We start from the raw sequence: 275,361 nt of genomic DNA, 5'->3' as shown, positions 1-275,361 counted from the left end.
ACCTGGCTGCCCTGGGCTGCCAGTCTTTCCTCTCTCCCCAGAAAATCCAGGCTGGCCTCTCTCTCCTGGGGACCCTCGGTCGCCTTTCTCTCCCTATTGGGGAAAGACAGAGCCTGGCTCGTGGCTCCTGGCTCCCGGCGCTTTCCTCCACCGGCACCCACCTCAGGGACATGCTGCCCCCCTGGCAGGGGACACCTGAGTTGTCCCCCCCAACCCAGACCCCGAAGTGAGAGTCCAAATCCTGAGTAGAAAAGGTTTTGCACGGCCAAAAGAACTGAGGGATTTCTCCCAGCGGGACCCCACGCCGCTCCCCGGGGAGGACCACCGCACCTTTGGGCCAGGAGGGCCGGGGCGCACGGGGCAGATGCAACCGGAGCCATTGTGCATCTGGAGAGGGAGAGAGCGGTGAGCCACGGGACAGGAGCGCCGGCTGCCAGGGACTGGCACGGGCACCCTGCGCCCACCCCTTACCTGGAGAGCAGGGCTCGTCTCCGGGGCTGGGGGCACCCGCTGGGGCAGCCCCTTCGCCGTCGTCTGTGCGGAGGAGAGGAGGGGCTGAACGCGAGACCCCCGAGCACCATCCCCTGTCCCACCCTGCCAGCCTGTGTCCCCCAGAGCCCATAGCCTGGGTGCCCATCCCGGGCTGCCCCTCGCAGCACCCTCGGGGATCAGGACCCCTCCACCACCTTGATCTGCAGGAACTCCTCTTCCTCCGTGCTCCCCTCGAATATCTCTGGGGCAGCTGTGGGTCGCTGTTGCTAGGACAGACGGGGAGAGCTCAGTGCAGGGCTGGGGGGGATCCCAGGGGACACACGGGACCCTCCCGTAGCCATCGCTGCCCACAGCCCAGGGTGGGGGCTCAGCCCCAGCGCTGCTGTGGGGCTGTGCCGGGCAGGGGGACGCCGGGAGCTTCTGCGGCTCCTTTCCAAGGGGGCAGAGGCGGCTGAGCCACGGCTTAGGGCCGCAGCAGGGCATGCTGCCCTGCCCGGGCTGGTGCGGCTGTGCAGGCAGGGCACAGATAAGGGAAAGGACGTGGCGACGGGCCCGGCAGCGGTCAGGGAGTTTCGGGAGGGCTGGGGGAGCAGCGGGGGGGACGCTGCCCGGGGAAAGGCACCTGGCCTCGCGTGCGCGGCAGGGCATGGCCCGGGCCCTTCGCCGCCCCCCTGGCGAGGGGCTCCCGGCGTCTGGGGGCCGTCACCAGCGGGGGTTTGCTCAGCAGCACCTTCTGCACGGGCTCCACGCCGCCAGCATCTCCGTCTGCAGGAGCAAAGGGGCAACGAGGCAGTAGGTGGCAGGGCTGGAGGGGGACCAGGGTGGCACACCACTCCCAGCTCCCGGCCCTCACCGTGGCCACAGCGGTGCCACTAGCAGCCCTGGACCCTGGCACCCCACACCTCCCCCTCCAGCCTTATGCCCGAGTGCCCCCTCCTTGCTGGGGTGCAGAGCTGGGGCTGCCAGGGAAGCCGTGCCCCTGCCTCACCGTACCTACCTTCCTCCCCGTCCGGGGCGGGGGCCATGGGGGCCGTGGGGCTGGTGCCTGGATCCGGGGTGGTGTCCTCTGAGCCCAGGGGGTAAAACCACTGGGCTGTGGTGGGAGGCAGGTGTCCGGCCAGCACCGAGAGGATGCAGAGCACGCAGAGGAGGTGATGGGGTTCACCGGACCCCATGCTGCTGCCTCGGGGCCAGGCTGCCCAGGACCGGGGGGCTTGGCTCATCCCGCTCGCCCGCGCCGTCTGCTCCCGTGGCCCTGGCACGGCCCCCGTTGTTATCACGGCAGCCCCCGTGCTGCCCGACACGCCCCTCGCCCGCCCCTGCGCCCGCGCCCCATGGGCTGCATCCGGCGGGGGCTGAGCACCCACGGAGCTGGGTCATCGTCTGCCCCACCGGCCAGGGGCGAGGAGGGCAGCCGGGAACCGTGGGGAAGGGAGCCAGGGCCAGGAGGAGTTGCTGGAACCAAGGCGAGGGAGGGCCGGGGAGGAGAGATGCTGCCTGGAAATACGGAGTAAAACCAGCGAGGAGGAGAGTGGAGGATGGGGCTGGCTGAGAGCAGGGCCATCGGCCACGGCGAGAGCAGCCGGGTGCTCCACGGGGTCTGCCCGGCCGCTGGTGCCTGGTGCTGGGAAGGAACAGAGACCCCAGGGTCGGCCAGGCTGAGCCCTGGGGACGGGGCTGCGAGAGCCCGGGAGGTGTCGGCGTCCTGCAGCATGTGCGATACCTGTGGCCTGTGGTGTGTGCAGTCACCGTGTCCCACAGAGGGTGCAAGGGGCCCTGTGTCTCGCCAGTTCCATCAGGGCCACCCTCGGCTGGGGGTCTCCAGCCCCCTCTGACCCCCAGCCCCGCTTCTGCCCATGCCCTGCGCTGACCTGCAGCCTCTCCCCAGGGCTGGAGTCGCTCCAGACCCTGCTTGGGGGGGTTGCAGGGAAGCAGCTTGAGCCCCCAAAGCCTCAGGAACCCCAAAGAACCACTGAGGTTGGGAAAGATGTGCTGGGACCATGGGGCTGCCCCGTCTCAGGCAGGGGAGCTGGGCTGCACCAAGCACGAGCACCGTGCACCGAGCACCCTCCTCACCTGCGGGGCCGTGATCACGGGGTGGGGGGCAGCACGGCTGTGGGGTGCACCAGCCCTGGCCCCCTCTCTGTCTCGCAGGATGGTGCTGGGACAGGGACCCGGAGGAGCCGTGCCTGGCCAGAGCGGAGAACAGCCCCCAGGGCTGTGCAGCGAGCACATCCCCGTTCCCTGCGTGCCACACCAGCCGCCAGCACTGCCGCGCTGCCTGCGCCCGCAGACACAACAGTCTCTCCAGTGGGTGCTCAGCGCTGCCAAGGCCTGATAAGGTGCCGCGGCCCGAGCGGGGCTGGGCACCTGTTTGGGTTTGGTCCCCGCCTGGACACTGTGTCAAGGCTGGTGCCTCTGCCCCGAGTCATGGCCAACGCGCGGCAGTGCCAGGCAGGGCAGGGACTCCGGAGCGGCACCGGGTGCCGATGCCTTGCAGGGCCCCTGCGCCGGCTGGGAGGGGAGAAGGTGGGCTCGGGAGCCTGGGGGACACAGACCCTGCCTGCCCGCCTCTAAGTCCCACCTTCCTGCCCGTGTCCTGCCTGCACACTTGGCGCTGCCCAGGAGAGAGAAGATGGTGCTGGGAGCCCCTGCAGCCAGTGCCACCAGCGCTGGCAATCAACCCTCAAAATGCCGGTTTGAGCACTAGATGTACTCACCCATGAGATGAGTTTGGGGTTCTCAGCCCAGGCCCTGCATTACAGGCTGGCTCTGCTCTTCTCATCCCACCCACTACACCAAGCCCCACATCAGGGCCCCGCAGGGGGGCCCAGTGTCTGAGTGTTTAATGACCGTTAATTGCCATGTACGCGGGGCAGAGCTCAGTCACAAACCCCAGCGGCTCCTGCTGCTCAGCCAGGTCCTCGGCAGGGCCAGCGCAGACCCTGCGGGATGTGGCTGTTCCCTGCACGGTGCGCTCGCCCCGCAGTGCCGCACGGGGCCAGGCTGGCTCCCCATGTCCCACAGGGTGAAGGTCACCTTCCTGACGGGCTGCATTGCCTCTCCGTTGGTGCTGGCAGTGGGGATGGCTGTGGTCATCTTGCCAGTCTTTGTGCAGCACAGGGTGGCGGTTTTGCTGGCGTTGACCAGGGCCAGCGTGGTGACACGGCTGGCACCCGGATGCTGCTGCGCTGGTCTGTCCCTGCACGTGCGGGACAAAGCTCCCTGCAGCGCGCAGCTGCTCCTTGTCCCGTGGCATGAGTTCAGCCAGTCTCTGCCTTACCCCTGCCCACAGCGGATCCTGTCCCCAGGACAGGCAGAGGGGCTCTCTGCCCCCGCAGCGAGCCGGGTGCGTGGGGGACAGCCCGTGCAAGGCCTGCCCAGGCACTGCGGCACCTCACGCAGGGCACGGGCAGCGAGGCCGTGCTTGCGCCGGAGCTCACCGCACCCCGGGCTGTGTCCAAGACCCCCCTGCCACATCCAGGCGGGTCCCCCCCGGCTGCCCCGAGCCCGATGCTGGCTGAGCTGCCCCTGGGTGCAGCTCGCGGGTCACCAGGCCCCCGGGTGATGCTCGGGGACCCGTTCCCCCGGGCACAGGGGCTGGTCCCTGCCGTCTCCCGGGCCTCCGCCCTCCCGCGGTGCAGCCCGGCCGCCCCCGCCCGGGTGCTGCGGGGGCCGGCGGGGCCGGAGCCGCGGGGAGGGATGCTCGGGCTCCCCGCCCGCCCGCCTCCCGATTTCCCTCGACAGCCACTAGGTGCCGGCAGCTTTCAACTTATCGCGGGCCTGTGCGGGGCCGGGGGGCGCGGGGACCGGCGGTGCGGGGCCGGCGGGGGGGCGCGGGGACCGGCGGTGCCGCCCCGGGGCGTCGCCGGCGGACTGGGGCTGAGCTGCCCGTGATGCTGTGTTGCTCCCGCCGGGGACCCCCGCCCCCGGGGCCCGGAGCCCGCCCCGGGCTGCCCCACGCTGGGGGTCTTGGCCACAGCCCCCGCGATGCAGCCCCGTATGCTTCCCACCCCTCCCGGTTCGTCCCAGTCGCTCTCAGGACCGGGCAGGCGGCGGCGGGCAGGGTGCCGGGGCGGCTGCCGGGGCCAGCGGGGCCGCGAGGGGGTGGCGAGGTGGTCTCCGGGGGTGGGGGGGCTCGGGGCGTGCGGGGCCGGGCGCCTCCGGGCTGCCCGGCGCCGGAGCTGCTCCGCCGGTGGCCCCGGTGCTGGAGCCGCCCTCCCCGGTGCTGAAGCCGCCGCCGCCGCCGCCGCAGCCGCCGCCGCCGCCGCCGCCCCCGTGGGCGGGGAGCGGTTCTCCCCGGTGGCTTCCCGGTGGCGGCGGGGGCGGCCCCGCCGGTGGCCCCGGTGCCGGCGGCGGGAGGTGTGGCCAGGGGCCGCATAAAGCCGCCGCCGCCCCGCGCCCGCCGCCAGCCGAGCGCCGCCAGCCGCGGGCCGGAGCGCGGGCGCGGGGCCGCCATGCGCGGGGCCGCCGGGCGCGCTCTGCCGCTGCCGCCGCCGCTGCCGCCGCCGCCTCTGCTGCTGCTGCTGCTGCTGCTGCTGGCGGCGGCGGCGGGGCCGGGCGGCGGCGAGGAGGCGATCCAGTGCCCGCCGTGCTCGGAGGAGCGGCTGGCGCGCTGCAAGGCGCCGCAGGGCTGCGCGGAGCTGGTGCGGGAGCCGGGCTGCGGCTGCTGCGCGACCTGCGCCCTCGGCCGCGGCACCGCCTGCGGCGTCTACACCGCCCGCTGCGGCGCCGGGCTGCGCTGCTACCCGCCCCGCGGCGTGCCGCGGCCCCTGCACACCCTCATGCACGGCCAGGGCGTCTGCACCGACCTGGCCGACGTCGAGGCCATCCAGGAGAGCCTCCAGAGCCCAGGTAAGGCCGGCCCCGGGTGGCCCAGGGGTGGGTGCCGGGTTGCCAGCGGTGCCCTCTCTCCGAGCAGCCCCCCCGCCCCGTTTGCGCCGAGCTGCCGTCCGCTCGCTCGGCGAGAGCTGGGGCTGCGGGGCTGGGAGCGGGGCGGGGGGCTCGGCAGGGACCCTGCGGCGGGACGGGACGGGGCAGGCGGCGATGGGCGTGCGTGGAGCGCGTCCCAGGGAGCAGCACGAGCTCCCGCAGCCGGGTGCCAGCGGGTCACGTTTGTGCCATCCTTATCCTCCGCTGGCACAGCAGTGCCACGGCCGGTGGCACCGTGCATGCTGGAGTGGGGTGCTTCGCAGGGACTCGCCACCCGCCGTGCCCTGGCTGCAGAGTGCCCCTGGACGGCAGGGCAGCCCGGGGTCCCGCAGGCACCTGCGGACCCTGGGGACAGGTCCCGGCTGCCGGGGAAGCTCCCATCGCATGGTGACCCCTGCACTGCCCCTTCCCCGGGATGCTGCCGGCAGCTCTGCCTGCACCGCCAGGAGGAAACAGGAAAGAGGCCTCGGGGCACCTGCTTCCCTCGCAGGCAGGTCAGGCTGGGCTCTGTGCCCGGGCTCTGCCAAAATCTGCATCCTTCCCACAGCCGGGCAGGGTAGGGGGGTGTGGGCAGCAGGCAGGGCCAGGCTGGAGAAACCCGCTGCCTGCAGGCTCTGCCCGCGCCTGTCTGCCCCAGGACCCTCTCGCGGGTGTTGATCATGGCCCCCTGCCATCCCTCGGGTGCTCAGGCAGGGCCTGGGGGCCGGGAGCGGAGCCGGCAGTGGGAGCCCAGCCCCAGAGCTGCGCAGGTCACGGTGTGGCTTTGACAGTGGGAACGGAGCCGCTCCCGGGGCTGAGCGTGGAGACCTGGTCCGTGGGGCTGGCCCGTCAGTGGGTCTGGATGCCACGCTCCCCCCTTCCCCATCCCACAGGCTCTGATGGGGACCACGTCTCCTGGAGCTGGGGAGCAGCATCGCACCATGGGACCTGGCCTGGCCCTGTGTTCCCATGCGGGGTCACCCGGAGCTCCCCGAGGGGCAGAAGGGGCTGTCCCTGTCTGCCCCGAGGGCCAGATCCCAGCACCATTCCCTCCTCGCATGGCTGGCCCATGGCAGCTCTGCCGGTGTCCCCATGGTGAGGAGGGCCCTTCGTGGATGGGCCCCTCTGGCCGCCTCTCTCCAAGAACAGGAGTTGGCCGCGAGTGCACGGCATGGGGTCTGCTGCGGAGACCCCCTGCCCTGCCTGTCTGTCCTCATCCCACATCCTGCAGGAGCTGTCTGGGCTTCCTGGCCCGGGGCTGTGTCGGGCTGCCAAGGCCTGTTGGTTTTGGCCGTGCCCCGTGTAACGCAGCATTTTTTCCCAGAGCCTTTAGGAAACAGACTTGCAGTTTTTTCCTTTCCTTCCTGTGGTGTTTTGGCCTTGCTGGGGACGGGTGGGTGGCCGTGGGAGCAGGGCTCGCCTGCCGGCCACCGCGCCTGCCTGCAGCGTCGCAGGTGGCAGTAGGGGGGAGCGGGCAGCAGGGAGCCCCTTTGCCCGGGACAGCCCAGCAGGACGCGGGCAGGACCCCCCGCAGCGCATTGCTCGGTGTGGCCCCGGTGGGAAGGTCCTGGTGGGACGTCTGAGCCGTGGGTCCCTGTCCCCCTCTGGCAGCCCGGAGCCAGTGGGAGCGTAGGGCTGGGGGCTGCAGGCTCCATCGCTCCCACCGCAGCCCTGCCTGGCACAGCGAGGGCACCCCGGCACGGCCAGTGCATCCGAGGGGTCCCCTTCGGGTAAGCAGAAGGGACTTAAATGCCTATTTAGGGGCAGGGGCGTATGGAGCAGGTGCCCCTCGGCTGTTCCCGTGTCCCCGGGGCTGAGTGGGTGCCGGGTGAGCGGAGGCTGCAGCGGGCGGGCGGCTGGGAAGCGGTTAATGGTGCAGCTCACACAGTAAACACTTTGTCTGGGGGCTCGGCCTGGGGGGCTCCACATTCCAGGGAAGAGGCTGGGATCGGTGGGGGGGGCTGGGCTGAGGCTGGGCTTTCCGAGGGGTTGGACGATGGCTCTCCATTGCCAGGAAAGAGCCTCTCCGCTCGCCCGGGACCCGCAGCACCCATGGGACGGGACTTTCTAGGAAGCGAGGGAGCGGGTGGCCGCTCTCCTGACCGAGACCCTCTGCCGTGGCTACGGGTCTGGGGACCTTGTGCAGGACCCTGCTCCCTGCCTCCTGCTCCCAGCCCTGCCGGCTCCAGGCTGGCTCCCGGGGCATCCTGCTGCTCCGCTGGAGCCCTGCGACGGGGCCGGACCCGGGACGTTCCAGCCGCGGCTTTTCGGCACAGCCTGTGGGTGCCTGGGGGAGGCGATGGCTGAACCCGTGTGTGGCAGCCAGGAAGAGGTGAGGACATTTTCCCCAGCACACGATGAGTGATTTAATGCTGGGTAAATAATTACGTCTGGGAAAAACTGACCCCATGGGAATTGCGTGCATCCCGCGTAGTTGCTGTAAGCAGTGGCTGGGACAGATCCTGTTCCCTTCCCGCGTGACCGGGCGGGACGGTGGTGGCCGAGCCCTGGCTGGACAGCGCACGGGCAGTGAGGACAGGCTGGGTTCAGCCCCTGGCAGCGTCCATCACGCATGCATCCGTCACTGCCCCTTTCTGCCCGGTCGGGGGGCCAGGCGAGGCTGATGCCCTGTCCCAGCTGTCCCCCAGGATGGGGTCTGGCCTTCGCCCGTGCTCAGGTTTCTCCGGGCCAGGCGCTGCTCCTGGCGAGGCTCTGGTCCCTGTGGGGAATCATCTGCATCTGCACCCCTCACTCCTTCTCCTGCATCCCGACTTCTCCTCCATCGGGTCACGTCGGGCGCCGAGCTGGGAGATGCAGATGTGCTTGGCCATGTTTGCGCATGGCAGGGCTCAGCAGCGTGTCCCTGCAGGATGGCGATGGGCCAGGCTTCCCAGCTGGTGTCCCTGGCCAAGGGGCAGTGGGTGCCCAGTGCCTGCGCCCCAGCCACCCCCATGCCCCGTCTCCCCGCGCTCCGCCAGGGCCAGGGCTCAGCAGGACGAGTGCAGACTTCCCCGCACTGGTGCCTGCCGGGTCGCGAGCCCTGGCAGCCAAGAGAGCCGACGTTGTGCCACAGCCCTGCCGGGACCACCCGCGGGGGACACCCGGGGTGCCAGACAGGGAAGCGGAGGGTGCTGGGACCGCTGCGGCTGACGTGCTGTGTTGGCCACAGACACGTGGATGTGTCCGCTCCGGCCCGTGGGGCACGTGGGGTCCTTTGCGCCTGGGCTGGCGGGGTGGGGGGAGCGGGGCTGGAGCTGCGGTGGCCCCTGACACTTGTCCCTCTCCCACGGACACACGCACGCTTCTGAGGCTTCGCTCGCTGCCCCAGGCTCTCCTCCCATGGGAGCCGCGCGGTGGAGCCCAGAGCCCTTCACTGCTCCCTCGGGCTCAGTGTGGTGAATCGCAAGTTCGGCACGTGACCAACCTCATTTGCAGCTCCTGTTAATTGAAGGCAACGCTGAATGACTTGTTTGTGTCTCCTGTCCGCGGGCCGAGCAGAAGGCCGGGCAGAAACCCTCCCTCTGCTGGGACCGGGCAGCCAGTCCGCGCGGCCGGCGAGGGCAGCACCCGTTCCCATCCCCTTGGCACCGGCTTCCATCCCAAACCAAGCAGAGTGGCTCCCCCCAGCCCTCGGCCGAGCAGGCACCCCCTCCTCCGCTCTGCCTGTCCTCTCCTGCCGCTCGGAGACCTCTCTCTGCCGGCACAGCCCCAACCGCGACCGGCAGCACCAGGGTGGTGGTGGCCGGTGCATGGGCTGCCCTGCACGGCCGAGGCTGCCAGGCAGAGCGGGACCGGGGGGGAGAGGTGTGAGGGGGCTCGGGGGCACCCCGCAGGCACCGGTGCTGCCACGGCCGGCATCCAGATGGTGCTTCCCAAGGGGTCGGGGCAGAGTGGGCTGCACCGGGAGCGGTGCTGGGGGCTGGCGGGTCGGGGGCCTCCAGGCTCCACAGAAGTTGCTTTTTCCATGCCTTTGTGCGGCGAGTGCGAGGAGTTTCCTCGTCCAGCTGGTGCGGGAGGATTGCCAAGGGAGGCGAGAGGCTCCTTGAGCTGCCGCACGTCACTTAGCGGGTGGGAAAGTCGCCCCAAGGACTGCAGCGATCCCTGCCGCAGGGAGGGACCCTGGAGCTGGTGTGCGGGCTGGGGGACCGCAGGTCCCAGAGCTCTGTCTGCAGGGCCAGGTGCCGGGCGAGAGCCGCCTCGCTGCCCGGAGGCACCGACATTTCATGTGACCTTATGAAAATGTTATTGGCATCTGGTTTTATTTAAGCCAAGAGATTTGACGCTCTGAACGTGGCTGGTGGGGGGAGGAGGGGTGTTTGTCCGTGCCGGGGCTGAGTGAGGGCTTCCCCCCGGGCAGAGTGGGCAGCGGCCGGTGCCTCCCGGTCCTGCCTTTCCACAGGAGCAGCGCGTGGAGGTGCCGGGACTTTGGCACGGTGGTCCCCACCGGTGCCAGATCTCCTGCCCGGCTCTTCCTTGCATGTCTCCCCGAGGAGGTGCAGGGGGGAGGCAGGGGAGAGAAGGAGCATCCCTGCCCGAGCCCTCCGAGCCCCCGGCTGGGCTCTGCCGCCAGCGCCCGCGTTGCACCACGGCCCCGTGGTTGGTGCCGCTGGGGCTGGTGCGCGCCAGGGCTGGCATTGCTCTGTGCGGGGTCCTGGAGTCTTTGGGTTTGTGTTTCAAATTTCAAGGGCATGAGCCATTTCCTGGAAAAAATTGACAGATTAAACAAAAAAGCAAATAACACCAATTAAGGAGAAGGATTTGATCGGGGCTTCGCTGTGAACTTTAACCGGGCTGCTGGGAGCCGGTCCAGGAACCCTTCGCTGCAGGGGAGCCTCCGCGTGAGGTGCCCGTGGGAGACCGGGATCCCACGGGGACGTGGCGGGCAGGAGGCCGTGGCTCCGACCTTGTTGCCTGCCTGCTGCCTGCCTGCTGCCTGCCTGCGGGAAGGGCCGGTGCTGGGCATAACCCCGGCAGCCTCTGTCCCCGATGCTGTGAGCCCCTGGGTGCTTTCACCCATGCTGCACCGTGACCGCTCCCCGCCTGGTTTGGGAAGGTTTTTCCCGTTGTCAGCTGCAATATTGATTATTATAAGCCCAACCCCGGGATAAACTCGGGCAGGGAGCCCTGGCTGCTTTCCTCTTACAGCCCAGGTGGGCTGGGAGTCAAAACGCTGCTCGGGCAGTGCCTGATGCAGCTCTGAGCGCAGGTGGAACCCTGGCTCCCTGGGGCATCCCCCCTCCGCAGAGCGTTAACGGGCCCCAAACCGGAGGAACCGACAGCTTTTTAAAAATAAAGTCGTGCCGACAGCTCAGGTCTCATGACGCTCCCTCCAGCTGCCAACATCTGGGATCGCAGTTTGGCTGCGCTCCTGGCGCAGGCGAGGATGCCAAGCGCCGCCTTTTGGGATTGGCCCCACGGGAGATTAACTTTCTTATTCCAGGAATTTCTTCTTTCATGTCTTCGTGGGGGCTGTGCCCCGCAGCAGAGCATGGCTCCGCTCCTGGCCGCGGCGCCCGGTGCCGCCCTGGGCCTGGCGGGTGCTCAGCACCGCCCCGGTGCAGCCCCGGTGCCCTCATTCCCGCTGCAGCTCCTCAGAAGCAGCTTTTTGGGGGCACCGGGGTCTTCCTGGGGCTCCCTGGCTGTGCGTCCCGCAGTCACCTTCCAGCCCCATGGGCCCGGTGCCATGGGCGAGCACCTGGCGCCTGGTGGCACGTGGCTGGCCGGGGCACAGCCAAGACCCTCGTGCCGCGCAGCACACCGGAGCAACTGCCTGGCGCTCTCGCAGCATGCATTTGCCACCCTACAATAACAGACGCATGGCAACAAGCCCATGAATCGTGGCTAATGAGTCGTAAAAACTCCCAGGAGCCTTTCCCAGTGCTGCAGGGAGAGCTCAGCCCAGCGCGGTGGCAGGGGCAGGAGGGGATCCGGGGCTGGGGGTGATGCCTGTGGGGACGAGGGAGGGTGCCGTGGGGTCTGGCAGCACCGGCTGCGCGTTGTGCCTGGGGGTGCAAGTTGCTCCTCGAGCGCCGGGGCACCACGGGGGCACCGCCGTCCCCGGGGCCGCCCCACGGCACTGAGCCCTCTCCGGTCTGTGTCTTTGCAGAGAAGGAGGAGATTGACCACCCCAACAACAGCTTCAGCCCCTGCAGCATCCACGACCGCAAGTGCCTGCAGAAGCAGCAGGCGAAGCGGGTCAACCACGGCAACAAGATGCGCAACAGCGGGAGCCCGTACCACCGCGAGGAGACACGGCCCATAGTGAGCACTGCGTGGCACCGCGGCGGGCGGCTGGCACTGGGCTGGGGAGGGCAGGACGGGTGCTGAGCACCCTTGGGCCGTGCTCCAGTGCCGGTGGAGCCTGGGGCAGGAGGGGGGTTTGAAGCCGGCTCTTGTGGGGCAGCCCCAAGGGTTGGGGTCCCAGGGTGCTGGGGTGGGGGTACGCGCCAGCCCTGCTGCCGGCTCAGCCCCCCCTTCCTGCAGGCGCAGGGCTCGTGCCAGAGCGAGCTGCACCGGGCGCTGGAGAGGCTGGCTGCCTCGCAGACCCGCACGCACGAAGACCTGTACGTCATCCCCATCCCCAACTGCGACCGCAACGGCAACTTCCACCCCAAGCAGGTAGGACGGGCTCTCGCCCATCACGGGAGGCTGGGGGGCATTTGGCAAGGCTGGGAGGGGGGACGGACGGATGGACAGACGGATGGGCCGGTGCTGGGGCACAGCAGGGTGCCGCAGCTCCTGGCTTTGGTGGGAATCACCCTTTGGGGGTTGTGGGGCCCTTTGCAAGAGCCCCGGGGCGGGACGGAGGTGGCAAACCCCCCGCAAGAGCTCCTGGTCACCCCAGCCAGGCAGCCCGTGGGGATGGGGCGGTGGGGGCCAGGCTGGGCACCCCTCACCGAATCCGTCCCCTCAGTGTCACCCAGCGCTGGACGGGCAGCGGGGCAAGTGCTGGTGCGTGGACCGCAAGACAGGGGTGAAGCTGCCGGGCTTCCTGGAGCTGAAGGGGGACTTGGACTGTCACCAGCTGGCGGACAGCATGTGAGCATGACCATGGCGGCCCCGCGCTGTGCCGCGGCCAGGACACCCACCGGGGCTGCGCAGGAGAGGAAGAGAGGGGACGTGACCGCCGAGCAGCTCCTCGGGGCTGGGGGACCCCGGCACGTGCCCCAGATCGCCGCTGTGCTCTGTGCCACGGGCTGCCCACAGCACGGGGCACAGCACCGCGACCTGCGCCGTGACCGCTAGCCGCCACCGCCACGAGGTCCCTGGCACGCGCCAGCGGCACCTCCATCCCACATGGACACTTGCTTGGACGGATGCTGCCCTGGCGCTGGTGTCGGGCTGCCCAGGTGGAGCGGGTGGAGAGCACCCACCGTGCTGCCGCCCCTCGGTGCTGCTCCCGCAGCTGCCGCTGCCCGCCTGCCCCGGGGCGTCCCCCCGGCTTTCGCCCCGGCCCGTCCGTGCTGCGGCGTGGCCGGGGGACCTGGAGCCCGGTGGCTGCGGCAGAGGCTCGACCGCTGCCCCGGCCCAGCCCGGCCCCACAGGCGGCCATGGACACGCCGACGCCTCGTGGGGTGCCGCGGTGGCACCCCTGCCCGCAGTGCCTTGCCGTCCACGCCAGACCTCTGCGTGTGGCAGCAGGAGAAGTGCCTCATCCTGCCCTCGGCGGCAGCAGGAGGCTGCCCAGGCAAGGGCTGGGGGGGCCTGGAGAGACCCCCCCGCCTGGGGCCCTCCCTGCCTCCATCTCACCCAAAGCACGGGCGTGCAATGGGCATCGCAGCCGCACAGAGCAATAAGAGACCTTCCCCCTCCCCACTGCAGCCTCCCGTCCAGGGAACCGCCTGCCCCACAGCCTGGGAACCGCCTGCCCCACAGCCTGGGAACCGCCTGCCCCACAGCCCGGGCACTGCCTGCCCCACGGCCCAGCCCCGTCCCGCTCCCTGTGCAGGGACAAAGCTGGCGGCCGCAGCGTTTTCCTCCCGTCTGTCCTGTCTCCCCTGCCCCATCCCCAGCGCGAGGCGGGTCGGGGACCCCCAGGCATGCAGGGGTGCGTCCCCACGGGCGCCGGGTCCAAGGGGAGGGTCGGGGGATGAGGGACGCCCAGGAAGTGGCTCCCAGCAGGAAGGGCTTCTTTTGTTTTCTTTTTTTCTTCCCCAAAGATTTTTAATATTTAAAAAATGTCGTTGGTGGGATCTTAAAACCGACCGTGTGGCCCCTGAGGCTGAAATCCTCCATCTCCGCGGAACGGGGCACCGCCGGCGACGGTTTCTGTCTTCTCTTCTTCCAACTTGGCCAATGTGACAAAACCGGGATGAATTTCTGGAACGTCTCAGTGACGGGATCTGCAGATTTCGCCAGCACAAAGTTCTCAGCTGAGAAATTGTCACTATTTTTGTAGCTATTTTTTTTCTTCTTTTTTTTTTTAAGCTGGGCTGGAAATTTTTCACCTAAATGTCTTTTAGGTGAGAAATGGCTGTGCTGGCTGCCATGGCAAGTGTGCCAAAGACAGAGGGGATTTTGCCGATCCCCCCCCAAGCCACGCCCTGGCTCCACGGCCGCACTGGGACGTTTTGGTTTTCCGTGTGGATTTGCCCCGTCCACGCCAGTGGGTGCCAAGGCCCCTGATGGGAACGAAATGTTTCAGTTTTAGTGAAACACCCTTCTGCCCCCCCGGTCCCCAGCGGCTCCCTGGCACGGCATGGCGCGGCATGGCACGGCATGGTGCGGCATGGCGCGGCATGGCACGGCATGGCACGGCAGCTCCCCGGCACCGGCGGGGACGTCCCCGTGTGTCTCGGTGGGGGTGCGGGTGGGGACGGGGATTGGCAAGTGCTGCCATCCTGCTGGCCAGGGCTGGCTGGACGGCAAGGACGGAGCGAGCTGGGACGGGCTCAGCATTGCAGCTCATCGGCACGGCTTTGCCTGGCTTCTCTTCCGGGTGACGGTGTCTCCGTGTCACGTCCCATGTCCCCAGGTGCACGTGTCCCAGCGTGGCCCCAGCACCTTCCACTGCGTGTCCCGCGGGGCTGTGCCTGCCCCTGCCCCTCTGCAAACCGCCGTCCCCGGCAGGCTCCTGCGGAGCTGTCGAACCACCGGCTGCATCCCTGCTCGGTGCCTCGCCGGGCTCCTGCCGAAATCCCCTGCCTGCCTTGGCACCCCACCGGATCCGCTGCCTGCACTCGTGCCCTGCTGGATACCCTGTCTGCCCCAGCGCCCGCCCGCCCGGCTGCGCGTGGCCCCGCTCGGAGGAGGCTGCACGAAATTCTAACCTGAGTCGACTTGCCAGGATGGTGGTTGGCGAGGATGGGGGTCCCTGCCCCTGCTGGAACGCTCGGACCCCCAGTGCCACCGCGCAAAGGATGGGTTTCCCAGGGCACGCGGAGGTGCTGCTGGGGACCACGGCTGGTCACAGTGCCGGTCCCGTGCGGCCGCGCCGGCAGCACCGCGGTGGGGTGCGGGGTGCAGTGGCAGCCCCAGCCCGCTGGCCTCGGCCACCCGGACCCTCCCCCATGCAGCCAGGGCAGTGCCGGCAGATCCGGCGGGGCCTCTCCTGGTTTTGGGGTGGCCGGTGAGCGGCCGGGCAGGGGCCGGGGATGCCAGCGAGGGCGCGTTCTGTGTCCAGCTCAGAGGGCTCCAGCGTTTTATATCGTCTCTCCTGTAGTTTAAGGCTGTATTTACACACGATCATATACCAGCGTAAGGCTCCCCAACCCCAGCGGCGTTTTTCCACGCCGATGTGATTTCTGTCAGTTCCTCCTGGGCCAAGCCCGTCCCTTCGGACTCCCGTGTAGCGCTGACCCTCTTTTACAGTAAACTTGAACCTTTGTATCGTCAAAAAGAAAAAAAAAGGTAATTACTGTATTTAATTTTCCCTGTTATTGAATGTGTTTCTATTGAGTGTATTTTATCTTTGCATTGCTTTAAAGAAAAGGAGGGGGGGAAGCAAAGCGGAGGAGGAGCGAGGGGTCTGCGGGGATCCCACCCAGCTGGGCACTGCATTCCTGCAGTGCCAGTGCGTGCCGTATGGAAACTGTCCCCTTCCAAACAGGCCAAATTAAAGCAGAGACTGCCTGCAGCCTCGGCACCCTCCCGCCGCTGTCTCGAGCCCTGGCAGAGGGTGGAGGAGCGGCACTTGCAGCCCCCCCCCCCGGGGGAGGTTCAGCCGCTGGGCTGTGCTGCCAGCCTGCCCCGGCTCCAGACCCCCCACAAACCACGTCCCCAGGGACCGCCGGCAGGACCAGCCCTGGCTTCTCGGCCCTGGGAAGTGCCGGTGCTGGCGGTGGGAGCAGAGCATGCCAGAGCCGGCCGGTGCTCCAGGACGAGGGGTTCGAGGTGTGCACCCATGAAAGCCTGGCTGGGGACTGTTTGCTGTAGCTACGGGGGCAGGCGGCCGAGCGGCTGTGGATGGCTCCGGCTCTGAGCCGCCAGCAAAAACATTTGACGCTTTCTTTCCGCCTGCTGCCAGGAATGGGCACCGGGGAGAGCAGCGTGGCTGCACCAGCTGCCGGCGGGGCGAGCGGGGAGGGACCCTCGGTGGCAGCGAGGGACATTGCCCAGGAGCACCTGCAGGTCCCTGCTCCCCAGGAGCTCCCCCGCTCCCCTCCCCGAGCTCCCCCGGGTGCAGCTTGGCGCAGGCTGGGCCCTGGGCTGCTCCTCACACCCACCGGGCAGGGACCCCCTTTGGCCACCTCCAAAGGCACCTGCGTGCCCTTTGCCAGGGGCCGCGGGCACGGCCAGCTGCGGAGCAGGCTAAGGGTGGCTGGGGCGGAGGGGGCTGGGGAGGGCAGGGGGCTGGATTGCGGCAGCTTGGAAGTGGAAAAAATGCCTGAGCTGAGAGCGTCTGGTTTGTAGATCCCGGGACCGGGCTGCGGGAGCGGGGCCAGCGCCTGCCTGCGCTCAGCAGCATCTGCCGGGCTCAGGGGCCGGCGCTGGGCATCCCACCGGTGTGGGGACAGGCTCAGCTGCGCTGTCCCTGCCCGGGCACCTGGTCCCCCCCAGCCTGGGGGACACCGCACTGGGTTTGGGGTTCAGTAGCCTTGAAAACCCAGGCACCCACAAAGCCTCAGGAAGAGCTACGCCGAGCAGGGATGGGGCGGGAAGCAAATGATTTTGTGCCTCCTTGTGAGTCCCAGCTCAGCCTCCGCTCGCTGCCGCTGCGAGGGCAGGGAGGATGGTCACTGCTGGCCCCGCGCAGCGGCACAGTGCAGCGGCACAGAGCAGCGGTGGGGCCTGGAGACGGCGGCAGGCTGGGATGAGACGCTGGACGGGCTTCAAAGTTCAGGGGAGGACAGGGACAGGCACTGGCTCGTGCCAGGGCGACGTGCTCGTGGCCAGGCAGTGCCGCCGGACTCGCAGAGCCACAGCCCGCGACACGTGTGTGCGTGCACGCCGGTGCTGGTGTGCACGCCGGTGCTGGTATGCACCGAGCATCACCAGCTCTGCTCAGTGTTTTGGGAGGGTGTCGGGGGACCGGCAGCTGGGAGATGCCCAGGCGTGGGAATGCCGGTGGCCGTACGCCTCCCGGCTGCCTGGCGCTCCTGGCCACGGCTCGGCTTTCTCACGGTGTTTGCAGCAAACGTGCTCACCAGGGCAGCTGGGAGGCAGCGTCGCCTGCGGTCACGTCGCAGGAGGACCCTGTGTCTCTGGCATCGTGGCTCCCTGGGCTGGAGGTGTCATCCAGGGCCGGTGCCAGCCCGATGCTCCTGTTACTGGAGCTGCGCGGCCGATGGTGCTCGGGGTTGTGCAAACACCCCGGAGGAGCTGGGCCCGAAGGCAGCCGTCTGCAGCCAATGTAGACAAGCGCAGTAATTTGCTGGCGCAGCAGATCAGCAGCCGGACCAGGGAAGACGCCAGCTCTCCTGGAGCCCGGCCCAGCGCCCCAGCCCCGCATCGACGGCTGCCCAGGGCTGGGGCTACCCGGGCTCTCCTTCAGGGCCCCCCCTCCGGCTGCCCCCAGCCCTGGAGGCTGCGGGGGCACCGGGCTGGACTCGGGAACCGATTTGGCTGGAGAAACGTGTGTGCGTGTGTGTGCATTTGGCAGAGCTGCTGCTGGGCTGCTGGGAGCGCGGGGGCTGGTGCCACGGGGCCTGGGCGTCATTTGCCCTTTCCCGTGACGCTTGCAGACTGGGGGCACCGGCCTGTCCCCGGCTCCCCCAGCTCCCCCCCCCCGCCACTGCTCCTCCCTGCTGACCAAGGGAGGGCTGCGGCCCTTTCCCTTTTCTGGAGGTCACCAGAAAGCCGGTGACAGGAGGCAACCGAACCCTCCCGCACCCTCCATGTGTCCGGAAGCGCTGCCGGCCGGGACGGGCCGGGCCGTGCTGGGCAGCGGTGGCAGGACCCCGTTGTGTCGGGATGGGGAGGCAGGCGGTGATGCCGACCCCAGCAGTGTCCGGTGGCAGGTCTGGGTCCACGTCTCATCGGGGAGCGAAGCTCTGCACACTCTCCACCTCAACAGCAGGTTGAGGCCGGCAGCTCCCCGTTCCCTGTGCAGGGCAAGGACGTTTCTGTGCAGAAACCCCTGTGGCCACCACGCTGCTGCCCGCCCCGCTGCCACCAGGGCTTTGTGTGTCACCCACATAAGCGCACATGTGTCCGTGCACCCACATGCATGGTGGGTGGTCACTGGTGTGATCCGTGTCCCCGTCACCAGGGTCAGCCTGGCCACATGCCGCAGCGTTGGCGGCTTTTGGGGTCTTGCTGTGACATGAGGCAGCATCCGTTGGTGGCAGAGGCTGCTGGGAACAAACCTGCGAGCCCGGCCAGGACAGGGGCTGGGTTTGTTACAAAATGGCTGGAACCGGACCCAGGAACCAAAACCAAGAGCCGCGCTTCCAGGAAGCCTGGGACAAACTTTGGAAGCCACGAGGAGCTCAGAGAATTGTTTGTTTTTTTCCTGAATCCAGGTGGTTTTGGCTGAACTGTCCCCGCGGTGTCTGGGCCCGTGCTCCAGCTACGCTGGGCTGGAAAAGGGCTTTCAATGAACTAAAAATTCCACGTGCGGAAGACGGCGCTTGGCGATGGGCCCGCTCCCGTCCCAAAGGGGTCCCAAAGCGGGGAAAAGCAGCCATCACCCCCTTCCCCAGCAGCTGAACCCTCCCAGTTGTGGCTGGAGTTCTGCAAAAGGGAGCGGCGTGCGGCAGGCTCGGGGGCGGCAGCGCGATCCCCCCCAAAGCGCCGGTTTCAGCCAAAGCCTTTGAACGTTCATGTTCCCTTTGTGCTTATCGCCGCTGTCCTGAGCAGCATCGCGATGAACACGACGGAGCCAAGCGGCGCTGGTTCGCGGGCCGCACAGCCCGCGGGGTCCCTGGGCCGGGGTCCCTGGGCCGGCGCAGCGCTAATTAAGCGTTGGTTAATGAAAACCGCTCTGCGCGCACCGGCGGCTCTGCCCTTACTTATGGCTCCCAGCAGAGGGGCAGGGCGCAGGCAGGGTGCAGGCAGGGGCAGGCAGGGTGCAGGCAGGGCGCAGGCAGGGTGCGGGCAGGGCACAGGCAGGGTGCAGGGTGCAGGCAGGGCGCAGGCAGGGGCAGGCAGGGAGCAGGCAGGGGCAGGCAGGGAGCAGGCAGGGTGCAGGCAGGGTGCAGGCAGGGTGCGGGCAGGGCGCAGGCAGGGCGCAGGCAGGGGCAGGCAGGGAGCAGGCAGGGGCAGGCAGGGATCAGGCAGGGTGCAGGCAGGGTGCAGGGCGCAGGCAGGGGTAGGCAGGGTGCAGGCAGGGCGCCGGCAGGGGCAGGCAGGGGCAGGCAGGGCGCAGGCAGGGCGCAGGCAGGGGTAGGCAGGGTGCAGGCAGGGCGCAGGCAGGGGCAGGCAGGGCACAGGCAGGGGCAGGCAGGGCACAGGCAGGGCGCAGGCAGGGCTGCAGGCAGGGCGCAGGCAGGGCGCAGGCAGGGGCAGGCAGGGCACAGGCAGGGCGCAGGCAGGGGCAGGCAGGGCGCCGGCAGGGGCAGGCAGGGCGCAGGCAGGGGCAGGCAGGGCGCAGGCAGGGGCAGGCAGGGGCAGGCAGGGGCAGGCAGGGCTGGCCGGTGTGGTGCTGGGGCCCCTTGCCGGCTGCAGCGCGCACTGCAGCGGGCCGCATCCTGCACGGCCCGCGGGGGGCTGGGGGTCCCGGCGGGGCTGGGGGTCCCGGGGGTGCACGAGGCCGGGGCGCTGGGGCTGAGCCGCGTTCCCCGGGGTCTCGGCGCTGGAGGTGCGGCACGCTGGGGACGGCACGGGCGCGCAGAGCCCGGGGTCACAGCCTGGGTGCTGGGTTTCGGCCGAGCAGAGCTTCGGGCAGCCGGCCCGGGGGGACAAAGCCGTTAGTTTCGCGTCCCGGAGCCGGTGCTCCCCCCGCCCCACGCAGTAACTCCAAAATCTGTTTTTCTCGTTGCCAAAGAGCTGTTGCAGCCGGATGCCGTTTCACAGCCTGGCTGGGGGAGAGCGACTTTTTCTTTATGTGCAACGCATGCGTATGCTTGGCAGGTTAAGAGAGCAGAGTAACGTATTTCAGTCGCTAACGTCTCTGCAGTGTTTGTGGTGAGATAAACGATCCACCGCTTTATTGACAATACCCCTAAGCAGGGTTTGTTAGCACAGGGTCCAAAATTAAAACAATGTCGAGGCACCAGGTAAGCGGGTGCCAAGGGAGACGGCTGTCTGGTGGCCTCAGAGCCGCTCTGCTCCTCCCTGAGATTACAGCAAGAGCTGAATTTTCAGCTGGTGTAAATCATGGCAGCACTGATTTTCACGAGGCTGCGCCAATTTACGTCATCTGAGGATCTGGCCCAAATTCATGCAAGTCATTTCCAAAAACCCAACGTTTTACTGTCAGGAAAATGTCAACATTTCTTTCTCAGCTTGCCGTGATGCCTGGAGGTTGAGCTAGCCTGTAACCCCGCTTTGCAAAAAAGGGCAGGAGAATTCACCAGCACCAGGCAAAAATACGCTGCCTTTCGATGCTTCTGGCCCTTTGAGGGAAGCAGGATTTCTCAGCAGGGCTTAGTGATTTTATAGGCTTTGATTTGCAAAACTGCCTCCTGATGCTGGTCTGTCGTCAGGGAGGTGAGTCCCCCCTTGCCTGCACCAGGCCTCCCCTCCTGCGGCATTGGGGGGGCCATTAGGGCCAAGTCCCCGAAAGTGGGAGCTCAGCTCCACCGAACGCGCCTCAGCTTGGACACCCCGAGTGCAGGCAGCCCCCGCTGCCGGCAGCAATCTCAGCCAGAGTATTTCAGTCCTCCAGGGAAAAGCGACTGGTGCATGCCGGGTGAGGGAGGCGGCAGTTCCGTACGGTGAGCACAGCTCCCGGCCCGCAGCTCCGCTGCCGGCCCGGCACAGCTCCCCGTGGGCAGTCGTCCCGTGCTGGCCACCGCGGCGAGCCCTGCCACGCCATGCCCTGCAGAGGGTCTCGGAGGAACATCTCATCCCACCAGAGCATAAAATCTTTAACTGAGGCTCTTGACGTGATGGTACGTAACAAAAAAATATAAATATGAGCTGTTGCCAAAATGCAACCCAGAAGCAGGAAAAGGTGAGCAGCAGAAGCTCGGCAGCATGCGGGCAGCTGCCAGCCCTGAGCTGTCCTGGGGTTTCTGTCCTCTACGAGCCCGGCAGGAGCTTGCACAGAAGGTCGATGACAAGCGACGCTGGCTGCACAGTGTCGTACTCTGCAAACAGGTGACAGAGGTTCTCCGAATCTGTCTGGCTTTTGGCCACAAACCCAAAGATCCTTTGAAAAAGGAGAGAGAGCCTTATGTAGTTTACATCCAGGAATCCAAAGGAATACGCTTAAACTAGCCCCGGCCACAAAGCAAAATCCCAGTTCCAGCAATTCCACCTTGGCCCGCTCCCCAATCACGTTTACTTGGAAGCAAAACAGCCGGGAGAAGTGTTTCTGGCAAGGCTTCCCCAGCTGTGAAAAGTTTCTTGAACGCAAGGTAGAGCCAGATATAAACTCACTTCCTGAGCCCAGAGCAAGCCAGTCACTGGGAAGGCTGATGGATTTGGACAGGGCCTTTCTACATGAGGGGATGCGGAGAACTGGGCTTAGCCAAGCTTCTCATCAAAACCTACAGAGCAAAACGCCCCACAAAGCTTCACCCATCTGCCCCGCATCTCATCGTGCCACCACGTTAACTTTTGTTGCATCCCCTCTTCATTTTTAAGCTTTGATTCTTTGCTGCTCTGCAAAGCTTCGCAATGCACCCGCTGGAGAGGCGAGGCTGGGCCAAAGCAGCGTCTCCCCCCCAGGTTTCCACCGGCACGCTTCGGCTGCGGGAGGTCCCTGCGCAGGTCTTACCTTGAGGACTTGCAGTACTTCTGCCACCTGAGGGAAGAACAGAATTGGATTTGCTCAGAAGAGGGATACTTAACTCATTCCATCAGCTGCAAAGTCAAGGTTTATATTTAGCTAAACCCAGCGTGTTAAGCCCGGGGCAGGGGCTGCACAGCCGGTGGTTGGGATTTGGGATTTTAAGCGGTGCAGAGACGGGAGCAGCGGAGCCGCGCTGGGAACCGCGGGGAAGCGAGCACCGCGCGGCAGCTCCGACCGGCACGGACGCCCTTATCCCGCAGAGCAGCCGATAACTCACTTTCTGTTCTCAGGATCCATCCCGCAAAACCTGATGGCAGCCAAGGGGTAGTGTCGCCTGAAAAACACCCTGCCGGGGGAAGGAGGAGAGCGTGGCGTTAGAGGAGGAAAGTACCCGGGCAGAGCTGGTGGGAGAAACAGGCATTTGCAAATTCAAGCCCTTCGCAAACCGTTGGGGCTGCTGGGAACAGGGGGTATGGGGGACGCGGGGTGTGGGGGTCCCGCTCCCCGAGGCTGGCCCTGAGCTGGCAGCTGGCAAAGTGCAGGCAGCTCTTGGGTTCAGGCGGCTCCTGCCTCCCACGCTTGAGCTGTTGCCACTAGCTTCATGTAAAGGAGCATCGTGCCCTGTGCTGTAAACAGAAGGGATCAAGTCCATCCCTGGATTGCAACGCGGATTTGTCCTAGCAGGCCAGTTTTTCTTGACGTGCTGCAGATCAGCACGTCGGCAGGCTGAGAGGCCAGGAGAGAGCTGTGCGGTCACGGGCGAGCCGCATTTCCACGGCTGTTTAGCTCTCCCCTGCAGCTCGCCGCTGGTGAGCCCTTGGCCGCGGCAGCAGCCCGGCAGCCCCGTCCTGACCTTCCCCAGCGGCTCTTACTTCCTCTGGATGTCCGTCAGCGTCACTCCCTGCTCGGTGACTCTGAAGTGCACGAGGGTGGGCGTGGGCAGTGTTTCCAGCTCGAAGGTGGAGGAGATGGCTTTCTGGATGGCCGGGGCTCCCGTGAGCGTCTCCATGTTCACCGAGTTGAGGTACAAGACGTTGCACACTGCAAGGACAGCACAGAGCCCGGCTCAGCGCGGGGCCAGCATCATGCCGGCATCTCGCTGTGCTGGGCATGTGCAGCGCTGAGCACAGCGGTGCCGGTCCAGAGCCTGGTCCCAGGCATCATCCTGCACAACCGGACACACGTACGTGGGTCAGATTTGTTTTGATGAAAATTAAAGATTTGGTGACTCAGAAATTCTTCACAAATTTATTTTGGTTTACTTTAATTCTTTGCACTAATTGTTTTAAAAGTCAAAGTATTTAATTTCCGGTTTCTAAATGTCAGATTTGGATTTTTTTTCTGTTTATTACATATTTCCTTTAATGAAAAGCAGAAGTACCCCAAGCCAACTAACAGCTGAAGGCCAACCTAAAACATGACATTTCAGGCTGATTGAGCTGTTTAAAGGGCTGCTCTGGGTCAAACCAAACTTTTCAGCTTGCCAACTCATTTTTCAGAATTTCCAGCAAAACAAAGCGGTTCCCGACTCCCCTGACTGCGCCGTGACCCATCCGCGTGGTCCCCTGTCCATTGCTCTCCGCTCTCACCTGGAGCCCACCCACCGCTGCACCCAGGCTGGGGGCACCGGGGCGCAGAAGAGAAGCAAAGACCCTTCCCCGTCCTGCTGTGCAGTGTCCATGCATCTCCCGTAAGGTCCCTCAGCAATTTAACTAGCCTCCAACCGCCCCGGCCCTCTCCTAGAAGCTCCAGATGTTCAGTGCCCATCAGTTCAATACCCTGGTTGAGGCCAATGGGGAGAGAGGCTTAAAAATCAGGGGCTATTTAAAATTGTGGGAATTGTGGGTCTGTTATCAGCCCTGGGACCTCAAGAACTCTCTTTTCAAACTTTACTTCACTACTGTGAGGACAAAAAGTCTCCTTTCTTTAAAAATATCAGGTTCCCTTGCAGGCCCACGATCTGAGGATGTGAAGAAAACCCACAGGCATCTCCAACCTGGTGACAAAGCCAGGAGGGGGACATTGCACCGGCACCCACAGATGCACTGGGGTGACCTGCTGTTCTGCACAGGCCCAAAGACAGTGCCGGCTTTTCCGCTTCTGCTGTGAATGGCGTCGGAATGGATGACGTGAAAAAATAGAGCCCTGTGGTTGATACGTAAGGACCAAAGCCCAAAGCATGGGTGCATGCCCAGAGTTCCAGCTACTGGAAACTCGACTGTCCCCTGGTGACAGCAGCCTGCTCCTTTCCTCACCAGCAGTTTTCTTCAGCAGGGACAGCGCGGATTCAGGAGCGCAGTCAGGGCCATCTTCTCCATCAGCCAGATCTGCACAAACGACAAGCAGGAGCACTGATGTCCGCAGGTCGGGCTGCTCTGGGTCACCACTTTGCATTGGGTGAAATTCCTTCTCTCACAAGAGGCCCAAAGGCTCAGGACCACTTAAATTGCAGGGGATTAGAGCAGGAATTAATTTCATTGTCCTCCATCTCCCTCTCCTGGCTCCATTCATCTCTGACCTCCCCACTCCTCCTTCCCTTGCCCACCCTCAGTGGGTCCCTGCTGCTTTGCTGACCACCCTCCATCCCCAGCAGAAGCAAGTCACCACCGTCTCGTACCCGACTCAGCTCTTGCAGGTCCCTGCTCCACCTACAGCCAGGGCAATCAGCCCCGCTGCAGGGGCACCCGGGCGGTTCAGCCCCCTCCCCGCAGGACCGTGCCCATCTCCCAGAGGGGCAGGAGGGACTGCTCGGAGCATCTCTGCTGCCCACAGCACCTACCTCGGGTGGGGATGCTCAGCTTGCAGGGCAGTGCCAGCGGGGTGATGGCGTGCTGATACACAAAGGCAGAGAGGCTCCCTGCGACACAGAACCGCGAGTCAGGGGGGCCCTGGTGCCTGAAACCTCCCACCCCTGCACCGCTGGCCCCCCACCAGTGTCCCAGGGACCTCGGAAGGAGGGAAGGGGAGGGCTAAGCCGGACTGTTTGGGGCCTCACAGTGGGTTTTCCAACCCCCACCCCATGTTCTTTTGGAGACTGCTACCACGGTCTCACTGGCAGAGAAGCGCGGGCAGGAGCCAGGGGCTGGAGGGCCCCCAGGCCAGCACGCTCACTGCAGGGTCCTGGCCGGTGCTTCGAGGGGCTTTTGGAAACAGCTCCTGGGGCTGCCAGGGCTGCTGCGGGTGATGGCACCGTCCTTACCGAAATACAGCTCCTCGCTGGCTCCTTTCAAGTGCACCCCTTTGGCAGACGACTCGATGAGGAAGTGCCGGATGAGGTCACTGCTCTCATCGCCTGCAAGCGGGATCGAAGACAGCGTCAGCACCGGCACGACCGCCATTGTTTTGCCCCTGCCCTCCCCTGCCCGCCCCAGGGCCCCGTCCCAGGGCATTCTCCGGAGCTTCTGCTCTGCGTGGCGAGCGCGGTGCCAGCCCCCCGTGCATGGGGATGGGCACACGCAGACCCTGCTGCCAGCGTCACTCGCACAACCAGAGCCCTGTGGCTTCTCAGCTTGCTTTAGTTTGACCGGTTCCAGTTAAATCCCTGAAGCAAACCCCACCTTTCCGAGCAAGTCCCTGTACCTGTCTGGCTGCCGGATGGAGAGACGGGAACCTTCATCGCCAGTCCGAAAGACCCCCGGTACGACGTGCTGTCCCGCACAACGAACGTGCCTGGCTCCTTGTCCTTCAGCAGCTGGATTGCTGTCAAAGCACAGGCAGAGGCTCAGCCAAGCAAAACAGGTGGAACCTCCCCGCGTTGCGTTTCGCGTCCGGCTGATGTTCTCGCGGGGAGTCGTTCCTTGCCAGCAGCGAGAAAACGTCAGGAGCGTTTGCTGAGGACGCGCACGTCCCTCGTGCGGTGGGACTGCAGTGGCCCTGCAGACTGGGGGGCCCCAGCTCGGCCCCATGGGTGCCTGCAGTCCCCGGGACAGGGTAAGCCCCTGCCCGGGCCATGCAGAGTCGCAGCACAGTCAGAGGCAGGTGAAGCTTTTCTGGACCTGAGGAGGGGACGGAGGGGCCGTGGCACAGCCCATGTTTCTGAGCCTTCCCCCTAGACCTGTGAGCGGGTCTCTCCATGCCCATCGACCCCCAGTATACTTTGAATCGCCATCACTGAGTCCCCACAGGACCTCAGCGCAGGCAAGAGCTGGACTGAGGTGCTGCGGGGAGGCAAACTCCAGCCTGGGGAACAGGCAGCGGCCCTGCAGACCCCCAGGGAGCAAGTCTGAGATGGGGTTATCCCAGCGGAGACACTTACTGCCTTACCTTGGTCCCTGGTTATGTTCGGCTTGAACCAGTATTTCGACGTGTCCATCACAAACTTCATGGTTGGCTGTCCAGCCCTGAGGGGACCTGCAAGAGACATTACGGCGTCAAGGCCAGCGTGGGACCTGAAAGACCTTCGCAGCAGACATCACTGAGCAGGACAGAGTCCTAGCAAAGACATTTCCCTTTCAGGTTGGCCAGAGCTGAAGTGTTTTTTCAATCCTTTTGACCAGAGCTTCCTCCCTACTCCTCAGAATAATTCATTCTCCACATAATTATCTCTCTTGGCAGGCTGCGATGGAGCGCAGAAAGGCAGCACGTGGAATCCCTCAGCAGTGCCCGTCTGCCCGACCCTGCACAAGTCCCTTGGACCATGGAGATTTACACCAGCTGAGGATCTGACCTGCAAAACCCTCCTGCTATTCCCATAAGCATCCCAATTAAAACCTTCTGCCCCAAGAGCTGCCTCTGCTAATCCCCTCCAGAGAACAACAGCCCTATTGTTTACCCTTGAATGAGGGACCTTAGGAACTCTGGTATCTTTAGATGTCCTCCAGGGCAAACTGGAACCCTAACCCCTCCTCCCCACCCATTCTGGGCCCACAAAGAAGTATGAAATGACAGAATTATGGTTCTCATTCTCAGGTGCTATAAATACGTGTATCTGCACCTCCTTGAGGGGACCAGAGCATTTCTGCCTGCTGAGCACGCGCCCCAGGACCCGGGTGGGCAAAACACCATGGCTAAAGCAGGGTCATCAGCAAAGAGCTGGAGACCACCGCAGAGCCCTGCAACCCTGGGGAGATACACTGAGGATCTCTAGCTCCAGCAAGGACCTCCTGTCCTTCATGTCTACAACCCCCAGATAAACCAGAGTAGAAACCAGTGTTTGCTCCCCCTTTCCGGGCAGCAGTGGGGCTCTACAGCTCCTTCCAGCCCCAGACCTGCCCTGTGGCAGGGAGGTGACTTACTGTCCGAGACGCAGGAGAGCGCTGGTGCCGACAGCGCGTTGTTCAGGCCACCGAGCCTTGAGGCTGGGCTGCAGCTGGGAGGGGGGCTCTGCTTGACAGAGGCTGGGGGGGCTTTGGCCAGCCTGGAAGATGCATCTCCTTGTTCCAGGCACCCGTTCACCAGCAGCACCGGGATGTCGGCTGCGGAGTTGAGGATGGAGGGGGGGCAGCTGCTGGCCTGTCCCTTCTGGGCCAGGGAGGTGTTGGCTGTGGTGGAGCAGGCTGCCCTGGGCTGGTGGGGACTCAGGCCAAAAGCTTCTCCAGAGTGAGATCCGATGCTTGGGGAAGGTGGGCAGGGGCTGCCCAGGGAGCTGGCAGGGGACGGGCAGTCAGCGGAGCGGCAGGCAGCGGGGTGAGCATCTGAGTCGTCGTTGTGGAGCGAGTGGGTGCTGCTGCAAGAGGGAGACAGAGAGCAGAAGGAGATCAGCGGGGTTGTTCAGCCGGGATGGGATGCACAGCCCCCTCCAGAGACCGCGCCAGCCCTGCTGGGCATTGATTCCCAGCCTGAGGAAGGAGGTGCTGGACAACAGGACTTGGGGTAACTGCCCCGTGCTCCTTCCATTCCCATCACCAAACCAAGACTGGGACACAAGGTGGCATTTACCTTCCAAGGATGTAACTGGTGTCCGAGCCGGGGCTCGTGGAGAGCTGGGAGACCCAGCTGCTCCTCTGCAGGGCCCTCACCACATGCACGGGCTTCAGCAAGTTGTCAAAGCCCGGGGAGGTGCCGAGAGCCCTGGGGCCGTAGGAGATGCTGTCCGTCTGGCCAGCCGCGCACTGCTGGGGGATGGCGATGCACTCAGACGCTTTGCTGCAGGTCCGGGAGGCAGAGCAGCTTGGGGCGGCCGAGCCGGGGCTCGCAGGTCCAGGTGGGCTCGAGAAAACCACGCTGCCACTGGTGCTGTAGTTGCCTCTGAGTCCCCCTTTTTGGGGCAGGAAGCCGTTGCCCTGGGGGGACCTCGAGAACGGCATGCCCGAAGGGCTGGGGGAGCCCTGCAGCAGCTCGGGACACGTGGCTCTGTCTGGTGTCATCTCTATGTATTTAATGTCTGGAGGAGGAAAGAGGAGGTCGTTACCAATTCAGCGTTCGAGTCAGGTTTGTTAGCTAAGCTCTGTGGGGGACATGCATCTCTGTTCTTGCTATTCATTTTGGCTCCAGTTTACATGCCCTGCAGGGCTGCTGGGCCCAGGGGAGGACCCCTGGGCTCTGCAGGGAGACCCCATGGCCCAACGCTGGCCTTCGTTAAGACCCTATGAGGGCTGATTTCTTCACAGACACCAAGTCATGGTGACCCACCCAAGTGCAGGCAGGCTCCCAGGCAAGAGGGGTTACATGCAGTCATGTCTGACTGCACAGATCCCCCTCGCCAGCATCGCACAGCCTGTGCTTGCTGAGACCTGCAGCGAGAGGCGGGTGTTTCCTCCAGCAGCCGCTCTGTTTGTACCTGACTCAAGAGAAAAGCATCTGGCTGCTCCCCCCAGGGATGACATCAGGCTCGGAGGGTGCCCGTGGCAGCGGGCACGTGGCCCTGCACGCCCTCTGAGCTGGCTGGGCGGAGGAGCGCGGGGGACGTCACCTGGCCCCCAGGCACCGCTGGACATCCACACCATCCGCACCGTGGCTGTGGAGCGGGAGGCAGAGGGAAGCCGTGCGGGACAAGGGCAGTTACAAGGCTCTAGGTGTCGGCTATGGCACCAGGCATGCCAGCAGCAAGAACGCAGCCCAGGGCAGGGGCTGGCTGCCCTCCCTTCCCTCCTCCCATCCTGTACAAATCTCTTTAGAGAAATAATTTCCAAGGCAGTTTCTGTGCCCGTGCCCTGCTGTGTGTTTCTTCCTGCTCTTCCATTCATGCCTGGGGCGGCAGGACATCTCCTAGCCCCTCTGCTTGCCCTTATGTATAAGGTAACACATCTGACGGAGCATCGCTTGCTCCACGACCTTCAGTGAAACCTCACAGCCAGGGCAAGGGGACGCCTGGCTCCCAGGTGCCTGATGCACGTCAGTCACTGGGTTCCTTGAACAAGCCCATAATTTCTAGCTGAGCTAGAAGGTGCCTTTTAGCAAGAGACACTCAGACTTGATTTAAGGGCTTGCAGCGATGGCGCATTCATCACCTCCCCAGGGAAGCTGTTCCAGTGGTTAATCACCTCCACTGCTAGAAGCGTGCACCTCCTTTCTAGTCTGAACGTGCCCAGCTTTGTTTTCAAGCTCCTGGTTCTTGCCCTGCCATGGAGTTTAGGAAAGTTCCCCTTCTTAAAGGTGTTTCTTGGAGAGAGAAACACTTTTTGCTGCAGCAATGAAAAACTGCTCTTCACAGCCCTGAGCTCCCTGGCAGTTGATGTTACGTGTCTTGTTCCTGCCCTGGGACCTGCTGGCGAGGGTAGCTGGCCAGGGCAGAGCAGCCGACTCCAGACTGCCAAGCGCTGCAGACCCTGTTTACTGCAAGGAACAACCAGAGCTCCGGGGCATAAAGCTTGATGAGCAGGAAAAGCACAAGTCTGTACAAAAGTTACTCTCTGAGCCCCTTTTCTCTATGCCGGTCCCAGCGCGGGATTGGATCGGCACGGCCAGCGGAGAGCCGCCGAGGAGGCGCCGGGTAAGCCAGAAGGGCTGGTCCCCAGCGGGGACGCAGCTGGACCACGCATGGGGAAGGAGCCAGAACCACGGCCTCCCCCCTCCACACCCCTACTGCCACTGGCAGCCAGCAGCAGCTCCTCCAAAGCCCGTCCTCGGAAAGGCTCCGGAGCCACGTGGTTCTGGTATCAGCGTGCAAACCCTTACAGCAAGCTCTTGGCCAGATGCTTTTTGTCAATGTCTCCTTCAAAAGGGGAAAAGAAATGAGGTTTTTAATTGTCCTTTAAAGAAATAACTGAAAAGCACCCTGGGCTAACGAGGCCCTTTGCTTCCTACTTTTCTGCCTTTGCTCTTGCTTATCAGGTGTGGTTAAACCTCAAATATTTGCTCAAGACCTTGGCAAGTTTTTCAGCACCGAGGAGTGGCAGAAGTGCTGCAAACACGGAGCCCAGCTGTCACGCAAGCTGAGACGCTCTCCTCTCCTCCAGGACCAAGCAAGTACCAGAGGGAGTTAGTGACTGTCATGACTGTGTCTCCTATTGCTACAGCATCCGTTATGTTAGAAGCCCTCCTCCTGGTTCCCACTAGACAAGAACAAGCCCCTCTCATGGACTCTGGGCACCATCAGTCTCCTGCCAGCCCACACATCAACTGACCGTGCTTGCAGGGAACTTACAGCTTAGGCAGAAAGGGGGGGTGTGGAAGCTATTCAGAAAGCGCAATGGGGCCCTGCGCAGCGCTGCCCTGCATGGCCAGGGGAGGAAAAGGAGGCAGGAGCCCAACGGGAGCGTTTCCTCGGGGCCAGCTGGCGTGAGATGGGAGCAGCGGTGCATGCACAGGTCGCACGGCTGCAGCAGGAGGAGGTGGGTGAACAGGGACGCTGTGCAGCAGTAGGAAGTTTGCGTAAAAAATGAGAGCTGTTAAAAGAAAATGAAAGCTGAAGTGAGGCTTTTCCCACTGAATTCAGGGCCAGATTTCCAGATGTTCAGTTCCACACTTGGAGCCAGATTTTCAAAACCACTAGCACGCTACCTGCTGAGCTGCTCGGGACTCCAGCCCTCGAGCGATGCCTGAATGCCTCCAAACACTAGTCTGAGGAGCCAAGAGCTGAACTCGCACTTTGTCACAGTACTTTATCTGCAAGGCCACCCCCTTCCATCCCAGCAGGAAGCAGGGATGCCGACTGCTCCGGAATCGCCCAAGCCCCGCAGTGTGCTCGCACCGCTCCGGCCCCTGCACTCCCTGACTCCGGCTTAGCTGCTTCCCCGTGGCAGCATCGGGACCCTCACGCCTGCAGGGCTGCAGCCCGGTGCGCTTGCAGACACGCACCTCATCCTCCTCCAACCCCGCGTTCCTCATGCGGACGTTTGCATGAGGGCTCAGGGAGAACAGAATTTTTTTCATGCCTTTAACATCCTCTCATTTGACCTTCCTCTGGAAAGAGGCCTAGGGACAGATTTTCAAGGTATTTCCGTGTCTGAAGACACGGAGAGGCAATAAGGCTTTTCAGAAGCAGTGAGACTGTAATTTAGGCACCTAAACACATCACAGATCTGTCCTTCGGCACACCAGAACACTCGCAGCAGCCTGCAGCACGCTGTCTGCTTGTGTTACCCTGCGCACAGTGTGCTGAGCTTCTAACACCCTGCAAAAGAGTCACAGGCAAGAGTGCTTGGATCAGAAGCAGCACACACAGCATGGCTTTGGATTGCAGGGATGACAGAGAAGTGTTGCAAAAAGGTTCGCGTATGGCACCCAGGCACGAGAGCAGAAAGAGGGGGTTGGTATGTGCTGCTGATGTTCTGCCTTGTGTATGCCAGGTATGCTGCTGGAGGAGTGCACAAGCCCTGGAAAAAGAATTTCCCTGGCAAAATGATTGGGAACATTTAAATGGGATGGTTGTGTAAGGATCAGTACCTTAGCCCAAGGCTTTGGAAATCTGGCTTCAAGTCCTTGTGCTTCCACAGGTCAAGTATGACCCTGGGAAAGGCTCCACTGCCCTTTGGTAGAACTGGGGCTCTGCTGCGAGGGTAAGCATGCTCCAGACGTTGCATCCAGAGGTCAGTGCCTGTCCCTAGTCACTGATGGGAATAACTTGGCTTAGGCATTTTCTGAGAGCTACAAGTCTCATTTCTAATGAGAAATGTTTTCTCCAAACACAGGGAAACAAACATCAGGTTGAATTAATGCTGTTCTCCCTGTTTTCTTTTGGATCTTGTTGAGCTAGCGGGACACGAGACATTTCAAAAGGGGTCAGACCAGGGCCACCTAAGCACGTGAGTTAGGCGGAGAGCCTGGATACACAATCTGTTCTCCCGCTCCTGTCTATGAAGCCCTGATGTCAGCAGACAGTATCCCAGGCTGATCCCGCTGGGGATGGTGGGCGATGTCACCGATGCCCATTTCCAGCCCTTCACAGAAGCACAGGACCTCATCTCGCCCGCAGCAGAGGAGGCTGGGGCTGGTGTGTGGCCAGCCTCTCTGCCCTGGACTTTTGCTCTGCTTCTTGCAAATAGTTTTCACTAAGTCTGAGCTGCGCTGGCTCCACTGCACGACCAGCACCTTTTGCCTCACCTATTGCCTCTGGATCTTGTTTCTTGGTGGCAGCAGCGTCACCCTGACAAGCAGGTTGGACCCCATCCTTCACCGGCTTGAACATGAGCGGCTGAAAGGTCGGATCGATTTCTAGGATCAGCTGGTTGAGACTCTCTATTGATATGTCCAAGGTAGGAGACACCAGGTGAGCCTCAGGATCTGTGCCGGTGTCTTCCTCTGCCTTTGGCTGATACGGGGCAGTTGGTCTCTCCAAAGAGAGATCCTGCTGCCCCTTCCCCTGGGCGTGAGCAGCCGCATGCTCAAACACGGGGTGGGCTTGGTACAGCCCTCCACTGGGAAGCAGGCGTGCATTGGCGTGCACCATCGCGGACGGGTCAGCCCAGCCCTCCGTTGAGTAGTAGGCATACTTCATCGGCAGCGTGGAGCAGCCCGGATACCCCGCCGGGTGCAAGCTCTTGCTTTCCTCCTGTGAGGAAACACACACGGTCTGTCCAACACGCAACACATGGTTTTGTATGACCTGTGACATGGTTTGGTCTTCCGATTTGATGCCTTAGAGTCCAAGGGAAACCTCCTCCTCCTCGCCTGCCTTTCTTCACCAGCGACCTCAGACCCCTTCTTCAATCCAGCGTCTCAAGTGGAAGAAGAATCTAAGGAATGCAGAGAGAGGAGCGGTTACACAGGCATGCCCAGGGCAGGAGCAGACTTCAGCGGAAAAGTCTATAAAAACGGGGATTTGGAGTGCAAAGCTGGAATTCAGCTCATAAGAAAACAAGTCATCCTGTATTGCTTTTCCACCCCCCTCCAGCCGCTGCTCCCGGTGCCGCAGTGCATTTGGGCAAGTGCAAGGAGGATTAATTTGCAACAGCTTTTCAGGATTCGAAGGCCTAAAAACTACATTCTGCTTTATTTGCACAGTGCTTTTTTTTTTGGTTAAGAATGAAACGAAATATCAGTCTAACACCTTTTCCATGGGATCCTGACGTTTGGAAGCCATTTGGAGAGGCAATGGTAGACAGCGAGCCCAGAGCCACGCAGGGTAGGCTTGCAGTGGGCCAGAGGGACGGAGCAGCCTGCCAGAGCAATGTTCTGCGAGTGGGTGTACATTTAATCTGAGGGTTTATTTTGCTGGTACAACGTGAGCTGAGCCCTGGAAGCCTGTGTATGTGGCTGCTTTCTCAGTCAAGGCACTGCTCTAGGAATCTGATTGCAATTTTGAATTGCTCTCTGGCTTCGCTTTAAATAGAAAGTATTTTTGAATTCGCCATTAAAAAAACCCCACGGCAGAAGGTCGGCTTCCCTTGGGGGGTTCTGGGCAAAAGGTCTCAGGACACCATTGGGGGGGGGGGGGGGGGGAAGTCGTCCCACTGCATCAGAACAAGTGGGGCCCCCCCTGCTGCTCTCCCTCGTGCTCGTCTGCACCCCGGCACAGCGGGAGCTGCCATTCGGCAAAACTCACTGCTGCCAAACGCACTGGGGGAACCTCACTCATTTCATAGAATCGTTTAGGTTGGAAAAGACCTTTAAGGTCATCAGGCCCAACTGTTAACCCAGCACTGCCAAGTCCCCCACTGCACCATGTCCCTCAGCACCACATCTGCATGGCTTTTAAATACCTCCAGGGATGGGGACTCCACCACTTCCCTGGGCAGCCTGGTCCAATGCTGGACAACCCTTTTGGTGAAGAAATTTTTCTAATACCCAGTCTAAACCTCCCCTGGCGCAACTTGAGGCCATTTCCTCTCGTCCTATCACTTGTTACCTGGGAGAAGAGACCGACCCCACCTCTCTACACCCTCCCTTCAGGCAGTTGTAGAGAGCGATGAGGTCTCCCCTCAGCCTCCTCTTCTCCAGGCTGAACAACCCCAGGTCCCTCAGCCGCTCCCCATCAGCCTTGTGCTCCAGACCCTTCCCCAGCTCCGTTGCCCTTCTCTGGACACGCTCCAGCCCCTCAATGTCTCTCTTGTGGTGAGGGGCCCAAAACTGAACACAGCATTCGAGGTGTGGCCTCACCAGTGCCGAGTATGGGGGCACGGTCACTGCCCTAGTCCTACTGGCCACAGTATTCCTGATACAAGCCAGGATGCTGTTGGCCTTCTTGGCCACCTGCTCATATTCATGCCAGCTCATATTCAGGCGGCTGTCGACCAGCACGCCCAGGTCCTTTTCCGCCAGGCAGCTTTCCAGCCACTCTTCCCCAAGCCTGTAGCATTGCATGGGGTTGTTGTGGCCCAAGTGCAGGACCCGGCACTGAGCCTTGTTGAACCTTGTACAATTGACCTCGGCCCATGGATCCAGCCTGTCCAGATCCCTCTGCAGACCCTTCCTACCCTCCAGCAGATCAACACTCCTGCCCAGCTTGGTGTCATCTGCAAACTGACTGAGGGTGCACCCGATCCCCTCGTCCAGATCATTGATAAAGATATTAAACACAAGTGGCCCCAATACTGAGCCCTGGGGAACACCGCTTGTGACCGGCCACGACTGGATTTAACTCAATTCACAACTTTTTGGGTCCGACCATCCAGCCAGTTCTTTACGCAGCAAAGGGTACGCCCGTCCAAGCCATGAGCAGCCAGTTTCTCCAGGAGAATGCTGTGGGAAACAGTGTCAAAGGCTTTACTGAAGTCTAGGTAGACAACATCCACAGCCTCTCCCTCATCCACTAAGCAGGTCACCCTGCCATAGAAGATCAGGTTGGTCAAGCAGGACCTGCCTTTCATGTACCCATGCTGACTGGGCCCCATCACCTGGTTGTCCTGTACGTGCCGCGTGATGGCACTCAAGATGATCTGCTCCATAACCTTCCCCGGCACCAAGGTCAGGCTGACAGGCCTGTAGCTCCCCGCATCCTCCTTCCAGCCCTTCTTGTAGATGGGTGTCACATTTGCCAACCTCCAGTCCACTGGGACCTCCCCGGTGAGCCAGGACTGCTGATAACGGATGGAAAGTGGCTTGGTGAGCACTTCCACCAGCTCCCTCCGTACCCTTGGGTGGATCCCATCCGGCCCCATAGAGTTGTGTGTGTCTAAGTGGTGTAGCAGGTCGCTAACCATTTCCCCTTGGATTATGGGGGCTTCATTCTGCTCCCATCCCTGTCTTCCAGCTCAGGGGCTGGGTACCCCAAGAACAAGTGGTCTGACTATTAAAGACTGAGGCAAAGAAGGCATTGAATACCTCAGCCTTTTCCTCATCCTTGGTTGCTATGTTCCCCCCCATGTCCAATAAAGGATGGAGATTCTCCTTAGCCCTCCTTTTGTTGCTAATGTATCTATAGTACATTTTTAATTGTCTTTTACGGCAGTAGCCAGATTAAGTTCTAGCTGGGCTTTGGCCCTTCTAATTTTCTCCCTGCATAACCTCACGACATCCTTGTAGTCCTCCTGAGTTGCCTGCCCCTTCTTCCAAAGGTCATAAACTCTCCTTTTTTTCCCCCAGGTTCCAGCCAAAGCTCTCTGTTCAGCCAGGCCGGTCTTCTTCCCCACCGGCTCGTCTTTTGGCACATGGGGACAGCCTGCTCCTGCGCCTTTAAGATTTCCTTAAAGGAAATTTTGTCTCAAGATGAGGAAAATAAGCCTGTCCCCTCCGTACCCTCTGCAGCAGCCAAAACTCAACATCTTGGTGCTTGGGGACATAAAAGCCAAGCACATTCCCCATGCCTGTGCTGCACAGGCTGCACGGGAACGTGCCCGACCTCTGTGGGCAGCACTGGTGGGGACCACGAGATGTGCAGAGAGTCGGAGCCAAAGGCTCACTGACAGGAGTTAATCCTACAGGCCAAGGCTCCCTCCTCCATATCCTGTGTGGATCTGGTGTGTAATACATACAAACAGTGGGCTACGCTTATTAAAACATTTGTCCTTTCCTGCATCAGTGTTGAATGACTGACTTATTTACTCACCTATCTCGGATTGATTAACTATGGAGTCACTGGATTAACAAAGAGACACGTTGCTCTTGGGCAGCCAGTCCACAAGCCCTCGTGGGCGAGGGCAGGAGTGCTGGGCTGGCGCGGTACGTCATGTCTGGTAAGCGGTGACTAATTGCAGTGCTGGGTGTTGAGAGCTGTAACGGAGGTGGCTCAAAACAGGCCGGCTTTGCCCTCGATGAATTATATAACCCTGAAGAAGCCTCTCCTCTTTCTGGAGAAAGAGACACGCGGAATAGCACAGACTCCTGAAGATTAGTGAATTAGAAGCAAACATAGCTGCTGTCTGCTGCTGCTCACAGCATACGGCACTCGGCACGGCTACGGATCATGAGTCACACCAGTTAACATTCTCAAAAGAACTAGGAGAGGTTTTTAAGGACTGCAGAAATTAATAAATACTTCAAACTCATTTAGCTTCCTCCCAGCCTGGACCCCGCTGTGCTCCTGAGCCTCTGATAGATTTTATTTACAGGACTGGCAGGTTGGTCCGTAAGAAAAGCTCAGGAGCAAGGACGTGTCCTGCACCAAGACCTGTGCTGCAGAAAGGAAAGCACCTCTGGGAGGCAGCTGTTGTGCCTTTAGTTGCAAATTAGACAGGCACACGGCATCTCCGAGCCGTAACCAACCCATTAATACTAGAGAGGGGAAAGACACGCCGCTCCAGCTGCGCCTCCAGGCATTCGGGGCTGCGCTCTGCAAGGCCGGTCTGTCCCAGCCCCGGTGGGAGATGGACAGTCTGGAGCAGGTTACCCCTACGGAGGGTCGGTTGTGAAGAGATCTATCAGAAAATGGGTGGGAAGAGCTGGACCTCAGGGTAGGTGGGTGAGATGCATCGGCTGCATGCGGTGGGGTCCCTCCTGCGAGCCCACAGTGCCTCCCCAGCCGGCTGTGCCACGGCCAGCGCCTATGCATTCCTCTTCCCCGGCATTTCTGGACCCAAAGCCCAAGGTGCAGAGGATGCAGAAGCGGGCTGGGACCCCAACTCCCCTTTCCCACTGGCTAGCCGGGCCGGCTGTGCCTGGGCGCTGCCTGCAGAGCTCGCATCGCCTCTGGTCCGGTCACAGTGCGGGTCTGCTGTGCGGGCAGTCGGATCACAGGTAAGCGGTCTGCCCACTTCTGGTTTCCTGCCTTGGTGCACGTATGTGCCGTGACGCTGCAGGCACCGCTGTGAGAAGTGCAGCACTGTACAAGGCTTGGAGGGAGCGTTTGTTAAATATAAAAAGAAGAGTCATTCCAGGTCAAAAACACAAGCTACATGGAGTGAAAATTGGATTCTCCCCTGGAGAGAAGAACTGCCTGGCTCCAGTCAGCATCCGCAAGACAAGGCTGGTTTTAATTTAAGTAGGTACAGAAATAACGTGCAGTATGCATGAACCAGGACTGTCAGGGGGTTCCAGGAGCATGCACACAACAGCTTCCCTCCTCTCTTGTACTCCTGCCCTGAGTTTTTGATCTTTCTTGTGCCTGATGCTGCCAGAACTAGCCTCCAAACCTCATTTCTCCTCCCTTCCCTTCTCTGGGTTAAAGTGAGAGGTCTCCCAGGCTCCTCACAAGAATTTCGAGCCTCAGCTGCAGGCTCGTCTGCTCGGAGGAACAAAGGAGGAGAAGGGCTTGGGTGAAGGAGGTTAATCACAAGGTGGCTGTTCGCCACCGGCGTGGTGCAGCCATGAGAAAGGCAAACGCTGCCTGCAGACATCAGGACTTTCCAAGAGCACTCAGAAACAGCAGTGCTCTCGTGCACGGCCCTGGTGAAGGCTGGGCCGTGTCCAGCTGTGCCCCCTGGGTAGGGAAGAGGGGCCGGGCTGGAGTACAAGGACCACGAGCGCAGGCAGCACAGCGAAGCCGATGGCACATCTGTGCCGTGCCACAAGGTGCGATGCCCTTCGCTCCGGCAGCGGCAGCAGAGCAAGCTCTGCAACAGAAGCATCACAGCCCTGGCAGAGGCAACCCAGGCGCTGCAGACATGCCTTACAGGGCTTGGCTGGCTAGCTTAACCGGGGCTGGGAGGATTTACTGGCTGTACAGAAACCCTGGGGGAAGGAGCACTGTTGTTTAAGCTAAGACAAGGCTAGCACAAGAAGAAATGGAAATAAGCTGGCCACAAACACATCTAGACTGGAAATTACAGAGTTTCTGCTTCTGGAACCAGACTGTAGAACAGAATTCCCCCTAACATGAAGGGGACAAGTCACAGATTTGGATGCAGATGGACACACTTATAAAGGCTCTTGTTGAGGCAGCTGCCTGTTGCACCAAGAGACCTGTCTCGGTGAGGCAGGAGCTGCAGTTCAGCCCAGTAACCCCAGTCCTCCCCTCCACCTTCAGCCCAGCTTGGCAGGCAGCCCCCTGACATGAAAACACAAAGCCCCCTGACGTGAAAAGGAGCTGGGCTGGGGTGCCAGGACTGGGACCAGAGCTGGAGCACCCACGTGGGGCTGCGGAGAGCCGAGGCAGGAGGCAGGGCGCTGGGTTTGCAGGGCTGCAGGGTGCCTCCTTGGCAGCGGGAGAAGCAGGGTACGCTTGGGCCAGGGCTGTGCCAGACACACCCCGGCTGTTAGATAACTGCCTGCACGCCCTTCCCAAACCCGCCAGGCACAAACAACCCAGCCAGGCTGCAACGGCCACGTGGACGGAGCTCCATGGATCCTGCATGGAACAAAGGCCGTCCGTGCAGGGCCCTGTCCTGGCTTCATCTGCTGGAGCACAGCGAGCTTGGTGCCGACCCCCAGCTCCACCTCTGCCCGCGGCCACGCTGGCTCTCCCCCAGGCTTCAGCAGATCGGGCAAGGTAACAGCCATGCCGAAAACGCTGCCTCCCCAGCTCTGCCTGGCAGCTGCACACGCAGAGCCCTGGATGTCCCAGTGTGGTTATTTGGAGCTAAGACATATGAGCCGGGCCACAGCCTTGTTCCCTGTCTGCGCAGAGACCCCAAAACAGCAAAGCCAGCTGCCAAGTCTGGGTTGTTTTCCCTTGCAGCGTGAGCCCTGGGAGCCTCCCGATGACAAGTCTGTTACACATCCACTCACCAGCAAGAGCAGAAGGAACTGCTGGGACACTCAGGATTTACAGAGCTCATTACGCCCAGCTTAATCATTGCAAGGGCTGAGGGGTGACTCGCCTAGATTACCAGGGTGTGCTGATGAGGTTGAGGAAAAAAAGTTGCCATGGTTATGCTGTGTTTTGCCTGCAGAGCAGAGAGAGCAGTGGTATCACATAGCAAATATTAATATACCTCCAGCTACAGGGGGGGTCCAGCACCTGGAGCACAAGGCAGCTGGTGCCTGAGGAGGGGCAGCCCTCCCCGAGTCCGGGGGGAGAAGGGGTGACTGTCAGACAAAGCCGCCTCCCTCCTTGCTCAAACAAGAATAATTAGAAAGTTCAGCAGCAAAAAGAAGCCTTTATGAAATCCCAGACAGCATCGATAACTCTCGGTATTTGATCAGCCCGTGGAGCCCCGTGATGGGGCAGCATCTGTGTGACCATTGCCAAAGGAGGACTTTTTGCTGGGGCAGCGAGAGGCACTCTGGCAGCAGAAGCCATCCTCCCGCAGCAATCCCCCTGCAAACAGCCCCAATGCATTGCTTGTTTAGCAACATTTCAGACTTCTGAAAGGGTCTCCAGGGTTTTGGATGAGGAGGGTTATTAGCAATGTTGAAATTGCTACTCAAATAACTCCCCCTCCCACTGCCATGCTCCCTTTTCCTCTCCCAGGACGGCTCTTTCCCCTTTGGCAAGAGCTTCTCTAGGTACGAGATGAGCAGCAGAGCCTGGTCCCCCATTCCAGGAGAGGTCCCAGCACAGCCAGGAGGGTTTTCCCTCCAGCTCTTTGCAGGGTGAGCAGCCGACATAGGAAGATCAGGGAGAAGACAGCAAGGAGACCATCTTTAGAAGAGGGTGTCTGTCCTAAAATAGTCTAAGTTAGCTAATCCTAGGAATGTTTGAGATGAGTTACAGGAATGTGAGCCTTTCTAGACACACTAACAAGCTCCTCAGAGCACCAGCCTGGATTTTTTCCCTTCTGAGACCATGGTCACATCTCACCTCCATCCCCTTGTGGGACTGCGTTAGGCAGCATTATTACGGTGGAAGCTGCAGCATAAGAGAGGCTGTTTCTCTGCATTTCGGAGGTGCCAAGGGAAGGGACAGGATGGGAGCTGCTGCACAGAGGGGTCTGCAGACCTTTAAGCATTTCAGAAGGACGCTGTACGTCTGCACTCCCCCGTGCGCGTTCCCTTGAGCGTACAGCACTGCATTCCAGGGCTTGAAACCTTGTGAAGCAGCAGACCATGCTCCATGCTCTTCTCTTGGGTCCAAGGGACAAACAGCACAAGGTAGGACTAGATACTCTTCCTCCCCTCCTCAGACCTCCATCTTCCTGCCAATCCATCTGCCTACACAGCCCGTGTATCCGCAGGGCTCCTGGCTGGACCCCTGCTTGCACAGCTTCCATGCAATCGTCCTGATGCTCTACTCTCCCCTTACACAAGGACGGATCCTCAGGACCTTGGTTTTGGTTTCACAGCATCTCTTGATACTGACCTGAGCCACAATGCTTTGACCTCGCTGACTGTCAGTGGCTTAAGAAAGTACAGGGGTACCAAATAACCTCGACTAACGCACAGCTAGCTGATTTTTCTCCCGAGCCCTACACAAACCACTACCTCCAGCTAGTCACACTTCTTGCTACCATGTGGCATTTTTGCCTTGAACTCTCAACACTTCCCCACGCCGCAGCTTCCCCCGAAAAGCAGGGTGCACGCACACAGACACGCGATCACAGACTCATTTCTACAGGCTGAATTCTCTTCAGGCAGCGTGAATGAAGCATTTCATGCCACTTGTACAGATGCACGGTCAACAAACATCACTGAAAATGTTAAACAGGCTTCAAACTCTGGGTGAATAAGAAAGGTAATTGCTAATAAAATAAAACCCAAAGACTACTGAGAAAAGTCCAAAACCTTAGCCTGAGCAATAAGCACAATCCCATGCCATTTCTCACAGAACATCCAGCAGCCTTCCCCACCCAGGATAAACACCCCTTGGTCTCTCTGCCAGCCAGCAGCATTGTTCAGGCAGGAACGACCATGCCTTGGCTTATTTGAGATCTCTGCAGCAGATTTCTCGCAAGGCACAGGAATAATCACCAGCTAAATGCAAAGCAGCAGCAGAAGAAAGAGAAGTGATGGAAGAGAGGAACTGATACAAACTGCAAATAACATTAGCATGGAGGATAGGAGGAAGAAAAGGACTTGAAAGAGACATGGAAAAGGCAGAGATGGCCCTTGAAATCAGCACTCAGCAGGTACCTGAGCTGCAGCTGCTCGTCCCCTCTCCTGCACACCGTTCTTGCTGCAACACCTCCAACAGCACCTTGAGCTCTTAAAATCAGCACAAGGGTGAGTCTGTGCAAGGACTCAGTCCTCTGGGAGCCTTGGATTTAATGGGAGCCCAGTCCCTCCCACCTGGGCTGAGCTTTGCTCGCCGCCCCTCCGTGCGCAGGGTGCAGCCCTGCTCAGGCCAGGTGTGATGCAAGAGGGAAGACCCAGACGCCTGGATACAACCCAGAGCGGTGCTGAGCTGGCAAGAGTCCAGGCTGCCTCCGAAGCACGCTGGCACAGGAGGGCTGAAGGCAGGGAGCTGCTGAGTCGAGCTGCTCAGGAGGATGACTTTCAGCTGGTGCAGAGCAAGGTAACTCTGCTTGGAGCAGCTGAGGGTTTGATGCTACAGGTGCCAAGGGCCAGGACTGTGCTCTGCCCCTGCAATCCCACACGGGTCAGCAGGAGCCCAAAACCAGCACTCAGCCATGGCATGGGCCCCCTCGCAGCTCGCGGACGGAGAACAGACGGGGACCGTGCTTCAGCCTCGCTCTCCAAACGTCGGCTGTAGGCTACGAAAATAAATGAAGGGCGAACAAAAAGCACATGACCGTCTCCTCTCGAGCTGGAGCATCGAACTGTGCGTTCTCTCTGCTCCTCTCCAGAGGTATCTGTTGCTCCCTGGTGCAGAGGGCACCAGTAGACCTGTTGGGAGGAACAGTTTAAGGGGTTACAGCCTGGCCCTTTGTCACTGCCTCGGTGGCAAAGGTGCTGCATTAATGAGTGAGACTGGTCCAGTTCAGTGCAAAGGGAAAGAAATGATCTCACGTCACATCTGGCTAAAGGGCGGCTGTAGACTTCCGAGGCTGCTCTGGCCTGATTTAAAAAAAGACCCAGGTCTGCCCACACCCTCAGCACAATTATCTGACTGGTGTATTACAGGGAGCAGATTAAAAAATATATTTAAAGGCAACTGTGTCTCTAACTCATGTTTGCACAGTGTCCAGCCCCGAGCAGCCAGGCCTGACTGCTGCATTTAGCATTCCCGCAATGGGAATGGATGATAATAAATAATCCCCAAACATCTTTTTGGATTGCTGTACATTTTGGCTCAAGGGTTTCTTCCAGTTTCAGTAGGCACAGAGCCACGCAGCAACCTCTAAAATGATATATCTGAAATACCCTTTTTCAAGGGGACTGCCTATCCTGCCCATAAATGCTTTTGGCTTACCGCAACATTGCCACACCGATAAGGGACACTTTGAAATGTCCGATTTTATCAGGAAATACACCATATAAACTCCCTTCCTTTAAATTCCTTGATCTCACTTTACCGTCTTTCCAACGTTTTATTTATTACCAGCAGTTGTTTTTTCCTTTCCTTACATCCCTGGGTAAACAGTGTTTCACACTGCCAGCACAGCCCCTTTCCTTCCGTAACGGCTGCGAGATTGCAGCGGGGAGTGATCTCCCGGCAGCTTTCCTTTTTCCTGGGTGGTAAAATTCACCATTGATGAGGTGCTTGACAGACAGCATTTATAACCTGGAGGATGTTCACTATCACTGTTACTGCACACGCATCACCAGTGCGAGACTCCAGCTGGAGGGAGCAGACGGGGAGTAATGTTGGGGAACCACGATCTGCGTTAGGTCCCTCGAGCTGAGCATCTTCTCTCTTGCAGGACGCTTGGGCAGTTATAGAGGACTGCACTGTTTGCAGCAGCTACAGACAGTGTAGGAAGGGAAAGTGCCAGGGCTGTGGGGGGAAAGGAAGGGTTTTGGCCGTAGAAAAAGGTGCCTTTATGCTCTGGTCCCCTCATTTGCAGCTTGCACTCAGAGCACACCCAGCTTTGATGATGTTCTATGGGGTTTGCAACCCTGGTAAGATCAACTCTTTGTCAGCAGGCTAAAACGCGTTGTTCAGGGCTAAGCATCTCCTTTGGAAAAATGGCACGCAGGCGTGGACATCCGAGAGCGACCCTGTGCTGGACCGCCCCATCCCACTGCCCCAGCTCCAGCACACAGCTGGTTCATGCCTCACTTGAAAGAAGGTGGTGATCAGATCAAACGTGACTGCAGTGCTGGGCTGGCGTCCACAAAAGAAGGCGCTTCCATCACACTGACACCGTTCGCTAACATTAACTTGCTCAGCAATACATAAATAAATGCAAAGCTGTTTGCTGTGTTTTAACATCCCGTCCCGTTTGCCCCAGGCTTGAAGAGGCCTCGCTGTCCCAGAGTGATGCAATTCTTTCTCAGTGGGTATTGGATTGTTACTGCTATTGGCACTTATAAAGCCAAATTGAAATCCTGTGTTGCTGTTTTAATGTTGCTTTCAATCTGCAGCACAGACATTCACGTCTCAGTGCTTTTCCATTTGCATTGTGTAAGGCACTCGGAGATGTCCTGGAGGGGCCAGCTGCTATAGAAAAAGGCTTTTTTGTTGCAGTACTGTCAAACTCCTCCCCGAATGCTGAAGCAAACACGAGCGTGGAGATATTGCAAGACCCCTCAGAAAAAAGCACCATTTTCCTTTGGCTGTGACTTTGCTGGTTTTGCAGTGGAGCCAAGATGTTCGGTAGCTCTTTTGCCAAGCCATTACATGTTCTTTGCGCTCTCCGTATGCGTGGAAGAGTAATGGGAAAAAATTAATGAGGTGGACAGAGGGCTTGTCAACACAGCAGGGTATTCTGACCTGCCCCGATGGATCACTAACCACCCCCTGTGTTGCACAGGTGTAAAAATCTGCTTGCATTAGGGCTCTGTTATCCCCATTACAACTCGGGTTAAGCTGAATTTACCGAGGATGTTTTGTATTTAAGCAGCAACGCCTGTGAGAACCACACGCCAGTCAACTGTGCGGGTGTACTTAGACTGAAGTGAAAAATCCCAGAACAAACAAGCCTCTGCGTCATCCTGGATTTTCCCACCCTGAAGGCCCCAAACATTATTAGCAAACAACACATCCCTAGACTCTGGCCCTGTAGTTATATATCCCTACTCTGTAAGTAGTTATATAGTCGTGCAGGTGGGTAAGACCATGGTAATGAAACTCTTCCACGGTGGAATGGGATAGGTGGTTAGCAGCCAGTAAATGCCACTTTTTTGTGGCAGGAGGGCAGAGGGAAATCAGGAGGAGTGGGAGACTGGCTGAGGGACTGCACTCTGGTCACAGCTTGTAGCTGGAGATGGCTGAGGAAAACCGAAGTGGCCATAGGACTGGCTGGAGCAAACGCTTCCTCCCAGGCGCAGCCCATCTTCAGACGGCTGCTGGCTCAGGGCACGATCACTGGCAAAACAGAGCCGTGCCAGTAACAGCAAGCTGTGCAGGGGCTGTTTGCAGAACTGATCGACCTTCCCAACAGAAGCAGGCTGCAAAAATGAAGAATGAGGATTTATTTCAAGAACAAGAGAGGCAGATAGCCATATAGGCAGGACTATGTAGGTTTTGTAGATGCATGGTTACTTTTTTCTGGAATTTGAGCAAAATAAACACACAGATATCAATGAGCTGACCCAACACAAAAGAGCGTTTTCAGAGGAACAAATATTGGTTATGAATAAGACTTGGGAGTGCTTCCCTGGAATGTACCTGTGCAAAGGAGGAGAAAAGGTTAAAAAATCTCTCTATTTGTAACCTCTGCTTGGAATTGCAGATTTGTTTCTTGCCTAACTGGAGGGAAGCCACGGAGTGCCTCTGGGGACTGCAGGCCGGGGCGGGGGGGCGAGGTGGGGGAGGCCTTGGGCTGAAACGTTCAGGTCATGCAGAAGGGCTGGAACAAGGGACTGTCCTCGAGGTCCTTCTTCACCCTGGGAACGCCCCTCGGCAGCATCAGCGGCAGAATGCTCTGCGACCACCTCTGCTGGTAGCTCCTCTGTCTCTTCTTTTCTTAACTAAAATGGACCTGTCTGTGCAGAGCAGATTTCTCCGAGCATGGCCCTACCCAGGATGTGCTCATAAAAGACAAAGTATTAATGTGACAGCTCAAAAAGAACAAATAAAATTTGCGAGCTGGCCCAAGCAGCTGCTCTGCCCAATTGTTCTTCAGGAATGCTCTGCTCTGTGTCCTGAGTTATGTGCTGAGACCACCTCCCTCTCACCACTGGCTCCAGAAAACCTTGCAGAAGTCTGACACACAAGAATTGAAGTGGCACCATGTCCAACACATCAGAAGTGACATGAGAAGTTGACCGAGCAATGAATCTGGGAAGGAAGCAGACCGCTATCTTCCTCCCTCCTCCTCCTCACCCCTCCAGCCTTCCTCCCTCCTCTGGGGCCTTCAAAAATTAAGAAAACATGATAAGCACTGAAATACTTATCTGAAAAAGCCACAGAGGGCTATGACCTTCCTAGGATTGATGGCACAACTGTTACAGACAGAGCAAGTCCAGGCAGCTCCCAGAGAAACCTTTGAGGGATGCCTGACCTGCTTTGTACTTGACTGGACCTTGACCAGGCTGCCAAGTGGCACGGGGCAGGGGAGAGGACCATGAGAGAACCATGAGGCAGGGGAGAGGACCACGAATACCCACCGAGGTCTGGAATTGGGTCCTGCTGCCACCTCCAAACACCCCCAGAGACACCCTGAGCTGAGCCGGCCCCTTCTTTCGGCGTGGGAGCATGCGGGCACAGCATCTAGCACTGTTCGGCAACACCGAGCCCAAAGCATTCAACAACATTCGTGATGGTGTGAGCTGCCCAGTGGAGGGGACCCGAGGACAGACTGATGCTGGGTACACGCCGGGGCAGGAGGCAGCCCTTCACACCTCTGCTAAACCCCGTTACTAGAGGGCTTGTTTTAACAGCCACGTGCGTGCTGCAGAGACCTCACCGCTTCCGAAGCCTCCGCCAGGTGCGTCACCCTTTTTCTTGGAACAACAAAACGCATGTACTCAGAACAGTGACAAGGCCCTTTGATTCCCCCCGAGGGAATGTTAATCAGCCTCCTCTTACTGGAAAAGCACCTTTTGTTTTCTAGACCTTACAGTTAAGATTTTCATGGACTGAAAGTGCAAGCCTCCGCAGAAGCCACGCCATGCCCAGGAGCATTCATGAGTCAGAGACAGCCACGAGCTGGGCGAGGGAAAGGACCAGCTCCCTCTGTCCTGCACACACGGCCGCACGCTCCGCGGTGGGGGCTGGCCAGGGTGCCCTGAGCCGACAGATGTGTCTGTGCAGGATGGAATCGAAAAGCAACTGCTACAGCCCGGAGCGTGCCAGAGGCGTGGGCTGGGTTGCAGCAGAGCTCCCTGTATCTGTCTGTACATGCTGGGTGGTGTGAGGACTTCAGCAGGCAGCGAGGGGAAAACCACTGACGTCAACGAAATAGGATGAGGTCCTGCTGCTGCCCTGCACGGACAAAGCTGAGGTGCTGCACCGGGTGGCTCCTACAGCCTCCCTCAAGGAATTACCTTGCTTTGGAGGTGGAGCACTGAGAAAAAGCCTTTTTTGGCCAGTGCTTTGTGACACTGGTAGTTTACCATGTGCAAACAAGCTACGGAGAAGTCCAAAAGAAGACTGGCATCTAGAGGCTCCCTGCCCCAAAGGGCACTGAGGAGGCTGTACAGACGTTGCTCAGCACACAACGGAGTCTCCTGAGCCACTGCCACCCAGGATGCACATCTTTGATTTCTCTGGGGTGTTTTCTCAGAGGTCGGGGACATTAAAGCCAGCAAAAGAGCACAGGACAGCTCTCTGCAGCATGCATCCATGGCTTGCATTTTGCTCTCAAAATTGCAAAGAGTTAGAGACTGGATTCTTCTTTTCTTGACAGCAAGCCCTTTTCCTGAGGCAGCTTTTAACTGACCATTTCTAGTGAGGAAACCTCGCATGGGGAATAAGTGCCTCCATATTGCTGTGGTGTGCGATGCTGCAGGAGGGCAGGAGCAGGCAGCGCAGGTTGTGCCACGTGGTAGCACCCACACGTCAGAAGCCGAGATGTCAGGATCCAAAGCTTTACTTAGAAAGATGCTTCTAGGATCCACCCCGGATACAACGGTGAACAATCCCACATTGATGTAAGGCACTGAATGAATCATGGAGCCACCTGGCTCTCCACCAGAGACGTATTTTAGCCTGTGCCAAGCAACACCATCACCTTGCAGCTAGTCATCACGGACTTGTGTTGGCCCTGGAGGCCATCTCTGTCAGCAGAGTCCTAGGGGATCCTCAGCTGGGTTGTTTGAGGGGGTTCTGCAGACTGGGGTTCTCAGGTACCAGAGGATCTTCCCAATGCCTGTGCCAGACCCCTCACATTAACTCAACAAGACCAGCATGGTGCAAAGGCACGTGACCATGGGCTAACAGAAGACCTTCCAGTCCAGGTGTGGAACCATAACATCGTGTTTCCAGAGGAGCAGCGATGCTCCCTCCTCTCTTGCCACTACAGCCGAGTCTCTGGGAGTTTCTCTGTCCACTAGTCCCCATGTGCTGCCTCAGGCTTTTTTCCCAGCCAGCCGGAGCCAGAACATGGATGGACACCTCCAAGGAGCACGTTAGCAATAGTTCAGTAGGCAGTTCCACAGTCCTTCTGTACGTGATCAGTGACACAGGGCTGTGGAGAAGCTGCCTGAAAAAAACCACACTAGGAGCCATTCCAGTAACTATCAGCGCTAAATCCCAGGGATTTTCAGAGGAGACTGTCCTGCTCACTCCCAAGCCGAGCTGCCTGGCAGCAGGACTCGCCCTGCCCCAGTAAGCCAGAAGCAGTTTCATCATTAAAAACATAAGCTGGTTCAAACTCTCAGCTTGCTGCTGCCTAGCCCAGCGGGAGCTGCAGTGCTGGGTGAAGCCTGCGGAGCTTCTCAGCAAGCAGGGGCTCTCTTGGAGGAGAAATCCTGGAGATCTTTATGTGTGCCCACAGATACAGAGGCTTCTCCTCTGCAGAGCAAGATCCTAAGGACTTTGTTTCCCCTTCAGTGCAAAATCCCCAACCATCTAAAAGAAACTTTTCAGTTTGAAAGTGAGTCACTTTGGGAGGGACCCCACAGAGCTCCTCTCACCCCTGCACCCCGACTGCTTACAGAAGCTCCTTGGCATTCAGGCACTGGCCTGGATCATGGTCTTCTCAAGTACCAGCAGAAGCTGGTACCTGCCGTGGCACGTGGGGCACTCCGCTCTGCCCTCTGCCAGACCTGTGGGTAACCCACCAGTGAGCCACAGAGCCAGGCAGCGAAGAACCTGCTGGCACAAGCCACTGGAGAAACCAGAGCATGGCCAGCTGTGAGGGATCGATCCCCTGCACTCACGCAGGGCGAAATCCTGTGGTCAGTTTGGTTGGGCTCAGAGTCAACAGCTCATGTGCTGTGGCTAGTTACACACAAGATTTCGGGAAAGACAATTAGTTGGGCTGTTCTGCCTGTAGCTGCTGTAAAGAAATCCAGTGTGATGGCCCCTAAACACAGATGGCAGCTGGGCCGACAGCACGGGCGCGCTGTGCACAAAGCCTGCAGATGGTGCGCAGAGCGGAGATGAAGGCATCGCACCTTCACGTGTCTATGTGCACGCTTGTTTGCACTCCAGTGACCTCCCAGCAGAAGCATTTCTGCACACACTGACAGCACTGCAAGAGGAGAGACATTAACCTCTGAGCTATAGCTGTTGACAGCTTTCAACTAAAAAAATCACAGAAAAGTTTTCTTCTCCAGGGTAAGAGATTTGCCCAAGGTTTCATGGTGGGTGGAAGAAGAAAAGGAAATGAACTCCAGCTCTTCCCACTCTGCCTGACCAGTGGAGTATCCTTCCCACCTCAGAGCTGCATTTTAAACTAATACCACCAATTTTCGCTTTTCCAGGAATGAGAATCCTGCAACCCCAGGGCATGGAACCATGAAATAGCTTTTGTCTTGGAGTTGGCGTCTGTGTTATCAAGGTGAAGTCAATGAGAAAAGAACAATTGCTTTCCACACTTGCTTTTCCTCTCCATAATCAGCATTGTTTGCTCATGCTGCAATGCCTTAAGCCAGCAACTGATAGGGACTGGCAATTCAGGTGAATTGCACCCATATTTGTTCAACGGAAAAACCTGTAAACCCTACTGCAACAGGGGTAGGGAGAGGATTCTGGGCACAGTCAGTGATTACACAGATTAATTGCACAGCCAATTACCGCTCGTATTGCTAATAGTAGGGGTGAGTAGGAATGAAAGAAGGTATGGCACAGGAAGGGGAAAAGTAGAGCCAAAGTGTATTGAGGGCCTCCAGATGGGTGCAGCCGCAAAGGGTTGAGAAGAATAGAGTGATTATTGTGGGTTTACTGGGATAAAGTGGGCAAGGATGGTGAGATAGGTGAGAATCGTTTGGAGCTGGAGGGCTGCCAGGGGCTGTGAGTGGGACAGGGCTGCGCTGAGGGCGTGCACAGATAGGCACCTGCACATTTCCATCTTACAATGGCTAAAATCCACTGAAATCTGCAGCAGGCTTTGAAGGGCTGAGGATCAAGCACTCTCTCAGCAGCTGTTCCCAGATCTCCCCTGGCAGAAGAGTTGGGATGTGCTCTTGGGATCCATTTGCCACACCGAGCCACGTGCTGGCCAGGCACAAAGCGCTCAAGTGCTACCTGGAAAGTGGCATCTTCCCCTCGCATCCCTTGTAGCCTGGGCATGCATCACTGCGTCGGGACTTCACAAGGTGCTTGCTTCGCCTTTGTCTGCAGCCCAGAGAAGCAGCTGGACTGCCGGGGTGAGCTTCTGTGTGGCTCACATTCCAGGGGACCCAGAGGCAATGAAACCATGGTTTGTCTGATTGGAAGCATTGCAAAGGGCTGACTCACAGCTGCTGACACTTGTCATGTTGAAAGCATTTTGATATTTATGGAAGGCTGTTCACATCCGCAGTGCAGGGTATAGCAAGGCCAAATGCTCCGCGTGCTTTCTCCACCCCTCCGTCCTGACCTGCACTGCCCTTGTCTGACTGCTGCCGAGGCTGTGGGGCACCTGCCCCGCTCTGCCCATGGTCCCCCCACGGGCTCCAGGCTGGGCCATTTCTCACTGAAAGAGGCATCTCTTTGTCCTGGCCAAAGCCCTCAATACGAGTGCCATCCATTCCTGTCCCACACGGCCCTGCAACGCTTTTTGTCAGGCTTTGCCCTTGGCTCGGGGGTGCAAAGGGCTCTCCAACTGGGATGGCCAGGTCATGGTAGCAATAACCCAATGGCACAGACAGCTCACAGCAAAGCGCTAGTGCCCCTGAAACCCCCTCTGCAGGGCAAGCAAATGCCCGTCAGACACCACTTTCTTAAAAACCTCTTGTTTTGATGTGGGGAAGCCCATCGCTCCTTGTCTTTCAAGTCCTTGCTTCTGCTATTGTCCAAGTCTGCAGGAAAAGGAGGAAGAGGCCCCTGCGGTTCCTTCCTGCACGGAGAGAGGGCTGCCTGCGGACGGGGCAGGTTCAGTGAGGCTGCTCTGCGTGCGCCTGGCTCCTCTCCACGCCGGAGCTGTGCTGCGAGCAGGCTCCAGCCTGCGTCCCGCCATGACAACACCTTTCACCAGCGCTAAATTCACCTCAAGGCTAAAGGAAAGGAAGCTGCTAATGGACTCTAATGGAGTTGTGGTGATTCTCCTGGGAGGCAGACAAGCTGTCCTGAAGAGAGAAAAAGCGTCGAGCAGATCACTAGCACTTCCATGGTTGGTCTGGCTGTCACTCTGAGACATTCCTGGGGGGTCACAGCTTCAACAAATTGTAACAGAGGAGGATTTGCAACTCCAGGCATGACCACCAAGGCAGGCAGGATGGGAAATGTGGGTGTCAGTGCCACCACTTTGGAAGACTTGTGGTATCTCACGTTCTGCCTCGCCAGCATCCCAATTCTGCCAGATAACACCGGCGTCTTCCTCTGCAAAGGAGCTCTTTGGTGAGACTCCCTGCTGGAGATGGATCCTGGCAGCAAGGATGGGCCTGACCCATGTGTCAGGCATGACACGCTGGCCTCTTTAATTTTTATTTTGCCATTAGGAATTTTCAGTGCTTTTCTCATGACGCTGACAAAAATGTGTCATGGGAAAACAGAACAAACCAAAGAGCGATGCTCAGCATTTACAAGAACAAGATGGCTTGCCTCTGGTTTTGTTTGTTTCCCTGCATGTTTGTGAATTAGCACTTGCTTGCTTGCCCGTGTTCTCCCTCTCCCTCCTGCCCCTAACTGTGGATAACCCACGATGTTACAGCTCACCAGCCGCGGCACGAGGAAAGGATCAGCTCCTAGACCTCGGCCAAGAAACTAACGGCTCCAAACTACAGTGCCCTTCTAGTGCACTGCATGCAGGTCATGGTCTATTTATTGATTCATTTTAATACCAGAAGTGCTGCATTACTACTTCCTTCCCTGTTAATTCTAGTGCCACGGCTCTGTGCTGCAGTTCTGCGCCAGCAAAACAGGCATGAGAATGAGCTCATGACATTGGAAACACATGCCCAGCTCCAGGCTCTGCTCACACTTCCAAGCATCACCTCGGACTTCTTTCTCTCCCTCTGTAACACACACTTGGAGCTCGGCTCTCATTTCCAAAGGGCCTTGAGAGCCTCAAAAGGCACCAGAGAAATGTAAAGCGTGGCTCTCCCACCGCGTTGTTCACGGTTTGCAGAACTGGAAATCATGCCTCAGTGGCCACTGACAGGACAGAGGGAGCCAGGATTTATATGGTGCAAGTCTGCATTTAAAAAAGACGACGTCGACTGCTGCCAAGAATGTGTTGTTTCTGGACTTCTTGGGCATTATCTGACTCCCTGCAGCAGTGAGAGGGGAGGTTGTAACAGCGTCCGCTTGGGAGGCACGAGGACATTCAAGCGTCAAACTGAGCTTTTAGACCCTTTAAAAAAATAATGAAGGGCACCATGCTGTTCCACTTAAACCAGAATAACATGACACACAGCTCGGAGAAATATTTAGAAACTTTTTTGGGAAATAATACAGGGAAAAAAAACACACGAAAGGCTAATTAGAGCTTGATCTCTCCAGCACACTGCAGCTCCCTCATCTTTCTGCTGGGCTCGGCTTCCCAGCAGACCTATTCTGCAACAGCGGATTGATTTCATTTGCCCTTTATGCTCATTTTAGCTCTACCGCAGGTTCAGGGGTGGGAGAAATCCGGTGGTCTCCTGTTGCCCTCCAGCGGTAGCGGCTCACAGCAGACCCAGCGCAGAGCACAGCCCCGGGAATCGCGCTTCTCACCTGGCCGGCGCGGAGAAGACGATCATTTCCCCCTGGTGTTTAATATGCGGCTAATGAACAGGCGGCTAATGAACACTCTGCTCTCACTCTGCTCCCCCGGCCGGGAGAAGGCTGAGGCCGGCTGCGAGGCCAGCCAGCTCCGCTCGCCGTGCCTCCTCACACGGGCTGCTGCAGGACGTGCCTGTTCCTCCATCTCTACCTGTGCCCGTCACTGGTTCCAATTTTGGAATGGGAATGCCTTGATTTTTAAAGGTTTTTCTTCTATTTCTCTTTCAGATTCTTTCTAGGTAGGGCCAGGTGATCGGTACACAACAGTTCCAGGATGGCGACATTTTTCCTAGTTATTGGAGCTTTGCATTTGCGCTGCCTCCCTCCGAACGCACGGCACCTGCTGCACCGTAGGTGCAATGGCAGCACAAACAACCGGGTGCAGTTCTCCCAGCTGACGCTCCCCTCAGCACTGACAAACCCAGCTTAGAGCTCCCCTTTAACACAGCAGGTCACACCACTTTATTTTCTGTTTTTCTGACCAACTCTTTCCTGTGTTTTCTCAGAGATGATAAAGACCTCCTAGATTAAATCTTACTTGGCAGCCCTGCTTACTAAAGCATTGATCCCTGTGACCTGATAGACAGATAATTACATCACTACAAATCCAATACTGCTGTTATCCAGCCCATCACAGGAGATAAACTCAGAGCAACACAGCTCCCACCACTCTGGTCTGGTCAGACAGGAGGTGCCCTGCGTGACCTCCCCAGCATTGCCGCAGACACCACGTTCCCATTGCCAACCCCGTTTTACTTCACAACGCCTCTTCTGAAGTTTTTTTAGTTCCCTCCCCGTGACTATGGCCCTTGCAGTGCTGCGCACCACTTCACAACCCACGTTGTGAGGACAGTGCTGGTTGTAACTGTTTGTCACCCACACGGGCTCGTCCCAGGGCCCACCAGACACCCAGCACCCTCAATGGGGAAGGCAAGCCACCACAGGTACAGACAGGCCATCAGCAACCTCCAGCACCCCCAGAGGCCCTGGCACTCGGGCTGCCTGTACAGCCCCTGCGCTACACCCAGGCCCCAGAAGAAGCCAAGGCCGCCATGGCGGGGGCTGGCCGGTCCCTGCAGGCAACGCTGGGGCACCAGGCCTGCCTCCAGGGCAAGGCGGGCCACGCTCCGCGTTACCACTGCCCTCAGCCCCATTCCCGCCATTTCCCCTCAGGAAGGCCGGACCCGCTCTTTAACGCCCCCACGGCCCGGCCTCCCCCTCTCCCCCGGGCTGCTCCAAGCCGCGGGGGTGGCGGAGCCCCCTCGCCCCGCTCCGATCGCGGACGGATGGGGCGGCGATCCCGCCAGCTCCCCCCCCCCACGGGGCGGGAGTGGTCAGGCCTGGTCACGTGGCCCGGCGGAGCCGCCTGCCCTATTCCAGCGGGCGGGCTGCCGGAGGGGCGCGCGGGGCTGCGCGCTGCGGGCGCCGCGTCCCGCCAGGGGCCGCCAGGGGGCGCCGCGCGGCGACGGCAGGTGCGGAGGGAGCGAGGGCGCCTGCGCGCGGGGCTCGGCACGTGTGGGGGGGTGTGTGTGAGGGGCGGTGCGCGTGGCTGCACGCGTGCGTGCCCGTGATTGTGCGTGCCCGTGTGTGCACAGTGCGTGCGGCTGCAGGCGGGTGACATCACACCCGTGCGTGTGCGTGTGCGCCTGCACCCGTGTGTGTGCTGGGGCGTGCGTGCGCCCGCACGCGTCGGTGTGTTAAACGTGGGCGCGTGGGAGTGCTGAGGCGCGTGGGGGGCACGTGATGGCACGCGGTTGTGCGCGCGCGCCTGTGCTCGACCGCACGTCTGTGCGCGCGGCTGCACGCGGCTGCGCGTGCGCAGGGAGTGCGCGTGCGGGCGCGTGGGCGCCCCCTGCAGCGCACGCAGGGACGGCGTGTGCAAGCGCGTGGCCGCGGGAGCGGGCACCGCGCGTGGGCCTGCAGCGTGCCCAGCGTGCCCGGGGCGTGCGAGGGGCGTGTTGGGGGGGGAGGTGTCCCCTCGCCCTCCCCGCCGCGTGTTGTGGCTACCCCGGCCTCCGGGATCCGCCGTCGCGCAGGGCCCGTGGACCCCGGCGCCGAGCGCGGCTGGGGCGTGAGGAGCAGCACCACCACCGCTCCACGGCCCTCCCCGAAACACGGCCCTCGCGGCGCCTGCCCACGCTGGCTGGGCAGAGACCGGCGGGAGGAGGCTGGGGTGGGTGCTGCCTTGCTGGGTGTCAGTGCAGCGGCCCGTGGAGGCGCTTATCAAAGGGCCTGCGCCGCCGGTTGCCGTCCCTTCGCCCCCAAACGCGTGTTCCCCCCGGCGCGCTCTCCCCCACACGCGCCTCCTCGTCCCTCGCTGCCGGGCGCTGGGCTCTCGCGCCGAGAGCGCTCCTGGCTCGCCTTGCTGCGGCAAAGCCGCCTCCCGCGGAATTTGCAGACTTGTAAATGGGAAGGGTTAGGCGTGTTTTTGTGGCTTAAACGGGGTGAAATCCGTCAGCCGCTCCGCACAGCAGGAGCGACGCGGGCTCGCAGGACTGGGCTTCCCTCCGCTCTGCCCTTTGTGGGAAAGGGGGTGACGCGCTGTCCTCGCGGTGCCGGCAGTGCCGCGTGTCGCTTGGATGGGCTGCGCCGAGCGTGGTAAGCTTCGTGCGCTCGGTGCCTGAGAGGCTGCGGGGAGGATGCGATGAGAGGACGATGCTGGTCGGGTGTTAATGGGATCTCGACCTGCCTGCTGGTGTTTGGCATGGCGTCCCCAGCTGTGGGTTTGCAAGCCCGTCCCAGAAAAGCAATGAGAAACCTTGCACCACGGAGCTCAGCAGTCTCCTAACTGCCTGCAGGGTGTTTATTTTTGTCATTAAAAGGCAAGCATGTGTTTCTCTTCTATCCTGCTACTTCTACAACTGCCTACTGGGGATTTTAAATTATTTTTATTATTTTATATTTCATTTATGTCTGGAGGCTTTTCGTGCTAGGTTCTGTACAAACACACAGTCTTTCCTACTGAGTTTACAATCTAGGCAGACAATGGATTAGAGAAATTAAGTGCTAATGGCCCCGTTTTATAGCTTGGGAATTGAGACCTGCTGTTCCTCAGTGTTAGGTCTAGGATCATGCAGGGAATGTGTAGGCAAGCTGGGAAGGGAACCAGATCCCAAGCGTCTCTTTGTGCTGAGGCGTTCAGGCTGCTGTTTCTTCAGAGCCTGTGATGGAGAAGTGATCAGGACTCATTGAAACGGGGAGGAATTGCTTCACAAAGCCACGCCATGCCAAGCGCTCTGCTCAGGAAAGTGAGCCCCAAGGATGGAGGCCGAGCATGGAGTAGGAAAGCTTAGGAAAGCACCAAAGTGCCTGGGAAGCTGGTGCCAGGTCAGGGGTGGTTGACAGAAGCCCTGCTACAGCTTGGCTTTGCACTGCTGTCCAGAGCCTGTCAAACCTGGAACCAATGCTTTTAAATGTTTCCTTTGCAGGGAAAGCTGGCGGATGCGCATTGTCCGGAAGCACCACAGCAGCGGAGAGTGCTTCACCTGGGAGAGGAGACTCCAGAAAATGGGAGTGTGGCAGGTAAGAGATGGGATGACATTCTGCTCAAGTCCTTCAGCATCGCTGCATTTGCTGACAGCGTCAGGAATCGCGTGAGAGTTACCTTTACCGAAATGAAAGCTGTGGGAGCAGGTTAGAGTCTTTCTGAGGCTGGAAGAAGAGCAGAGCAGAGACAAACAGGGTCATGCCACTCCCTGCTGCCAACCCACTGAAGTCCTGTTGTCTCAACAGCTTACCTTGCAGCACCTGTGCCCGCACCTGGGTGCTTGACTGACGTCAGTGATAAAATCCACATTTCTTGAGCGGCGGTAGGACTCACGCTCAAAATGTGACCTTGGCTGCTCTACGGGCAGACCGAGCGTAACCCTCAAAGGACAGCGCTGCTCTGTCCTACCATAGCAGAGCCTGGTGCACAAACAAGCTATCATTCTGTTTATCATTATATCACTAATTTTTTTTGGGTCTTCTTGGACATTTATTAGAAAATAACAGGAATTCCTTGCTTCTGGCACATATCCTAGTTTTTAATGGTCTTTGGAAAATGTCTAGCGAAACATCTTTAAAGCCAAAAAGGGGTGTCTGATTCCTTATCTGTTGCACACATTCTGGTTTGCGGGGGAGAAGTGAGTTGGCAGCACCTCGGAGAACAAAATATTAAAGTGTTTTTGTAAGGGGGTGGGAGGAAACTTTCCTTGATAACAGATTTTATGTCACTGTATGTTTATTTCTTTAAGGTTTGGGTGGGTGGAGTGAGGGCTGTGGGCTGTATCCCTTTCAGGTAAAAGCCATCTGCATAGGTGGAGCAAGCTTTGTTGTTTTTGTTCATTTAACTTCTGCAGAAAGCCACAAAGAAAGGACTTCTTCTCTATGCAAACAGGGGAAAGAGGCATTACCGGAGCCAACCCACATGGAGCCAGGGAGGTTTCAGTTTGCAATAAGCATGTTTGAAGGTGAAATGGAGGTAGCGATTTCTGCCGCCAGTTACATTTTGGAGCCCTGCGATGCACCCTCCTGGTTGTTTGGCTGGTGGAACCCCTCCACAGATGAGAAGGATGGCACATTACAGGGCCTCTTCTGGGAGCGAGCCCTGGAAACGTGTCAGGTGGAGGAGTTTTGAAGTGTGTGTTGAAAGCAGCAATTGCGCCAGTGTTAGCCTCCATTAAAAAAAAACAACATACGAAGTTAAATTACGCCTCACACATTTTGGAGGAGCGTAGAAGTGTAGGCTTCGCGGGAAGAGCATCTAAGGGCTTTGGCCACCCCCCTTGAAATAAGTGGCTGAAATAAGCATGTTTCTCCTCTATGTGAGAAATAGTCTAATTCTGTAAGTTTTCATGTGCGTTTTTGCTGACAAATACAGGAATTGCTCCGTAACATAATGCCAACAATTTGTTAATATGGTGGGGCTTTAGGGAAACAGAAACTCTCTAGCAGTTAGCACAGGTACTGTCTGCTGTGGAAACTTCTGTTGTAACTTCTGCCGGCTGTGGCTTTCCTATGGTGCAAAATTTACACCTCTGCTAAGTTTGTTCTCACCTCCATAACAGTGACTAAGTTTTTGAGTCATCGAGCGAGGCCTTGGCTGAAATGACAGGGTTTTTTCTTCGTTCACCTGCAAGAGCTTGGAAGCTCAGGCTGTTCATTATTGTGTAGTGACCAGGAAGCAGTGTGGGGCTTGAGGAATTTGGTTTGTTGTGGGGTTTTGTAGAAATTGCGGTTACGCTCAAGCAACCGGTTTTCACAGGGCTGCTGCCGAAGTGCAGGTTCCAGTGCTGCACCTGACAGCAGAAATTGAACTCTCCACGGGTTAGATCGGGGAGTGATTAAAAATCAGAATGAGACCTCGTGGGGAAAAATGCCCGTTTGTAAAGTTCACTTTAAAAAAGCTGCTTTCTTCAGCTGCCTGAAAAATCACAGCTCCCGCGCTTGGGAAGGGGCTGCCCTCCGCTCACGCTGCTGCTCGTGCAGCTGAACTCTTAAGCAGCTGCAGCGCAGTTTCCTGCAGGGTCGTAAGTGGTAGGAGGTGACTGGAAAAGGCCATTTATGTTTTTCAAAGTTGTCTAGGAAACTTGGGTACAAAGTTAGTGGAAGGCGATACGTGGAAGATACGTGGATTTTTACGGGAAGATGTGAGAAACATTATGAAGTTTAGCATTTAAAAGGGATTATTGAAATCACATGGAAAAGACATGGGCAGTCTGATTCAGAGATAAAAATGAAGTGAATCAAAGCCATTTTAGAATCGCTTCCAGTATATTTAAATTAAACCAAACTAAAATGACACTACTTTCTAGCCTGATTGCCCACAGAGGACTTTAATATGATTCAACTAATACTATTTAAACCTACGCCTTTATTTCAGGGGTGAGTTGTCCTGAGTTTTTCCTGGAGTCCCGGCTTGGTGGGCGCAGAGTGGAGTGTCCGTGGTGGAGCATTTCTCAGCCTTTCCCACATGGTGTCAGCATCTCTCAGCGAGAGGGCTGTGGTTGGTCCTGTTTGCTTGCGGATTTACCTGGGCCGTAGCCAGAGATCAGAGGTTTGGTTGGGAGCCTTCTCCCAAGAAGAGTGTGCTTTTTTGTCTCCAGGGTGACTGAAGGCAAGAGGAGAGGAGAGCAGCTCGGAGGGAAGGACACGGAGGAGATCATGTCCCTGGTCTCTTAAGAAATCACAGCTTTCTGTCTCTGCTGTCTGCTGGTTACTGGTGCTGTGTGACTGATGTGAGGGATAACATGATGACCGCAGCCAAAGGGGGACTGTGTCCGTGGACTTGTTCTGGATGTGCCGTGGGTCACTTGGAGCCTGGGGAGGTTGCCAGTGCATTGTGAGAGTGCCTTCTGTTACCTGTCTTTGCATATAATCTGTATTTTTTGTCTTCAGATAGCTTCCCCTTGCAGGAAGGAAAAGAAGTGTTTTCATCTTGGTTACTAGTCACTGAAGCTTCATTTCATAGCGTGTTTCAGGCCATGTGCCATGACCGACAAACTTGATGCCTATCTGGAGGAGGAAATGCCTTGTGAGAAAAGACTCCTTTTGTATTACTGATTATGAAGGGAATTAATTTCCAAGCTGAAGATCACTGTTACTGCTTGGCAAGGAGATACCTCCCTCCTTCCCAGAGGGCCGTACAGAATCTGTAAGGCATGGCCGGTTGTTAGGGCCATGAGGTATCTCGGACACATCCAGGCTTCCCTCTGCTTCCAGTTCTCCTGCCCCTCTCCCACCACGTGTGTTTTGTGTGGCTGGAGGGAAGGTGTGGTGTTACTCATGTGCAACGCATCTGAGACACGCCTGGGTTTTGACTGCTCCTAACGGGCTGGCTAGACCGTGATGCCGAGGGAGAAAGACTCAACCTCCCCGGGGACACATTACCACCGCGGTGTCAGTCAGCGGGCTGCGGAGCAGAGAGCTGTCTGCTCGGGCTGAGCTGGTGCAGACCAAGTCGCGATGCTCTGCGTGCTCCCTGCCATAGCTTAGGAGCAGGTCTCTGGGGTGGGCATGTACCAGCAGCCCTAAGTCAGCAGAGGGGAGCAGCTCTTCTGCAGAACTGATGTCTTGGTAGTGCATCATCTCCGTGCCCTCTTGTGCAGGAGCGGCAGTGGCCGTGATGCTGGGGCAGCTGTCAGGAGTGGCAGGAGAGCTGTGCAGCACGGCTGCGGCGCTGCAGGACGATGCTCCACCATCTTGGGCGCAGGGCAAGCCGGCGTGGTGGGTGCACGTCCAACGGCTGCAGCCCATGTAATGCCCTAAACAGGATGCCCAGCTGAGGAGGCAGGCTCTGGCAGCATTTCAGGCCTTGCTTGTGATGGCATGGAGACCTCTTCTGTTGTTTGTTATCTGCAGCACACTTCAAAACAGTCTCCATGTCTCCGGCTGCACGCCTCTCGGCTGTTTGTGAGGTTGTGCAGGCAGCGCTGGCACCCGAGGGGTTGCTCATTTGTAGATGGGTGTGGAGGCCCACCAGAAGCTGCTGGCAATGAGGACATTTTGATGAGTCTTGTAAGGATCTGGCTACTTGCCAGGTCTGCTGCAATCCCACCCAAAGCCCGGTGGAAGCCACGTCTGTTGGGGTACAGCTCTGTGACATTCAGTGACTCACCCTCTGTATGCAGTCGGGTCACGAAGCTTGAGCAGAAGCATTGTAGCTACCTGTGACCCTCTGGCAAGGCAGATGAGAATCGACTGCGAACGTGTTAACCTCTTCAAAGGAGTCTTGTGCAACTCCTTGTTGAAGAGCGGGGCTGAGCTGCCGAGTGGCAATTGCTGCTGGCTGTGTTAGTCATCCAGAAAGAGACTTGTTTTTCATTCTCCCTCTCCCCGCCCTGGCACAGGGGTAGAGATTCTTTCTCACTGCTTGGTGTGGCCAAAACTTAGAAGAAGAAACATGTTATCGCCGAGGGAATCAGTCAACTCTCCCCTAAAAACATGAGCTTCTATTTGTGCGGCTCCGGCGGTGAGATTTTGCTCCAGTGGTGTTGAATTTTGCTGCAATAGCCCCCAGAGTCTGAAACCAGTTCTGCTGGGAGACGCATGCAAACCTGAACACACGTGTGCGTTCACACCTCCTTCCACGTTAACGTTCGCGTGTAGATGGGTGATTCCCTGATAATAAGATGCAAAGCAGTGGGTATACTGTAGAAACCTGCAAGGTTGCGCTGACTAGCTGTGCTAGTTACACCAATAAACCGGAGAGAGCGGAGGCCTTTGTACCCACTAGTCACCATTTGCGGTGGGATAGTGTGCTCCTGCTGCAGAGGGGAATATTTACTTTACTTTTCTTGTAATTAAAATTGGTAAACCAGAATGCCTAAATTTCTAGACCACAAGAAGGCCCGTGGGATCAGGATCTGAGGCAGTCACCAGATATCTTGGTCAGACAAAGGTTTTTTGGACATTCAATTCCGCACCTTCATTTTCAGACAGTTGGGTGGGAAATAGGTTATGTTTGTTGGGTATGTGAAATGTGAAAGCTCTAGTGTCTTTTGGAAATGAAGGCTTGAAGGAGTCTTTGGAAAAGGCACTTTGACTCGTGAGTCACTTCTGCTTGCGAAGATTTTATTTTTTACTACCTGGTTAGTTAAGAGCATTTTAAGAGCACCTTTTTCCTTCTCTGGAGCATTCAGCCACTTGGAGTTCGGTCATTATATGAATATAAACCAGGACGTCGTCCCAGAGGAACGCAGCTTTTGAGTTTTACGCTGCTGCGTAGCTTTCAGGACAGGTGGGGACTGAAAAGTAGCTGCATTTGTCACTGTCCTGTCACTGCACGGGGCTTCTGCAGCAGTTCTGGGGTTCTTCAAGCCTTAACAGGCACCTATATGAAATCCATCTGCTCTTGTTGCAAATCCAGTAAAACTCTCAGCACCTAGGGGAGAACATACTAAGTGGTTTCTCTTTCCTGTGCTTTTTCAGAAGTACGCTTGGTTGCACGTGTATCGCCATTGGGATTTTACCTCCTCTCCTCTCTCATGTTGCATAACATGAAAGATTCATACCAGCTCCTGAGGTAATGCAGAGGCTTTTCCTGAAGGGTCCTGTTGCTTTCAGTGGATTTTAGACCATGCTCCTAGTTAAAGAAGAAGGAACTAGAATCGATGGGATTCTGATTTTGTTCTGATTTTGGTACAGGGCGGTGTGCGCAGGCTCTGAATCCTGGAAGGCCTTTTGAACTATTGCACTGGGAATCATTTAGTCTTTTCCCCTCCTGAAGGACGATTCTAGACATTAGAATCGTCCTTCAGTCACAGAAGTTTCCCAATAAAGCACATAATCACTCAAGAATTAGGGTTTTGTGCAACAGCGCTCATCAGCAGAGAAAGGAAAGTAAATATCTGCTTGCTATCTTATTTTAGACAATTGAATTAAAAAAACAAAGCAGCAGGAAGGGAAGTTAGAGTTTCGGTTCCTGCAAGCTGAAGATTTGCATGGGTTCAGCAATGACAGATACATGAGATCATGCCTAGATTGGCTCTGCATCTGCCATGCATGTGGTAAAGGTGAACTGAAAGTCTCCATACTTGTTAAGACTTGAATAAGATTTTTGTATCGAGCTGTGGCAGTGACAGGTGCTTGTTTAATATCAAGAAGATTTGACTCCCTGCTTGGGTAATACTCTTAGCTCTGTGAAGAACTGGGGTCTTGCTGAAAGATGAAAGTGAAAAATAACTTTCAGTGCAGCTTGAAGATAGGTTAGCCTGCTGCCCAGAGCTGCGCGTGTACGTGCTTGAAAACTTGCGATTTCTGCAAAATCTAAACACGTGAGGTCGTCTTTTTGTTTCAGCGAGAGGGCGGGAAGGCTCCCATACATGGTACTAGTAACAGAGCTAGGTACTCCTGTTACTACTTCTGCAAAGTGACATTTTATCTCTGTTTTAGTGCTGGGGGAAGAAGTGCAGGATGGACTCAGGTCACTGAGGAGCAGAGCTAGGAACACGACCCATTTTGTCTGTCTTGTCCCAAGTTTTAACCATTGGATCGGACTGAGCTTCCTCTCTCCTTCCAGTACCACTACTGGAAACATGCAAATGTTGAAGCTACCTTGGCCATGTATCCTTTGGGTGGAATCGCGCAGTGCCAGTCCGGAGGTTCATGCCAGCACAAAGGGGCAGCCAAGCAGGAAAAGGCCTGGTAGAGAGCAACTATGGCTAGGTAATCTTTTTTTTTTTCCTCTAGTCAGCCACCTTCTTTTTTTCATCTTCTTCCATCTTTCTCATTCTTTCCTTTTTGTACTGTGCATTCAGCTATTAATACAGATCATCACGAGGAATAAACTGCCCATTTTGGGAAGTGTGTTTAAGAAGAAATCAGCAAAACCCTGTTAAGATCCCGTCCCTTTGTTATCTTCTGTTTTTATGGTCAGTCACATCTGAAGCTAGGGAGTTATTCATTATGTTACACATCCATTCTCTTCTCTTTTCCAGCCCTCTGACGCATACCCTTATCATACTGGGGGCTGTAGGGAGGGTAAGGTGGTCTAGCAGTGAATTGTGCTGCTGTCATTAAATGCAGCATGATGCTGTTTATGTAGTTATTTTTCCTTATATTCCAAGTGCATGTTCTCGTCCCACCCTTTGTGCCAACAGCAGGCTCTGAGCTGGTCCTGCCTGCTTCTAATCCATAAAAAGTCTCTGCTTTTCAGTCTGGTCAGGCCCTTTGATCTCCTTGCTTTGAGGTCACGAAGCTGCCTGTGATGATACAAACAAGGGGCCGCGGAGGTCTCAGCTGACTTAAGTTTCCTCTGATCCATCTTACAGCGGCTCACGTAGGAGGGGAGAAATCCCCTGGTATGAAGAGAAAACCCACCACTGCCCCTTTGGGGGGGATGGCCCCCAGGCAAGGCAGCTCTGCTGGCAAGCTGGGGAGGAAGATAGTTGGCCGTGCAAGAAGTTCTCCCCCGAGTTCTGACACCTCCACCCCCAGAACAGGAGTTTGGGTTATTTTTCCATATAAAAGAAGATGTGGGGAGAGGAAACCATAGCCCACTCTCAGCTATTCTGATTGTTGCAGTGTGCCACCACCCTTCCTCATCACCCACGTGCCATTATTTTTAGGGTTTGTTTGCCTCCCTTAACTCCAGCTCATTCTTTCTTAGGGTGACAAGGACTTCCCTCCCGTAGCTACCCAGGTGGCACATCAGAAACCACAGCCGTGCCTGGAGAAGCTTCCCCTTCACCATGATATTAATCAGTTCATTCACCAGCAAGTGATGGGAAGCAGCGCCTGGGCCAGCGCAAGAAGGGAGAGGACAAACCAGTGCCTGCTTTGAGATGGATGGGAGCAACTGCATTTAGTGAGGCCTCACTCCAGTTTACCTCCCCCTAATTCCAGTTTACCTCCTGCTCAGCCCAGATCCATTTGGCACTGGGGGCTTTTAAACCGTAACTTACTGGCACACGTGCCTAGATAAAGAACTGGCAGGGAAGGAGAAATTATTAGCGGCGATATTTTATTTGGAGCAATAAGGAGTCCAGGGCTTCTGAGCAACGAAGAGGTTTCCCACAATGACCCTGAGAAGGAGTTGCAGGAACCACCTGGAGTCCACATGACTATGTCTAGGTGGTAGATGTCTCCTCTGCTTTTGATGTAGTTTATTGCAGTGGCTCCTTTCTGTAACGAGGGCCAGGCTTTATTAATTGACTTTTAATTTTTAAAGAAGACTTAAAACTGAGATTGGTCCCAGTCCCCTAGTTAACTGTAAAAGGAAACTTCTCTCTTTGTCTTGCTGGTGAAAGGTACTAAAATGGGTCAAATTAATCCTGGAAATGCACCTTTTTTTCTGTAATAGAAGCTGTGTGATATGGCTGGGGTATTTGTGGCCTAACGTGTGACCTTGGATGGTTGCTTGGTGGGCTGAGTTTTACTGGTTTAAATCAGGGTTGCAAGTTGGAGTTTCTGTTTTCTTAAAATTCAGGAACTTTCCTGTTCAAAAGCGCAGTTCATGGTCACCTCTGAGAAACGTAGGGAATTGTTAAAAGTGTGGCAGCTTTCTGCAAAGCCCAAGTTCTGTTTCATATTTTGTGTGCTCTAGTTCAGAGTTCCTGTTTCAGCAGGCTGCAACTCTTGCACAGATGAGCTCCTTGGACTGAGGACAGTCGAGACTTCTGACCTAGTTAGGGTAAGCGAGACCTAATGTTTATTTAAGGAGCCTTGGGTTTAGACTGTTATTATCTAGAGTTGTACTGTGGTGCCGTGGTCTTGAGATGCTCCTTATTGCTGCTTGAACCTCTGGGCCAGATGCTGAAACTAGCCTAATTCTTTCTAGGGAGAAACCATGAGACATGTGCATTGTTTAGTGAAAGCAGAAATGGTCCTTAGTTTTGGACTTGAATGTTAAACTTCACGTCTTCTGGTTTTCTTTGAGGTTCCTTTCTCTTTGACTCTATGGTTGCAATTATAAGACACTTTTTGTAAGGATATTGATCACCCCCGTGTGCCTTGAGGCATGAATTAACTGGGGAGGTCAGGAAGAAATGTTCTGTGCACATTAATCGTGCCATGTTGGCCTGTTTGAGTTGCAGAGCTGGATTAGATAGACAGCTCATCTCAACTAGCATGGCAACTGCTGCTCTTGCCTTGTATGTAGGTGTTCTAGCCACCAGAGCTGTGGTCACTGCCTCTCCCTGTGAGCAATTTACACAGTAATATGGTATTTTATTGCTGACTTTTTAAATTTAAAAGTGAACAATAAAATGTTACAACATAAAAGCTTTTCACGTAAGCATTGATAAGTAGCCATCAGTATACTACTGGCATATCTGGTATATCCAGTAGTGGAGCAGTGTTAAGGCAGTTGGGTTAATAGTTAAAATAAAGACTACTACTTAATCTGTTGGTGACTTGCTTACTGTATAATTCATCAACAGATGAAGTAAACCAACTTTTTTTCCAGTTAGTTTATTTTACACGCTCTTTTTCCTGCAGGGCGGTACTGATATGAAGCTAGTTGGTCAGCTCTTGACAGGACCAGAAGGATATGATACGAACTATTGTGATACATACAGGATGCATCCTATGGAGGAAATACAATGGAAAAACAAAGGTATTTTTAAAAATTGTTATAATTTATTTTTCACAGATAGCAAAATACAGTCAGTTTTCAGACTTCAGTGGGAAATCTCAAGTTAGGATCTTAGGCCAATCTTAACATGATTCATCTAAATAAGTGGCAAATTTGTTCTGTCTGTTAGATTTAAAAAAAAAAAAAAAAAGCCATGCACTCTGAAGTCACCACTGTCTTGTTGAGGAGGCATCCTATGCAGCTGTCCCAGGTGATGCTTTTAGTATCTCATTTGTATAGAAACAGCTGCGTGTGTTCCTATTTAGAATACATCTAGTTGATAAAGGCCCGAAGACTTCTCAGTTTGTAAAGGGGAACGGCTTTTATCAAACAGGAGACAAGTCCAATTGCATGTTTTGGTGAAGCAATTGTCCTTGCTAGAATAAGTTAGGTGAATGTATTTTGCATAAGAAGTTTTAGTTAAAGCAGTGTATTTTCAGAGTACATTCATGTACATATTCAACTTTTTCTGTGTAAAGCAGCTTTACGTATGTGAATATACATTAAGAATATATTGTTACTGATAAAGAAATCTAAAAAGACCCTGTATTATGGGTATTCCTTGCTCTGGCAAAGTTCTCGTTAGCTGAGTGTCTTGCCTGGGTAAGGATGTAGGAACAAAGCAAGAACTATTCAGTGTCAGTCGTAACCCCCCATTTCATATGACAGAGAAGCAGCACTTCTGTACATGTTACATGGGCATTATAAAAGAAAATGCGTTAAACGGTTGGATGGGATTGTACTTCAGCATAGACAGGTAATGCAGAGCAGAATGTGCTTTCTTCCTGAATCCCAGCTCTTGGCAAAGTCCCATACCCCAGAGCCAAATGGTTTGCGAAGAAGAATTTATTTAATTATGATGGCAGCCAGTTATATAACTGGCAACATTGACTCAAAACCAGCTAACTGAATTATTTCCTTGGAAGGTTGATTTTAATTCTCATGTCTCTAAAGCTATGTTTTTCGACCTATGGTCCAGAGAGTTCCGTGTACCACTCCTAATGGATCCACGCGTGGTATTGAAAAAAGTATAAATGTCTTTTTAGTAAGTGTGTTTTGTTCTGTATGTCCACTGGAACATGCCTGACAGTTTCCACAAAACTGTTCAACTGCTGCTCTGGAGCTGAGTTAGCCTGCTCCTGCCCAGCACCAAGAGCGGTTCCTGGCCAAGGCCTTTTGCCGTTGACGTCTGGCTCTGGGGAGGGCCGTGGGCTATGGGCATTAGAGCACGCTAGTCAATAACAGATGCACAAACAATTGCAGCAACTCCTCCCCAGTTGACATGCAGATGTCCCACGACAGCAGTTCCCAGGGTATTCGTCTGTCGGTAGGAATAGGAATCTTCGCTCTTCTAGTAAATGCACCAACTGGCATTACATTCTGGGCTTCTTTTCAAGGTCTTATTTTACATGACAATAATCTGTTGTTCAGCTGCCATGTTCCTTTCAAGTACGTGACCCTGGCAGTAATCTTCAACACATGACTGTACTTTGCATTTAAATCAAACCACAGTGAATAGCATCTCTGTTAGCACTGACAATATGAATGCAAAACATGTTTTCAATAGCTTATAAGTGAAATACATATCTGACTCAAAAGCCAGCTGCTAAAGTCCTTCTAGAAAGACACTTTGGGAAGGGAGAAGAAAACCCACATTCTTGTTTATCTCTTGAGGTCAGCAAGCAATAGCACAGAAGGCCCCCACGCGTATGTGAAAATGAGCAGACTGTATCCGCAGCAGCCGATAAAGCTAGGTACAAGCAAGCTTCAGATCCTGGCAGACTGAAGTGGTTGGACCATGGGCACAAATATATCCTGAATTTGAGAGTCGTGCCTTAAGAAATGCACATGGATCTGCCTTGGGCTTGAATCTTTAAAATTCTGAGGGTTCTGGCACCACTCCACTAAAACACATGCTTTGTATCAAGCGAGTGAGTAAATGGCCCCTCAGCACATCAGGAGTAGGGATGACATTGGGACAGGCTGGATGGCTGAGTGGTAAAAATATATTTTAAGCACCTGGCTGGATTGGTGCAGAAGTATCTGTTTCTTAGTTTAAGTTTGTATGCTTGGTGATTGGAAAGACATTGGTTATTTGGAGCTCTTAACTAATTTGTCCTTGTGTAAAAAGTTTGAATCTAAACTGTGCTAGCTGCCCCTGCATCAGCCTTGTGCAGGCATATGCCCTCTCAGAGGCTAAAGGAGACTTTATTTCCAGAGTGGAGCAGCATTTCTAAAGAATTAAGGTCAACGTTGGGATGCAATAACTTGTGCTCCTTAAGATGCGCCCTCTATAGGTGAAACACCAGAAATCATGGGTACAAGCAAAAGTGAAGTGGAATTTGTACTTTTCCTGACAAATGTATGAGTTGCCACAATGATATACAGCTATTGAAATTATGTAGATCATATGTATGATTTAGTATTAGTTACGGAAAGTCTCACTTTTCATGGGGGAAGGCAGAGCAGAGAGTTGTGTGCTAGGACACAGCTTATATTGTGTATTGAATTAAGCTTGGAGCTTGCGGCTGATGGTGCTGGTGCTGCTTTGTCTTGAAGACTGAGTCAGTGCAATGGGCACCACTTCCGAAGGTATGGAAGAGCAATAGGTAGTCTTGTTAAAAGCAATGTTCGAAGCAAGGACGATGCTCTTGGAAGTTCAGCTCTAAAACAAGCAATTCTGTTGCACAAATGACTGTTTCTCTTGGTGTTTGTTGCTTTTAAGGAAAATGTTCTATTTTGAGCACTTTTTATTTTGAGAGGAAAGACTAAAATAAAGGTGAAATGGCACGATAAATTCTAGACTCACTGGTCTTCCTCTCCCTTGCTTTGCTATTAGTCACAGCTTTATTGAAGTCTCTCCATCCACGGGAGTATTGGCTAGCAGTGCTCTTTGCCTGAAATATGGGGAGGCTCCTGGGTTTTCCTCTTACAGCTGCCTTTCCTACAGTAGTGGCAGGGCTCGCTCTACCAGTAATTCAGAATAGAGGAAGTGTACAAAACTACTCCAGCCTTCAGCTTGGTCAAAGCCTGCCTGGAGCTCGGCTCATGGGGAGAAGGTGGTGGTTGTCTCTGTCTCCATAGCAAAGGAAAACCTCTTGCTGTCGCGGCAGGTGGACAGCTGCCAGAGGCGCTCCTGGCTCAGGCAGCCCAGCTCCTTCAGAAGCTTGAAGAGGTCGTTGCGGAATTTGACGCCGATGAAGGCGTAGAGAAAAGGATTGAGGCAGCATCGGAAGCAGGCCAGAGTGTATGTCACGTCATCTGCCATGTCAAGCTTCTTGCTCTCCTCACATGAGCTGGTGTGGTTGAAGGCTGAGATGGTCTTGGCCAGCATGACGCCGTTGTAGGGCAGCTGGAAAACAACGAAGACGATTACCACGGCAATGATGACCTTGATGGCTTTATTCTTCTCAAAGTTGCGGGCCTGGAGTAATGTTTTGATGATGATGAGGTAGCAGACAGACATGACCAGTAGGGGAAATAAGAAGCCAAAAACCATTTGTGACACTTTGATGCCAGTGTTGAAGGTCTGCATGTCATTAGCGATGATGGAACAACGGGGATGGTTGTCTGAGTTATTTACACCACTGTGAACCAGCTCGGGGATTGAGAGGATGAAGGCCATAAGCCAAATGAGGATGCAAGTGACCTTGCTAATGAATATCATCCGGGGACGGAAGCGGTGGGCTGAGGCAGCCTGAACGATGGCAAAGTACCTGTCGATGCTGATGGACAGGAGGAGCAGCATCCCGCTGAAGAAACTCATTTTGCAGATGCAATAGACGGCTTTGCAGGCAAACTCCCCAAAAAGCCAGTGCATGGCTGCACTTGTGGCCCAAAAGGGGAGGGTCAGCAGGAAGAGGATGTCTGCTAGAGCCAGGTTCAGCAAATAGATGTCCGTCATGGTCTTGAGCCTCTTGAAGTAGATGTAGGTGAGCATCACCAGCCCGTTCCCCAGCAGCCCCGTGAAGCAGATGAGGGAGTACATGGCTGGGAGGAAGGCAGCGCGGAAGTTACGGACTTCCTCTTTCTCGCACAGGATCTCGAACATGGTGTAGTCGATGGTGGTGTTGGAGTCATAGTCATCAGTGACATTGTTCCCAGTGCAGAACTAGAACAGGGAAGAAAAGAAGAGTGTATTGGGACAGGTACTGTGCCACACCGTGGCCGTGTCGGAAGGGAGCCTGGTTGCTGGCCTGTGAAGCAGTCAGGAGAACCCAGCTGCAGAGAAGTCCCAGGGAGTTCCCAAACATTGCTCATGCCTACATCATGAACAGAGTTGGCAAGGTCTCGTGGCCAAAAACGTTTCCCATAAGTATTTGGAGTTTGGGGGTTTTTGGGGGCTCCGAGTGGGAATCCCACAATAAATGTTTAGTGCTCAGCCAAAGTAACACCTGCAAACTCTCAAACGTGTGGCTGCTTTCCAGAATGTTTCAGGACCCACATACAGCTCTATGTACCTAGTCAGCTGTTGGATGAAATGGGAAAAATAATGCATCCTTCAGCGTTCCCCTTCTCTCAGCAGGGATAACGTTTCCTCTTGACTGACTCTACTCGTTAGGCATTTTTCTAACTTCAGTGTTCCCTCCCTTCTCCCAGCTGAGATATTCCTGTTGCTCGTGTCCCCTTCTCACTTCTGACAGTGCTAGAAGAGGGCTGCAGGGGTTCTGTTTGTAACCGGCAGCAACCTGGCACGGCGAGTGCCAGCATCCTCCCGGGCTTCCTGGTCCCCCCAGCGAGGGGTGAGCCCGCCGAGCAAAGGGCTCTTTGGGAAGACAAAGCCGGAGCCTCCCTGCGCTGCTCTCGCTGCTAAATGAATAGAGGTGTCATTGAGACCGGGAGGAAATGCAGCCAGTGAAGCAGGAAACTGTTACCCTGCTGGTGCGGACACGTTGTCGGTGTCTCATTCAGGCTCCTGCCCCTGATTTAAGTTCTGATTATTCTTGTTTCATCTTCCTACACTGCCATAACCTACAGGGCAGAGTGAGCTTGTGGTATCTGTGCCCTGCTTTTTTGTGACTTATTAGTCTCCAGTACCTTCTCTCCATTGCACAGAGATGAAAGGTTTCCCCTGGATACCATGCCTGTTATCACTGAATATCTTAGCACGCTCTCCATCTCAGGCAGCCTTGGCTTTCACCACATCCTGCCTGCTATCTGGAGGCATGCCACCAGAAGTGAAAGGGAAAAGAAACAGGTTGCAAAACTCTACCTGCTCTGCTGAGCCTCTCGGAGAGCCTGAGCTGGAGGCCGTGGCGTGGCGGAGGCTGCTCCTGTGGTTGCGGGAGCGCCCGGGCCAGGAGCAGGTCACAGCACAGCTCGCTGCTTTGGGTTCTCCTTCCCGCTTCAGACTTACTCTGAGCAGTAACAGGTGGAGGAAGATGCTGAACTCTTCCTCCTCGGCCACGTCAGCTCTTTAACACTGACCTCAGTTAAAGCCCAGCACTTTGACCAGGTTGTTTCCAAAGAGCAACGAGCTGGCTCTTCACGAGCACTCGGCGTAGGATGCTCTTGTCTTTCCTGAAAATGCTCATTTTGGTGCTAGAAGGGGACTTGGTTCTAACAGGCCAGGCCATCTTAAAATCACAGTGTATGTCACTGTTTCTGTTCTCTCTTTGTTTTCATTCCCTTTGTTTGTTTTTCCTCTGGCTTCTAGCACTGCTCTGCTGTCTCACCGCCCACCTCCCTACGGGCTGGATCCTTAGTGTGAGCTGCCGTGTCCCCACACATCTCTGCAGGGCTGTGGGTGGCTGCTTTTTGCCTGTCTAAGTTTTCGAGAGATCTCCTTACCCACAGCACAAATACGGCTGGATTTCAACAATGTTGTTTTTAACATCTTACCTGAAAAATTAGAGGAAGGCTGAAAACAAGGGTGACCTTTAGCTGCTTGCCTATAGAAGAAGGAGACACTGTGTTAGTGTTAGCAGTTAAGTGAGGGTTTCCACACGATGCTCACTTTGGAAAAAAGCAGTGGTAGCGTACGTGACCATTGCATTCTCAACCCTGCCCACAGCTGGGTAACCTAAAACCCAATGAAGATGCTAACAGTATAATCCAGGGTCACATAACAAGTTACTCTCAGAGCAGGAGTCTGGCCCCTCCAGTTTCATCTGCAAAGGCTGATAGCTAAGGACAGTTAACTCTTGCATAGTGTAACAATTCTTATTTTCTACTTCCCCCCCCCCCCCCCCCCACAGGCAGTCAGCAGCCTGTCTCTGTTCTGAGCTGTGAGGATGTACCATATAGCTGGATATTTTTTTTACATGGGTTGAGTGAGTGCAATAAATTTGGCCCAGCTGTTCCCTGACAGTGCGGTGACTGGACTGCAGAACAGGAAAGCTCTGCTCCCTGCAGGATATACGTAACTGAAGCTGGCTGAAATTTATTGCTTGTCTCTAAATGTCAGAGTTGGCTTCTGCTGCCTTTGGATATGGAGATACAGGATGCTGACAGCTGGGAGGAAAAATTCAGTTCAGAGCCAGATGTGATAATGGTGAGAGCAACCTCAGACAAACAGCTCTTCCTGCTGTGGTTAGCAGAGGCATAGAGGCCAGTGAAAGCTTTCTCTTCTCTCTATTTAAAGCACATACCAGCATCTACCTCAGGCAGTTGTGACTGAAAGTTGCTCAAGCTAGAAGGTGATCTGGCAACTGTGAGAAAGCCCTTGCCTCCGTCTGCTCTGGTACAAGCAGAAGATTTGTCCTTCCTTGAGGGAGAGTTGGCATCAGCTGTTTTGAGTATCATGCTGCTCATCCTAGGATGGCTCTCTAGGCACTGGCTAGTTCCCCCTGCCGCAGCCCCTCGCTTCCCTGCTGATTGTCTGGTCCAGGATCACTGAGCAAGGCTGGGGCAGAGGCAGGAGATGCCTTTGGCTTTCAGCTGCCCGTTTCTTCTAGGGACTATGGCTTTCTCCCTGTGGATATGCCTGTTTGTTCATAAATTTGGCTGATTCCTTTGCCCCTCTTGTGCTTAGCAGTCTGTTGTACATGGTTCTGTTTTGTTTCTTTGCAGAGCTCCTTTGTACCCTTCCCTGCTCTGCCAGTCTTCTGTTCAGGTATTGCACTGGACCAGGATGATGAACTTCCGCTACTTCACGTAACTGCAACTGTTGTGCCAGTATCCCCACTTTGTCATGTGCAATAGCATCATTAATAACAGAAATAGCTACTTTGCTGTCTGTGATTGAAGATGCCTGTTTATATGTGAGTGGAGATGTGTGGGTGAGAGATCCTCAGCCACATGTGAAAAAAAAAAAAAACAACCCTCATACTTCTTATCCCCAGAGCCTGTACATGACCTTGCCCTATGTCTCGTAGAAGTTCGTGCCTTGCCTTCCTCCCTTATTTTCATCTTTTATACTCATGCAGCTGGGTGCTTATTTATGTTCATACACCCCTCACCTTCTCTGAATCCTCCTGGGGACTCTGAAAAGTGTAACAGTGCATTGTTAGTGCACAATAGTTACAGTGACAACAGTTCCAGTCAGGAGTGGAGTATGCCAAGGTTGGGCTTGAGGGGTGAGGAGGGAGGCTTGGCTAAATGCTTCTGTCTGTATTTTCTGTGTCCAATGGCTTTCACTTTGACCAGTCCTAGACTGCAGGAAGGGGTTTGGTGAGCATCTGGTGTAGCCATCTCCCCCTTCAAGCTGCTGATCTAACTTTTGCATATTATGCACAGGAAATACACTGAATGCCCAAACCAATTAAACCTGCTGGGTGAATTTAAGAAAGCCTTAGACTGTAACTGCCCTCCCTGCCTGGGTCACAGACATGGGGTCCCTGACTTCTGCAAAAAACCCCCAGTCCTTGGAGTCCTTCATCTTCTGTTCCACCTTCTTAATAGCCTGGTTTCCAGGGGACTCCTGGAGTTGGTGCTTATGTCTGCCTGTGCCTGTTGATGGATAATAATTACCTCTGCTGGCCCATCTCAACCACACTGGGCAGGGGCCGAGGCCTCAAATGCAGTTAACTTCCTAGAAGCTGTACGAAAAGGAGGCAGAGGAGAAGAGCCACTCAGGCCGCGGAGGAAAGGCACCAGCCTCACTCCGACTCCATCAGTGCATTGCTCTCAGCATTGCTCGCTTGGCATTTTTCGGTCGCCTCACCCAAAGGACGCGGTGCCGCCTAGTGCCAGGCTGAGGCATGGCCAGCCCAGCCCAGCATCATCTTCCTCTGCTTTTTTTGCATCTCCCCTTCAAGCCTGAGGACCAGCCCAGCCCTTACTTAATCTGAAAAGTCATGAGTGCGCAGCCCTGGTGAGTTGGTGTTCTTTTCTTTTCTTCTTAACCCAGTGAAGTGTCTAACGAAATAGGACTGATAAAGTGACTCAACTAATGCTCCTGAAACACTTCAGCTAAGTATCATTCCTTTGAAGAGCTTCACACCTTTTTTTTTTTCCTCTCGGTTGCTGTTTAAAGTGTCTTAAATGTCACATGTTTTTTTCAATATAAAAAAGCTTGCACTGTTTCTTCCCCTCTCTGTCCCCCCACCTCAGCTTACGCATTTACAAAGGCATAACCAGAGAGGCAGTGCAGCTTTGTGGTCCTCCCGCATGAGGCTGTTGAACAAGTACTTGCGTCACCAGTTTCAGGCGGATGGGACAAAACTCACCGCTCCCTGCAGTGCTCTTTGGGGTCCAGGGCAGCGGGGGGAGGGAGCAGAAGCAAATGAGTGGCAGAGAGGAAATGAGACATGCACTGGAGTTTAATAGGCAATTTTAGGTAGCTTGCTTTACTTTTTCTTTTTTTTTCCCCTCTGGCAGTTCTCTGCTGTGGGTATTTTCCTGAAGTTTTGTTCCTCAAAATATTAAGAAAAAACCCCCTCTCAAAAGTCCCCACAAACAGTTGAACTAGAAACCTCATTTATAAAAAGACAACAAAAACCCATTACAGCAAATGAGTCAGACGTTATAAAGCCCCATGTCCCTCAGCTGGTGACACACTGGTTCTCAAAAGCACGTTCCTGTGCTGCAGGACCTGGGAAAAGGTGGAAAGGAAAATGGCTCCATGCAAATGAAAGAGGGAAGGGGTCTGCTCTCTGCTGCTGATGGTAGGGCATGGGGGAGAGGGAAGAGCAGCCCATCACTTTTGAAAATCTTCCTCCACAGAGTAAGCACCAGCGGGGGGATTCGTCCCACTGAATGCTAGCCCTTGACATCTGGTTAGTTGTTTCGGCTCCCTCGATAGCAAAGGGAAAGAACCAGGTGTTTTTAAGGCATGGTTCGACTGCCATGGGGTAGGCATCTGGGGTACATTTATTCCATGCTATGGCAGAAGGGTTGGTGGGTGAGTTTGGACAGATGAATCCCCTCCAGTTCATCTGAATCTTCCCTCAGCATCAGCAACCAATCTTAAGCAAGATAAAAGAAGCCATAGTAGCAGTGAATCCCCCCAGGTATGCCCAGAAAAGCTTCTGACAGCAAGAAATAGTTGGTAGCAGAAACTCTACCCAGAGAAGGAAAGAGGAGCAGGAACACAACCACGTAAGATGGTTAAAACGGGACAAAATCCTGCGGAATGAAGCACTAGGTCAGCTCCTACCCAAGCAGGTCAGGCTCTAACCAGAGCCAGCGTAGAGGAGCAGCTTCTCACCTCTGCTGGTGCTGAGGAATGCACAAAGTGCAAAGCAAGAGTCAAGAATGCTTTAGGGAATATTGGCAAAGCCAAGCGAACCTGCTCTGGCTAAACCCTCATGCTGAAAGAATATTTTTCTGTTGGCCAGAACTGCAAAGCAAAAGTTTCAGTCTCAACCACCTTAGCACATGTGTAGACAGTGAGTAACATACTGTTTATATCTTTAAACATGTATCAGTTTCTGGTGCCTCTTCACCATCAGTATAGTAGGCTTTTGGGGAAAGAACCGAATATTTCTGAGAAAAATTAATCATACTTAAGTGATATAATGACTATTGGCAGTTATCAGCTCAGTGCCTGTTCTTTGCCCCCCTTTCCCTCCACTTCTTACAACGGGCAGAGGAAAGATGCCATCATTTCAGGAGTGAACAGACCCAGTGAAACTAAGTCATACTTTTATTTCATGTGTTCATACATCTGTTAAAGAAGAAAATTAATAATTATCTGCCTCTACTCCTTTCAGGAAATTGTGAATCAAAAGACAAGCAAGTTAAAAAATTTCATTCTTAAGTAAGCCAATCATGTTTCCTACATAACTGTTTAAAAAAAAAAAAGGGCAATAATGCTGTGCATCTTCCATTACTGTGAAATATTTTTCAGAATATTCCTCTGAAATGCAATAGTAGGACACAAACCCCAAAGGAGGAAAATTGTCATACTCTTCTTGACAGGAAAAAGAAAGAATTAGTGAGAACCTGACATAGTTAACCTTTATCCATTAGCTAAAGTCAGAGTAACAGCTGTCTCCCCGAATACCGAACCCCTTAAAACAAGAAACCTACAGAGCACCCACATGAGGTTGCAGAGGCCAAAAGTTTAAATAAGAGAAAAGTGATGTGTGGCGAACAGGTCCAGCTGGGTTACGATGTGTTGGTTTGGATGCAGGGATTCCAAAATTCAGGGATTTCCTAGGATGCACTTCCTGCGAGGATGCCTCCATGAGAAGACTCAGTCTGCCCCTTCCCTGCTCCTGCCTGGTGGGTCCTGTGGCACCCAGTACCTCCAGCTTGCACCCCACAGGAGCGTTCTGCTTTTCTCCAGTGTCACTGCAGGGGCCGGGAAACCCTGAGCTCCCCCTTCCTCACTCAGCACAGGGCTCAGCGCCAGCTGCGCTGCACATGGCTTCACGTTCAGACACTGCACATGGAACCCTCTGCTTACTCCAGAGACCACTGCAGACCTTCCAAGAGGAGAAATCCCTGCCCAGAAATTGAGGACTAGTTTGGGGGCTGAAACAGTGGACAAAGATACAAAAAGAAGTGATTATTTTCCCAGCTGTACCGGGCTAGCTCTCTGTGTGATTTTTGCATGAGTCACTAAGTTTTTGCATCTTAATTTCTTCAAGGAAAGGAGAGGGCAATAGTTCCCATCCTTGTGCTACAGTCTCAGGCACCTGTAGGAATTGGGTGCTCAGATCTCAGTGTATTCCCAGACTGTTTCTAGTTCTGTCTGCAGCACTTCACACGGGACATCTACACCTCCCAGCCCAGGGAAGCCTCTCGCATCACAGTTAATTTAAAGCTTTGATTTGAAAATGTCATAGAGAAAAGGCAGTGACACCTCCCATTTCATCCTGTTACAAAGCTTAATTCATTACACCTGGAACAAGGCTTTACTGGGATGAACTCTGTGGCTACTGTCCCATCCCTCTCACCATCCTTATTACAGCTCTGACCATGCTCTCTGGCATAGAGAGGTATTGGTTGTGTGGTAAATCCACTTTGGTTAATCTGGTTTTAAACTAACACCCACCCGAGTTCTTGCATTTGTCCCTCTTCCCTGCACCTCCCTCAGTCACACTGGGATTAGTGTTTGCAAATGTTTGAGCAATAAAAAAAAAAAACAAACCCAAGTAAAAAAGGAATAAATTATAGAGTCTTAGAGGAAAGAAGAGCCTGCATCCTATCTGCCACATCTCCAACCCACAGTGCTGTTCCCCTCCTACGGCCGCCCACCTACTCAAGCTCCTGGAAGCTGGTGCTTGCAGAGCACTGGGTGTGAAAGAGCAGTAACAAATGGCAAAAGAAAGTTTGAAACTTTCAGCAAGAAACAGAAACAAACTCTTGTGCCTCCTGAGCTAGCGGGATGTCACGCGCCAAAGAGAAGATGCTTCTCTCCCTTACTTGTTCTTCTCCACGTGCTTTGTGATGGAGTAATCCATGGGAATACAGACCCGTACAAGTGCACTGACTCAGGGCTGTTCCCGCTCTAAGCAAACACAAAACCATAACTTTTGCAGCAAAGTTTTGTTGCTCCAGTGAAGATATTAATAGAAGCAATTTGCATAAGACTAGAGAGACATAGCCAACAGTAAACTCAGATATGCTTACTCCCAATTCCTTGATTTATTCACTGAATTAAAGTATTGCCAAGGAGATGGCATTGTCTCTCATTTTTTAATTAAAAACATGGAAGAAAAGGAGCTCATCTCACATAATTTGTACATTTGCTTTGTGACAGAATAGCCCCTTGAAATTGCCTCCAAGCCTGTTTTTTGTGTGCGTGTGTTTCTGAAGTAATTGGTTTGAGTTTTCTGAGCTTGTAAAAGAGAACTTTGCTTTTTTTTTTCCAATAGTAAATATGAGGAAGAAGAAAGTGTTTTATATTGTTTAAATACTCTGTTAAAAGTGCTTCATCCCTGTGTCATAGGGTACAAATTTGGGCATTATTAATAAAGCTGAAGACAAAGCCAGAGGCTGCAGAACAGGTACTCACCACCATCCATGGTCTTGTTTCAGAGATGAAGTCACAAGGTTAGCAAGAGCATCGCATGTTCCAGCGCAGCCTCAACGCACCGCAGCTCCTGCCAGAGACCCTCTTTGGGAAACTGTCTTTTATACTTCCTGCACCTCTGCAAGAAGCTCATGACACGCCCTGGCATTGCTGACATTTAGTAGACCCTCCTCCTCCTCCTCCTCGTGCTTTCACCAATACAGGAAAGCTGTGCTGTGTGCCACGCTGCCTTCAGACGCTCGGGGTGTTCAGGTGCTTCCTCAGCATGTGCAGCTCAGGGCTGCACGCACACACTTTTTACTGAGACTCAGTAAAATGAAGTGGGTTCTGCTTTTGCACTGATGTGAGAAATTGTCTGCGGTAAAGGGACAAGAGGAAAGAGCCTCCTTTCTTGTTATCTCTCCTCTCCACAGCAGATCGTGCTTCATCTGCCAGAGCATCAACCAGAACCCAGTGCTGTGGGAAACTGAGTATTTCCATCTCCTCCGCCAGACCCTTTCTGGAGAAGGTGTTCAACTACCACATGAAAAATCTCAGTGTGCAGGACTGCCAGTGCCTGGCATCCCTCTGCCCTTCTCCCACATGCTCACAGCATCCTCTCTAGATTATCAGCAGCTCAAGCGAGTAAATTGACTCCCCCCGCCCCTTTCTGCTTTTAGGTGTTTTTGTGCTACCATCTGCCGAGCATCAGCATGCACCAGAGGTTTGGCACTTTTGCAGTCCCACACCTTCCCCACTACCACATTACTGCAGAAGTTTCAGACCTCAGGGTGTAGCCCTGGGAGGACCTGCAGCACTGTCAGCTCTGGTCCCTGCCTTGACAGGGAGCCACTTCATTTAATCCTATTCCTAAATGGATCCACTTCAATGCAAGTCAGTGGCTTTTGTTTTGTGGCTGTCCAAGGTGGACCCCTGCTCTTGGAACAGACTCCTCTAACAGGTAGAAACATCACCGGCTCCTCATGAACTCGCTTTCCTTCCAAGGTGACTCAAAGATTGACTTTGGCATTTTGTCCTCTGCATCTTCTTCTTGCAGTATGTCAATGCTGTTACTGCAGCTGGGACAGATGGAAAAATAAAGCATCACAGGATGGATCCCCGACAGAGCTTACAACCCCTAACAGGTTCAAAAGCACTTGGCACTTTGGGGCTTATCCAGGAGGTATGCATGCAGGTAACCTGCTTGGTGCCGGAGGAGGGTGCAGCAGCTCAGGATGGACCCAAATGAGCTGGTTCACTGAGCAGGGAACTTCCACAACCAGCCAGAAAGACCTGTCTCATGGGAGAGAGCGAGCACAACTCGGGCAATGCTTATGTGGCTGGGAGACACCTAAAAAGGCACTATTCTGTTTCAGCAAATTGAAATAAAGGAAAACCTATCCTACCTATTTTGCATTTAGGCTAATTTAAAGATAATACATTTACTCTGCGTCAGACAAATAACTGTGTAATTAAATAGCTATTACGAAAGGCAGTTGTGCCAGGCAGCCACTGTCTGGCTCTCATGAATCACTGTCCTCTTCAGGGTAATCAATGTCTTACTCAATTATCTGACCATTATATGGGATATGCATTACAAGGAGCAGATAAGCTGCATTAAATGAGTTGATCAGTTACATCAACAGCAGCCCCTCAGCCCTGCTGCTCGTGTACCCTTCCAAGGCAGAATCCAGCTCGCTGCAAGTGCCTTCAGCCAGCATCCAAGCAGAAATCAGTTTGTGATCGATGCCTTCCCTAATGGTAAAACACCACGACCACTGAATGTCTGGTAGTCCGTGGCTCTTGGGAAAAGTAAACACTTGTCACTGCTGGGGAGAGCTGACTTGTTTCCCTCTAGCATAGTTTAGCACTGGAAGATCTGAAGATTGTGTTGTTAAAAAAAAAAACATTACCGTGGGATGTTCCTATTAAAATTAAGATAATATAAGCGTTAACCACAGCCAAAACAAGACTTCAGTAGAATTTGAGTACATATAAGAGTCTGATCTTAAAACTACTGATCACTTGCTGCCTTGCCTTTAACACCAGCTACTTCGATGCGAGCCAAATGTTTCACTCTCTAGCTCTCCCAAGCCCAAGTTAAATATACCTGAAGTCCAGGATCCTGTGGATGGTCTCAGACCCTATGTGGACACCCATCCACATTTTCAGACCCTCCTTAGACATTGTGCCAGCCCAGCTGTCACTTAAAAACCCTTCTTGGTGTTTCCCTCTCAGCAGGCCAGTACCACTGTGGTTCTGAGCCCATTCTGGGGTACTTAACGGGCAGGCTTGAAGACTCTCGGCGTGTTTATCTGGCTTCATAGAAGGTGACCTGCGCTTCCTTAGCGCTCTCTAAGCACTCATCACTGGCTTTTCAGCACACTCGCTTTTGACTTATATCGGTAGGCAGGTGCAGTTCACATCTCTGCGACTCTATTTATTGCTGTTTTCCTTTTGTTAGTCGATTATCCAAGCAGGTATACTGCCTTTGAGAGTTTTATCTTATAACCACTTCCGCCAAGAAGGGCTAGAGATGAAAGACTTCTCTCAGGTACAAGCAGAGTACTTAGAAATGGTGGGTGTAAAGGCTTTAAACATAGCCCCGGTGCTGTCTGTGGGAGTGGTGGGTGTGCAGAGAGGCACAATCGCCTAGATTTGCTCTGTACTCACACCGCTACCAGAGAGGGGAAGAGGCTGCAAGCAGCATCTCGGCAAATCCATCCCCAGATCCGCAGTGGCTGAAGCCAAAGACAAGAGAAGGGAGGGGGGCAGATGGTTTGCAGTTTGTTTCCTGCACATACTCCCAAGCTTTAGCTTCAGAGTTTTGGTATGTGCCAAGTTCTGTGTTGTCAGAGCCAATTCAAGCAAATTGTTTTCCTTAAAAAAGGAACAGGAATATTTTAAAATAAACAATTTACGATGTCTTTATGACACCGAGTCTTCTTGTACAGTCATGTTTTGTACCTAGGGAGTTCTCCAAGCATTTATTAAAGCTTTGCTTAATTTGATTGTGTATATTTACAGTCTATTTCATGCCTTAGTGGTTCTGTCTCTGACATAGTCCCTTTAACATGTGTGCCCCATGAGCTACCTTTTACAAAAATGTGATCCTGCATGAACAAACATACCGCACTTCTCAACAGGGCCAGGCCTGATCTGTGCCCAGGAGACACACACCATACTGTTTGCTCACTAGAACACATTTGTTACCCTAAAGTTCAATTAATTATAAAAAAAAAGTTACCAGGTATTTTCAGTCTCATGTTGGGACCTAGGTTACTCTGCTCACCTCCACTGCAAGAAGAGTGGAAATCAGTGATTAAGGTTTGTTGCCCAGGTCACAGTGCTAGAGCTAGATGGCAGTTGTTCATCAATACGACTTCTCAAAAGAAAATGCAGCTCCTAATAAATTCCACAGGAAGTTGCTCAGAAAGAAAGATTTCAGTTCAGGTTGTTCCACTTGACCTGAAACATTGAATTTGCTGAAGTGCTTTGAAATACATAAACTTGAATTGATCTGACATTAAATCACAACTGATTCAGCAGTGAAATATCTCATGTGAATTCAGTTCCTGTATTTCACATCTATGTCCTGTGTGAAGAATTGGGCTTCTTGCAGTCTCTCCTTCAGCTAAGTCACACAGACGTCCCAAGACAGAAAGGATCCCAGTGCCTCACAGGAGATGGTGCCTGGCCACACATGCAGGCTGTGAGATCTTAGAAAGCAGAACTCGTAAAGCTCTACTGCACTTTAGCAAAGTGTAATTCATTCTGAGAAAAGCACAAGAATTTGAATTCAAAGCCTTCCTGTTTTTTCCACTAATTTGGCTTTAAGTGAATTGAGATGAAAACAGACTTTGAAATACTAGTTTTTCAACAGGTGGAGAGTCCGTGCAGCCGCAGCCAGCTCTGCCCATGGCTGCACAAGAACCCTCCGCACCGCTTCAGGGATCGGCTCACGCGGCACTGAGCGAGCGGCAGGAGCGGTTTCAGGTAGGCAAACTGCCATTCCTGCAGTCCAGCTTCAGGCTGAGCACTGAAGAAGGTTTTGCATACAAGCAAAAGCATCGCAGTTCAAATCCAGGTATCTCAGGTGCCTTGCAATCTGCTGACCTGTCCCCTGTCCTCTTCCCTGCACCCTGCCACAGGACAAGATGGCATGGAGCACTGAAGGAAACACTGGCTACGTCCCCTGCTCTCAGCTCTGTTGTTCTGCTCTTTCGCTGACCTAAACCAGCAGGAGGGGTTTCTCCTCTCCGTTGTAGGAAGCCAGACTCACCCAGGCAGAAGCAATGGTGAGTTCAGGGCAAACCTTACTCAGCTGCCCACTTCCCAGTAACGTCCCTTCTCTTACATCGAGGAGGGACCCTGACGTCTCCTCTGCTGTTTTGCTGTGCCCAGCAAAGCCAAACCAAAACACTCGGGATCTCCCGCCTCCAGTTTTGCATCCTGCCCAAAAGCCCCTCTTGGCTGTTGAGCTACTGAGCTGGTGTTTGGGAGGCACACAGACAGTTTGTGTGCTGAAGTCAGTGGGTTTGCTCTGGGGCGGCTTTGACACAGGCGTTTCTCAAGCAAACAAAATAGCAGAAGTGAAATTGTGAGTAAATTCCTGACATTAAGAGTGGTACAAAGCTGGGATTCCTCACCGAGGAGAGTTCTTAGAGCCGTTGTAGGGGATGCCCTGAAAAAAAAAAAAAAATAAAATCTCATGATTGTGATCTCACCATGAGGTTATTAAAAGATCCTTATCCTCCCAACAGAGGAAGTAATCTGCACAGCAGGCAGGAATCAGGGGCATGCAGTCGCCCATGTTGCCTGTTGGTCAGCCACAGGAGGGAAGGGTACACACTTGGTGTCACTGGGAATTCACCTTCTTCATGCCTGCGTCATGTCACGGGTGATGGCCTTTCCAGTTCTTTTTTGGAGGAAAAAAAAAAAGCGCGGTTTTACCAGATTGACACCTGCTCTGCACTAAAGCAGCTTCAACTTGCAGTCCAGGAATTGAGCTGTGATGAGGGAAACGTACCCAGAGACACAAGCGGCGAGAAGTCGGGCTGGCAGAAATGCAGACGCTCTGCTTGCCACTGCTGCGGTGCAGAGGACGAGTCAGGGAATTGGCCACTGGCCACATGTGCTGCTGTCCCTCCATCCCCTCCGCCCGGGGCTGGGTGCCTGCCTGCAGGGTCTGCTCCGTCCTGTTCGCCCACACAACCAGGTCCATTTGTATACGGAGGGGCCTGTGATGAACAAACAGATCCCTTCTGGCCCAAACTGATGTGAAAGAGACAACGGTCACCCCAGAATGACAGGTGGGGAAAGGAGAGAAGATAAGAAATAAGAAGAAAAAGTCCCGGGACGTTACAGGAACCGTGCTGGGGAGGGTGCGTGACCACTGGTTGTGTCTAGAGAGGGTTTGGAAGCCTTCCCTGTACTTCGTTCCCACACAAGTGGGCAAATTGCTGGGAAGTTCCCACAGGATATCAAGCACTGGTGAGCAGTGAATTGTTTAGGAAGATAAGGAGATGGCATTATGTCTCCTACAAGACTTGAGGGTTAGTGTCTGCTGACCATACTGCAAGCATCCTTCCTACGAGCCTGCGTTGCCACATTCAAAAGCTGTAAGATTTAACACCAATCCCCTGCGGTCTTTGAGACGAGGCTGGATATAGAAACAGAGAATAAGCCCATCAGTGGTTTCTGACATACTTCATCCCTGGGCTTAAAAAGAATTTTAAAAATCGTATTGCAATTTTTTCACTTGGTTTCTGTTGTTACTGTCACTCTTTCTGGTTTGGCTTCCCCCCCCCCCCCCCCCCCACTCTGGAATTGGTGCCAGGATTAAAATGATTCTATTAAAAAGGCAAGAAAAAGCCAAGTGAAAAAAAGGCAAATTGAAGCTAGCTGTTTACAGAAATTAGACTTTTACAACTCACAAGTGAGGCTGTACGTGATAATTTACAACAAAGTAAGACACCAGCCCAATAACTGCAAAACCACTTCAAAAAAACCCCCTGAAGACCGTGGAAAAAAAAGTGTCAAAGTGAAAGAAGGGAACTGAGAACAAAACCAGTGAGACACAGACCTAAACCAGAGCAGGATCCATGCTTCCAAGCCTGTAGTCTAGTAGCTGATCTCCACTTGGTTATCGGTGCAAAGCCCACTGGGGAGAGATTTGCAAGAATCACTGTCAATAATACTGTGCGTACACAGGGGAGACTTCGAATCCAGGACTTGAAGCACTTGATTAAGCATTCAGAACCTTCATCAAGTGTTGCAGGCTCCTTCAAGGCACACACAGTTAGGGCTGCCATCAGTCTGAGATGAAACCGGGTCTCGCTGGGTGCCTGCCCGGGAGAACGGAGCGCAGTTACAGCTCCTTTGTCTGCCTAACATGATTAATCCCCACGCGTCTGCGGTCCAGCAATTGCTGTTTCTGTCCAAGGTGCCTGGAGAGCTTAAAGCTGACTTCCAGCCTCTGCTGAAGTTGTACCAGCATCTGTTGGAGCACTCACACCTGCATTTCTCTGTCTAGGCAGGCAGTAGGAGTCGCTGAGAACGGAGAGCGAGGCCAAGGCTTGAATCCAGAATTCCCTGCTCTCCATCTCCAACCACAAGAAGAACCCATCCGGACAGCAGCGGGCTTATCGAACGCCACATTCGCCTGTCCCCTTTCCCAACGGGAAGCAATGTAGCAGAAGTAGTGCCACGTACGTTATGCAAGTACTGAATTAAAGATGTGGAGCATTATACCCAGGTCAGTGGGGAAGCTACCACAAGGCAGCGCTAACAGGCTGCAGATGGTTTCTGCTCACGGTGAGATCCAGAGCAATAACAAAACCCACTTTCTAGCTCACAGCAAGTTCACGTGTGAACACAAAATCTGCAAGGGACTGAAGAGAGCAGTTTGCAATCTCATGCTTCCCAGTGCAGTAGGTTACTAAAGGCAGATACGGAAGCCCAGTGACTGCAGTAAGCTTCATCCACCGCTCACCAGTTGCTGCAGGTCACTCGCACACAGCAGCTGGGCCACGGAAAAATCCTAGAAGGGCCCAGCTCTGTAGTTTTTAGTGCAACACAGTTAAGAGACAACAAACCTGGATTGCTTGCACTAACTATTGCACCCACATCTCATCTCCCCAGCACTGCTCGAGCCAAAACACTCATGCATCCGTGTTACTTTGCTGTAAAATCCTGCCCTTCCTCAGCAGAGGAGAAAGTGTGTGGTACAAAACATTGATAATAAATGAAAGTTATTTAACACTTGCACTCAAAAAATCCCAGAAACCATTACTAACAAACTTTGTACTCTGGATTAATTTTTTTTCCCTTAAGTGTACAAGAATATGCTGATAAATTAACATGCACAGACTAAAGTGGATTAGTTAAACTGCATTAAGCCCACACAAAGACAATATTATTCAGAATTAATGTGGCCTTAATTCACTTTAGCTTAATTCACATTGACAGTTAAATTAGTGTAACTATAAATTACCCTTATTGACTAATTGAATCAACCGTGGCAGGATTACTGAGCAGGGTCATGTCAAGTTATCCAAGAGCACAGCGGAAATTGTGTCAGTTTGCCTGGGAAAACAAGTCATATCTGTGGTGAGAGACTGGCTGTTTTCCTTTCCAAACAGCCGAAAACGTGTGCTGGGCTGCGAGATCCTTAACGGAGCTTTTCCTGTGATCAGCCCATCCAAACCTTTCGCTGGTGCAAAAGCAGTTTTACGCTCTTTTCTTTGGTCACATTTATCCAAGAGCAATTTAAAAATAAAATCTAGAGCTGATATTTGAATTTCTGCCATTCTGCAGGGATGTGGCTTCAGATTGGCTCCATCTTCTGGTACAAGACATGGAGAGACTCAAAGCACCAGCCAGCAGTGCTTTCACGAGGGCAGTGCTGGAAGCCTGAGCCTTCCCCTGGGCCTATACCACCTAAAGCTTCACCTACACTCCAGTAGAGCGCTTCTCTCCGCTTCCGTACAAGGTATCTTCTCTGTAAACAACCTTTCTCAATGCCTCTATGCACAGGATTCTTCCAAGGGATCCCTTGCCACAGGTGAAGCATTTTTCATTACAGCTCTTTCTTGCTAGAAAGTTGGAAAAGGGAAGAAGATAGATTCCAAGTTCTTTTTAATGCCTTTAATGCCTATTTGCCATAATCTATATGAAACTAGCATGCAGTAGCTGCCACTCACAGCCATAAAGAGAGGCATGCAAGCAAGTCGGTCTGCATGCGTTATATGATGTGGTGGTGGAACCAGCAGCCTTACGAGGTGGGGGGAATTAAATTCCTAGCCTGGATAATCATCTAGTGCGAAGCCCTGATCACAGTCATAAAAAAATGCATGCTGCAACAAATACTGTCATGGCTGGCACTTACGAGATAGTATACAAAAAAAGAGTAAGAACTACTAGCAGTTTGCAACCAAGGGTAAGACTGTGTGTTTCTCCCGTAATCCATCTCCAGGCAGGCTGGTGGCAGGGTGGGCGAGTAGACACCTGGTGACAGCGCCCACTCCAGCACTTCTGCAAGCACATAATCTGCACCAATTCTCATCTTGAATCGGTGATGAGGAGTATTTTTCTCAGTATTCCAGCAATCAGGACTGCTGGGAACACTTGTCAGAAGGGTGGAAGGAGAGGTAAGTAAAGGAGCAGAGCAAAGACAATGTGGTTTTAATGGCATTGTGTCAGCACGGGGTTTTTAGATTGATGGTCAATCTGAAGGCATTTTCTTTAAGTAGCTTTTGATAAATTGAGAAAAAAAATCCAATTTTTTTTTTTTTTTTAAATAAAAAGCAAAGCTTACCTAGCTGGGGGTTTAGGACAAAACCTGGGAGGAAGAAAAGGAGGAATGAACCATCACTGACTCCTTTGGAGACAGGGTGGGCACAGAAGCTGGTCTGCAAGTGGAGCGCTTCGGGCTGGTGGGAAGTGAGAAGACACATCACGGGGCAGATAAGAGACCTCATCAAATGGAGCTGAGCAGAGAGGGGCTGAACCCCGCTCCCCAGGAAAACGTGCTGCTCATCAGCACATCCCCTCCTCTCAGAAGCCCCCTCGCTCCCAGCTTTGTTGTGCGTCTCTCGGGGTCACCCTCCCCTCACAGGGCTCTAGACCCGCTCCACCCCCAAGTTGCGGGGGACACGGGGTCTTTCTGCTCGGCTCAAGCTGCTCGGCATCGGTGCAATACGATGCTTGGAATGGCAGCTCGTATTTCCTTACGTACAGCGAGCTGCACTGGCCTCCCATCTGTGCCAGGGTTTGGTTTTACTTTGATATTTTATCCCTCTAAAGCTCTGTTAATCTGCTTTCTTTCTTTCTGTTGTAGGGATAATCCTTTATGTAAGCACAGCTTCTACAGCTGAACTCCTCATTTTGCTTGAAGCAGATTAGCTTCGCAAGGCTATCCCACGTGATGCGCAGGTGATTTTTTTTAAACCCTTGTTTAATTTAGCTTTTAGTTTAGCTTCTCCAGAAACTTTTTTCCCCCTAAAGTTTAGCTGCTGCACAAACATGAGACTTTATCTTTCACGGGAAGCTAACCCCAGTCACGTAGGCAGGGTAGTGCTTTGAAAGGGTGTTTCGGTGCATAAAGCTCTTCAGAGGCCAAGTCCTCTGGGTTTCACCAGGAGTGAAGCACTCCGCCAGTCGAATTGCTTTTGAACAATCTCACAAGGTGCCTAGTTCATATTTTAACATCTAAATACTTTTCAATATTTACCCTTTGGGGCCTGCTCCATGCTATGTACCTGTTGTTATATTTCAGTTTTGTAGGTGATAAAATCTAATAGTTACATTAATTTAAAAAAAAAAAAAACAACCCCAAAACAACTTTAAGGGCAATTTTTTTTAACCCAGGCTTCTTAATAACTTTTACTAAGTGTATTTTTGTGGTGAGATAAAAGCATATTTTTGAGAACTGCCCAATACAGAAGAGAACCTTTGCCTACTTGATTTTGCCTGCAGAACAAACCAAACAGCAGAGCCGTGGTGATGTCAGAGGTCACACAGTAGGAGTCAGACGCTCAAAAAAAGCCTGTTTTTTTCTTGAAGAGAAAAACAAACCAAAGAAAACAACTCCCTCACCACAATGCGATCTCTTGGATTTGCCTCTTCACTTCCTTGTCAGTCCCCCGTGGGCGTGAAAGACTCATCAGCTCTCAGGCACCCCGTGGGAGACGGCGCAGCCCCCCCAGAGGGACCCCAGCCTCTGTCTCCAGCCGTACGGGCACCCTCAGCAGTGCCCACAGCACCCCAGCCTGCACCCACACCTGCCCCCCCACCCAGGAGACACTCACCACAGCTGGAGGAAGAAGGAGCCCCAGGAGCTCGCACCCACTTGCCAAAGCAAGCGTGCAGTAAACAGAGGAGGCAGACAGCTAACTCCAGCAAGCCCAGCAGCAAAGGCACAACAAGCTGGTGGGCTTTATCTGCTCCATCTTCCTCGTGGGAGGGTTTCAGGTCCTGCTGAGGACCTCCAGGCGGGCGTGCTGGCTCATCAGGGGCTCCAGTTAGCTGCTCTCTATCAGAGGCGGTGGTAGATAGTCAGCTGGAGGTGTCAAGCAGGCACCGGGCTCCCGGTCCCAGCTGCAGCCTAAGGAGCAGCGGGGCTGAGGAAGGGCTGTCGCAGGAGCACTGCAAAGGTTTCTCGCGAGGCCGGTCCCTCGAGGAGGTCCCTCTCCTGCACCTGGTCCCTGATGCTCGTGTCCCTTGTGGGCACCTCCGCCAGACACCGCGGCGGTGGGTCAGCGGCTCAAACGCTACCCACTGGGCATTTGTTCGGGAGGTTTCCATGTGCTTGGAGAAGTTACTTTACCCTTGAAGATGACACCTACACACCCTTAGCTGCAACACGCCCTGTCTTTGCCAATAATTACTGTTATTTGTGTATACCTTGAGAATACGTAGCAGATGAAAAGCACAAACGGCCTTCAAAACCAAGGCTGTTGCACAGATAAAAGCTGTTGCTCAACAAGCGTTTGCAGCACCTGAAGTGCGGAGTCTCCTCCTGCTCCTGCCCCAACCGATTCCACCTGAGCCCCTGTGTGGTCAGGCCCCCAGTCCAGGCAGCAGCTGGCATCATTTAAGAAACCAAAGCTTTATGATGGCAGCAACAATCATTCAAGAAAATGATTTTTTAGGAGAGCAAAATGCAGAAAATAAATCTTCAGATGTGAAGCTTAAGGTGTAAAGCAATCTCTGTATAATCAAAATGGTTTGTTAACGGGAGCTCAGCTGGTAGGAACAACACTTCCATTAGTTTCTGCGTGATCTGGAGCACTAACAGATCCCAGGGTGGAATTAGGGGAATAGAACAAACAGGAGCGAGTGACCCCATTTGTTCTTTTAAATCTGAATTACCTTTCTGAAAATGCAACGTGGTAAATAGAACTTCGACTTTAAACATAAGGGCAACGGCCTTGTCTTTTTATGGCTTCTGTAGTTAGAATAGTTGATTTTAACAAACTCCTCACAGCTGCAACACAAAGTATACTGGTTTCTCAGGGCAAGTCAGTCGCACCATGGCCTCTGCAAACAAGGTGTGTATCTTTGAGCAACCAAACAGGCTGAAATTAAAGGAAAATAAATCCATTCAGTCTTGATGGGGGTTACTGCATGAATGTGACGAGGCAGAGATTAATGAGCACACAGAGTTTTTAGGCAGAAGGCTCTGTGCTCTGGTAGGAGAAACCAGAAGGCTGCACGCTTGACAGGCATCCACGACACCGGTCATTCTGCGAGCCAAGTAAAATACTTGTGTAGCCTGGGGAGAGGTTTTAGGACAAGGCATAACGCAGATCCTTCTGTGAAGGACAGGCTGTGCAATCTTTTCTAAGTTTTGCCTTCAGTTTTGAAAATCTGAAAGTTTTAAATTCTTGGAAAGAACTGCCTTATTCCATGAAACGAGTATGCGTCTGATGTCTGCTTGATCCGTTTCTTTTTTACCCAAAGCAAGAGAATATCTAGCTGAAGGTACACGCACATCTAAATTTTCACACCTTGTATTTCAACCTTCATCTGGTTTTGGTGATGTGAGTTTCCTCAAACTAATGAGTTAGTGGAACAAATAACCCTCCTCTCTTAATTACTAGCTTTTTGGCACAGTTAGTTATGAAATGTAAAACCAAAATGTCTCACTAGGTAACTCCCCCCTTCTTGTAAGTGCCTCGAGATGTATTTTTCAAAAAGCAATCCTTTTAATTGCTGGAAACAGAAACTCCTAAAATGCAATTTAACTAGCACAACTGCAAATGCTTAAGCATAATGGCAAGAACAACTTGCCCGCTCTTCCAAGAAACTGAAATTTTGAATTTAAATTTAATTTTTAGGCAGGTTTCACTGCTTCAAATTTTAAAAACCCAAATTAAGGAGCAGCCGTGGTTTCTGTTTCTTCATAAGAGGGTTCTGTGTCCAAAGTAACATCTTTTTTCAAACACATTAGTATCAGAACTCCTACTTTTCCTTTCCTTAAAAGATGAGAAAAATACAAGCCTTGCCCTTAACGTAGCTCATTGTGTGACAGTGCTCCTAAGAGGAAGGCTGCCATCGGTGATTTCTCTTTCTTCCTCATTTCCATTGTGTTTTGCAACAATCTTTTCAGCAGCAGTCGCTGGTAGGTAAAAGTGACCGCAGGTTTGCAGATTTAAGTAAGCTGTAACCCCGTCTGGAGCGATTGAGCCGATTGTTCTCATCTACGTTCTCCGTCAGCGCCTGAACAGGCACGTTCAGATTTGCCCAGTGCGGCAAAGCAGGCGCAGTGCAGAGCCTGGCACGCGTTTGTTTGTGGGGTTAGTCTTCACATCTACAGTAAGGATTTAAATTAGTTCTCTAGAATTACGCTAAATTATACTATTTCATAGAAGAACCAGCACATTCTAAGAACTACAGCAGGCACTCGAACAAGGAACTTCCACTCGGCGCCAACTGCCAAAAGCTTTACTTACCTTGGAGTACGAAATGAAATTGTAAACTACGAGGCAGAGACTCTGAAGAAGCTGTTTAATACGTATACGAGACAGCGCCTGATTCAATAACCGCTTCCAAGCAGAAGTAAAGGCCCAAATCAGCTCATGAAATCTTGTGAACTCGGGGAGAATGCACAGCAGTTAATCAGCAGAAAAAATTGCCTTCAGATACTAAGTATTTGGACCACAATTGCATCTTCCTCTTTGTGCAACTATGCTGCTGTAAATTCACACCTCTCAACCCTTTAGGTAGGAAATTTTACTTGATTTAAAGTAACATGAAAATTATTTCTGATAATGTGGAGGAAGGTGGTTAACAGCTTACAGGCAAAGAGATTACAAATTCACTAATACTTGTATTATTTCCTCTACAAATTCTCCCATTTGTTGGCTTTTGAAGTCAACAGCCAGCACCAGAGATCCTTCTAAGCTTGGCTGGCATTTAAACAAAAGCTTAGACCAACTCAGGAATTTTTACTTTGGTTTTCCAAGTGCTTTTGCAGCATAACTTCTTGTATGTGGTATATGTCAGTAATGAAGTCCATGTTTTTATTCTCCTCCGGGCTTATGATGGAGAACAGCAGATGAAAGCCCTCAATCAAATACAGGCATTACCTTAGAAGACAAGAACCAGACCACTGTAAGTTTAAAAAAACCAAACATGTTGGATTTTATTTTTAGACCATTTAAAAAAAAGACCAAAAGGATTTAAAAAACCATTACCATCTGATATACTCACTATTCCATAAAAACAGACTAGTTTATTGAAGCGTATGCATCATGTGATCTCTTATAGTTGTAAAGTCATGGAACGGCTTGTATCTGTTGTTGCAATTAAGTGTCTTTTTTTCTTCAGTAGGGCTTCTGCTTACATAGGGCAAAATGTGGCATTTTCAGTACATCTGTAGAGTTCCCAGAGGTTTTGAAAGCTCATGGCAAGCAAAACTACTATTTTTTTACCATTTGTGCCATATTAGCAACTGCCTGCTCAGAGAACATGTATGTTTAAATGCTCTCCTGCTTTGTACTTTGCTGTGTCTCTGGCTGAGGTCATAGCAGGATATCTTAGTAGCAAATAAAGGAGTTAATTGGTAAAGAAAAGCAAAGACTGTTGTTGGAAAGAATCCTGCATCACAGAAAAAACCCCCAAGATACGTCATTTACTTCAAGACGACTATACTCAGTCCTTTGGAAATGGATCTCCTGAAATGCTGCACGCAGAACATGAGCAAGTTTCCATTGCTGTAGAACAGCTACTCAATAAAAGACAAAGATTGCACCAAAAAACCCCAAAGACCAAGTCTTTCAGCCTTATTTAGGAGCATTACTCATGAGTACCAAAAGCTTTCTTTAAAAGCAAAGAACTGAGCAGCTGCAGCTGTCCTCGCTGGCAAGAGCTGAAACAGCAGTGGTAACGTATGCTAGGCTGCTGCGGGGTCTTTTGGTTTTGTTAGATCAAGGAAACGCTCTAGGCCATACCCAGTACTGGCATCGTGTCTTTGCTCAATACTAATGTCAACTTTAAGATGCCTCAGTAACCTTCTAACCGCTCTAGAAAGCGAGTGCTATGAACCGCACTTCTCGGCTGTGCTGCTCCATCAGCCTCCACCACCACAGCACCAGCGTCCTGGCTGCAAACGTGGTGTTGCCCTGACCAGGCGTGCAGGGGCAGAGCCAGCCCCTCAGCGAAGCCAGGTCCGGAGGGCTACAGCAGAGAGGTGATGCACATCCACACCTCGCTTCAGCCACGCGTGAACACGGGCCTTTGAGAAAGATGACATTTTCACTGTGGTCATGTAACTAGAACTTGTGATTTCTATTATAAAAACCAAAACCAATGCTATCTTTCTAGGGAAGAAATCCCAAGCAATAGTATCTCTCCATATTGTACAGCTGTGTTCAGACACATGCGGTTTTCTGGTGTAAGATATCCTTTGCCTCTAAAGGCCCCTGTAAGTCGCTATGCTGATAACCTGACATGTTATTAAAACCCAGTATCCTTTGGAGACAAGTGATACAGGCAAGGAAGATACAGAAGCCATGTAGCACATTTTGAAATCAAAACAGTACTTCATTAAAAAGAGACACACGAAATGAGTCAATATTTATTCTTTCTTCTCGCTATCCTCAGTGATAGGGTCTGCAGGAGGCTCTTCAACTGTTGCACTATTGCTCTCTGAACCAGTGTTGCTGTCACTGGTTCCCTCCTCTGCAGTGCTATCAACCCCTTCTTGGCCACTCTCCTTATCATCTGGGGTAGATGTTCCTTCTTCACCATTCTGCTGGTTTTCTGTGCTCTCTTCTGGGTGAGGCTCTTCTGTAATAAGAGATTTCTCAGGGTCACTTACACGCCAATACATTTATTTAGGTTGTGCAATTAGAATTAGGAAGAAACACAATCTGTAATAAATCTGAGTATTCCATAGCAGTTATTTCTGTCACTTAGAATGTGCAGCAACAGGCACAGCTCTGAAAGACCTCTCAGTGCTTAGGATGTGCATGGTCCTGCCACATGGCATCCTGAAAGTCGCCTGCAGCTGCCCGACCTCAGAAGTCTAGCCACCAGAAAGCAATGTGCCTTGTTAAACCAGAAGCACTAGAACTCAAACTCCTTGGTCCCCTTTCCCTTACGCTCATGCTGTTATGGCAACGACTCGCTGAGAGATCAGCCACTGAGCCTCCTAAATACAGTAATATTTTCTAATGGTGCTGTACAGAATACAAAAAAGCCTGCAAATCAGCTTGTAAGAGCAGCACGGAAAGGAGTGCTGTTCTGTCACCCTTGCTAGACGCTGACACTGGGACAAGGAAACACTCTCAGTGCTCCTAGCTAACTGATGCCTAGAAGGCGAGTTCGGTTTAGAGAGCATTTTTTCCCCTTGGGTACGTTACACACACAGCATTATACACGGCTTTGTGGTATCTTATCCTCTCCCCTTTTTAAAAGGGGCAATTTAATGAGAAGAAAGCAAACACGTGTGTTCCCCAGGATGAAGTTAACTACTCTGAATGTTGTTCTTGAGCCTTTCTTCCTACTAACAGCAAAAATACAGGGCACTCCTCCTGGCTAAGCTGAGCCTCTACAGCCTCTACTTTAATGCTGATTCTTCGAGGATTCTGACGCTGGTCTTCAAATGCAGTTACCTGTCTCCATTGGAGCACTCTCCTCTTCTTTCTTCTCCTCTATCTTGTTAGCTGCCTGTTCTTCCTCAGCTGCTATGTTATTCTGACTGTGTTCGGCTTGCTCAGCTGCTTCTTTTTCCCTTTCTTCCTGCCTCTTGCGAGCCTGTTCCTCAGCTTGAGCAATTTCAGCTGCAATTTTTTCCATGTCCACTTCCACCTTCAAACTGCATAACTAGCAATTAAAAAGAAAAAAAGCTCTTTTACTACCCCAGTTACACTGAAAAACAAAAAAAATCAATAAAACCAATTATGAGTTCCGTATGTCTACATGCAGCATAATTCTTTTGACTTGACAAAGTTTATATTCAAAAGCTTCAGTAACTAGGGAGGGAATACAAGCATACTAACAAAAAAAGAGGGATAAATAAACAACCTAAACCTTGTTACTTGAACACAGCCAAGGACAGAGCAGTATGTTCCCTGTAGTGGCTTTAGGCCACCTGCCTTGAGCTGCGCTCTAGTGAACTCAACCAGTCAAGCCTGAAGGCACTTTTAAACTGTACTGGCTGAATGTCACCACTAAAGGTCACTGAAGGAGCATGAAATAATACAGACACCGCGTGCCTTCTAACACCCACACACTAGGCCACTGCAGCCATCAGTTGTGTAATTATACATCACTGAATACAGAACTAAACAAAAGTGGGTAGAGCATTTGTACAAATGGGTAACTAGCAGATTCCTCAAAGTGGAGAAAAGTGAGAGTTGTACCCTTTTAAGCTCGTTGTTAAAGGATTCTGTGCTTTCCAAAAACTTCCTCTTCTTTTCCTGGTGACGCTCTTCAATTTGCAGAAGCTCAGCTTCTAGTTTACGCTGGAAATTAAACAAATGGCAAGAACCTTACTATGCAGTCATCTGAAGAACTGGACAAAGTTTACAGCTACACAGAAAAATATTTAGACCAATATTTTAAAATATACCCATAGAATATATAAAGATCCTTATGCCTTCCTTGGTCTAATACCCAATAGCTAAGAAGTTCATACTGAAAAGTATGAACAGTAAATGTATCTACACAGTAATTCAGGATCGGCTAGGCATATTATAAATGAAAACCAGTGTGTACTCAAGGCGAATCTTCCAGCATAAAATCTACGCATTTTCTTTAATGTTACACACCCATAGATATATACACATCGATTACATTCTCTAATGCAGAAAGACCACAATTCAAAAGAAAGAAGGGATACCACTCCCCTCCACCCCCCCAATCTTCTTTTGTTAATTAAAAAAAGGCAACAAATCTCTATCTCATTCTGGTCTCTCAGGTTTCTTCACCTGCACGTACACTGACAGGGTTCTTTTGTTAACACGCTTGTTACATACAGGCATGTGCCCAGTCAAAGCTGGGTGAAACGTGCAAGTGCGACCTCGCTAGATTTCCTTGTACACATTTAACTTCCAATGAAAAATGTCACAATAGGGACGATTTACTGTAATAAAGAATCGTTACAAACAAGATTATGAGTCATAAGCTACCCGAAAGTCACAACTCTACCTGCACCTATTAAACAGAAGACTTACACTACATACAGAAGGGTTATGTATAATAATGAAGAACTATGGAATTAATACTTAAGATATCCTAAAGAACAAAATTCAGTTTAACATGATTCTCAATAACAAAACAGCACAGAAGGTGAAGTCTCACATCTTGCAACTCCCAAGAAAACCCATATATTAGCTATTCAAGCGTACAGAACATTGACACCCAACAAGAATAGTCATGTAGATGATCAAATGATCCAAGACTTGGAGTACAGCCCAACACCATTATGTTTTAGCTGCCTTCGTATCATTTATCTTTACCTGATGAACCATTAAAGATTGAACCTGGCGTTTAAGAACTTGCATTCTAGCTGTAGTGACAACAGAGCGGACATCGGGCACCACACTTTCACTCAGTATCTCACTGATGAGACGATGGTTTCTTTGGAAACGAGCTGTGGCTGTGTGCTTCATAGAAAATCCATCGTCGTAATCTGAAACAAGAGTTTTAAGTGCAACTGCTTTAATTCCACAAAATGAGGACCAAGTCCAACGACACTGTACCCACATTACCACTAATTAAAACCAAAATAAAACCCCGAACACCAGTTGCTGTCATGTCACAAAGTTCATACTAACAAATATAGAACATCAGGTAATCAGAAAAAAAGACAATATGAGGATAGAACACCATTACCCTGGCACAGCTGTAACAGCTATGATTTTACATGCATTTCCCACATGTCTGAAATTTGGATTGACCTAGTTATGTACTGTGTTGCTTTCCACGTTTCCAGAGTAAGAGGGACTATTAATACACCAAATTAAAAAAACTGCATTCCTGATTAATCATGTTACCAGAACAATATCCAGTGCAAAATACCAACAGGAGAGTGACTTCTGTATAAATAAGCTTTGTAGCACAGATCAAAAAGACATTTTTTGAAACACTGAGGAATGAAAGCATGAAGCAGTGATACATGTTCACTCATCGCTGAAAATTCATAGTAATAAGAGTATGCCTTTTTTTTTTTTTAGCAAATGCAGTTCTCTAAAGAACAGTTACTGCAAAAAAAAAAAAACAAACCACAAAACAAACCACTTCAGGAGAAAAAGTACACAAGCACATGGGTCAAGCGCTGGTCTCCTTGTAAGCTTCTTGCAGAGAAAAGAAATTAAAGGAAGCCCAACAGGAACTAAACTGTCTTGTCTGACAAGCATCTAGAGGATGAACTACAAAGATCGAAGAATATTCTCTCTGACCAAATTAAAAGAGCTTCCAATTCACGGCAAGATACTGAACTTTGACAATTTTAATCTAGTTACAGAATTTAACATGAACTACAGCATTATGGATTGTACTGGGTACTAATTTTAAAAGTAAGATTTAGTTTGATGCTACAAAGCAGAACAAAATAACATGTTTTCCTATATCTAGCAGCACTCAAAAGCTTCCAGCCCATAGAATACTTTCTGTACTTCAAGGAAAGCAGGCAAAGCCTTTCAACATAAAAATCGAACCACAGTCTGCAGTTTTGGTATCAAGAACCTATCTACAAAAAAGACTCAAAAAAATTCAAGTCAAACTAATTCGAATTTAAAGCACAGTAATTAAATAGCATTAAGTATTGGTGAGGAAACAAACTTAGAAGAAACCTCTGTGAGTATAATTCATATTTAGTTGAGTATTAAAATGTTAAGCAACAAGCATGAATTATCTTCTAGAATGATGTCATGTAGAAAAGTCCAGAAGTTTAATTTATTTTACGTCAAGTTTTCCTAATGGAGATTACTCTCCAACTATTCACAGAAATCTTAAAGAGAATCCTAACGTATCATGCCAGCAAATACTACCAAAGATGATAGAAACTTTCATTAAAGAGGTTATCTGCTTTATTTCAAAGTGTTATGTTCCGTTTCTCATTGAGGTATCTGATTAAATGAAGTGAAAAGAGAACAATAGTGGGAAGACTGTAGATTTGCAAGAGACAAAGTACTAAGCAAATCGGTCTCCTTAAAGCTGGGCCTTTGTCCTCTTGGTAAGATTCCTTTTACGCTAAAAGTTCTTGATCCTAGCGATATGCAGGATCAGACAAAAGCAACATTTCTCTCGCAGAAAATAACGTGCTGTTTGTCCCAGGTGTAAGCAGATGCAACTCAGGGCCGAGCGCAGCTGGTTCTGCCCGAGTTCACTTGGCCCAAGTGGCACAGAACAGACTTTGAAGTCCCAAAATGCCAGCTACCAGAACACTAAATGTATTTACATAAATTTTGCAGTTACCACACACTGGGGAAAGCACTGTTTGTCATGAGATTTATTTCAAGGGTGTGCTTTTACAAGGGGGAAGGAAAAAAAGGGTGTAACTGATGGAGTACATTTTTCACCCTCAGGTTTCAACAAGTATTTGGTCATGAATTTAAAAGTAGACATTAGGTGTGCGAGTCTGAGTTTTCCCACTGGGTGGGGTGCATTTCCTTGCAGTCAAATAAACTTTCAGAATTTTCTCATCAACTTGTCAACACCAAGGGTAACATTTTCTAACAATCTCAAATGACAGTTGTTGAACACATTCAAAGTTCAGGTGCTCTTAATCGTACCAGAACTCTGCCCATCAGAATTATGTGCTTCTGGTAATAAAGCACAGAACTCCATTCAAGCTGGATTAAATCAGGTATCTAAGCCTTTTGTAATGCATATGTTAAAGCCATTTCAGAGCTTTAAGCAGACATATTTGTTTTGAACTGTAAGCGCTACTTCACACATAATTAAGGGTTGGAGGAACTTTTGCCACTGGCTTGCCACCTTAGTTTTTGGAAACAAGACAAAGTCAGCTGTTAGCTGTATGAAATAAAAAGTGATCATGAAAATCAGTGTTAAAGGTACCAAAATAGAAGGGAAGTCACGTTAAGCATTGTGAAAGTTGTACACTGGTAGTTTTCTGTATCTGGCGTCCATTCCTCTATACTGTTGGTCCTGTAATGAGACTGTCTCACTGGATGTGCATACAAATTCCTTTCTGCTTACCATCTGGATCTTCTGCTGGTTGTATACTCATGTAAGGTTCACCCTTCTCCATGCGTGACTGCCTTTGTCGGCTTTCTTCTTCTAACGCAGCCTCAGCACGACTTTTTGCGTTGATGTAGGCAAGGTATGCAGGAGAGTTATGGTAGGCCTTCATGGACTCATTGTACTCTATCTGAAATGTGACCAATATTGTTTGATTGCACCATTGGACGATTGCAGACTTGACATAACTGTAGTCTGTATAACTCCAACTGTAGTTATACGGACAAAGCTATTTTGAATCATCTGGCTGATACACAAATGACCATATTCTCTCAGTCTTTCTTTTTACAAATTAGAACTTCTTCCATAGTCATTCATGTTTTAAAACCACTAGCTGGGCTTTTAGGTACATTTCAGTTGTAATACCTGAGAAGTCTTGTGATAACTTTGTTTTTTGAGATTTAAAAAAATCAAACACCTCAGAACAAGGCATTTATGATCAGATGAATGCTGATAAAAGAAAATGAGTTAACTTAAAATATTCTCAATAATTCTCTGGAGTTCTAACTAGATCTTTGATTCTGATTTCTTCTCTTTCCTTATTCCGGTATGTCATGAACCAGTTTTCAAAATAACTTACAATTTTTCCATTCTTTGATCCATCCCTGCACTGGGATGATACAGAATGCTGCAGCCAGACTACTGTCTCCTCCTGGTAGCAGGACTGCATCACTATTTTCACCTTCTTTGAAGTATTTCCCCCTTCGATTTGCTTTCTTTAACCTCACATTTAAAATTTGCCAAGTCTAGATTTTGTACAGTGATTTGAGATTATTTCCAATGAAAAATGAGATATAATCTACAATACTGTTAAAAGTACCTAAATGTCTTGTTTTCTTTATAATTAGGACTGGAATCCTTCTACCTAGGCACTGTAAAAATATAAACAAGGTGGCCCCTGCCCCAAGGAGCTTACAATCTAAACATCATTACCAAGTTAAAAAATAGAATTCCTTGATTTTTTTTTTTTTTTTCAACTAAGAGCATCCAGCTTTGAAGTACTTCTCTATTGACTTGGAATAAAACAGCTCAGGTTTGACCAGGTTATACACAGCCTCAGATGCCTACCAGGTTTAAGCACAACACAGCGGCTGGACAATTTTCCCTTTGTACCTTTAAGATCACAATAACAGTCTTGTAAAGGTCCTCAACACTTACCAACCTAGACACAAGGTAGCTGTCGTCTTTTGTCATGAAGATCAATAAAAACAAAACAAAACCACAAGAAAACCCTAAAAGTGGTAGCATTTTTCTATTATGAAACAAAACACTATGCCATAGCGTGGAGTTACACCAGATTACACCATGAAAACCAAACCCTACGTGACTGGAAGTCTTTTATGAACACGTTCATGACAATAGCAGTAGTTGCAGAGCACCAGTTTTGAAAGAGGATTTTGGTGTTGAGACAATCTTTTCAATACTGATGTTGTACAATCAAATCCATTCATTAAAGAGTTAAAATCGACACTCAATTATAAATACTTCATTTTGAATTAGGTCTAAAAACTGACCAGTCACAGTTGATGTACAGCTATTTAAAAAAAATCTAAAAGACGTGTCAGGACATACTTCCATTTAAGTTACATACAGGGGTCTCGTGAATGCCTTATACACCACTGCATGGGTAAGATGAATTTTTCTTCTCAGACCAGTTCCTAGAAGAATCAGCTGTAATAAACATCCCAGATTTCTTCCATTTACCTTTTCAGCTTCATATTCATTCAAATACTCTTGCTTCTCTTCATCAGTGAGATCTCGCCACATTCCTCCAATAATCTTGCCAATTTCCCATAACTTCAAATCAGGATTGGACGCCTTCACTTGGTCCCAGACCTTAACAGAAACAGCTGGAGCTTTACTAATGATATCTAAATACTTCCAAATTAAACATTTTATATTGTCATCTCAGTGTTCTTTCTGGAATCACCATGAAAAACAGGACTAAGTTAGGAATGAGTCTGGCTAAACTATCTCGATTATTTTCTGGGGCAGGAAGTCAGTAGGAAGCCATCTACTGAAACAGGCAATTGCTGAAATGGCTTTGGTTTCATGAGAATATTGCCTTTAACCCTCTTAATTCTCTTCTTAAATGCACATCGCTGCATCTCTGGGAAAAAAAATGCTACTGAGTAAACACATCCAGCAGTAGATTATGATAAAGAGCACTGAGCTTTTCAGATCAGAATGTAACATTTCAAAATATTTTTCAGTCTTGCTGATCAATTTGAGTTCCAACAAGTTCTGACTCCACCAAAAAAGTTTCTAACTTTATAGGGAAAAAAAAAAAAAATGAGAGCTGCCAGTGTTATTTCTTGCTGCGCCACTTGACTTTTTTTTTTTGTTGATGGTTTTTTGCCTAAGACAGACATGCTGGTAAAGATACTTTACCAGAAGTGGAAGAATTTCCTTCTGGCTCACCCGCTTCAGACAGGCTGACATGCCCTCCCCATGCCCCATCAGATTTCAGACTCCACAAGAGTCTCTCTCCTACTTTCTGTCAAACAGTTCACAGAATAGCGAAGTAAACGTTGCCACAGGCTAGGTTGGTGAAGGAGAACATGCAAAGTCCACTCATTGCTACTCTTCAGTCCAGCTACAGCTCTGTACCAAGCCCAGTATACCGCAAGGAATACTTCCTTTATATAAAAAAGTTCTGTCAGTAAGTCACAGGCACTTCTCAATGTGGCAGGGTGGATCCTTGTCAGCAGAGACAGTGGTAGTAATTATCATTTTAGAGAAAACTTTTCCCCCCAGAAATTGGCAACTGTATGAACAGACTACTGCTGCCTTTATTCTGAAGGGCAATGCATCTGTACTTTACAATTCCCTTAAAAGAATGTGCAGGCTGTTAGAAGTAAAAGTTTAGAAGCTGAAACTAAGATAATAGCAATTAATTGTTAGCACATACAAACACTAACTTTTATTATTACTTGTTTGACACCGTATACCCACCTTCCGGCTGTACCTCATGTAGGGCATCAGGGGCTTGTCTGGGGGTTTGGGGGGCTTTGGAATGGTAATACCAGAGGAAGCCTATAAAAGAACCGAATAAATCCATTTGTTAATGTGATCGCTGGACAGTTTCCATATACACTAGTTTTGGAAAACACTCATTCTTGTGCAGTTACCACAAACAAACTACACCCCGCTACAGCCTCCCCGCCAAGAGAAACAAGCAACATCAGCAAAAAAATTAGCCAAACTGTGAACAGGTACTAACTACAGCTGGTCCTCACAGTAATACTTTTCCAATTTAAGTTTGTCCTTTTGTCTGTAAGTTTACAGACTAGTAACTAGATAAATCTTCAAAAGGGCTCCGTATTCTTAAAACTGAACACACAGCTTAGGCATTTACATGGAAACACCAGTCCCAGCCGGTTGCTTTTCTCACTTCTGATGAGCAATTTATTGTACCTGTTTTGACAAATTTACTGTGGCTACTGTACAGGTGAAAAAAGGTAAAGAGAAAGTTTAAGATTATGAAGTTAGAGACATATTTTCATTTTCAAATCATTTTAGCAATTTATGTCTGCAAAATATGTCAGTGGTAATTTGTAGCCAATTAAACTACTCATTGTAAAAAGAAAACAACCCTACGCAACTGATCTGTCAATGTGGGCATTATTTCTATCCAAGCTGTACTTAATTGTCCCAATTAGCCTAGAATATCCTTCTGTGCTCTTATCTTCCTTTAGGTTTGTACAATGTCAAGCACATTGCTCGCGCTAAACAAAAGGTCACTGAGCACTAACTGTTGCTGACTGAAAGGTGCTGCATCCCCTCTGGTCCCCTCAGTCGACAAAACACCTGACTGGGTTCTCTCCTAAAATAGCGCAGTAACATTATTATATAAGATCGTATAACAATAGTGCAGTCCCTGCCAGCTGCAGGTTCTGAAAACCTCCACTCTTCAAGCACTTACACATGCGAGGAGTTCTACTATATTAAGTGGGAGCATTTTCATGGAAATATAAAGCAGTTTCAAGATTTTTCAGGACTACGGCCATAGATAAGCAAATACTTGGATTTGGCCAAGAAGGCTCACGTTCAGTATTCAGCTTTCAAATTTTTCGTCTTGGTGTTTTTTGTTTTGCTTAATTTATGGAGCTCTATGAAACAATGCATACAGAATTGTGTATAGATATAAATAATGTACATGAGGTATATGCATTACCAAAATGTATACATATATACACATACAGATGGATTTGAAAAACATTAACGGAAATTGTTTAATGCTTTTAAATTAACAGGAATTTAAAGACACCATACATATATTGATATATGCATGGCAGAGAAGGCTGTATATGCTTATGACATACAGAAACAATGAAAGTTCTCAGACAAAATCTAACTTATTCTTGTATAAGGAAAAAAGTATATGTTCAGACAGTACGTTCAGTCAAGTTCCAGCTTGTATGGGGAAGGTCTTTTCTGTAAATGTTTTAACAAACCAGATTAACTTCATATATGAAGTCTGAAAGAAGGCTTATATAAGAGAGGCATAAAAAAATACACTTCATTAAAAGCACCATGTCATTTGTTCCTTAAGAAATCTTTATATCACGTTCCAAACTAATCAGATGTTTTGAGATAAAGTTTTACATGAAAAATGTAAAGTTATAAGAATTACAGAAACCTTAAAAAAAAAAAATCAGGGATTTACTCTGTTGTGTTCGTTATGAAAATGTTACACCTCCACAGTCTATTTTTGTTTCCTAACTACATCCAGTGCTCAGGACTTCATCTGTATTTGAAAGAAGCTATCACCTCTCTCATCACTTGACTCCATCTCACTTTGTTTACTCCATGAAAAATGAATGTAACATCCATTTTCCACACACGGACAGAGTACATAAGATCTGAAAGGACTCTATTTTATTATCATCACACTTTTGTTGAAAAAATAATTTCTGAACTTGGGACTTTGCAGTTATTACCAGACTAAGACTGGAAAGAAAAATAAAGGCTTGCCTCTCTTGCATGGCTTAATAGTATGATGCAAGCACTATCAACGCTCTCCAGTTTGCAAAATGTTCTTCCTTATTTTTGTGCTAATAAACCTCAATAAAACGAGCAGTTCCCTCCCTCCAAGAATTTGTACCCACGCTATAGAACTTTTCCCTCAGCATGCAGTGGTCACTGAAGACCACAAAGTCTGTCTTTTTGGAGTTCTGTATCATACACGATTACCACATTTTTTTTCTCTGCTGAGTAGAAGTCCATTTTCCTGCAAAAGGTTTCAGAGTGAGAGGGAAGGGGTAGGGGTGGGGAATAAGAATCAGAAGTAATTTTTTGTTTTTATAAAGAAGCGGCAGCAGCCAAGATTCAGAAGAACCTAACTCTAAAGCCATTTCTGGTCAATTCCTGTTGTTTGCTGGATGATGTAATAGTTGATTCTCCTACCGTGACCCGGCTGTTGGTGCCCGGGTTCCCTCCCAGCCTGTAGTTGTTGTAGGCCAGATGGCTGTATGGATTGTATCCCACAAACCCTGGTGTGCTGGGCATTTGCTGATGGAAACAAATGAGACAAAAACACGAATGAGAAATGAGCTCAAACGAGGAAAACACAGAAATGAAAATGAACTGCATATGGCATGCAAAAGCAACCAGAATTTAAACAAGCAAATGAGGTGTAGCAGTTGATATCTTCTCAACACACAAAACTTACTCCAGTATAAACCTATTAAGGAAACAGGATTTTTAAGCAAATGTGTCACTACAAATTTCTGTCTGAAGTTGGTGATTTTATTTCCATTAAGTGTGTAACTCATTTAAACAAGTATTCTATAAATCCAGCTCATGGGTAATAACATTTTCCAACATAAGCCACCAAGTAATTCAGAAAGACTCATATCCAAAGGGTTAAGCTTACAAGGCAACACAGCACACAGTAAATTGGGCAGAAATCCCCAGTATCAACATTTACTATACCAGTGAAAATCCCTGTCTGCTCTTCTTCCCATCCTTCTGCCTTTCCAACAAATATTATACTGTCAATAAACAGGAAAAGAAAAAAAATCTCTCCAGGCACCATCTGTGCACCACTACCAGTATCTGAAGACTTTCCTGGTGGTTTGCAAATGTTAAGTATTTTGGGGAATTGTGATTAGAAAGCTGGGAGAGAAGACAATTCAGAGAGATATCCTTCTGTTATGAGGTAGGCTGCAGACTGACAGAGTTGAGGAACCACTGCAATAAAATCTACAGGTTAGAAACTACAAACTAGTCTTAACAGATCACTGAATCCAAGACAATTTCAGAAGTTAATCAACACATCTTCATTCATTCTTGAAAGTGGATCAATTTGTTCTCACCTCAGTAACGTAGAGAAGAATCTAATTTCTTTACAATCCCTTCTTACCTATCATCTACATACAATCAAGCGTCAGAAGGTTCACTGTATTCCCCATCTCACATAAATCTCTCTCCTGCCTTTTTGCATTATCCCCCACTTCCCAACCAAATTTTGCAGAAAAAAATGGATCAACTATTTCATAGTAATTGTGATCAGGTCCTGACTGTGGTGGCCTTATCATTCCATTAGGATTCATGATACCCTGTAGTGCTTCTAGACTTCTAGATGTCATCCGCACAGTGCCCCACTCTTTAGGAGCACTTTGGCCCCAATGAGAAACACATATTCCAATAGTCTTTTAAAGTGATTTGCTGACTGGACCCATTCTAGATTACAGTTACAAAAATTCTACAAATAAATTCAGGACTCCAAGAACCAACATATGACAGATACGGATACTAAACAAAAATAACCTACAAGCTAAACTACATTAACTTGTGAAGTTTTCAAGTGTACGTAGTCAGTTTATTTCTATTCAAATACAAAGTAAAATTAGCCCTTAACAGTCAGCTTTCAAATATATATTTTATTGCCAAGCTTTTTAAACTCAGTCACAGCAGTTGACATTTACTCAATCTAGTATGCCTGTGATCATGACATACACATTCACTATTTCTTAAGACCCCGTTTCATATAGTTTTCTGTATTACCATAACAACAGGTTTTGAATATGTTGAGCTACACCTCTTCAATAAAATCAATGACAACTGTAATCTCTGTCTGCTTAATTATTTATTTCTGCAAGACAGGATTTAAATGTTACAAGGGAACTACCTTGCATTACACAGGGAATTGTGACTTCAGCTATAATACTGTAGTTATGAGAACTACTGGTATGTTGTTGACTGTAGTAACTGGAACTGGCTGTGGAAGAACAAGCAAGGTTATTTGGCTACTTCTCCTTTATGACTTGCATTAAGAGAGCACAGACCATCATCTCAAGGACCACATAAAATATAAATAATACAGAAGATGCTTGAAAGACAGGTAATGCAGGTCACTAGTTGCAGTTTTGAAATTTGTTTCATGTACCCTTCTACAGAATATACTGTATCAATATACACCATTTAACAACATCTGTATCCATGCTACGTCCCAAAGGAACCACACATGTATATGCACAGCTCTCGATGCAGGAATCCAGTTGTAAGAGTGGATGCCATCGTGTTCCTTCTAATACTGGCACAAATCTGTTAAGTTGTGTGCAAAATAAAAACTCTGAACAAACTATGCAAATAAAGTTTTATTTATATAAATTTTTAAGAACATAACTTATATTTATACATTATATCATTTGCAAGCCTCTTTAAATGTAAAGTATGGCACAATAAATTTGAAGGATCACGTTTCATCTAAATCCCATCCTGCAGTTTTCATCCCAGATGCAGAGATCAGGGACACTCTACTGGATAAGAGTGTTTGAATTTTCTTTGGTAAAAAAATTTCATTATAGCATCTTTGCTCATTCTTCCGTTCAAAAGATTTGTGTTTTCTCATGTGAATACATTACTCCTGAAATGCAAGCTATTCAGAAATGTAAATGCTACAGAAGAGGTGCATTTGCTTTCAAACGCTTTCCTGACCACAGCATACTGGTATTTCAGTACCTTTTTATACATGCCTGAATGCAACTGGACAGGATTCCAAGCTACTGTTCATGTTTTCCTAGGTGTCATTCTATACCATTTTACTAGAAAGTAAAATATTTCTTATGCCATAGACTGCAAACTACCAGTGATTTCAAGAAATTTGAATAAGACTGTCATCATGAGTGCTTCATTATTCTGACCCAATATAAGAGAATTTTGCATACTCCTGCACTCCACCGAAAATCTGCTAGGTACAACAGAAACATGAAAAAATGCACTGTTTGCCCATGATTTGGGCACAAGTTGAGTGGGAAGTTTTAGAATTAAATATATCAGTTTGTTCTTAAATATTCCAGTGTACTGTTGCAACCTACTGCTTACAGAAAATTAAGCATCTGCAGGATCTAGCCTTAAAGGTGAAACAACTTTATTCAGCTTCTCTTTCACAAACTGCTTAAAAAAAAAAAAAGAGAGATTAATTTAAGCAACGCATATCATATTAGTAATGAAATGCAACTAGTTTTGTGTTTCCAATACAGGAAGGTGACGCAACTCCATAATTATTGCTCTGGTAAGTTATTCAAGGCTGTATTACCAGATCTGTGTTAATGAGAAAAATCACTATACTTACGGTTGCAGGAGCTGGGGTAGGAGGTGGGGCATAAGATGGTCTTTCTGTTAAAATATAAATGTAAGCAATTTTTTTTTTTCTTGAAAATTTGAATGAATTCTTTATAAGGCATCTGCTGTGACAAACATTTTAAAATTATTTACAAAAACAAGACAGAAATCCTACTCTCAAAGACTTTGCATTTTGCCACTGAAGAGTGTAAAGCAAAGAACAGAAGAGAAAGAAAAGAAAGAAAAAAATTAAGATCACACCACTGCTATATTGCTAGCCTTTTATTTGGGTTTAAGACTGAAGAATATGAAGTTCCATTTATATGCATATCAATTAAAAAGAGACTAAGCAAAAATGCAGTGAAACAGGATTTAGGAGAAGCTGTGGTATCTGGATTTTCTATGAAAACAATATGCCAGAAATCAGCCACAGCAAGATTTAAGGCCAAGAGTGTGGTCAGAAATGACTATACCTCACATCATTCCTTTTAATGCAAGGAATCTCACAAACAGGCTCTGCTGAACCAGTTCTTTAATTCATCAAGTTAAAGGAAGAAAAATCTGAACTTACTTGACATTTTGATAGGCAAATTTTCAGCCACCTGACATTATATTTGTATTTCTGAAAGACAAAAGAGTATCATGCTATTAAATATTATGCCTTTGCTTCCCCAGATCTTTGAAACTTCAATTATTGTAGTTACCAAAAAGTTTGCCAATTTTGAAATAAAGACAAAAAAGTTTCTAAAAACTAAGGTGTTATCTCTTTGAAAAATGAATGTACTTTCCAAGGAATCTGGCCTTAAATAGCTGTGAAATAACAGCCAGGTTTGTAATCTTCCTATTAAAGGTTTTAAGTACATATATTTTTTCCCCTTGAGAAATAAAAAGAATATACCCCACTATTTTACACTGACTGTTTCAGAAAACTGGTGTGAATGTAGACGTGACCATATGAAACAGTATTTCCTTCACACGGTACAAAAAACCAGTCACGGAACCCGACAGCAGCACTACCACAGGCCACGGGCTCTCGCGTGTTTAACCTTTTAGCAACAAGCCCGTCGGCGTATACGGAAAAGGAGCTATAAGCAGTATTTTTTTCGGCCTTTCTCTTCAAGTAACTCCACCGAAGTTCTAACAGAAGCCGGATCTCCTTTTGAAATTCCTGATTAATAACGTGCTTCGCCCCGGACTCCCACAAACTCCTCAACTCGGGACCGCTCCTGAAGTTCAAGAGGAGCCTGAACAGGAGCGCGCCCGGGGGCGGCGGTCCTGCAGCAAGGGCAGCTCCGGCATCGCTGCTCCCCCCACGCCTTCGCGAGGAAATCGATGCCTGCGATCGGGGAGACCCCCAGCCTCACCGAGCCCCCTCCCCGTGCTGCACGGCGGGGGCCGAGCGCACCGCGCTCCCGACGCCGGGAAACGCCGGTGCGCCCGCGCGGAGGAGCGCGCGCCCCGACCCGGCGGCCGCCGCAGCTCCGAGCCGGCTTCTGGAGACCGTGCGCGGCAGCCCCTCGCCCCGCCGCGACCGCCTGTGGAGGCCGCAGCCCCCCTCCGCCCCAGCGGCCGCTAACGGGGAGGGGGCCGGGGCCTGCCCCCTCACCCCGCTCCAGCTAGGCTGCTCCCCGGGCCGCGGCGCACCCCGGGGCCTGCCCGCCCCGCAGCTGCCGGGCCGGGCCGAATGGCCGCCCCAGCCCCGACTCACCCGCTCCGGCGCCGGCCGCGCTCCCTTTGTTCCCCACCAGGCCGGGGCGGCGGCGAGGAAGGCGCCTGCGCGCTCTGCTCCGCACTTTCGACACACCACCCCCGCCCTCCTCCAGCGGGCCGGCGGCCGGTCCGATTTTTAAGGGAGAGGCGGTTTGCCTGCCCTGCTCGCCTCGGAGTCCCCGCCAGGCCGAGGCCTCCCCCGCACCCCTCCGGGGACAGCGGAGGCCGGAAGGGGTTGTGGCGAATCTGCGGGACGCAGAGGGCAAAGGCGATCCGGGCGCTGCGCGCGGGGTGCGGCCCCGCCCCGCCATTACCGGGAAGGAGGGGCCGCCTCGCCCGGCGGGGGCTGTTACCGGCGCTCCCGGGGCGTCGTGCGGGCCGGGCCGTCTCGGCCCCAGACTCGCAGTCTCCAGCACCGGGCTCGTCCCCTTCGCCCCACGACAGCAAGGGGAAGGTGCAGGCGGGAAACCGCCCGCCTTCACGTTCCTGTCAGCACTTTCTACAAGGAGGCTAACCCGCTTCCCGCCCTTCCGCCGAGCCGGCTCCCCGCTGGGCAGCCCCGGCCGTCTAGCATGCCCGCAGCGGGCAGGCCGGGAGGAGCGGCAGTGCTGTCTCCCGGTGGCGAATCTGCGGCGGAGAACAAGCAGGCTGGGGGAGGCCGTTGGCGCCTCGCGCCCGCGGCCGTTTGGCGCCTTTTTGCCCGCAGAGGGAGCGCGCGGCGGCACCCTGAGGCGCTCTGGTAGCGGCGCTGCTCGGGAGGCGTCTGGAACATGCTGCGGTGTAGTGCCTGGGCCCGAATAAATCCCGTAAAGGCAGGCGATAAAGTCAGGTGAACAGTCCTGGCAGTGCCGGGGAACCCTTTGTCCGTGTAAAGTGTGCGGTGCTTTGGGAATGGCATCTCTTGGAAGAGAGGTTGAACAGGAGCAGGATGTGGCCCTCAGTCTGGTCGCGCTTACCGTGTGGTGAGGAAAGCCGGGAAGATGCCGGTGTGTCGATGGAAGGGCGTGCACAGAAGAAGGCCTAGAGGAAGCGGGTCAGCCTGTGGAGTGGCGTGAAGAAAGGCTGGTCATACAAGACCTAGGTTATAAATCTGTGTAGATTATAATTTTGAACTAAATCAGATTGACCAACTCAAACACTATCACAGCGGATTATGAATCACAGAGTACACTGGGGGCAGTGGAATTGTGTAGCACAATTTCTTGCAGAAATTTGTGAAGGTATCACACATGGAGGTAAAAAGCTTGCAAATATAAATACAAGATGACAGACCATGTGGCTCTGAGTGTCTGAGGAAGATGAAGGATTTCACACCTCAGCATTCAACGTAGGAGTCTTTTATACAGTGAAAATTTTTGAAGCGACTGAATTAAAAATGACAACATAAAGTTTGGCATTGAAATGCTGTCATATGGCTAGTAAGATACATTTCCAGACATCCACAAAGGAGGATTTTGGTGGATCTGGTGACTGTGGCAGCTGAAGGAAAGCCAAACAGTGAATGTTCATGACAAGATAACGGAAATATCTTTGATTTTTTTGAACAGAAAAATATAGATGATACCTACCTAACCCAAAAGGACAGTAGAAGGGGAAAAGAAGAAAAACTAACTGAATATGATACCGGGTTGCTGCAAGTTAGACCCATTTCTTCTTGATGCCTACAGTTTTTCAAGCCCAGTTTGCTTTTGTTCTTAAATAAGCACATTTTTATGAACAAATAAAAGAGACAAGAGCTCTGCCCTCATCTGTCCACAGTGTGCTATCTGTGGCCACAATGGAAATTTGTTGACATGCAGCACAATAATCTGTGACTTCAATTTGATAATTAAAAGAATGTAAGAATTGAAAAGATTCCTCAGTCAGCCAGCCAAATATGCCTCTCTTTAGTCTACAGTTTCTCCTGGGCAGAACATTTGTAAAGAAAAGGTGAGAAAATACTTGTTAAGAGGTGAAAAGTAACCTGTTTTTTCCCCTGGTTTTGACCGCTTCATGCATTCATCTCTAGTTTATTAATCACATGGTTTTGTTGACGGTGTTAAAATGCATTTAATGTTGATAATGTTAAAATAAATTCTAAATTTGCACGGCTTATTGAAACATTTACTATGGTGTTCAAGTACATTTACTGATACTCACTTTCCATGCTAATAGTTCTGAATCATTATATGTGTTTTCAAAGCCAGCAATGTATTCCTTAGTTTTATGGTTTTTTTTCTTTTACTTTGCTGTTTACCTAATTTCCATGTTGTGATAGTGAAAGATTTTGTCTGTGTACACTTTCGAATCTACTGTATGACATAAGTAGTTTTACTGATTTAATAGGATTGTTTATACTGCATCGTACCAACCAGGGGGCTCTAAATAGTTGTCTCTTCTCCAACTGTTTGAATTAGCAACAGTTTCATAAGCTTTGTAATGAGGACATATATTCATTGGAAAGTAGGTCGAGCCAATGAAACTCATTTTTACGTCAGACGTTGGCAGGTATTAGATGGCAGTAGCTCAGCTGGTCTGAATTTAATTAGCAGCACAGGAGTGAAGAATTCTTTGCCATATTATGAGGCTTCAGTGTTATATTTTTTAATTCAGCTTTCAAGTGACCTAAAACCAGGGTGAATGCTTCTTTTCCTATGCCTCCGTGGAGTTCACGCTGATGCTAGTGGAAGTTCAAGTAGTTTATGAATGAAAGAGTAAGCTCTTTACATTTAAAGAGATGGAATTTGTGAATAATGCAAAAGATATATAGGTACTGTAAGGGGAGAAAACATAGTTAAAACCAGGATGCACACTTGAACCGGGTCTAGAGTAGCAGCAATTCTTAATGCAGCTAATGAAGTCGGTGTCAGGAAGTCCCACAGGAAGAAAATAGCTTTGAACTTTGGAGAGTGGGCTGCCTGCAGAATGTCGTGTGTTAACAAAAACAGCTATTAAACTGCAGACTTTTTTTTTTTTTCTTAGAGCATCAGGTTTCATGATCATAAACCAGTATAACTGGGTTTATGCCAGTTGTTTCAAACTTCAAACAGAAGCTGTGTACTTCAAGAGCAGTTGAGTCCGGTGTTAAACAATGGCACCTTCTGTGGGTGGAATAATTTCTCGTCACAGGACAGCTCAGGATGAACTTGTGCTGTCATTGGGGTCAGGGAGATGGCTTCAGAGACTGTGAGGTCAGGCCGTTATATAGATGAAATAACATATGAATAAGGTCAACATTTTTTTTCTAGTTACTTGGTATCCCAGACAATGTTTACTATAGATACACGGTAATTTTTCTCTGCTGAAATAATAGGGAGGTTGTATTGCAAGGTGAAGTCAGGTATGTGTTCTGTACTGGATGAGTTTTCTGTCATTAGGGAAAAAAAAAGCTAGAGTTACGCTAGAGAAGATAATATCCCAAGAAATACCGTAGGTCAGAGAATAAGCCAGACACCCCCTGGTTAAAGGAAAAAATTTGTCTGTGAGTAAGATTATTCTGTTCCTGTTTACTGTAGAGATGGCAGTACTTTCCATGTACTTGTATAGTAATTTTTATATGCCTGTACAAGCTGTTCCTGCATGAGGAAGTCTGCCTAAGCAGTTTTAAAGGTATATGTGTTAAGCTAAGTTTCTGTTACATATTTGCTTGCTATGTATCTTTGCCTGTCAGCTTCTCTTTTAGATTGTACACTGTTTATGCCAGATGCTGCCTCCTGTTCTTTTTTGTGTGCTACTCAGAACAAAGGGCTTTAGATCTAGTCGGGATTATTGGATTTACCAGAAAAAGAATAATTTTTGGAGCAGGAGGACACTCACCTTACATGTTACGATAAAGATTATTAGGGAATTTGTGTCTTTCTAATAGTAGGGGAGAGCTTAGAAAACACTTGGTTGCAGCGCTACAGATTTTCTTATCTACAGCTTCTATTTTGTATTTCTCTGTTACTTCTTTCCTTTTAAGGTATACACATTAAATAAGCACAAAATATGCACGGGCAAACTCAGTTTTAATACTTTTTTTATTGTAGTACTATAATTTACTTTGGTAAATTTATATCCCTGTTTAAAGTGCCTTAAAGCGATTAAAACTTAGTTTAAATTCAAGTATTGTAAAATGTACAGAGTATAAGCACAAAAAAAAGCTGCATAGTGAAAATGCTAGAGCAGGCTAATACATTCAGGATGCCAAATACTCAAGTATCAACAACACCAGATCAGTATTAAGGTTAATGATAATTAGCCAGCTTCATACAGTAGATACAGAACTGTGGGCAATATAAATGCATTGTTCTTACCATTGACAAAAGATAGACGCGTAACTTAACACTGAAAGAATTTGTAGTATCAGGTTTTGTAACGCATGCCGTAAGTAATAAGGCAAATACTGACACTTAAATTAATCTTTTACATGCTGCTGTGAATCCAGCAAATACGGTACGTGGTTTTTCTAGGTTTTCTAGTCCCTGCAATCCCAGCGATTTTGGTGAGAGTTTGTGACATCCGTGCCCCTTAAAAATCCTCATAAACAATCATTCTCATCTTAATACAATTTTGTTTGAATTTTTGTTTGAAATTTGTCTCATAATGTTATAAAGAAGTATGTCTCAGTTTGTATTTCTGTTTTTTCTGTGTCCAGATGCAAGATCACCTCCTGTACTTTGTATTTGCCCATAGCTACTTTGAGTAAGAGTGGGGATACTTAATGGGTATGGTAGAATTTTACTTTGAATACGTAGCCCTTATTTTGTCCATTTAATTTGAAGCTGTAATAGCTGTACCCCGGCGTAATAGCAACTTGTTATGTGTACTAGATCAAGAGCATAACTTACCTATAAGATTTGTCAGAAGAGGAATTTGTTGACAATATTTTAATTCATGTTGTTATAATACACAAAATTTATTAAATACCAGTGTTAAAATTGACTTCTTACATTTGAACAATTAAAGGGTATAATTTCACTTGGTATGGCTAAGAAAGTTGGAGTACAGATATGTGTGGACAAATAAAAGAATGATTGATTTTCAGTGGGAATTACTGCTTCAAAATCAGTGGAACAATATGGCTAAAATATTATTGGCTCATAACAACGCTTTTAAAAATGTTTGTATAATTACATAAGGGAAAGACATTTTTGCTCAGTTGTTGCCTAAAAAAAAATTTAAAAACACCAGCCACTTTCAAAAGAAAATTTTGTTAATAGTTTATGTATTTTAAGAGCATCTTTGTATGTAATTTTTGCTGTTAGAAAGTGTTATTTTAAAATATATTTCAAGAAGTATGACAGTTGTGATATAAATTATTACAAGGATTCATCAGTCATTAATGTGTATGCAATATTGAATAATTAAGAGAATGAAATACGCAGTTCTCATTTCCAGAAAGAGAAAACAAGTTCTCTTTTACAAAGGCAGAATATGTCAAAGTATAAAGTTATAGTTTAATTTTTGTAATATTTGGTGAAATTCTACAAAACAACAACAATAATGAGAAAATGAAAGGGCTGCACCCAGAATATAAAACTAGTAGAAGTTAGGTTTCTTGGAATCTTAACTCCCTTGCTCTTCTCCCTTTCTTTTAAAAGACTTGTATGTTTTTATTGTATTAATCAAAGTACTTAGTGAGATTTCATCATCGTAGCAAGATAGGAGGCCGTGTAAGTCCACCTACAGTTTATTTCCAGAGCCCGTTGGAGATGAACTTTGGGTTAATTTGCTGTAGGTTAAGGTTTGATAGATGGGATACTGCAAGATCTCCTCATTACCAGCCTGACTTCAATGTCGGGAAGAGTTTTCTTTTTAGTGTGTAAACATCCTTCATCCGTTGCTGCTAGGTGGAGATCAAAGCGCAATGAAACCGATTTTTTCCTTAAGCGAGGGTTGTCCTTAAAGAAAGAACCTTCCCATTCTTTAATGACTTCATCCACTTTTTCTGTCCTGAAACAATAAAGCAAATGTATTTATGATCCTTTAGGCAATATGAATTATCTATCTTCAGGACTGCTTTTAAAATGTAGAGAGAAATTGCATAATAAAGTGTCAAGTTAATCCAGATGGGTACTGAGACACTGGGTATTGGGTATTTTTCTTTTTTGGTACTGAGTACTGGTACTGGGTATTTTTCTTTTTTGCCACAGGTTCTTTCTCCAGAAAAGCCAAATAAAGGGTGAGGGTTCATTATATTCTTGTTTTTGTACTTTTAAGTAGACATGGATACAAAACTACTGCTCGAAACACATCAGGCAGCTTGTTTCCAAGGAGAAAGTTTGGAATCCAAGCTCAAAAACTTTGCAAGAAACCTCCGTACTATAGTGGGCAGGACAGAATTCCTGCATCTGAAAGCCGTCAAAATAGGGAGGAGAAAACTCTAGTTCAGATCCAAACCTCAGAATGTAGATCTACACTAAATTAAAAAAGAAAAAAAGGGCAGAAGTAAAATAGGGAGAAGTGAAAACCCAGCTGATTCAATAATATGTAGGCACCCAAATCCTATTGATTTAATCCTCTAAGTATGTGTCAGGATCCAGATCTAAAAGTCCAACTCTGGGGGCCTTACTTGGGTGGAGTGAACTGTACCCAGCCGAGTAGCTCCATGCAAATCTGACTGACTGTGTAAGACGAGCAAAGCTCATGTATGAAAATAAGCTTCAGGTACAGAGTGTGTATGGTGGATGACATGATGGCATTAATTTTTAATCCAAATTTCTACATCTTTTCAACAGTCGATTACAGTCAAGTATTAGTGACATGGTACACTACAGTTTGTTTGAAATGTAACGTTAAATGCTAATCTACAAAAGAGCTTAAAGAGCAGCAGAAAAAAAAAAAGAGACAATCCAATACTATTAAAGTAATTTAAGGTGAATAAGACATACTACCAGACTTTCACATGCCCGCTTAGGAGCCAAGCTCTCCGTTGGTAATTGGTGAAACGTAGGAGTTTCCAAATAGCAAGTTAGAGCAGCCAAGCCTGAACTGATGTGCATAAATATGCCCCAGAGGGACTTCACAAACATGGTATGGGCTCTTTTGCTCTCAGCCTGAAGTAGATGAATTATTCATAGTTTCATTCTTAACAGAAATAGAAATTACAAATCGGAAGCATCATCACGATATTGTTAGCTTATGAAGAAAATGCTAATAAAAATAACTTTAAAATTTAATGTATTGTTAAAACATGCCATTCAATATACCTTCAAGAACTACCACTGTTAGTCTGGAGCCTCTTGGCTGTATGGGCATGATATAACAGATACTAAATAAAGGAAAACTCAAAGCTACTGAAATGTAATGCCCACCGTTTACTTTCAATTGTTATTTTGTTAACTTCCTGTTTATCTTACTGTACAGTGCCATGAGCTTCAGTGCTTTCCTTCATAATATTTCCATCTAGGACTGCTTGTTTTGTCATCAGTTCCCCTTTCTCAGTTTCATGCTTCTTTACACCACCTGTAAAAGAAAATGCAGATATACCAGGCTTGCAGAAGAGTAAGGTCAGGACACAGGACCTAGAGGTATTTTTCCTCCTGCTGCATTGGAAGAAGATCCTTTTGTACTATCCAGTAATTTGTCCATAGTTGAGAACCTCCTTTAGGGCCATAATCCCCTAAGGGGAAAGTGTCTAAAAACTCACCTGAAGGCAGTGTAAAGTTAATCTTGCTAGTGGTGGGCTTTTTGTCGTCCTTCTGGTCAGGTATAGCGCAACGAAACCTGCAAAAATAAAATTTTTTATGGTCATCTAATAATATTGAATTACTTTAATCCAGAACTTGTCTTATGAACAGCTGTGAAAAATTTAAAAAGTGAGAACCATGAGAAGTTCTGTTTGATTGTAGTAACTATTTGTGAGGATTTCTCTTTCTGAGTATAGAAATGAAGACAGCTACTGAAAATATCTATGCAATTTCATCATTATTTTTGGACAGTTTTTAGTCAGTTGAGTGCTAGGAAGAGTTATTTAATTTTATTAGTACTGCATTGTGTGTATTTTCACAGAGTTATAAGCATTAAATCTGAAACTGACTCCCCTCTTTGGAATCTTCTTGTGCAAACGTGTGAGGTTCTTGGACTGAAACCCTCCATTTTCTGTAGGAAGGACTGAGGGAGGCAATGTTCCACTGAAAGAGTTCAGAATTGGGTGCCTGGTTTTGTGAAGACACCAATGCTGACTGCAAGACATGATATTTTGCCTTTTCCTTATCCTCCTTATTTACATTTGTATAGCTGCCTCTCTCATGTCTACATTTCAAAATACTGGTGTTTGTGTGCCAGGGAAGGGGCAGACGTGAAGAGTTACAACCAAAGCAAAATGTCACTAAAAGGCGTATTCTTAAATAGCATCTCAATGTGCGCCTTAAGACATTTTGAATGACACTGACTAGTATGAACTCCCCATGCAAATGGCCATCCATCACGGGATGAAGCATGAACTCCTCTGCCAGAACTTCACGCGTGTGGCCTTGCTTCATCAATGGTCTGAGACAAAGAGAGCCCACATCAAGCAGCTCAATCGTTGCAAAGTCTACATTAACATGCAACGCCTTGAGTGAGGGTGCAGTAAGCGTGCTGTTATCTGCAGTCTATCGTGGGGATACTCGGCTCAGGAAAGTGCAGAATCAGTGAAGTTAAGTTACAATGAAACCATTACTAAGGCTTTTATACTGTAATTTTTTAATGATTGGTTCATGTATTTACAGTTCTGATGATTATTTCAATAACAAGTTCTGAATTGGAAGATAAGTTTCAATACTTTTTCTCTAAACGACAAGTACCTGTTCTCTTCCTGCTCGAGCAGACTGCGATATGTTGCTATCTCCTCCTCCAGTTTCATCCTCGTGTTCAGGAGAATTTCATGCTCTTGAAGCTGTTTCTCAATACCTCTTCTCACTTCCAGTAGCTCTTTCTCTAAGCATTCAATCTCAGCTTCTAAATTTTGTAGTTGCATGTGGTACTGCTGCTCTGTGGCATGCAATGAACGTTCCAAACCCTTTTCCTGTGAAATTTAACTCATATTTTAAGATTTGGAAAGTATATGTGTAAAGACGTTATACGTACTTTTCATTAGCAATCTGTGTATTTTTCCATTAGTTCTTTTAAGAATATTCTTTAGGAGCAGGAGTAAAGCCTTCAAGATAATACTTTTGCTGAGAATTTTTCCAGTAAAATCTGTAATAATTTAAGGTAGGATAAAAAAGTGTAGCCTTCTGTTGTACCAGCAATCCACTAGCATTGATTTTACAAATCTCTGATTTTACCTGTATGGTTAAAATGATATCCAGCTCAGTACCGTATGAAAACTAAGTAGTCTGTGTGCTCTTGTAGCTCATCTATGTTACGGAATTCAGTAAATTGCTGACATATTTTATCATGAATGAATTGATACATTTCGTCCAGACATTCAGAAAAAGTTATAAACCTGATTAGAATTGGTTAGGCAGAATGACCGAGAACTTGATGAGGGAGTATCATGCAAATACATGTTTGGCAGGTGTGAAAACATGAAAACACGTGTATATTGAATGGCAGATCCTGAATCAAAGCATATGATACTCTTAAAGGTGAGCAAACGACTGGGTTGTTGCTTGTTGGTTAGCGCTCTGTTGATGAGCGGAAAGTCCACCGCAAAGCTACGCATCTCTGTGTGTGTTGTGTTTCCGCTGTATAGTGGATGCGATTGTTACATTAACTGAATTGTGAGTAGTTTACATCAAGAAAAAGATTTATTTTTTCCAGAAGGTTTCAAGTTTCATTTTATGGTGCTTACCACAGCGTGGAGAGATTCAATTTCGATCTGCATATGGTGCCACTGCCGTCTTGCTTCACAGAGTTCTGCTCTGGCTGCCTTTAATGCTTCTGCATCTTTGTCCATTCTTTTAACTGTAGCTTCTTCTAGCTACAGGGGATATTAAAAAGATAACAATATTAAAAATATTCAAATTATGAAAATAAAATGGGTAAAAATATCTAGCTGGAATTTTTTGAGAGTCATATAAATTTGTTAAAGCTAACAGTGATGAGTTAATACTTTATGTACCGTGTAGCCAAGAATCCCTTATCCTGCTGTGGTTGATGAGAAGTAGTTGGCCGCATCTTTATCCCTGACATATTTGTTGTAGAGGAATTCCCATACAAATTAACCAGTTGTAGTTAGATCTTATTCACCTCTAGAGTAAATGGGCTTAACTTCATGGAAATTAGAGGAATTGCAGCCAGTTCAAGCTTCCAGGTTTGAATAAGATTCTTTGTTTTTAATGTATTTTTGATTTCTGAGAACAGCTTTATAGAGAGGGAGCACTTTTGAGTGGTTGCATGAATCTATCGTAATTGGCAATTGCTGTAATTATGTTTTTGCCTGACCTAGTCCTTGACTAGGTTTCAGATTGTCATTTGAGACCAAGTACCTCCATTCATTTAAATATGAATAGCATCTTTATCAAAATCTACAACTTTTCCTCGTCCTCTAAGGACAGGTTATTTAAGATTTACCTATCACAGGAAGGAAGAAATTGGCGTGTTCTCTGAGTATATGCTCTCTGAGTATATGTCACCCATGTTACATGTGACAATTCAGAAGTGAAGTGCCTGTTCTAAGCTTAATCCTGATCTAAAATATTATTTGAGATAATTTGCCATCCTTAAGGCTGAAGCTTATTCTTACATAAAAAGTAAATAGTCAAATAAGCACTGTATTGTGTTTGCAAGAAAATGTGGGGTTTTGCTTTTTTTTTTAATCCCATTAAAAGTAGTTTTTTTAAGCCAACCCTCAGCATGTGTGGGGTCATTTTTGGATTTGGGCTCATTTTTGATTTAGATAATATGTTCATGCATTTAATGTCCAGAATGATTGTTTTGCTTATGAAAGTTATTTTTCCTTTTTGATTCTGAGTTTTACTGCAAGTGGTGAAGATGCCATAAGCACTTGAAACAATACATCCTCTTTTGCATGTTTTGCTGCTTTATGTAGGTTCTTATGATGCCATCAACTCTAAGGAAGTAAACTCTTTAATTCAGGTCTGATGAAGCAAGTAAAATAAGTTTCTTTTTTACCCCCATAACATACTGACCTATCATAATTTTACCATGCCATCGTTTGGGTGAAAAATCTAGATTTGGCTAATCCACATGTGAACGCTCAATATTCTTTACTTATCCTTTTTTGCCTGGGTACTGCAGAGTTTATGTGACAAGATTATACCAATACACATTGTCTGCTTTGTGCCAAACACAAATATAAACTTGGCTTAACTGTCTAGTTTATAGCTGCTGTGTGTCATTGGATTACTGTGTAGATCAGCCAGATTGCAGCAGTAGTCTGGTCTGTGGTTAAAAAAACCCTCCAGAATTTCTGCAATACCCAAGAAGTACAACAGGGTGATATAATACCTAATTTTCACCCTGAATTTCTTGATGTTTGATGGCCAAAAATTGTTTGCCATTTTATTTCAAAGTTCAGTTGGGTTTTAGAGATGTTTTGTATGTAAATCTATGATAGTAGCATTGTGTGTTGATAACATTTAATCAATCTGTATGAAAGAACAAATTATATTTGCTGAAGAGTATGACACAGTTTTATTGTGAACAATATAAAATAATTCCTGAAAAGGTACAGTTTTCTTTGATATAGGTGCTAAAAATGGCAAAGCTTTCTGTATATAAATGGATTCTTTACATTGCCTTAGATTTGCACAATTCTCTTTTCCTCTGGGATAACTAAATGGTGCTAGAGGTTACCATGGTACAGCATATGTCATCATTTTTAAAATCACAACAATATCACTGTTGCAGGTACAGAAAAGCATCCAGATGAATTATACAGCATTCGTTTAGTGTGAATTTCATACCCTAAACAAAAGCTATTTCCGTATCTTCTAGTTCACATCTTACTGCAGTAAAATCAAAATCCCTTCCCCAATAATACGCTGCATTGAAAAGGAAATACTGTACCTCATAGAGGCTGAGGGAGGAATTGTATAGACAGGGGTTGTCGCCTTACTCTGGAAGGTGTATATCTGTATGAAGTCATTACCTGGGTCCTTGCTGAGGTGATGGTCTTTATCTGATTTCTGGTGATGGGCGTTTCATACTTTGCCCTGCTCTCATTGAGGAGCTGGGACAGTTCCATTCTCCTCCCATCCTCCACCTTGGCTAGCCGAACCTTATTGATAGGATGAGCCGGCTGCTGCAGAGCCTTCACTGCCTGCAGTGAGAGGAGAGAGAGAGAAAGTACAGGCAGATTTTAAAGCTGCAGAGCTTTATTTTTGAGGAAGCACTGGAAGGTCAGAGGCTTCCAATCACTTCTGAAGGCAAGTTTAATAAAGCAGAGATCTGTCACTTTTGCAGCGACTAAAATAATGATTCCTAAATTATGTGCTGAAATGAATATGTACAATGTCTTTATGTTTTTGTTACACTGTAACTGTGGGATTTTATAACCTCAAAAATGTGGGATTAAGAGATGCAAAGCAAAGGACAAACTGACAGCTGGACAACATGAAAGTGCAGTCACAGCAGGGAAGGGAAGGGAACAGCTTCCCAGTGGTACTCCTGTATCGGTGGCAGTGCTGCTGGAATGCGCCTTCACCGGGCAGTTGTGCAGCACTGGAGCAGGTTATATAGGCATGTTACAGAATTTGCATCCTTGAAGGTTTTTAAGACTCAGCGAGGTGAAGCCTCAGGTGGCTGACGTGATCTAGTGTGGAGGACTGTCCCATTTTGAAAAAGGGCTGGGCTCCTGGACATCCTCTCACCCAACATCTCCGTGTTTTTATGGGCAGGAACACAAAGAGAGGGAGAGGAAGCAGCACTGCTAGTGGTAAAGAATGCTTGTGCACCTTGTGGCAAGGGGTTTGGCCCCTGTTCTGCAGAGTGCAAAGTTCTAGTGAATTAGCGCTTCAAACATAGCTAACTGCTGTCAGAAAAAGTGTCTGGTTTGTCTCTGAAGGTGTTTACTGTACCTCTGCTGTGTGTCAGCACGTTCAGTTCACAGAATATGCAGATTAGGTAGGATTCTTGTACCTTTGCTGACAGCTGCCAGGAAGGTAGAACGTACAGGTTGGCTGCTGTGCTGTATTTTCTGCAAATAATTCTTCATTTCCTGGCTTACTGTAGCTAATTTATGATCCCAGTGATCTTGTCTGCTAAGAATAGCTCTTACCTATTTTTCAGAGATTTTTCAGTAATGGACCATACCAGATATTTAGTAAAAAAAATAAGATTTCAGTAAAAAATAAAAATTCACTAAGTAGAATGGATTTTTAGGCTCCAAATAAGAATAAACATCAGTAAAATTAGAAAAAAAGGCAGCAAACTTTTGCAAGACACTTGTCTTTTTAGAAGTTAATGTATTATACCACTTAAAAGTCTCCTTGTGTGCATAAGGCTTCCTTGCTCTTGGCTCTGTCCGCTGGCACACGTAAAAGGATCCTGTGTTCTGATTTTATTTTTCTTAGCTGGCTGTTTTTTGGCTGACCTGGATGGAGATGAGAATGTTTTGTTGTCCACTATCTTTCCTACAAGTGTCTTAATTGTTCGAGTTTTATGTAGTTCTAAAACCAAAATATTGACAGTGTTTTTCATTGATGGTATGAGACCAGTCACATAATAAAAACATTAGGACTCCGCCAAACAAGCATAAGATATTATACTGTAGGATAGTATAAGCATTAATAGGAAGAGCCTGTGTATTTAAGCAAATAAGAACTTGAAATGTAATTTAAAATCTTCCTTTTCCTTTGCATTGCAATACTAATTGTTTACAGTTTGCTTTCAGTTCCCTGGGACTCAGAACATCTTCTGTGTACATCAGGCGAAGCCAAGGCTGTCTAGCATCCAGAAATGTGTAAGTTTGAAATACAATATAGAGGTCTGCAGGGATACTGGATTTGGTCCCACAAACCAAACTTTATGCATCAACAAGCGTCTATGGATGAATCTTCATATTACGAGGAGCGAAATGTTTGCCAGTTGATAACATTTTTTAAAGCTTTTAAACAATAAATTAGCACTAATGCTTTCTTTTTCCTTCTTTTTTTCAGGTGTAAAGGGAACATCTGGCTACAAGATCCCTGAAGGCTAAAGGTAGGTAGGTGTAAGCAATTGTATCTTTACTAGGATTTATGTAATTTTGAATTCTAGCTACTTTCAATGTTCATATTTTACTACAGATGTTGGATTTTAGTTGACTTTATAGTTCAGATACTGTGCATCACTTGTTTGGATTCTGTGATACAGTATACTAATGCTGTAGTGATTGCAGACTGCTTTGGTTTACCACTGTTGCTTTCTCACGAGACAATAGCTAGAGTGGTTTCTAGATTTTACATACATCAAAACTGCACCCTAGGCGATTCTCAGTCATCTTTTAGATCATAATGTTAAATTCTGGATTAATGTGTATGGAAGGAAACTGCATGATTATGCAGTGGAAATCTGCATTGAATGATGTAGGGAGTAACGATTTCACAGCAATCACAGTTGCAGTCCTTGAGGTATGTACATTATTTCATATTTCTTTGTATACATTTGTATTGAAAGTATATGTGTCTTTGGAAGAAGAAGATGGAAGAGACACATTTTTCTTTTCAAAATGGAGATGATGTCAATCATGGGGAAGATATTATGGTTTCAGGTTTTCACATGTAAGTGAAACATTATGGATAGGAAAGAAAGATGATGAATGCTGTCCTGTCTTAGGAAGAGAAAAAATTTCCTTTAATCTATATTCTTAAAATTTCTCTATAATGGTACTCTTGGTAATCATACCCAGCTACATAAACAACCTCAATTTGTCTATTTCTGAGATCATTATTTTAATTTATATTGTAATCGTTTTAATTTTAAAAATGTAGTCTGCAACAGTAAAAATCTTACTGAAATACATTGCATGCAGTAAGATTATTTTTATTTATTTATCAGCACTGTTTTTAAAGGGGGGAAAAAGAGGTACACTTGTGGTCCATGCTTTTAGAAAATAAATTACTTCCTTAAGCTGTTGAAGATGGTGCATTTACTCAAGAGGTTTTCAAGTTCTTCCCTCTTTGTACTGGCATATACGGAAGATTATTCTATTTCATTCCTTTGGGTTATTTATCACAGTGCCTTTTCTTTAACTGACTGGATTTTAGATGTTGCGATTCTACCATGCTGATTTAGTTCTTTGATCATTGTTTTAATTACTCTGGCTTTTACTGGTTCCAAGCAGGAAGCAGAAAAAATGCTAGTAGTGAATTTTACAAAAGACAGAATGGAAGCACAGTATGAAATCTGTGCTCCCATTAAACTTCTAGTTTTGGTTAAGTGTTTAAGGGATGCGATAGAACGTGCAGAATGTTTGTAATCTGGAGACACAGTCATATACACATAAGAGGTCACAGTAACTTCCTTGTCTTATCTGAGAATCACACAAAAATCATCAACATTTTGGCTCAAGAACAAAGGCTTAGGTGTAAATTGTAAGGGAATTGTATTTTGGTTCATAGTTTAGTTTTGGATGAGATTCCTTTAAATAATTCGTTTGCGTTAGTCATCCAGAAGCCCAATCTAGGTTTCGAAAGACCATATTGTGCTCCCACCAGGAGGCACTCCCGGACATGGAGCCACCGCTTGATGGCTGGGGTTGCTGCGTCCTTCGAGACCAGAGTATCCCTTCTTTTCCACTATAGTTGCAGTCTCTACAATATGTTGTTCTGTTTGCAAAAACTTCTCTCTTCAACTGATAGCTTTAAATTATAAGGTAGCAAGTATTCCTTTAATCCCACATTTACACAGTTTTTTAAACATGTATGTGTTCTATCATTAGATTAATTTCTTTAAATTAATTGGGAGTACTATACCCCCCCCCCCCAGTATATGGTAGAGCAAGATACCCAACCAAATGGAGCAGCAGTCCTAAATGAAGAATAAAGGGAGACTGATATCTTAAAGCTTGTTGAGTCCTTTTTATTAGTCAAGAAAACTGGAAAATGGGGTTGGAATAGCAAAATTATTTTACCTATTAATTACTAAAAATTATAAAAAAGCATATCTAATTAAATGCCTAATGTGTGCACCGTATTTCTAGTTATTGAACAAAGAATTGATAATATATTTAAAGAACACTGCGAAAATAATACAGGTAATACCAGTAGACTAAAGCAGAAAATATATTGCATGACTGCTAAAAGAATGAAAATGCAGGCTGTGTTTTATGTAAAAGAATCTTGGTAAAAAGACACTCTATTTTTATCACTTCATACAAAAGAACAAAATCATTTATCCATTTTGGCTTTGAAAAACATGGAGTGAACAGATTCTTTGCAGTATCAGATTGTGCCCTATATCTTCTCTTCAACTTCCTTAACATGCGATGCAACAACTTTTCCATCTACCACTTCTTCAACAATTGTCTTGATCTTTCTAGTTTTGGTAGGATCTAAACATCATAAAAAAACCACAACAAAATGTTTATTTTTTAAAAAATGGACAGTTACATCCTTTTCCTTTCAAATTGGCGTCTTGTTATATTGAACTCTACGATGTAGTTAAACAGAATAGCATGTATTATTTTATTTATAAGAATGACTTTAGAAACAAAATTTTATTCAATCAAGTTCTACCTACCCTGAGAAGAATCCAGTGATTGTGTTTGTGATTTGGACCCTGTCAAGGAGGAGCTTTCAAATGTAACTCCCTGTCCTGCGCTCCTAAAAGTGAATCAGAGACACACAATGTTGTAGAATGTTTGTCAGGATCAGGAGAAATTCCCTTTTCGTGTTGGCATTGACAGATTATTTTAAATACTGAGCAGAATAGTTCATTCTCCTCAGTTAGAGTATATCTGTATTATTTCAGAATCGTTGTATGTGCCTTACTGTCTTTTGGTGAATGTACCACTTGTTTTTACCTCTTTTTTCCTGGAAAGGATAGTGCTACAGAAAATAAAACAAAGGAGATATTTTATGTAAATTAGTTACTTACACAAACTCGCCATCCAGCAAGCGACGATAGGTTTCAATCTCCATTTCCAGGCGAGTCTTGATGTCTAGAAGTTGTTGGTACTCTGCATTCTGGCGCTCCATATCAGCCCTGACCTGAAACAGCTGAGACTCCAGATTCCCAATCTGAAGTTGCATTTGTGAAAGCTGAGCACAGTAACCTCCCTCCGTTTCTGCTAAAGTGTCTTCAAGGGATTTTTTCTGTGTAAGAAAGATATTAAATAATCTGTGATTGAGGGAAAAAAAAATTCTTTACAAAGACAAAACCAACTGAAATAGTTTAATGGCAGGAAGTATAGCCTCATTTCTTAGAGATTTTTTTTTTTTCTTGAAATACCAGTTTGAAAACTGGCCTTTGCAGCTTCACTGAATGTGAACATAAAAGTTCATCTGCTTTATAACATGCTACTTACAATCCAAGTATATATATTACTGGTATTTAGGAACTAAAAGAATGCAGGATTTAATAGGAAATAAATGCAAATATTAAATCCTATAGAACAGTATAAGATCTAACAACACTTTTGAAGTTGGAAAATTCCCCCTGACTAGTTAGCAGCTTCCTTAGAACATACCATGGCCAGCTGAGATTGTAGTTCAATTTCCAAGCTCTGGAGAGTCCGTTTTAAATCTGTGATCTCACTCTTTCCTGACTGAAGCTGCTCAGTATTGGTGGAGATTTCCCTTTTCAGCTCTCCACTCTGAAATGACAAGGAAGGATGGAGTGTAATTTTACTGTTCCAGATATTTAACTAATTTTTACATGCATTTTGCTGAATTTGCGATCTCTGGTTGTTACTTTTTCATTGAACCATGCTTCAGCCTCTTTACGATTTTGCTCAGCAATGACTTCATACTGTCCCCTCATGTCATTCAAAAGCTTGGTCAGGTCAGTTCCTGGAGCAGCATCCATTTCAACGCTGACTTGGCCAAATGCACTGCTTTGTATGCCCTGGAGCTCCTGGAGAGATTTAAGATAAAGAAAAGTTTCTGTTAATAAAAGGCAAAATAGTTCTACCAAAAATATATGTAAAGAAATATATGTGATATACATTCTGTTTCAACAAGAATCTGTAGCTTGTGTGCGTATTTCTTTCACTCTTTCATGTAGTAAACTCAAAAAAGAACAGCAAACAAAACAAATAATTAAACCAAGGAACTCCCACTGCATAAATAAGGGAATAATTTGATATTTCACAATTCCATCTGCCTTGCTATGAATTCACAAAGAAAAAAAAAAAGTACCTCTTCATGGTTCTTCTTGAGATAAGCCAGTTCTTCATTCAGGCTTTCAATCTGCATCTCCAAATCGGCTCTTGTCAAGGTCAGCTCATCAAGAACTCTGCGCAAACCATTGATGTCAGCTTCCACACTCTGGCGAAGAGCCACTTCATTCTCATATCTGTAAATAAAGTAATTAGAGATGATTTTTTATGTGGTTAATGAGGTCAAATGCTAACTATTACTATGTACTTATATAGCTTTCAATATGAAATCTTAATATACATTATTATAATATTGTTTAATAATTATGTTAAAAGTATTCTGCAAGGAAAGAGATTTTTAAATACAAAAGAATTTTTTCCTTAAAATATTAGGAAGAGTTTTTGTAATAGTAAGATATACTTACTTCAGTCTGAAATCATCAGCAGCCAGTCTGGCATTATCGACCTGCAAAATGATTCTTGCATTGTCGATAGTTGCGTTGATGATCTGGAATACAAGCAGTGTTCAGAGAATGATTTTATAGCCCAATGGCTTTGCAGCTCAATGTAGCTCTTTACATACCTGTAATCCTAAACACGATTATAATATTAAATGTAATTTGTTAGACTCTTGTATAATTTACTATGAAAATATATAGGACAGATTTTCAGCTTCTGCAAATCGGCATGCTTCACTTAAAGGTTCGCATTCTATGACTAGATGGTCTTCAGAGATTTGAACTTTGCCAGGTAGTCTATCTATTTCAGGAATTGAATTTGTGATGTAAGAAATATGAAACTTATTAAAATTTAAACTTTGTAATCTACAAGAGTTTGTAGAACTGGATACCATCGCTGCTTTCTCCTTTATTCAAATTAGTCCAAGTCACACAGCACTGTGTGATGTAGCTACAGAACTGCCGTTAATATACAATAAAAATTCAACACATGGTACCAGTGTGATGTGACAGAGGTTGTTACAGATGTCGGTGCTGTAGAATAAATTTGCTCTTGGTTTCTGAAAGGAATTTGTTATATTTATCCAAAATATGATTAGGTGATTACAAATGTAAAGATACGTTAAGTACATTGCTTTGCTACCTTGTTTCGAAGATCTTCAATTATAGGATAGTATTTACTATAGTCATTCCCAGATCCAGGGATACCAGCGCCAGGGCCATTTTTCTCATACCACTCGCGGATTTTGCGCTCCAACTCAGTATTGGCGTCCTCCAGAGATCGTACTTTGTCCAGATAAGCAGCCAGTCGGTCATTGAGGTTCTGCATAGTTTCTTTTTTTGAGCCAGAAAGAAGGCCACCATCCCCAGCACCAGCAGTGCCAAAACCACCTCCAAAACCAGACACTGAGCCGCTGCCAAAGCCACCTCCAACACCAGTGCCTGAGCTACTGCCAAAACCACTTCCTAAACCTCCACCAAAAGCACTGCCTAAGCCACTTCCATAGCTACCACCTAAACCGCTACCAAAGCCTCCACCAAAGCCACTGCTTAAGCTGCTCCCAAAGCCTCCACCTGAGCTACTCCCAAAAGCCCCGCTGAAGCCAGAGCCTGAACCAAGCATAGAAGCAGCACCAAAACCTCCACCAGATCCACCACCAAACCCAAGTCCACTGCCACCAAAGCCTCCTCCCCCACTAGAAGTGGACATTCTCAGAGATCCCCCGCCAAGTCCACTCCGAGAAGAGAATTGCCGGGATCCACCACTTGTGCGCACAGAAAGGGCCATGGTGCTCAAGGTGCCCTGATCTGTTATGCGAAGCGTACGGCAGAGAGCAAGGCAGATCAGAGAACAGTCTGACCTTAATATAGGGAAGGCAGTGGGTGTTTCAGTAGTAGTCCCCACCTCCTAGGAAGATCTTTAATTCTTTCTCTCTCTCTCTTGTTTGGAGGGGAAGGCAATTTAGTAAGTCCTGACCAAACGAAACGATATGTGCAAATCTAAATTGCCAATGGGAGTGGAAATCTGGTGCCCTCCAGGTATTTGCTGTATGAGGGGAAATGGGTGGAGTAGAGCTAAGGCATCACGATAATGGTTTGCCATGTGCAATGGAGCACAAAAATTTCTCTTCACATTTAAATCCTTCCTAAGTAATTTTTTTGTCATTACATATTCATTGCTTTCTTGGTTTGGAGCTATTATTATAGAAGTATGCTTAAGTCAGTGGAGTGATCCCTTTCATATGATACTTCCCAGTGTGCATGTCAAAAAATGTGTTTCTTTTCATCATGCTTTTCCAGCCTGAACCTCTGCCAGATTAGTGCTCCCTGTATGTTTAATAAGAAGTAAAAAAAGTGATCAACAAAAGTGTATGAAGAGGCATATGGACAGTCAGTGATCTGCAGGTTGATCATCCGTATGAAAACATAAATATACTTGATTATACCGACTATAATTTGTAATTGTGTTTTCTGCCCTAAACCTTTCATCATTGGAAATATCTATGTAATATGCATAGCCTATACCAACAGTTTATACTTTTGAGCTGAAAACTGACCATTGTTTCTTCTAAATAGTTTGCTATTATCTCAAAATAAGGAAAATGACTTCTGTATTTTGTGCTTTTTACAATATAAATCTAAAGATCAAATATAGCTCTTCTGGTTGCAGGTTTAGGCATGGAAAGCCTTCAAAACCAATATACTTTTCTTTTGAATTTTTTTTGGTAAACAGAAAAATTGTTTTTTCTTTGTCCTGGCTTAGTTGTATCATTGGCTTCGTCAACTGAAATGTGTCATTTTTAATTTATCTGCATCCAGGAGCATGGGTGCTTTTTTGGGCAGAAATGTATTATGAGCAGTAGATCAAAGGCTTCGGTAAAGCATTTCTGTGGAAATGGATTGATAGCCTGGTATCAGTGACTCATGGCAGTGAAAGTAAAGGATTCTTTGCTTTGGCAGCTGTTTATGTACCGTAAGTAACAGACTGGACAGGTGAGATTTCAAAAGGAAGCGGGTTTTGTGTTTATGTTCTCAAGAGGAAAATGTAGACTCCTTGGACTGAAGATCTGGGTGTGGCACAGGAGACTTATGCTGTATGGGAAAGGGTACGTGCAGTTCTTGGTAGAGAAAGGTTTAATGGAGATGGTGGTTGTCTTATTTCTGAACTGAAAGGCAAAATAGATTCTTATTGATAATATATCTTTGCTTGCTATAGACCCTGGTGATATAAACATTCACAGAGAGTGAAAAATAATAAATAGGCGTCTTCAATTTATTTATTAATTTTAATTTATTTTCATATATATGCAAATTTATTATATCATATATGCAAATTGACCCTTCTTATTTACTTGAAAATCAGTTTTTACTGAAGTGAAGTGCATTACATTTGAATGGTAGTTCAAGTTCAGAAAAGGTGTACTGATTCAACATTTTAATGCATTTTTAAAAACAAATCTACTCTAAATGTGCTAGTACATAAGAGAAAAAATAGATTGCTAAACTTTGGATTGCAATTGAATTAACATTTGATAGAGTGTATCATCTGTATCTGGTAAATTCTTTTTTGTAAAGTTTTGATGAGAGGTGCCCATCAAGGTTTCAGAAATAGCAGCTCTCTTCTAAAAACTTTTCAGTCATTAATATGTTGAAAGTGTGAGAAAACTTAAGGCACCAGATGTTGAAGTGAGCTGTCTGAAAAAATGAAGAAAAAATTCTCATAGTGCTTTCAGAAGAGCCCGTTACTATCCAAAGCTTGTTAAGCACATGAGCGAATTTTCCCCCATGTCTTCATCTAGTGACTTTCACCAGCTTAGTGCTTTGAAATTTCAGCAGTAAGCATTGCTTCAGTATTTTTCTAAATTTAATTTAGATTATTTTAAAAGCTGTAGTAAATTCATGCTATAAGTCATTTGACTTTCTAATTTTTACTGAGCAAGTTTTTAATGCAATTTTAAGACTCTGATGTAAGTAAAAACTAATACTTCAGTTTTTATCTGTCTTGGAAACAATTATACATTTATAACAGGTTGACTTGGTTTTTTTCCATCAAGATATTTAGTCACCATGTAAACCCCAAATCCTCTACTTTGTAACTTACTGATTTTTATTAACACTCCCCCCCACACACACACGGAAAAAAAAAAAAGAAAGAAGATTGTTTGAGATTTGATAATTTGGCATTTTTCAACCCTTCTGGGTTTTAGGGAGGATTAGATTGGACCCTTTATAAAGTTTAATCTTTTAGTTTTGGCATCAGCTCTAGGAAGCTCAGAGGCTGTCTCTCTCTGCTGGTGCCATTTATAGCTTCTCTTCAATCTCTCTGATCTGAGAGGAGACGACCTTGCCATCAACCACTTCTTCAACAATTGTCTTGATCTTCTTAGCTTTATCTGATTCTGGTAATGAAATTGAATGGAAATTCATTAAATGCAATGTATATTGACAGAACAATATGACTATAGTACTAGCAGCAATTCCACCAATGAGAAAATAGATAAAGGCATCTTTTCAATGCATAGTTACTGTGAAGTAAACTTTTGGGGTATACAGGATATGGTTTCTCTTCCTTTAAACATCCTGTATGTTACCCATACTATAGTGGACATTGTGTTGAATAACTCTCTGTCCCTCCTGACAGTTTGCTTCAGTTTAGCACAAATTTGTAGACCTAAACCCTAGGAATAGTCTCACACTGAAATGGATATTTTTGCTATTAAACTAGATACTTTATTTAGGAGCCTGGTCTCCCTGTGTAGTTGGCGGAGAGCAGCAGATGCTTCTCAAGTCCTCCAGAGGGTAATTCAGTAATTCTCTGCTGTTCTCTTGGCTCTTTGAGGAGTGTATGGTTTTACTTTGAGCACCTGAATTATGTACATAAAAACAGGCTTTGCATAATCCCTATAGGTTATCTATTCATACAGTTGATTGCTTTCTTGATGTAAGATTCCACTGGTTGATTATTTGCTCTGAAACGGTGTTGTTTTATATCAGGCTACTTAGTTCCATAACATTTCAACAGGCAGCCATCAAAAAATAAGGAAGTTGGTGTGACATACCTTTTTTAAGCTCTGCTGTAGATGCTTCCCCTTGGAAATGTCTGTTCAAATTATAAATTAAAAAATATAAATATATGGTGCCTAACATATTGAAGAAACATCCTTGTATCTTTCCTGTATGTTCAATCAAGACAGGTAATGTCCTTTCATCAAGACATTTAACCAGGTGTTCAAATGAGTTTTCTCTGTTAAAGTAAAACTTGCTAAGCATAAGCTATAGGTGAAATTAATCTGCAGACTCATTTCTGCAATGCTATGACTCAGCTCATGCAGATATGCCCAACCTAGTTCCTGAACCAGAATAGCTTAATGGGTAAAATCCTGGGGGGAAATACCACTCTCTGCTGCCCCACTTTCATAGATGTCGTCTCTTTCCACTACAGAATATGGGATACTGGACTATCTGAACATTTAGTGTCAGCTCACTTGCATCTCTTCAAATTTTTAAGTAGCTTGGCTACTGGTGACACAGGTAGAGCAGAGCATAATCCAGTGCAGGCTGCAAAACTTGCCATGGACTGCCAGAGAAGGTCAACATGCTCTCGCTGAGTGCCTGCTCTAGTGTGACTAGGTGCTGCAGTGTCTAAACCAGGTTAAAAAATATCTAGCCCAGGTTAGCCCAGGCCTGCAGAAGCTACAGTCATTACAGTTATGGACAAGTCGATCCAAAACTGAATTACTGATGCTTATGAAGTGTGAACATCTATCCAGCTACTCAGCTCACAGGGAGTAACAGTATACACCTATGCAGAGGCTGAGAGAGACAAAACCAACTTCCACGGCAGCTTCTGAAATGGAGCAGGAACTGCAGCCTGCTCTGAATCTACAGTTGAGAACTGGGCAACAGACTTCAACCCCAGCCCCAAACCAGTTGGAAAGCAGCAGAGTTTACACTTTCACCTTCCGTGAATATAGACAGTATTTGCAATGTTGTTTGCTGTCATGCAAAACTAAGTGGACAAGCAAAGTGCATGTATTTCCTCACCCGCTGTCCTCTCCTTCCAGCAGACGGTGGTACATGGCGATCTCCATTTCCAAGCGAGTCTTGACATCCAGCAATATACTGTACTCATTATTCCGACCCTCCATGTCAGCTCGGAGTTGCCTCAGTTGAGCCTCTAAATTGGCAACTGCTTCCTGTATTTGGGTTAGCTGATAACTGTAACGTGCTTCAGTTTCAGCCAGAGTGTCTTCTAAAGACTTTTTCTACAGCCAATGAAAAGAACAGAGATGTATTATTCAAGAGGATACATTTTTGTGTTAAAATAACGTTTTGATTGAAAAGCCTCTCAGTTTCTATATTTATCGTGTAACTGTCTACTAAACACAGTCCTTATTTCAAGTACTCTTTATTATTTACCATGTTAAGCTGGGACTGTAGTTCTAGCTCCAGACCCTGCAAGATCTGCCTCCGGTCAGTGATCTCGCTCCTTTGGGCTTGCAGCTGTTCAGTGTTGATTGCTACTTCCCGGTTCAGTTCTTCTATCTGAAATGCAAAAACGGAGGGGCTGTAAACTGCAACTAGACATGACTGTGGTTCTTGCTGATGTTTAAGTAACTGACCTTACCTGCTTTTCAAATTGTTCTTTGGCTTCTTGACAGCCCTTTTCTGCCATTTCTTCATATTGCTGTCTCATGTTTCCCATAATAGTTGCAAGATCAGTACTTGGAGCAGCATCCACCTCTACATTAACTGAGCCATCTACCTGTTTGCGTAGTCTGTCAACATCCTACAGCGATGAGGATTGTGTTAGCATCAGCTACAGGGAGCTTGCAATCCTGAATATTGGAAGCAAATTCAAAATCTACAGATGTAGAAGTAATTCTTAAATAGCACCTCAGGGCAAGATAACTTCATCGCCTTGTAAATACTGTTTAGTGCACCTCATGTTAGAACATTATACTTATTTTGTAGCAATAAATGCTGTATCATAGATAAACATATTATAAAAAGATTATTTCCTCAGGACCAGATCTATGGAATGAGTGTAGAAGTCATGGTTCCCATTTGTATACTTTTGTGGGGTAGCAACTCCTAAGCCCCAAATTATCCTTAAAGAAAACCTCCACTCCTTAGTTTCTGGAGCTGTTCAGCCTTCAACGCGCGATAGCTTGGATGTCAGGTAGTGCCACACACAGTTATACTGCTTCCAGAAACAATACAAATGCTCCAGTCCCGCACAGCAGTTTCAAGTGGGTGGCTAGGTTGGCAATTTTTCTAGGTTGTCTGTTTCTAATACAGCGCTTGAAGAACATATTTTCTGCAATGTGACAAGGAATTTACACTTTTGAAGTTGAGAGTATGACACTAAGACTATGGCAACTACGGCAAATTGGGCATATGCCATAATTGAGATTTTGTTAACAGTCATTTTGAATTTAGGATTTCAGTTTGTGTCTTTACTTGAAAAGGGGAAATAAACAATAGTTGTGCAACATTCTTACCTTTGTAGGTCTTTGAAACTATAAATGTAATGCTAAGGGTGAGGTTCAGTTTGAGCTTAGCATCCTAGGAGATACCCGGTACACGTATCTAGCTTGTAGCTACCTCTGCATGAGCCAGAGCTCCTGTTACAACCAGTAGAGACCAGAGCGTGTCCCAGCTGACCAGCCAATAGGTGTTTGCTCTACAGTGAGCTGAATCGGTATCTAGGCTACGTATGTTCTATTGACTGTCTCGCAGTTGATTATAATAGAACCACAGGCGCATTCACATAGATAATACATGAATCAGTACCTAAATTTTGATGTGCTAATCTGGAGCTGAAAGTGCAATATTCTTTCAGATTAACCAGAAGATTTCATTATTCCTAGTGAGGCTGAGTTTATGTATGCCACTTAAAAAAAATCTCGCCCTGACAGTGTTCTGCTGCTCTCACCTCCTCGTGGTTCTTCTTAAGAAAAGCTAGTTCCTCATTCACACTTTCAATCTGTGACTCCAAATCAGATTTCGTCAAAGTCAAGTCATCACGAACTCGGAGCAGTCCGTTAGTGTCACTCTCAACACTTTGCCTGAGCAGGTATTCATTCTCATACCTGTAAAATAAGGCTTGTTTTGTCATCGTGAAAATGCAACTGTTTGATGTCGATGTTAGAATCGGTAACTACTACAGCCTTAGTTGTAAAATTTTTCTTTTTAATAAACTTTATATTAGAAAATGTTTACTTCTCAGCTTTGATACTAATAACTAGAAACTTTCATGAATAAGAGGAGCAGGAAAGAGAATTTATGAAATGATCATGGAACTTACTTCACTCTAAAATCATCAGCAGCCAGTTTGGCATTGTCAATCTGCAGGACAAGCCTTGCGTTTTCCAACTGTGCAGCACCAATCTGAAGAGGAATGGTTGAAAAGCGATGAATCTTTGCACATAATGCACACTTGATCCATTTCTGGAAATTAATACCGCATGTGGGCTTCATCTCGCTTAACTTCAGCTGTCTATTAATCATCTAGGTTTAAGCTAAGTTCCCTTTGAAGTACATAGAAGGAATTAGGGTTTTCCTAAAGGCAAATTATCCTGTCATAAAATAGGTTTATGAAATAGTTGGGATGAACTGCTCTCTGGAAGGGACCTGCTTTTAAAGGATGGGAAATAGAGCTGGTGAAAAGTAAGAGGGGAAAGATTTAAGGAAGTTCACTGGAAACATAATTTGACAAATCTGTCAGCTGATTGCTGTGGGAATATTTTATTGTTTACAGTGGTAACTTACTATTTCTTTCAAGTAGTGATCTATTTTTTCTGAGCATTTGGCAGTCTTTTCTAAAAAAAACACTTTGAAATCCACAGATGCTAAACCATATTTAAATATGTAAATTACCATCAGTATTTTCACTAATTAAAATTGCCTAAGGCAAATAGAATGGAATTCATTAATTTTGATTCAAAGATTTTTCATGTATGACATTACTCACATCTGCAGACATATAGCTACTATTACGAATTATGTAAAATCTGTCACTAATTTGTATCTGATCAAAATAAAGCATTTATTTTTTGTAGCTGAGACAACTGCAATTTGGAAAAGTACATTTTCTACAATAGATTATTATCTATCTCCCCGATAATTGCAATTCATATATTTATAGATGGCTATATGATATCTTACCTTATTTTGGAGATCTTCAACTGTTTTAAAGTACGAGCTATAGTCATGCCTTATGTCTGTGGTGTTCTTCTCATACCACTGCTTGATCTGCTTTTCAATCAGGGAGTTTGCCTTTTCTAGAGAGTGCACCTTCTCCAGATACGAAGCCAAACGGTCATTTAGATTTTGCATAGTTGATTTTTCATTGCCAGTGAGCAGCACATCGTTACCAGTAACATTAAGCTGGAAGTTCCCACCAAAGCCTTGTCCATAGCTGGTGCTGGCAGATATGCGGGTGCCATAGCCTCCAGCTCCCCCATAGACACTAGGTGCCTGAACCTTTTGGATAGCCATTTTTCTGGAGGTTAAACCACTGACACTGGGTGCAGTGGGTTGGAAGCGGGTGCTTGTACCCCACTGAAAGCTCCGGTTAGAGAACGCCATTTGTGTTCTTCGTCTTCTAAACTGAGACAGCTAAGCCTACACAGATAGAGAGCCACTGAAGTGAAGAGCAGCGTGTGCTCTGTAAACCTTTATACTGTGTTTCAAAGAGGAAGCACAATAGTTATAAACCCCACCTCTGTTGACACATAATGTAACTGGAGTCAGCACAAATAGCACACAGCATATTGCCCCCACACTCCATATAATGTAAAGGGGTTTTCATCTGTACATCCGTGTTTGAGAAGAACTCCCCAGGTAGTTTGGCTTGCTTTGTTATTATTTTGAATAAAAGATAAAACACAAATAAACTGTTGAATAATTTATAACAGTATACCTGCAGCCATACTGTCTATAGTCCTTTTGAACAAACAAGTAGATTCTTACCCCCCATGTACAGTGTATGAAGTTAAAATGAGGGTTGACTATATGTGAGAAGAGACTTAAAATATTTATATTTGCAATCAAGTATATATTTCTATTGAGTAAGCAATAGTTTGGGCCTCAGGACAGTCTAGAACATTGTATAAATGATTAGAAAGGAGGCATCTGTAACTACCATGTTAATTCATTTAATAGTAAGCACAAAACAATATTCATACTGTAATTGGAAAGTGAATGTTGTTGTAGTTAGCTTGCATTGAATATGCATTCATTTAGTACTAGAAAACTGTTACAAGTTGAACTCTATCTTTCAATACAGTTGAAATTAAGCAGAAAGAATATTGCTTTGTCCATAAATAAAGTAATAGGAACAAGAATTTTGGAAATCTTCATTGCCCACTTTATTTCACGTATGAGATGCTGAGGTCCATAGAGTGACAGGAGGTGTTGAGATCAAGCTTCCAGCATGACCAGCTTCCAGCCTTCCTGCGTGGCTGAAGTTAAAGCAAAACAAGTATCCCTCCTGCCTCGTCAATATTCTAGACAAAGAGGCTACCAGCTAACGAGTTCCACTGCTGGGTGTTCGGGCACAAACCCGGGTGTTATGTTCATTAACAGGAAATCAGCTGCCTTTGTTCAGTGCATGAAGAAACCCAATAATCCTAATTCTAATTGCACTGAGGTTCCTAAAGTGACTATGGTGTATACTTCTGATACAGAAAATGCAGAGAGAAAATGGAAAGCAAGGGAAGAAACCGATTGCTGAGAGGTTATTAATGCCGCAGGAAAGCAGGGAGCAGGTGTGCCTTGGGACAGTACGTAGGTGTTGTTCCTTGGGGCGTTGCACTGACAGTACTTTAGTGTATTATTAATGTACAGCTAGTCAGGTAGAACAATTAACACATATGGCTTGTATGAGTGAAAACAGCTGCTGTACATACTGATCTTCAACCTTGGGGCAAGGAAATTGGTGAGACACTAAGCTTTGGAAGCATCTTGAGGTTTCTGAGAACACCTAACCTGGGATATTAGGGAATTGCTACTGCTAAGTTTTTTAAGTTACTGTGCTACAGATTAGTCTAAATACTATTGGATCAAGGCAGAGAGTTAAGCTGTTGTACTTAGCTATTCTGAATATATGCATCTTCCAAACCGAAGTGATCAGCGTTCAGGACAGAACTTTTTTGCAGGAGGATGCTGTGAATTGTTTTTGGACCTTGAACATCTGGGTGTAACTGATAATGAAAAACATTTATGACAGTTGAAACCAAAGTACACTAGCCATATCATTTGGACTGTCACTGTAGAAACACGAGGTGGGTCACCTTTTGTTCATTAAGAATATTCAGACTGAGTAAGAATCGATCGTGGTAGTAGGGCAGAGCTTACACCTTTAAAGCTGTAAGAGGAATACAGCAAGAGATCCTGCTACGGTTACATCTCTTGGCTATATATTTTACTGCCTAGATCTCTAACAGTATTTTACTATAGTCTATTTAAGAGTAAACATTCTGCTTTGTCTTCTTAGTATTTATTAAAATTAGTTTCCACGTTACCTTGATGGTATTTTTTTCTAAACATCACTTGAAGATTCAATTTTTTCTTTTATTGAGCAAATGACAAAGGTTATTTGTTAGCTTTCATGTTTGCCTATAAATGCAACAAAATGTCATGGAAGGTCTACATTGGCTTTTGTGGGTCAAATTCCTAATCTTTGTATTCACAACTATCCCACCTCCGTCTGGAGAAGCAGCTACATAGTTTAAATATCGAAAGCTAATTGCATGTGTTGTTAAATTAATGTCAGGTGTTTGAAATTTACAGAAGCTGGATACTATTTAGAAATAACATAAAATACATTTCAGATTGATAGAGAAATAAAATTCACTGATACATAAAGTTTCTAAACTTTTCTCTAACTTCACCTTATACAGTGATCTGAATTAAAGTGGACATCAGGATTAGGTCAGACATTTGCCTTGTGTTCTGGCTCTGCTACTTGAGATCAAGCTGAACCTTCAACAATTATTTTTCTTGCAGAATCCTCTTGACTATTAAGGAAAAGTGTTCAAGGCGTATGCAACTGGATGCACAGAGCAATAGCATCCTGCAGAGCTAGTGTGAAAGATGTTGGGCTGAATTTTCTTAGTGCTCTTTTTCTTTTCTTCTCCAAATTGTTTCCTGACAATTTCTCTGGTCTCATAATTTTATATGTGCTTCTATATATGTGCAAAAAAAAAGCTGGAATATTTGCAAGAATATTTACTAAGATCAGGATAGGTGTTTTTCATACCAGAGGTGGGTTTTGCTCCTATTTTTTCGTTCAGTCCAGTTTTTTTCATGGAATATATCTTGAATGGTTGTATAAATCACTGGAAACTGCAAGAGCGAACACCAGTCTAGCCCAGTAAATGAAACAAAGGCAAGGCCCGCAGACTGGCTGAAGGGCAAGCGGCTCAGCATGGCTCACATCTACAAAGCTGTACAGCTGTCTGGTGGGAGCGGTCGTCAGCCTCCACTATCTCTTGAACTGTGCCCAGGTATTATCTAGAAGAATATTGGCTGCCTTATTTTTAATTTTATTTTATTTTATTGGTTGTGACAGTAGGTCATCTAAATAGATGTTGAGCAGCCTAAACATATGTTATCTGATATGTGCAGTTTTGATTGATGTTAAAGAAGTGCTGTTAACACTGCTGATGTTTTAGTTCAGCAGTGCAGTTTCCAAGTCAAGACTCAGTTGTGAATACTCTATAGAGGACAGCCTGTGGATTCATGCGTAACACTTCCTTTCAGTGACGTGCTCGGTCGGAACGGTTTGTGTGTGGTCATAGTAAAACATTCATAGCAACATTGATTTCATGAAGAAATCTCACCTGTGTGACAGAGGTTTAATGTATATTAGAGCGCAATGAAGGTAAGTCATGCAGGGGTATGATAACATGTGCATGCCGTTCAGTATTACTCACCCTTACTAACCAGTCTTGAGAGTTCAAGGAAAAAAGGCACACCCAGCTTTGGTTCTGCATTTACGCTGCCTTTAGGTGGAACATATGCTTTTCTTTTGGCTAACTTAAAGATATAAATAAAGAAAACTCTTTTAGTTCAGTCTTTAGTGATGATCCATTCTAGGAGTGAAATTCAATGCCCGTTTACTAGTCCCTGTAACTATATTTATCTCAGTTTCAATTTTGTGTCATAAGAATTTGAATCTGAAAGATCTCTTACAGTACAGTCCTGAAAGGACTTCCACTGTACAAAGTGCATTCAGGGAAGAGGAATTCCTTCTTCAATATTCCAGCCGTACTCCAGTATTCAATATTTCTGTGTCTGAGAAATTCTGCTCCTTCTCTTCTTAACCCACTTGTGAGAAGTTACTTCCTGATTTATGCCATACAGCTGGTTTACAGCCAAGGGAACAGTTGCAAGATGAGCTTTCAGGGGAAAATCAGAGTCAATTTTTAGTGTAGATGTGAGCCAATAGCAGATTTTAAATTAAGATTTTTCTGAATGAGTGAAAAAAGTACTTGGGACAATTCTCCACATTGAAAACAACCTATCTTTGCACTATTTGTTAATGCAAACGCTGCCCCCTTGAAGAGTGCTCTCTCCAAAGAGTAAGGAAAGATGTTTCGTGGTTTGCTGAACGTGATCAGGCGAGAGGAAGGTCCAGATGATGCCACTGACTCCGCTGGATTCACTTAAGCCCTGAACATTTGCAGCACAAGATCTTACACTCTCTTCCTCACATACGTATTTTTTCCTCATTTCCCTCTCCTTTTTATCTTTTCTCCAACAAAAATATCTTAATCATGAAATCACTACACCTTATTTCTTTCTGCTTTGAGCTTTTGACCAGAGAGGTAAATTTAAAACATTTTTTTAAATAGTACGATACTTTAAAAAGTGTTCCAGGTCTTGGCGTGGTGCATACGGCAGTGTGTTGGTTACATCCTTCCCCAGCCACAGGTTGAAAATGAAAGTCAGGAGCTGCCTTTCCTGTCTGAGCCACTCTCCTCGAATAGGACCAGATTTCAGTGCCAACAACAACAGCTCCAGGCCATACAAATGAACCTTCTCTTTTTTCTCCCCTAAAAGTATCATTAGTATCAGCTCTAATATAATCTAAAAGGCAGATCTTTTTCCCTGGTAAAACTTATGTGCAACGGAGGTGTCAGTGGAATGAGAAGAGCCAGTAAGCTGGAGAATATTTCAGCTTACTGGTTTTCTCAGTTCTGTAATGCTGGAATAGTTCAGTATCCAGGAGAAAATATTATGTATTTACAGGATTCAGTAACCAAATACAGTTTTCCTGGCCCTGTGCAAATATATGCACACACCGATAGTACGCCATAAAAGATACGTACAAACACGCTGTATTGCATGTATTCACATTTGCGTAGATTTTTTTTGCTACCTATTAAAAAAAAGGATCCTTGTGGTTTCAGGGACCTGACTTGTATCACGCTTAGAACCCCCAAACCAGGAGGAAAACTTAATTTTTTTCCAAGGGTATAGCTGCACTCCTGACTGTCCGGCGTTGCGGGGGCAGTGCCGTGACTGCAGCCTTTCGCTTGGGCCCCTCGGCCCGCCGTCCCCTCCGTCCATTCCAGTGACCACACGGCACCCCCTCTCCCAGCACCCGCGTGACCAGACGCAAACGATGGGCTGCTTGCTTTGTAAGGGGAGGGAACCGGGAATGCTCTCCCGGCTTCAGGAGCCGTGACAGGCCAGCGGGTATCAAAAAAAGAAAGCAAGCAGGCCGAAAAGACACCCCAGCAGCCCCCTGGAGAGAGCGCCGCGCTGTGAGGATGCCGCTCCCCGAACAGCTCCGCCATGCGCAGTGAGGAGGCGCGGGCGGCAGCAGGCTGCGTGCGCAGCCTCGGCACTAGAGGCCACCACAGGCCTGCGGGAGAGCGCGGCGGGCGGGGCGGCCCGGGGCTGCGGCAGCGGCGGCATCCGTGCTGCAGCCTGGACGCGGGCAATGGAATTCGCGTATTACGTAAAGAAATGTCACCTACTACCTACTTTTCCGGTCCTGTATCCAGAAGAAAAAATTTTTGCATAACTCTTGTGGCCAAATGTTTAAAGTAATGTTTATCTTCACAGCCACAAGCTCTAATTACAAGAGTTTAGCGTTGTGTAGGACCGTGAGTTTGTAAGCAATGGCAACAGGTATTATCTGTCTAAATCTTGAAAGCTGAATTTTTGAGGACAGGAACGTTCATTATCCCTTTGCATGATGCCCTTTTATGGCTGATGCTTGAGTATCTTGATGTTTAGACAGCAATAAACTCTAGATGTTAAAGATTTCTTCGGGTTTGTTTTTATGTTGTTTTCCTGCATAGTAGCAATGTTAACTTCCAGTGGAACATGTCCGTTCACAAAATGTCTTGGTAATTGGCTTGAGACTGTTCTGTGGTGAGATTAACTAAGAAACAGAGCCTGGGCGCTGAAATGGCTTCCAAAAATTGGTAATTTGTCTCACTAATAAGGAATGAAAAAGTGCTTTTTTTCCTGCACTGATAACTTTAAAATCGCAACTTCTGTCTGCTTGCAGCAACGTTGTTTATTTCCTTCTTTGAAATTGCTCTGGCAAGAGTTGCTTCCAGTGTATTTGTTTTACGTATTTTATGCTTCAGTTTCTTGTATGCGTGATTTGGGGGTGTAGATGTGAGCCAAAGCTGGTACTTTTTCTCTAAAAGCAGCAGACTGTTAGCTGATATTCTAAAGAAGTGCTGTATAGTTTGGCAGCTACTTCAGCTTGTTTGTTTCTCCTTCTTTTCCCTGCCTGCTCCAAATAATTATTCCTCTAAATTGAAATACATTTTTCTCAAATCGTATTGCTCATTTTTGTTGCTTTCTATGGAGCCTAATAACAGCCTATCAAATTAACTCCTTTCGACTTGTCCTTAGGACTCTGGAAAGAAAAAAAATTTACCCCTGAAGTCTAGATAGTTATTGAAAATGTCTTTACCACAGCTGATGTTATGATTTTATGCCTTTAAGCTTCTGATGCATATTCAGACTTTCAAAAGGCACATTAGTATGTCCAGAAGAAGCAGCCATGCACCTGTTTCACCATTAGGTCATGCCTAGTACTATGAGCTTCTATCATAAGGGCAGTCCAAACTGTAATACATCGATGCTTATGTTTAATGTGATATTTTTGCAAACACTTCTTTTATGCCATCCCCTAGATGTGTGGCTCAAGTAGGTCATTTCAGTATAGTCATACAATTAAAAATCATAAAAATACAGCTTGAAAGGAAACGAAAAATTTTACTGAGGACAGAATTATGAGGAAGCAATACATAGTAAAAAAATTACTTGTGATTTCACGAAGCCAAATGTACAAGTAGAGGCAATAATTAAGATGCTTTTGCTGTATAATTCAGGATGTGGGGAGGACAGCAGGGTGCAGGCCTCTCAAGCATTATTCTTCCCCTGCTTCCCTGTTTATAGATCCTTCCCTTTTCTAAATGATTCATACGCAGGAACAGGCATCTCCCAGCAAAACTTTAGAAACCTTTATAGGTCAGGGTGTGGACATTGTGAAATGTTTTACCGGCTCTTCTACCTATTCTCTCTGCTTCAACAGTAGCATGCAAACAGTGTTTTTAGCAGTGTTATAAACGCCAGATTTTCTTTTCTTCTCTTTCTGAAATGACTTCATTAATTTTGTATTAACGTTAATAATTCTATATTAATGAGGCAAGCAGAAAGCAAAAGTTTTGCATTCTACAGAAGTGTCTTGTTCATAAATAAGAAAGAAACCTGCCAATGTGTGGCCACATCACCAGAAAGAATGTGTGATTACTAGCACAGACCATTACCTCATTGCAAACTACTTCCAGAGGATGAACAAGTCACTTACCAAAGCTGGGTATTGTAATACACCTTAATAAGTTTTAACATTTCTACAAGTGAAATGAGCTATGACTCATACACATTCTGGAGTGCATTCAAGTCTGTTATAAATCACGTTGGAGGATTATTTAGTGCAGGACTTCCTTAAATGGCAGGTGAAACTACAAGAAGTGATTTGTGCATGCTGATGGTTTCAGCCTCCTTTTATAGACTGTGTGTTCCTGTGCCTTGTTAGTTTGCAAAAGTATTGTTACATCATTCCCTTAGACTTAGAAATGACATTATGTCCTACTGATACTTTTTTGCTATCCTATTCCATTTATGGGAAAGAGAATATATTCACTTTGAGACTGTCATTTTTTATGATACTTCAAATTTTTAAAATTGTGGTTTCTTCCTTGATGTTGAAAGAGCACTTCTGTGTATATTTAATACTGAAGTAGAGCAACTACCAGCTAGCAGAGTTCAATCAGTTTTAATACAATGAATTAATAAAATAATTTTTTAAAGCAATACAGTGTCACACTCCTGAAGATTTCCTTTCCTTCAAGACACTGATCTGAGACTATGAGAGAGAAGCACGTGTGCCATCTCTTTTTAAAAATTTCCCAAATACTACAAAATCACCAAAGACACCCAGGTGTAGTGTTCTGTACAGGACTAATTTTAGTAGGGGTGTTGGCACATGTAAATTGAAGAACATCATCAAAGTCTGTGCAGGGCCTTGACCGGCAGTACATATGTGAAATTAATCAATCAAATTATCTCTTCAGTGTGATCAGCTACAGAAGGGATTGCCATAACTAGAGAATGGCTCTTCGCGGAAGTTGTATTATCTAATAGCTGGGGTAAGTAGAAGCTGTGAAGTGACAAATTCTAATTTAGTCACTATCAGTGATTTTCTTTGCAGCCTTGAGCAAGCTGTGAATTGACGAATTCTAATTTAGTCACTATCGGTGATTTTCTTTGCAGCCTTGAGCAAGCTGTGTAATCTCTTTTTCCAATTTCTCAAGCAATAAAATGGGAATGATAATACTACCCCCACTCCTTATCTCCCTAACTTCATCTCTCAGCATGTTGTGAGAGTACAATGTTAACAGTGCATGCAAGTGGTAAATATTAGTATCATTATTTATTCTTTAGGGTGCAGACCTACCCTAAATACATTTAGAAATGCATAGCTTATCTACCAGAACACACATTCAGAAATTATGAATAACCACTAGATATAGGGCAATGTGTGGCTGGTGACACAGTATCATATTTTGTTCAACAAAAAGGAAATCTGCAATTATACATAGTATTCTAAAGCCATGAAAAAGTCTCCAGAAGTTTTTGCCATGGAATACTTGCTTTCATTTAGAAAACAGAATGTAGTGTAACTAATATTTATATGTTTAAGGACTAATTGGTGTACTTATTAAAAGACAGCAACTTGAATGGATGTGTTAGAGCCATCGATGTGTGATGATGGCAGCAAACGGAGTGAATGATGAGGTCAGTGTCGTGCGCTGTACAGGTCTGAGCGTTACAGAATGCAATTACACAGTTGGAAGAGAAGGTTAAAACCATCAGAGCAGTGGAGTGGAGTGGGAATTCTGCTACGTCTTGGCTAGGACCATTTGGACCATAGCTGAGCGTAACACGGGAATGCAGGTAGTGCATCTCTCACCTCTGCATGAGGGGACACTAGGACACGAGGAAACCCAATGCATTGCTCAAGGATGTGAAATAAGGACAGGCGTGTTCTATAAAGCACTTAAATTATTTGTTTTTTTCTTCTTCTTTCCTTGTAGTTTAGCACAATCAAAACCTAGCGCAAAGCATAGATACTTTCCTTTGATTTAGAAATAAGGGGCTACTTAGAAGTTGTTATAATTATTTGTATCACAGCAATGCTGTTATGCTCTGTAAATTTGATAAATGAATATAGCTTTAAATAACACAGGAAATTGTTCAAGAAAACCTAGGCACATTTTGTCCAGATGCTACAAACACCAGGTCTGGCTTGTTGGATCTGGTAAGCCATAAGGAAGGACATTGCTAATTAGCCAAGAGTTACTAATCCTGTATTACAAGTTTTACCCAATTTAAAGAAACCATTAGGTAATCCATTCAATGCTTTTGGGATCTCTTTGTGCAACAAGGGTGGAGAGTTGGGGGGGGTGGGGGGCAAAGGGGCATAATGAACTGGTCCTAACGTGCCAGTAAGAAAACACTGTATCAGAGAGATGGACTTTGTTTATTTTAAATCTGCATTTTCTTTGAAATTTTCACTTTCTTATGTGAGCCTTGTTTCAAAGCAAAGCAAGTAACAGGAATCCTTTATGAGAGTCCCTTATGAGTAGGTATGAAAGAGTACAATGACAATTTTGCTCATGAATATGAGACTGCCCTGAACACACTGTTTTATATGCAGACTTTGACTTTGGAATGCAAATCCGTACAGACACTCATTATGCTCCATTTTGTCTCTCCTCCTTCTGCTTTACAGTCTTCCTCGTCTAAACAGCCCTAATAATATTTCTCTTTTTCCTGCTCAGTGTTTAGCTTTGCATATCACTGGAAATTTTCCTATTGCTGTTAGGGTCTCCTGCTGAGTCGGTGGTTGGGCTGATGTGGCAAAGGGGAAGAAGTTTGCATTTGGCTAAAGAGCTTGGGCCTCTCCCCTTACATTCGTATGCCTTGCATATACCAGTCTATCCTGACTACAGAACCCATCACCAAAACCAAGGAACATTAATAGGAAAGCAAATAACAGAAATGGTTTTTTTGATTAAATGAGTCACTGAGAAAGAATGAGAGTATCTGGAAAAGTACTTATAATCTTTGAAGGAAAGTGTGTAAAGACAGTTAAAGAAGATGTCTCTAAAGCTGAAGAATAAAATGTTTCTAGGGTGACTTTCAGTAAAGTGTACTTTACAACAATCCTACTAATAATGCTCTTTTAAATGGTGACATTGAAAGGTTGTATATAGGGAAGTGTAATAGTTTTGCTTATGTAAATGTCACCTGTAACTTGTGTCACCTCTTTTCTTCTTTTTTGTGTCCTTCCAGTTTTATACCTCCTGAAACAATGAGGCTTTTGCAGTCTTGACCTATGTCAGTAACACTGCCACTTTGGGCTGGTGCATACCTAAGAAAAAGCAAAATTGGAAATTTCAATGACCAGAACAAGTAATGGAAAAGAATTTATTGGCTGCAGTGAGGTATATGATGAGAGACATAAGACCGGGAGAAAAGTCGAGAGATTATTCACTCTAAATTATAGATAATGTGCAGAGCAATAAATGAATCACAGATGGAGATTCATGCCCCCATGCAATGTGCATAATACATATATTACCAGCTCAGCCAGTCATTTTCATTGAATAGCTTTTCTTCGGCGTTTTGATGATTAACTAACAATATCAGCTATACCTAGCTCTGTATGGCACTTTTCATTATTAGGCAGCAAATCATTTCAGGAGAGAGTTCACGATAGTATCCCTATTCTACACCCAGGGGGACCAACGTACAGCATGTCGCTGCAGAGAAGGGCTGTCAGAGCTTAGCCCGCTAGGAAAGCTGGTAGTTAGCAGAACTTTTTACTTCATGCTTGCTGGTGGATCTCGTTGATGGTGGAGGATACCACCTGCCCATTCACACTGTCATGGACAATTGCTTTGATCTTTCGACTGGTCAGCCCAGCGTGTTCTGAAAGAAAAAGAAACGTTAATTGGACAAGAAGCAACGCTGAGACAAGATGATGCAGGGAAAGCTTCATTTACAGTAATTTACCAGTTACCTCCTCAGCTGATTTATCTTTACATGTTTCCCTTTAAGTCAATACCTATTATTGCTCTTTGTGAAATGTACTGCCAGAAAGCCACCCTGAGTCTTGTCCAGGTCAGGGCAAATGAATAATACAGCTACGTCCCTGCCAATGCAAATATAACTTCAGAGCAGATCAACCTAAATGTCTGTAGGTCATGCTCATGCCAGAATATGAGTTTCCAGACATGCAGATGTTCTGTTTGCTCTCAAGCCCCAACACTGCTTTAGTCACCAAATGGAGTCTCTATGCCTCCTCATATACCGTGAAAGCTTTAGTCTTGAGTCTGAGCTTTGGGCAACGTGTTTGACTAACAGAGGTCAATGTGAGGATAGTCCACGAGTGCGCAGACACAGCAGAATGTGCTCTGAAGTGCAGCCCTTCACAAAACGGATGAATCACTAAAATTATTCTCAAATCTGGCCTACACGAGAATTGACTGCTATGCAAACTTTTTGTAGTTCATTCATGTAAGGTTAAAATTATTCTGAGTAAAATTTGATTGGAAATTACAATAATTAAGAGTCACTATAGAGAACGAAGTAAGGGGCTTTTACCTTTAGCTTTTGATTCAGATTTTCTTGCTATCCTGTAAAGATAATAAAACAGGGAAAAAATCATTATTATAGTAATTTCAAGAAGTTATTCATCCCTTTCTTCTCACTGATTCTAAGGAGACCTCATACCACTATGAAAAGAGATTAAAAAAAAAAAAAAGAATGATGCTTTTATACCACGAGAACTTTTCCTCTTCGGTAGTCTTAGGTACAGATACTCTCACCTTAAACTGTTCAGTATTGCTTCTGCTGTGGATTAGGTGCATTGCTTCTCATATGTTCTGAGTTGCCCAAGTTGATCCCATTTTGGCTTCTGACAAATAACCCCGTACTTGGTGTCATACTGTCCTGCCACCCTGAGATTTTCAGTTATAAAGGCTGCTAATCTTCCTTTTTCTGATTTTGTGTAAATAAGACATACTCTGTATATAAGATGAGAGAATAAAGAATAGAGAGGCCCAAAGATTTCTGAATGCAGAGATTTCAGGCAAGGCAGAGATGGGGAAACCGAACAACCCATGAGCAGAGGGGCGTACTGTACAGGTTTTGTGTACTGGTATTTGTAACTGCAGATGGCTGACCAAGAAAATCTAAACTTGTCTCCAGGCTTCTTTTTGATCTAGAACTTGTCTTGAAGATTGGAAATGACTGTGAATTTTACTGAAATTGGCATTTTTTCCTATGCTGAGATAGGCATGCTGTAGGAGTGTAGAATTATTATTTTTTTAATAAAAAGTTATATTAGTTTAGGAGACCCAAATTACATGGGTACAAGTTTCTCTGTATACTAAGTGGCTCAAGCTTTTTATTATGATCCATCACATTAAAATACCAACCCTTGATGTAGTATGGAACTCACAAGCTTTGATTAAGCATAAACAAACAAACAAATAAATAACCCGAATATGAGAACTCTCTTCTCATCTATTCCAGTCAGGGTGGCTTTGCCTTACCCGTCAACATTCCCTTCCAGCAGCAGGCGGTAAGTGGAAATTTCCTTCTCCAGGCGGGTTTTGATCCCAAGAAGAACCTTGTATTGGTTATTTTGCTGCTTAATGTCATGACGAACCTGGCTTAGCTCTTCCTCACATTTGGAGATGATCTGCTGCATGTTTTGAAGCGCAACAGCATAGTAATTCCGAGTGTCAGCCAAGGTGTCTTCCAGCATGTGTTTCTGACAGAGCAGATAATACCGGTACTATGGTTATTATTTATGTGGTAGATAGAATGCAGAAATGCCAGCAAATTTGGTCTCTGGCTAGAAGATTGCAAAATTAAGACTGTGGTAATTTGAACACTTAGGCATTTGCATGACTAGTCATGTGAAGACAGCAGAATCATGAAGCTGTGTCATGTGTGCATAATGAGAGGCAAAACCTGAGTAATTTATCCGTGTCATATTCTTTCTGCGCCAAAGCTGTGCTCCTGTAACTGTTGACTCTTGTCAGTTTGTGCATTCATTGTCCAGAATTGCTCCAAAGTCTCCAAGTCACAGGTATGTGAGCTTTAACCTATGCAAGAGCTAAGTAATATTTTTGAAGATTCCCCACCAACATTTTTCACAGTTCAAATATTTCACGCATTATAATGGAGGTTGTAAATATGAAATGTGTATTACTATCTGTCTTCTTGGACATTTTCTTTTTAGATCATGGAGTCAGCTATCCCACCTCTTCTTTTTCTTCTCCCCATATTTTATTCTAAGGAGAGACATAAATTTTTCATTTCTTGGTGATAGTTGCCGAATCTATTTTGCATATTCTGGCAAAGTCAAGCATGGTCCAAATTCCAATGTCACTGATGCTTTAATAACTACAATAAAGTTATATTAGGCTATAGACTTAAATGAAGAATTGGTCCACGACAATTTATGAGAATATATGAAGTAACAGTGACCAGCCAGAGATGTCTACAACAGATACCTTACTCATCTGTGCCTGCAGCTCGATGTCCAGGGACTGTAAAGTACGTGTTAGATCCTTGATCTCGTTCTCATTGCGCTGAATCTGTTCTGGATTGGGGGTTGCTGCCAGAGACATAGCTGCACTCTACGGAGCAAAAGCAAGAGAAAAGCTTACTGATTCTGGCCATTCATGTACAGCAACAGGGATCTTTGAAATGAGCAGAAAATAGCTGTTACCTGTTCTTTGTACCAACTGTCAAGGCTTTGACGATTCTTTTCAATTATGGCTTCGTAATCTTCTCTTATTTCTGCTAGAATCTTGGCTAAGTCTTCAGGAGGTGCTGCATTTACTTTTACATTGACTTTGAAGTCTTGTGATGAGCGATTTGCTTCCATATCCTGTTCATATATTAGCAGAGGAAACAAGCAAACTTGTTTATGAAAGTGGAAAGTTTTCATTCCTGCCTTGTCTTCTTCAGTTCCATCCTCCCGCAATACCCAGAATATTTCTTCATTATGATAGGTTAATTGTTATATATATTCAGTTAGCACTATTTGCAAATTTTATATCTGGATAATACTATGACGTGACTTAAACCAGTAACTTACTGATATCTGCTTCTGTTCCAGAACTGTGCTAGAGAACTCAATAAAAAACATGTGAGAAGATCTTTTCATACAGTATTTCTGGAAGATATATACTTAATGAAGAAGCACTGACATTTTTTATTTATTTATCTATTAGGAACCCAAATCCTTTGATGAAAATCTAACAGTAATTTCATCTTTCTTACCCTGTATGTTAATATTTATGGAACTATAACTAAGTTTACAGGAGAGTAATGTAAAAGTTCTATGTAATTGCTACAGGAATAATTGGATTAAAGCATATAATTACTGTGTAAACAACATAATTACAGGGCAAGTCAAGCAGGTATGGTAACATTCCTTCTGGTGTAGCACAATCTTATGTGCTAGGTACCATTTGCAAAAGCGCCCAGGCAAAGTGGCATTTCAGGGTATGACATCACAGCCTCCAAAATGCAGATCAGCTGGACATACTGATGTCTCTGCTGGTTGCCCTGCTGCTAAGAACTGCTTTATTATAGCTGTTCAGTAGTATCCTTGGCTATAAGGGGACCAGCCAAAGCCAGCTTCACCGACTGCTGTGTAACCCTTGTGTTTCCATTCTCTGTTTTAATAATCCACAGATACTGAGTAGGATGATTGGTTCTGCATTAGGTAATAACTGAAAACAACATCAGATCAAGTAAAATGGAAACAGCATGATGTCAAGCAGTGGTATCATATATGTGGGAATAACAGAGACCACTGTGGTATAGCTCTGGAATAATTCAGAGCGGCATGTTTTTTGACAGTTATTAAGTATTACCTATTTATTGTGCTTAGGATTTTGCAGGAATAAGTAATTTTACTTGACTTCAGCAACCATTCTTTTTAATTTTGATCCTTCAAGAATTCAAGGTCTGTTTAGTTCAGGTCAGCCTGCTCTGGGTGACCCTGCTTGAGCTAGGGGGTGGACAAGGTGACTTCGAGAGGTCCCTTCCAACCTCAGCCACTCTGTGCTTCTGTGATTCTGTGAAATGATATATCCAGAGTTGAGGGGAAAGGCTCTGTGAGGAAAACTCAACAGCAACCAGCAACATTTCCTATTTACTTGAAATCTCTGTGTATTTATATCTAAGTATTTCTGAGAATATTTCTGTTGAATATGGAAGTTATTATTAGCTATGTATGACAGATGGGTAGGTGACTAGAAAAGAGTGGGAGAAAATACAGTAATTTGTTATCCTTTCTGAAATCCCAATTTAATTGGTAAAGTAGCACACAAACTTTGTGCCTCATCTGACTCCCATTGGCTTCTTTAGAAACATGATTAGGTTCTGAATCATCAATCCCATTTATAGATTGTGGCTCTTACTCAGAGTTAATTACATGGTAGCAAAGATTTGTGTGATAGGATTTTACCAAGTGGAACTTTTTCTACCTCCTCATGGTCTTTCCTCCTGAGGATGTGCTCTTCTCTCAAGCCTTCAATTTCCATTTCCAGATCTGTTGTAACAATGGTCAGGCCATCGAGCTCCTTACGCAGGTTCTCAACATCAAGCTGCACTCCCTGCCTGCGAGACTTCTCTGCTTCATACCTTCATGAGGAAAAGGAAGATAAAGCATGCTTGTTGAGAACAGACTGCTTCTAGCCTCTTGTATAAGTAGTATCAAAGAGAAGTAGACTTGCTCAAGTCCTCTATGTAGGGAACTAGAGAGAACAAAGAAGCAAGGAAACAAACTCTGTTTCTAAAATATGTTATTTGAATATTCTTGAATAGTCTTAAAAATAAGATGGGTTTCATTATTGTTTTTCTCTCTTCCTCACAACTCCTCCTATATGGTATGAAACAACGCTCTTTCTTTCATTTTCCTTTTTGCATTTTAACATGCACCAGGCTGTGAAAGCTTTGAGAATATGAGTCTCAAAAATTTGCCAATAAAGATGTGAAAACAGTATCAACGGCCAATGCTTTCGGTAGTTTTTCCAAAATGATAACTTTTCAGTCCTTCAGAAAACAGGAAAAATGTCATGGAAGCCAGTTATTAACATTCCTCCCTAAACCCTTGCAGTTTGCCATCTGAAGTGAGACAAAGTCAGAAGGACACTGCCGGATCTTCCCTTGGGCATATAAAGCACTTTTCTTCCTCAAAATCTCTCCCTTTACTTCATTTTTGTGGGCGCTAGTGATGTTTCTACATTCAATCTATCAGACTCATCCTACAGTTCTAGTCTCAAAGCAGTTCCACTGTTTCCTTTTTATGACACTACTGAACGATAAAGAAAGAAAGGCAAGGCGAGATAAGGCCTATGGTGTTCAGTCTTTAAGTTTGTTGCAATATTACCAAAAGCTGAGATTTTTTTTTTAATAGCTGATCATCTGTTGAAAATAAGACGAATCTTCATGATTCCTAAGACATCTAACTTACAGAAATGTACATTCCTTTCCTTTGCAAAGATCTGCCTGGAAGTTTTCTGACCAAACATTTTGGCTTTTTAGTTAGTCTGAGAACTATTGTTCAACAATGTACTGAAAAATCAAACTGTGTACTGGTAGCCAAGGAAGCACTGGCCCATTTACTGTGGCAAAACTTAGAAGACTCCAAAGCAGAAGATGCTGAAGGACAGGTATTTCCTGTGGAGCTGGGCAGAAGAGGTGATAAGTACAGGAAACAGATTTGGGCTGGACTGGGGAAGCATAGTGCAGAGAAGGGTTAATTTGTATTCCCAGATGACAGTTTTAAATGCCTTTTGTCACAAGTATCAAGTGTCTACTGTAAAACCTGCTCTTCAGGACCTGAACTAAGTATCATAAACATGGTGACTCAAGATTGTGCAGCAATCATTTGTGGTTTTTACATCCTTTTTATCCTTTTTGGGTTTTTTTTCTGTTCTACATTGGTTTTATTTATCCAATATCACCAGAAAACCTCAGAAAATCAGTTTCATATTGGATTATAAAGACAAAGCAATATTTTCCTTAATCCTCTTTGAAACTTAATCAGGAAACCAAAGAAGAGCTTACTTGAGCCTGAAGTCTTCAGATGCCATGTTAGCGTTATCAATTTGTAAAAGGATACTGGCATTGGTGATCTTGCTGTCCTCAATCTGGAAAACAGAATCCAACGGGAGACTCAGTGTTGCTGCATGGTGATGGTGAATAACCTGTGCTGTGCTGTTAGACTCCCTGCTGCTTGTAGGAAACATCTAAATAGTAGAAGTCCCACGTTAAGGAGAGTACATAAATAAAAGAAGCTTAGTTTCCTGATTCACTTAGATGTTTCTGCAATTTTTGTCCATAATCTTACTTTTCTCTTCATCTTACTTTTCTGGATATGAAGCAGGAAGAGTCATCTTATTCCTGGCCAGGTAGAGGATATGAATAATATTACACAAACTTCATGGTATTATTACAGAATAACAATCACTGTCTTCCTCTTTTTTTGTGAACTGATTTTGATTCTGTTTAGCATTGTTGGAAAAGCAGCCTTGGTCATCTGTAGGGCAAATTTCAGTAAGAATCATTAAGCTGTGTCTGAGTACAATCAAAATGCTGGAATTAATAATATCTACAAAGTAAGCATGTGGATAAACACCTTGCTGAATCAGTGTTGTGACACAGAGGTATAATGATGATGGTCACAGCAACTCATGAGCAGGACCCCCCAAGTCCACCATGTGCTTCAGGCTGGAGTCGCATGGATTGTCATTTTGAAAATAACACTGGCATCTAGCTGTCATGGTCCATTCCATTATTCACCTATAACTGTACTGAATTCTGCAGCAGCATGGACTGATTAATTCATGTTTCTGGTTTTGCTTTGGGATGTTGAAAATTGACCTAAAAGGTGCAGGAGAAAGTGCACCGCATCATTCATTTAGTGTACTCAGCATGCACTGAAAAGACTTATAAGTCCCTGTTAACATGAAATAGCTTTGAACTATAGATCTGAATATGAAAAGCTCAGTATTCCATTCAAAATCTTTGAAAGAATTCTAGCAGGAACTCATACATAATTAGCAGGAACTAGTAGTTGTTGGACGTCATGTCCTTTTCTAACAAAGAGGGAAGAGAAGCATGGTTGCTATTCCAACAGCTGCCTTCACTCAACACTTACAGAGCAAAACAAGGTACATTATGGCTGTAGAGAAATCATTAGCCATTTACAGAGCTCTCAGCACCTTGAAGTAAAACTTCCCACACCTAAATGAATCACAAAGAAACAAGGAAATGACAAAATTGTCCTGAAGTGTCAAAAGTTTACTTCATAGTAAAAAAGAAGGTGCCTGTGGAATGTTTTAACTAATCTGTTAACGGACTGTACATTCTTGAGCAATTAGCAGCACCCTCGGATACTGCCCTGGCACATGATCGAGGCCAGCTGAAGAAGTATGACAATACCCTAAATGTGTTGCTGCCTGGAATTTGTTCTCAGAGAAGAGGCAATTCTTGAATCCACCCCTAGAGAATGGTAAATTTTACTATGGAAGGTGATAAGGCAATGAGGAAGCAACATATGAGTTCTTCAACTTTGTGCCACTTCATAATCATGCAACACAGCAACGCATTTATATAAATGCTTTATGACTCTTTCTGTGCAATCTGAAAGGATAAAGAATACAACAAAGGAGTTACAATTGTCAGTGTTTTGCCAAGTGCTGTACGATACGGATTGCTATGCCAGTTGGCAGTGCGTGTCAATTGTGGACATTTATCTGTTTATAATTATACAGATTTCTTCACTACATCCATCATGAATATGGGTGCATCACTAATATCAATCCACAAACTCACAGATACCTTAATTCAGAACTCACACATTAATATATATCAAATACACTCAAATTCCTTCTCAAAACAGTTTTTTTCAAGAATGCTTTCTGCACTGACTTCTTCCTCAGCATGTCGTGTGTCCTTTGTCCAACAGCATTGATCCCATCTGCTTGAACGCTCTGTAAATCAGTTTGCCTATTTAGCCGTACAGGATGTTTGAATGAGATATTTACCTGAAGATCTGGTGCTATTTTACTTTGTATCTGGGTTAGAATGGAGTCAGGCTGGAGCAAGGCAACTTGCTGCTCCATCTGGCATGTTCATCCAGAGTTCAGGTATCCAGGGAAGAGTGTGGTCCAAAATGTAGGACCCAAATCATTATATGCCTCCAAGTTTAGACAGCCAGTACATCTTAGACTTCCTGGGTTATTGGATATAGGATCCTAAATTTTGTCTAAATTTCATTTTCGGTGCTAAATTAGCTTCACTTTTAAATTCATGGTTAATTAATTTAATTATGGTTAATAATTAGATGCTATAGTTTCACTCATTTTGCTGGCAGTCATGGTGCTAATTGCAATAATTTATAGAGAAAGCAAAAATTCCGGGTTAAATCACTGAATTGTCGTCTGCAAATAACCCTTTAATAGCCCTTCCTCCTCAGGACGAGCACCACGTTCAGTACATACTGGCTGAGAAGCCGTTAATCTAACAGTTGCCTGTCGCCGGGGATAGCTATTTAAGTGGTGAGTGTTAATAATAAGTGTTTTGGGGACAACCTATTCAAAAATGAGGGCTTTACCCCAATCAGCATTATGTTTTTAGTCTTACTGTCTTCCTAAATCTTTCTGATTTATTAATTCCGAATCAATGTGAACACATTTATATTCTTGATGAACAAGTTTTTATCTCTGGATCAGTTAAAAAAAAAGTGCTCAAGTGAGCACTTTCTTGAGCACGGATGACCTTGCTTTATCCTTAAAACAGAAATAGGTGATGACAATTCTGGCTCTCCTTCCACATTGTCTGTGGTCGGAGTGCCTCATCTTCTGCCTGGAGGCAACACATTTAACAGTGAGCAGGGAGTTTGATTAAGTCCTTGGCCTCCGTCAGCAAAGATGCGGGATAATACCATCTCCAAGCCCTTTTGAAAAAAATTTCTCAGGGTCTTGAGAATGCCAGGTAACCATAGTATAAGAAGTGGAGGAAAAACTGCAATGTCACATTTGGAATAGCTTTGGTTTTTGCCCCGTATGGCTATGTAAAGTTAATTACACTGATTAGTCACACAGACGGTTACAGTGCTAAGTATGTTCATTATGAATACAGATTAATATTATGCTTAAATTTAAAGACACGTGAGTTTGGGAGATTGAAAGAGTTACTGTTGAACGTTAATATTAACTACTGGCAGGAACCAGAAATTCTCCTTTTAATTATAGTGAAAACATCCACAAGGAATTTGTCACTGCTATTTTCTTAATTACAATGAAGTATTTTTCCATCTGATTACATAAGCTTATTGGACCCCAAACTCCCATAGTTTCATTGTCTGCTGCCACAGGAATCAAAGAAATGAAATGCAACAGTATGTGTAAAGACAGCATGCATGAAAGAAGGCAGTCTCTTCAGTTTGCCTGCTTTGTAATTTGCTTGAATGCATGTGCAGTCAAAAAGACCAAATTCTGCCAGACATAGTTACTCAGACCGCGGTTTCACGTACAGAAACGAGCACTCAGCAGCAGACACATCTCTCTCTACTACCAGGCTTTGCAGAATGCCCCTTGTCTCCTTCCAGCCTTTCTTTCTTGTACCCCATTCTCCTCCTTGTGAACACAGAGAATGTTTATGCCCAGGACCCATAACTGCTTTCATTAGTATTTCTGACATTTAAAAGGTTTTATTTAACTTTCTTTAAAGGAAAGCCATCAGCACAAATGAGTACCCAGATTCTTTAAAAGAGCACAGAATGCCATAGTCACTTAGAGCTCTGACTTACCTGTCTTTGCATGTCAGTGACGTTTTGCTCGTATTGGTTGAAGTCATGCCTCTTTCCGTGAGACTTTGTCTTGTGCCACTCTAGGATGCAGCTTTCCAGCTGAGCGTTAGCTGCTTCTAAGGACCGGACCTTGTCCAGATAGGCAGCCAAACGGTCATTCAGGTTTTGCATAGTCTGTTTCTCATTCCCACCCAGGAAGATGCTTTCCCCATGGTGCTCGCCGAAGCCTCCCCAAGGTGCCCCTCCTCCAGTAGCCAGCCAGAGGGGTCTGGCAGAGGAGGAAGAGGAATGTGTGCTGCTGGCACCACCATCTGCAATTGAAGGTCTGTAAGAAGTTCCTTGCTGGGCCAAACCACACCCTGAACTACCCCTGAGGGACCCAGAAAAAATTTGAAAAGGGCCTTGGCTGGTACTCATGTTTAGCTCTGTTGTGAATCTAACCCAATGTTTGACTGACTAGCACTGAGCAGCTTCTTAGCCTTCCCGAAGCAGCTTTATGCCTTTTCCTGTGGGAGTTTCCCTTTGATGAATGACTACAGCAACAAGATTGTGTCATCATGAAACGTGCTTCCTCTTGGTCAATTCTGAAGCATTTATGAGCCTGCACACACTGTTGTTGTTATTTGGAATCACAGCCACACACCGGATTGCTTTCCTTTTGCTTGTTTTGGTTTTTTTTTTTCTTTTTCTTTTCATATTATAATAGTGAGGTGTGGCTAAAATCAGTAGGTGTGGAACAGGATCAGCTCTGCCTCAGACTTTTTTCTAATCCTGTAGTTAATATGTTATGTTTTCCTGCTTATGAGGGGAAGAGTATCGTCCATTACAGAACAAATGGAGAAGGGGGCAGGGATGGGTGTCTCAAGACACTTTCTTTCCGTTGTAATTCTCAGGCTTTAGAATTACAGCAGTCTGTGAATCCTGCAACGCAGGATGTCCTGTCAAACTGTTATTAATGTACCGGACAGCTTCAGCCTGTATGAGACATGAGGCTTTAGTGAAGTTATCCAACCTCTGTCGTTGGACTAAGACTCCAGTCCGAAGTGAGTAAGCCCAGCTGGTCCTTTCAGCTGCCCATTTCCAGTTGAAATAATGAGAATTAGGTACTTAACAATCTTTTCTAGTGATTTTTTCATGATTCGAGGGGCAGTCGTATTTCAATAGTCTCGTTGAAATAGATAGTAATGCAGGAATTTCTTGCTGTTACTAGTATTAATACTGTTAAGATATTTATATGGTTAGCTATAGAAAATATTTAGAATATGAGTTTAGAAATATTTAGAAAATTTAGAAATATTTAGAAAATATTTAGAATATGAGTTTGTAACAGCACTTGAAAAATTCAAGTGAGTATTTGAAGCTACTGGTCCTAACAATTGACCTGGCAATCATGCAAACATAGTCTTTCTCAAAAGTTCCAGTAACCTTCTGTTGAACTTCTTCCATCAAATATAGAATGGGCAAGTCTGGCTTCTGCAAAGATTTTCTTACTCCTCATGCAGGTAAGTAGGTGGTGAATAGTGAAGCGTTCCCATGCCAACTGTGGGGTTTACCTGGCATTTAGAGTAGTTCTAGATGTGACGGAGAGATGGGATAGAGGAAGAAGATTTGGGAAGGGGTGGCAAGCTGGTGGAGCATGGGCTCTCTCAGTAATGGTGCAGCTACTTTTCCGTACAGCAGTTGAAGGCTCAGCTGTTTAACAGGATCTTACTTAGCACTGTTAGTCGTTCGGAATGGTGGGCTTGGAGAGGCTGTACACACCAGAGTTAACACTACCCTGGAAGGAACCTGAAGGAATCTTTTTTCTCTGTTTGTCTCATTTGAAATTTTTCAGAAATAAAGAATTGCTGTGCCTCCTCCTCTCCTGGGATGCCTCCTGGGCCTCGTGCTCTGAACAGGGCAGGGTTTGAGCTCCTCCTCGTGGCTCTGTGTCAGCTCTGCTCAGCACCTGTTGATTTCCTTTTTACCAGTTACGTTTCCATGAAGTACATGTTCCTTCTTATTCCTCGTACACTTCATTGTATAGAAATGCTACACTTCTAATTGTTTGGGGAAGTTAATCATTGATGATACGGTTTTCCAATAAGTACAAGGTATGGCTATCACAAAATATTCTGATAACAGCTACTCCTAATAGCTACAGTCTAGTATCAGCCCTGCTGCTTGAGCGTGAGAAGAGCCTGAAGCACCAGACAAAAAAGGAAGGCCTAACTTAAAAAAAAAACCCAAACTGTAATAGAACCAATGATATCGTGCTGTTCAGTTCATCTCACCAGAGGTTAATTTCCGACTGAATTTTCTAGCCTGGCAGTTCAGCAAGCTAATGTTCTATGAAATACTACATTGAAATATAGATGCATACATATGTACATAATATTACATGAAATAAAATGAATCCTTTGTTTCACGTGAAATTACTCAGTGAGATTCACAACTTGGCTGGCAGTGAGGCTGACAGTTTGTGAGACAGAATAGCCGCTGTCTTACTCCCTGACAGTTTCACGGAATATCACGCCATCATGAAAAACAGAATTGTATTTTTTCTGGTAAGTAATACAAACCAAAGGTGATCTGGCTTATAGGAAGTGTTTCCTCTGAAGCTCAGCCTTTGCAAACTGGATGCCACACAGTTTGAGGATCCATGGAAAAGACCAAAAAACTTACTTCAAAACCAGACACAGCTCTCTTTTGTCAGGCTGGCACTATGGGACTTGGTTTTAGTCGACTATGGAATCCACAGATTAGAGAATGAAAGCAATGCTCGAGTAAGAAAATAAACCATTGTCAGCAGATGGCACCATGAGATGGTGACTCCTCTGCATCACACAAACTGTGCTCCGTAAGCTGGGGAGCTGCTAGGCAGGCCCAAGCCAGCAGGAACTGGGGGATGCGTAGTCCCGAGTTGCTTTATTTGGGGATCATACTTGTTTTACTGAACTGGAACATGAAAAGCAAACTGAACTGAATTTACAGGCTGCAGTTTAAGTATAGGCAGAATATTTCAACACCTACATTGTACAGGTAAATATCCTGCGACCATGGCTTGTTGATTCAACTCCTCCATCTGAAATGCAAAAGGATAGCTGCCTTTGGTGGTAGAATTTCTCTCTCTTGCTGTCTGAGCGATACACATAATAGTCACCTGATTTCTGAATCAGGAAAAAATATCATTTGTATTGTTCAGTTTTTCTTTTCTGGTAGATTGTGATGCTGCTTTGCTGAAGTTTGCAAGACCTCTTCTCAGTTCTTTCCAGTGAGAATACCAGCAGTACGTATGTTTCTTAACAGTGGTATACCAATGATCCTGCAGCCTCGTTCATGGCTAAACTGTGGGGCTGGTGCTAACAGTGGAGATATATTTTTTTTTAAATATTGGAAAATAGAAGACAGAAAAATAGTGGCTCTGAGGAGGTTGGAAGGAAAATAAAATACCTATTTCTAGAAATGATAATAATTTTTGTAGATACTATTATGTGGATTGAAATACCCAGCGATGAGGCTAACAACAAATTTTCCAAACAGGTTATGTTAGCAAAATACAGCATTTATGTAAATGTTTTATATGCTTCTGAAGTTGGGGTTTACTAGCCTCTTAAATCTTTATAAGCATCTCTTCTCAGTCACACTAGTGTAGATTTGCAGACTAACTTCCTGCTGCGAAAAGGCAGTGTTGCTAATACAACAGCTACAGTAATGACACGGGCTGGGGAGTTTCTTCCGTATGTATGAGAACCAAAATAGTCACAGCAAACTCGGCTTGAACAGGTCATTTCACTGGGACCTTGCCTAGTGCTTCCTCAAGAGCTAAGGGAATTGGCCTTTTTGCTGAAGGAAGTGCAGGAACTTAAATGTATATATGGAAAAATATTTTTTTTTTCAGAGGTGCATTTTGTTCGTGCATGAATTGTAGTCATGTTGTGCACTTTGAATTCAGAACAAAGACCTTAAGGATTTTTTGCATTATCTTCTCAGTTTTTTGCCGCTATTAGCTTCAGATTCCTGGGAGAATCTAATGGCACTTTATATCTGTCCATCATCATCTTTATTAGTAGTATTAAAGTTATTATTGTTATTGTTGTTGTTATCCACTGAGCATCTCTTGTTTTGGGTTACAGGAAGCACTGTGTTAGGGAGGGTGTGTGGTCATGTGTATGGCAATGCGGTACAAAAAAACAACAGTAGACTGGACATACTTGCACAAGCAGAACAGAAACTTTATTGTGTTCTGTAAGGAAACTGTATACCTACTGACAGAAAACAAGCTTGTCATCCCTGACCCATAGAGCCAAATGATCATGTAAAAAGGGAGAGCAAATTTAAGGAAAGACATCAAGCTGTGGCACATTCTTGGATTACATTCTTGTGATTTGGCGAAAGCAAAAGGATATTTCTCTTAGCATTAGCCAATGTGTAGGCTGCTGTGGCTTTATATGGTGTCATATGCAAGAGGGGATTCAGTATTTCTTTATCAGAATCTCCTTTCACGAGTAGGAGCAGGTTTTACATCATCTTCCACGGTCGTGCGAACTCTTACAATGCTCAGAGATGCTGGTGTAGGAGAAAAAAAAAAATCAACTAGGGGAAAAAAAAAGCACTGCTAACACACTGAAGAGCTGTGCGATGGGGTTTGTTTTGTTTCCTCACAAGATTTTTTTCACATATCAAAGGTGGAACTGCCGTTCTGTCTTATCTTCTCTCCCTACTGGCCTACATCCAGTAAATCTTAAGAGTGCACATCACACGTCGGATTTGATGTGTCTTGTATGTTGTGTGAATCAGCAGAGGAACTTAGGAATCTTTGGGAGATTTTGGTATGTTAGAACCCCATGAGGAGTTAATGCAATCATTTTGCCAAGCTACTGGTTTCAAAAGTGCACATAAAATAAGAGAAAGTGTTATATTTTTGTCTCTAAATAATAAAGAATGTGTTAATTGCAGAGAGAGTGGAATCTGTGGTAGTAAGAAGAAATCCTAAGCAGAAAAGATAGGTTTATTTAATCCTGTTTTGTCAATTCATTTCAGCCCCTCTTTAAATCAAAATTTTTCTTACCTTCCTTAGGGTTCACTCCTGACATCCTGTAGAAAAGAAGAAATATTTGATTAATGACCATCACTGACCCTGTCCACTGAAACCATTGATCCATTTAGGAACCTCTGCATGTGAATAGCTATGATTTCACACCGGTTCTTTCAATAGCAATGATTTCACACCGGTGTGTTCAATAAGAACACACCTCTTCTCAGGTGTGTTCTTATTAGTGTTATTGTTAAGGTGCTTTCTGCTTTGAAGGCCACTCCTATGTACTTGATAGGAAATATGAACAGTAGTCAGACCAGTTCTTGGTCCTGATGTATCTCTATATGCTTCTCCTCTTCTCAAAATGTCATAATCTAGAAAAAATACAAGGAGCTGATTCCTCCTCAGAAGTCAAAAGTAATGCCATGTGCAGATCAGATATGAGAAATGGGCACTAAAATGGAGATTCTACTAAAGTAAGCTGTGGTCTGTACCAAGTTCTTTCCTAGTTGGGAGTACTGGTGTATGATGATGCATATTTTCACCTCTGTGCACAAGTGTAGAAAACACACAGGTAAAGGAGTAATGAGAACAGGTTTTTATAGGTTATTTCAGGCTGAAGGCTATTATTCCAGTCAACAAGAAGAGTATGTAAGACATACATACGGTGCCTGGTGCCTTCTACAATTCATTGTAGTCAAAATGGCTGCATTTGTGTTTTCAAATCATCAGCACAATTGATCGGGAGATTTAACTTCAGTTGTAGCAATGCCTGGGATTTTGCTGGGCATCTGCTTTGCCAGTACTCAAAAGGCTGCCTATGCAGTGAATGTAATTTAGTAATCTGGAGTCAGTTTAGCAACCACAAATTGCAGCTTTACAACGTGTCATGTTATTAACCTTATCTAATCATCACAGGATTTGTATATAGTAACGTACTGAGAGTCCTGGCCCTCCAGCAACTGGCGGTATGTGGCGATTTCCTGCTCCAGGCGACTTTTGATGTCCATGAGCATCCTGTACTCCTGGTTCTGACGCTCCATGTCGCATCGAAGTTCACTCAATTGCTCCTCAACGCTGGTGATGAGGTTCTGAATCTGTGCTAGCTGTGCGCAGTACCGTCCTTCTGTATCTCGCAAGCTGGCTTCCAGTCCAGCTTTCTAAAGCAGAATAACATCAGAATAGGTTAGCATGCAGGTTTGTCTCCCACAGCGGGAGTCTAAGGAGAGGCAAGATAGAGAGGGAGGAAGGGGAGGGTGTACTAGTAGTGACTTGTGATGTGCTTGGGACAGCTCCATACCATGCTGAGCTGCGACTGGAGCTCAATCTCCAGGCCCTGGACCGTGCGTCTCAGTTCTGTGATCTCCGATTTGCCGGTCTGTATCTGTTCTGTATGGGTGGCTACTTCGCGGTTCAGCTCATCAGTCTGAAAGAAAAAAACAACTGTAAAATCACATACACATTGTATAAAAAAATTTTCAATTATTTTGAGAAAGGGAGGGCCCATTGTTGTGGTTTAGCCCCAGTCAGCAATTAAGTACCACACAGCCGCTCGCTCACCCCTCCCCCCTGGTGGGAGGGGGGAGAGAATCGGAAGAGCAAAAGTAAGAAAACTCGTGGGTTGAGATAAGAAAAGTTTAATGATTGGAACAATAATAATAATAATAATAATAATAATAATAATAATAATAATACTAATTTGTAATGAGAAGGAAAACAACAAGAGAGCAAGAGAGGAACAAAACCCAGGGAAAAAAAAAAGTGATACAACCGCTCACCTGACGGACTGACGCCCAGCCCGTCCCCAAACAGCAATTGCTGCCCCCCGGCCAACTCCCCCAGTTTCTATACTGAGCATGATGCCCTATGGTATGGAATAGCCCTTTGGCCAGTTTGGATCAACTATCTTGGCTGTGCCCCCTCCCAGTTTCTTGTGCAGCTGGCAGAGCATGGGAAGCTGAAAAGCCCTTGCCTACTGTAAGCACTACTTAGCAACAACTAAAACATCAGTGTGTTACCACATTATTCTCATACTAAATCGAAAACACAGCACTGTACCAGCTACTAGGAAGAAAATTAACTCTCCCAGCCGAAACCAGGACACCCATCCCATCTGCTGGGGCAGTAATAATGAGGCAATGCATCAGTTTGCTGGTTTTCAGCGTAACTATACCTGAGTGAAGAACCAGGCCTCAGCATCTCTACGGTTCTTCTCAGCCAGAGCTTCATACTGTTCCCTCATCTCAGAGAGAATTCTGGTCAGGTCGATGCCAGGAGCAGCATCCACTTCCACGTTGACTGTTCCACTTAGTTGATTTGAATACTCTTTCATTTCCTGCATGGGCAGAAGGCAGAGGGCACAAAAAAGATTAGGCTCTCTCTTCTCATGTGCTTTCTGCCATCAGCAATCCATGCAGTGGTACGCAGTACTTCTATTATCAAGTATCATAGGTGGAAGACATATAAAATCGTTTATCAACTTTTATCTCTTATCGCACATGCTTTTCTGCTCTGTGTAGACTCACACACAACACACATATTTACATGTGACTTACATGTATGTTTCTTTTACTTGGCTTAACTATCTCAGTGACCTGTTGTGTGCTTATGAATGTCACACTGAAACTAATAGGTCTGAGCAGTTTGGCATCAGAGAAATGCTCCTCAGGACACACTTATGATTCTTTTAATATTACAGTTTTCTTCTTATTAAGCTGTAATGTTGTCATTCTGGTTTTTTTTGTTTGGATTTCCCCATCCCTGCCCGAGAGGCATAAATTCCAAAGGAAAGTAATTTCCTGTCTGCACTGGTACGGAGTCTCACCTCCTCATGGTTCTTCTTTAGATAAGCCAGCTCCTCCTTCAGTGTTTCAATCTGCATCTCCAGGTCAGCTCTGGACAGAGTCAGCTCATCCAGGACTCTGCGCAGGCCGTTGATGTCGGACTCTACACTCTGGCGCAGGAACAACTCATTCTCATATCTGCAGTTTAAAAAAGAAACAAGCACTGGAATGTGTACGAGTTTGTATTCAGTAGAGCTATAAAATGATGACACTTTAAATTGAATGTAGGAGGAACAGTGGACTATAAATGAAAACATATATCTTGAAAAGAAGTGTAAAGGCAGTAAAGGTCTTTTTTTCCCACATCTCACTATGACATATGAAAGGACATGCATTGCCATCTAATTTTATTCTTGAGGAGTACATGGCATTTCGCTTTGCAGAACCTAATAATGATTATCGGCATCAATAGAAAAGTTGTCACACAGGACAGTCCATTTGCAGTGTCCTCTCAATTTGGTGTGAAAAAAGCACAGATTGCCCAGTTCTGCCTAGGACACTAGAGAAGAAAGTAGAAACCCGCAGGTACATCACTGCAAGATAAATCAGTTGCGCAAGTATCTTTGTCATCTTTTCAGCACTGTCTGATGTACTGCTGAGTCCATGAGCTGAATAAGCCCCAAATTACTCTTTGTATTTCTTTTCTAAATTTCAGACTCTCTGAGAGAGAACTACTGCAATCAAACAGCGATCTCTTCACGCCACTCTGTTCCTTTTAAGTGAAAATCCCAACCTATTCCTGTCGTCTTTTCCGCTGTGATTTAGGCTAGTAAAAATAGTTAAGAGCATCACTACAAAATTAAGACCTGAACTATAATTTATTACAGAAACAGCTCAGTGATCTGGATACTGTGTTCTATCAGGTTTATATTCTGAACTGATACTTCATCACATTGATTCAGGTTGCCAGGGTTTTTTTCATCAGAAGTTATCAAGGAAAAATACCGCTCCATAATTTTGAAACGTGTCCTTCAGTGACTGAAGAAGTTTATTTTCTAGATAAAAAGTAATACTAAACTTCAGAAAACTGTTTTGAGAGAGAGAGACAAGGAGAGAGAAGACAAATGTGCTCCAGGTAGACTTACTTCAGTCTGAAGTCATCCGCAGCCAGCCTGGCATTGTCAATCTCCAGAATGACTCTGGAATTATCAATAGTAGCTGCAAGGATCTGGCAATTAAGAAATGCAGAAAAAGGTTCCTGTGAGTAATGGTGAAATATCATGCTCCTGAGTACATAGTAGGTAGTTATGGAGGCTGTAAATCATCAAAGAAGGTAGAAAAAAATGGCCCTCTGTTGTGATGTCACTGGTTAAACATGCTTTTGGGATTGCAATAGCCATTTCAATTTGTTATGTTGCTCTTTGGTCACACTGTAATTCTTACAGCTTTTATAGAGAAAAACCAAAAATGCTAAGCTCTTTTCCACATACCATATGCAAACCAGAGAGCCGAGATACCTTTGTGTAAAACAAATCAGAAACATAATTAGAAAATACATTTGTACAACACCTGATCTTATCTGTAGCCAGGAGAATGATTTTTTCAGCCTTTGGGGCCTACCTATCACATTTTTTACTATTTGATTACTGAATAAATATTTTGATAACTCTAAACACATTTTGCCATGTTTCGCTAACTTTCAGTGCAATCCTTTTAATTTCAACAAACGTCACATTTTTAGGATAACATATTTGCTTTTTAAATTAAGAAAAAGCTACTCTTTTCTGCTAGAATTCTCATAACCACAAGATATTTGGGTTTGGGGTTTTCAATATTTATTTTGTAATTATTTCAGTTTATTTTAAAGAAATTGAATATGCAGTTCCACAATTCTAATGCATTGTTACAACTCCTCTACATATGGATGTCATACCTTGTCTCGGAGATCTTCAGTTATCTTGTAATAATTACTGTAGTCCCGGGCTGGGCTGGTGGGAGCTTGCTTCTGATACCAGTCTCGGATTTTAACTTCTAAATCCGAATTTGCCTCTTCCAGTGCTCGTACCTTGTCCAGGTACGAAGCCAGACGGTCATTCAGGTTCTGCATAGTTATCTTTTCATTTCCAGAGAGAAGGCCATCACCACCACCAAAGCCACCACCAACTTCAAAACCTCCACCAAAGCCAGCTCCTCCACCAAAGCCAAAGCCACAAGCTGCGCCACCACCAAAGCCACTGTAGCCTCCTCCATAACCACTGCCAAAACCAGAACACAAGCCACCACCATATCCACCTCCTACAGAGGAGACATACCTAGCCGAAGAGATGGAGACACCCCTGCCACCAGATCCTCCATGTATGCTTGGAGCTCGGCAGGTTCCTCCTGTTCGGATGGAGGAAAGGCGAGAGCTGCTGCTTCTCCCACCCCCAAAGCCACCACCATAGGTAGTAGAAGAGGAGCTCTGCAGGAAGGAAGTAGTCATAGCTGCAGCAGAAGAAAGCGCTAATGTCAGTTACTCAGCTTGGTGTAGAAGAGGAAAGTATGTGCCTTCGCTGCCCCGGTGCTTCTCTTATATCCTCAAGACAGGGTGTTAGGAGACAAACCCAACCTGCAGCCCTCCCACCAAAAATCCTCCTCCCTAGAGGTGAGGCCAATTATGATGACATTCCTCACAGAGAGAGCTGGCTGTGCATCTCAGGGGCTAGGGCTTGGGGTTTCTTTTTTAATTAAACAAAAGGGATGATTCAGATGAGTGTTTTTTCTTCAGGCTATAGTTCTGAAACTTGGAACTTCCCTGACATTTAAGAATGGAAAAACAAAGTGAGTTCAACCACACCCACTTACCCATTTACAGCAATCACCATGGTTATTTTAAGAACATCATCTTTTTCTAAAAATGAAGTTTAAGTAAAAATCTCCTTTCATTCAAAAATGTGCAATCATCCGTTCATCTCACCATTATTTCTTCTTTTCTATCCATATTTTTTCCCATTAAAATTTGGAATTGAATTTGATATGTTCTTATCCCTGTTCTTTGCTTGGAACTAATATTTAGATTTTGGAGTCTGAATTTTTAGTACAAAAAGCACATCATCATACCATTGCATGAGGAGCAGTTAGCATCCATCAATGTACAAGGAGGAGTGGGCGTAGTTAATTTACTAATGCTTGTGAAATAGTCAAGAAAGGTAATACAAGATTGAAATAATTCAATTAAAAGAAGAAATGCGGGAGGGCTAAGTTCCGGTTACTTTTGGAAAATGTAAATAAATTGGGTTTAAGAGGGAACTGTTCAGATAGCAATTAATGTGTTTAACGCCAATATGCACTATGAAATGAAGTAATTCTTGAAAATAAGATTTGAGGAGGACTTAGAAGAGTCATCTTAATCCTTCATTTAAAGCGGGAGTCTAAAACTCCAGTATTTTTCGAATCTAGTAATCTGTTAGTGGAATTCGAAAGGCAGTAATTCAGTAATACAGCTCTGTTCAACACTGTATAATTATGGGAAACCAGATTTGGGAGATTTTTAAGGAAATATTAACTGCTTGTTTACCCTGCTGGGGTGTGTCACTGGGGTTAATGTGTGCATGGAGAGCGTGGCAACGGTGTGGAGCTTGAAGAGAGAGTCCTGTTCTCTTGGCACAACAAGGTGACATTCTTCAGATGAAAGCCACAAGCTGCAGTTGAAGAAGTAGGGGTATGGTAAGACAATAAATTGGTACCGAGGAGCATAATGGTTTAAGGAAACTGAGGGTTGAGAGGAGGGAGAAAAGCAGGGATGAAGTGAAGAGGGGAGGAACTTTCTCTGTCTCTAGTTCAGAAACACCAAAATCATTTTAAAATAAAACTTTGAAATAAAGAAGAAAAGCGATACATTTGCTAACAACATAATAAGGAGAGCATTGTTTTTACCACAGTTTTTGACAGTACCTACCAACAGAAAATAACCTTAGAATTCAGGATAGGTGATTTTGGATAAACTGAGGCTCATACCAGTTGTTGGAATAAACTGAGGGGTTTTCTGAAATTTACAGTTGAGACTTTAATGCAGCCTCAGGGAAATGCACAGCCTTTTTACTAGGAAAGATAGGTACTTGGGAGGAAAGAAACAACAAAAATCTAGCTGTGAAATGCAGCTCAACAGCCTGGTCCTGAGAACGTCCACTCATTCTTCAGCTGATTAGAAAAGCCAGGGTGTTTCGCAGTTGTGGAAACATGTTTCAGACTGAACCTGGACCTTTGCCACAGCAGTTCAGTTTTGCTGTTGGGCAGATTAATGGTTCTGCGTAGCTTGCCAAATCTGTGTATCTCCAAGAGTTAATATCTCAGGAAACAAGTTTAGACAAACTCTCTTAAACATAAAGAAGTTTCTTTAAGACCCTTGTAATGTAAATATCCTGAAGTGTGCATGCTGCTACGATCTGTCTAACTCTGAGTGATCCCACAGTAAGCAAGATCAAATTCCACTTAAAAAGAAGTCTAGCAAAATCACTTCTAGAAAACACCATAAACTTTAACAGGAAACTTAGGGGATTTTTCATTCAGTCTTCCTTCACTCGGTCTTTATAACTCCTTTGGAAGCTTGCTGGTGAAATACACTTTGCTGCTTTTTCAAGTGCCCTGTGCGTTATTCTAGATTGTTATCAGATGAACACGTATAAAAACCAGGTAGCAGATATAAAGCTGTTTCTTTCCTGTAGCATATTTACCATTGGGAAAAATAAAAATAAATCAAGCAGCCAATACAGATTATGTCCTATAACATAATTCAGAAAACCGTAGTGGTGGGGATTCCGAGGCTTTTTCAATTTTCTGTTAACCGTCAAACTCAGATCCTTAGGGTGTGTCCCCCATGATCACAAGCTTGTAAATGCAGGGTGCAGCATTTGCGGACCCAAGGCTTATCCCTGCCTTCATCTTCGCTATTTCTTCTTTCATATTAAACAACTACTTCTAAACGGTTCCTAATATTTTACTAGAAATTGTCAGTATTATTTTCAAACCAAAGGAGAATCCAAGGAAAGGTGCCTCAACGAAGCACTGTGAAGTTTGGAGGTGGTCGGTTATGGATCATTTATTTGCAGCTTGCTTCAGTTGCTGTGCTTCACGGGTATTTTCCTAAAGAGAAAAAAGCTTCACTTTTGAGAGCTTTCTCATGAACACTGGCTCTTCAGGTGAGAGAGGAATGGTAAATATGTCTGTACCTCTGCACTGAGAGCGGACTGCTGGCAAATGCTTGTGTGTATTCAGAATTCACTCACTCATGGTATTTATTCATATAGATATTGTCGTTTTATTACTGTCTCCAGATTGAAGACTTCTGTATCAAAACCTAAATGCATTATATAATTATATAATAGACTAGTAAGGCAAAGCTTGCTTTGCTGAAAAATTATATACAATTTGGTACTTCATTAATAAAAGTTTAGAAATCAAAAGTGTTTTGATGGATCTAATTTCATATCTGAATTTGAACAAGTATGTGAAAATCATCTGTCTTTAGCTCAGTTCTAGAACTAGGTATAATTCTACATACAGTCATAGCCTTCTTTTCAATTATTATGTCTGAATTTTAACTATGTTCTATGTATAATTTTTAAAAAATTCAGTTACATTTCTCTACATTCATGAGGTTTGGAATGCTTCCAGATTAATCACCTCTTAGGACTTTAAAAAAACATCTCAAATCGGTGCTATCTCTGTACCGGTAGAGATCTGTGTTGCTCTAAATGAAGAGCATTCTTCGTTTAGCTCTTTTCTGCAGCTGGAATGTGAACTTCAATCTACAAAATTTTCTCCTTGAAGCCTATCACCTGCTGAAGTAAAAAAAAAAAGCTATCTCAAGCTTATGCCTTTATTCTGTTCTCCCTGTCTTCACCCTAAGATTTCTTATCCAATGTCTTGACACAGTTTCATCCTTTGCACAGGTCTCAGCATTGTCCTTGTGGTGCATAAGCTCCTTGGTTTGTCACGCTTCCACAGAGCTTTCCTGGAAGACACTCCCTGACCTGTCTGTGCTGTGCAAACTCTTTTATTACTTCTGTTATGGGATTAAAGGAGTTGACACTCTTGAGCCCCTCTTTCAGGGGGACAGAGAGTTCCATTCAAGAAGCAGCTCATTTGTCATCTGTCTTTGCTGATAAAACCATCACTCAGACATTGCATACCTTTAGAAAACACTTTGTTTCTGAACCAAACTCTAAAATTATAGTCTCAGAGTGATTTTATATTAAACATTTCACCAGAAATCCTTCATTACCCTACAAATATGTGACAAAATCAATAAAATGATAAACTAAAATTCAAATTAGGCTATAAACCCAAGAAGTCTAGCCTTTTCAAGATTCTTTCAAGTTTCTGAAGTCCCCAATTTCTTTAGCAGGGTTTATGAATTCATTCAGTTCTTGTCACTTTTAACTTCTTAAACACTTTTAAACTGTTAGCCTTTTAAACATCTTTTTTTCTAAACATGCATTTCATTCAGTCTTTGAAAATAAAACTTTTTGGTCAAAATATACATTTGCAAAGTGTCCTTATAGTTTGCATTCTTGGAGCACGAGAATTTCTTGTCAGACTTTGACATTTGCAGCTATGCAACACAAGAAATCGGCACCAGTAATCTCATACTCTGGCTGGTTTTGTCACAAGAACTTGCTCTCAGGGAATGGGATCTGTTAAGATTAAAAAACAGACCTGGAGTAACTGTTTGTAGGGAATAAATTTGGTACAAAGCATTTATTAGAAAGTGTGTCAGCACTCAGGAACAGCCTGTACTGAAGCATTTAATGCACAAGAGCTTTTTCTCCTTGCTCTTCCAAAAGCAGACACTGTATAAATGGGTGAGCTTCTGAAGAACCACTTGCATCTCGTGTATGCCAGTGCTTTTCAGGCCACTGCTCCCTTTCGATTCTGCGCTTGTTTCCACCAGAGCACCTTAGTCCCCCTGTTCTTCCCATCTTGTCCTCTTCTCTGTATCTCTTTGCTGATTCTTATGTTTCATGACTGTTTTTCTTTCCTGTCATATTTTTTCCCTGTCATAGTGAAGCCACTGCCTAATGCTATCATGCTAGATTTCCAGAGGCTGAGCTGAGATTGTCTGTGTCAGTACTTAACAATTGATGTTGACAGCTCACCTGAGTCCCTACTGGACCAAACCCAAGCACCAGCGTCTCTTGAGTCGAAGGGGATTGCCCAACCTCAATAGAGAGGTCCATAGCTTTGGGATGCTCCTTGCTATGTGAACACTCCATTGATCTGTTATGAACATGTAGTTATGAACAAGAGTGAAATAATTATTCCCTCCGAAGTCCAAGGAAAGAAGTGCTGAAGGACTGATGATGTCTCCCCGAAACTCTGTGGGAGTGCAGTATTGGGGTACTTTTAGTCTGGGCATACTGTTGTTTCAATTTCACCCTCAGCTGACAAGCTAACTATGTGCCTTTGGTAACAGGGGGAGGTGGGAGTGTGCTAGGCTATGGCCATGATTTTGTTTTAGCACAAACCCTGAAAAGTTTCCTTGGCTGTAAGCTTGCAGAGGGATGGGTGGAAATGAAATTACTGATTTCTGGGGGCCTGAACTAAAAGTGATTACATTTAGAATTTCAGCTAGGACAGTATCCTTCCAATGGCATGAGAATGAAGGTAGCTAAAATCAGTGCTAAAGGTTTGTTACCTCTGTATGAACTGGGAAAGTAAGTGAAGAAATCTCACAACTGTTTCTCACTACTATTTGTTTCTGTGGGAGTTATCTTCAAGCCATTTTAACAGCTCTATGTTTTACTGGGAGACAAAACATCTCCCAGCTCTTGCTTCTTACAAGAATCACTTAACTTCTCACTGTTAACTGCTCTTCAGAGTGCACAGCCGTTGTAGTTGGAAAGGTAAGTGACTCTTGTATTCCCCACTCTGAGGGGCTGAGGATGCTGTTGCCTCCATATTCAGAGCTCCTGCCAGCAAGAGGAGCTAGGAGAAATCAGAGATGGAGCTCATGCCACCCACCCACAGATGCTGTGAGCATTAACCTGTCGGGGAGGCTGGCTGGCTATTTCCTGCCTGATTAAAGCCAATCTTCAGTAACAATATCCCAATAACCCCAAAGAAGCTAAGATTGCAAGAAGAAAATCATCTTTAATATTAGAGTAGATACAGCAATTCAGTACATGAAAGAACTAGAAGTAATTGAAAAGCTAACCCAATTCACAAATTAATCACCACCAAATGGATTAATCCACCTAAACTTTGTGTGGCCAAGAATTTTCTGTGCTTTAAGATAGTAATTTCCAGCAGTTTAGAGTGATCCTCTCTGTTTCAATTCCTGTGTTTTGTCTGCTTTTTCTTGTGTTGAAAATGACATTTGGAGGACTTTCAGTACTATTTTCCATCTGCCAGCTTGTCTCTTTTGTCTACAATAACATAGAGAGAAAGAACAGCAATTACTTAAGAATAACATGTGAGACCACTCTGCAGTGGGCGTTGAGCTTAGTTTATGTCTCGCCTCTCATTCCCTTCTCTCAGAAGTTTTCTTCTTCATAGCATTGATTTGAATCATACATCACTTTTACAATACAGCTGACCTTTAAAAGCTCAAGGCAAGTTTTACTTGCATGTTCATACAATTCCCCTGAGCTAGCCAAGCTTAAATTTCTTGTATCCTTTCATCTGGGCGAATGATTAAGCATTTTGTGCTTTTCTTAGCCTTCATTTTAGCATAGGCTGAGATTTTTTCCTGATGTCTAACATCTTTTAATGACTGAAATTTGTTAAACTCTAGCCAGAGTCATCATTTGTTACTTATTAGACTTTTTTCTGTGACACAAATCAGTGCAGCAGCCCAGTCTCTAGAATGGACACAGCTACCATAATGCCTGTGTATTTCCTGTTGGAAAAGAAAACTTCTTTGACTCCTAAAGGTTTCCTGAAGGAGAAGGAATTCTTACCGGCAGTTCCAGAAAGGGAGCCAAACATCCTGTAGAACAAAGAGAGAACAGTTGAAAGGAGAGGTAACATGTCAAATGCTGCATGAGATGAACATTATGGTGTGTGGAGCATGAGCTGTATGAAAGTAAATTCTCTATCAGGTAAATTTTGTATACAGTCAGAGAAGAGATGGTCATCTCCTTGCTCTCCCTCTCAGCTCAGGAGAGGGAACTGTTGTGGGAAATATATTTTTAAGCAACTGCCATGGGAAAAGACAATTACGGAAAAGAAGGAATAGAGGAAATTAAAACCTTTCAACCCCTACCTCATCTTTTTGTTCCGGGCTATGAGATATTTTCCTCTGTGAGGCTATGTGTGCAATGACAGATAGCTGTGCTCCCACGTGGGAGGTCCACTTAATGGCTGTCTGAAAATAGCTAGCTTGTCTGCCTTCACTTCTCTTGAGAATATTTTCTTCTACATTGATTCCTATGAGGCAAGAGCTGTTTAACTGGTAACAGGAAGTTGATGGGAATTTGGTGTTAATCCTTATATTCTATAAAACATTACTAACTGCACTATGTTTCCTGAATGTCAAGCAGCTAATGATTAGTTATCACTTTAACTGTTAGCTGCATTTAATCTCTTGTACTGCTTGTCAGTTTGCCTTTTTGTTTAGAAACTCTTTGAGGTACTCAATGTAAATGGGAATTGTAACATTTCTAGCTCCACCATGGTCCAGAAAAATTAATTTGTTAAAAATTTTAGAACCCCAGGAGTATTTGAAGTTGTGTTTACTGTGGTGCTGTGGCAAATTAGCACCATGGCATGGTCAAACTTCATGAGGCTAAGTGAAAAGGTTTCTGCAGTGAGCAGAGTTGCTTACTGGGACTCCTGGCCTTCCAGGAGTTGTCGGTAAGTAGCGATCTCTTGCTCCAGTCGAGTCTTGATATCCATGAGCATCTTGTATTCGCTGTTCTGGCGCTCCATATCAGCTCGGAGCTCAGCCAGCTGTGCCTCGAGGCTGCCAATCAGCTCCTGCATCTGCACCAGCTGGGCGCTGTAACGCTGCTCTGTGTCTACCAGGGTGCCTTCCAGCGCGGCTTTCTGAGAGTGGAGAGGTTGGAGGGGAAACCACAGAAAGGTTGCTGCCAGATGCAGGACTCCTTGTAGGGAGGGGAATATGTACCCATTTCCGGGGGGGGGTGGTTGATGCAGTGCAAGTTTTAACGTACCATGTTGAGCTGGGACTGAAGTTCTATTTCCAGCCCTTGCAAGGTGCGTCTCAGGTCAGTGATTTCGGACTTGCTGCTCTGCAGTTCTTCAGTATTGACAGCTACTTCACGGTTCAGCTCTTCAGTCTGAGACAGGGAAAACATTACATGAGAAATATGGGGTCTCTAAGTAGAGGTCATAAGGCTTTCACAGCAGTTTTCTGTGTGTTTTAATAATTATTTTGTTTCTTTCATGGATTTTTTTGCTTAGTATTTGTATAGTATGGAATTTTTTCTACCTTGTTGTGGAACCAGGCCTCAGCATCCTTCCTGTTCTTCTCAGCCATGTGTTCATACTGGTCTCTCATATCAGCCAGGATCTTGGACAGGTCAATGCCTGGAGCAGAGTCCAGTTCAACACTGACTTGGCCAGCTACTTGCCCGCCCAGGGCACTCATTTCCTATGTGGACATGGCAAAGGAAGACAAAAGAGGGTACAATTATAAACTGAAAACATCATGAACCTTCCGTTCTTTCTTCAAGGGCTAAGGTCTGACTGACTCCCCTTAAATACTTTCAGGGGGTATCTTTAGTTTCCCAGTCTACACAGAAATCTTTTCTTCACTGTTGGAGAGCCCAGGGCAATCCTGAGGGACTCCACATTTCCACACCCTCTTTTTCTAATGTCACTTTCAAACATGTTTCTTGGGGTTCTTTTACCTCCTCATGGTTTTTCTTTAGGTAGGCCAGCTCCTCCTTTAAGTTTTCAATCTGCAGCTCCAGGTCTGTTCTAGCCAGGGTGAGCTCATCCAGGACCCTGCGCAGGCCATTGATGTCAGCCTCCACGCTCATGCGAAGAGCTTGCTCTGTTTCAAACCTTAAAAAAGCAAAACAAAACTATTCAGGTTAGTTGATTAAGCCAGCCCACTGTGAAACACATTATTTGCTATAAATGTGTCTGGTTTTGTAGGATTTGTGATGTAACAAATGTTATCCAGCGTTAAACTTTTCTCCACATATTTTACATGATATAAAATTTTCCGTGGTGCAGATGGTGCTTTCAGCAAATACATAAAGGGCTGAACTTCAACGACAGCATCAAACTAGTGGTCATACAGAGAGTTTATAGGCATTCCTTTCTTTTTTCACAGCCACTGCCCTTTGGCTCAACAAGGGTTTTTGCCTGCTCAAGAGACTTTTTTCCTTTCGGAAATTACTCACTTGGTTTTGAAGTCATCGGCAGCCAGCCTGGCATTGTCAATCTGCAGGACAACCTTCGAGTTGTCGATAGTGGCATCAAGGATCTACAAACAATGAGAGTTCATTGCTGAGGCTGAAACAACTATGTTATCTTCTTTCCTGATCTGAAGATAAAAGAGTTAAGATTCTAGTTCATCTGCAGCTACACCAAATAAGTGTATTTTATTTGGTCTCAGTAGGAAAGTATCAATGATCTGTAGAAAATATGTAGCCCAGATTTATCACAGTACTTTTGCCATGATTGTCAGTTGTGGATAGGTCCTCTTACTCTTGTCTGGCATTTGAAGTGGCTTTTAGCTAGAAGTCCCACAGTGAGACAAAACTACGTGCTGTGTTGGAGGACTTTGGTGAGCCAGGGGGTAGGTGATGTTTTAGGACTGAGGCAAGAAACCTATTTCCTGTAGAGATGCAAAGGAAGCAAAGTCTGCAGACCCCTCTTTGCAGAATTTGTTCTCATTACTCATTTTCTTAACAGTGGGAAGTGATCACAAGGGCTGTATGATTTTAAAATAAATGACACATTTGTGTTTTGTAACCAATATGGGTTCATGTTGCATTTGTATCGTCTTTGAACACATTTTTATTTCCTAGAATATCCAGGATAGTGTTTATTGATTCTTCTAATGCATCATGAAAGCCCCTAAAGGAAATTTTGTTTATTCAGAAGTAATCCCTGTTCATTTTTACCTAGAAAGCATGTATTTTTTGCCTGCTGCTTTTAAAACTCAAAAGGTCATCCACAAAAACAGCTGGGACAACATTTTCTCTCCCCTAACTAAGGGGAGTAAAAGACAGGAGGGAAAAGAATACTAAAAGGAGAAAATCTAATTGCCAGTTCTGCCTTTACTGGAGCTCAGTTTTTGAAATCAGTAGAGAATGTGAATGGGTTGAAGCAAGGAGAAAGTAAACTGCGTGGGAGCGGTCGTGAACCCCAAGCTGAACTGTGAAAACTAAACCTCAAGTTTTCTTTCATTTATTTACATAGTTTAATCAGCTACTACCGATGTTTTCCGGGGTGTGTATCATCTCAAAGTAATCTGTTATCAGGTACCCATGGGCTATTGGGGCAAATCCTGCATTTATATATGGGATTGATTACTTCATGTCTGCTACTTCCTTTTTCCATAAGCCAAATGTTTCAGCACTCTTATTTCAATTCCAAGCTTAAGTAAGTGAAAAGTGAAAGAAAAATAAATGTATGGTGATGAAATCTTGAGCTGCTATCTTCACATTTACAAAATCATACTTAACCAATTTTTGTTTTTACTGTTAAAGCAGTGTGTATGTGACTCTGAAGTTTTTCAAACTATATGGCAGGTAACAGACTACAGAGATAGGCAGGTTGCTGTCATTGTTTGGCTCTCTTTATATTTATCGGTATATATATAGCCATATATCTATTAACTGGTCATATATGTGTATATGACCAGCATGTGTGTATATATATGTGTGTGTGTGTGTGCACACGTGTATATATGCTTTGTTAAAAGCAAGCATCATCAGAGAATTAGGTACTAAGGCATCTCAGACTGACTGTTTTGTACATTCTCTTAGCTAACACTTTAAAAAGTAGATAATTCCATACTGATAATTTTCTTTATCCACCCTGCCCGATCATTACATATTCATTTCTTCTTCCTCTCCTTTTCATAAACTGCAATTCCTTCTGGGTGTTTTTCTTGTGAAGTTTTTCTCTTTGGGTTTTTATGCTTCCTTCTTAAGTGCAAATCTAAGATGATTTTTAATAAATATTGACACCTACCTTGTCTCGAAGGTCTTCGATAGTCTTGTAATAAGGGCTGTAGTCCCGAGCTGGGCCTGGTCCTTGCTTTTGGTACCAGTCTCGGATTTTAGTTTCAAGATCAGAGTTTGCCTCTTCCAGTGCACGCACTTTGTCCAGGTAAGATGCAAGGCGTTCGTTCAGGCTTTGCATAGTTGCCTTTTCATTTCCTGAGAGGAGGCCATCACCGCTACCCAGACCACCACCATAACCACCACTAAAGCTGCTGCTAAAACTACTTCCATATCCACCACCCAGGCCACCTCCTAGGCCAGAAGAGACAAATCTAGCAGAAGAGACTGACACACCCCTGCCACCGGATCCCCCATGGATGCTTGGAGCCCTAAAGCAACCTCCACCTAAAGGGACCGAGGAGGTACCAGGTCCCCCTGCCACAGAAGAGGTAATTTTCCTGAAGCTGTAACTGGCCATGGTAAGAAATACCAAGGACCTAACCCAAGCTGCAGCTCACACAGTTTGTGATCCTGAGGCAGGAGTGGGTGCTCCTTTCCCCCACCCCACCTCTTTTATGCCTGTGACAATGGGAGTTGTCTCCAGAATGTGTTATCTGAGACCCGTGGAATTTATCAGCCTTAAGGCTTCTGCCAACACGGCAATTCCTGTTATTGGTCAGTTGCTATGAAGTGGGCTGTGTTTCTTTCCCAAATACCTTCACACACAGGAGCTGGTTCCCTCCCACTGACCGTTGCCTCTTGAAGCAAAAGGTGGGATTCAGAGGAGGTGTCACCCTCCTGAGAGACACATTCATAAATCTAGTTATAGTTTACCTATATGGAAACAAAAGGGCTGGGAGCGCACAGCCCTGCTGCAGCCGATGCTATGTCCATAGCAAAGTCACATGACAACTTTCTTCATGTAATCTCAGGAAAGAGTTTTAATACAGAGTGATTAAGTTAGTAACTGGTAGACTGAGAACAGAGCTTGAAAGGAGCCCAAATGGTGAACAATATGTGTGGACCTTGACAAAGCAGGTTCCCACCCCCCTGCTTTCCTTATTTCCCTTGAGAAAAATTCTTCTTTCAGAAGTAACGTTTTCACTGTTTCTTTCTTTGCTCTCAGTTCCTTTTGGGCTGACAGTAGAAGAGAGGGTCTGACAGAGAACATGTCTCGCCTCAAAGAGTCTGGTTTTCTACAGAAACAAGAATCCTTTTCAAGGAACTGTAGCTGTATTTGTAGCAGAGATAAGCGTTAAACTTCCCTGAGTACCTGGGGAGTGAGCAACAACAGAAACAAGTGCCTGATTACACATTTAGTCCTTTCATTGCTACTGAAAGAGAGAAGTAAACAGAAGAAACATAATCACTTAGTCTTCTGGTCTTTGAGATTCATGAAAATATTATTTCTAAAATGTTTAAGTCCTCTCTTATCCAAGATGCATTTTCAAAAGCAATGTTGCTTTTGTTACTGCAAGCTCCTCCATGAACATCCCTAACATATGAATGGATACTTACATCTTTTCTTCCATTCACTTTCTTTCACTTGCCACCCCTCACTCCCTCCAAGCCTCTGGGACTCCCCAGGAGAACTGCTTTAAAGAAAGAGGGAGTAAGCTGGCCTACCAGCATTTGCAGCTTTAAGGGAGCAACCAGGCCTGGGCAGAAGTTCTGCCACCTGCAAGTGCTTCCACTAAACAGAACCTTTGGAGCACAAGATGCATGCTGTGACATTTCAATGAGAAATCCATTTAATAGCAAAATAAAGAATTAAAGATAAGCCAAATTAAATGCATACTCTGTGTGAGGGCCTGTCTAGTCTTTCTATACCAATAAAAAATGCATCAGGTATTTTAGACCACGCATTAGTGCTGTACTCACTTTATACAGAGAGGAATGTCAAACTGCAGGGCAAATACAGGGAGGGTAAAAGGACAAATATGCAAACTGGAAGCTGGCCAAGGCACCTGTATCAACAGCCCCATTGGTCTGTATCTAATTACAAGGCTGTATCAGAAAGAGGAATTCTGCAATGACTCAGGTACAGAATATAACATGTGATATATATAATATATGTACCATACGATACCTGACTGTGATGCTGTAGCCTAGGGGAATCACAGCTAAGTTAGTTTCTTTCTGTAGAGACTACTGCATTCACACAACTCTCCAACTTGCACAGTAAAACTGTACAGCCTTTCCTAAGAGATACGGACGACACTTCTGTCTGCCAGACATGCTGGTCATTCCTGCTGTAGATCTGAATGTCCTGTTCAGCCTTGGGTAGGAAAAACCTGCCCAGCAGGTAACTGTTCCAAGTCCTGTGGATGGGTGAAATAGTAGTATCAGAAAGTTACTGTCTGCCTGCAGACAAAAAGAAAGCTACAGAAGAACAGTTATTTTATTGTTAAATACTGAAGTCCATAGTTAGAGCATAAAGAACATAAGTCTTCACTGAACAGAAATGCAGGAAGCTTAAAGGAGAACAAATACCAGTGTATACTGATTTGTCTCCTGCTGCAAGGAGAGAGGAACATTGTTCCCTCCAGGTACTCCTTCATCATTCCCTAGACTCCCATGTCAGGTCCTGAAAGCAGTGTATTTTGGGGTTTAGCAAAATAAAATGCACATTTATGATGTTGCATAATATTTTATGATCCAGTTAATGAAAATTGTGGTCTAGGAGACCTCTACATTCCCTCTGAAACCCCTTGAGTAAAAGCAGCAATCATCATACGTTATACTGTTAGAATATTGATAATGTACTGCAAGCATGTTAGGTTTGCTTCAGCGTACGGGGAAGATTTCCCAAAGGATTAATTGCAATTCTTCATGGCAGTCTGGAAGTACATCTGAAAGTGCCAGGAGAGGAAAAGCTTGGGAGATAATTTCAAATGGAGTAACTATTAAACTTTTTTATACCACCAAATATATCATAAGCTTCTAGTAGCAAATCAGTCCCTCGTGCAGCATTTTTACTAAAACTGCATTCTAAGTTTCCAGAAAAATTTTTATTTTCTTTTAACTTTACATCTCTCTTTTCCCTCAATGGCTGCATGTGTTTGTTTTTGTTGGGACTGCCTTAAGGTGATAACGTGTACTTAGATGCTTGGAAAAGCCTTTAGTATGGCAAAGTATTTGCTCAAGAAAGAAGGTACTTTTATCATTCTGCATAGGTCTTTTTTTCTCCTGCTACAATAAACTTAATTTATTGTACGGTCAGCTTTTCCCTAAAGGAAATACAAGGAATGGTCAACAAAGGGAATTTCCTTTATCTGCCACTTATCTGAGGGTAAGGGAGACACGTTTATTGAAGTGAAGTCATCCAGCAGACTGGTGGAAACAGTCCACGCCCAAGGTCCTGGCTGAGACCTGGTTCTGCTTTACCTTTATCTACTCTGCTTTCCTAGTCACTACTGCTTTATAAAATTGCTCATATTGTTTCAGGGTATTTTTATTAATTGTCCTGTAAACCATTGCCCTTGAGTGCCACTGGCATATACTTCACTCGTCTCACACCCTGCTGAATTTGCTTCCAGGGATTGCTAATGCAATTACAATTAAATGAACTTTGTGAACATTTTAACCTACATTATTGGTGCCTGCAATTCCACAGGTTCTTCTGTGGTCGAATGAGGAAAGTCAGGTTATTATTCTGAATTTACCTTTTAAAACTTTAAGTGTTTGTCCCTTTGATAATTCTTCCTTTCTGCCTCTGCTTCCATCAGTGAAAATGTGCTTCTTGACTCTTTTGTGTGCATATTTTCGGTCTTCATCTCTCCTCTTGGTCATCAAAACTTTGGCCACCCCACCCTACTGATCATGTCATATGCCCTCTTAAAGTCACACCTTTGTATGTTTTTCTGTCCTATTGAAGGTCATAGGCATGAAACGTTTGAATCTCTTTAATTCAAACTCAAAATTTTCTATTTTTTCTTTAAAATTCCTTGTGGAGAGAACCAATGATAACAAGAACTGATCTGCAGCTGGTACTGAAATGACTGTGTGGAATGTCTGCCTAAGATACAATTCTTAGCTTTCTTTTATATCCCATCATTAATCATTTTTTTTAATCCTCATAAACCTTCCATTGCCACATATTCACTGAATGTGCCAACAGATTCAAAGACAAGAATGTTTACGTGCTGAAAAGGCAGGTCCTAGCACATGCAGACACAGCTGTTAACAGTGTAAAAAGAGGGCAGATAAGAGCAGAGAGCAACACTGTTAACTTTCTCAAAATTACTATTTTTGCTAAGTAGAGGGAATGTGATTTGGTGAAGAGAAATGCATGTGGGTGCCCTGATTTCTGCATTGAAAGAGATGAGAAAGAAGTTCATGTACGGGTTCAGTTTTGAGAGAAATTACGAGCGTAAGACGCAGGACAATTCATTTTTATCCAGGGGTCTAGTTCTTTCATGGCAGAAAAGAAACGGTGATTCAATGATTTGAGTTGAACTTGAAAGATATGGATTCCTCCTCAGCTACAGGCTTCTTTAGTGATATTGGGACGTATAATTTAATTTCTCAAAGTTTGTCATTTATATAATATTTGAATAGATTAATATGAGGAAAATACATAAAAGATCATGAAGAACTCAAACACATAAATAACTGGGAGCAATGTAAATACTTGGAAAATACTTGAAACTGGCTGAGGTGTGTACTTTCGGAAATACCTCATTGTCTCTGTTTCCCAAGAAACATAAATAGCTTTAAACTCTTGACTTCTCTATCAGCCCAGAACTATAATGATAATGCACATCAGGGAGTAAAATACCTGAGATAGGAAAATAAAATAGATTTTCTTATAGCATGATTAAAAATTGTGTGGGAAGAAAGGATCAGTTAGGACACCAAGCCCTCATGAGTGAAAGACAAGTCACTGGATATATTTTTACACTTCCTTTAACCTGTTATTGGGTTGGGAAATCTCAGCAAGGTATGATGGGGCTGGAAACTATTATTAAGAGTCCAACGTCTAACTGACAAGGGGTCGGGTTTCTGCAGGCAGCAGCAATAAGCAACTTAGAGGCCACTGCCAAAACCAAATAGACTAAACCTGTCCCAGGCTTAAGAGGAGCCAAGTACATGTTGAATGCCTGCCATGCCAGCTGCAGTTCTGCAATGATTCATGCTGAAGGAGGAGGCCTAGAGCTATTCGGAGGGCATTTTGCCATAGGCCACATGGAAAATTCCCACTCAAAAAAAAATAATCCTGGACTTGGTAGAAACACAGAGTAGATGGGTTTCATAGCACAGAGAGAGACAAGCTATTTTATTGTGTTCATGTCTGTAAAACATCTGGAGAGCATATTTGTATTTGTACTATTTATGTTTATGTGCTCATATATTTATATTTATATGCATATGTTTATATATCTGTAATTATTTACTTATATATTATTATTTCTCTTGCTAATTTTATAAGAATATATTCTGATCATAGTGACAAGCCACGGCTTCCAATAAGGGTAGAGGTTTTACTGTGCAAGCATTAAACATATGTTCTTCATCAAATTAGGAAACAAGGAGCTCTCTTTCTACCCTGCTGATGGATCCTATCAACTGGGTTTGGGCTTTCCTGATCCTGCAGGTGGTTTCGTACTGGTTTTTGCTTGAGATAAAGTCTCAGAGTCTCCAGATCTCTGTTAGGCTCAGTGAGAAAATCAAACTCTGTACTGCTTTATGAGGGCAAGTCCTGTAGCCACTAGTTTGAAGAGCTACTGCCAGGGAGGCGTTTTTAAAACACCTTGCTCTCATAGCAACTATCAGCTCACAGGGAAACATGTTCTGCAGCCCTGTTTTTGTCTGCCCAGAATGACTGCATACCTTTAGGGAAGGAAAAGGTTATTTCTAATTACTCTAACAGTTTGCTCCATCTTCAAAAAGAAGTAGTTTATAAGCAAATTTCACAGTATTTGCATGTATCAGGTAGCGTACCTCCCTGGACAGTCCTGGCTATTAACTGTAACTGAGGACCGTGGTTTTCCACCAGCCTCACTTGTATTCAGCTTTAAATCTTCTTTTCATTAAACTCTAAGGTCTGCACCAACTGTCTAGATATCTTGGGCAGCCCACCACCACCAAATCAAGCTGTCTGAAGTACTTGCTGAGTGTCTTTTCACTCTTTTCTAATGGATTCAGCTTTAATAACTAATAACTGTAAGATTCTGGTGACATGATTTCTAACAACATTTTCAACAGACAGGACTTGTCAGCATTTGTTTAAAATCTTTGCGTGTGTGTAATCACTATGAACTTTTTGGTGCTGCCATAATTTTTGACAGTCTGACATCAGGTTGTGGGAAAGAACTGAACTAAGGTTAGAAATGCTGCAAGAAAATGTTGATTAATAAGCCTGTAAGTGCCTTGGATCCACAGTTGTGCTCCTACTGCCAGGGCTGTTTAAGCACAGGAGTGCATGCCAGTGGAAAGGTGTTCCCTGCAGCCAGGTGTTGCAATGCATCTCTGAGCGTGGGTTCATAAATAGTGGGTTATTAGGAGTAATTGCAGTGTGCATAAACTTCTCTTTAGGCAGTACTGAATAAGTTATGAAAGTCAGCTCCAGTGCACTTGAAATTTGAAATTGCATGTTCACTGTATCAACCGTGAGAGAGCATTTGCCCTTAAAGTCTGTCATAGCATGAAAATACTTCAGAAGAAATTCAGAATTTTGTTGGGATTACCACTCCAAAATGTTATGTATTACATGAAACTTAATAGAACTAGGTTACTTGGAATACAGAAAGAAAGGATTTTCCTACAAGAGTTTTTGTACTTGTTTAACTTGACTGCTGTTATTTTTCATTATTATGGGAGGCTGGTAAATGTGAGAAATATCACAAAAGTAGTTTTCTTTCATCTGATTCTTTATCAGAGGCACAGTGAATCACAGATTTTCTTTTTTCATTACTGGAGACAGTGGTGGCGGCCAAGCGGGAAGTCGACCTTGCAAAAGTCTGTCTGAAGTGACAGGGCCTGGCCCGGCTGCAGGCAGCAGGCACTGCCTCAGTGACGCCTTTTCCTTGTAGCCAAGAGTGCAAGAGGCTTTGGAAAGAGCGTGCACAAAGCTGCAAGACTTCGAAGCAGTGGGCTCTTGTACCTGTCCATACCCGACAGCTGCCTTTGCAAACAAAAACATTTGCTGCGGATCTAGATCCTGTAGGTACATGGCAGTCCTGATCCAGCATGAAGCCCCTCAGAGAATTCAGTCCACTAATTTCTGGTTCTTGTTTTGGATTCTTCTCTATCCAGCTATTTCCCCCTCTCACCTTCATCTAACCTCCTGAAAATGTTATATTGTGCAGACGGAGATGATTCATTTCCAGAATTAAGAAACTCACACCCCCCCAAAGATTATAGCGCACAATACCTTTGGTTACCTTTGGACATAGTAACAGTACAAAATGTCTGTATCTCCACAGTCCCCCCTACAGGCCTGGTTTTTAAACACAGCACCATTTAATTGAACCTCATTGTTTGTAAAATTCTTTTCCTCTTCCCTTGGTAATACCAGGCTCCCTGTCTGTCTGTGGCAGCCACTGATGCTGCTAAATGCATCGAAAACAGAGACAAAAAAACTTCAATGCTAATTAAACGCATGCAAGAACAATCCAGGAGGTTTTGACTTAATCTGAATTTGCTGATTTCATATGGAATTACCTCAAAACCTTCAGGCAGAATTATGTGAAACAGACGCTTCCTCTCTTTCTCCTCCCTGTCCTTTGTAATGAATTAATTTCTAACCTTTTTACTGTCTGTCTCTTAATTTGGTGTATTACCCCATGTGGTATCACAATGTTACCCCTGTGAAAAAATTATCTATTTTATTATTATTTAAGATGTTCTTTCCTTGGCCTAACTGTTTCCCAGGCCTGAGGCTTGAATTTAATTTTGAGACTGTATTGAACAGCTTCCGTCACAAATCCTATCGTATATTTTCTGAATTTGCCACTAGAGGATGCTGCGCGAACCGGCACACTGGATGGACTGATGTGCTGCACTGTCAGCTTCAAAAAAAGCCTATCGCTTGTACCAAGCTGCGGGACGTATTTCTGCTGTGTGGTTAGCCAAAGGGACGGAACTGTACCAAACCCCAAAAGACCAGAGTACAATATTCCCTTGTATTGACACTGCAAATGTAGGCTGATTTCAGCTCACGCCATCTTGTTTTGATGGGCTTTGATATTACGATAGGCAAATTATGCTCTGGTAAGTCCTGCCTGATGACTCCATCCAGCAAAGTCAAAGGAAAGGCAGAGGTGAGTGTGCTCGGCTCAGCGGTGGACGCACCCTCAGTTCCTTCCTGTTAAAATGCTCTGCAGAGACCGAGGGCAGCACACCCAGCACGGAGGTTTCTCCCCTTTCCCACTTCAGAGAGACAGGGGAGGGGAAGCAGGGGGCTCAAGAATGTTCCTGACAGACAGCCCAGAAAACAATTGGCTCCTTTCTGGGATCAGAAGCATTCTTTCTATTTAAACTGTGGTCAAATGAGGTATTTCATCCCCACGTCCATTATAGCTGGCTAATGCTGAGGTTTAGACCTTTTCTTTTTTGAGATAGTCAGCACTGGTTGATATGAGAAGTAAAACGGAGCATTAGGCAGAACATGAGTCTCTGGTAGCTTGTACAGGAGCATGAGAGTCCTGTTGTGACTCAAGGGAGAGATATGGTTGCTTTGACTTTACAAATCTCCTTTGTTTTCTAGCGCAATAGTTTCTCTGACTCATCTCTTTTTTCTGCTGTGCTGAGAATTCAGCTTTGGATTGTAACATGTACACAGTTTGATGCCTTTTTAAATAACAGGATTGTAACATGTACACAGTTTGGTGCCTTTTTAAATAACACATTGTTACCCAAAAAGATATTTTACCTGACCTGAATCTGTTTGCAAACCAAAGTGCAAGTGCAAAGCTACTTGACAGAATAAAAAATGTTAGTGATTTATGTGCTGTTCAGAGAACAAAGAAGGCTTGTGAGACCCACCCCTGTTTGTTACAGGGCGGCAGTTGAATCACTCACTTGATATGTGGTAGACCCTGTTCAGCTGCTTTCTCAGCCCATTACAAATCAAAGACTGAAACACAGATTTGTAAGTTTTAAATGAGTGAGGTATTTCACCGATTTTTCTTCCTCTGTCTAACGTAAGTGTGTTAGATGAAGTGGAGCAGTTTTAGTAAGAAAGATTGAACCTTGCCTCCACCCCTCCATCCTCCATCCATCCACCCAGAACACTGTACAACCGTGGAGCTAGGAATACCGTCTTATGAAGTAAGAGTACACACTTCCTTTATTTTGAACCATCAGATAAAAGACCTGAGCCCAGACCTTCCAACGTGTCAGGAGGAATAATCCTAACAACTGAACTTTGTGTCATAAGGAGAACTTCTTTGCATACTCATCACTCATTTCCTGATCTAATCCTTTGCTTTTATTGAACAAGATCAGATAGAGCCCTCATCTAAAAGTTGGGAGAGCACGGTGCCTGAATATGATTGATTTCTCATTCAGTGACTCAAAGGCAAATGGTTTTGATTTGCCAAAATTTTAATGAAATTTTGGGTTTAATTAATCCTGATGGTTTCAGTTCAGCTGCTGAACTGGCAAATCAACTACTTGCACATCCCTTGCAATGCATGCTATGAGAAAGGGTTTCACCCATCCTTTCTTCTTCCCTATAGGTGTCACTCTTGAGTTTAATGTGAATGTATTTGTTCATCTCCAATATTTTATCCAGACATCATCTGATTAAGTCAGGATACACGATTTTCTTTGGGGCCATATTACATAATACACCCAACCTTAACTTCTCTGTGAAGGTATATCTCACTTGTTCCACCTAAATTTAAATACAATATTAATATACCAAATAGATTGCTGGACACACAGTTTTCTTTGCATTGCAGAAAAGTAAAGTTTTATTTGAGGCATTGTTATCAGCAGAAAGTAGATCACCAATTGCACTGCAGAAAAGTGTATGTAGATATAGTGATTGCAGATGAAGAACAATATAAAAAGGAAGAAGTAGATAATTTTAGGAGAGTCCTAGAAATTATTCATCTCGACTTCATGAATAACATTTGTAGAGCAGTCTATGTGTTGGGTAGGCACACAGTCCCTGTGCTGTGTGTGTTATCGCGTTGTAGGCCGGTCTGCTCAGATGGCAGTAGGTAGATCAGGGAAGACCAACGCATCGGTGGTATCTTAACACACTCTTGACTGCCCTGTGGAATGAAAGAAGAAACCATTACTCTGATGGGGAAATCAAGAGTCTCTTGCAGCACTGACATTTCAGATGTATCCATTGCCTAAATGTCCATCAGTTAGTGAGAGTGTGGGAAAGGAGCTTGGCCTGTTTCTGTAACTGAAGCTAAGACACCTTGAAATTAAGATATTTGATTGTGAATGGTTTAATTCCTGTTGCAATTGTGAATGTGGAAGCCATAACACAATGGATAGTATTAACAGGAAAAGAGATGAAACACAAAACATGAAAGCCATGGGGACAGGATAAATTGGGATCCTCTTTGGAAGATGTTTCTTACCTGTCTTGTCACCAGATTGCCCATGAGAGTAGGAAGTAGAAGAATAAGAGTGGGAGGACATTCCCCCTCCTTGGAGACCTCCTTGACATGTCCTGTGCAAGGAAAGGAGTTTTAATGAAGGGAATGATAAATACATTCATAAAGAGACATACTGTGACATAATGTGCAGTGTGTGTAACAGCTCGGCTTTTCCTGGACCTTGCAAATATTTATTTATATTTTTTTATTTAATTCCCTTCAGCTATATTTTCCCAGAAAGCTGTAGAAGCAGAAATAACAAAAGACTGTAGAAGTATAATTCTCCTACTCTCACAGTCCAGCTGTGCTTGCTCATCTGTTCGCAGAAGGCAGTATATTACAGTTCGGTTTTGCATGGTGATTCCTCCAATGGAATTCAGTCTGCACAAAAAGGCCAAGAGGAACTGATTGACTGAAAATATGTCAGTAACTATATGCTCTGTGTTTCCTCCTGCGTTTGATGTGCTTATTAAATTTATGATATATACATTTCAATGCAGATGCTGTGAAAAAATCTGTTGTATTTAGATTTCAGCTACAGACTAGTAAAACATTCTACTCTGCCTTCTGTGAGTCCCAATAGAGAAAAGACTGTGAAAGAATTTATGCCCTTATTTGCAAACGGAATACATACACAATGTCTTGCTGTCCCTCCTGCAGCAGTGCCCGGTACTGAGCAATCTCCTGTTCCAGGCGAGTCTTGATGCCCAGGAGCATCTTGTACTCCTGGTTCTGACTCTCCATCTCACAGCGGATGCTGGCCAGCTCCTCCTCTACAGAGTTAATCTGCCCTTGGATTTGTTGCAGCAGGCAGCCATAGCGAGATTCGGTTTCTGCCAAGGAGTTTTCCAGAGAGTTTTTCTGGAAGTGGAAATGCAGGAGTTTAGGACCAGAGCTCTACCCCTCCCTGCCCACTCCGAGGAGGGAAGGGCCCTCAGCGATCCTGCCCCCACGTACCGTGCTGAGCTGCGCCTGCAGTTCGATCTCCAGGTTCTGCATTTCGCGTCTCAATTCAGTGAGCTGGTGGCTGCTTGTCTGGATGTCCTGGCTGCTGGAAGTGACCTGCCGATTGACTTCTTCAATCTGCAGGAGTCAAACCCCAAACACACTTCCTGAGTGAGAAGATCCTCTCAGGGAGCAGATTTGCTGACTGAGAACTAAGGTGATAGCCAGGGAGCCTCTCCCTTTCATCCTGTCCTCATCGAGAACAGCCTAGTCATTGCTCCGCAGATCCTGACGTTCCACCCACCTTTGCACATCAGACCTGGCCTGCTCCCCCTCTGCCGCTGCAGTCTCTCCCCAGCAGCTCTTTCCTTCCCACTCCCCAGCTGTGCAAGTGAGGTGCAGGTGAGCAGCCTCCCCCTTTCAGCCAAAGGCATTGCATGCCCAGCACCAGGGTGCCTGGGTTTTCCTGCAGAAGGAGACTCCACGTTGTGCCTTGCTACGTACCTTGACTTCATACCACTGCTCAACCTCTCTGCGGTTCTTCTCGATGATCTGCTCGTATTCATTTCTCAGGTCGTTGAGTATCTTTGTCAAGTCTTCGCCAGGGGCAGCATTGACCTCCACGCTCACGTCACCACCAGTTTGAGACTGCAGCTGTCTCATTTCCTGCAGAGAGTCCGAAGAGAGAAGCAAAGAGCACGGGGTCATTTCTTCTGTTGGGGACGGTGGGCAAAGCAGTATCAAGGTACAAAGGAATGACAGTCACATGACATAAGGCTGCATTGACTTGACGTGTAACTTTGGGAACCCTGAAGAGTCAAAGGACTATGTCTTGGCCATGCTGTTTATCATTGGATCGTACCTCCTCATGATTTCTCTTAAGAGCAATCAGCTCATCCTTCAAGGACTCTAGCTCGGATTCCAGTGAAGACCGAACACGAGACAGGTCATCCAGCATATTTCTCAAGCCATTAATATCAGACTCCACAGTCTGACGGATGACCAGTTCATTCTCATACCTGTACCAAAGAAAAGTGAAGAATTACACATTCATTTTGTTGCAATGTGTAGGCTTGGTCGTACCACTTGGGACAGGGTATCATCACCTGCACTCATGAATCTCGTAAAATTCATGACACGAAAGATGCAGGATTCACAGAGAGGCACTCACTTTGTTCGGAAGTCATCAGCAGTCATCTTGCTGTTATCAATGTCCAGAATCAGTCTGTTATTGTCCACAGTGGCAGAAATGATCTGCAAAAGGGGAAGTTGGAGAGGAGTCTTTCTGTGTTCAAGACACCCAGGACAAGAAGAAAGAAGACCCAAAGCTTTGGCAGGGCTTTGTTGTGGGTTTTAGAATTGTTTCCTGCAGTAATGCAGGGGCCACAGAAAGTCATTGAAATGCCATGCCACAAGAACTGGCATGTGCAAGATTTTGGCTTCCCCAAACATTCTGGTGAAAGAATATTTTGTTGGAGGAAAGAACAGAAGAACGTCTATGCTGGGAGATCATCAACCCCTATGGGTTTCTGCACTGTGGGTGTAGAAGGGAGTGTAGTCTTTCTCCCTGATGCTGTAATGCGTCTCATTCTAAAGAAAGCTGACTGTAAGGGAAGGCCTTGGTCCTTCCATCCGGTATATGTAGGAGTGTGCAGAGACAAAGGGAGTTCAGGTCTTGCAGTCCAGGTGCTTTGGCTTTGCACTCCATCCAGCTGAACTGGGTGGGAGCAGAGGGAAAGACTGGAAACCACACATGCCTGGTTTGGAGCCACCTGTACAACGTGGGATTTCAGTTACGTGCGGCAGCATGTTGGGGCCTGGTGGAGCACTCCTTGATGCCTCGGGCTGTGCCCCCAGAGCACATCCCTTTCGCTTGTGGGGTGGCGTGGGGGTTTGCTTCCCCAAGAGGCGGGAGCCGCAGCTCAGCAGGTTTCTGCCTGCGGTACCACCAGCAAGGCCATCCAGTAGCTCCCTCCCACCCCTTTAGAGCCAGCGCCAGAGGGAAGGAGGGAGTCCTCACAAGTGAGAATAGCGTGCGGGAGATGGAGCCACGTTAGTGGGGGCTATCCTACCTGATTTTGGAGTTGTTCGATGGTCTGGTAGTAGGAGGTGTAGTCCTTTGACACACTGGGAGCTTGTTTCCTGTACCACTCCCGGATGTGGTGCTCCAGCTGAGCATTTTCCTCCTCCAGCCTTCGCACTTTGTCCAGGTAAGCAGCCAGGCGGTCATTGAGGTTCTGCATGGTGACCTTCTCATTGCCGCTCAGAAGGATGTCCCCCCCAGCACCAAAGCCTCCTGCAAAACCACCACCAAAGCCTCCTCCCAGGCCACCACCAAAGCCTCCGCCAAAGCCACCAGCAAGGCTGCCAGCACTCATGCCCCCTCCGTAGCCAATGCTGCATGCTCCCCCACCATAGCTTCCACCGCCTATCACAGAGGAGGCGTATCGCCTGCAGGAGACGGAGGAACTCCTGCCACTACCGCCACCACAGACGCCTCCACCTCCACCGCTCCTGTAAGAGGTACTAGATGTTCTCTTGATGCTGCAGCTCATGGTGGAAGTAATCAGATATCCAGCCCCAAATGCAAAGCCCGCTGCGCAGCTTGAAACAGAAAATCAAACTGCAGCCTTCTGTCCTCGCTGATGGTTATTTATACCTTGTTGGGTGGGTGTCACCTGTGAGGCAGTCCAGCTTCCCATGAAGTTTGCCAGCCCTAGTGCTCATGCCAAAAGTGATGTGCTAAGGGGAATTGCTTTCATGGCTTGGGACAGCCCCCCCCATAGGTATTGTGTTTGCTTGCTGATTCACACAAAGCATGCACTATAATTTCAGGTGGGTGGCTGTGTGTTAGATTTTGTATTAGATAGTATGTTGCTGGCTACTTAATGAGTGAGACTCATTTTAATAGTTCCTTTTTGTTCTTTGTAGTCATTTTTTGTCCTGAAAACGGGTGGTGAAAGCACCACCTAGTTACTCTGTTTTAATTTCAGAGTTGGAGAAATATGAACTCAGACACCCTGTGCGTGAGTCTTGTTTCATTTTGCCTGCAGAACTGCCAGTAACTGACACTTTTGGAAGCAGAATCTCTAAGAATTTAGGTCCTTCCCTACAAAGAAAGCTCATCGTGGATGCTCTCTTGCAGAATGCTTAGTGGTAAATCTCAGTAGCATAACCTTTGAAGAAGCAATGATATTTCTGTTTTCACCAAACTCTGGTAGTATCGCTTCCAGGAAATAATCCCATGTATTGCACAGAGTGATGGACATGCAATGGTGCAATTTTAAAGTTCTGATTTTTTTAAATTTTGTGTAGGTTTCCAGCCACTCAAAGATTATTTTAAACTGAAATAGATGTGTAGAATCTATAAGGCATCACTGACTCTGTCTTGGGAGAGGAGAGCAAAAGGATTCAGCTTTTCAACTTAGCAAAATGGAGGCGGAGATGATTATCAGCTTGCTCTTGAGGAAGGAGATACCAGGGCTATTTAAAGTAAAGGACAATCCTGTTGTTCACATAGGAAGGGGCATAATCTGGTTTTGAGTGTATTTGGGCTGGAAACTAAGGGGAGCTTTTTATGGGAGTCATAAGGGTCTGGAAGGTGCTTCCATTGTGGGAGCTTTGGATGGAAAAGAGAAAGTTTTGAGATTGACCTTGATCAACTGATAGTGGGGATTTTATCCTCGTATAGTAGAGACTCAGCTGTGACGACCCTTTAGATCCCCCTTGCCTTCTCTCTTCTGTCTCTCTAACACTGCAGAGGTCTCTAACACTGCTGCACAATTGCAGCATTTCTGTAAGAGGACAGGATGTGATGAACCCTTCTTTGGAAATTAAATTTTGCCTTTAAATAACTTTTGGAAAACTTACATTTTCAGCCTGAACGACTAGGGGCCTCTTTATATGAGAGTTAAACTTTGATGGGATTTTGTCTCTATTTGGAAGTTAAAAATTACTAGTTCATTTCGTTGTTGGTTTCTTCATTTACCATCTTACTTATACACAGCTTGCAGTTGTGGCTGGAGCAACATTTGCTGTCTTAGCCACAATGATTATGAGACCCATAAAAGTTGCCAGTGTGTGTTATGGCTGACTGAAGAATCATGGAAAGCCGTTTACCCTCTTTCTTGATACCCCTACACACATTTTCATAGATATGCTGAAGATAATGTAATACTTTGATCTTCATAATTATGATTGTTCTTTTACTGGTAGCTCTCTAATTATCTGCATGTCAGAACCAGTTGCTTTGCATATGTTATTGAAACTGAGTCATCATTATTAAAAAATAAAAATTATTTTCTCACAGGGTGTGTTTCCTTAGTCATATTTTCCTCATTAGGTTGTTGAAATGCACCTTTATTCTTCCCTATGAGATGTTTATTGCTGATTGGCATTAATGCCAGAGGTGTTGATTTTATATCTCCTTCTCAGCATTGTTGCATCATAACATCTGACCAACCATTCCAAACATTTCCCAGTGCTGTAATTTCATACCATCAGCAGATGCCTTTTCCCTGTGTCTCTGTCCCTTTCTTCTCTTTTTTGAATAGCTGATCTAACTATGCTTACTGCTGTAACTGTATCAGAAAGACTTAAACTTTAGACTTCCTCTTCTGTAACTCATGGGCATTTCCATGTCTCCTGTGCATTTTTGGTCCACCATCCTGTGGACACAGCTCTTTGGGCTGAGATGGCTGTTGTGAGTCAATTTGGACATACCGACTTACTTCACAGGCCAAAAGAGCCAGGTCTCTTAAGGTGCCATTACCATTCATAATCCTCGCGATGACAGAAGGAGGTGAGACATTTTCTGTTGTAGAGGGTATAGAGGCTCCTCAGCCATTTGAAGAGACTGTTAGAGCTTTGAAATCATATCTTCCCCTGGAAGACTTTTTGCTCATAATTCACCCCATGAACCTCTGTAAATCAGAAAAGTTTGTTTGAAGTAACGATGTTATGAAGCCCTTCCAAGTGCTGTTTACTCACTGGTGAAATTGGATGCAGAGCCACAAACAGATACTCCGAATTGGCAGAAGAACCAACAGCAGCCAGTGGTTTTCACAGAAGCTATGATGCCATTAGTGGATATATATCTTTAGTTACACAAGAGGGAGAGGACAACCTCAGAACAATTACTGGTAATTCATTGTTCTACAGAAAATGAGTCAACTGTGGTCTTGGTAAGAAGAGTGCTACTCCCATGAGTTTCATCAGGAACTGCATCTGTGTGTTCCTCATCCATCGCCCATCACCCTTCCGCATCACTCACCTGTACCTTTCTTCAGTTTGGTCAGAGATGAATGATTTCCATAGCCCCAGATTCTATTCTTATTTTTCTCTTATGTGACTCCCTGGGATGGACCTTTATACCTTGCACATGTGTAGATCTACAGAAAATCCTATTAGATGTGAGCTATTTTAATTCTACAGTCTATCTAAATTGCTATTCAGTAGCCCTTCCTACCACTGAAAAAGGAAAAGTTTAAAAGTAATTCCCAAGAGAAATTAAGCTTTTTCAGTATAGCAATCCTTTCCTGTTCTCTTTCTATCTACCTGCTAGAATGTGCAGTTATTGTCAATGATGGTAACTGATCGAATTCTAAATTCCTCCCTGCCAAAGCCCTTTTTTTTTCTTTCCTGTAGATCTTTTCAGAACAATAAGCAACTGTATCACTTTTTCTAAGAACCATGGATGAATTGAAGTGAGTGCCAGGAGCAGACAGTGGTATCACGACACCTGATCAAACATATTACAAGGTTTCTGGAGCATCTGCCAGCCTTGGATGGAGGCAGGGAGGCATGCTGTGCTTTTGGCATGCCTAGGGCATGTTCCATGCATTTTCCCCAGGACAGCCCTTGCCCCATACTTAGATGGAGGTTAGTGCCTCATGAATCAGTGGTGATATGCAGAAGGCGTTGTGCCGTCAGCAGCAGGAGGACTCTGCCAGTGATCTCATCCTGCTGCAGTGACTGGCACTTTTGCAGTGCGTCCTCTCCTTTCACTCTGAAGATCTTGCATAGCTTTGGTTTTGCAGATTGAACTTCGGACTCTTCATAGTGCTGCCTATTTCACAAAGACCTTATGCTCTTACAAATCAGTTCAGAAATGGGGAAAGACATACCACAGCTCTGGTGTTCCCTTTAGTTCTCTGGATGTGGAAGACTGTGTTTTTGATCATTCTGATACTTCTCTGTGCTTCTGGAAGATTAGAAGGAAGGAAAATAACCTTTCAGTGCTTATTTATATACACTAACTGTAGTTCAAGTTTCCATAATCCTGCCTCAAAAAAGATGTCTTCCTAAGCTGTTTCGGTTATGTTAAGTACAGCTGAGACGTGAATGAATTATGGCAGCCTTTGGCAATGAAAGTCATGTTTGCGTTTGCTTTACGTCACTTTCTATACTGAAATTCCTGATGCTGGACTGAAAAAAGTCAGTTTGGAAACCCAGTTTTTCAACATGAATAGAAAGTATCTCTTCTTTGTGGATACTTACTGCAGACTGCAGTTACGATATTGTGATGGCAGAGCCAAGCCACATGATTACTGAAAGAAGACCTAACCTAAATAATACTCTTGTAAGTTGCCTATGATGAGAAAACCTTTCATTTCATTACCCTAACAGAACAATACCCTCAGTCTTAGATGAAACAGCAAATACTAGAGACCAGATTTGATAGGTGGAGAAGGGAACAACAGGCACTTATAATTGAATGAAACCTGGCTGATTTTGTGCATCTGATGCACAGAGTTACAGATTGAAAAGAGGCTTTGCTGTCATCTTCAGAAAACAAAATATGTATAAAATAGCTGTTCTAATTTAGTATTGCCCTCTCATCTCCAATTTTATTGCATATTTTATCTTCTTAAGCAGAAAAATACTTTCAGTGGGTGAAATGTGTCTCTCGTTCCTCTTAAGGCATAGTATCGGCCAATTGAGTGTACTGACAAAAATTGGGTTCTTGGTATTATATTGGTGTTTAAATTGAAATTTCTATCATAAAACATAGGAATGGTTTTGGTGCATGACACTGAAGGCAACAGACACGTTGCCTTATTGGCTGTATTTCCTAACAGAAGTCAGTGATACGTAATTCTCTGCGTAGTCAAAGGTGTAGAAATACTTGATGTCAGGAAACCCATACGTACTGGAACAACCTATACTGAGTCACACCTTCCCACAGGAACTGTAGCTATGGTGAGCTGAGTAAAGGCAAAGATTAATGGACTCAGATGAGTCATAGTAGTGGCATTGAACACAGTTTAGTACATTAACAGTTAATTAAACAATCTTCAGAGAGTTACACATCACTGGTATTTTCTTTCTCCTTTCACTCACATCGTTCAGAGTGTCTTCAGTAAAAAGCAGCAAGGCAAGGGGCCAGAAAGCAATCCATTAGTGGCTGTGGGAAAACAGAATGGTAAAGGGTTTGTAATTTCACAGGAAGGAGAAAAATTCTGTCAAGAATGGATTTCTGTTTTCAACCTTATACCTCTTGCTTTTGAGCAGAGAGTTCTGACAGTCTCACCTGACTGACAGTTCCCATAGGCAGAGCTTGGAAGATGTCACACCTTATACAGCCTTCATACAGCCATGCTCAGAATTAGTGACATTTCCTTTTACTTAGTGGTATTATCTCAGCATGGTGTCCATTTTCTTAGTGCAAAATAGATTGTCCTGAGACTATGTTACAAAGTATGATAGGATGACCTGTATTTTATTGGTTAGCTTGATAAATACCCGTTCAAAGTGTGTGAAATTAAATTTCTCAGACACATTGTTTTTATTTGCATTGCAGAAGTAAAGTTTTATTAGAGGCAGTGTTATCAGCAGAATTTAAGCCCTTAAACAAAGAACCAGTTGACAAAGACAAGTTGAGTAAGACAAGCATAGCAGAAGGGAAGAAGGGGTGATGAGGCAGGTGACCAAGCGCTCCTTCCAGATTGTTCCAGTTGCATCAGCTGTGCTGCAGAAGTGCTTGGTTCAGTCTCTCGTTGTCCATGTTCAATGCCTCTTAGTTGGAGGATGCCAGCATCACTGCTATTGCTCTAGCACACTCTTGACTGTCCTGTGTAAAGACAGAGCAAATCATTGCCTTAAGGGGAAATCTGATCTTTCCTGCTGAACTGAATTCTTTCACCTCACATGCTGTGTTAGCAAGAGAAGCTCAGACACTCCAAGCCCAGCAATACCCTAGGCACTTTCTCAGAGCTGTGTTCTTTTTTTACTCCAATGAGCAAAAAAGCATACCCCATCCTGTAAAGTTTATAATCTGTATTTTATATTTAGGTAGAGGGAAGGGCAAGACTTACTGTATTTTAACCCCTGATTCCTCTGTGACAGAGTCAATGAGGTTCTCTCACTCCTGGGCTACTGGACCTGGGAATTTTGCCCAGCCCAAAATACAAAACTTTTTTCTGACAAAATATATTGTAGTCATTGGTGTAGAGGTAACCCACTAATAAACATATCCTTACAAAGTGTTGTCTTACCTGTCATGTCACCACCGTGGGAATGAGAGTAGGAAGTAGAATATGAATGGGAGTATTTTCCACCTTCTTGGAAAGCTCCTTGGGAGGCACTGTAAAAGGAGAGTAATTAGTTCACCAAAAAACCCCGAACCATTGGATATTCAGTCAAAAAAGATGTTGGTGTAGCTCCATGGACAAGAAGTCTCTATTAGCAATTAAGTACAGAAGGGTTTATTTTTATGCCCTTGCTATAATATGGAATACGTACACAATGTCTTGCTGTCCCTCCTGCAGCAGTGCCCGGTACTGAGCAATCTCCTGTTCCAGGCGAGTCTTGATGCCCAGGAGCATCTTGTACTCCTGGTTCTGACTCTCCATCTCACAGCGGATGCTGGCCAGCTCCTCCTCTACAGAGTTAATCTGCCCTTGGATTTGTTGCAGCAGGCAGCCATAGCGAGATTCGGTTTCTGCCAAGGAGTTTTCCAGAGAGTTTTTCTGGAAGTGGAAATGCAGGAGTTTAGGACCAGAGCTCTACCCCTCCCTGCCCACTCCGAGGAGGGAAGGGCCCTCAGCGATCCTGCCCCCACGTACCGTGCTGAGCTGCGCCTGCAGTTCGATCTCCAGGTTCTGCATTTCGCGTCTCAATTCAGTGAGCTGGTGGCTGCTTGTCTGGATGTCCTGGCTGCTGGAAGTGACCTGCCGATTGACTTCTTCAATCTGCAGGAGTCAAACCCCAAACACACTTCCTGAGTGAGAAGATCCTCTCAGGGAGCAGATTTGCTGACTGAGAACTAAGGTGATAGCCAGGGAGCCTCTCCCTTTCATCCTGTCCTCATCGAGAACAGCCTAGTCATTGCTCCGCAGATCCTGACGTTCCACCCACCTTTGCACATCAGACCTGGCCTGCTCCCCCTCTGCCGCTGCAGTCTCTCCCCAGCAGCTCTTTCCTTCCCACTCCCCAGCTGTGCAAGTGAGGTGCAGGTGAGCAGCCTCCCCTTTCAGCCAAAGGCATTGCATGCCCAGCACCAGGGTGCCTGGGTTTTCCTGCAGAAGGAGACTCCACGTTGTGCCTTGCTACGTACCTTGACTTCATACCACTGCTCAACCTCTCTGCGGTTCTTCTCGATGATCTGCTCGTATTCATTTCTCAGGTCGTTGAGTATCTTTGTCAAGTCTTCGCCAGGGGCAGCATTGACCTCCACGCTCACGTCACCACCAGTTTGAGACTGCAGCTGTCTCATTTCCTGCAGAGAGTCCGAAGAGAGAAGCAAAGAGCACGGGGTCATTTCTTCTGTTGGGGACGGTGGGCAAAGCAGTATCAAGGTACAAAGGAATGACAGTCACATGACATAAGGCTGCATTGACTTGACGTGTAACTTTGGGAACCCTGAAGAGTCAAAGGACTATGTCTTGGCCATGCTGTTTATCATTGGATCGTACCTCCTCATGATTTCTCTTAAGAGCAATCAGCTCATCCTTCAAGGACTCTAGCTCGGATTCCAGTGAAGATCTAACCAATGTCAGGTCATCCAGGATATTTCTCAAGCCATTAATATCAGACTCCACAGTCTGACGGATGACCAGTTCATTCTCATACCTGTACCAAAGAAAAGTGAAGAATTACACATTCATTTTGTTGCAATGTGTAGGCTTGGTCGTACCACTTGGGACAGGGTATCATCACCTGCACTCATGAATCTCATAAAATTCATGACACGAAAGATGCAGGATTCACAGAGAGGCACTCACTTTGTTCGGAAGTCATCAGCAGTCATCTTGCTGTTATCAATGTCCAGAATCAGTCTGTTATTGTCCACAGTGGCAGAAATGATCTGCAAAAGGGGAAGTTGGAGAGGAGTCTTTCTGTGTTCAAGACACCCAGGACAAGAAGAAAGAAGACCCAAAGCTTTGGCAGGGCTTTGTTGTGGGTTTTAGAATTGTTTCCTGCAGTAATGCAGGGGCCACAGAAAGTCATTGAAATGCCATGCCACAAGAACTGGCATGTGCAAGATTTTGGCTTCCCCAAACATTCTGGTGAAAGAATATTTTGTTGGAGGAAAGAACAGAAGAACGTCTATGCTGGGAGATCATCAACCCCTATGGGTTTCTGCACTGTGGGTGTAGAAGGGAGTGTAGTCTTTCTCCCTGATGCTGTAATGCGTCTCATTCTAAAGAAAGCTGACTGTAAGGGAAGGCCTTGGTCCTTCCATCCGGTATATGTAGGAGTGTGCAGAGACAAAGGGAGTTCAGGTCTTGCAGTCCAGGTGCTTTGGCTTTGCACTCCATCCAGCTGAACTGGGTGGGAGCAGAGGGAAAGACTGGAAACCACACATGCCTGGTTTGGAGCCACCTGTACAACGTGGGATTTCAGTTACGTGCGGCAGCATGTTGGGGCCTGGTGGAGCACTCCTTGATGCCTCGGGCTGTGCCCCCAGAGCACATCCCTTTCGCTTGTGGGGTGGCGTGGGGGTTTGCTTCCCCAAGAGGCGGGAGCCGCAGCTCAGCAGGTTTCTGCCTGCGGTACCACCAGCAAGGCCATCCAGTAGCTCCCTCCCACCCCTTTAGAGCCAGCGCCAGAGGGAAGGAGGGAGTCCTCACAAGTGAGAATAGCGTGCGGGAGATGGAGCCACGTTAGTGGGGGCTATCCTACCTGATTTTGGAGTTGTTCGATGGTCTGGTAGTAGGAGGTGTAGTCCTTTGACACACTGGGAGCTTGTTTCCTGTACCACTCCCGGATGTGGTGCTCCAGCTGAGCATTTTCCTCCTCCAGCCTTCGCACTTTGTCCAGGTAAGCAGCCAGGCGGTCATTGAGGTTCTGCATGGTGACCTTCTCATTGCCGCTCAGAAGGATGTCCCCCCCAGCACCAAAGCCTCCTGCAAAACCACCACCAAAGCCTCCTCCCAGGCCACCACCAAAGCCTCCGCCAAAGCCACCAGCAAGGCTGCCAGCACTCATGCCCCCTCCGTAGCCAATGCTGCATGCTCCCCCACCATAGCTTCCACCGCCTATCACAGAGGAGGCGTATCGCCTGCAGGAGACGGAGGAACTCCTGCCACTACCGCCACCACAGACGCCTCCACCTCCACCGCTCCTGTAAGAGGTACTAGATGTTCTCTTGATGCTGCAGCTCATGGTGGAAGTAATCAGATATCCAGCCCCAAATGCAAAGCCCGCTGCGCAGCTTGAAACAGAAAATCAAACTGCAGCCTTCTGTCCTCGCTGATGGTTATTTATACCTTGTTGGGTGGGTGTCACCTGTGAGGCAGTCCAGCTTCCCATGAAGTTTGCCAGCCCTAGTGCTCATGCCAAAAGTGATGTGCTAAGGAAATTTTGTCTGAGGTAAGTAAAACGCATTACCATTCTGTTCAAGTATGTCTCCACTGATTCACACAAAGCATGCACTATAATTTTATGTGGGTGGCTCTTCGTTGGATATTTAGTTGGATAATACAATATCTCATAGCTTCTATTAATCTGGCAATATATCACGAGTAATAGTAGTTAATGAAGGCTCCGCCTTGGTTGTCTGTCTCCTTCAGTCTTCTGTGTGGCGAAATTCAGTATTTCAGCTTTTGTCTTCCTCCTGTGATCACAGACAATGATTTGTAAGACTAGCTGCCTCCAAGGGACTCTTCATTCATTAATTTTTTCAAAATTTACATTAGCTATATAGAAATCTACTTTAATTTACTGAAATCAATTATTAATTCTTAAAACTGCATTCCCATGTCTGTTATAGAAGAGAACTTCACGCTGAATTTTTTATTCTCTTGTTACTGCTTATATTGAGGAAGGTCCTGCTGGTATTTAACTTTTTCTGAAAGTGCAGGATGGTGATTGCAGTCATTTTTCTTGTTGAATAAAACTGGGTGACAGCCACAAAAGCAGTATTTTGCAAAGGAAAACATATTAAATATTTTCCTATCAAACAGCCATTAATTTTATTTTAGCTGTTTTAAATGGACTCAGAGGAAATTGAGAGGACACATTTCTGATATTTCATATTTTCATGATCATATTAAAAATAGCCGTTTCTCAGAATATGTCCTTGAATTATATAATGCAGTAAAAAAAAGTTAGATTAAAATATGCAGTGCCAAAGATTAGATCTGAAAAAATATAATGATTATCTGAACTCGTTACAGTGAATTCTGTTTGCCAACGGTGAGAGAATATCTTGCAACACGAAACACGGAGTAAGAAACAATTATGTATTTTTTTCCACTGCCTATGCAATATGGGATGTTCATGAGTTGCTTTTCCCATCTTTACTAATCAAGCTTCTATGAATCTGAGAAAAGCCTTGAACAGAAACAAATTCTCGAGTTTCCAGCTGTGTATTAAATATTGGCACTATAACTCCTACAGGAGAGTCACTTGGCTAGTGCAAAGGAAGCACAAGGAGCTGGTGGAACCTCCTGTGAATTACAACCTCAAAATCGGCTTATCCACAGCGAGGGAGGATGAATTCAACCTAGAAGTATTTTAGGAAGAGATTTCATATTACTGAAGAAGAAATAAACTCATTAAAATTAGCAAAAGAAGAGTGAGAAGGGATTGAGTCACCTTACACATGAAGGTACACATCAGAGGAAGGAGTGGGATTGTTTGAGTTTGAAGACAGTGTGCCTGTATCTGCCCCATGGATGTAAAAAGAGCTGGGGCTGAACAGGAGCACCTTTCGACCGTGCTTTGCTCTTGGCGTGTAGCTGCTGCCATTCAGCTTCTCAAACACCCTGTGAAACATCATTCCTACCTGCCTGTCTCCTGGAGCAGCACAGGCACCAGGGAAACTGCTTACAAGTAAGATTCCTGCTGCCACCATGCCTCTGAGGAGCAACAGACAACTACGTGAAAATAGTACAGCTTCACCCTGGGTGAAGCCATATTCTTGTAGAGTCTTCTGTTTTGGGGTTTTTTAATAGGTTTATGATTTTACCATAGGCTTTTGTATATCCATATATCTGATTTTCTTCTTTTATCATAAGAATTATATAGAAAGGCTCATCAACCAAATATTGTTGAATTGGAAGGGGAGGGGTGTGAACTGTTACCACTAGAATGTTATCTGCTATCTGAAAAAGTGCTTAGTCTTCAGAAGCTTAATATGCAATGAGATAGGAACTTGAGGTGCTGAATCCCAGAGCTTGAATTCACCTGCCTGAAGGCATCTCCTTGTAGGTACTGGCAGTGACTTCCAAAGAACTAGAGCTGTTAGCTGACTCCAGAAGGAACGGGACTTCAGTATGTGGGAGACACTCCTTAAGAGAGAAACAAAATTTTGAACTTAAAGTGAAACTGAATCATGAAAAAATCTACAAAATTATGACTTATCAACTTTTTGTCCACTAACTTTAATTAGAAACACCTTCATGTCAGTCGTGATTTTGCATACTGCTGTGTTTAGGGAGAATGCTGTCATATCCTTGGTCATGATGTGCCTCCTGAGCTTGAAACACTCTAGGATACTATCTAGTGCACATGCAGAAGTTTTTTCTATACCTTTTCCACCATTCCCCGAGTCTTTTCAGCTCCATCGTGTTATTTCTGAGACAGGGTCACCAAAGTTACAGCACTCAAAATACAGCCCAGGGTCTCCACGTACCCTAGACTGATACAGTGGAATTAATGGTGTTCTTCATTTTGATCTTCTGTATATGGAGTGGAGAATCACCTCTGTGGCTACAGCCTTCAGGGGGACATATCCCCAAATTTCATAGTTCTCCGTGGAAGACCCCAGCTGTATTCCATTCATCCAAACGTTCTCACTGTTTAGATCCAGAGGGTTTTCTCAGTCTTTGTTCAAGATACAGTGGGATTCCTTATTCCCCTCTCATACTCTCTTTTAATTTCCTTAGCCACACCAGTGTCTTTCTCCTGAAAAACCTTCATTCCCTCAAACTGGGTCTCTTACTAGGTGCAGTCTCCATTCTGCCTGTTTTAACCCCTTCTGAACTTCATCATATGATGTGTAGCACTTAGTACCTGTTGGGCAACAGGTAATTACGAGAGAGGAAAATAAATACTCTTTAAAGGTTAATTTAAAGCGTAGATTGACATCTGTGGAGGTAGTTGTAACATATAAGGTGCAAGAGGTAACGATATAGTACCCTCTAGAGGGCTCTGGCATAAGCACAGTTGATTACTTTGAAATAATCCACATACCATTTTCTATGAACATTGCATCTCTTTCTAGATGATGCATGCAGTCCCAGTATCTAAAACAAAGAAATAGAAATCAGCATTACTAGAATCTCATTCTTCTGTTGTGTGTCACTGGAAGTGTTTGTGGAGCATAAAGTCCGTTGAACAAGTCTGCAAAACCTAGTTCATGCAAGCACAACACAAACATATACAGACTTCGATTTGGTGTAGGTCAAGTATTGCTATTTCCCTGAATGGTTTCCAAGTGTTGAGAAAGTTTGCATGGCATGGAAATTAATTTTGCATCTATTCTCTCGATCCACACCCTTGTGCATCGACCTGTTTTACCTTCAATCTGTGGTCCTAGCTCCTGTTGCACACAACCCAGTTTTCTTTGGCTCTTCACTCACCACTAGCAACCACTCCCTGAGCGCACAGCCCTGCATCAGCAGTTCAGCCTGCGAGTTCACGTACAAGGGAAATAGACCCTTCACTAGTGCAGCCTCAGGGTAATTTTGGCCACTCGTTTGCCCAGGATACTCTGCTGGCCTTTGTTGCTCGGACTGCTGTGTGCCTTTTTTTAAAACTTAGCTTCACCATAGACATCCCGTTGTGGCTGGGGTTAGGACAGAGCCTTCTGCAAGCAGCTATGTGGCCTGAACCTCCCCTGAGCTGCCAGGGGGCAGCTACGGGGAGACTGGCACGCTGGGCAGGCACTAGTATTTTATGTTCCTTTCCAGGTTTTCCACTGCTGGGTTTACTTGCGAGCTGCACAGACTATAGTTGACATCTGTTCTGTGTTATCTAGGTGGTAGCTGTACAATGGACTAAGACTTTCAAATGAGTCTGAGGAATTCAGATGCTAACTTCTCATTAAAATTAATAAAGCTGTGGTTTACCATCTGCCTACTTTGGCAGCCCTTTCTCCTCCAAAATATAATGCAGAAATTCCTGAGATTCCTCAAACGTGCACAAGAGACTGCTTTGAAAGGCCTAGGACAATATATTTCATTTCCTTTGATCTCTGAATTTGTTCGTCTCCAGAATGCAAAGTTATTTTTTTCAACTAAGTCTCTGGAAATGGGTTTTACCCATGGGGGTGGGCTGCAATGAAACAAGCTACTGCTTGTTTTCATGGACAAAGTTGTCCCAATCACTGGAGGAAGCTATACTGTAATTTCTTTGAAATCATGACTATAAAAAAGCATATAAAAAAGCTGGACAGAAGCAAATGCAACTCCCAAAAGATAGCTAATAACAAGAGAGTGCTTTCTGGTTATTTGTTTGTTGAGTTGCTCCAAGCTGTTGCAGCAGCCAAGCAATCAAATTTTTTGCAAACTGTAGTCAGGAATGTTTTTAAGTAACAGTTGGATGTGGCTGAAAGAGTTTATGTTAATTTTCTTCACAGTACAGATCTTCCTATATCCCAAAGTAAACATTCCAAGTACTTTCACATGTACTTCATTTGTCACAGGTAGAAGGCAAATATTGCTGTTAGTATTAACATTTCATGGAGGAGAACTTTGTAAAGATACTGTAAATTATATTTCCTTTTAACTTCTTTTTCTTGTCTGTTCAAAAACAGATCCCTCGTTTGTGCATTTCCAGTTTAAACCGATGAGTGTCAGATAAGTTTTGTGAATCACAAATTGAAACATTCCTTTCATTTTACAATCATTCATGTTTCTTTGTGTCAGGCCTGGGTGGGCACTCCTTTGGTGCCAACTTCATTAGCACTCATATCGTGCTGAGATTCTGCAGTCTGTTCCGGGCTGATATTCAACTGCTATTGAGTCTTAGAGCTCAGCTCCACAAGAGTATCTGGCACTTTATTAAAAAACAAAGGCACAGCCCGGAATGCTCCAAGAATATTGTGATCTGCCCCGAATGCTCAGAAATTGCGCTTTAACTCTAAATTTCATCATCAACTATTGTAATGTGTCATCAACTTCTCTACCTGGAGGCATGTGTTGGCATGGCTTTGTGTTTTCTTTTTAAGTGTTTATACCTACAGAATGGAAGAAAACCTACACACAGGATTCTGGTTGCATCAGACAGAAATGAAGTTTTATTAGTGACATTTTCCTGATACAGAACAACCCAAGTAACCAACAGATTGAATCTGGAAAGCAAGTAGCTCAAGTGCCAATGGTTGAAGTCACAAAGCATTCCAGGCAGAAGCAGCGCAGAGCATGCACAGCAGGTGGGCAGAGGGCCCATCTGAGGAGCTCCGATGGGCCTTTTTGGATAGATGGCGTCAGCAACGTTGAGGAACCGTTAAGAGCATCTGTCTTTCCTCAGGAGCATGGGGAATGTAGAGGATTTGGGCCAATTTCTGTTTGAAAGGTCTTGCACTGTAGGATCCTCAATGTATATTCTTACTCAAAAGATTTTCTTCCATACCCTGTTTAGAAATAAAGAAAGCATTAATTTCTTCAGTACTGGCATGGAATCTCTGAGGCACCAGTATTTACCAGACAGAAAAGAAGCTTGATTATGTGATAGGTGACCATAAGCATTCCAAAAGCATAAAGGAAAACTTCAGCATGGTGCAAAAGCACCGGTTTTTATGAGGTTCTGCAGAGAATGAGAGAAATGAAGAAAAACAGCTGGTGTTTTAACTACACGATTAGCTGATGTCACCCAGAAAATTGAATAGAAATTGAATGTGTGTTTCTTAAGTGGAGTTGATCCTTTGCACACAAATAGGAAAGAATGTTTAATAAAAGGAAATCTAACACTTTCCAGAAATTTTAGTTTATTCTCGGTACTGTTTACCTCGAGAAGAGTATGTTGATACAGTGTATAAATTAGTAAGGATGGGACTGGGAGAACACTGTGACCATACAACAATTCTCACCTTGGCTTTCACCACCACTCCTGCAGGACTGAGACTGGGAAGATGAAGAGTAGGAGTGGGAACTGCTGATGCCTCCTGAGATCCTTCCTCCTCCTCCTCCTCCTCCAACAATACTACTGCATCCACCACCACCGCTTCCCCCTCCTATTCCTCCACTTCCTCCTCCCATTCCTCCTCCCATTCCTCCTCCCATTCCTCCTCCACTACTTCCTCCTCCCATTCCTCCTCCACAACTTCCTCCTCCCATTCCTCCTCCCATTCCGCTGCCGGAGGAAATGCTACCACCTCCATATCCACCACTCATGCTACCACCTCCTCTTCCTCCTCCAGAAGAATAGCCACCACCTCCTATTCTACCACCTCCCATGCCTCCTCCCATTCCTCCTCCCATTCCTCCTGCTGGGATTCTGCAAAGAGAGAGAAAAAAAGAGGGAAAAAAGTTAATCAAATGCATTTTTTATCTCAGAAGGAAATCTATCTACAGATACTGCATGGAAGCCTGCACTTCTCTTGTCTGTAATTCTTTTTAGAACCTACCACAGATCAGCAAGACAACTGACGCAGTGCCAAAAATCAACCCCCCTTTCAATTTCAGCTTGAATGCAATAATTTTTGCTTTTCCCACATTCTGCTCAGATATTTCTTGCAAGATTTAGCATTGCTGCTTTATCAGCATATGGTGTCACTGCATTCCAAATTGGAAAGGCAGAAAATGAAGCTTTAGCTGTTCTTTCAGGCGCCACTTACAAGCAGAAGCAGGCTCACTGCATAAGGGAAACCGAAGTAGCTTGAACTTTCAGAGAATTGCCCACTGAGACTTCTATGAAGGTTTGGAAAACTGGTCATTTTTCTGCTTACAGTCTTTTCCAAGGTGACTTCTGTCTGTTCAGTTACTGGCCTTTTCTGGAACCAGGGTAAAGGCAAGGCTCTGTATGTGGGTTTCCCTGTCCAGCCCCGAATCAGTAGTTCAGAATTTCTGTGTTAATTTTTCCTCACATGATTTATATTCTGAACAGGTTTGCCAAGAAATGTATAGTACCTCAAACCTGGGAGGCGATTGGTCAAGATAGTGGAATTAGCCTCATTTCAGTACAAAATCTGTTTTGCAAATCTAGACTGTTAATTTCCTGTCTTTGTGACTGATCTAGCAGCCCTGGCTTTCACATAATGCTGTGTTCTTTTGTCAGTTTACATACACAAGGTCTTGCTGCCCTTCCTCAAGCAGTGCCCGGTACTGAGCAATCTCCTGTTCCAGGCGGGTCTTGATGCCCAGGAGCATCTTGTACTCTTCATTCTGACTCTCCATCTCACAGCGGATGCTGGCCAGCTCCTCCTCCAAGGGGACGATCATACTCTGGATCTGCTGCAGCTGCATGTTATAGCGACGTTCTGTGTCTTCCAAGTTGGATTGCAAAGAGTCTACCTGCAAATGGAAAACAAAATACAGTGTTTATGGGAATGTGGCAAGTTTAACTCATTTTTGTGTAAAAATTGGCGATCTTCACAAACCAGAAAAAAGCATATATTTGAAGATAAGTAATCCAATATCCCATTCTCTACAGATGGAGTACTGTCTAGGTGTAACCATTCTTTCATTCTAGTGACACATACAGCCTGTGTCACAGGTGAAGCAGAAGCAAATACCTTTACTTACCATGCTGAGTTGCGACTGCAGCTCAATTTCCAGGCTTTGATATTCACGTCTCAGCTCAGAGATCTGTTGGTTGCTTGATTGTATCTCCTGGCCACTTGAGTGGACTTGTTGATTAACTTCTTCCATCTGAAAAATTCACACACAAAATTGAGGCATTTTTGATAATAAGAAAACATTGTGGGATTATCATAAAAGCATTGAGAAAGCAATTAATAAGAATGAAGAAAGGTGTAATGTAGACTGCCTATGTGTATTTCCCACATGCCACTCTGCCAACTCACTCTGTGTAATTCACCTTGCTACTGAACACAGAGATTCTACATGCTTTACCACATAAACTTAATACTCCATAACTGACCTGTTACAGTAAACTGCTTAAAGTAATTTAAAGTTATTGTCCCTTAAATAATACGTGGTAAGTTGCCTTTCCTCTGCTGGATGCAGATAGGTCCAGTTCTTTGTGAAAGATTTAGTAACTGAAAAAAGCCTGTGCTTTACCTTCGTTTCATACCAGCTTTCCACCTCTCTCCGGTTGTTCTCAATAAGCCGTTCATATTCACAACGCATTTCATTTAATTTTTCCATCAAATTAATGCCAGGAGTAGCATTGACTTCCACATTGACATCACCACCAGACTGTGTTTGCAGTCCTTTCATTTCCTGAAAAAAAAAAACACAAAAAACCCAACCAGGTTCTCAAAGGGTGAAGGTAAGGAGAAATGTCATAGTTTCAAATAAAGGAAAAGAAAGGGACCCAAATCCTCCTACAGCCATATCACTCCAGCAAAGGGGCCTCATCTGCCCTTGTCGTGAAAGGGAACAGTTCTGCCATTCCTAAGCCAAACTTTACAGTGAACAATAACCAGGCACCACATACACATTCACCCTGACATTTTCTCCTCAGGGTGATAAGGCATTCTGTGCAGCGTGCTCTTTGTGAAAATCCTTTTATGTATTTTTCTTCTCAATGGGAAATATCACTGCAGATAGTATAAATATTTTATTTTGACTCCTCCCTATATTCCATCCAATTTTCCTTTCATGAGTTCAGCAACAAACTTGTACTTTGCACTGAAAACCATTCACTTCCCTGATCTCATTTTGCCACACGTTGACCTAGGTGTCTTTTTACATCAGTTGCAGGCAGCTATGGATGCTACGTACTCCTGAAAATCAAAGCCCTATGGTGTCAAGTTGGATGATCAAAGTCAATGGCCAAAATCTGGTTACTGCTAGTGGAAGAAATCCACAGGACATTCTCTGAGTGTTGAGTTTTTGTTAGTTATTATTTTAAAGTCTGGAGAAACTTACCTCTTCATGGTTCCTCTTGAGATAGATCAGTTCCTCTTTTAGGGATTCAAACTGTGTCTCCAAGTCAGATCTGGCTAGAGTCAGTTGATCCAAAAGTGGGCGTAATCCATTAATATCACTTGCAACACTCTGGTGGAGAGTGTATTCTGTTTCATATCTAAATGACAGACAAGAAAGATAGTAAAAGTACCGTCAGATCTCTTTGTTTGTTATCTTGATTATGAACAGTTCCCATCAGTACATTTTTGGTCTTTAATCCTATTGCTCAGTTCTTAAAAGAAAGGACCCAGTTCTCTTTCCATCTCCAATAGGTTTGTTTGATTTCAGTGGAATTTCTCTGTGAGATTTATACGATGAGGATTATGCTTATCTACATGCAAGGATGGAGAAACTTAGAAAGTAGTCCTTTAAATGGCACTCTTCAATAACTTGTCTGGAGAAAAATAATAATGAAAGACTAACAAAATCATTCTCAGAATGCTTTTCCCAACAATTATATATTCTGTCACGGGAGCCGAGAGGCTATAGCATTGACAAAGATTAATTGGCAATATGAACTCATGGGGGGTAAAGGGAGGCAAGATAGAATGAGACAGGAAGGGAAAGACTCACTTCAACCTGAAGTCATCCACAGTCATTCTGGTGTTGTCAATGTCAAGAAGGATCTTGTTAAGGTCCACATTTGCACCAACAATCTGAAAAGGAGAGGGCAGATGTTATTTGGTCAGTTGTCTTTTCAGTCTGACACACAGACAGAGGAAAGAAATACCTGTGCAGAAACACATTTCAGAATCTCTTTATGGTAATGTCAAGCCTGACTAGTGCTGCGGGAGCTATATAGAGAGAGAAGAGTTTATTGCTTCCAGTTAAAAGAAAGTGCCTTTGCTGTCAATTTTGGTTTACAAATATCCATTAAAAAAACCATAATACCTTGTTGGAAAGAGTAACTAAATAAACTCCTCATATTCCAAAAGCAGTGGGAAAACATAATTACCATTGCATTTGGCAACAATCGTATTAATGTAGAAGATATGGGACTATTAAATGGCTGAGGGCTAGACTAAATGCACATGTTGGCTCATCCTTCACAAAAAGATGCAATTAATATGGCCACTAGTAGCACACCATAAGCAAGCAATGATGATATCTCCTGTCCAATAGAGTGAGGACCTAACAAGCAAGAGCACAGCGTTGAAGGGAGCACTGGACAGGCCCTATAATGGGTGCAGTAGTAATGATCTGCCATTGCACCAAATGATGCTACCTGTGCCAAATACAAGCATGCCAGAGTACGCATATCACCCACAACAGAGAAAAACTTGTAATCAGGCCTTGTCACCACACCAGTCTGCTTCCTGGCTAAAAGAAAGGAGGGAATACATCGCCCCAAATAGGGATATTGTGCTGCAGGAGCCAAGTGCCATTCTAACAAGAATCTGTTCAAAGTTAGTCAAATTACATCATACCTGGTTTTGCAGTTCTTCAATTGTTTTGTAATATTGGCTGTAGTCCCTGGTGGAAGTGGGACCTTGATTTTTATACCATTCCCTGATCAGTTGTTCAAGGTGAGCATTTTCGTCCTCCAAGTGTCGCACTTTATCCAAGTAAGAAGCCAGGCGATCGTTAAGGTTCTGCATGGTCAGCTTTTCATTTGTGGAGAGCAAGCCAGCATCTTCACCAAACCCCACTCCACCAAAACTACCTCCACCATAGCTGCCACCACCATAGCTGCCACCACCAAAGCTGCCACCACCAAAGCCACCACCACCAAAGCCACTACTACCGCCGAAGCCACTAAATCCACCTCCACTATATCCACAACCACCAAAACTACCTCCACCAAGGCCAGCTCCATAACCACCTCCCATTCCCCCAAAACCACCCCCACCTGATCCAAATCCTCCTCCCATACTTCCACAGCCCATTCCTCCTCCATAACTACCACCACTCATTCTCCCACCATAGCTACCACGGCTAATCCTTCCACAACTGCCACTGCTGAAGCCCCCTCCATAGTTGTTCCTGGAAACTCCTCCACCAAAGCTTCTCCCAGAAAAGCCTCCGCTTCCTCCAGAAGAGGTGTATTTTCTAGTGGACACTGAGGAGTATCCACCAGACTTACGTACTCCACAGCTGCTACCCCCTCCACCACCTCCACCACTACATCCGCCACCACTACCACCACCTCCACTGCTAATTCTAGTGGTACTAGTCGAAGACTTAGTGCCGCAGCTCATAGTGACAGCAGGTGAGAGTCTAACCACAATCCCGAATTTAGGTGCACAGCCTGATCAGATTCAGGACTGCAACTTTTCATCCCCAGCTCTCTCTATTTATACTTTTGACAGTGGGTGTCACCATCAGGGTGTTTCTTTCTCCCAGGGCAGACCGACCTTGTTGTTTGTGCCAAGAATAATTTGCTGAACAGTATTTTTGTGCTGATACCTCAGGCGCTCTAGCCCATTGCTGGGTTTATGGTGTTTATTTAAGACCAAACATTTCATTTCTTTTGGGTGGCATTCTTTTCATTTAGCTTTTTCTGGAATAGATAGGCTTTTGCCTCATGCAGCCTGGATCTGCTTTATGACAGAAAAGCCACTTTATACAGGATCCTGTTGAAACTAATGTTGAGATAATGTGTACCTGATGGAACTATACAGAGAGAATTTTTTTCTCAGTTCTTCCCTAAAAGAAAGAAGATGAGGCCCAAATCTGTCATGTTAGACTGTGCATTTATTTGTTCAATTATTAATCTTTCTTTGCTAAGATTTTTGTAGCTGCTATTGTCAAAGACTATTGTTCTCTTTTGCTCTTTAATATTTTGTGCATTTAAGATCTTCTACACTTCTTATATTCTTTTTCTCACTATACATGATAGCGCAAGAGTTTTATTAATAGGACTGTATAACTTGTCTATTTAGATTGCGCAACTTGTGTATCCCTGCCTTCACTTCGAGAACATATTTCTTTATATGAGAAGTCTATTTCAAGCAATGCAGTGGGATTCTCATTTAAAAACCAAAATCCTTCCTTTGTGAAGGAAGTGATAATACAGCACACTAGATAGCTAAGTCCTACAAATCAAAGAGAAAAAAAATAGTGGATTTTTTTCACCAAAGAGCTGTTGATCTAAAATAGTAGGAAGATTAAGGATACTTTAATTGTGTTATAAAGTCAACTGTAGCGCAATTAGAATTAATTAATTCTGTATTAATGCTGTATTAATGCAGACAATGACCTATAAACTACTGTGTGGGAAGATCTTTTATGGTTTAATGTAAAACTGCTCATTCTCTATTGTTACTGTGTCATATATTACAGGTGATAGAGTAATTATATATACTGCTCTTAATGCAGAGATCCTTGAGACTCTAAAATAGTATCCTGAGAGAAAGCTGAAAGGCTTTTTACACAAATCAGTTGAAATCAGACTCTTGAGACCACAGAAGAAATTACACCATTCTTCAGTCTTGCACCGATCCCCAGAAGTTAACCATTGTAAATGGTTTTCATCCTCAGTTGTTACATCTGATGCTAAAGCAGAGTATCTCAAGACAGAATTGCATGTTTCTGAAAAATCTGTAAGAAGAGTCTGAGTTTGGGCAAACAGTGCTGACTGACTCTCTGATTCCAGGTGACTATCGTCTACAAAAATACGCTCGTGTTGTAATGTTTCTAATTTGTCCTGGGTGAAAACTAAATATTCTGCTTCAAATGCAGGATCTCATTTCCTCAGCATCTACTTAGCTCTGTCCTTAGACTGCAAGCTTTTATGAGAAATTTACATCTTATTTTTTAATACAGTAGAAACTTCATTCATGCAAACCCTACCACTTAATTGCACACAGCAGCAAAACCATCAGCATTTGTGGTCTTGCTGTAGATGGACCCCAAACTGTTACAGTTTGCTTGGAAGAAAGCGTACATTTTTCCAGTGACAGGTTTGTTCTGTGTTACTGAAACGTCTTCATTGTCTTTCTTCCTCCCTGTTGCGTTACTGATCCTCTAATGGCTGTAGGGCATTTATGAAATTTAGCAATCTCCCCCTAAACCTCAGGTGCAGGGAACAAAGGGCACCTCTGAGGAACTGTCATTTGTTGTCTGCTCTCCTTTTCTGAGCATCTTTGAAAAGGCCTCTTGCAGATGGCAATGCAGTGCGGTCCTTGCTTTCCAAAGGTCACCTTGATTTGGAAGTGGATTGTATATTGCTGCTGGTTTTTACACTCTGCTATCAGTCTCCACGTGCATGATTCTTTTACAAACTGTATTTCTGCCTCTTAACTTCTGGTCTTTTTTATGTTAAGTTAAGGATTATTTAACATTTTCTGACTGAATCCATTGTCATGTCCTTTGCACTGTGCTTTTGCCAGCATTGCTTTATTGCTGCTTATGCAATCTCTTTCAAAAGCTCTCTGATTTTATCTTGCTATTTGATATACTCAATGGCTCAAAGATGATGAAAGATTTCAAGTAACTTGATGATGTGATAATTTCTCCTTGATTCACAGCTGGAGGATGGTAGTGTCACCTCAGCGGCGTAAACACAGTTTCTGGGCTTCTGCGTGTTGTGTTATTGGTGCCAAAAGATGTAGTTTACTATATTCAAAATGTTTTTTCTTTTTACTGTTGTTTTGCCTTTGTGTCTGGGTAATGTCATTTTGGTCAATGGGGGGCCTTTTTCACACATTCCACTACGGTAAGTAAAATCAATTATCACATTCAAATTTCCATCAGTGATTCCAGTGATATTCCTTGTAGATGCTTTCCATAGACAAGCTAGAATAATCTATGGGTTTGTTAGTGATAGTGAACAAAAAATTCTCTGGAATTATTAAAACAAGAGTAAAAACATTTGCCAAAAGTGTCTCTTAAGCTGTTTATGTACTTTCTGAGAACCTACATTGTTTCCTATTTTATTTATGGGTTGTCTTTTTCTATACATACTTTTTCACAGCAGGGACTTGTCCATACTGCAAGGTTCATCTGATAAGGGCATATGTTATCGTATGCTTGGAAAATACTTTAAGAAATAAAAGCAATGAAAGAAAAGAAAGGGTCAGGCCATTGGGGGTGGAAAACTTTAGACAGCCTCAAAATTTCAGTTTAATTCTATATTATTACCCCTGCTTATATATAAAGGAGGAACACAAATGAAAGATTTTGCCTTTATATCTTTGGAAGCTCTGAAGTCGTGTGCTCAGAGCATGTTCCTTTTTTGCCTTTAGTGTTGCTATTATTTCGTTTTTGTTACTAGTTCAATCTTAGTGCTTTTTATAGAAATCCTGCTGGCTGTTCAGATATGCTGTATTCTTAACAGCTGAAAATTTCCCCTTGTGATATTTTGTTTCTTTCACAGTCACTATGTTCTCAAAAATGTAGTATGTCTCTTTGGGCTATAATGCTAAGGTACCTGAAAAATACAGGTGAACTATGACTACTTCATCCTCTTGTAGAGTTGCATACATTGAATTCCCTACTGGTATATTTTAACTTATTGATTATTAAATATTTAACTGTGCAAATATTTACAAACCAGAGAAGATCCATTCTGTGGACAGGATGAATTTTTCCTTTCTGAGCTCATTTAAAGAGCCTTCAAACATTTTTGTTCTCCGATGCTTTCCACTCATGTGTTATATGGATGATGTAAAGTTTATAATTGATGGAATTACCTAAAAGGAACTGGCAATTTTAGGACCTTTTCTTATCTCTTTCCTATATATGATGCACAGTTTAATCATTAATGTTTTTGAGTTGATACAGCATCCAGTGTGCTATATAACATTGCTGTTCCCACATCAGACCAGAATAAGGACATTTGTTACCACAGCTACCAGCATTACTCAGCCTGCGGAGCATCTGAATGTTTTGGCACTGCGTACTGCTTCTTGTTAAGCTCAGCACATGCCACGTTTCAAGTACAGCCGACATTCTTTCACTCTCTGTTATTGTTTTCCTTTTAATCAGGCCTCTGTGATATATATCAAAGAAGTGGCTGCCTAGCATCAGAATGAAGACAAACTCTGTGAGCAGCCCACACTGCTGTGTATTTTAGCAAAACTGGGAGACTTTTACAACAGGCTGGAGCTGCTGCATTCAAAGCAGACCTGGAGAAAATGTATTCTCAATTTTGTGTCTGTGCACCGACAAATTAAAACGTTTCCCCTTAATTCATTGTTGTTCTGATGCCATGCCTCAGCCAAGTGCTGCGGTTTATTCTCTTGATCCATTTAATAATCTCTTCCCATCTCTCTTACCAGAAATTTTTGTAAGAAGAGAGGATCTGTTTTCACCTAGGAGTCTGCGCTCACTCTTCATTCCTGCTTCATCTCATAATATTCTAGTGACATCACAGTAATTTCCAAAGAAAATTAGATTAGACCCAGCAAAGGAAACAAACTATTAAGGCAGCAGTGAGCTTGCCTGTGAAGTTTAAAACCTCTAGCACTCTCCAAGCCAACACTTTTGTGCAGTATAACTTGGATCTTCCATGCAAGTGGGTTGATGGGAAGAATGCCTCTTGCTCAGATCCCGAAGATGTACGCACCATTTTTGTCATTGGGATGTGGCAGCCATGGCTCAAGGCTGTTGTGCCCTACAGCGGACAGGCAGTGTACAGGCTGCTAATTACTGCCTAGCAGCTGCCAGTTACCATTTCTATCACTTTCTGAGCCAGAGTCAGAGTCGTCCCTCTGTGATTACCCCAGACTCCTGGAGGGTGAAGTCAATTCAATTGGAATAATTTTTCCTGTTGGTACCAAAATGGAACAGTGTTTTTCGTGTTGCCTATAACAGCTGGAGGGTATGATAAGAGCATCTGCCATCAAGGTCTCCTGCCTCTCTCTAGAGTTTAGGTGCCTCAGTCCCTTTGGGATAAGCACCCTCACATCCCCTCCAGGCTGTGGGCATCTACAGCTCTTCTGTCACCTTAACGGCTTTGATTACTGCAGTATCCTCCAAGATGGAACATAGAGATTTGAATCCCAGCCTGCAAAGGCACTAATCCGCATGTTATACTTTCTGTTACTACAACTAATGTGTTGTATGAATTAAAGTCATCCACTCTTCTTGAAGTGTTTTACGGGGAGGAAGGGCATGCTGGCCTGTGGGAGGCATGCTGCTGGGCTGAGCTCTGCCGAGGATTTACACACTTCAGGGGCAACCTGCGTGGTCTCTGCTTGCCAGTGGGAAGTGGGAAGGAGCTGCTACTTGCTCCCCTTAGCCTCAGCCTGGTCTGAGCAAGTGCAGAAGCAGCCTAAAGAACTTGTTAGTCAAAAAGTACGATTTTGTGAATGTAATAATTCAAGGTGGTTAAATACCCACTGAGCCAGGATTTGGGAATCAGAGCTTTGGATTTCAGCCAGTTTAAGCGTAGCTAAATCCTGTTTATGCCTACTGCCTTTAGGGATCTGGCCCCTGCTTGATTGTCCATATAGAGAATTATTATCACAAAACTCCCCCAACCCTTTAAGCAAATGACTGCCTAAGCAACCTGGGCTGCCCCCTCATAAAAGTGAAGAAAAACCACTAGGACATTCATGCTGAGATGGGTGGGCTCTAGATAGATAGAGCTGCTAGTTTCTTCCTTCCCCCCCAACAGTGCAGCAAAACGGTGTACTTTGCTGTACTCCTTCTGTAGCCCATGAATATAGCCCATGTAGCATTTGACAATTAATGGGGCTGACAATTAATGCTAAACAAAAGAGAGATCAGCAGAATATATGCATAGGCAATTTTGAAATTACATCTGTGCCTTCAAATGGAGAAAGGAATTGCTCCGGGAGTAATGAAGACAAACATACAGGAGTGTGTGTGTACATTTATTTTTGCCTAAGGTTGTTCTGAAGGTCTTGTTCCAACACGTACCACAGTTTTCTTCTCAGAGAACTAATAGGAACACCAGATAAGTATCTATCTGAATTGCAACATTTTGTACTCATAAAATTAAAGCTTATTATGCTGATTAATGCCTAACAAAATGCATGCACATAAAAAGTGCAAGGTTCTCCTCACTACTCTTAATATCGCTGGAGTCCCACTTTAAGCATGCCCTAAGCTTTGAGACCAGACACTACAATATTTGTTTCTTACTCCTGCTTTGCAATAGTTTTAGTTTTCTAGCTCTGTTCCTCCACATAAGTTTTTTTGCGTCATTGTTATTATTACAAGCCTGTTCCCTCAGTAAGCAAATGCTAGTGATAACCTAGATGCAGATTTTCTGTATACAAAATGGATAAAGGAAAGAATACTTAAACTGGCACTTTCTTCCAGGGTATGGTAAGAAACCACCTAAATTCAGTTGGGTTTTTGTCCGTAATAAGCACTAATGCCATGCTTAAGTAGGTATTTTTTTAAGTTTATTGGTGGCTTGTATTTATTTTGTCACATACTGTAACGTGTAGCAAATAAACTTTATTATGAAGCTTATTTGCGTTATAGATGCAGACTCATTACAGGCAAGGAACATTATAAGAACACCTTGTTAAGAAAGGTACAGATTTTAGGTAAGGAAGAAGACCGTATGATCAATGCTGAGTAGTAAAAGTAGTAATGGTAATATTATATTATTTATCCTACCTGCTCAGAAATTTTTACTTATTTCTGTGTGTGATTATAGCATATCAATGTAAGCGTTTAAATCTGTAAGCAGAATTGCATAGCATATTACACCACATTGCATTCTACTGTGTGCATGTTTGTACGGCAGTACTGGTTTTTCAGACACAGTATTGAGCTGCCTCATCGCTGTGTGGATTCACCTTCCCACACCTGAAACTCTTCAAGTTTCATTCTGCTTTTCTCTCACAAGGACTTGTTTCAGTGGAATTTCTTCTGCAAGGTTAGATGCATAGGTGCTAGATAATTAGATAAGTGGCAGTAAAAATACTAAAAGTTATATTTTTGGAAAGAAGGACAGGATCACAGACTCACAGAATCGTATAGGTTGGAAAAGACCTTTAAGATCATCGAGTCCAACTGTAAACCTAACACTACCAAGCCCACACTATACCATGTCCCTAAGCACCTCATCCAAACGGCTTTTAAATACCTCCAGGGATGGCGACTCAACCACTTCCCTGGGCAGCCTGTTCCAACGCTGGACAACCCTTTAAGTGAAGTAAAATTTCCTAATACCCAGTCTAAACCTCCCCTGGCGCCACTTGAGGCCATTTCCTCTCGTCCTATCACTTGTTACCTGGGAGAAGAGACCGACCCCACCTCGCTACAACCTCCTTTCAGGTAGTTGTAGAGAGCGATGAGGTCTCCCCTGATCAAGAGGTATCAGTAGGCTCAGAGCTGCGACGATGATGCAGAGCAGCAAGCTCCATCACAGACAGACTACTCCTCCAAGTAAATTGTATCTGACCTCCTTAATAGCTTCCTGGGTGTTGCTATAAGGCCAGAGGCCAGGTGATGGTCTGTAAGTCACCCTATAAAAGCCAGGAAGCATGCACTCAGCAGAAACATTTTTGAGATTAACTTGGCGGGCTTAGAGGAGGCCTGAGAAGCAGGGCTGCTGTATTGGGAGTGTTCTTTAATTTGGGCTGTTAGTTTAGTGTCCTGAATAGACAGCTCTAAGAAAGAATTGTCACAGCCTGCAAGAGGTGTAAAACTAGCAAAGCCATCAGAGAAAGCAGTTTAGGGGACAGCTAGCCACATAGGTGTCCCTTGAGGTGCTTAGGGACATGGTATAGTGGTGGTCTTGGTAGGGTTAGGTTTACAGTTGGACTCGATCTTAAAGGTCTTTTCCAACCTATATGATTCTGTGATTCTGTGATTCTGTGATAGAGACAAATATGATGTGATGCTGCAAGGGTTTTAAAAATTAAGTAGATTTTGCAATATCGGCAAAAGGGAGGGAGATGGGGTATCCTTGCAAACGGAATCAGCACTGCCTCTTTGCATGTCAGGTCAGGGCTATCAGTGCATGCTGATGTGTATGAAGTAGTCAGTAGTCCTCCCTGAGGATTAGCCAGTTCCTCAGGCCCCTGTAGAGACACTGGTCAGAAAAAAAATTTCTTCTTAGATTTTTTTTCTTTTCAAATACTAATCGCATTGGCTGAGAGCCTGGCATAAAGCAATGCAGTGAATCACTGGCACAGATCTGCCTAGAATGTGGGCGTTCAGGATTCCCGTTCCCATGGTCTCCCACTCAAACGGTGTTTCTCAACCTTCTCCAGTGGGTGATGCCTTCCTCGGAGTGAAAAAACAAAACTCATGACTGTAACACTGAGAGAGAAAAACTTATCGCAGCGATACTCCTATTTGGTTCCCTTTGTTTGTGTTTAAGGAGGTGAGTCGAGAAATGCAAGGGATAAAGAATGTGCTAGTGACCAGGTGTCATGTGAGAAGCCCTCTGAATTATTTTCAAGTGAAATTGCCCGTATAGTTCATTTCAGTAATTCAGCCCATAGAAGTTCTGCTTATGCAGACCCCACACTTTAATTAGCCTCAACAGAAATGAAAAGCACTGTAAGGGATACAGCATGGGGGAGCAGGCAGAGAGAACCCTCTGCCCAATTAGCACACATCCACGGCGTAAAGGAGGGAAACATGGCTGTAATTAAAAGAAAGAGAAAAAGTTCAGTCTCTGTCTTGCAGGGAATTTGCACCCTTATCACTGTGAGCAGTCCCTCTACTGTGTGGTCTGTAGGCAACCCTTAAAATTGGTTTGGGAATCTTTTCTCTTGGATATCTTTTCTTTTTCTCTCAACCTACCACTGGGTTTTGTAAAATCACATCCTAAATATGAATAATTTGCCAATCTTCTTTGTAAAATGTATACCTGTCCATACTTAGACATGAGAAATGCCCTGAAGAGGAAATACATAGAAGAGGCCAGGTATTGTACAGCTACCAGCTGCTGGCTGGTTATGATCAGCAAAACTAGCCTGTGAATTCCTTCTTCTGTAAGACCATATGTGTGCAATTTGGTTCATACTGCAGCTTTATGAATTTATTTTACAGTGCAGATAACTACTGTCACCAAGTAGGGATATCTGAACCCCCCCCCCAAGTAGGGATTACTGAACTTTTATCCACTTGTTAGACAATGTGTACCCAAGCAGGCAGCACTCGAAAAGTGTTCATTTTGGAGAATTCATTGTAGATTATTTGAGTTCTGCACTCTGGGGTGTTTTGGCACTGGGGGCTGAAAATCTCCATCTTTAAATTCCATGAGAAAAAAGTTTCATAATTCATTTTAATGGCTCCTTAGGAAGATTTTTTTTAAAGTGGCTTTCTAGGGAATAGTTCCTTAAACCCACCCCCTCTTTCCCTGACAGAAGTTAATAGCAGAAACGAGTCGGTTTTTTGACTGTTGCTTTTCCCATTGCAGGGACTACAGAGCATTGTACCTGGTAGTGTATTCTTCAAAGTTTTGCCCAGTTGGTCTTAAATGATGTATATGTCGCTGCAAACTTTTGGATCTTGCGCGTTATCTGACAGGTTATTGTGTATTCCACAGGTAGGGCTTGATATTTGTAACTGATTCAAACAAAAATGTCTGCTAAAGGAAATTTCTCCCAGACATGGCTTTCTGGTTGCATCAGAGAAAAGCAAAGATTTATTAGCATTTATTTTTTTTGATTCGTTTTTTTCTTTTTTTTTTTTTTTTTTTTTTTTCACAAAAATACCAATCACGGTAGAGATTAACTCAGGTAACAGTGATTAGGCACAGAAATTCAGATGGAAGAAGCAGGTAGGCCATCCAGAGAGTTCTGATGAGCCCCTGGAGTGAACAGTGTTGAGTAACTTGAACAAGTGTTTGCTCGAGCTCTTCGCAGAGACATGATCAGACATGCTCGGTATATTCTTGCTTGGTCCAAAGGCCCACTGGGAGGTCCTGCAGTGGAAGATGCTGGTGTTGCCAATCACTTCTCAGACTTTCTAAAACTCCCTGTTGAAAGATGAAGGGAAGCAAGAATTTCTTTGAAGAAGTGTTATCTCATTCAGCATTTTTAATCTTTTTGTTACTTCATAATTGTGTGTGCAGTTCTCAGGGGACTAGATTTTTTTTCCCAGCATTCTGGAAAGGTTAGGACAGTGTCAGACTTAATATTTGTACAAGCATGTGTGTTTGCAGCTTTATCATATTAAATACATGGACCTGCTTCTATTCTCAACTGAGTAAGTGTAAATCACTCTTTAAATTTAGAGTGACTGTAGCAGTATAAATCAAATACAGATGAACTTAGAGTCTGTATTTATGTGTGTATGGGTATTTACAACAAATTTTTAAAAGTTAAAGTAGGATGGCACATAATATATTTTAATCTTGCCTACCAAACATTAGTATACGTAGAACTCTTGCAAGTCAGATCAAAGGAGTAAATTTTTACGGAGGAGTTCGCAAAGCCTATTAATTTTTTAAAACTAGATCTCATCTACACTAAATCTTACCAAAAGATCTTACTCGTTACACAAAAGCCTTCTGAATTCACTGCCTTTGTTTTCAGCATCAAGAGAGGCTGTGTACACTATTCTTACTTTCTATACTAATGGCTTCAGGCCTTTTGGTCTGTAGCCAATACTTTCATGCCCAGCTGTCAGTCTGTGATGGAAAACAGCATGTTTGTGAGATAGACTACATTTTTAAATAAGATTAATATCCCTGTTACTTTCTTGATAAAAAGGAATAAATGGAAGCCTCAAAGCAGGATCATTTTCCATCTTTTTTTAAAAAATCGGAAGTGGAAGAGAATCTTTCTAAAAATTATAACTTCCTGTTCATTTTCAACATTTTCAGGCATTTGTTTGAGATGCTGTCAGGACCTGGAGCCTTACCTGATCTCATTGTTTTTATGGCTTCGGACACTTCCTCCATTGTTGCTCCTCTCTCCAATGTTTTATTCCCTTCCAGGCAGAGCTTCAGGTTTTCAGCACCGCCTGGAATCACAAGAGTGAAATCAGACATGGAAAAGACCTTTTGGTCCCTCCCCATCTTTTGCTACTTCAGGATTTTGCAGCTAATACCATTTATATTTTAGATGTCATGAGGGTTCCAACTATTTTACCCTGCTTTAACCATTTTGCCCCCTTAATACCAGTTACATTTCTAACACTTGGCTTCATTCCGAAACTACTGACTTCTCTGGTTCACTGCATGCTTTGGATTGGGCATTATTTTCCCTTTTCCTCCTTCATTTCCTCTTTCTACATGTCCTCTGATACAACTCTTCATAACAGCCCCTTCATTCGAGTCACTTGTGAAAATACTACCGTGTTGATATGTTACTGTATAAGAACAAATGTCAGAGTGGACTTAAAACACAACTGGGAAAAAATAGCAAAAATATCTCCAGATTTCCAAATAAGGAAGGAAATTGTCATATCCTTTCCTGCTATTCAGAGAAAAGAGTTAATGGAAGGATGTACTCTTTCATTCCAGTTTTTACCTTGGCTTTCACAAGAGTTGCCAGAGTGGGACTGGGAAGATGAAGAGTGGGAGAGGCAGGATTTGCCCCCTCCTCCTCCACCACTGCCACCTCCGCCACCTGAAGTTTTACCACAGGCTCCACTTCCTGTTCCTCCTCTGCTCCCTCCTCCTCCACCTCCGGAAGAGGAGGTTCTTCCGTAGGATCCTCCAATTCTTCCTCCACCTGAGGACCAGCTAATTCCTCCTCCACTACTTCCTCTTCCAGAAGACCAACTAGTTCCTCCATGACCTCCTCCTCCTGAAGATCCACCACCAGCTCCTCCCTGTGAGATGCTGTAAGGAGGAAAGGGCATGTAAGTGTAAGAGTTACAGCAACATGACCAGTGTCTGGCATCCTATCGGCTGTATCGAGGCCACTTTCTGACTCCCTCTGAGCTCCTCCTATGACTGAGAAAGTACTGTTGTGTGAAACATGTTCTAGAGAACTGGTTTTAAACTATCCTAATTAAGGACAAATTAACTGATCTGCACAGAAGAAGAAAAAGAAAGATAATGAATGTCTTTAGATGTCTTTCAAAATATGTACCCTGAGTATTTATAAAAGACAGCTATTTTCTTGCTTGCCTTTAATTTTCATATATAACTGTACTTCCCGATCGTACTGTGGAGAAGAAATGGCATATTATAGTTCTAAATACTTTTCTAAATGTTTTTGTCCAGTTCATAATAAGTATAGAATAATACAGCTTTGTACACTGCCAGCTAAGATTTAGATTCCATATGAATTCCTGTGATTGTAGTAAATATGTTGATGATGAATCAATTGCACTAGTTCCTAATATAAATATTCCTACTTTCATCTTCACCTGTTTGCATAGAGGGCATCTTAATTAATCTGAATGTACGTACCCAATATCATGCTGCCCTTCCTCAAGCAGTGCCCGGTACTGAGCAATCTCCTGTTCCAGGCGGGTCTTGATGCCCAGGAGCATCTTGTACTCTTCATTCTGACTCTCCATCTCACAGCGGATGCTGGCCAGCTCCTCCTCCAAGGGGACGATCATACTCTGGATCTGCTGCAGCTGCATGTTATAGCGACGTTCTGTGTCTTCCAAGTTAGATTGCAAAGACTGTGCCTGAGAATGACAGAAAAAACCCAGTATTTTTTAATGGGAATGTGGCAGGTTATGGGAATGTGGCAGGATTAGATCATTCTTATGCCCAAAATGAGAAAAATCTTACATGGTGTCAGATGCGCCAAGCATCTTCATTAAATGGAGTGCTAGCAATAGCTGATCTCCTGTCATTCCAGCAACTCGCGTGTTCTTTGCATATCAGAGGATCAGAAGCAATCGTTACCTACCATGCTGAGTTGCGACTGCAGCTCAATTTCCAGGCTCTGATAGTCACGTCTCAGCACAGAGATCTGTTGGTTGCTTGATTCCACTTCCTGGCCGCTGGAGTGGACTTGTTGACTCACTTCCTCCATCTGAAAAATTAATATACAGAAGTAGAGGTTTTGAGTTTTACTTACAATCTCAGCGTGGCAGTTTATCATGGAAGCATCTGGCAACACAAGTTGAAGCAGGGCCACTTGTAATATGGGGGCTGTTTAAACTTGCTTACATGGCTCTGCCAGTGCAGATGAAGCCCACTTGTGCTTTCCCTTATTTTAATCAAAGGGATTCTACCATTATATCCTAAAAGCAATGGATGTTGTCATTTAAAGTGTCATTCATCTACAGGAAGTTCTTACCAAAAGTTGGTATTGTTTTTCTTTTGTAATGTGAACATTCAAATTGTAACCATTTACCTTGCTTTCATACCACCTTTCAACCTCTTCACGGTTTTTCTGAATAATATTTTCATATTCTTGTCTCATATCATTCAGTTTTTTCAGCAGATCCTCTCCTGGAGCAGCATTCACCTCCACATTCACATCACCACTGGACTGTGTTTGCAGTGATTTCATTTCCTGCAGAGAAAACCCAGGCCCAAGGCAAATAAACAAAAATGGTGAAATTACTTTGCGAAAGAGTTTTGAAGTCAGTTGACTTGCTCTGAAGTCATAAACCATCCTGGATCCTTTCAACATATGTATGTCGGCTTTTTTTCTTGTTGCAATTATTTAGCCTTGACTTCCCAGCCATTGCTCGTTGAGGGACTGTGCTAGGAAATGCCCTGGAACAGCCTGGGCCTGGCAGTCCGCCTGTCTCAGGAGGCCCCTTGCTGAGCTGCCGCACATTAGGAGAGCACGGAAGACTATTTAGTGCAGAGGACGTTAGCTGCGAAACCTCCTCACATTTCCAATATTGTAAGTGTTCTTGTTTTCCTCTGCAGTTTGCATTTCAAGGAGCTGGCTCTTACCTCCTCATGGTTCTTCTTGAGGTCAATCATCTCCTCCTTTAGAGACTCAAATTGCATTTCCAGGTCAGACCTGCTCAGAGCCAGATTATCCAACAAGGGTCGCAAGCTATTAATGTCAGCCTCCACATTCTGCCGGAGAACACATTCCGTCTCGTACCTGTGCCAAGGACAGTGCAGAAAGGTCAGCCCTGGTCTTGGGTTCTCAGTCCTTCTCCTACTGACTTTATTTATGAAAAAGTTCACGTATTCCAGTATCTCAGTGTCTACTTTTGTTTCCATACTTTGTAGCACATAGCATCTCTCAACCAGCAGAATTATGAAATCAGCAGCCACTACGTAAAGTTTAATATTAATATTAATATTAAACTTTAATATTAAAATGTATTCTGTGGTCTTCTTCATTGTCTCTTCTTACTGTAGACTTTGTGCAGGTTTCATCCGTCTGTTTCACCTGACTTTCAGTGAGAGAAAATCACAATTTTTCTTTCCTTAAAAATAAAGCTTTTTTTAAGCTTTGACTCCACAGCCATAGGGAGTATTCCCATTGAAGATCATTATGGAAATAATGAAGAATTTTGAAGTCTTACAAATTATTTCAGTTGTGCTGCCACAGAACCAGGAGGAACCCTAGTCTCTGTGGATCGATATTTGTTTATGGAACGAATTTATGAAGCTAAATTGAGGAAAGTAGGAGACAGGAAGTCAGTGCCTGGAAAAGAGGAATATATATTTACTTTATCCTGAAGTCTTCTGCAGTCATCCTTGTGTTATCCAGGTCCAAAAGTACCCTGTTGGTTTCCACAGCCGCAGTCACAAGCTAGAAGAGAACATGACACGCTGAGGAAAATTTTCCCTCAGGTTTGCACAAGGGACAGAAATATGAATGTGATCTTCTTCTTATAATTCCCAGGCTTGGTGTCACCACCATAGCTCTAGCTCACCTCCCATGCCCATGGGCCAAGGGCTGTACTCAAATGTCAGACACTGGACATCGCAGAGGGTACTTGTTACCATTTTTCCTATGCTCTAAAATCCACTACAGGCCTTCTGAGAGTCTGCAGTCACTGCCAACAAACGGTCTGTGGGGTGTGCTATAGGGGATGTGCATCGTTTGTCCACTGCTAGTTGGAGATAGTTGGATGCATGCACAGAAGGCAGAATTTCAAGCACAAGAGGCACTTTCAGAGAGGCACTTAGTGAGCTTAGGAATATCCATGCTGGGTGCCTCAAAGATTTTACTCAATCACAAAAAGTCTGTCAATGCTTAAACTTCTCTGACAAAGAACATCCTACCTGATTTTGAAGGTCTTCAATTTTTCTGTAATAGTGGCTGTAGTCCTTTGTACCAGTAGGACCTTGCTTCTGGTACCACTCCCTGATTAATTGTTCAAGCTGAGCATTTTCCATTTCCAAATTTCTGACCGTAGCCAGGTAAGAAGCCAGGCGTTCATTAAGGCTCTGCATGGTCAGCTTTTCGTCGTTGGAGAGAATTCCCACATTCCCTCCACGAAAGCCACCACTGCCAAAGCTGCCACCACCTCCACCAAAGCTTCCTCCATAACCACCACCAAACCCACTCCCACCGGATCCAAAGCCTACTCCCATGCTGCCACAGCCCATTCCCCGTCCATAACCGCCACCGCTCATTCCCCCTCCATAATAACCACCACTCATTCCTCCTCCACAGCTACTGCCGCTCATTCCTCCTCCATAACTACTGCGCCTGATCTTTCCATAACTACCACCGCTAGCTCCCCCACCATAGCTGCTCCTGGAACTTCCTCCGCCACAACTGCTGCCAGAAATCCTGCCGCCACCACTTGTCCTGGAAGTGATTCTTCTGCAGGAGGCAGAGGAATACTTACTGCCTCCTCCACCACCACCACTGCTAGCACTGCCACCACTGCTCCCTCGCAGGCAGCTTTTAGAGGTCTGTTTGGAGCCACAGCTCATAGTGGCAGCAGCGAATTATTTGGGTTAAAACGCAAAGCTGGTCTTACAGTTGTTCTGGAATCATAGCTCCAGCTGCCACCGTGCCAGGTCTGCATTTATACCTGAGATAGTGGGTGTCACCATCAAAGGGAGTACCTTCTTTCCATGTGCATTTGCAAGCCGTACTTTTTCTGCCAAGGGTAATTTACCAAAGCAAGATGTTTGACAGTGTCAGGAAGCTTAACCCATACACAAAGTGTTCATGACTGTTTGTTTATTAATACAAAACATGTAATTTCTATTGGGTGGCTCTGAATTAGGTAGATCTTTTCTGTGATCTAGTCCACTGTCATCTGAATTAAACTCATCCCACTCACCTCATCCTGTTCACATCTCTTTCAGCACAACAATAAACTGTCATAATATGGGACAGCAATGAATATTAGTATCTCTCTTTTAATGTAGTCATTCCTCATGCTCTTTCTTTTGAGATATTTGTCAAGGAATCCCAGCTGATTTTTTTATACTTAAGTGATATTTTAATAGGTTCTGGTTTATGGTTATCTTATGCTGTGTGCTCCTTATTTTTAGTCCTTTGTTGCTTTATGCCTTTTGAAAACATATTGCAGGATGTATTTTGTAGGTACACTGAACCACTCTGACATCTTTGCAATTTCTCATAAAAACTTAGTGAACGTTGGCAAATACCGAACGTGTTGGCAATTTATTCCAAACATACAATTATGTTTTATAAATACCAATTTAATTATGAAAACTTTTATGACAACAACTGGAAAATAGCTCTGTGTAAGACTGTAAGGAAAGGAAGTGTGACAGGTTGTTTCAGGGAATTACTCTTCATGTGCATGGACCAAATGCAGTTACAGTATGGTTGAGAGACCTGGGAAAGCATCTTGGCTCTGGGCTAGTCTCTCGTGATGTGTCTGTGAATATGAGAGGTAGTGTTCTCACTCCTGAAGGATTTCAAAATTTCAGTCAGGACGTTTTCCTTCTGCAGCGCAAATACAAACATACTTGGAGGAGAAAGGCTAAGTACCTGGTTTTGGGGTTAAGTCAGTAAGCTGTACAACAAAATAGCATTTTCCCTTGTTTTGTTTTCCATTCATGGATGCAGCATGACCAAAAGTAGGAAATATTTCCTATCTTGCATCTTCTTATTTTAAGATTGCATCTTTTTCAAATACATAGCAGTGGATGGTTCAGCTGAGCATCCGTCTTCTGAGCTCTTACAGCAACCTGAGCCTCAAACATTTGAAATCTCCTTCCTGACTGCCTCTCATGTCTGTCCTCCTTCCCAGGCACATGATCTTTAGCAAAATGCAGCCTGTTAGCTGTCATTCTTTGTAGGTTGAACTAGTTGTGTGATATCCAACTTCCTGTATTGATTTGCTTATTATTCTTTTCTCACTCAGCCTTTGTGATGTTGGTTGTTGCTAATTTAGAAGTTTGTTTGTTATGGCTTACAGCAAGTGTTTGTGGAAACATCTTTTTATAAATGCCCCTCCCAGCACACCCTCACCCACACAGTAGGACACGCCTAAAGTTTCATCTTCTTCTAGACTTCATTTCTGAAATGTCCAAGGAAGCAAGGCCGCCTCAGGCTTGTAGACATTTAAATTGTTCACTACAAAACTTAGTGGAGTCTAAGTCATAATTTTATCTTGTTCCAGTGAGAAATCCTTTTCTCTTGAAGTGCACGAAATTCTCTTCTATACCAACAGCTACTTTGGCTCCTGAAATCATTGGGTTACGTTCTGTTTAACTGTTGGCTTCCAGTTGCTGACACCCATGTTATAGGGACATGGATACGTTTCTATGTTCTGTATAATTCTGCAGAAGGGTAAGGGGTTTCGTTTTGTCTGGAAAGACGTTTATTACATCTTGTGTATGAGTCATTCCTTTCAGGTGGACTAAGCTTCATGTCTTCCGTTCACAAAAAGAACATGTTTGGATAGTTTGAATATCAGTGAGGATGCCTGTGTGCAACATACTTCACAGCTTCACATTTAATACATGAAAGGAAGATTTAATACCATTTTTTCCCTAGAATTCGTGCAGACAACATACCTCAAGAGTGAAGATTAGTTCCTTAAAAATGGAGAAGCCTGATGGATTCGGTGTATCTGGAGATGACTGGCCAGGATCAGGGATAGAAAGTATGGAACAAATGGTTCCTGAAAGGAATGTTTTATTTGAAAGTTTGCTGTAAAATGGAAGTTGTTTTATGAAATGGTAGTTTTCTCTGCAGTTATGTCTCTCAGGATTGTCCAAGCATCTGCAAGCATACTGAGCTAACTAGATGATCTTAGATAATGTTTCCAGGAAAATCTAGATATAAGTGCGGCAGAAGAGAACCTGGTGGGTTGGGAAAACCTTAACAGAAGAGAGATTTCAATAAAGTCTGCGGAAACTGCAAGGAACCCCAGTAGTACCTGTTAAATGGGACAGTGAAACGTTATGAAATCTCAGGCTGGTGCTGCTTATTGCAGCATCAAGCTGCTGCTCCACAAACACATCAAGGCACGTCCACCCTAAACTGGTGTGCCCTTTGCTATCACACCCTGCGGTGCAGTGAGTACAGCACAAGGAGCTGTGAGGGCTTCCCCTGGCATTGCCCAGACTCAAAACCGCCTGGCATCACTCCGTGATGCCATGCTCGTAACCAGCTGAGCATCTGAATTCACTGTCCGCTACTTGCCTGCCTCAGTGGGCTTACCAATGCTGGAAACGGGCATGGACGTATCTTCTGACCACACTGAGGACAGTTCTCAGTCATGGGCAGATGAAGAAAGCTGAGAAAACTTCAGCTGCTGCAACAAGCAGGGGCTGAGAGGCAGCTATGGCTGTGCTTAGGGAGAGGCTGCACAGTGTGACAAGGCAGGAGTCTTCACTTACCACCAGTGAGCGTCTCTTACAGACTCTGTGTTGTGCATCCTTGGCCCTGGCTGCTCTCAGGTATTCAGGTAGAGTCTCAGGTGTGTTGGTTATGAGTATTAAAGAGCTCTTTTGGATTATTTTCTGCTTGAGAGACCTCTGAAAGGCTGCTCCAGAGAAGCTGCCGCTGTGCCTCTCACACAGGTATAAAAAAAACAGTGTGAACTGAAGTGCAAGGTGAGCTTTAAAACACAGGACTTGTTTTGAAACAGATTTTGGGGTTTTTTTTTGCACTGGGTATAACTAATGGAGAGAACATACAGTCACAATGTACCCTCAAAGCTGAGAATTTAATGGCATTCAGGAAAACCTGCCCTTGCATGACTGACATGCTTCAGGTCACAGCCAAGATAGGAGGAGGTGGAGGAGGAGGAGGAAGATGCCTTGGGGGCGGATGACACCATAATTGTTTGCAATGAGGCCTCTTCCCTTTTCCTGTGATGAAACTGTTGTGAGCTCCTGCCCAGAAGAGGATGGTGGACTATTTAAGCCTGAAAGGGTCACCCAGTGGGGGCATGAATTCACCCAGCGCACTTAAATGGCAGAATTATCACGTGCTCCACGGTAACACAGATGTGCGTTGTCTGAAAGCAGAGGCTGGGAGAGAATGAATTCTTTTTCCTTTGGGGTGTGTGTGGCAGCAGTAAGGGGTGAGGCCGAAATGGCCTCCATGGTGGGCTGGGGTGATGGCACAGTGATGGGTGTGTGGGCTGAGCACATGCAAGCTCCTATCAGCTCCCTTTTCTGAGCTCTGCATTTACAGCCTCCTTTGGACGGATGTGTTTGGGAGAAACTGCTGAGGCTGCTGAGCACACCTATGGGGGTATGACTGGACTGTTACCCACCCTTTTCGGTGCTTCAGTGGTCATGAATCCTCTTCCATCCCTCCTGCCTCTGGTCAGTTCTTGTCAGGAAAATTCTATTCACTTATGTTGCTACACAGAAAAACTGGAAGATCTATCTGGGGAATATGACTCATAATTTTACATTATAACTTCCATTATATAATCATCAAGCAATTTTATTAACACCAGATAATCCCACAGAACAATATTTCTCCATAGTAAAGAAGAAACCCAGTCCCTGAGAGATGACTGTGTTGGAGGGAGAACATGGTCCTCGTTCTGAGGACATATGCTGCTCTTCCTTCCATTGAGGTTCAGCTGCCTAACACTTAGCATGAAACTGTTCTCCTCTCCACTAAAATTTAAATGACAAAGGTTTTTTTCTTATCCTGATAAAAAGCTAGATGTTTGAAAACTGAAAAATCTAAGAAAATTAGATTCAGATTAGTTGAAACATATTAGGGCTCAATCATGCTTATTGTTTTAATAGTGCATTATCTAAGAGTTCTAAACAAAAGGAATTTCCACCTAGCAATTCCCAATTGTTTATTCTGTGATGAGGGCACAATGTGCTTTGGAATCTTTTTTCCCCACCAACTCAGCTGTTGGTGCCTGGCAGCAGTTCCATCCAGAAATATTTGGGGTTGAAAGTGTTGTCAGTACCAACTATTTCCAGTGAAAAGTTTCATTTTCTCTAAATGCATTTTTGTAATTAGAAATAGTTGTGTCAAAAAACTGTGTGCCCCATTCTCCTAGCAGTGGGACGCTCAGCCGGTGGACTTTGGTTTGTTCCCACAGCAGTTTGTACAATTGTTGTGAATCTCTGGTGCCAGTGGGAGCATCTTCAGATATGTTTAGCATTACTTAGTGGAACAGTACACAGGATGTATTGTTCATTCTGTTTCTTTCTTCCTGTGTATATTTATGGCCACATCTAATAAAGCAGTGTGTTTCTAGAGCTCAGTGAAATTCTGGGTAAACCATCTGCATATGATCATTCCCTGCGTGCCACAACATACTTAGGCTTTTTTCAAGTGAGGGTTTTTAAAATATCTGTTTTGAAGTGAGACAGTAAGTCCTCACCTCTCCTGCACTCTTCTGCAAGACAGGGTGTAAGTCGTGGCATCTGCCCACGCCCCAAGATGTGTGGTCACAGGGAATATCCCTGGCACGTATCCTCCTTGTTGCGTCTGATGGTCCTAACACAGCACATCCGCCCAGCTGTCGGTTAAAAGTGGACCGCAGCACTGGGAGGTGGTCTGCTGCCCTCCGGGTAAGGTAGTCAGTAGTACCCAATCCAGCAAACATCTCTCCTTTGGGAAAAAAAATAATTCTTGCATACATTATACTTGATCTGTTACTCATTCGTTATTGCAGAGACTAGTACTGATGAAACGTTACAGGCCACCTTCCAAAGATCCACCACCCAATGGAACGATGGTGATTATGATAGGAACAGTAATTGGGTGAGTCAGAGCTGTAAGAGACTCTTACAGTACAAACCCTTTGGGTGGGAACTTTGTCATTTTGGGTCTAAACAGCCCCTGGCACAGCTGACTCTTTGGGGTCTCAGCTAATGCTACTTCATTGGCAAGACCTTCATCAGCAAAGGGTCATTGTACCCCAATTACAACCCCTACAGAGAGCCTGGGTTTCACTGTGCTCCTGCCTAACGACATGATGCCAAATATTCCAGTGCCGTTTGAAAAACATAAACAGGTATTGGCAAATTGGTGCAGCGAGTTTCAGCCTGGCGTCCATTCTGTGCACTTACACACAGGAGAACGCAGCAGGGGTCTTGAAAAAGGCGGGGAGGAAGCCTGTGTCGTCTCCTGCAACAGTCACACACACAGAATCAGGTCATGTCAACCTCACTACAGATGTGACCACTGAATACAGGTGAGCGAGGTGGAGCAAGATGTCAGGGCTAATAGCTTGTTCCATGTTTTCAGCTGGCAGGATCTCCCCAGCACATACCGCAGACACTACTTCATCTGTTTAGCTGCGTATTTCTGTTAGAAGAAAATTAGCCAAGCAATCAGAGCTGGGTTTGCTGCACGCCTCTCCCCTGGGCACCTTCGACAATCTCAGTGAGAGCCGCGTGCCCTCTAGAGAGCAGGCTGCAGACCGTGGCGCGGGGCCTGGGATGTCCGTCTCCTCCTGCACCTCCAAATATCCCATGTAGTGAAACACACGAAGTGTCTGAATCGCTCAGTGCCGTGGGCGCGGGAATCGACAGCGGCAGGAGGGAGTGCTTCCCCACGCCACTGAGTGCGGTCATTGCAAATACGTGTTAGAGGACTGTCCGGTGCAGGGGGCCCTGGACAGTACTGAGGTTACTGTACAGTGTGTATCATTACATTTTTATGTAATATTATTTTAATTACATATTCTTGTACTTTTGTTGTATAGTCTAACAGCAACTTCCACTTAGCCACAGATAGTATTAGCCAAACTTGTCTGCATCTCCTGGCCTCTTAGTAAAATGCGAATCCCACTTAAGCAGAGTATCCGATCTCGGTCTTACGTACTGCGATAATATGAACAAGAACAGGAGAGGGCTGGGCCAGACCAGGCACTTGGGAGCAGAAGGTTGGCAGGGCGGCACTTCGTTTGGATCTGCCGGTTAAGAACAGCTGACACCTTATGGAGAGATCTGGAAAGTGCCGAGATGTCTGTCTGCCCATCTTTACCAGACTCTGTCTCCATTTCCTTCTTCTCTGGCACAAGCAGCATTTGCATGTAATGATAATTTATTATTCCAGCTCCTCTTAAGTTTTTATCTGAAATCAAATACCGTGCTCATGAAAAACTTTTGCTTGAGTCTTGGTACAAGCCGGATAGACTACCAGTTTTGCCCTTTGTTTGCAGGCAAACTGTCGTGGTTTAGCTTCAGTCAGCAACCAAGCCCCACACGGCCGCTCGCTCACCCTCCGCCCCGGTGGGATGGGGGAGAGAATCGGAAGGGTGAAAGTGAGAAAACTCATGGGCTGAGACAAGAACAGTTTAATAATTGAAATTATTAATAATAATAATAATAATAATAATAATAGTAGTAGTAGTAGTAGTAGTAGTAATTTGTAATTAAAACAATGAGAGAGAGAGGAGCAAAACCCAGGGAAAAACAACAAAAAAACAAGTGATGCAACCACTCACCACCCGCTGACCAATGCCCAGCCTGTCCCCGAGCAGCGATCGCTGCTCCCCGGCCAACTCCCCCCAGTTTCTATACTGGGCATGATGCCGTATGGTAGGGAATAGCCCTTTGGCCAGTTTGGCTGTGCCCCCTCCCAGCTTCTTGTGCACCCAGCAGAGCATGGGAAGCTGAAAAGCCCTTGCCTAGCGTAAGCACAGCTTAGCAACAACTACAACATCAGTGTGTTACCACATTGTTCCCATCCTAAATCCAAACCACAGCACTGTACCAGCTCCTAGGAAGAAAATTAACTCTATCCCGGCCAAAACCAGGGCACAAACACATGTTCAGTTTCTCTTTCCTCTGAAAAAAAACTCAAACCAAACCAAACCAGTATAAATATTTTCACAAGTGCTTCGGGTCGATATTTCCTCCTGCGGTGGCAAGAGGGAAATGCCAGTGCGATGGCAGTTAGCAAGTGAAAACTCGGATGCCAAATTCACAGGTTTTAGTTTCGATGAGAAACCATCTCGCACTTCAGGGAGGGTTTGATTCATGCTCTTGAGCCAAAATCCTCAGCTGGGAGGAGCGAGCGGCCGGTGGCAGGCCTGCGGGGCTCGAGTGTTTTGGGCAAGGGTTTGTACAATGCTGCCAGCTCCGGGGTCTGGGCAGAGCAGCGCGGCAGCCTGCCGCGGTCCCGAGCAGCTGCGGGCGCTGCCGGCATCAGCCTCCTCCTCCGCGCTGCATCACCCACACGCCCGGCGCCAGCCCGCCCTGCCCGCCCCCCCTGCCAGCCCTTCCCTCCCTGCCCGCCCCCTGCCCGCCCCCTGCCAGCCCTTCCTCCCTGCCCGCCCCCTGCCAGCCCTTCCCTCCCTGCCCGCCCCCTGCCCGCCCCCCTGCCAGCCCTTCCCTCCCTGCCCGCCCCCTGCCAGCCCTTCCCTCCCTGCCCGCCCCCTGCCAGCCCTTCCCTCCCTGCCCGCCCCCTGCCAGCCCTTCCCTCCCTGCCCGCCCCCCTGCCAGCCCTTCCCTCCCTGCCCGCCCCCTGCCAGCCCTTCCCTCCCTGCCCGCTCCCCTGCCCGCCGCCGGCGGGAGCCGCCAGGGGCCGCCCGAGAGCGCGGCGGCGGCGCGGGGCGGGGCCCGGGGAGGCGGCGGAGCCTCCGAGCGCGGCCTTCTCCGCCCCGCCGGCCCTGCCCGCCCTGCCCGCCTCGCCCCTCTGGCAGGCCGAGCCACCGCCCGCGCTTCGGCCCCGTCCCCTGCTTGTTGGGGTGCATAAACTGACCGTGAGCAGAGGCAGAAATGCTTCTTCCAGGAGTGTGATACGTCAGGAGAGGGATTTGGGGAAATGCACTTGCTTTTATGGTTCAAATATTTTTTAATTTCTCAGGAAAGGACTCCGAAATATCTTACACATGTTGAGGTGTGAGAAATGTTTGTGCCATGTTATGTAGGCTATAAAAAGGGCTTTCAGGCCATCTGCTTTTTCCACCCTGTGAGTGTCTCTGCACAGCTACAGATGTCCAACCACCCCTTTGCTGTCTCAAGAGAAGAGGAGATTCATGATAAAATTTGAATGCTGTCATCTCAGCACCTGCTCTTGGCTCTGCTTACAGTCACCCAGGCGCGGAGGCACTTGTGTTGCACAGTCCCTCTCCCGAGGCAGATGTCTGATACAGAAGAGATGGGAGTTGCTCTGGCAGATGAGAGGCAGACTCACTCGGACATGCTTACATTACAGAAGGCCAGAAGACAGGGGAGGGCAGGAGACACCTCCCTCCCCCAGATGACTGCAATGCAGAGCTGTTAAGACGTGTATGACTGACATTGTACTCCCCAGCAGCCAACACATCTCACAGTTTAATGCCTGACACATCTGGAGAGCAGCTGGAGATGTGCACCAGAGATGGCTGCTAAGCTGATAACAGTGTATGGATATACAGCATTCTGAGATTGCTTTTTCACGGAAATTCCTGTCACTGATCTCTCTGTTCTCCTTTCATTGACGAGCTCCAGCTCCACTTACTTCCTCCTTTGTTGTTCTGCAATGAATTTTAGCACAATGGTCTGTGGGAATCACACGGGCATCTGCCTGAATTGGCTGTTCATGTAGATCATGGAGGATGTCATGCAGGAACGGGCAACGTATGCTACAGGCTTTGACAGGGCGGAGGTGGACAAGACCTGCAAGGTCAGCGAGGCCGTTCTCTGGCTCCCACTGGCAAAGCAGCTTTGTTCCCAGTGGAGTATGATCCTGACCGGTTTAGGTGACCCTTGTACATGGGTTTCCAGCTTTTCCTGCTGGGGCTAGCTTCCTGCAGAAGCTAGCTAGCCTGGCTGAGGTTGTGGTTTGCACCTGGATCGGCACCTGGTTTTCTAAAGGAACTCAGTTTCGAGACACAGGTTTCTTGATTGCATCAGGCAGAAGCAAAGTTTTATTAAAGAATTTTTTTCACCAGCAGGTACATTAGTGATCTTGACTAACTCAAGTAACTTCTAGAGATTACAGCATTACAGAACAGAAGTAGCAGAACAGAGAAGAAGGTGGCCCCCAGTGAGGCCCCTTTAGATACATGGCAAAGCATTGCTGAGTTACTTCTACTTTCTCTGCATAGAGGCGTGCAGTGAACATCGAGTGTTCATGTTTTGTCTGTGGGTTTCTCTCTATGTCATCTTACAGTCCATTCCTCCTTAATCACAAATTCTCCTGCAGGTCACTGGAGAAAAAATATAGCAGCATTATTTGATTGGAACAGAGATAAAACCCTTCAAATAACAAAAATTTGGTCTCTGTTGTGCCCTTATTTCAAGAATACACTCTGTTAAACAAGAGCAGTTGGCAGACAACCCAGGAAACCCCAGAAATTCCTTAAATAATTGTGTTTTAATGGGAATTTGCACTTGTAAAGTTACAGATTTGCTCTTTTTTCTCTCCTTGAGACCCTTCTGCTAAGCTCTGTTTGGCTGTCTTCTTCTTTACTTCTACTTCCAGATCTTTTCTTTATGCCTTATTTCCCCAGCTTTCTCCTTCTAGTTCTACTGCTCCCTCTTGTATCTCATTTGCTTTCTGTTACCCCTTATTCAGTCAGGGTTCTCTTTAAGCCTACTTCTTAGTGACACAGCCAATTTTGCACTGCAGTTGGATCCATTGTAACAGATCATAGCTGTAGCATAGTAACTCTCTGAGAAGACACCAATAACATGTCCTAGGAGAGCTTGTTGTCTCCTGGCCTTATTACGAAGGAACAAACTGAAAAAAACCAGTTCTCCTTTTGTGGGAACACGGCTCTTACCTTGTATATCTCCAGTCTTGCAGGGTGGGACTTGGGGCTGGCAATGGGAAGATGAAGTTGTAGTATAGGTGTGGCTTGTCCTAATGACTCCTCCTCCTACACCAGTTCCTACTCCGATTCCTCCTCCATGACTAGTGGGATAAATTTGGTGAGAGAAATACGGAATTTTAGAAGTTCACATGACACTGCTGACTGACTACATGACACAAAGTCTCAAGCTATGTCTTTTATAGGGGTTAGGGTATTTTACATTGCGTTCTTTTTTCATTTTCATAGTTGCTTTGCATTTGTGCCCTCCTTGGGCAGGACAATGCAATGCAGAGCTCTGCAATTAATTCTTATTTTGACAGTACTTGCCCATCTTACTATAGAAAAGAGATTGTTACAAATGCTGACACAATACTAGTAGTTGCAATGTTGTAACTAGCAGTTAACAGATTTGGTTTCTCTGCTTTGCAAATCCCAAGGAGTGGTATTTAGTTCGGATTTGAATGTTCATCACAGTGAAGTTGCTTATGAGACAACTTTTTCATCTCAGTGAAGGCATTAAGATGGACTAAAGATTATCTCGGATTCCCAATCTGCAGTACAGATCCTTGATATTTTCTTTTATTCATTTGTTCATTTAGAGATCTACATACATAAGGTCCTGCTGTCCTCCTTCCAACAAGCACCGGTAGGTCTGAATCTCCTGCTCCAAACGGCACTTGACGTCCAATAAGGTCTTGTATTCTTGGTTCTGGCACTCTATTTCTGCTCTTATTTCAGCCAATTGCTGCTCCACGCATGTGATCTGGTTCTGTAGCTCAGCGAGGAGGGTGTTGTACTGGCACTCAGTCTCAGCCAGCGAGGATTCCAAATTATTTCTCTGATAAACAAGACAACCAAACAAAGAAACAACATTCATTTAAGTGCCACCCTGGAGGTTATTATTTCCAATGCAAAAATGAAAGAGCTATTCACCGCCGTCATGCTGATTGGTAGGTCTGGCTGTTCATGCTAAGAAAGCCAGCAGTAAGCACGTCACAGCTGTAAGTAAGCTCACCACCCACCTGGCTGAGCTGAGCTTGGAGATCGATTTCCAGGGCTTGCAATTGGCGTCTCAATTCGGTAACCTGGTTGTTGCACGTCTCTACCTCCTGACCGCTTGTAATAACCTCCCGATTCACCTCCTCAATCTGAAAATCACCAATCCAGAATAAAGAGCTTCAGAGAATATCTGTGTAAATTGGACTTGCTTTTACAGAAGCAGAATACAGTGAGTAGCTAGCAAAAAGAAAAGTGAGCAGGGCGAGTTCTCTGTGCCCTGGGCGGTAACCGCCGGCTTCAACTGCTTGCTCTTTTTACAAATCGCATTAACCTCGTGGCTATTAAGTCTCTTTAATCCAAATGTGGAATATCTCAGTTCCAACAACATACCACAAGGCCTTGCGGCAAATGCTGCTGTTCCAGACACGACATAACAAACTGGTCAGACAGGCCTGTGTCTCCTGTGGAACACAGGGTATAATGAGTGCTGATCTCGGGCTTCGCTGTAAAGGAAGAACTGCTTATTGTCTCCATGTCTGTTTTCTGAAACGCTCCTGTGCCCTGAAATGTGCATGTCAGTTTGTTTCACAGCAAGTGTCCGTCGCTTACCTTGCACTCATACCAATCCTCAACTTCCTTGCGGTTGCGCGCTATCAGTGTTTCATACTGGCATCTCAAATCCTCCAAGATTTGCCTGAGATCTGGTCCAGGGCAGGCATTGACCTCCACACTCACGTCTCCAGTTGATTGTTTTCTCAGGCAATTCATTTCCTGGAAATATAACCCAGCTCAGATGCATACTGGCTTTTGAAAGACAACATAGAAGAGCAGAGCTTGGTGGCTAAGAACAGCACTCCCTGCGAGGGGTGCTTCCCAGCTGTGGCTGTAAAGCACTGGAAGGTGGTGCAAGTGTTTTCCCCAACAAATCTGTTGGGTAATTTCTTTTCTCATCCACTGGAGTCAGCAGCAACTTTCACCCCACTCTGGCACTCCCGGTGCCAGCGCAGCCCCAAGAGCAGCAGCCGCCTCTCTGCCAGAGCTCCCCCACCACCCCGAGGCAGACAGGTCTGAACCCCAGAAGTGTTTGATGGGAAAGCTGTGGCATGAAAGTGGTTGATCTTTACTTTTAAGTTTAGAGCACATTCGTGTAGGCAAAGTATTTTATGTCAGGGCCGTGGTGCTTCTTGGAAAGGGCAGGACCCTACCTCCTCGTGGTTCTTCTTCAGGCAGCAGAGCTCCTCCCGCAGCGACTCCAGCTGTGCCTCCAGGTCAGACCTGCAGAGAGTCAGCTGATCCAGGACTTGGCGTAAGCCATTAATGTCAGCCTCCACGCTCTGGCGCAGGGCCAGCTCCGTCTCGTACCTGGGAGGGAGGAAGAAAGCAGAAATTCAGAACGATAACATTTCACATGTGCTCGGTTTATGCAAAGGTCTCCTTTCCCACCTACCTGCTCTATTTTGTTGTATTTTTGTTGTAAGTTGTATTTTGTTGTCTAAGCTGAATGCACTGTGGATTAGATCTCTGCACTGCAGTTGATGTCTGTAATGTGAAGGCTTTTCTTCATCTTTTTTTTCCTGCTCCTGATCACTGTATGTTTGATATCACTTATTCAGCTGCATTTCTGTTTTGCTGATCCCAATCTGCACTGGTCTGTGATGGAAATGTGCCAACTATACCACTAAGGACCACTCCCTCCAATGCAGGTCCCTAGCCCTCACCAACAAACGTTGTTGCCAAATGTTTTACCCAAGAATACTAATTAAGGGAGGGCTGGTGACCAAAAGCAAAATGCATTTCATCACTCCATCCTGTCCTAATGTGGTGGTGTAGTGAGACTTGTCTGAAGCCTCTGTAATTAGTGCACTGAGACTCCACAAGTAAGATGTAAAGGAGCAGGGAGGAGACAAGGGGGTTCATCTACACAGAGGGGCACTCACTTCACACGGAAGTCATCAGCAGCCATCCTGCTGTTATCAATGTCCAGAATGATCTTGTTGTTATCAATGGTTGCGCAGACAATCTGGAAAAGAGCAGACCATGAGAGATGTCTTGCTTCTCTCTGCTGTTATAGTCTATAGGTGTATCTCGATTGCAGTTAGGTAGTAAGTCTTCACAATTTCCTTTTTCTGTTACCTTCTTACTTAAGTAACCTTGTTCCTTGAGCAGAGCAGTTGGAGGAGGTAGCTTTGCCTCCTTAACTCACAGTCACTAAAGAAAAGAGGTGGACTGTGTAGAGGTTGGGAGTTAAAGAGTTGTGAGATGGGACTTCCCAGTTTCAAGGTCTGAAGGCAAGTTCTAAAGATGCTTCACAAAGAAGTGAACCTAAAGAACCTTCCTTGAGACATTAAGTCTCAGCTGACTTTCGGGCTGGCGTGTTTTTGGCTTCAAGCTTAAGGATCTTCAGAGAAGATAGTTGGAAGGTATCTTTAAGCCTTAAGATCAGCCATAACTTTCATTGTGGACATATTAGTATCAGGCTCTTTGTGCCACCGCAGCGATCAATTTTAAATACTCAACTTCTCTCACCTAGAATTTATAGTGCTTCATTTGATACAGCATTTGATATGTATGTTCTGCTCTTGTTCGATAGTTCTCTTTGCTTTGCCTTTCCTACTAGGCTGACACCACTACATTTCCTCAGAGCACACTTGGTTATATCATATTTATACTTGTATAGCCAAAACACAATGTAACAAAGCATCCTTTTCCTTTTTAAGAGTATTATCCCACCTGTATCACCTTGCGACATGCATCTCTAATATGCACCCACGCTCAACAATGTCATAGAACTAGCCAAAATTTCTGTTTGCAAAGACATTTAACAGCACCAAAGTTACCTCTAACAATTGCAGTAGGTTCTAAACACAAATTCAGAAATAAGCTTTAAATAGAGGAAGAACAACTGAAAAAGAGGGTTACCTGATTTTGAAGATCTTCGATTTCTTTGTAATAGCAGCTGTAGTCCCGGGGCTCACAGGAGAGGCCCTGTGTAGCATACCACTCTCTGATTCTGCATTCCAGTTCAGCATTTTCCTTCTCCAAGCACTTCACCTTGTCCAGATAGGAAGCCAGGCGGTCATTGAGATTTTGCATGGTGACCTTCTCATCGCAGGATGAAAGCAAACAGTCGCCACCAAGACCACCAACAACCACACCACCTCCAAGGCCAAAACCAAGGCCATTGCCATAGCAGTTGCCACCTCCATAGCTCCCACCAGCCAAGCTACCAACACTCAGTCCCCCTCCATAATTCACTCCACCGCAGTAACTCCTTCCAGAAAAACCTCTGCCACTGCCTATCCCATAGGAAGAAATCCGTGCTCCACCACCACCACCAATGATACAGCTGCCACCACTGCTCCTGCCTTTGCTAGACACAGTAATAGTCTCCTTAATGTTGCAACTCATGGCGACAGCAGTTGGAAATGCAAGCAGAAGCCCAAAGCAAGATGCACAGCTTGATATTAAATCAGACTGCGAGTTGTCCGTTGCCGCGAAACTCTATTTATACCTTCCACAGTGGGTGTCACCACTGTTTCTTCTTCCCATAAGGCTGGCTACTCTAGCCATCGGTGCCAAGAATAATTTCTCAAAGGGAAGTTTCCTTTCAAGAATCCTGGTAGACAAGGAAGATACTTTACATGTCTCTTGCTAATTTCGAAAATACATTAGCAATAATGTTTTATGAATCATCAGCTTTTTGTTTGTGATGCAAACTTTACAACATTAAGCCAGGAAAAACACTGTCCTAAATTATATACCAGGAAGAAATCATTAAAGGTTATTGCATCAAAGAGCTCTTTATCTCTCATTAATTTATTTTCATTTTATTTTGAGTTGAATAAGCAGTTTTCATGCAAGGTGCTGATGTTGGAATATGTAAGATTAAAAAGAAAGACTAAATACGAAGTTTGACTCTCGAATGATGTATGAGGAATGATGTAAGAACTTTGTGGAAAGATCAGAGACACAGAGATTAACCTTGTAAGTAAGTCTCTCCATTGGCAAAATGACAACTCCAGAACACTCTGCTATGAGACAAGTGAGACCGTGGAGTGATCTCTTAATGGATATGGATGAAAGGTTCTTCATATATGATCGTGGCTCTCCAGTAATTCATAAAGGATTTGTTTCTTTATATGGAGAGCGTAAAGTAAGGTAGAAGTACTTTAAATATTTCCTGTTGTTCAGTGGAAGATATTTCTGCAGTTTTCATCATTATGGATAGTGATTGTTGCTGGGGAAGGGTGGATGTTTTGAAACAGTGAATGGGAGTGGAAACATCTTATGGGCAATTTCTCTGTCAATATGTGCTGCATTCTAGTAAGAACTTTGGGACTCCTGTCCTAGGAAATATAAAGACAGAATTGCCAATAAAGCTGGCAGAGCAATCGTTGCCCAATACAGTTCTATACCGGCTTGGAGAAGATGGATTAAGTACAAACTAGAGGTTCTTCTGTATCACTAATGTCTCCAAATCTTAACTGGGCAGAGAAACTAAAAAGTAAGAATCCTTTCACTCTTCTGACATCAAAATTCAGGCTAAGCTTATTTTCATGAGATGTTTTGCTAAGACTCAAGAGCAATGGCCTTCTCTCTGGGACAACCTGTTTCTACTGGCCGTTGAGCAAGAGACAGGCATTCCACAGCTTTCTGAAACTAACCGTTCACTGTAAGAAATTCTCCAAGCCTGCTTCACCAGGGAACAAGTGAGATCAAACTCTTCTTGCTCAAATCCTCACTCTGTGTCAGGATTGCGGATTGGAATATCTATTGTTATGGCAAGGAAATAATCCCATTTACTGAGGGACTGAATTGTCCCAGTATTCATGGATTTACCCATCATTTTATTGCTCTTATCCTCCTCATTTCTGTTGAAAAGATGCCTCCCCTTATCTCTGCATCCTTGGATGTTACTTATCCAGTACAATGAAAGCCAGCAGCATTCCTGTGATATCTCCAGCAGGCTGAAGACAGACGTGTGGAGAGACTTGCTCAAAGTGATTTACTCAAAGAGCACGCCTCTGGCAGAGTCTGCAGTTGAACCTAGGTCTCCTGTATCAGACTGCAGTGCCTGAATGTCAGCCTGCCCTTCCTTCCAAGTTGTGCTCTGCTCAGTCCCTCAATACAAAGGAGCAAAGCTCAGAATAGGTAAAAACTCTAATAAAGTCATTGTGTATAGCAAGGAATACCTGGATTTCATTACTAGGACTGGAGAACATAATTGGAGTCAGGGTGTGGTGGTAAGAATGAACCGAAACTGATGTAATACTGCATCGCTTGAAGCTTTGCCTGTGCTGTGTATGATTCTTCAGGAGTTTCCCAATAGCTGTCTGCAGCAAGAACCTTTTCTGAGTGAGCACACATTCCTTCCTCTGCTCCACAGTTATCATTTTAGCACATCAGAATAATGCAGGCAGAAACATGGAATGACTTACTCCTTTGTGGGAGTGGAAGATGTCTACATGCCTATTGCGGCAATTGTTGCGGAGAGTAGAGAGGATGGATCCTGCTCTTCTGAGATACATTGGTCCCCTGTGGGCCTGTAGCTTCATCCATTAGACCCACCTCTTTCTGCTGTGGGTCTTCAGCAGGCACCTTTGCCCAGGATCCTCGCATGGCACACGCTTGCTCTCTTTCTTGCTATTTTTCCTTTTTGTCTTCAGGAAATGGATGCACTAGTTAAGCTAAGATAAGATTAAATAATTGTTCTGAAGACCTTAAAAAAATAAATTAAGCTTTCCCTGCTATTTTCAGTCAGTTATTTGAACTCATAAGCTTCCTGGGTCTGTCTCATTAGCACAAAGAAATATGGAAATGTCATGGAAATGTAGTTTCCAGCCCAAGGTTTGCAGCTCCATAATTTGCAGCTCCTTAATAGATGGGTTGTTTCCAGGGTGTTTTCTGCTGGGGAACTGTTTGTCACAAGCTACCTTCTCATGAGCTGCTTTCCAGACGCATCCCAACTTGTAGGGCCACAAACAACATCACAGTGTCTTAGGAGCTGAGTCTGTAACCCCCCCGGGGGCTTTCCAGAGGCATATTCATAAAGTCTGGATCATTAGAGTCCTTCTGGCCGTGTCATTAGGTCTCTTTCACCTCTTAGGAATTTAGGACAGCTCCTTTGTGAAAGTGCACGCTTTGCACCTGCTGGACCTGGTGGGAAGGGTGGGAAGGCCTTTGATATGAATACAGGGAATCAGGTGGAGCAGCTAGATGTCAGTAGCAGTTTGCAAGAGAAGGAGACTAGCCCAGACCTGGTGGGAATCAGCTGGGGCTCCCAGAAGAAAGCAGCAAGCTTTTATATATTGTAGGTAGCCTAGAGTTTCCAGAAGACTGAAAACTGGAAGAGCGTCAGTACAGTATCTTTATATTTTTGGAAATGAGGGTGTGAGGACTGAGGATTGAGGCCCGAAAGGGCAGCAGAGGGTTAGCTCACTGTCTTTCTTGGCACTGAACAAGGCAGGAGAAGACAATGGGAAAAGAAGAGGGAAAGATTTGCTTTCCGACTTCTTCTCAGCCAGAGCTCTGAGAACAACTGGGTCATACACAGAGGAGTCCAACCAATGGAAATTTGCCATTATAACCATGATAAGTATCTCTTTTGATCTCTTCTGAAGCACTGGCCTTACACGTCTACTGAGAGATTTCTGCATCAAGTCTGGGACTTTCTGTAGGGCTGGAACTGATCTTTAAGAAGACTTGATTTAGAGTCTTGGCTTAAAAACTTCTACCTATGGCCACTCTTCTGAGTCATTATTGCAGTTGTTCCAGTGCTGCATTTTCTTATTTTGCACTAGCCCCTGGATACTGGTGGGTTTAGCGTCTGGTAGATGAAATAAAAGAAATACCACTGAGACATCTTCTCTCCATGGTCTTTTACAGCAGGAGAAGGACACCTTTCACCTGCTCCCTGATACATTAATGACTAAGCTTCTTCAGACACTTGCTGCCTACGAGCCTTGGAGATGCTGCTTTCTTGGAAGGTTTCAGGTTGTGTTAAGTCTATTTCTGTAGCAACAGAGAAATTGGTATCTATATAAAAGAACTGACGCTAGAAAAGTGTGCCACACTATACTGTATATATGGTCCTGAAATGTTTTTGTCTTTGTACTCTTTCTCCTCCTCCCCCGAGGCTGGCTGCTCCATAACCTCCAGCTTTTGACCGAAAAGGAGTAACCAGGAGTTTTGCTTTGCCAGGTCATCTCATAAGTGAATATGACTCTTTCTGTAACAGCCACATCACAGTGTACCAGAAATAACAGCAGCCGTACCCAGTGCTGCTGTTTTAGCTGTGAACCTGCAGGGTGGAGCGGACATGTAAAACCAATCACTGCTTGGTTTTCTGGACCAACAGACAATTTAATCCTCAAAACACCCTCAGCTCACAATGGCTTTTAGCTGAAAATTCTCCCAACGCAGAATGACTCTGCAAGCTCACCATGGCCGGTTCCCATGGCTGCACCCACCAGAAGTGCTCCAGAGCCCTGAGTTACCAAACTGCTGCCCTCGCTTCTCTAGGCAGGTCAGTGTCAGAACACATGCACACTGCCACGCCAGTCCACACCGGCTCAGCATCAGCTACGTGGCTGCTGTTCGAGGCCCAAAGCAGGGAGTGATCTTTGCCTTGCTTGTGAGGTTTAAGACATAATGGCTCTGCGTATCCAAAAGCCCTATCTGGCTTTTTTTGCCATTGTATTCTCTGTTGAGCTGCACTTTTTAAGCTCCCATCCTGCCCTCTCCAGTTCTCCAAAGAAGGTATGTTTAATGTAAAGATGATATTGCAACAGTTCCTGATGTTCAGGTTGAAACTCTTTGAAATAGAAAGATGACAAGTAAATGACTCAGTCACTGTGTGAAAATAGATAGGAAATAAACCTTTTGCCTCCAGTCCTTTTCTATAAAATGAAAGGGATAGGCCAGAATATAAGTCATGTCATCAGAAATTGAATCAGTTGTGGAAACCAAGATTTCCTCTTCAACCTAATCACAGTCCCCAAGCTGGATGATGAAGTATGAGAGGGCACAGCCCAGATGTGTCAGCACTAGACTGGGGCCGAGGCAATCTATCTCCAGATGTTTCGTCACTGACTTTCAACATTTTTCTAAAATTGTGTTTTAGCACAATGGTCTGTGGGAATCACACGGGCATCTGCCTGAATTGGCTGTTCATGTAGATCATGGAGGATGTCATGCAGGAACGGGCAACGTATGCTACAGGCTTTGACAGGGCGGAGGTGGACAAGACCTGCAAGGTCAGCGAGGCCGTTCTCTGGCTCCCACTGGCAAAGCAGCTTTGTTCCCAGTGGAGTATGATCCTGACCGGTTTAGGTGACCCTTGTGCATGGATCAGCACCTGATTTTCACCTGATAAAGGAACTCAGTTTCCAGACACAGGTTTCTTGATTGCATCAGGCAGAAGCAAAGTTTTATTACAGAAATTTTTTTCACCAGCAGGTACATTAGTGATCATACTACTGCTTAACTCCAGCAATAGTCATGGTGGTTGGGCACACGCAGCAATACAGACTGGAAAAAGCAAATAGCAAAATAAAGCAGAATGTGGCCCAACGCTCTGCTTATCCCTCTGACAAATTGCTTAGCATTGCTGAGTAATACAAAAGAGCACGCTCCTTGCTCTTTGCAGAGGCATACAGTAAATATTCTCTCTCTTTATCCATGGCTCTGCTTCAGGCTTCTCTTGTTGGATATTCTCGTTTCTCTCCTTAATCACAAATCCTTCTGCAAGGCACTGGGGAGATAACGGAAACATTACTTTGTTTATAGCAAAAATAGATTCTTTCCCACACTGTCATTCTATACACATGATCATTTCACAAGCCAATTCAATTAGAATTTCAGATCAATACTGTCCCTTTCTGGAAAGGTCTGATTCTTGCCTGCCAGTCAGGCAGATGGGATCTGTAGCTAGCTTGAGCATGGTTTTCCCTTTCTACATAAAAATGCCAAATGGTGGAAGCTGCAGGCATTGCACCAGCAGCAATCTGGATGAGGGAACGGCATCAAGGTCCTTGCCAGAACAATGCCCCTGCTCACACTCATTCTCCTGGACCAACTGTCGCCATATTTCTTTCTTTCTTTTTCAGTTTGGCTGGAAGTTTCCCCCTGAAATAGTACTGGTAGTTTTCTGCCAGTATTCCCATGATTCTTGCTTTTTTTCCTGATTTCTGGGCACTCTGCTTTCTCCTACTCTTTCCTTTGTCCCAGATTTCATGTCAGTCCTTTCTCCATGTTCTCCATGTTTCCTGCCTGCTGACTCCCTCCTTCTCCTTTCTGTTCCTCTTCCCCCTCCTCCCTTTTTGCAGTTCTCATGCTTCCTAGCAGAGTCACAGCTCCTGAAAGCACTTGTTGCCACTCCTCTGTGGCCTCCCATCATGTATTTCCCAGCAGCCTCACAATAAAACTTTCAAATGGCACCTGTAAGCTACGTGGGAAAGACTTTTGTTGCTGCCTGTCCTTGTTGCATTAGAATAGAGGAGACTGTGGAAATCTTGTAGAATGTTGCAGTTCTTACCTTGTATCTCCGCAGCTGCACAGGATGGCATCTGGGAAGATGAAGTGTAAGTGTGGCTTGTTCTAATGATACCTCCTCCTCCTATTCCACTTGTTCTTGCAACTCCTCCTCCTAGACCTGAAGACTGACCAATTCCTCCTTGCTGACTAAGGGAACAGGAAAATAACATTTTAGTGAAGGAAATGACAGATAAACTAGAACTACAGTTTGTTCATTGTCCCTGCTGCCCTCAATCTGTTTTCCTCTGTGGCATAAAATTGGCAGAATATGGCAGTGACCTTTCTTCTTGTGGCAATGGTTGGCACAGGGTAGGGAAGCAGATAATCACCATTGATTACCAGGCAGCCAGAACAGGTCAGTGAGGGAGAAGGAGCTGTGCAGTGCCTCCACCTGTTGCTCACTTTGCTTTTATGTTAAAACACCCAGGGCACAGGTATTTTATTGTATCGCTTGGTGCGTCTCAAGCCTACTTACATAAGGTCCTGCTGTCCGCCCTCCAGCAGGCAGCGGTATGTATGGATCTCCTGCTCCAGACGGCATTTGACGTCCAGCAGGATCTTGTACTCTTGGTTCTGGCACTCCATTTCTGCACGCAGATCAGCCAGCTGCTGCTCCACGCATGTGATCTGGCTCTGGAGCTCAGCAAGGTGGTTGTTGTAGCGACACTCTGTCTCAGCCAGCGAGGATTCCAGGTTGTCCCTCTGAGGAGTGGCATGTGGCACAATACAAATACAGGCATGAGAAACAGGGCATTTAACTACGGATTCTTACATCAAAGCATAACTGTGAGACAGCTGAGCTTTACACCAGCTCACCACCCACCTGACTGAGCTGAGCCTGGAGATCGATTTCCAGGGCTTGCAATTGGCGTCTCAGTTCGGTGACTTGGTTGTTGCACGTCTCTACCTCCTGACCGCTTGTAATAACCTCCCGATTCACCTCCTCAATCTGAAAATCACCAATCCAGAATAAAGGTGTTCAGGGAAAGTGTAATGTAAGTCAGATTAAGTATTAAGGAAAGAGCAGAGAAGCTAGAAAAAAAAACATGAAATGAGGAAGGTTTGGGTGAACTCTCTCATCCTAATGGAGTGTAAACCCTGCGCGTCATTCCTCTTGCTCTTCCCATAGTATTGCTGTCCAGTTCTTCTCACTACTTAGTGCTTTGTAAAGAGTTCCCACCTCAAGTCTCACTAACGTGCAGCAATTCCTGTCACCCCATGAAAAGGACGCAGAGTGGCAGTATCCCCTGTGTCAATGTAAACGAATGTGGAATGCTGTTACGGTGTGTTGTGTGGTTTTAACATGTAATAAATCACTGTGGAACCATTGCCTGGGTGTCAGCTTGGGAAGGTCAGAGCTGAGTAAATTTACTCACCTTGCACTCATACCAATCCTCAACTTCTTTGCGATTGCGTTCAATCAGTGTTTCGTACTGGCACCTCATCTCCTCCAGGATCTTTCTGAGGTCTGGGCCAGGACAGGCATTGACCTCCACGCTCACATCTCCAGTCGATTGTTTCCTCAGACAATTCATTTCCTGGAAACACCACCCAGATCATGTCATTTTTTAAAAAGAAGGAAAAAAACTGAGGGATCTTAGTTCCCCTGTAGGGAGGAGCAGAGGCCCTAGCAGAGACCCTCTCTGCTGGACATTCACAGCTCCTAGTTCACAAGTATCATCTCCATTAAGCACTTGCCCCTCTGCAGCCAGCACCCCAGGAGTGGGCACCACGGAGAAGGAGGGTGATGGACCCTGCATGAATTAATGCTTTTGGCATGAGAGGGGCAGGACCCTACCTCCTCGTGGTTCTTCTTCAGGCAGCAGAGCTCCTCCCGCAGCGACTCCAGCTGTGCCTCCAGGTCAGACCTGCAGAGAGTCAGCTGATCCAGGACTTGGCGTAAGCCATTAATGTCAGCCTCCACGCTCTGGCGCAGGGCCAGCTCCGTCTCGTACCTGGGAGGGAGGAAGAAAGCAAGAAAGAGTAGTCAGTGTCTGACACCACCATTTGTTTTTTTTTTTCTTTTGACCACCCATCTTTCTTACAGTACTTTCCTAACTAGCCTCACAGGATGCTAAGGAAAGCAGTCTGAGGCTTGCTCCATCAAATCTGCTCTCAGTCTGCCTTCTCTGGAGCTTTTTCACTGGGGCGGAGGTGTCACTCACCATGTTTCTGCGCTCCAACAGGAAAAAAACAGAAGCTTCCCCTTTGAAAAACACAACGGGCAAGAATGGCAGCTCAGGTGAACCCATGCTGCTCCCTGTCTGCAGATCCCTTCTGCTCTCTGAAGAACTCTAATCTCTACTCAAAAACATCTTGTTGTCCCAAACTTTCCATCCTGGAACTGCCACTAATTAAGGCAGCTCTAGAGGCAGTGGATGAAAGAGCTTTTCTGCATAGCTTCCAGCCTGTCCTGACCAGAGGATCACAGGAGACCTGTCTGAGAGCTCCTTCTCACCAGCTCTGCGAGCGGGAGCGCAGTGACCGAGGAAGGGGACAGCTGCGTGCCAAGGGGTACTCACTTCACTCGGAAGTCGTCGGCTGTCATCCTGCTGTTATCGATGTTCAAAATGATCTTGTTGTTCTCTATGGTTGCGCAGACAATCTGGAAAAAGAATATTCACTCCTGAAGTCTCTTCCCTGTATCTTCAGGCTCAAGTGTACCCATTGACTGGCGCTACCAGACCTAACCTCTTTCTCTCTCTCTTTTTTTTGTTTTAATATTGGGTAGCAGGCATGGGGGAGGTGAGGAGCATGGCAGTCACAGGGGTGAGTGTTCAGTGAAGTATGGTGGAGGCATTAAAATACTAAAATACGTGGTTCAGATGCAGACAGTTAGGGAGGTACAGTGTTGTCCAGCACCTTCCACAATCCACCTAACCTTTTAAATCTAAATCTTACTTTCATGGATAAGAGATTTAAAAGCTTTGTTTCAAGACTTAATTATAAGTCTGTCTCATTCTGTCTGTTTCCTGGATTCTTTTCACGTTATTCTTCTTTGTGCATTGACATCCTAGAATTTTTGCCAAACACACTTTGCAAATGTTTTTAATTTTAAATTGCATACTCAAAATGTGTTATGGCAATGCTCTCTTTGTTCTTATTTTTAATTAGATGTCTGATATTTCCCAATTCTGTATGAAAGAGTAAACTTGTAAAAAAGGAAATACCATTTAACTGGAATTCTGCAAGACTGATGACAGAATAATATAAATTCAGGCAAATTAATGCGATCCATTATTTATTTCTCTTTTAGTTGCTTTCTTGGCATACATCTATTTAAACACCTTGGCACACATCTAATTCAGAAAGACTACTGAGCCAATCCCTATGTGTTCCATGAAGATAACATTTTCCCCATCAAATGTATCTGATGAATAAAAGCAATGGAAAGAGTCCAAACACTCAACGTTTTTACCTTTGAGCTCTGGGGCTTTCTACAGGCGGTTGTCTTAACGGCTGTTTACAAAAAGCATTTTACAACAATGAAATGTTACTCTTGATAACTGCATTAAGTTGTGAACCAAGACCATGGGAGAAGCTTACAAGGGAAAAAGCAGCTGAGAAATGATGTTACCTGATTTTGAAGATCTTCTATTTCTTTATAATAGCAGCTGTAGTCCCGTGGCTCACAAAAAGGGCCCTGCTTGGCATACCACTCCCTGATTCTACACTCCAGGTCAGCATTTTCTTGTTCCAGGCACCTCACCTTGTCCAGGTAAGAAGCCAGGCGGTCGTTAAGGTTCTGCATGGTGACCTTTTCGTCACCAGAAAGAAGAATGCCATCACCAGCAAAACCACCTCCAACTACCCCTCCACCAAGACCAATACCAAGGCCACCTCCAATGCCACCGCCAAAGCGAGCACTGCCACCGCTGAATCCAATGGCTGGACATCCTCCAAGGACAGCGGCTCCTAAGCCACCTCCATAGTTTCCACCAACCAAACTGCCAGTGCTCAGTCCTCCTCCGTAATTCACACCACCACAGTAGCTTCTACCAGAAAACCCTCGGCTACCACCTATCCCACAAGTCGTGTATCTTCCAGAAGAGACTGAGGAGATCCGTGCTCCTCCACCACCACCACCGCCACCAATAACACAGCTGCCACCACTAGTCCTGCCCCTGAGAGAGCCAGTTGTCTGCTTAACACTACAACTCATTTTGAGGACAGCTGCAAATCCAACCCAAAGCCCAAAGCAAGATGCACAGCTTGATACTGAATCAGACTGCAGGTTGTTTGTTGCCGCAGATCTCTATTTATACCTTCCAAAGGGGGTGTCACCTATAGGGTGTTTCTTCTTCCCACGGGGCTGGCTAGTCTTGCTGTTTATGCCAAGAATAAATAGCCCATAGGCAGTTTCCCTCTAGAAATCCCAGTTCACAAGGAAGATACTTTACATGTCAGCAGCTTATTCCAAAAAGTAAAATAATGTTTTATGAGTCATCAGCTTTTTGTATGATGCAAACTTCACAAGTCAAGGAAAAAAGTTGCCCTAGATTATGTACAAAGAAGAAACATTGGTATTTATAACATCAAAGTGCCTTTTATCTTTCATTAATTTGTATTTATTTTATTCTTAGTCCAATAAACATTTTTATATCACATGCTATGGTAGAGTCTGTGGAAGAAAAATGGGAAGTTAATATAAATTCTCACTTCTGAAAAGCATGAATAATAGTGACCGTAGTAGTGAAAAGACCAGGAATATCGTGGTGTAGATGTCTGTCACCTGGCACAATGATAGGCAGTAGGTCTAATACATGCTTTACTGTGACATTTCTTAAATCACTGAGGTAATTCCCCCATGGGTTTAGTTCCCCATTTGTGGCTTATATTTCTCTGGTCATGCAAACACAAGAAGTCACCTTGCTCACAGTCTGTGAAGATCAGGCCTGCTAAATGTTGGAAGTCCCTGGTTGTCTCTATGTCTAGATGTTACACAGAGTTGATGTAAGCTGAAGTGTGTGAAGTTATTTTTCAACTACTGTATTTGCTGTCCATGCTGCCTCAATTTGTGGTGATCGTAGATAAAGAAAGAGATGACAGGAAAGGGAGTATCCATGGGCGATATATCCAGTTCCCTGGATGGACTCAGATGTGATCCCACAGGTCTTTGCCCTTACTAAGATTGTGCTGAGCACAAAACGAGAAGGAGAAAAGCTTTCCGCATTTCTTAACTGAGTTTGTCAGAGTAGTAGCAGGCATTAACACAGCCTGGGACAGCCTAGTCATGGGAGCACGATCTCCAAAACCAGGCAAGCAATAGCCAGAGATGCATTGGGAGAACTGGCTCCGCCAGTGCAAGTACCTTTCTCCAGCAGACTGCTGTAATGAGACGATATTCTGCTCTCCAGGGGACAGAGGCTTTGTTCCCTACAGGATGGAATTTCCAAGCAACTCTTACTCACAAGTAGCCTTTGACTCGAGTATGTCCATATTTACAGGAGCAGTTGTGATAAATCCTCTTTGGTGGTGAGTGTGACACCTGACAGGGAGCCCTGAGAGCAGCCATCACCTCCGGGCAGAAGGGCAGAGAAAACCTACACTCATACGCTCAGCCACCTCTCATCTACCAGTGGGAAGGCGTACTATGTGTGCAGTTAGGTGGTTGCTGTCACCATGGTAGGAGAGTGTCCCCAAGTATATATAGATGTGATCATCTTCTCACCAGCATAAGTTAGGACTCTCCACTCTCCAGTGAGATAATTTATTTCTTTACTTAGATCAGAAATGATAAAAAGACGCCTACCCAAGGCTGGCAGCATCCTGGAATATTCATTATTTGGATGGTTCAGTGAAATAACTTGCTCAAGGACAGAGACGGAGTATGTCAGAGCTCAGGTTCCTAGCTAAGACTGCAGTGCCTGAAATACAAGTCCATCCTCCCCCTAGAAACACATCCCCCATGCTCCCCACACAGCCTAGACTCACAATAGTGAAAATCATGAGCAAAAAGGAGGATAGGGAGTGAATCTGCCTTTCATCCATCATTTTGAGGAATATAATTGAAGACAGGGTGTGGCTGTAAGAGCCAACAGAAATTAAATGTCTGGATTGCTTGGAGCATTTCTTCTGTTGTGTAGGTTTTCAGAAGAAGTTAGCTAATAGCAGTCTGCAGAGAGCCATGCTCTGGGTTGAGGTTGCCTTTCTTTCCCTTTCAGAGTCTCAGGTTTAGGAGGAGACGTTGCAGATACTGGACATTTCTCTACGGGTGGGCAAGGAGCACCTACACCTACTTCTTTCAGCAATTACCTCATAGGAATAGGTCTTGCTCTACAAAACAAACTGGTTTGCAGCATTGAACAGCCTTTTACATATGTCCTAGCTGAAAGGTCCACAGGCTACCAATCACATTTTACCAGTGAGGATTAGAAACGATCATACAGCTCTTCCAAAGCACTCCTATTTGGGACATAATTACATTCTTTGGAGCTTTACTGGGCTTCTGCCAGTTTCACTGGGATGTGTAACATGGGACTGACACAGCAAATGCATCCAAAAGCCAGTCCCTGACTAACCAGACTGTATTTTAAAACCAGTTTGATTTTTTTTTCTTGTGCATGCTGGGTAGCTGCAGCTGTGTTTGCTGGCAGGCGGGCAGTTTGTATGGCCGCGTGGTAGTTTCACTCCAGGCAGTGTGGTATTGCCCTGCTCCGTACGACCGTGTCGGGGCTCTGAGGCTTGGCACTGAGACCTTGCCACGCATCGGGTGGAGGCGTGTGTGTGTGTTTGCTGGCTATATGGCTCTCTGCTTTCTCTAGCTGTGAGCCACCATCTTGTTCTGAAACACCCATCAGTACCGGCTTTTTTCCCCACTGAACTGATTTCTTTACCTTCACTTTTGTTATTATTTGTATTCCTGCAGTCTAGGAGCATAGCCTCGGGGCAGAACAATGTGTAGGAAAGGACTGTGCAAGTCTAAGACATAAAAATGTCCCAAAAGGATTTACGACCTAAACATAAGACAGGAGGAAACAAATGCTTTCGTACAGATGGAAGTAAAGGAAGCAATGACAGGCCAGCATGATTAGCAGTGGTCTTGGCACAATGTCAGTGCAAATGCTGTTAAGTCTTGTGGGCATTATGGAAAAGACAAGAGATCTGAAAGAGGACGAAGAGGTGGTAAGTATTGACGCGTAGTGATGGGCAGCTCAGGGGGGGCCGGAAGATGCTACATTTTCAAGTGATGTTGTGGGCAGTGGAGTTTGGTCCTGTGGGATCTGTGACTGTCCCGGTGCACAGCCTTTTTGCAAAACGTCAGCCTGTCTCTTCCACGCTCTACTCGCCTTACTTGTCAAAGTTGATAATGTTTTCTTGTGTCAACTACAAGAAGGGTGTGTCTAATTCGACAGAAGTTTGCTTTCATAAGCATTGCTTCAGTAATGTTTGTGCAACGACACTGGAATATGATTTTATCTTGTCACTTGTAATTACCATTAATAATTTGCATAATAGCCATTAGGCATCATTTATTAAACACTGCTTTGATGTGATACTGAGCTGGCTCCAGACCTCATGCTCCCATCTTTCAAATGCAGACCATGACTTTTTTCTGGCTAATGACTCATTAGTTTATACCACCATGTTTAGCAAAATTCCAGTAAGGCAAGTGAAATAATTATCACAATGAGTTTGGTAACAGCAAGATCCCAGGTCTTAAATACGCCTCAGAGACCAAGGTGATTACTCTGTTTCAGTTTCTTTCTTGCTGACTGTTCACATCTTCAAACTACCTCTGAACATTTGCTAGTGATGAAGTAGAAGTTCAGCAGAACATAGAGGTGGACAGAACCAGATTTCTTCCTACTGATGCTCACAATCCTCTTCCCTGATTCATTTTGTGAAGGGTTTTAATTTCCTTCCAGCGCCTAGCAGATGATGACAGTGCAGCCAGACTTCCCAGCATTTGCATCTCTGGCAGCACTACTGATTATCATGGCAAAGAAGAGTACAAGAGAATTTGTATTAGGACAGATTGGAATACTGATGGGTGAAGGAAACTACAGCAACTTCACTCCTGCGTGGACAGCTGAGTGCAGTGCAGGTCAGGAGGAAAAACAAGGCTTCAGCCTGCGGTCCCTCCTGGCAGAGCCACGTGGATCAAACCAGAACCTGGCAAGCAGAACTGGAGTATTCAGGTGCTTCCTGCACTCCGATACCATACAGTGGTACAACAGAGACAGACAGCCAGAAGTGTCGGCCAGCCAGAGCCTCCCCAGAGTGTCTTCTTTTTATCTTTATTTCATACTTGTACTGGAAAGTCTCTTAATTGCAATACACTTTCAATATGTGGTTCATACTGGCAGTTTAAATTATATTATTCAGTGTACTGAGCTGAGAAATCTCCTGCTTGATGATGGTAGTAGTTTACTACCATCTATATAATTCCTTATAAATGTTACAGAAGCCAGTAAACAAAAATACAAACCCCACAGATAATTCCTATGGGTGTGAGTGAGACTGTCAGCGTATTTTATAAAATAGACTTTTATAGAGAAATTACAGTTCATACATCACACCAGAATATGGCCTACTATTAAAAAAGCATAGTGCCTGTAATCGGGTATAATTGCTTGTGCAGTGCAGTCCTTAACTCATGGCCGATTTCCAGCATTGGCAATTTGCAAAACTAGTTGTTTTATTTGTTTCTTCACTGATGTCTTAAACCTCTGGCATGTTCACTCCTCAGGGGTTTTTCCTGATGATGGTGTAATTCATGTGCGTCTGCTCTCTCTGTCAGACAGAGACCATATCTGCTAGAGCAACCGCAGTGCATTTCACCTGCAGCCACTGGTCGTGCTGCTGATAGCATCTGCTTACCAGCCCGAGTGCTGATACAACTCCCCCTCTTCTCTCTGGGGCACCCACCCTTGCTCTTTGTATCCTTAGATTCCTCTCCCAACCTTATACCTTCAGCCTAAATCTCTGTCTGTCTTTGAGATATTCATTCATTCTCCCTTTACAAGATTTGCACCTTAGACAATAACAGAACGAGCTCTTGGAAGCCGCAGTACCTATGTGCTAGTGTGAGGGGCTGTGTATGCGGAATATGACAGACGTTTGCCTGCAGGAGGCTGCAGTCAATGTCCCAGGTCACTTCTTGTCCTGCTGTCCCATGCACTGTGTCCTCTGCATTTCATTTATCTTCTCTTCCCCTCTCTTCCTATGCTGTTTCCACAGTCATCGTTTCCTATCACTGTCCAGGTCATAAACTCATTGGGCAGGGAAGGCATCATCTTTTTATTTCTGCATTGCATTTGATGCGGTGACCTTAGAGGTGCTGTGTAAACACTGGGGCAGGTTAAATAATACCAAAATGCACAGTATAATTAGTGTTGCAGGAACAGGAGATACAGAACTTAGTAGAGAGAGTATTTAACACAGAGCCTTGTCCAGAAGCTCGTTTGAGCAATTACCCCCCCAGGGCTAACAACGGTGTCTTACTTGGACAGAGGCTGGGGAGAGGCCGTCCCCCAAGGGAGAGCTGGAGCCGGTCTGCGGATTGCTGAGCTCCCGGCCCTCTGTGCTGGTGCAGTCATCTCCATAAAGACGGGACATGCGACTTGGAGTTGAAAGCTTTGAGCACGAGAGGTGACACATGAGCAGACAAGGCTTTCTGCAGAGCAAAGGCTCAGAGCAGGAAACAAAACTGGCCACAAAAAGTCCCATCTTTGCTGTGATTTTTGCCAAGAGAATAGCTGTCTGTGGTCAAGCTTTGGGTTGTCCGGTGTTGTCATTCCAGAAACGTCTGAGCTGTTTCTTTCTTTATAAATGAACACTAATTAAGACTCATCATATCCCCTGAAGTCTTCATGTCGGAAGCCTTCACGCTAGACCTCTGTATACAGTTAGTCGTCAAACCCCCTCAAATATTTCATTACACAAAAAGAGCTACATAATGTGGAGCAAAGATTGTAAGCCCCATTCGCAGCCTGACGCATTTGTTAGGTACTGCTACCGGTGAGAGGTGAGAGGGGACAGGCTGGATCTTGAGTCTTTGCTTGCACAAGCAGCAAACTGCAGTTGTGTTCCTGAATATGTTTGTAATTCCTTTCTCTGGGGTAATAAAATACCAGCATCTTTTTTTTTTCTGGCTGTTTATTGTATCTTACTTTTAAAAAAATTATCTCCCGCATATTAATTTGTCTCATCCTTTTATCTTCCCACATGTTGCCAGCTGGTTCTTCCTGTTTGCCTTTTTTTAAAATCCATTTAGAGGTTCTTTATTTAGCATTTTCTCTGGGAATTGTTTTCCTCCACCATAAGGGTGTGTCAAGTCCAGCAGAGCCTTGCTTTCAAAATTACTACTTCAGTATTATTTGGGAAAACTTGTTGTTCTTGATTTTATCCTGTTACTGCACATTCATAATTACTCAAAGGTGTTGTATATTATATTATATTATGTTATGTTATGTTATGTTATGTTATGTTATGTTATATTATATTATATTATTAGCACAAACCTACTTTAATGAAAACTCAATTTTCACTCAGAAGGCTCTTTCAATAGAAGATTGTCAGTGAGACTGCCTCGAAACTCCTTCCCTGCACTCTGTCCAGCCTCCCTGGATGTTTCTTTCCTCATCACCTTCATCTTCATGTCCTCCTCCAGTAGCAAATGTCCCTTTCCACAGCATCAGCTGGTCCCTTTCCTCCATCCTCCTGCAGCCACCCCTCCATCCCCATCCTGCAGCCACTGGATTCAGCAGGAGCAGTGCGGCACATGGGAACATTGCTTATTTTTCTTTTTCCCTTGTAATGATTGCTATATGGATATAGATCAAAGGTAGATTTCTAACCAAAGGTGTATGATAAATATAACTATCTGCGTAACAATTTTTTAAATACTTGTATGTTAATTTACTTGTAGAAATTATTTCTCAGGTTCAAGGCTGTGTCAGTAGTAGCAAAGTTTTATTAGAGACAAGCTTTGGTAGTTGTTAGACAACTGACTGCAAGACAAATAAGCCCAGGTGAAGACCAGTGATTGGATCAAAGCGGTATCAGAGGATGAAGACAGCAGGCAGCGTGGGTGGCAGGAAGGCAGCCGTTCTGCAAACTCCCTTCCGACTGGTGCTATAAGCAGAACTGAGAACTGTCAGGTTATTTTTGCCTTGCTTTTTCTAAACGGTTTGTTCTTTGAGAGACCTCCTCAGAGGGATGTGCAGTGGGGCTGGCAGGGAAGCTCTCTTGTCTGCAGTGACCTGCCGAGGAAGAGCAGGAAGCGTTACTTTGGCAGGGGTTTCATCTGCATGCCATGCCTTTCTCTTACATCCCCCTCGCTCTTGTACTGACCTTTCTTTTCCTTGGTCTCCCTAGCTTGCTTAATTTTATATTCTTGTTGAAAGACTCGTGACTGATTCCCCCTGCCAGTTCCTCATTTTCATGTTGTGCTGAAAGTCTTATTTAAACACATTTACTACTAATAACCCCCCAGTGTCAAACATATTTTCTAGGCATAAATTTATAAATGCCCCATAGCTGTATCCCTTGCCACTGCTTTCTGCCATAGCTCGATTAATCCTCGTGCTCTACCACCAACAGTCACGACTGTGAGCCTGCATGTCTGACTCCCTGCACTGCCTCTCTCCAGGAAAAAGAAACTGTCTCCAGCCCCTCCTCACCACCCAGAAAAGCCTGGAGATCTCTCATCCTCCTCTTCCCCAGGTACATAGCAGGACTAAAGAAGCAACTCATGGTCACACTCACAGGCCTCTGGAAGACACCTCACCTTGCACATCCTCACCCAGAGCGCACGGGCTTAGGGCAGGCATGGCTGACACAGACTGGCTTTAAGCCCACCACTTCTTCCAGCTGGTGTTGCAGGGACTCCTCTTCCCACTGGCCCTCTGTGGAAAGGAGACAGCTCCGGTCACGTTCAGGGCCCTGGAGCTACTCATAGCATTGGCTTTAGCTGTGTCCCTTCAGTCACTATTGGCCGTTTCCCCTTTGAGCCATCAGGGTCATTAAGAGCAACAATTAGCACATCCTCCATCCTGCCTGCCTGTTGACAGCTACTGCTTTTCCATCTTGACAGCTCAGGATTACCCGAGGCTCTGAGACAAGCTCTAACAGTGTCATTTCATCCATTGCAACTGGCATTTTGGAACAAGAACTGATTTTTTATGTAACTAATTTAGGACTGGAGAGTCCAGGAGCGCCCACCTCAGGGCACCACCATTAAAATACCTCTTTTTCCAAGCTAATGGAGCAGGTGGGTGCTCAGGCCGGTTATGTGTGTATGCAGCCATTTATGAGATTAACAGCATGCCTTACTGTTTCAAAATCTCAGGCAATGGGAGGCAGGCAAGAGCCAACTGCTTTGCATACAAATTAAATTTCCCAAAACTTTAATTAAAATTGTTGTGTGAAACTGAAGACGTTTAGATAATTTATTGTTTCAGTTAATTTAACTGCCAGTCCCTAATCCTGTCTAGCTGTGGCAAAGCCAATAAAACTCAGTTAAATGACAGTGTTCATAAAAGACCTTGCCCAGCCCGCAGCGAAAGCTTCCCTTCAACGAGCTGTGATGCTGCACCTTGCCCAGGTGGCTGGGACAGCTCTGGGGCCTCTCCCGGCCGCCTTCACTGGCCCAAGATGGGGGAATGGTCTCTGGCTTGCACTCTGGACATTTACCAGAGCCAAATCCTCAAATGCCTCGTGGATTGCTAATAGGCCCTGCCTGTCTGGTAACAGGTCAGTACTGGTTTCTCACCACAGTGTTGCTTTTACCATTTGTATCATGAATTTTCATATCCCTGTAAGTCAAAGCATAGAGATTTTACTGTGCTCGGGCCTGTCTGTGGTCTGCGTACATGATGTCGTGCTGTCCCCCCTCCAGCAGGCAGTGGTAGGTCTGAATCTCCTGCTCCAAGCGACATTTGACGTCCAGGAGGGTCTTGTATTCCTGGTTCTGGCACTCCATTTCTGCTCGTATTTCAGCCAGCCGCTGCTCCACGCAGGAGATCTGGCTCTGTAGCTCAGCCAGGTATTTGTTGTAGCGACATTCGGTTTCCGCCAAAGAGGATTCCAGGTTTTCTTTCTGAAAACGGAAACAACACAAAGGTACCTGGGTATGCTGCAAGCTTAGCTCGTCTGGTTACAGGTACGACTCTGGTCATGCAGCTTTCTAAAGACGGCCGGGGAGTCTGAGCTGTGAATTGTAGTGGCATCACCTACCATGGTGAGCTGGGCTTGTACATTGATTTCCAAGGCCTGCAGCTGACGTCTCAGCTCAGTGACCTGTTTGTTGCTTGACTCAATCTCCTGGCTGCTTGTGATGACCTCCAGATTCACCTCCTCCACCTGCAAAGTTAGAAAAGAGCAGCCCTTTCCTCACCTCGCCACAGCATCTCCTTGTGGCAGAGGCTTCACCACACTGCTTGTGCACGCCCTGCAGTGCACCTGAGTATTTCCAAATCTAAAGCCCCCCCATTTATTCCATTGTGACCCTGTAACACCATGCGGTGGCCCCTCTGCCTTGAACGGAAGAGCACTGAAAGTGGGCAGTACAATTAGATGCTGAGCACATCCATGACAGAATTGCTGATATTAAGACATCTCCAGTAAGTGTTCTTAATCTCTCATTTTTCCCTTTTCCCCCAACAGGCAGAGTAGGGTACAGCCCTGCATGTATATAGTACCTTGCAGGCATACCACTGCTCAGTCTCTTTGCGGTTGCGCTCCATCAGTGTTTCATACTGGCACCTCAGATCCTCCAGGATCTTCCTCAGGTCTGGGCCAGGACAGGCATTGACCTCCACGCTCACATCTCCAGTCGCCTGTTTCCTCAGACAGTTCATTTCCTGCAGAGAATACGCGCGCCGTATCAGTAATATTCACAGTCGGGGGCACCTTCCATCTTCTTTCCTCTTAATTCTCTAAGAGTAAGGGGCAATCTAACCTCCTCGTGGTTCGTCTTGAGACAACACATCTCTTCAGTCAAAGCCTCACACTGCAGCTGCAGGTCGGTCTTGCAGCTGGCCAGCTGATCCAGGACAGGGCGTAAGTTGCAAATGTCTGCATCCACATTCTGCCGGAGACCACATTCAGTCTCATACCTTAAGCCACAGGCAACAAAGAAAGGTCAGCATGTCAGTAAACCATGGCAAGCCCTTGCGTTGACTTTGTGGGGAAAAAATTTAGGACCAAGTTCTTCTTTCAGAACTTCAGGCATGCAGTGCTGTGAACATTGTCAATGATATCCGCGCCTTTCACAGAGATCTGCATTTTAATGCAGCAGCATGACAAGCAGAGTGTTAGGATTTCCCCGTCACCATCGCTCACCTACCCTTCCACAGGCAGTGTGAACCCCTCAGTCCAGCACAGGACCATACTCACTTCACTCTGAAGTCATCGGCAGTCATCCTGTTGTTATCGATATTCAGAAGGATTTTGTTAGTCTCCATGGCTGCACAGAGGATCTGTAAAAGAAAATGCAGGAGAGAGATTTGGGCTTGTGGCTTCCTCTGGCTACAGAAGGCCCTGGAGGAGACATCCACCTGGGGTAATGCAACCCACTTATTTTATAATGATTCCCTATATTGGGATTATTAATCAGTTAGATTGCAGTTAGATGGCATTACAGTGGGGAAACCCGCGTGTCAGCTTGGTGGAGCAGGCTGTGCTGGAACTTCAGCTCTGTGTAAATGCAGTGTCGTCCTCCCTCAGACCGTCTGTTTCACATAAACTATTGCTTCATGGCTAAACATTGCTATGTCACCTCCAGAGACATAGCTGTTGCCTCTGCCATTTGACATTGGTCTATCCACATGTGAAAGCAAAGCCCAAATAAATATTAGAATGTTCTTCAAAAGCAATTATTTACCTGGTTTTGAAGGTCTTCGATTTCCTTATGAAAACAGCTGTAGTCCCGTGGTTCACAGCTGGGCCCTACCTTGGCATACCACTCCCGGATCTTGCACTCAAGGTCAGCATTGTCTCCCTCCAGGAGTCGCACCTTGTCTAGGTAGGAGGCCAAGCGGTCGTTGAGGTTCTGCATCGTCGCCTTTTCGTTGTTAGCAAATAAGATCCCATCACCGCAACCAGCACTGGCCCTGGTGAAGGCACCACCAATGCCTCGAGTGCAGATGCCTCCACCACTGAATCCAAGGGTAGAACAAGCCCTCTGGGTAGCTCCAAAGCTCCCACCGGTAGCACTGCCGGTGCTCAGCTGCTTCCCAAGTAATCCCTCGCCTAAACTGCCACCAGAAAAATTGCCAACCACACCACCTAAGTCATAGGCAGCGTGTCTTCCCGAGGAGGAGGAGGAGACCTTTCTTCCACTACCAGCCGCAGAGCTGCCCGCGCTGCTCCTGCCTTGGGAACAGGTAGTAACGACCTGCCTGACGGCACAGCTCATAGTGAGAGCACGAGGATCCAACTCAGAGCCCAAGGCAAGCTGCACAGATCGCTGCGGGATCCGATTGTGATCCTTCTGTCCCCGCAGTCCTCTATTTATACCATTCCTCTTGGATGTTGCCACGGGAGAAGGGCTGTTTATTCTTCCTCCTTGTGACCTGGCTAGCACTATATTTTTTTTTCAGCCAGAAATATTTCCCCAAAGGCATTTGTCTCCAGAAATCCCACAACAGAAAGATGCTTTGGTTAACAGAAGCGTGTTTCAAAACTACATCAAAAATGTTACTTCCTGAATCATCAGGTCTGACTTCTGATGACAACTAAACAACAGTGACACAAAAAACGATGATACCCGAGAGTGCCCGGGGAATGAAACATCATAGCAATTATCCATCCCTGACGTGGGCGAGTCTACCCGGAAAGTGAAAGCTGTGGGAAAGCTGTGCTATCTAATGAAGCCTGTTCAACCCCTGGTGACCAGAAGCGAGGGTGCCCCCTCACTCAGCTGCGTTGCGGTCCCGGGGACCAGAGCCAGGAGACCACCCTGGACCGTGCTGCTGCTCTGCAAGTGCACCGCAGCAAGGGTCCGTCCCACTCTGCGTGGCCGTCAGTTGAGGGAGAACCTGCCGGGGTCTGGGCTGTTAGACCTTGAAATGCTCTTCTCTTGGAGTGCACAGAAAAATATTGCACTCGAGTGTACCAGCGATTATTTGTTACTTCTCTTTCTCCTACATGCAGGAGAAAACATCCCCTTTCAGACTGGAGATTCCATGGTATTTGTTTTGCTGCTTTCAAGGGTAGACAAAATATTCAAATATTTTTCCAAAATAAAAGCGAAAGGGATATTTCCTGAGTACCAAATGTTGCAGTTAACTATGAATATTCACTGCCAAAAGAAGGCAGCTACATAAGATGTTTCGTAAGATTTCTAAAACAGTAAGATGGAGAATTTCAGAAGCAGCCTGATCCTGTGTACTTCTGACCCAGTTCCAACCAGCACCATGGAAATTCTCCAGATATGATCTAGGGGAAATGTGTTAAATTTAGAAAAGACACTAGAAAAGATCATTTAAAAAAATATATTAAACCTATTTTTTAGTCTTGGAATGCTGAATTGAGGAAGAAGGGAAATAATTAAAATGTTTTGTCATCTGAATCTTTCCTTTTATTAATAATATTAACACAGCCATGCTAATATTGGATGACTTTCACCCATGCGTTGTTCAGCATTGGTTTTGGCATCCAGGTCACCTGGACACATCACATAAAGGATGCGTCAGGTGCAGCCTGTTTCAGAAATATTGCTTATGCCATTTGGGTAAGTTCATTAGTCTCGATTTTATCTTGACACTGCAAATCCAGGACACCTTAAATGTGGTGTGGATTCTGTGTATGTCCATCCTTTGTTACATCCATAATTAGCGAGTGAAGCCTGTGCCATGGTGCCATGGCATGCCTCATCGGTGGCGAGGTCCTGAGTGGAGACTCTGCCATGGTCAGGATCCGGCACCTCTGCCATGGAGCCCAGCAGTGGTCCTGCAGCTGCTCTCGCTGCTGGAGCAGGAGTGAATCAGGAGCAGGACTGGTCAGAATCTGTCTTTTTCCCATAGAAGAATTGTAAAAATAATGCTGAGCTAACCTTTCATTTCATTTAGTTGAGAAATACATAGTCCTTCATTTTTCAATGAGAAAAATCAAAACGTTAATGAGTGGGGTTTTTTTCAATTATTGAAAACCAAGCAGAAATGTCCACATTTCTTTCTTACTTTTTGAACTTCAGACCTTGAAATTTTTATTAAAACCACTTCTTGCTTTTACACCAGAGCATACCTCAAGACCTGCCAGCAGTTACAGTCCTCATTTTATTAAAAGAGATTTTCATTTTTTAATGAGGAGATCTGTTAATGACAGTATCAACATGAATAATGGAAGGCCTTTTCCTGAATTAATTTTTATTGACTTCCAGACTGGAGTCTACAGACGGAAATTTGCTCACCACAGCCTTGTAGCCAGCCGCGGGCAATGCCTCTGATGAGCCGTCCTCGGTTGACTTGGGAGCCCCTCGCAGGCAATGTTGTGCCCCGAGGGAGTAAGAGGAGGAGAGAAATGATGACTTACAAGGATTTCCCAGCAGGCATTTCAGAAACAGCAGTGCAGGCCTGACAAGGAAAAATTATTACTTGAAGTAACAAATGAGCAGAAAAGCCTCCCCTAGGCAAAGGTGCTGGTCCCATTTAATCAGCTTTGTAAAAAAATAGAAAGAAAGGAATTATACTTTGGCTTTACATTTGTGTCTTGCACTCTGCTTCATAGGGGAGAGCAGGATGGTGGTAGAGGACGGGCTCTGTGGAGCTGTTCCCGAGGATTTTTCTAGTGCACAAAATTATCAGGTTCAAAAGAGCAAAGAAAATGAGAAAGAAAGATTAGATTTCCCCAGAGGGAAGTCCTTTGGTAGTCTCAGGATATTTTAAGGCTTAAGACTGTTTCTTAAGCCAATGCATATGAAGTACAGAAAGTATAATGTGCCCCCAAGAAGGAGATCCAGCATTTCACGTTATTACAAATATTCCCGGAGTCACTAGCTGTTTTCATGTGCAAGAGAACTTCCCTGGAGACTTGGTGACTCAGACACGACACCGAACCCTGAGTCCCTGCCGGAGTCCAAGCTGCTGTCCATCACCCTGCGTGACTGCCAGCCCGAGCTCAGGTGTAGGCTTGAAGCAACCACCAAGGAGTGCCAGGGTAGAGAAGCTGAGAGCCAGGCACTGTCTGGCATCCAAAGCATGCCAGCTTGGGCTTGTGTATGTCCCTCCAGCCTGTGCAGGGCTGGCCTCTGCCTTGGAGAGCCTTATCGGGAGGCCCTGATACAGCAGCAAGAACTACAAGCAGCCCTAGCTCCCATCTGCTCATTATCAGCTGAATTTCAGTGTTTCACCTATGGCAAATTCTTGTGTTTGCTATTTACATCTAGCTGTTGATGTAATTGTCATTCCACTTCTTTTCTGCATGTTATTGGCTGTACCAAACTGATCTCTATCTTGCTGATGACACCAGACGCCCCAGGGTTCTGATCCCAGCTTTGCAAATCACTCTAGGCAAATCGTTCTGCTTCTCCGAGTCTCAATTTCATGCTCTGTAGGATGGAAACAATGATAACAGTAATCCTCCTTCTCAAGGGCATTGTAAAAACAACTGTCTGATGCATTCATGGAGCTTTAAAGATCGGAAACGTGATACTCATTTCAAGTACTATTCATTGTAAGTATTCTTGCTATTATATATTAAGCTTGACATGGGCACATCCTACCTATTTCTCTCGGTGTCTCAGCTGATGAAATACCTTTCAAGGACGTTCCTGGTTTTCCTTTTTTGTTTTGTTGTCCATTAAAGTTTCACCATTACTTGCTGAGGACTTGCTTCTATAACTCCTTGCTGAATCCTAGCAAGGCTTTTCTTGTCATGCTTGCACCTTGCAGAAAATTTGAAAAATGCTCTCCAAAAAGAGTGTTTGTCCATCTCTTGGATGTGATAATTTGTTCATGTTTCACAGATACAAACTGGGTGTAGCAAAGAGTAATAATAGAAAATAAATAGTTATAATAGTTATGTGGTATTTTCCTTCCTCGGAGCACTGTAATGTAACACAGTGATTACTTGTGCTGAGCTTAGACTTGTCTTGTTTGTGATAATAGGGTTATGCGGAGCTGTATGCAGAATTCAAGCCCTTTTCATTGATGCAAATATATGTTGGTCAATAAGGAAAACTCCTGATAAGATCCTCCCAGTGGAACTGAATCAACTGATTACAAACCTGGGCTTTCCATCGGCTCTCCCAGCTATTCCCCCAGCTCTTCTCCGGTATTTGTTTCAGGCCGTTCCTGCTGACGGATGTAAATGGATATCTTAGCACTGGGTGACAGATCTCAAAGATAACTAAATATGCTGCTTGATAAATCTTTCCCTTGTGTCCTTTTGGCTGCAGAAGTGGCCATGCCTTACTGTGCTGCCAGCAGAGCCAGATACTCTTTGGACTGGCATCTTCTTTTAGCGTCCTACTTCTATTTAATCCATGATGTTTGTGGTTTTCAGAAAGCCTTTCTGTATTAGTACACTTGGGGCATTCCGCAGATGGCTCTAGAATTAAAAAGCTGCCATTTACAACTGAAATATAACAATTCTCTTCTGATGGCAAAAAAATAGCACATTTGCAGTTTAATCAGAATTTCCAGCCTGCGCCCTTGCCCATTGCCATAAAGTCTAAAACAGCTTGATGCTAAAATACATTATTGCTTGATCTAGTTTTTATTTTTGAGATGGTTCTAGCTCACTTGGATTGGAAGTTCCTATTTCTGCAAGGAAGGTCTGTTATTCCAGCAAAGAGAAAAGCATGATACAGTCCATGAACTCTGCACTCTGGTCTGTGTCTCATTTCCTACCCTTTTCTGTAATTGCTAAACCATAATACAGAGTGATAACATCTCTTCACACTCCCTTTTCTGGAAAGAGCTGGCAGGTTCTCCACTTCTTCGATCACCTTCCCTCTCCTTTGCTTGCCGTGTCATGCCCAGCATGACATCATCAACTCTTTTCAAGAGCCTGGTCAGGCCAGGGAGCATGCCTTCGTAATTGTCCAATAAGAGCTGTAATGCCTTTGTGGAGGCTGAGGGAGGATGAATCATCAATAATAATCCCAGAGACAAGCGTGCTTGAGTTCAGCCGCAGAAGCTCCTTGTACATCGTTATAAGCAAAGGGAAGCTGATTTACTGCAAACTATTACCTTTTCCTTTTGCCTTTTAAGGCCCAATTCTGTATTCTTGAGGTGGGTGACGAACACGAGGCCGTGGTCCAAGACTGGACCGAGCTCCCAAGTACTGCTGGCTAGAAAGCACAAAGTTGGATCTAAGTGATTCCATCAGGCTTTTGGGTCTAAAATGATTTCCTCTCCTATCTAGCCCACAAGACACGTTCGGTGGATGTGCGACCAGCGCAGCATCCTGTGGTTCCTCTGTCACTCTCCAGGAAGCGAGTGGGCAAAGGCGGGTCTGGTACCCGGCTGCCAGTGCACAAGCTGCGTCACCTAATCCTGAATGGCAGCTTGCCTGCAGACGTTGTTGACATACGATAACTAGCTCGTGTGTTTCAAGAAGGATTTCAGCAGTGATCTACTAGCTGCCGTAGTGATAAAAAGTTATTGCTGCTCATCCCTCTGCGGATTAAGCAATGGTTACTTTAGAACCTGTTAAGTGCAGCCCTCGGGCAGCATGAAAAGACCTGTATAAAGTTTTTGTACAATGTGCCTAATAGTGTGATTTAAAGGCAGCCAAATAAGACAGAAGGCATGCATGTATAAGACTTGCCGACCAGTCTGATGTTGTGCTCGTGTCTCGGAATGGTACACATGACAGTAGTAGTCTTGCTGAAGTCATTTAAGTTCAACTTACAGGAGAAAGTGATTCTTTATGATACCAAGAGTTAGAGAACTGAGGTTTATTTTGTTGGCTTTAAGTATCAGTCGTGTGGCACATTGGCCTCAAGCATCATCCTTCCATCATTGCCCTCATTTCGTATCAAACTTATCTGGTTTATGTCTCAGTCAGACCCATGTATTTATGAGCAATGAGTTCAGTAGAAAAAGGTGTCTCAAATTATTTTTGCTCCAAGTGGAACCCATATCCCTCCATTCCCCTCCTCACACTGGCTCCTTCTTGTGGTTTCTTAGGACTTTCCCTGGCATGAACACACAACCCTGAGGCTTTGAGAGATCATGTATCAGTGACAGACAAGTCTGCAGTTGCATGAACGAGGAAAAAAGCTTTATTAAATGTGTACAGAGTGCACGATGGCACCCACATGAAATTAAGGTAAAACAGCAAGGAGGAGCAGATGAATGAAGCTGACTGCTTTCTGTGACACAACCCCATCACATACAGCCTCAGACAACGCTTGGTTCAGCTCGTCGCCCTCTGGAGCCTGGGGTCGAGGGTCCGCAGAGCTGCTTGCCCTCCTAGCGAGTGGTGAGTGCAACCTGCTCCCGGGAGGAGACCACCTTCCCGTCCTGCACCTCCTCAACGATCGTGCGGACCTGACGGGAGGATGTCATGACTGCAGAAGGAAAGCAGAGGACAATTATTCATGGGGCAGGAAGGAGGGCAGTTTCTTAACACATGATCAGATGTTGCATGTTTTTAAGGAAGATGTGGGAAATTCCACAAGGTACTGGAAAATGCTGTTTTAAACAACACTACATTGGCTAGGAAGAGGGAAGAGCCAGGCTGATGGGAAAGCTCAAGAAGGCAAAAGGCACACTCCCTAAACGTATGGTGTCACTTGATTTTTCAGGTCCATGTAAAGCCAGAACACTGGCTGCTCAATCACAAGGCCCATTTAGGGCAAATCATTCCCGTGGTAAAGGAGTGCAAGGTATTTCCCTTCCTGACAGCTTTTTCCTGTGGTTAGCAGTTGTAAGATGCACACAAGCTCTCTTGACTGCCGTCACTCTGATGCAGCCAGTGAGGCGGCACAGCACACCTGAGGACTGATTTTCACTCCATCAGTTTGGCAGCTGCTCTAAAAGCAGGTCTCAGAGCTGTTTGTTATAAATGTGTGTAGCAAGACAGGTTCTTACCGTCTCTGCCCGAGTGTGAGGACATAGCGGAGGAGTACTGGGAAGAGATGCTACAAGAGGAGAAAAACAAAGAGAAGTTAGGGACAGAATCCTTTTTTGTTGTTATTACACAGGCTCTGTACTGAGGCAGGAGGAAAACAGAAAAGTCTCATAGTGGTTGCTAAAGCCGCTGCTCCGCTCGGTGTCTCCTGGAGCGCAGAGGGGCCGCTGCCCCTTCCAGCAGAGAACGGTGCCCGTTACAGCATCTCACTGCAGACAGACACCAGGGACAGAGCCACTGGGCATCCGTGCCTGGTATGAACATAAAGATGAACCCTGAAAGCTGCAATCGGACTGAGTCCCCAGACAGCATATTTTGTGTCTATTACCCGTCTCCTCCCAATGTGCCCTCCCAAACAGAGTCCCGCTACGTACTGGGCATCCTCGCCCTCCAGGAGCCGGCGGTACGTGGCGATCTCCTGCTCCAGGCGGCACTTGACGTCCAGGAGGACCCTGTACTCGTGGTTCTGGCGCTCCATGTCGCACCGCAGCTCTGCCAGCTGCTCCTCCACGCTGGTGATCAGCCCCTGGAGCTGGGCCAGCTGGGTGCCGTAGCGGGCTTCTGTGTCGGCCAAGGTGCCCTCCAACGCCGCTTTCTGCGTGCAGAGGAGAGGGACGCTTTCAGTGGGGGACGGAGGGCGGTGGGGATGGGAGCACACACGCGTCCCCTGGCCCATGCTCCTGCATGCCCCCCACCCCGCAGGGAGCCAGCCCCTCGTACCGTGCTGAGCTGGGACTGCAGGTCGATCTCCAGGCTCTGGATGGTGCGTCGTAGCTCTGTGATCTCCGTCTTGCCGCTCTGAAGCTGCTCTGTGTTGATGGCCACCTCCCGGTTCAGCTCTTCCGTCTGCAGCAAGGCAAAACCGTGCCGTTACAGCACCGTCGAGCAGACACAGCCTCGGGTCCCACGTGCCCCGCTGCGCTGCCGGCGAGCCAGCTCACCTTGCTGAAGAACCACTGCTCGGCGTCCCTGCGGTTCTTGTCCGCCAGGCTCTCGTACTGCTCCCTCATCTCAGCCAGGATCTTGGTGAGGTCGATTCCAGGAGCAGCATCCATCTCCACGCTGATCTCTCCACCCACCTGCCCGCGCAGGGCATTAATTTCCTGGCAGAAAAGAGACACGGTAGACGTCATAGTGAAATCAGTATAATCCCATCATGACAAATTTCTTATTTGCACCCAGCACATGAACCCCACAGACCTTCTCCTGAAGTTTCTGTCCGAAGGGATTGTTTCCCTCTCCCTTACCCACTTGAGTGTCTCCTGACAGCCCCAATTGCAGAGACACTCCTGCATATCTGACCTGACCACTTTCCATGGTGCACAAGGTACATTTTGTAGATCCCAGTTTGAGCCCGTCTCTGTGCTCACCTCCTCGTGGTTCTTCTTGAGGTAGGCCAGCTCCTCCTTCAGGTTCTCAATCTGCATCTCCAGGTCAGCTCTGGCCAGGGTCAGCTCATCCAGGACTCTGCGCAGGCCGTTGATGTCGGCCTCCACGCTCAGGCGCAGAGCCTGCTCCGTCTCAAACCTGGGAAGACACAGTTGCACTGTGAAGCCCAGCTGATACAGGTTGTTTCCTTCCCCACCTTGGCGTATTTATGCCAAGCATCTTTTATTAAATGTGCATGCACAGCTCTCCACAGTGCAGGAATGTCCATCCAGTGCTGTGTCCAGGAAGAGATGTACAATTCCCAAAGGTCACACTTTTAGAGAGCAGTGACCTGGTGGAGCAACTTCAGTTGCAGAAAGCAAAGCCTTAAACAGACTGGCTTTTCCCTCCCTTCTCATAAGAGCTCTTGAAGGTGTTGGACTTACTTGGTTCTGAAGTCATCAGCTGCCAGCCTGGCATTGTCAATCTGTAAGACGATGTTGGCATTTTCGACAGTTGCAGCAAGAATCTGGGGAGGGATAAAAGAAAGCAAAGGAGTGAAAAAGTAGTCCCAAAAAATGGCATGCTGCTGCCTGAGTTCCCATTCAGAAGAAGGACTGGAGCAGCACTGAACCTCCTGCCCATTGGGCTGGACTCCACGTGGACTCTGCAAAGAGAAAGACAGGATGCTCGTGCTCAATCTCTCACTGGCACCGATTCGGTCTTGTGAAGACGCTGGAATGCGCACATGCCACGGCCTGTTGCCCCTGCCGGAGTGCATCTCCAGGCGCTCACACCGCGCTCAGAGTCCTGGCAGCACTCTGGGCTTTGCCTGGCAATGCTGAACAGCCCAGGTGAGAAGGAAAAAAGGGTTGAGGAAGGAGTGCCGTGTGCCTGAATTGTTTTGCTTTTGTAATTACACCTGAGGTGCAAATATTTGTTCTGGGATTTTGAAAATTATTGGCCATTTAATGAGCAGTAATTTCTGTAGCCACAAGCTAATGAAAAGCTCTCACTGAGTTCTGATGCTTCAGGGGATATCCAAGCAATAATCCAGGAATATTGATGTGGTAATTTCCCAGCTGCGGTGTCGGAGGGGAGGGAAGGGTCTGCCTCCCTCTGGATCATGAGCAGAGGGGTTCTGTGAGACCCAGCACTTCATTGCTCAAATCTGGAGACAGCTTCTGCTTCCACGCGTTTCTGTGCTCCAGATCAGAGCACACCTGACAAGCTGGAATTTGAAGAGAAGCTTTGTGTATCAAGGCAAGAGCCCTTCACCCCAAGGTGAAGCCCAAGAGAAGGGTTAAAGAACTGAAAATGTCTAGGTATGTGATTTCCCCCAGGGGCTGACCCCTGAGCCTGTCAGCGGCTGCCCCATTTCCCTGGCATTTACTCTCACAGACCAGGTATTGTCATTACCCAACCGCCCACACCTCCATCCCCTCCAGCGGGGCCTGAGCTGACTCGGGTTGCTGTCAGCTCTCGTAGGCAGTGGTGAAGGACCAGGCAGTCAGCTCATGATGAGTAATGCGGGCAGAGGGAGCACAACGATGGTAGGGTGGGAGAGGAAGGACAGATTCTGGTGCTTTTGTTCAAGGACCTTTGCCTAAAATCAGCCAGGGAGCTGCTAAGAATAAAGAAACAAGCTTGGCCATGATTTCTTCTACTGCGTTTTAGAGCAGGGCACACACCTGACTTCAGCACCTCTGAAGCCACCTACCACAACCCAGTATGTTCTGACTCCTGGATTTTCATTTGTGACTGTGTTTGCACCTCCCAAAGAACAAGCATCCCATAGGGCAGTATCTTTCTTTTTTAACCTCTACCTTGAGGTTAGAAAAGATCTGATTTATAGGGTACTTATGAGAACAACTTAGCATCTCCATTTGCATATCATTCAGTAGCAAACAGTGCCAAAGAGATAACGTGTCCCTGCATGCGGAGTGTTTAATCAGGAGCCTGGCAAAGGGAGCACATACTTGGGGCATAAGTAGTATCGAGGAAAGGCAGGAAATGACTGGCGTGGCCGCACGCACCCTGAACCGATGGCTGATAGCCGTTGACTCCTGCTGTCCTGCCCTGTCTTCCTCCCTACACTGAAACAGTCAATAGAAAATGCATCTTTGTGCCTTGTGGAGGACATGATCAAGAAACTGCTGTTCATACATTGTGACTATTATTTCCAAGCATGCTCTTTCTGTTTTCCCCTCTCAGACCAATAACCTGTCATTTGTTAATACTCTTCCCTTCAGCTTTTAGGAACAGGGTCATCTTTTTAAAAGTGACTTTAATGAAGATGTCTTGGTAATCACAGCATCCTACCTTGTTCCTGAGCTCCTCGATAGTCCTGTAGTAGGGGCTGTAGTCACGGTCTGGACCAGGTGCCTGCTTCTTGTACCATTCCCTGATCTTGACCTCCAGGTCAGTGTTGGCCTCCTCCAGGGCACGCACTTTGTCCAGGTAGGCAGCCAGGCGGTCGTTGAGGTTCTGCATCGTCTCCTTTTCGCCAGCCGGGAGGATGCCGTCGCCACCTCCGAAGCCACCTCCAAAGCCAGCTCCAAAGCCAGCCCCAAAGCCAGCCCCATAGCTACCCCCAAAGCCGCCGCCGAGGCCCCCTCCTACGCTGCTGCAGTAGCTGCCCCCGTAGCCACTTCCGAGCCCCGAGACAATGCGGGAAGAGACAGAGTAGCTGCCAGAGCCTCCGTGGACGCTGGGGGCTCTGTACCCCCCTCCCCCAACGCGCACGGAGGAAAGCCTGCTGGAGCCTCCACCCAGGCCACCGAATCCCTTGAGGGAGGTGGAGGAGGAGTATTGCCTGACAGTGGTGCTCATGGCGAAGGCTGGCGGAGGCTGGAGGGCTGGAGAGAGACACCCGGCTCGGCAGCGCAGGCAGCGAGTGCTCGCTTCCCCCTGGCCTGGAGCCCTTTATAGCCCGGGCAGGAGGCGTTGCCAGCACTTTTTTTTCTGTTGCATTCCCGAAGATTTTCATCACTCCTAAAATCTGAGCCAACTTCCAGAATCGTCATTTTTGCCTTTGTTCTATTCGTGCTTTTTGTCGTATTCCACTAGAAACTTTTTATCTCACAAAAGGCGTCTTTATGCTTCTTCC

The 275,361-nt window shown here is 46.2% G+C and overlaps 18 protein-coding genes and 2 long non-coding RNA genes across 26 annotated transcripts; 3 read left to right on the top strand and 17 right to left on the bottom strand.

The window, feature by feature from the left end:
- Positions 1 to 4,917: 4,917 nt before the first annotated feature.
- Positions 4,918 to 15,283, top strand: IGFBP4 (insulin like growth factor binding protein 4). Its single transcript, XM_072886075.1, has 4 exons — positions 4,918 to 5,346; positions 11,510 to 11,664; positions 11,887 to 12,021; positions 12,317 to 15,283. Exons 1-4 carry the CDS (start codon positions 4,950 to 4,952, stop codon positions 12,443 to 12,445), a joined length of 816 nt encoding a protein of 271 aa, XP_072742176.1. The 5' UTR covers positions 4,918 to 4,949; the 3' UTR covers positions 12,446 to 15,283.
- A 5,589-nt stretch (positions 15,284 to 20,872) lies between these two features.
- Positions 20,873 to 32,615, bottom strand: TNS4 (tensin 4). The gene is made up of 12 exons (XM_072886030.1): positions 32,105 to 32,615; positions 27,560 to 28,004; positions 26,917 to 27,347; positions 25,946 to 26,032; positions 25,262 to 25,381; positions 24,882 to 24,974; positions 24,462 to 24,539; positions 23,938 to 24,009; positions 22,555 to 22,723; positions 21,960 to 22,028; positions 21,668 to 21,694; positions 20,873 to 21,097 (listed from the first exon to the last, which is right to left on the bottom strand). Exons 1-12 carry the CDS (start codon positions 32,613 to 32,615, stop codon positions 20,968 to 20,970), a joined length of 2,232 nt encoding a protein of 743 aa, XP_072742131.1. The 3' UTR covers positions 20,873 to 20,967.
- Positions 32,616 to 53,932: 21,317 nt separating this feature from the next.
- On the top strand, positions 53,933 to 58,795 carry LOC140662558 (uncharacterized). The gene is made up of 3 exons (XR_012046116.1): positions 53,933 to 54,022; positions 55,979 to 56,072; positions 58,414 to 58,795. It is a non-coding gene; the product is annotated as an uncharacterized lncRNA (long non-coding RNA).
- Positions 58,796 to 68,650: 9,855 nt separating this feature from the next.
- Positions 68,651 to 78,019, bottom strand: CCR7 (C-C motif chemokine receptor 7). The gene is made up of 3 exons (XM_072886069.1): positions 77,951 to 78,019; positions 71,446 to 71,495; positions 68,651 to 69,715 (listed from the first exon to the last, which is right to left on the bottom strand). Exons 1-3 carry the CDS (start codon positions 77,958 to 77,960, stop codon positions 68,651 to 68,653), a joined length of 1,125 nt encoding a protein of 374 aa, XP_072742170.1. The 5' UTR covers positions 77,961 to 78,019.
- Positions 78,020 to 92,967: 14,948 nt separating this feature from the next.
- Positions 92,968 to 109,086, bottom strand: SMARCE1 (SWI/SNF related BAF chromatin remodeling complex subunit E1). Of its 2 annotated transcripts, none has more exons than XM_072886055.1 (11): positions 108,942 to 109,086; positions 107,805 to 107,855; positions 107,244 to 107,287; positions 104,009 to 104,176; positions 101,618 to 101,698; positions 100,367 to 100,498; positions 98,621 to 98,792; positions 95,917 to 96,089; positions 94,819 to 94,920; positions 94,069 to 94,279; positions 92,968 to 93,241 (listed from the first exon to the last, which is right to left on the bottom strand). In XM_072886055.1, the coding sequence occupies exons 2-11, from the start codon at positions 107,809 to 107,811 to the stop codon at positions 93,030 to 93,032; spliced, it is 1,302 nt and encodes a 433-aa protein (XP_072742156.1). In that variant the 5' UTR covers positions 107,812 to 107,855; positions 108,942 to 109,086; the 3' UTR covers positions 92,968 to 93,029. The 2 variants fall into 2 exon arrangements, with proteins under 2 accessions (XP_072742156.1, XP_072742157.1); XM_072886056.1 differs by having other exon boundaries at positions 104,072 to 104,176.
- Positions 109,087 to 109,234: 148 nt separating this feature from the next.
- On the top strand, positions 109,235 to 238,947 carry LOC140662557 (uncharacterized). 4 transcript variants are annotated; one of them, XR_012046112.1, is made up of 4 exons: positions 109,235 to 110,872; positions 122,688 to 122,756; positions 122,953 to 122,995; positions 238,922 to 238,947. It is a non-coding gene; the product is annotated as an uncharacterized lncRNA (long non-coding RNA). The 4 variants fall into 4 exon arrangements; XR_012046113.1 differs by lacking the exon at positions 238,922 to 238,947 and adding an exon at positions 223,783 to 224,565; XR_012046115.1 differs by lacking the exon at positions 238,922 to 238,947 and adding an exon at positions 126,770 to 126,904.
- KRT222 (keratin 222) lies at positions 114,643 to 121,040 on the bottom strand. Its single transcript, XM_072886077.1, has 6 exons — positions 120,945 to 121,040; positions 118,683 to 118,811; positions 117,691 to 117,911; positions 116,553 to 116,629; positions 116,263 to 116,368; positions 114,643 to 114,856 (listed from the first exon to the last, which is right to left on the bottom strand). Exons 1-6 carry the CDS (start codon positions 121,038 to 121,040, stop codon positions 114,643 to 114,645), a joined length of 843 nt encoding a protein of 280 aa, XP_072742178.1.
- On the bottom strand, positions 125,230 to 128,840 carry LOC140662529 (keratin, type I cytoskeletal 12-like). Of its 2 annotated transcripts, none has more exons than XM_072886046.1 (8): positions 128,196 to 128,840; positions 127,520 to 127,602; positions 127,135 to 127,291; positions 126,689 to 126,850; positions 126,465 to 126,590; positions 125,873 to 126,090; positions 125,516 to 125,598; positions 125,230 to 125,327 (listed from the first exon to the last, which is right to left on the bottom strand). In XM_072886046.1, the coding sequence occupies exons 1-8, from the start codon at positions 128,838 to 128,840 to the stop codon at positions 125,230 to 125,232; spliced, it is 1,572 nt and encodes a 523-aa protein (XP_072742147.1). The 2 variants fall into 2 exon arrangements, with proteins under 2 accessions (XP_072742147.1, XP_072742148.1); XM_072886047.1 differs by having other exon boundaries at positions 125,879 to 126,090.
- KRT20 (keratin 20) lies at positions 131,354 to 136,645 on the bottom strand. Its single transcript, XM_072886064.1, has 8 exons — positions 136,223 to 136,645; positions 135,363 to 135,445; positions 134,991 to 135,147; positions 133,680 to 133,841; positions 133,472 to 133,597; positions 133,097 to 133,317; positions 132,112 to 132,152; positions 131,354 to 131,451 (listed from the first exon to the last, which is right to left on the bottom strand). Exons 1-8 carry the CDS (start codon positions 136,643 to 136,645, stop codon positions 131,354 to 131,356), a joined length of 1,311 nt encoding a protein of 436 aa, XP_072742165.1.
- Positions 146,035 to 157,990, bottom strand: KRT23 (keratin 23). Of its 2 annotated transcripts, XM_072886058.1 has the most exons (9): positions 157,512 to 157,990; positions 153,764 to 153,846; positions 152,179 to 152,335; positions 150,408 to 150,569; positions 150,190 to 150,315; positions 149,221 to 149,441; positions 148,268 to 148,299; positions 147,488 to 147,592; positions 146,035 to 147,032 (listed from the first exon to the last, which is right to left on the bottom strand). In XM_072886058.1, exons 1-8 carry the CDS (start codon positions 157,926 to 157,928, stop codon positions 147,489 to 147,491), a joined length of 1,302 nt encoding a protein of 433 aa, XP_072742159.1. In that variant the 5' UTR covers positions 157,929 to 157,990; the 3' UTR covers positions 146,035 to 147,032; position 147,488. The 2 variants fall into 2 exon arrangements, with proteins under 2 accessions (XP_072742159.1, XP_072742158.1); XM_072886057.1 differs by lacking the exon at positions 146,035 to 147,032 and having other exon boundaries at positions 147,071 to 147,592.
- Positions 161,947 to 167,793, bottom strand: LOC140662534 (keratin, type I cytoskeletal 19-like). Its single transcript, XM_072886053.1, has 8 exons — positions 167,245 to 167,793; positions 166,457 to 166,539; positions 165,353 to 165,509; positions 164,702 to 164,863; positions 163,829 to 163,954; positions 163,468 to 163,688; positions 162,562 to 162,587; positions 161,947 to 162,059 (listed from the first exon to the last, which is right to left on the bottom strand). The coding sequence occupies exons 1-8, from the start codon at positions 167,791 to 167,793 to the stop codon at positions 161,980 to 161,982; spliced, it is 1,404 nt and encodes a 467-aa protein (XP_072742154.1). The 3' UTR covers positions 161,947 to 161,979.
- Positions 173,552 to 178,916, bottom strand: LOC140662543 (keratin, type I cytoskeletal 19). Its single transcript, XM_072886065.1, has 8 exons — positions 178,467 to 178,916; positions 176,666 to 176,748; positions 176,165 to 176,321; positions 175,744 to 175,905; positions 175,466 to 175,591; positions 175,117 to 175,337; positions 174,251 to 174,279; positions 173,552 to 173,716 (listed from the first exon to the last, which is right to left on the bottom strand). The coding sequence occupies exons 1-8, from the start codon at positions 178,914 to 178,916 to the stop codon at positions 173,685 to 173,687; spliced, it is 1,260 nt and encodes a 419-aa protein (XP_072742166.1). The 3' UTR covers positions 173,552 to 173,684.
- Positions 188,645 to 192,503, bottom strand: LOC140662544 (keratin, type I cytoskeletal 19-like). The gene is made up of 8 exons (XM_072886066.1): positions 192,021 to 192,503; positions 191,120 to 191,202; positions 190,811 to 190,967; positions 190,453 to 190,614; positions 189,961 to 190,086; positions 189,638 to 189,864; positions 188,986 to 189,077; positions 188,645 to 188,664 (listed from the first exon to the last, which is right to left on the bottom strand). Exons 1-8 carry the CDS (start codon positions 192,501 to 192,503, stop codon positions 188,645 to 188,647), a joined length of 1,350 nt encoding a protein of 449 aa, XP_072742167.1.
- On the bottom strand, positions 198,000 to 201,555 carry LOC140662545 (keratin, type I cytoskeletal 19-like). The gene is made up of 8 exons (XM_072886068.1): positions 201,073 to 201,555; positions 200,172 to 200,254; positions 199,863 to 200,019; positions 199,505 to 199,666; positions 199,014 to 199,139; positions 198,691 to 198,917; positions 198,444 to 198,532; positions 198,000 to 198,019 (listed from the first exon to the last, which is right to left on the bottom strand). The coding sequence occupies exons 1-8, from the start codon at positions 201,553 to 201,555 to the stop codon at positions 198,000 to 198,002; spliced, it is 1,347 nt and encodes a 448-aa protein (XP_072742169.1).
- LOC140662524 (keratin, type I cytoskeletal 19-like) lies at positions 206,725 to 212,629 on the bottom strand. The gene is made up of 9 exons (XM_072886041.1): positions 211,859 to 212,629; positions 211,005 to 211,087; positions 210,393 to 210,549; positions 209,580 to 209,741; positions 209,082 to 209,207; positions 208,624 to 208,850; positions 207,713 to 207,834; positions 207,428 to 207,652; positions 206,725 to 206,971 (listed from the first exon to the last, which is right to left on the bottom strand). Exons 1-9 carry the CDS (start codon positions 212,627 to 212,629, stop codon positions 206,946 to 206,948), a joined length of 1,899 nt encoding a protein of 632 aa, XP_072742142.1. The 3' UTR covers positions 206,725 to 206,945.
- Positions 222,168 to 228,090, bottom strand: LOC140662525 (keratin, type I cytoskeletal 19-like). Its single transcript, XM_072886042.1, has 9 exons — positions 227,431 to 228,090; positions 226,872 to 226,954; positions 226,138 to 226,294; positions 225,584 to 225,745; positions 225,134 to 225,259; positions 224,680 to 224,906; positions 223,790 to 224,103; positions 223,179 to 223,280; positions 222,168 to 222,291 (listed from the first exon to the last, which is right to left on the bottom strand). The coding sequence occupies exons 1-9, from the start codon at positions 228,088 to 228,090 to the stop codon at positions 222,266 to 222,268; spliced, it is 1,857 nt and encodes a 618-aa protein (XP_072742143.1). The 3' UTR covers positions 222,168 to 222,265.
- On the bottom strand, positions 237,691 to 242,729 carry LOC140662541 (keratin, type I cytoskeletal 19-like). The gene is made up of 8 exons (XM_072886063.1): positions 242,241 to 242,729; positions 241,259 to 241,341; positions 240,527 to 240,683; positions 239,931 to 240,092; positions 239,345 to 239,470; positions 238,934 to 239,160; positions 238,293 to 238,423; positions 237,691 to 237,716 (listed from the first exon to the last, which is right to left on the bottom strand). Exons 1-8 carry the CDS (start codon positions 242,727 to 242,729, stop codon positions 237,691 to 237,693), a joined length of 1,401 nt encoding a protein of 466 aa, XP_072742164.1.
- Positions 242,730 to 248,047: 5,318 nt separating this feature from the next.
- Positions 248,048 to 253,017, bottom strand: LOC140662533 (keratin, type I cytoskeletal 19-like). The gene is made up of 8 exons (XM_072886052.1): positions 252,433 to 253,017; positions 251,378 to 251,460; positions 250,654 to 250,810; positions 250,232 to 250,393; positions 249,679 to 249,804; positions 249,331 to 249,557; positions 248,857 to 249,002; positions 248,048 to 248,073 (listed from the first exon to the last, which is right to left on the bottom strand). Exons 1-8 carry the CDS (start codon positions 253,015 to 253,017, stop codon positions 248,048 to 248,050), a joined length of 1,512 nt encoding a protein of 503 aa, XP_072742153.1.
- Positions 253,018 to 260,619: 7,602 nt separating this feature from the next.
- On the bottom strand, positions 260,620 to 264,219 carry LOC140662538 (keratin, type I cytoskeletal 19-like). Its single transcript, XM_072886060.1, has 7 exons — positions 263,686 to 264,219; positions 263,199 to 263,281; positions 262,762 to 262,918; positions 262,502 to 262,663; positions 262,038 to 262,163; positions 261,674 to 261,900; positions 260,620 to 260,707 (listed from the first exon to the last, which is right to left on the bottom strand). Exons 1-7 carry the CDS (start codon positions 264,217 to 264,219, stop codon positions 260,620 to 260,622), a joined length of 1,377 nt encoding a protein of 458 aa, XP_072742161.1.
- Positions 264,220 to 270,015: 5,796 nt separating this feature from the next.
- LOC140662531 (keratin, type I cytoskeletal 14) lies at positions 270,016 to 275,161 on the bottom strand. Its single transcript, XM_072886048.1, has 8 exons — positions 274,575 to 275,161; positions 272,699 to 272,781; positions 272,255 to 272,411; positions 271,826 to 271,987; positions 271,605 to 271,730; positions 271,259 to 271,479; positions 270,845 to 270,894; positions 270,016 to 270,321 (listed from the first exon to the last, which is right to left on the bottom strand). The coding sequence occupies exons 1-8, from the start codon at positions 275,082 to 275,084 to the stop codon at positions 270,224 to 270,226; spliced, it is 1,407 nt and encodes a 468-aa protein (XP_072742149.1). The 5' UTR covers positions 275,085 to 275,161; the 3' UTR covers positions 270,016 to 270,223.
- Between the last annotated feature and the right edge of the window lie 200 nt (positions 275,162 to 275,361).

The sequence above is a fragment of the Ciconia boyciana genome, chromosome 22 (genome assembly GCF_034638445.1).
Source record: "Ciconia boyciana chromosome 22, ASM3463844v1, whole genome shotgun sequence".
In the NCBI taxonomy this organism is placed as follows: domain Eukaryota; kingdom Metazoa; phylum Chordata; class Aves; order Ciconiiformes; family Ciconiidae; genus Ciconia; species Ciconia boyciana.
Note: the sequence above shows the minus strand (reverse complement) of the source record. Positions and strands in the feature narration are given on the sequence as shown.

What these genes read in the sequence shown, in the direction of transcription:
- LOC140662524 (XM_072886041.1), bottom strand. Translation starts at nt 212,629, where the DNA reads ATGAGCTGCGGCACTAAGTCTTCGACTAGTACCACTAGAATTAGCAGT. An exon ending in GTGGATGACTTCAGGTTGAA is followed by an intron (nt 210,550 to 211,004) that starts GTGAGTCTTTCC and finishes TCTGTCATTTAG; the next exon opens with ATATGAAACAGAATACACTC. An exon ending in TCAAGAGGAACCATGAAGAG is followed by an intron (nt 209,742 to 210,392) that starts GTAAGTTTCTCC and finishes TTTTTTTTTCAG; the next exon opens with GAAATGAAAGGACTGCAAAC.
- LOC140662544 (XM_072886066.1), bottom strand. Translation starts at nt 192,503, where the DNA reads ATGAGCTGCAGCATCAAGAGAACATCTAGTACCTCTTACAGGAGCGGT. An exon ending in TGCAGGCGCAGCTCAGCACG is followed by an intron (nt 189,865 to 189,960) that starts GTACGTGGGGGC and finishes TTCCACTTCCAG; the next exon opens with AAAAACTCTCTGGAAAACTC. An exon ending in GAGGGACAGCAAGACATTGT is followed by an intron (nt 189,078 to 189,637) that starts GTATGTATTCCG and finishes TTCCTTGCACAG; the next exon opens with GACATGTCAAGGAGGTCTCC.
- LOC140662529 (XM_072886046.1), bottom strand. Translation starts at nt 128,840, where the DNA reads ATGGCCCTTTCTGTGCGCACAAGTGGTGGATCCCGGCAATTCTCTTCT. An exon ending in TTGAAGATCTTCGAAACAAG is followed by an intron (nt 127,603 to 128,195) that starts GTAGCAAAGCAA and finishes CTTGTATTCCAG; the next exon opens with ATCATCAACGCAACTATCGA. An exon ending in TACAATCTCAGCTGGCCATG is followed by an intron (nt 126,091 to 126,464) that starts GTATGTTCTAAG and finishes TTTCTTACACAG; the next exon opens with AAAAAATCCCTTGAAGACAC.
- SMARCE1 (XM_072886055.1), bottom strand. An exon ending in ACATGAGGTACAGCCGGAAG is followed by an intron (nt 100,499 to 101,617) that starts GTGGGTATACGG and finishes GTTTCTGTTAAG; the next exon opens with GTCTGGGACCAAGTGAAGGC. An exon ending in ACCAGCAGAAGATCCAGATG is followed by an intron (nt 96,090 to 98,620) that starts GTAAGCAGAAAG and finishes CTCTTGTTTCAG; the next exon opens with ATTACGACGATGGATTTTCT.
- KRT20 (XM_072886064.1), bottom strand. Translation starts at nt 136,645, where the DNA reads ATGGCGTTCTCTAACCGGAGCTTTCAGTGGGGTACAAGCACCCGCTTC. An exon ending in TTGAAGATCTCCAAAATAAG is followed by an intron (nt 135,446 to 136,222) that starts GTAAGATATCAT and finishes ATTCCTCTTCAG; the next exon opens with ATTGGTGCTGCACAGTTGGA. An exon ending in TACAGCAGAGCTTAAAAAAG is followed by an intron (nt 131,452 to 132,111) that starts GTATGTCACACC and finishes TTTCATTACCAG; the next exon opens with AATCAGATAAAGCTAAGAAG.
- LOC140662543 (XM_072886065.1), bottom strand. Translation starts at nt 178,916, where the DNA reads ATGGCCAGTTACAGCTTCAGGAAAATTACCTCTTCTGTGGCAGGGGGA. An exon ending in TTCAGTCCCAGCTCAACATG is followed by an intron (nt 175,338 to 175,465) that starts GTACGTTAAAAC and finishes CTCCACTCTCAG; the next exon opens with AAAGCCGCGCTGGAAGGCAC. An exon ending in CTCCCTTTCTGGAACTGCCG is followed by an intron (nt 173,717 to 174,250) that starts GTAAGAATTCCT and finishes ATGTTATTGTAG; the next exon opens with ACAAAAGAGACAAGCTGGCA.
- LOC140662534 (XM_072886053.1), bottom strand. Translation starts at nt 167,793, where the DNA reads ATGACTACTTCCTTCCTGCAGAGCTCCTCTTCTACTACCTATGGTGGT. An exon ending in TAAAGAAGAACCATGAGGAG is followed by an intron (nt 164,864 to 165,352) that starts GTGAGACTCCGT and finishes CTGCCCATGCAG; the next exon opens with GAAATGAAAGAGTATTCAAA. An exon ending in AGGAGTGAACCCTAAGGAAG is followed by an intron (nt 162,060 to 162,561) that starts GTAAGAAAAATT and finishes CTCCTACACCAG; the next exon opens with CATCTCTGAGCATTGTAAGA.
- TNS4 (XM_072886030.1), bottom strand. Translation starts at nt 32,615, where the DNA reads ATGTCACAGGTCATACAAAACCATGTGTTGCGTGTTGGACAGACCGTG. An exon ending in ACCAGTTACATCCTTGGAAG is followed by an intron (nt 27,348 to 27,559) that starts GTAAATGCCACC and finishes TCCCTCTTGCAG; the next exon opens with CAGCACCCACTCGCTCCACA. An exon ending in CAGCGAGGAGCTGTATTTCG is followed by an intron (nt 24,540 to 24,881) that starts GTAAGGACGGTG and finishes TCTGTGTCGCAG; the next exon opens with GGAGCCTCTCTGCCTTTGTG.
- LOC140662538 (XM_072886060.1), bottom strand. Translation starts at nt 264,219, where the DNA reads ATGAGCTGTGCCGTCAGGCAGGTCGTTACTACCTGTTCCCAAGGCAGG. An exon ending in TCGAAGACCTTCAAAACCAG is followed by an intron (nt 263,282 to 263,685) that starts GTAAATAATTGC and finishes TTTCTTTTACAG; the next exon opens with ATCCTCTGTGCAGCCATGGA. An exon ending in GGGGGACAGCACGACATCAT is followed by an intron (nt 260,708 to 261,673) that starts GTACGCAGACCA and finishes TCCTTTCCACAG; the next exon opens with AGGGCCAGTGGGAAGAGGAG.
- CCR7 (XM_072886069.1), bottom strand. An exon ending in GCCTTCCTCTAATTTTTCAG is followed by an intron (nt 69,716 to 71,445) that starts GTAAGATGTTAA and finishes TCCCTGTTCTAG; the next exon opens with TTCTGCACTGGGAACAATGT.
- KRT23 (XM_072886058.1), bottom strand. Translation starts at nt 157,928, where the DNA reads ATGAGTACCAGCCAAGGCCCTTTTCAAATTTTTTCTGGGTCCCTCAGG. An exon ending in TGCAGGCACAGATGAGTAAG is followed by an intron (nt 149,442 to 150,189) that starts GTATCTGTTGTA and finishes CTGCTCTGTCAG; the next exon opens with AAACACATGCTGGAAGACAC. An exon ending in ATCTGAATCAAAAGCTAAAG is followed by an intron (nt 147,593 to 148,267) that starts GTAAAAGCCCCT and finishes TTTTTCTTTCAG; the next exon opens with AACACGCTGGGCTGACCAGT.
- LOC140662533 (XM_072886052.1), bottom strand. Translation starts at nt 253,017, where the DNA reads ATGAGTTGTAGTGTTAAGCAGACAACTGGCTCTCTCAGGGGCAGGACT. An exon ending in TAGAAGATCTTCAAAATCAG is followed by an intron (nt 251,461 to 252,432) that starts GTAACATCATTT and finishes TTCTTTTTCCAG; the next exon opens with ATTGTCTGCGCAACCATAGA. An exon ending in AGGATTGGTATGAGTGCAAG is followed by an intron (nt 249,805 to 250,231) that starts GTGAGTAAATTT and finishes GGTGATTTTCAG; the next exon opens with ATTGAGGAGGTGAATCGGGA.
- KRT222 (XM_072886077.1), bottom strand. Translation starts at nt 121,040, where the DNA reads ATGGAACTGTCCCAGCTCCTCAATGAGAGCAGGGCAAAGTATGAAACG. An exon ending in CTCGAGCAGGAAGAGAACAG is followed by an intron (nt 116,630 to 117,690) that starts GTACTTGTCGTT and finishes TTATTTTTGCAG; the next exon opens with GTTTCGTTGCGCTATACCTG. An exon ending in GAAGCTCATGGCACTGTACA is followed by an intron (nt 114,857 to 116,262) that starts GTAAGATAAACA and finishes TTATTGTTTCAG; the next exon opens with GACAGAAAAAGTGGATGAAG.
- LOC140662541 (XM_072886063.1), bottom strand. Translation starts at nt 242,729, where the DNA reads ATGAGTTGCAACATTAAGGAGACTATTACTGTGTCTAGCAAAGGCAGG. An exon ending in TCGAAGATCTTCAAAATCAG is followed by an intron (nt 241,342 to 242,240) that starts GTAACCCTCTTT and finishes GCTCTTTTCCAG; the next exon opens with ATTGTCTGCGCAACCATTGA. An exon ending in AGGATTGGTATGAGTGCAAG is followed by an intron (nt 239,471 to 239,930) that starts GTAAGCGACGGA and finishes GGTGATTTTCAG; the next exon opens with ATTGAGGAGGTGAATCGGGA.
- LOC140662531 (XM_072886048.1), bottom strand. Translation starts at nt 275,084, where the DNA reads ATGAGCACCACTGTCAGGCAATACTCCTCCTCCACCTCCCTCAAGGGA. An exon ending in TCAAGAAGAACCACGAGGAG is followed by an intron (nt 271,988 to 272,254) that starts GTGAGCACAGAG and finishes CTTTTCTGCCAG; the next exon opens with GAAATTAATGCCCTGCGCGG. An exon ending in CTGGAGGGCGAGGATGCCCA is followed by an intron (nt 270,895 to 271,258) that starts GTACGTAGCGGG and finishes CTCCTCTTGTAG; the next exon opens with CATCTCTTCCCAGTACTCCT.
- LOC140662525 (XM_072886042.1), bottom strand. Translation starts at nt 228,090, where the DNA reads ATGAGCTGTGGCTCCAAACAGACCTCTAAAAGCTGCCTGCGAGGGAGC. An exon ending in GCAGAAGACTTCAGGATAAA is followed by an intron (nt 226,295 to 226,871) that starts GTAAATATATAT and finishes TCCTTGGCACAG; the next exon opens with GTACGAGACGGAATGTGTTC. An exon ending in CATAAAAACAATGAGATCAG is followed by an intron (nt 222,292 to 223,178) that starts GTAAGGCTCCAG and finishes ATCTTTCAACAG; the next exon opens with GGAGTTTTAGAAAGTCTGAG.
- LOC140662545 (XM_072886068.1), bottom strand. Translation starts at nt 201,555, where the DNA reads ATGAGCTGCAGCATCAAGAGAACATCTAGTACCTCTTACAGGAGCGGT. An exon ending in TTAAGAGAAATCATGAGGAG is followed by an intron (nt 199,667 to 199,862) that starts GTACGATCCAAT and finishes GACTCTCTGCAG; the next exon opens with GAAATGAGACAGCTGCAGTC. An exon ending in AGCAGTGGTATGAAGTCAAG is followed by an intron (nt 199,140 to 199,504) that starts GTACGTAGCAAG and finishes TGACTCCTGCAG; the next exon opens with ATTGAAGAAGTCAATCGGCA.
- IGFBP4 (XM_072886075.1), top strand. Translation starts at nt 4,950, where the DNA reads ATGCGCGGGGCCGCCGGGCGCGCTCTGCCGCTGCCGCCGCCGCTGCCG. An exon ending in GGAGAGCCTCCAGAGCCCAG is followed by an intron (nt 5,347 to 11,509) that starts GTAAGGCCGGCC and finishes GTGTCTTTGCAG; the next exon opens with AGAAGGAGGAGATTGACCAC. An exon ending in GCAACTTCCACCCCAAGCAG is followed by an intron (nt 12,022 to 12,316) that starts GTAGGACGGGCT and finishes CCGTCCCCTCAG; the next exon opens with TGTCACCCAGCGCTGGACGG.